General features: G+C 38.6%; 1 protein-coding gene across 1 annotated transcript; it reads right to left on the bottom strand.

Moving 5' to 3' along the window:
• Positions 1-126,059: 126,059 nt before the first annotated feature.
• FAT4 (FAT atypical cadherin 4) lies at positions 126,060-255,806 on the bottom strand. The gene is given in 17 exon segments (XM_072336588.1): positions 126,060-128,112; positions 131,656-131,917; positions 136,479-136,696; positions 137,810-137,934; positions 138,779-138,958; positions 140,367-140,452; positions 144,109-144,416; positions 145,316-145,420; positions 152,699-157,048; positions 159,943-160,186; positions 163,790-163,974; positions 176,483-176,657; positions 177,427-178,349; positions 182,070-182,420; positions 184,081-184,342; positions 188,375-188,506; positions 250,518-255,806. Coding segments are annotated over 17 exon segments (15,066 nt in total). The 5' UTR covers positions 255,801-255,806; the 3' UTR covers positions 126,060-126,235.
• Positions 255,807-288,358: the final 32,552 nt, after the last annotated feature.

Raw genomic sequence — 288,358 nt, 5'->3', positions numbered from 1 at the left:
CATCAAAGCCAACAGTTTGCACCTTTCAAGCCTTTGAGACCCACTTCACTGCCAAGTTTCTAGCTTAAAGAAAAAGATCTTGATATCATCATCTCTGTTATTTATTATTTAAGAAGAAACCAAAAACTCATTCTTAAATGAAGTGATTTAGTACTCAAATGACAGCAAAGATTATAAACACAGTCCTGAAGACAAAAGTATTAACCATCCTTTGTTGTTGGCTTCACTCTTCTGCTGTTGGCAGATTATGTAACAAATACAGTTATTAGAATAACATAATCAACATGAGGATATTGCTCATATAAAGGAACTTAACAAGCTAGAGTTAAAGTGTGAAATGCAAGAGTAACCGGAATCTGATTGGAGACGGTAATCGTTAAATGATCCCATCTTTGAAGATTTTCACTGGAAAGCCTTAGCTGGCTTAGATATAACTACCTGGTGAGCATAAGGAAGCTGATAGTTTTCTGTGGAGTCCCTTGGGAGAGCATAGGATGTGGAAGTTAGTGTTTTTTCAAATATTACTTAAGTTTCATAACAGACCTGAAGAAGTAGCAGAGTTATTGTTCCCAGTTGACAGATTTGGAACATAAACCTTTAAACCATGAGGTCATTTCTGTGAGCTCAGGCTGTAAGCAACACCCTTTGCCACCTTACCTTAGAGCCCTAGCAAACAATTTCATCCTCACAATTATTCTTTCAGGCAAGATGATGTTATCCTCTACTTTATAGGTGGAGAACCAATAGCCAGAAGATTTAGCAAGTTGCAGGAGATGATTGTACAAAAAAAGCCTTTGTCGGCCTGGAAACTGGAACCAGACCTTTTGAATTTCAGTCTGATGCCTATAACATGTGCCCACCCAGGTTTCTGTCCTTGTGTCAGTTACCAATAACAGTTTTACCCAGTTTAATTTTAAAATCCTGACTTACAGACCACAGTCCTCCCATTGTGTTTGTTTTGAGCTAATGTGTACTTATGAAAGTGGCAGGTTGGATGTTAGAAGCAAACATTGTGGCAACACAAGGCACAGATGTACTGCAGAAGTAGAATTCCAGAAACATCTTTTGAAAGAAACATACACCAGAATATTTGATCTCTTACTGAAAGCAAAGATCATAAGAGCTGCATACAAAATGCACTACTTACAGGTTCCCTGATGCCTGTCTGCTGCTTAAAAGATGTAAAAGACATTTGCTACCAAAATGAATCTCTGTTGTGAATGACATCCCACCTTAAAAAAAAACAATAACATAAATCCTCAAAAATCAGCACACTAAAGGAAACTTTCTTGGCCACGAAGAAGCACTCTGGGAAGTTGTCTTCATACCCCAGTCAACAAATGTAAAAAATAATAAAGATATCTCACAGCAAATCTGGGCTATCTCAATCCAGACAACAAAGCGGCTCACTTTATTTAGGGAAGATGGATTAGTGGAGAAAATAGTTATCAAACCACAGAATGACTAACTGGGGACATCCCTGCTAAGGATTTACTTTCCTAACAGAATTGCACAGATCGTTTGTTCTGGTCTTTATGCTCATACAGCAGTGCAAGAAAGAGTGTACAAAATTGGGGTAATTCACTGAACTTCCTCTGCCATTCTGGTGCCAGTTGTGCAATCCTTTACATACTGTAAGAGAGCTCTCCATGTATTCCCTGGGCCATTGCATCTACCAGAGTAACCAAGAAAAAGAAATCCTCTGGACATGCTACATTCTCTCTTGGTTGCATTGCTTGTACTGTAGCAGTGATGAAAAACATCTGCTGAGATTGTTTTCCCAAGACCAGAAAACAGTCATGTAACTGTGGCTGAGCTGTGGATCCAGATGAGTAAACAGCATTTGTGCAATTCTTTAATAAACTCATAAATGCTATGGAAAATAAATAAATAAATAAATAGCCATCCAATTTAACAAATAGAGAAAAATAGAAGGAATGAGAATTGGATACAACTGAAAGTTCCTCTGACTTTTCAGTATGTACCTTCTCACGGTATTTTATAGACAGTGACTTCACAGACTTTCTGGGATGAGTAATAGCTATTGCTCCAAAAAATAAATGCAGCCTCTGTAAGGGGTTTTCTGGAGTGCTCTCTGTTCCTGTAAGAGCTCACATCTGGAATTTGGTAGCCAGCATTACTTACTATTAAATTAATTTAATAAAATTCTTTGAAACTGTCATTACTTACAGAAAAGTCTCAGTTACAGAATGTAAATAATAAAAGAAAAATCTGGGGGAAATTATATAAATTGTATAGAGTCTGTACTGCAATCCATGGTAAATGTACAACAAGACATAATCTAACTATTCAATTCATTACCAGCTCATCATGCAAACAAACAAACAAAAGCCCTACAAATACATGCTGCCCTTTAACTGCACTTATTAAAAAAAATAATAATAATAATATAAAAAAGGGATGGAAATCACTGGATAGAAATATGTTTATGAAGTTACTCCACGTAATCCACTTAAGTGACTAATAGAAGTACACACAGGAATGAAGGTCAGAAGAGAATTGTTTCCCAGAGTTATTTATCTGACATGAGCTTACCCAGTACAAGAGAGAACTATTCAGTGTGCTGCCTCATCTAAAATTCAACCATTTCCCAAAACATAAGAGAAAAAAAATTGCAAATAAAAACAATATGAGGAAGCAATTGGTATTATCATTCTCCCATTGTTCCCTACCCTGTAAACCAAAATAACTCGAAGGACACTGTGAAATCCCCTGATAAAAGATCAAGGAGATATAAGCCTTCAAATAGCTTTTTGCTAAAAAAGCTAAAAGCTAGAAGACACTGAGTCTAGCACACAGTTCATTTTCCCAGGAATGTTTTTGGCCTTCAGGTACTTTTCTTTGGCGGTAAGCATCACAAACAGGCGACATCAAAAATATGCAAGCTGAAGACATCCTCTGGTCTCCAAAACAATGTCAGGATAAGATCTGTGTGCAAATATTTCTGCTCCTCCCATGATTTGGTATCTCTGGGAAGGTAGTACAGGCACCTGGGTTGGAGAATGCAACAGAGCCGGAGCTAGAGCATCGGCAGGCAGCACCACAGAACTCTGCTCTTTGGAATGCACCCACCACATTCTCTGTGATGGATACTGAATTCAGAAAATGGGCCTCTGGGTTGCTCTGTATATATCAGTTGACATAACTTTAGAAGCTACAGTTTCAGGTTGCATATTAAGAAAAATTTCTTCTCAGAAAGAGTGCTGAGGTACTGGTACAGGCTGCCCAGGGAGATGGTGGACTCACTATCCCTGGAGGTCTTCAAGGGCTGTGGAGATGTGGCTCTGAGGGACACAGTTAGTGGGCATGGTGGGGATGCTTTGGTGGTTGGACCTGACGATATTAAAAGTCTTTTCCAGCCTTAATGATTCTATATTATGACATTAAAGTCCAGTTAAGGTTTTTTTTGACATGAACTGCATAGAATTTGAAAACACCAAATCTTACAGAGGCCTGAAAGTACTCCATAATCATTCTCAAAAGAGAGCATCAAGGCTAACACAAACATCTCAGAAACAGTTACACATAACAGTGTGCTAACTCCATAACAAAAAAAATAAAAATAAAAAAAATAAAAAAAAATAAAAATACTATAGAAGGCATTTGCAGCTGATGATAGTAGATGGTTAGACTATCTCACTAGAGAACCAATTTTTTACCTCCAAGTTGCCCTTGGATATTAAGCAGTGTATGAAGCAGGGCACACTCATGGTCTCTAAAAAGAAAGCTAAACAAATTCCCAGGAGAGAGCCAAAGCTGAACCGTAAATGGGCACACTATGCCCTTGGTGCAGTGACGAGCAAGGATGCGTTGTAGCCAAAACCACAGAGCCCACTTGTTGCCAGGGCAAGCAGGAATTCTGACAAGATTAATCATTTCTCTGTTGTGATCTGGCCCTGAAAGCATTTTGTTTTAATACAAAGTAAGCACTTGTGATGATTAAGAGAAATGCACAGTTGGATCACTTCATTGTTCAGTGGCCAGTCATAACATAAAATTTGCTGCTTAATGCAGAAATACAGTTCTTCAGCGTATGTGTGGTTACTGCATGCTCCAGCATCTGGGTTGATGCAGTGAGCAATTTGACATGAGCTGACCAAGCAATTCCATGTCTTTGTGAGTCACTCTCCAGCCATCCTCATGACTTCATGATTAGCATATCTGCCTTTTTCTGTATAGACCTGGAGAAATCCCAGGCCTGACCATGATGTCCATCCATGGACAGATTTCCTGGCCTCAGTCTGTCCTTAGGGAGGTGCCCAGTGACTTCCATAGTTAAACTGAAGCCTAGGAAGCCCTGTGGACTGACCTACTCAGATAGATGTGAAAATCTCTGTAGATCAGAAAGCAAATAGGCACTGAATAGAAGTGAGGATAGCTCTCAGGAACACTAAAATGCACCAAGTCCTCTAACTGGCTGCCTCCCATCTCCCTCCTAGATCTGCTGCTCTTCAAGGTTTGTGTGCATATTTGTGTGTGTGTGTGTCTGCATTGTTCGCTTGTTCCCTCCATCGTGGAACTAAGCTGTTGGATCTATGGTCCAGACATCTGATTTAAATAAGTATCCAGAAAGGAGGCTGGAAAGCTGGTGAGCTTGTTAGCACAAGAACAAGCTCTCAGGCAAAAGATAACGCAACATTTCTGAGTTTCAGCCTGTACAATTGCATTTTACTGCCTAATCAAATCCAGGGAACAGGCAGGCATAACATTCTCATTATATTTTATTCTGAGCAGTACGCAGTATGGAGCTGGGCTGAATGGTACGCTGCAACCAACTTGCCCACTAATACTACACAAAGCAGGGCCATTGTGATTTGTTTTAGAGAAAAGTCTGTTAGCAGGCATTTCTCAACCTAGTAATGGCAAGTAAATAGCTCCTCTGACTGTTTCCATTTGGGATGCAGCTGGCAAGTTTGCACAGCTCTTACAGAGGGGGATGATCAAAAGAAGCACTTATCTTTAGCAGTGCAATCAATACCTGGCGGTATGTCAAGTCATCAATTACATTTGTGTGCATATACATAGAATATACTTATATATGTATAAATTATATATGTTTTACATATGTATACAATGTGTAAAAATGAAAAGCTTACGAGTTCGTGTGTATAGACAAGAAAAAGGTCCTGATATATTCTAAGCACCCTAACTAGTAGGAAGAGAGGAGAGATTTGAGACAATGTACTTAAAAATGAATTTCAACACTTCCAAGAATTCAAGCTGAAAAAGCAACAGAAAGGTTTCTGTGGCTCACATCTGATAAATAGATCTTTAGACTGGATTAATGGTCTGCTTACCAATTTGCTGTCTGTGTAGACTCCAGAAAAAAACAGAGAAGGGACAAAACTTCAGATGCTGCCCTGATATCCCCAGAGTGATTCCCCTCCTCTCCTCCTGCCTTTTTTTTTCTTTCTTTCAAAAAACAAACAAACAAACAAAAACAAAGAAAAAACCCACCACCACCACAAAAAAAAATAAAATAAAATAAAATAAAATAAATCCAAAACCAAACTTTTTTCATTATTGTTGCTTTGGGGTTTCTATCATTTTGGTCTTCAGTTCACCATTTCTCTTCCCTTTCTCCTCCTGGCATCCTCAATGCAAACACAATTTTTTCCCCTGTTGCCCCTTCCAAATTGAAATCAGGAGAGGTGGACTGGGTTTTCTTGAACTACAGGTGGTCCTAAAAGCTCATAATTAATCACTCCTCAGATATGTCAGTCCTTAATTTTGCTTCTGTATGTTAACAGACATTTCTAGATATGACAAGTGACTCTTCTGTGCCTGATAATAGTGCAGCACAGTAAAACAACTTCTTGGGTATCATGTGGTGTTCCTTGGCTTCTCAATGACTAAGCAAAGGTGGTGGGTTTTGCCTTTGTATAATACAGCTCAAATGAGAAGTAGTTTGGATAGATCACATATACACCTATTGCTTTTTTTCTTTGCTGGCCAGTGAATTGATTTAAGCCTTACGCAACACCTTGTTTCAATGAAACGTGAGCTAACACGTTGAGATGGTGATAGATGGTAATCTTTTATGTGTAAAGGTATCCCTGTTCCCCCAAAACTGGTGTGGTTTTCATCCCCCTTGCTCTCATGGGAAGAGTTTTTTTTCCCCACCAGAAGTTAGTTTTCAATTGAAAAAAAGGTGGAAAATGTTGAATAACTACTCATTTATATTTTAGAAATACCTGGACAGTGTTGGTGTTGATAAGGTCCAGGAGTTAAGAGGTATGCACAAACATTACTGAATTTGCAAGCCTTGGCAAGTTACTTCTGCAAGTGGGAGAGGAGTTCAGGATAAGGAAGCCAGGAAGACCCTTTGTTGACTCTTTAGTGATGCCACTGGCATACACAGTGTCACAGCAATACTACGGAAGGTTTTTGTTTGGTTAGTTGGTTGGTTGGTTGGTTTTTGTTTTTTGTTGCTGTTGTTGTTGTTTTTTAACATGTCTAAATAAACAGTAGGGCTTTGTTTTTTCTCTAGCACTGATGGAAATATATTTATTCTTCCTTCTCCTTCTTGGAAGGAGACTTAACCCAGACAGCCTGAATAGATTTTCAGGTCCACTAATGATCTCAAAGGAATTGAATAATGAAATCATATCTGCCTCTTTACTGAAAAAAGACAGCCCAAGCTTACTCAGATCTAATTATTGCATTTCTTGAAGATAAATTGCAGCCTTGAAGGCGTCTTGCAATCGGTTATCAGAAGTAACTCCATGGGCACCAACTTTCATTTTTCTCCAGTACAGTGATGTACTGCCAATATTTAACAAGCAGCTCCCACCAAAATTTCCCTATTAATCTGTTCTATGCTCTTGTGTCCTTGGGATGTATATTCTTGTAGGGAAAGAAAATAGCAATGAAGAAAATCTATTCATTTATTTTTACATTACTGTTTAAACATTTTCTGAGAATCGCAGCCAGAGAAGAAAATAAAACCACTTGGCAAACAAACCTCTATTCTACAGACTTTAGCAGGAAATGTTTATGCTTTATTCCTGAAATTAAAAATAAAATAAAATAAAATACACAACATGCTGGAGTACAACTTGTGGTGTTTTACTTGTGATATTAGAGTTGGTAACAGCAAAGATGTGGAGTTATCTCTCTGTGATAAACTGCCAAACCTGATCAAAGTTACACTTTTATAATTGTTAGAAAGGATAAATCTCAAATATTGGAAGAACCGTAATTTCCTGAGTGAAGGAAAAAGGATTCTTCATAAAGTTAAGTGGTGGTCACCTTGCTGTATTGAATAATGTTATTCATTCCAAAGGAGTGGAGGAAGATGCTAGGAAAGAACAGATGTCACAGAATCACTACATCTTTCTAGAAAGAAAAATTATGCTTGTGATTTCATATAATGACTGGTCACTTGATAGAACACTTACAAGAAGGAAAGATATAACCATGCTGAGCAAGTCTCTAAAAGGTGTCACTGTTCAGTTAGTGATAGAAAGTCGTCTCAATATTCCTTCCCCATAATATGAACAAGACTTTCAATAAACTCTGTGGATTTTCTCCAGGTACATTATTTCCCCCCCCCCCCCCCCCCCCCCCTTCTTCATCTAAATCAGATTGTGTTTTTAAACTAGCCAAGATTTCATTTTCATTTGACTTACTAACTAACCAGAGATATATTCTTAAGTAGACTGGTTTCGGATGTAAAGTAATTGCTACTTTACTTTGACTGTGTAGCTGGTAGAAGTGCTAATGCCCTTACATGAATTAAAGGGAAACACAGAACATTTCATCTCATTTTGCCTTTGCTTCTTCCCCTACTCAAAAATGAAAAAAAAAAACAAAAAACAAAAAAACTTTCTCTCCTTGAAGTTTCAGACCTTGCAAGCAAGAGCTTGCATGATTTTTAAAGGAACTGATGTGAAAATTATTGTTATGACCTGACTACTCATCCTGATAATGAGCCCTGCTTCCCCTCCCTGATAATTAACAAGTAGCCACCCATTATTAAGCAGACCAAGTATTTCAATAAAGGGTCCTGCTGAGTTGTTTCTGTTCTGAAAAGATTTCAATTGAAAATTGAAGTAATGAGGTTACCTCAAACTGATAAGCAGCTCTATCAAGCCCGCTGTGCTGGATTCATAAATCTACAACAAAGTTAATTGTAAGTTTTCCTGACAGAACTTAAAAAAAAAAGGTCCCTTTCTCTAGTTTGCTGACTAATTCTTGTTCTTGTGATTCAAGTAAATATCTGTAAACCTGTCTACAAGGAAAAGAGTTTGAAGTTTAGAGATCAGTTATTGAATTTGAGGGACACAAGAGTTGCAGAAACAATGCAGTGACAGTGCTGTTGAACACCAGAGACTAACAGCTTAAAACAAAACACCCAGGATGCAATTATCAAGGCCAAATCACTTCCAGTTGAGCATCTGAACAGCAATCCTATGAAGTCTCAGACAGCCATTTCCTTTTACAGAATACGGTCACATCTAAAAATATACCTTCCCCCATTGAAGAGGAAGTGTTTCAACATGTATGAGAAAGTACAGAGAGCAAAATACTATAATGTGGGGTCACAAAGTTCTCCACAGTGGGCTGCATGTCTATTCTAATGCTATAAGAGCATTCACAAACAGTTCAAACAAATATATCCTGATCCTGTCTGGGGATATGCAATATGAGATTTAGTGCATAAGGAAAAAGTCATGCTGAAGTAAATGTGATTAGCCGCTGCTATTTCTAGGCAAAATCATAGCTATTACTGAGTTGGCACTTCCATATTACTGTTCAGACACAGTAGTAAATTGGCTATAAAAGTTTTTGGACCATAAAGACTGGTAACTGCAGCACATTTCATATTAGAGAAAGGTCAGTACCTTAAATGTTCAAGTCAGTTAATGAGTCAAGACCCTTTCCTCTGGGTCTTCCCTCTTCAGTAAAGAACATTGTTTCGATATTGCTGAAGTGATGGTGTTTTGCTGAAAATAATCTGTGCATACTACCATAGGGAAATGGTTTAGTCCTTCCATGCATTACTTTTCAAAATGGAAACAAACAAAAAAATTAATTTAAATAAAAGAAGAACCAAAATTTCACAGAGCTTCCACAGAGTGCAATTTACAGCAAAAAGACACAGCAGATGTATCAGTCTCTTCTGTAATATCAAACTTACTTTTCAGCAGTCAATGTCTGGAAGACAAAACTTGGTGTTACTGACAGAAATACACCTTATCTGAAGATTTTTTTTTTTTTGTTTTGCTCTATATTAAGTTTTGAGATTGATGTGTACATATAAGAAAAATGATAAAATATCTTCACAGTCTATTAGATTTTGACTTTTTTATTGTTCTCCTGTGCGGACTTGTGCGAAATCACTGTGGTGTGGTGGTTCACTGATTATGCAGAATGCAAGCCAAAATATTTGTTACGAAAGCAAGTATTTGCTATAGTTGCAAATCCTTATAATCCGTGTTAGTAAGAGCAAAATCTGTACAACTAGAAAGAAACTTTCCCATGGTACACTAAGGAGCTGGAATGCTCAGATATGTAGACTAATGGTGGAGTCTTGTACTACATACCTTCAACACTCAGAACCGTCGCATGTATAACACATATCCAACTCATTAATAGAATTTTTTTACTGAGTTTCTAGTGAGCTCAAATGAGCCATGAAAAAAATGAATGCTATGAAAATGATTCCAATTGCAGTAAGAATGTGTATGGTTTTTGTCTTACCTTTCAGATCTCCTGTCTAGACTATTCATTTAATAATCACCCCATTCAAATTGCAGCCTCTATTTGTATAGGCTAAAAACATTTGAGGCACTTTCATCCTAAGTTAGTTAGGAATCTTGTTACTAATTTGAATACAGAAAAAGGAAAGGAAAGGAAAGGAAAGGAAAGGAAAGGAAAGGAAAGGAAAGGAAAGGAAAGGAAAGGAAAGGAAAGGAAAGGAAAGGAAAGGAAAGGAAAGGAAAGGAAAGGAAAGGAAAGGAAAGGAAAGGAAAGGAAAGGAAAGGAAAGAAAAGAAAAGAAAAGAAAAGAAAAGAAAAGAAAAGAAAAGAAAAGAAAAGAAAAGAAAAGAAAAGAAAAGAAAAGAAAAGAAAAGAAAAGAAAAGAAAAGAAAAGAAGAAAAAAAGAAAACACCAACAACAAAACAACCAAAAAGATTGTATGTTGTATACATAATGAGTTTCTTTATGTGGATGTTTGCTTTTTTGCCATTCAGGGCGTGTGAGCACTTTTGGTTCCTGTGTGTAACTACTGCAGGCCATCTTGAATCTCTTATACAAACGTGAAAACAGATATAGTTCTAGCATCTGCTAATACACAGATGGATAACAGGTGTTGAGCAGGGTGTGTGGGAAGAGTATCCACAATAAAAGTTTCCCAATTTAATATTTAAATATTTGCATGTATATATGTATGCATTTACTTATCTAATTTGTGTGATGTTTGTCATAGAAATGAACTGCGAAAAAAGGCTATTTACTCAGAGTTCAATGAGGCAGTGCCACAGGCTGCCCAGAGAGGCTGTGGATGCCCCATCCCTGGAGGTTCACAAGCCAGGCTGGATGGAGCCCTGGGCAGCCTGATCCAGGTGGTGGGGTACCAGCCCATGGCAGGTGGTTGGAGCTTGATGATCTTTAAGGTCTCTTCCAACACAAGCCATTCAGTAATTCTATGTATAGGATATCACAGCTCCACTCAGCTAAACAATCCAACATTCTCAGTCTTTGTGCACAAACATGCACTACTGCAGAAGTCCTTCTTATCTTCTTAATACTGTGAGGAAATGTAGCTGCATGCCCTACTTTGATGTAGTGTTACAAGATCTGAAAATCTCATGACCTCTGTATTAAAAGGAAATTTATCAAGTCAAATGAACCTCATCATTTGAGCCAAATTATCAAAATACTGCATTTCTGCTAAATAAATCTGCTTCAAAACAAGCATTATTTTTAGGGTAACTGTAGGTATAGCAAAAAAGATGAGAAATTAAACTGGTGTCAGGTTTCCCAAAGACTTCACAAATGTTAGAATTCTTTTGTTGCTTTCCATGTGATATTTGAATAAAATCAGAGCCACCTTAAATAGTATCAGAGTTAACATTTGAATGTGTAGCACTTGAGTATGTGGAAAAGATTTCCTCATATTTACTTAATTCTGGCCAGCTAGTGATGTTTTCTTGCAGGATGAAAATGTCTAATCTGTCACAGAGTCATACAGTTGCATTATTAATGTTTTCTTAAATGGCAGTTCTGTCTTTTTCTTGCTACTTTGCAAACCACAAATATTTGTAATGTGTTTCAGAAGCTCCATTTTTAAGTTAGGCTCTGCTTTAGTCTTTTAATGTAGCATAGCTATGTTCTTTTCAAAGATTATGTTGTTACCAACAGATATTGGAATGTAAGGTCTCACTGCTGCCTTGGCACTCATTCCAGATAAACTATTGACATTATGATTTGTCAGGCATAAACCCTATGGAGACTGCAGAAACCTCTGGTGCCATAGGTGGCACAAATTGACAATGGCCTCAGAACATAATCTTCCCAGGCTGTGGTATATCATTTAACACAGGAGGATTTGAGACACAAATGGCAGGGGAAAGCTTATGAGAACACTTTCTTGGCTCCCTGAGCAGATGAAGAAAGACACAAAGATTTTCATGGCAGCACTTGAGTTCACCTTATAAAGCCAACTCCCCTGCAGCTTCCAGGGGCAGCAGGAGCTGAGCCTGGAAATTGACACCCACGTTCATAGGAGCTTTTCCAGAGCACAGGAAAGTGGTAATAAATTAAAGATGTAACATTGTTTTAAAGGGGAGAGAGAGAGTTTGAGCTGACAAAGCACAATATTTTTACCATACGCTTTTCCTACGGTCGCTTGGCATACCACTTAGTATGAGGCAGCAAAATATTTCATTAAAAGTAAATGGTACACTTGTTCAACACAGATCTCACATGAAAGAGCAAGGAGAAAGAGCCATGGCTGCAATTCTCAGTGCTTGGAAAATGCTAATTATTTATATATTCTTTAGTGGAATCCATCATCCTCAGTCTACAAACAACACTTAAATGGCTTGATTTGTTGAAACAGTATAGTGCTAGCAGGGCACTGCGTAAGTATAAAGTAAGTAGCTCTCCTAAACTTAGCATATCTTAAAAGAGAGTATTAAGTTGATGAATGCAAATTTCCAGCTGAACTGTGAACCAGTTCTCACTTGAGCTGTCAGAGTTCAGTTTCTCTACTGGTTGTTTCAAACCAGCAGGAAAAAAATGTAATTTTAGAAGATGGAAACAAATTCCCAGTAGAGGAAAATAAGTGTGCAGTATCATGTGCAATCTGCCTCTCCATGTACTCACAAAAATTTGTTGTTCCGAATACAGTCCAACAAATAAACAACTGTTCTTGCTTTCTGCATTCTGTGCAGCGGAAGATCTGGCTTCCACATGTTCCTATAGCACAGTCAGCCAGTTGTAGTTGTAGATATATATATACATACATATATATATTAATGAGACAAAACTTGTTTTCCTGAAAATGTGTTTTTACAAATCAAGATATGTCAAAACTTGTTATGGATACTGCAAGAAAACTGAAAAGATAAATTAAAACTTCCATCCAGTGCCAGTGAGATGAGTAAGAACACCTTTCTTTCTAATGCTTGGCAAACCACCTCTCTCTACTTGACTTTCTGTCTCATGCACAAAGATGTTATCAGAGCAAGTACTTTCTCTGTACCTAGCTGGTAAGGTATAATCAACACAATTGGAAGAAAAGTGCTATGTATGCTCAGATAGACTTTTCACAGGACAGTTACTAGCATGTTGAAAACAGCTGCACATAGGGAACTCTCTTTCCATGGATCAGGTTTATTACTACTCCTTTTTTTCCTCTTTTCAGTATGCATTCACTGATTTGGATTCCTTCTCCAACCTCCATGCTTCTTTACATTACTAAAAGGAGTTCTCTGAACCAGAGCAAACTATCATTAGCCAATCAATCTTCCTAATCCAAAATAGTTTTTCCAAGCTCATTTTGAATATGATTCCTGAACTCTGCAAAGAGTCAATTTAGAGGGCACTGGAAATTTCCTATGAGTAAATTTAGATGATACATCAAAACCTAGGCAATACATTTCCAGATCTTTACCAGTGATGTACTCCATGCCTACATGCATATAGATTAGGCAGTCTCCAACATCACTATGACTTTCTCAGCCAAAATTATGTGCCATTTCACAATCATTGAATATAATGAAGCCTTCAGTATTTGATCTCATTTTCATCTTCCTTTACCTTACTGGGAATTCTGAAGGAATCTCCCATTTCACATCTTTTTAAACAGCAGGGTTGTTTTATCATTTGTTAAACTTCCTTTGCTACTGAGATAACTTTATTTCAAGATGAAAGCAAAGACTCAAACTATTGTATTTTATTTGAATACTTAGAACTCATCCTTACATATACCTATCATGAGCTAAAGACATACATGCTCTCTCCTTTAAAAAAAAAAAAAAAAAAAATACTTTTTACAAAAAATACTAGTTCTTCAGACAGGATTGTAAAAGCCCTAAGATCAAGTAAGAAGCAAACTGTTCCTAGTTGTAGAAAGAATCGTTTTAGTTTTTGCTCTCTATTCTTTCCAAAGAAAATTGAGTTAGAATTTAATTTTAAAATCTGGGATGTTGCCAATCATTCATGCCCATTCATTTCGCTGAACTTCCTTTTATACAGAGTATTCTTTCAGTGGCGACTATGTCAACAGATTTCTGTTTTTCTTGTTTTATCCAACAGGAAGTATTTTTTTTCTCTTTTGCATTGTATTTTAAAGTTTCAACATTGTAAGTGCAGTTTCAAAATCCAGTATGCTGAACAAACCATGAAGGATAAATGTTGACATTTAGAATATTACAGCTATAGTACAAGAAGATAAAAAGGCTATCACAACTTGCAGTGCCTGATAGGCTAAGAATGATGACTACAACAACAAAAGATAGATTGATTTCTTTTGTAAACAGCCTTGAAATCTGGTGCTGTATACAACTAGTCAGAAGTAATTTCAGGGGGTTAGTGGTTTAAATGCATTAGCAGAATATTTACTGATGGTTATTTTCTTTATAATATTTAATGCTCAGTACAGCTAATGCAAAACATTGCTAGTGTCACAGTGGGGGATTTGGCAGCTAGCAAAACTTGGAAAGTCTAGCAATTACAGTTTAGGAATGTACCGTGCACACAAAAAGAAAAAACGCTGTTGTGTATAGACAAATAGTAGCGTGAAACCAACCAACAATTATTATTCCATCATTCTCCACCTACTTGGAGTCAAAATGTTAGTTTCCTAAAAAAACTGTATTCTGTAGAGTCTGATATTCTAATATGTAGATTGCTCTATAAGTAATGCCTCCTGTTTGTTTCCTGTTTATTTAGTAACATTATTTAGTAGAGTTAATTCTCAGCTATAAAATTCTATTCTTAACAGGCTCCACCATTTTCATCAGTGATGAACTAGACCCTGTAGGCTGTGCTGAAAAAAAATCTGCATGTCTGTCCAGTACTGCTTATTGACCGATGAATATGACAGTGAAGGTAAAATGGAAAAGCTGAAGAAAGGTTTTCTGAAGAAAGCCCTGAAAATAAATTTACTGCAAAGCACTCAGTACTTATCGTACTCTCTGGAAATAAACAGTTTCCACATATTAATGCTATGAAGATATAACCATTTGAATTACTACATTTTCTATTAGCATTACAGACTCACTGTTACACGGATGTGTTACGCACCACAGGGATGAAGTCAAAGAAGAGAGCTGGCACTGGTGTTCCATTTCACATCTCTGCCTTCTAAATGATGAGAATATTTAAGTTAGTAATTTTGTGTTAAACCAAAACCTTATAAAATGAATGGGATGACCACTCCCAATGTCAGTAGTAACTGCTGGGTTGGTAAGTACTAGAGAGATCACTACTCCCACATGTCTTGAGCCTTAAACTCTGTGTTGTTGTTTTTTTTTTTTTTTTTCATGTCTATGCTGAAAATAGATACCTGTAGAGCTTGAAACAATATAGAAATCCTTTTCAGGAATTAATTGAATAATGTGAAGAAATGTGGTAGCCAAAAGAAAGTGTAAGAAAAAAAACTTAAACATTTACCAGGAATACATTTTAAAATCTGAATTTTTGAGTAAATAAATTAAATATATAGCTGATAGAAGATAAATTGGTTCCCTTTAGAAAGGGACTTCTACTTCATAGGCAAGTTTATTTGTCTGGAAAAAAAAAAAAAAAAAAGGGACGAAGAGCAAATTAAAAATTATGACTTAATAGAATACAAAGTAATAACTAAATTACATTAGATGACAGGGCCATTTCCCCCTCACCAGCTGGTAATAGTGTGAGATTTGCAGGCTGGTTTCTTATTTGGGAATTCAGAGCTGAAGAGTATCCTATAGTCAGTTCATATATTTATGAAATGCCAAGCACTTCTCTTTCCCTGTTATATAAGATATGAAACTGCACAAAGTCAGTATTCTTCCATAAAATGTCATCCTTGTAGAGGAACTGAAAATCCAGTTTATTTTGGATGTAATATAAAATGTACATTTCCCTGAGCTTTGTACTTGAAGATTTTCTAATACAAAATTGCTCACCCTTGAATAACTGCATGGTCTTAGGGGAAGCCTGCTATTAACCCCATTCTGTGACACAAATAGAACCTGTTCACATAAATGAAATGGCATTAGTATGTGGAATACTTAGTCTAAACAGCATCAAAATTTATTTTCCCCTCTACCCATGCAGAGTTTTGTCCTGAATGCACATGCACTGAAAAGCACTGGACTTTTCACACTCAGTGGTAAAAATCACAAGGTCAATTTTAAATCTAGCTGGAAAATATTCTTCACACATTCATGGCAGCAACTGATTGAATGATAATTCTTACAAAGATAAAATCCCAGTTCTTTTGGTTCATTTTCACTGAGGTCAAAAAATCATCTTTCATACGAAGTTTCAAGTTTTTTCAAGTTTCCTCAATTTTTTGACTATATTTTATGTCCACTAATTAGTACATGGACCACACGTCTAGCTACAGGAGGGAAGGTCTATTATATTATAAATAATTTATTCTTATTCCTCGAGGAAGATGGTTGATGAGCCTATTCTTGCTGCCAACAAAGTAAGCACAACACACTCATCAGCCTATGAACAACAACTATTTGGCTGAGAATGATAGATAGGATCAAGTAAAGTTTTAGATCAAGCTTTCAGAGACTTTGAAAAGGTAATGGGAGAGTTTATTCATCCAGAGAAATCTGTGGTCATTCAAGGAACTGAAAGCGTTTAAGAAAGGAGTAGCATACAAAAGAGAAACATTAATTGGGCAGATCATTGCACTGTAGATCTATTTTTACAAAACCCAAACACATTTATGTATAGTTGTTCCTTTGAAGAGTTTTGAGGGACCATTTCTTTCCTCCTTATCTGCATAATTGACATCTTCATTCAACTTCAACCAGCTGTTGTGTGAATTTGTAATCGTTTTATTTCTTTCGGGGGAAGGCTTAGTCTTTTGAACTCCAGGAATAATTATTATTGCAAAGTAGTTTCCCTTTTCCAAAGGGACAGCTTTGGGGTCACCACTGCTTCCAGTCTCTCTAGGAAGGAGAACAATGGCAGCGTTGTTGGTGCTGGAATGCTGTCCCATCTATGTGGGCTGGTGCTTTCTGTGTTGGATTCTGCAAGTGAATTGCACCACATCAAAAGGCTTTAAACTAGCACTTCACTGCTTGCAAATGTCTGGAAGCTAATTTTAAATCCTCTGGGGCTGAGAAGTTTTTTACATCCTCGTGTGTAGTTATACATCTAGGAGCAGAAGGTGACTTACTTATAAAAATAAACAACAGTTTTGCAGTTATATACTCTCCTCATTAAATTGAATTTTAAAGTGAATATTTTACAGTTTTCATCTGATTACCAAACTGAATAAGCATCATGGCTTTCATGAGGGGTGAGAAGCTTTTATTTTATCTGGGATAAGGTTAGCTTTGAATGAGAGGATCTGGGATTATCATGGAGGAGGGATGGAATCTGCAGAAAGAAAAAAGAAATGAGTGCTGCAGTTGGCAGTAATCATAATCCTACTGACTAGTAGGCATGAGAAAGGACTTTTGGTGAATTTATCTCTGTTCAAAACAGAGCTCCATACCAGCTACTAGCAGGAAAATTAACTCCATCCCAGCTAAAACCAGGGCAACCTAATCAGTCCAGATAACTCTATAAGCCTGATAATTAGCAAGAAATGTATAGTTTTAACATAACAGATTTGAATGTTCTAAAGCTTGAGTTGTAATCTGGAGATACATAGTCCTTTAAAATCATGTGTATAATTTGCAATTGTAAGTTAGAAATACTCTTATTAACTGAGTAAAATAAAGTACCAAGAAAAAAAGGAATCACGGCAGGGAAAGATTTAACATCACAAGAACATTGTCTTTACATAATGATTCAAAGAGAGGAAGAATGTATGCTTGTTAGAATCCTGAAATTACACTTGCTTTCTTGTGCTCCTTGTTGGCATTCACTGAAGAACAACGTTCACTGGAGAAGCGTTGAGTTTCACCCTTACTGTCTACCACAGCTCCAGTCACCAGTGGGTGAACTTGGGCAGAGTAACTGAAGAGAAATATCATCTTGTGTTCTTCAACAGCCTGTAAACACCCTATGAACTTGGGGGAAAATCAAATCTGGCTTTATACGATACTTTAATACAATCCTGAGAATTAAGTGACTACCAGTACAAGCTGCTTTGTAGCATAAATGAAAATGAAAATTAAGGACCATGAGGTCACCACCACCAAGATAGCCAACAACTCATTAGCAAGAAGGGTTCTTATGAGTTCATAATATGCAGACTCAAAAGTCAAAATCTGAAAGAGCCTGCATTTAGCATAGTTTCTTTCTAATAAGGATTTAAAACATTAAGTGATCTTATTTTTGGAATACTGCTGAACATCACTTAAAGAAAGCTTTATTTGATTCTTGATCTTCTTATCTTTCAGTGTACTGCCTGAAGCCTCTTATATTTTTCTTAAGCTAAAATAATGTTGGTTTTCCTCAAAGGATCAGAGTAAAATGCATTCAGTGCCAGGTAAGTACACACACACACAATTATGAATACTATAGAAATTCTTTCACTTCATTTATTTATTTTTAGGCCAAAAGCTCACCATGTACACTTGCAGTCTTTTCATCTCTGCCCTGAAAAATAACCTCTATTGCTCTCTTCTGAGCCCTAAGACCTAGAATTCCACCTGACTGACTAACCTCTCCCTTGGGCTAACTGGCATAGGGTTTAGGAGAGAAAGTAAATGATTGCTATTTCTGCTTTCCATCTGAATTTATCCATAAGTGTGTGGATTTTTTTCTGCTTCAAATTTAGAAGTTGTGAGAGAAACTCATGATTAATTCCATGTCAGATAGCAGATATTAGTGAGAAACTGCATAGTACAATACCTATTTATTGTCTGAAATTGAAAAAATTCCAAAAGTAAGTTAAAACAAAACAAAACAAAACAAATCTTTTCCCAAAGTATCTTTTGGGAACAAAAAATATATATATTGATTTATTACAAAATTGAAATGCTCATCCTCTTTAAGAGTTCTGCACATTCTGTAGCTATTGATGCAGCCATTGAAATAAAATGTCTAAGTAGCATTTGGTTCTCGATTCTCAAGAGTAGCAGTGATGAACTTGCCTACATACTTGTGCCTTTGTTTGAATATAAAGGGATTAAAATACCTTGGTGAAGGTATATTTTGGTAGTGTGTTAGCATGGCAGTATATTTATGCCACTTCTAATGCCTTTCCCACAAGCAAATGCTGTTAGTCATTGTTAGAGAGACTTTGGTAGATTTTTGTAAATTTATTTTATTTTATTTTATGGTTGGGAGGGGGGTCTCTTAATTTGGTTTTCTTAGTTTTCCCACCTCACTGTGTTGGATTTAGCTGGATAGTCAAAAACCATTTAATATGGGTCTATGTAATGAATGAAAGCTACCACTGAGTGTCAATAGGGACATGTTGTGGAGAAGAGTACCAGCTATCACCCAGTCTGCAAAACTGGAAAATAGTTTCATGTTTTTCTCATTGGTATAGCAGATAAAATCAGAACTTGTGAAGCACACAATTGCTTGCATCCCTGGCAATGTCTTTAGGAGATATGAACAATACATATGAAAATCAGCATAAGAGAAAACACTGTAGGGAGCAATGAAAGGTCACCAAAACCACATGATTCCTTGTGCTCCACAGCTGTATACAGAATACATAAACAGTCCTCTAAAAACTAATTAAATTCAGAAGTGTATTTTCAAGAACATCGTTTCCAGCCAGAGACTGAGACATTGCTCTTATTCATTAGCACCCAGTGCAGCCTCATATATTTGGTTTCCACTGGGTTTATAGGCCAGAGGATTTCTCTGCTATTTCCAGGCACAGATGGTTCTATTCTCCCCTTGGTCTGTTTACCTGACAATCACAGTTGGTGAAAGGAAGTCTAGTCATATGCAAATTCTACCCAGACCAAAGAGAATACGAAGTTGCTGGGAGCCTGATCTGCAAAGGGTTCTTAGCAAGGGAATCTTTATGCACTGCACTCTTTGGGGCTGTGCTCTTGTTATTTATATCAGGATCCCCCTCTTGCTTCAGTTTGTGCATAGAGGAAAGCTGCTGTTCTTCGGATTCACCTTCCTCCTTGTAGCATGACTTCAGCTGTTTTTCTAAAAGTCTTGTCCACAACAGCTTCTTTGAGAGCATTACAAGCCCCCCAATTACACATCTCCTCTTCATAGCAATGATAATAACTACAATCGGACTTTGATGCCCTGTTGTGCAAAAACATAGTAGACCTGATATCTCACAGACCAATAAATAAATAAAAATAAATAAAAATTATTCATCTCAGAACCATATACAAGTGAAAGTAAAAAAATTAGATACTAACTTCCCAGAAAAACACATGATCATTCCCTGACCCAGACTGTGGATTTGTGAGGGGTCCATGTCCAGCCTTGGCCAATGCTGGGTGACAGGGATGCTCTGGATGCTCACATGGTCAAACCTGGTGCTTTGGTGGGAACAGAGTACATTTTCAGATTGTCTGCCTGGTCTTGCCCTCCTTGCAGACCATAGTAGAACTTCGCATCTTTTTTAATAGTGAAAGGATGAGCTCTGTGTGACCATATTCTTAACTAATGAACTATTCCTAACTGGAGCTCTATCAAAATTGCCAAAGTCATTTTCACTTCAGATATCTATATTTCAGCATCTGGTTTACTAACACAAGAAGGTCAGCTCTGAAATTCAGAGTAAATGCAGTTCCAAATATTTTGTACTTTTAAGAGTATCTAAGATTAAATTTAGTATTTATCTGTTTTTAAGATTTTGTAACAAGAATGAAGGAAAAACAGATTATGACTGAGATCCACTACTGTACATCCACTACAAAAGTCCTAAATATTCTTCAATAGAAAAATAATAATTTATGGAAGAACACAGGTTTCTCTGCACACTGATAGAAAAGAAATGTTTGTAATCAAAATCATAGTTATTCCAAGTCCATGAGGTCCAGGACTGAGACAGAAATCTAGCAGCATGGCAGTTTATCTTCTAGGCAGCCTCCATGTTTGCTTTCCCTGTTCTGAGAGGTCTTTAAGATCCTATATACTTCTGCGGTGTCTTCACACTAGGAGATTAGAACAGAAGTGTCTGATTTTTCTTATCAATTCACCAGTGACTGACACTCAAAGTATACTCATGTGGCACAGTATTGTGGTGTTAGATTGCTCTTGGGGTGGTTTCAATCCTTATTCTTTCCTCCCTAATTAGGTCCTCAGTCTGTAAGCAGGTAAAGCCTAAGCAATCCAAACTTTTGTTAAAAGCTTGGATTGTAAGTAGGTGGAAAGTGGAAAGGAAGGACTAAATCTACCTGAAGTCTAATACCTCACAAACTATCTAGAGTCCCACTGAAGTATTTGAGATATGTTTTGAGGAAAAAAAAAAAAAAAAAAAAAAAAAAAAGAAGAAGAACAAAGAAGGTCACCCGCTAAGGTTGATTTTTGTAACCATTGTATAATATTTCTGTTTGAGACTGAAAGTGCATTAAACAGTCATGGTCTGTCAGTGACCTTATATTTAAGAGCAGAGAGGTAATATGGGATTGTTGGTAACACGCTATTTTACAGGACATCAATAACCATGTGTAAGAAATTACCATAGAATTACAAAGTTATTACACGGCTATTTGTGGCTTTGCCAAATACAATGTTACTTGATCATCCTTAGATTAATGGGGTGTTGATCGGGTTTGGCCATTTACCTCCATTCTAGGTCATAAACCTGATGTTAGCTGAACCAAGTTCCCAGTCTAGAAGTCATAACATTTTAAATCTCTTTCCCTTTGCAAAAATAGGTTGCTGTTGGGAGATATGATAGGCCCTGTTCCAAGTAAGAAAATCACAAATTGCTCTGGTTCTTAAATGCAGAGATAGTTTCAGGCATCTACTTTCAAACAGACCTGATCAATACCTCTACAATAAATGCATGTTATTTTATAGTCGCTACAGTCTGTAGACAAATTCTCAGTGTTTGGAAATAGGCATTTTCACATCCTATTTATTTGTTTCCATCTAGAGAACACTGCTTGTCACTACCCTATTCTGCCCTGCAAGGAGCTAAAGTTCATTTAACACATAACCTTTAGAAAGGCATCATTCTTGCAAAAAGAAGAAAAGGTTGGATTTATAAGAATTTTATGCTGCCATACATATACGTATGTGTGCATTTGTGTATTTCTCTCTCTATATATACCTATGTTCCAGCATATACACATACATATGCACAGATATGTCTTTATGGTATTTAACATTCGTTCATTGATGGTATAAAAACAATACACGAGTCAGAGATTTAGACCTTTCTTTGTAATTCTGTTGTCTCTTTGTATTTTTAAAGAAAAGTTAAGCTGTGGACCTGAGGCTTTGGCAGTGAGGGTAGACATAATCTGCAGTTTAAGCACTGAAGGCAACAGACTGCTCCTTCCTGGCCTTTTTGTTCCAGTCTTTCTTCAAAACCTTAACCAAAATCAGAGCAGGTTGAACCCGAGCTGAAGACTGTCTAATTTATTTTATGCTATTATCCATCATAGCCCTCAACTGACCCCCTCTGAACAGAAGAAAAAAACAAGAAATTTCACCATCTTCCATTTGAATGAGAGTTTAAAGGAAAATGACAGACTTTAGGTTAGATACAAAGTTGAAATTCCTATGTGCTTAGGTTGGCTTTATTGGTATACCTCACAGCACCAATAAAAAAATAGAACAATTTCTAAAAATCAACCACAATTCTAGAAGAGCTTGACCTTTCATTTCACCTCATAGAGTAATAAGTGAAAATGTTGCGGTCACGGTGCCTTAGGCTCATTTTGTGCTCACTTTACAAAGTTATAAATGACTATAATGCACAGCCTGGGTCATATGCAGAAAAGAAGTCCCCATGTGCTAGCCAGCAAGGGTCATCCTATACCTCATATAACCCTTGTTACGGTCTGACACGTGAGAGAGTCGTTTAGTATTTAATCAAACATGAGCTGTGAAAAAACAGGCAAGAGCTTTTTCTCTGAAAACGCTTTCCAGAAGAGCAGCAAGGATTCAGCAATGTGTGCATAGTCTTCTCAGCTTTTAGTCAGTTCTTCCACTGGTTCCCTCTGCCATCTTCAACAAACTAATTTCTCAGTATCTTTCCCAAATGCCAAATGCAATAATGCTTCCTGTCTCTATCAGTGAGGGAGGTGATTTGTTAACGTCTGTAAGTCACTTCAGCTCCTCAGATGAAAAGTTCTCTTCACAAGAGCCTTACATAATACCCCACAGTCTCTTTGCCTTCCCACAGCACTATACCCTTCTCTGTTGGAAGGGGCTCTGAGAAGGCAAGGCTCTGGCAGGGCTGTCCGTGTAAGCCCTGATCACTACTATATAACAAAGTACACCATCCTCCTGCAAGGGAGGTGTCTGTCAGCAAATCTGGCAGCTCACTGCCAAATGACCTGCTGGTGTGGTGCTGCAGCCTATTTCAGGAAACAGCTCTTTCCTATAAGTGTTAATATTGGCACCCTATACCTGATTCCTGCTTGTCTTTTAGCAAATTATTTCTCTTTTATTTCACCAAATTCATCCTCAGTGGAAATTAGAAACACATATTGCCATACTCTTGAAAATTCCTGAATAAACCAAAAGCTAGGTGATTTGTATTTATAACAGCATCATCCATCACTCCTTGAGCTCTACAACCCAAATTCTTTGCTTCTTTCTTCCATCTGAAAGTAACCTTGAGGATTAACTGCAGGTTATAAAATCACTCCACATATGTTACTGGTGATATTAGGAACATGGTGATTTTACTTACTTAGGTCTGACATACTGTGTTATTTGAGAATATTGTTGCCAGATATGAAATATTTCTGCCTATGACTTGTATTGTGCAGAATTTAAGATAGAAACACTTAGGAAGGTTGGCAGATTTGACACTCTCCTCCAAACTTCCTGTTAAATTATTTCAGTTTTGAAATTGCAGACCTTGAAAAGTTAAGACATTGCTTACTGGAGTCACCTGCATAGATGGTAGAATAATTGGAGTGTGGTTTAGGCAAATTTAAAATCTACGTGCAAAACCTGTTTGATGTTTGCATCCCAAGAAAACAGGAATAAATCCTGCAGTAGAATGTTAGCTTGGTAATTAATGGCAAGATACAGCAATTAAAAAAAGAGACGCAGAAAGAAGAGAAATAGACTAATTTACTGACTAGTGGGTGGAATCCATGCCCATGGTATGATATTTGAAATTAGATGATCTTTTAGGTCTTCTCCAACTCAAACCATTCTGTGATTCTACAATGTTCTAATTAGACAAAAACATTTTCTTGGAGATCGGGTTTAAAAAAAAAAAAAATAAAAAATTTATAAGTCAAACTGAGATGTAAGTTAAAATAAAAAACTAACCAATAAAATGTCCTTGTGCCTCTTAATTTGCCTTAACCTCCAAAAAAAAAAAAAAAAAAAAAAAAAAAGAGAAAAGAGAAAAAGAATGTTTGAGAAGTAAGTAGCAAGAGTAACACATGCTTAAGACTTTTTATGAGAATGAACGCATTGAGTATGAGAGTAGGAGAGATGACAGAAAGGATAGTATGGGGAAAAAATGACATGATTGGATGCACAATTGAACTTGGAGAAACTTGAATCAGAGGAATATGATAATATCCTTCAAGCATCAAAACCTGTGGGGTTTGTTTTGTTTTGCTTTTTTTTGATGACATTACACAGTGTTGCTCAGCTTCATTAAAAAAGGCTGCATTTGCATGCAGAAAATTGCTTCAGAGACCAATTACATGAATCACCTTAGAGGAAAAACTTAGGATTGTTAAACTGTTTCCTGTTTTGCCGTCGGTGAGTTCTGAATTTGCTCTACACCAAAAAAGTTGCTCCTTGGAAGCAAAGTACACACATCACAATTTCTATGGAATAGAAGGATCATAGGATGGTTTGGGTTATAAGGGATCTTAAAGATCACCTTGTTCCAAATCCCACTTCCACTAGATCAGGTTACTCAAAAGCCTCATTCAATCTGGCTTTGCACACCTTCAAGGATTAGGCATTCACAGCTTCTCTTGGCAGCCTGTTTCTGTGCTTTACCACACACACAGTGAAGAATGTCCTTCTAATGTCTAATCTAAATCTACGCTCTTTTAGTTTTAACACACTATCCTTCGACCTACGCTTCCTGAGGGAGAGTCGCTCCCTCCATCTTTCCGTAGACTTCCTTTAGGTACTGGGAGGCCACAGTAAGGTTTCTCCAGAGCCTCTCCAAATTTTTCAAAAGAAAAATCACTCACTCTTTCAGAAGGGAACTGCTTTTTCAGAGAAGGTGCCCCAGCCTCATCTAAAACCTTGAAAGTGGTGAAAAGTCATCATATATGTACTTTTGCTGTACCTGTGACTCACATCTGAAGTAATGACTTTGTCAGTCAAAAGCATACTGCTGCTTTTATGAGACTGACTGCATTTCTTTCTATTTTATTTTTTCTCTAAAATAAAATAAAATAAAATAATAAAAATCTACAATAATTGCATTTGCTTTTGTGATATCTTACATTATTTAGGCCTTTCTTGCTGTAACCCATATAACAAGTGGAGGTCTGCTGGAGTGTGGTTTCTCCACCCCACTCATCTCCTGCCATGTTGAGAAATGTGTATTTAAGAAAACGTGTGTCTGCTTACTGACCACCTCAGATTGGAGGAAAGGGAGGCTCACAGGTGCTGTGCTGACACTTGTCTTTCCACACACTCATGAGTCTTTCCACCAACCACAAAAAATGGTGTTTTCTGATTCACTAAAGACTCTAAAATGGCTTCAAAATGGCTTGACAGACTCTAGGTTATCTTCAGTGATAACTACCTGTGCATTTGGTATTTTATGCAGAATTTTATGCAGAATTAGGATGCCAACTTGGATAGTCCACTATAGTCTCAGTTTTATGCTATTCCCTGTTCTGCAAAATAAGCTTCAACTGGAAAAGCAATTAAAAATATGATGTCATGTCCTATAAGGCAAAAGTGGAACAAACATGAAAAAAAACATGATGAAATTAAATGAGAATTATTATCTACTACATAATTTCATATAGAAATATATATATATATATACATATATATATATATATTTTTTTCCACAGGTAAAAATGTATTGGTTCTTGAGCACCATGTGAAAGAAAGAGGGAAATATCTAAAAAAAATCCCAGGCATATTTTATGTAGATTACAGTAATAAAATCTCAACTTCTGCAAACATCAGAATCAATGTTACTGTAGGGGTCTGACCCAAAATTCACTGGAGTCTAGGGAGAGATTTGTCCTGAGTTCAATGGGCTTTGGATTAGGTCCTGCAAGAACAGCCAAACCCTGCAAAAATTTGTTCTGCCAAGTTCAAAACCAGATCTTTGAATACAAGTAAAACTGAACCTCAATATCATCTCTACTTGCAATAAATTTTTGGGTTTATGTTCTTTGGGTAGAAAGAGCTGAGATTTCACAATACCTAAAAAGCGCCAGTTCTCACATTTCAACAGAAATAAGGAGACTGGGTGGAGCTTTTCTGGTTCCATATTTTTACTTTTCTGAGACATACTGAAGATAAGACTGCTCATGCTTTGGTGGAACTTGCTCTCTGTTCCCATGTGAAACTGGGCTGGAACTTCTACCACAATTACAGTTCACAGAGAGGGAGGGAGATGAAAAATGCATCCTTCTTTTATTTGGTTTCCTCAGAGATTATAGATATAAATTCAATGCCCAAATAGAAGGGAAACTTTTTTTACCCTCTCTCCACAACTTCTTGGATCACATCTCCCCTACTTGGAAGACAGTTTAATATTTTTAGTTTAATATTTTTAGTTTAATATTTTATAATTAAAGGGAAAAGGTGGAGGCTGGACAGTTGACAGTTGTGGCAATATTTTTATTTTTAGTTTTATAATTATTTATTTATTTTACCTCACAGCATTTCCCTATTCCACTCACTAATCACTGCAAAAGCAGTAAATCCTCCATTTAGTCCCCTGGCTCTGCAGAATATTCTTAGTGTCCTCAGGAGAGCAGCAGTAGTCATCACAACTCTACAAGTATTCACTCAGTGAGCACTTTCTATTGCTTCATTCTAGGCTGTTGAGTACAGCCCTAGGGCTGAACTGGTACAAAATTGTATAGATGGTGTCTGGTATAGCTAGACATCCAGATACAGGCTTATTTAGATATCGCAGCAATGTCTGATAACATGGGTCCGGAGGTTCTGTGGGAATGGCTCGTCTTTCCTTCCATCAATGCTGGCTTACATGAATATTAAACCGTAATGGACACCAGCATGCCTTGCATTACACGAGGCAAAGTTTTCTAAACATCTTTTCTCATGGTATTCTTCTGCCAATAATACTTTAATTGAAATTAAATAGCATCATGAGAGCACAGCAACTTGGCTCACTGTACTGCATAAACATTTCTGTTTAGATGAGACAAAGGAACAGTGATTCTACTTTCACGAGTCAGAGTTAATTCTCAGCATCATCTATCCTTTGCTTATAAATGAAGACTGAAAAAAAATGGATGCTAACTTTTTGTTCTGAAGAGACACAGATATGGAAGCTTTTCTTCCAGCATTAACAATGTCCACCACTGTACTGTAAAATATGTGCAACCAGAATTATATCTCTGTAACTGACAAAGTGATGTTTTGATTTTCTTTGATAATTTAAACACAAGGTAATGATGAAAAAAGAAACAATTTCTTCCTATCTCATCCATTTCCTCATTACTAATATTTAAAATTCATATTTCAGAATAATTCAGAATAAATTGCTTAAAAAAGTGAAGAAACAAAGAAGAATACACTATATATTATACTCATGTACATTTTGGTAGCAGAAATATCTCAGGAGGTGTCAAAGAAGATTAGATTCTGTGACAAAAATGAACTGTCATTACTATTAAGAGTATTTTTGCTGACCTCAGAAACATATATAACATTATTCCCACAAAGGCTCTCTAAATTATGTGTAATATTGTAGCCCTCAATCCCACCATAATACATTGGTTTAACATTCAGAATCTCTACAATTTTCCAGTTTAATAGATGTATAAAAATACATATACACACATAGTTTTGCTGTTTTAAATACAGACCATAATTAAGTTTAATTTCTTTTGGTTGAAGCAATTATTATTTGAATTAAATCAATAGTGAATATAATGCTTCTTTCAAGCATTCAATCATGAACAAGCATCTCCACATGCACTGAATTCATAGACTTACTTCAGTACATTCAGAAGAATTCCATGATCAATTTATCAGGTCTGGTGTAACACAAAACATACAGTTACTGGCTAAAGGGCTTCAGAACATATAACAACTAATGAATTTGTTGTCTGCTTCTTCCACTCTTATCAGCCAGTTAGATTATCCTATCCATCAGATATATCCTCATTAAAACTGATTAATTGCTGATTAACCAATCAATTATTTTCATTGAGTAAAAGGGGAGTAGAAGGGCCATCAAGGACTTTTGTTCTAAAATTATTATCATTATTGTTTTATCTCTCCACAAATACATGGTTAATTTCACCCACAGCTACTTGTTACCGTTTCAAAAGCAGAACCCAGTCACTACATTTAAGCCAAGACAAGTGGAAATAAAGAGGAAAAAATAACACTGTGGAGCTAATAAAACACACTACTAGCAGAACTCTGATTATGAACATATACCCTAAGATTCCTAATAAAGCTATAGTAAATTTCCACAACTTCCAAATGCCAATGTTCTCAATCTAATTAAGAACCTATGCTCCTGAGACCTATGTACATGTTTACCTTGCAAAAGAATGCATGGGAAACACTTTTTATCTTAAGATAATACAAAACCATGCTATGGGAAAAGCATAACTGTATGCACTTTTCAGATTAGATACAGCCTTCAGACAGTGACAGGATGGCACTGAGGTGCCTAGGACCTTCTTGTTCTCTCCACATTGATTTGCAAATTACTCCTGCAAGAGGAAGCAAGCAATTTCTATAGGAAAATGCACTTATTAGGTTAAATGATACTTTTTCTTCTGGGAGGGGGGGGGGGCAAGGGGGAGAGAAGGGGGACAGGGGGGAGGGGGAAGGGGAACGTGGAGGCTGGGGGATCATCATGCTTTTCAGGAACCCAAAGCTTTTGGGCAGTCAGAGAAGTACATCCTGGTGAGGTCAGGCTGTTCCTTCCCGGCTGTAGCAGCTGGTGCACTGCTGCAGCAGAATATGCCTCTAGAACATCCTGAGCACAGCTGCCGTGTGACCCTGGCTCTGCAACTTGGAAGTGCAGTAATTTGCTCAGAATTAAAAAGGGGAAACTCAGAAAACCTAGCAGACAGAGATGGTGTCCAAAGGCTTGAAAAAAGAGAACTTCTTATGGGGATTGAACTTTCTGTAGCTTGAACTACTTGGTTTTCTGTGAAGACTGTTGATTTGCTGCCTTTTATTATTTTAATATGTCTCCATTAAACTAACAATGCATTAGGAGCCAAATCCTCAGCTGGGATAAATCATCTGATTTATCAGCCTACCTCCGTGACACTCTCCCTGCTCTGGCCCACAGTGTTAAATCCCTCTTCAGCTTCATCAGTACAGCCTTTTCCAAGTTAAAATGCAAGAGACAAACAGAGGAAAAGCCTTTTCCTGTTGTTGCTGATACTGCTCAGAGGCTTAGCATAGCTTTTTGGAGCTAAGGATTTAATTGCAGTGTTTAATCTTAGAGGTATTTAAGTCTTGTATTCTGCTCATTAGACAGATATTTTCTGCTTCTTTTCCCAAAGCCTAAGCATCACAAAAACAAGAATGCATCATGCTGGAGCCTCAAAAACACTCTCTAGACATTTCAGCTAGACAATGATGCTCCTAGATGTGATTTTTAAAATCTGAAAATAAGGTTTCTTAGAATCTCTGCCAAAGCACTTTAGGGCCTCTTTCTACCAATGCAAGGCATAGTGGTCTGTGACTGAAAGAATGTGAAAAACAAAAGGTTCAGGACATAAAATGCTTTTACCCCAAGTGGCCTATCAAAATAACAAAATAATTATTTAACATTTGTTTTTTTCTAGCATGCACAATGTTGTAAGCAGTTCTCTGAGGCAGTAATATGTAGCTCCTGCTCAGAGAGCCAGCAGGCCTTTCACCATGCTCTGCATGGATGACTACTGAGAGTTGGGAAAAATTCTTCCTAACTTGTACCTCAAGGAGAAATCTGGTTGAAAATGGTTTTGTTATTGCTTCATTCCTCTTTATACTTTAAAAGCTCATGAAAAATGAGACCAAAACATATGAATGTGAAATAATGACTTTCTGATACTGAACAACAGTGGATAATCCTATTCTTCTGTTAAAAAATGTATTTAAAAACTCCTCCATTTATATGAATCATTATTTTTTACAACTAAAAAGTTATATATATATACATATTCTATCCTATTTTTAATAACATGAGCAAAAATGAACTTGATAATCTCATTTCTCTAATTGGATTGTGAATCAGAGCATACATTTAAAACTGTTAAAGATACCTGTCAAATCATTGGCAGATTCTTTATTTTTCTAATTTGCTCTAAATGCTTGAAATAAAGTTATGTCCAATTTAGCTGCATACTTCCTTCATGTGGTGAAGCCCTTCACTAATTCCCAGATGAGTTTCAAGTATTTGGGGCATGCTGAATGTATTTCTCTTTTTCTGTCAGTGTGTATAAACTGAGGTATTTGATACTGAAAGTCTTCAAATATTCTTTTTATTTGTATTTTTCTTCAATATAAAACCATTAACTTTTTGTGGTCCTCTTTTCTTGTCCTGACATTTTTTTTTCTCATGATTGCACAGGCTTGTTAAGGATGGTGGGCCTCACAGCATTTAATGGATAATCAATCTGAGTATAATTGCTTTGGATTTGCACTAGTATATATGGTAGGAGAGTCAGACTAATTATATCACCATCTCTCCTCAAGCTTCCTTTTGACCTACTCAATACTTTGGAAATTATGTTATTTTCTGCTGTTATTCATTTCTCAATTCTAAACAGAAACAAAAAAAAAACTAGTTATCTCTGGTGAGGTCCTGCAAATTATAACCTTCCACCCCCAAATGATAGCTTAATCTTTCAGGAAACAGCACTGACAGAGAGTATTAGAGCTTTGGGGGATAGCTGTGCACTGTGGCATGTGACATTGCACAAAAAGCCACATGAAGGGATGCAAGAAATCTCTGAATCTCTGAATACTAACATTAGCTTTGCTTCTGATTTTTTTACATTGATTCATATAGAAAGGTTGTAAAGCATCTTGCCTCAGGTGTTCACTCTGAAGAGCTCTCATGAAGGTAAGCTTCATTTTCAACTTATGGTACAATGGATACCTTATGATATATTCAAATACCACTCAGTCAATGTTGCACACATAAAAAACGAATGTAGGTTTAGACCTACACAGTAATGTGCCTTAACTTCTACTTACTGTTAGCTGTAAACTCTGTGATGAAGGTGGAGGAGCTGAAGGCTAGGAGATATGTCTCCTCCCCTGCGGATCATGCTTGCATGGAAAAGCAGGCTACTGGCAAATCCCAGACACAAAACAAGAACTATCTGGGCCATTCTGACCATATGTTTCTCTGTCCTGTCACGGGCTGAAGATGCATACTCTAGGTGGTGGTACCAGCCAACATGACCCACAGCATGGTACACTGATGGACACCAGGTGGCCCAGCAACACAGCAGTTATGCCCATGCTTAGGAGGAGCAAATTTCCTTTTACTCCAGTTATTAAAAAATACCACATTCCCAAAACGAAGGAGGGAAATTGCAGGCCCTGGAACATAAAAGATCTGTCAGCACTTCCTGGCGTACAATAGCAGGAAGACACTGCTATAGTTTCTGTGGAACCTGGATGGCCTGATACAATACTGTGAAAGAAATACACTGGGCATTCGTGATAAATTTGTATATAACACGTAAGATTTGTGTTAAAGGACAAATAATGCTTTATTCGTCGTATTATGAAAACATCTTGTCAACTGTGCATAAATAACCCTATTGGGTTTTTTTGCTTGTTTTGTTTTTTTAATGAAGGTAAAACTGTGATCTTCACACTTATGTATTCATGCTTTGTTTCTTCTCTTACGTGTACCCTTACTGAACTACTATACCTGCTACAGAGAGAAGACACGCTGTGGTTATCTGAGCAATTTATGTTCTGGGACATCACCGGTGAATCAGAAAACTGAAGATAAAAGAGAAGGCAAACCAGATGTGGATGAGTGTGTGTTGTATATGCATAAACAGACATCAAAATGAAGGTATGCCATCACAGAATTGTAGGGGTTGAAAGGGACCCCTGGAGGTCCTCAAGTCCAACCCCCCTGCTAAGGCAAGTTCCCTACAGTAAATTGAATGGGAAGGTGCCCAAACAGGTCTTGAATATCTCCAGAGAAGGAGACTCCACAACCTCTCTCAGCAGACTGTTACAGGCCTCTGTCACTATTAATGGTTCTCCAATGGTAAGGTCCAATTCTGGGTTTATGCAAATTTCTCAGCCTCTCAGAAATGTTTTACTCCATCTACATGGCTGTGCCACAATGAACCAGTTAAGGGATCCTGTTTCAAACTGCTGATCTCTCTAACCTCAGCAATAACTTGGTGATATGCTATGGTATGTTCCACCTTGATTTGTCCTGCAGATTGACCATGCAGAATACAAAAACCAAGTTTAGTTTATTTTGTTTTTAAAACCATAGTTTTATTCTTTGTATGTGAAAACCATATGTAGGAGCCCAATCCTGTCATTTGACTTACAGGTCTGTCTAGGTATGCAGTATCGATCATTTTAGCCTTATGTTGACCCTGAACTTGCTGATTCAGATCATAGATGATCAGCCTGGACCAGCTCTCAACATAAAAATGAGTAGCTCACTATTATTCAGACATATGCCTAAATCTGGTAAATTAAAGACCACTGCAGCAGATGGGTTTTGCCAAGGAAAAGTCTAGAATACCCTTGGTGTCTCCAGCTGTGATATGAAGCATGAGAAAAGAGCTATATCACATAGGAAAAAATAAAATAAATAAATAAATAAATAAATAATGGGGATTGTATTCAGTTTCTGGTAACTTTACTTGAGATTTTGTAACATTTCAGATCACTGAAGTATGTGACTTTTATTGGGGGTCAAAATTCATCACAAAGATAGCCAAATGGGGGGAAAATGATACCAAACGCTATTTAGTCTCAGTCCCATGCTCTTTCTGACATAAGCTGAGACATAAACTGAGTGGACCTGTAATTAAAATTACTACAGGAGCAAAGCAAACAAACACTGAAGCCTATTAGAAACATCCAATCTTGATGGAAAAAATTGCACTATGATAAACAAAACACTTGTGAGTACCTTAAAAATGAATGACAAATGCAAGATTGTAAGGATCAACAATAAAAATCAAATGAAAAAACCCACCCAAAACTAACGTCCCCTAAATTAATGACAATATTTATAGAATAGATCTAAGCACAGACCTAATATTTAGCTTTATTTAAATTTTGGCTCCCAAGAGAATTAAAAAACCAGCTGGTATTGTTGATCTAATAGCGCCATGTCGGCTTGAGCAGACAGTGTAAGAACTGTGTGAGGTTCAATGTCAACAAGCCATATACTAGGAAAGATTGAGTTTACTATTTTATTTTATGTTTAAATGCTGTGTTGTGATGAGAGTGGAATTAGATGAAATTCTAGAGCAAATATACAGTTTGAAGCTTAAACCCCAATTTGTTTAGTCCATTTAAGCAAAAGGAGGAATATATATCACCCCGCTCATTACCACCAGCTGAAATGTATATTCCAACATCAACACAGAGTCAGCTGGCTTGGCTTCTGGAGCTCATGAACTATGTATGTTCTTAGTAGTTTACTTTGGTTTTCAGAAGAAGTCTGTAAGACAAAGTTACAAACAACAACAGAGCAATTCTAGTTCATTCTTCAAGTCACCTATTCAGAGTAGGTAATTCATGATTTCATTTTCAAATACCTTATAAAATTAGGCTACCCATGCAGATATCTATTCATAGAGTAAAAAATATCTTTTTTTTTTTATTTATTATTATTTTGCACTGGGAAGAGCACTTAGAGAATTTTTTTCTAAATATTTAGAAAAGAAGGAATGAACAACAACAAAAATAGAAAAGTATTCTATTCTCATATAATTAGCCAAAATGATAATTATTTCTACTGACTAAGAAGTATACTATTCAGTACAACTCTTCTCCTCCTTTCTACATGCTACATATTTATTATCTGTTTCTTTAGAAAATGTTTTTGGGTGCTTGTTCATCTTGAAGGACCTATATGAAAATCAAGATGTTTTGATTGTGACATTGATGTACATTAAAACCAGAATAAATCATAATTTCTGATAGTCAAAAAATCATGAAGTGCAGAGATTTCTTCCTTTGTGACTCCGCACACAGTTTGATTTAGTTTTGGATAGGTGACTGCAATTCATAGACTTTTCCTATGTCTTTTAAATAGGCAGCCAGTGAAACACTTGTCATGGTTTTGCAATGTTGTAATTTTGCTATCAGTATTCCACATCATAACATCATGTTAAGCATAGATAATTTTGACGAATCTGCTGCTCACAGAAAGAAGACTACATGTCCCAGGGAGCACCACGGTCAGTCATATGACCAGGACTATATAATCTCACTTCAGTGCTGGACTCGTTCTCTTGGATCCTGCCAGCCAGGGGGAGAGCCGTGTGGGAGCGTCCCAGCCGTTTCGCCTAGAGTTACAGTAGGCCTCGTGGCTGCGGGACTCACTCTCTCTTATTTTACTTGATTTGTTAGCCTTAATTCCAATTATATTGCATTATATTGTGTTATTCTGTATTCCGATATAGTATTTAGTAAAATAGTGTGCCTCCTTAGATAGTTGCCGCTGTATTTATTTTCTCTTTCTCTGTTTTCTTTTCCTTTTGGGATAGCGGCCCTGCAGGCCGTCTATACCCCTGTCATGGGTGCCGGTAGATTTTAGGGTAACCTTTGACATAATTGGTGGAGAATGCGGGCAGATTGCCAAGAAATTTGGGCAAAAAGGGGCAAAAGTGGGGAAGAACTGCAAAAGCTGCTGTTTTCCCTGCTGTTCCTTTAGCTTTTACAGAGCTACGAGTTTTTTTTTCCTCTCTTCAATAACGAGATAGCAGAGCTAAAAGTTTACAAAATATTCTGGGGTATTGGCCGTCCGCCTGGACTTTCAAGGTCAAGCTCCCAGGTGCAGAAACGTAAACTTTAGATAGCTCCTGAGTCCCGAAACCGAGAGGCCTACTGTAACTCTAGGCGAAACGGCTGGGACGCTCCCACACGGCTCTCCCCCTGGCTGGCAGGATCCAAGAGAACGAGTCCAGCACTGAAGTGAGATTATATAGTCCTGGTCAAATGACTGACCGTGGTGCTCCCTGGGACATGTAGTCTTCTTTCTGTGAGCAGCAGATTCGTCCAAATTATCTATGCTTAACATGATGTTATGATGTGGAATACTGATAGCAAAATTACAAAATTACAAAACAGGAAATGAAATTAAACACTGAAGATTTCAAAGCTTATTGGCAGAGAGAGTTAGAATACATCTCCAGGTAAAACATAAGCACTTGAAATTTGCATTCTGATATCTAGAAAACATCTTGGTAACTTCAGATGGAGCAAGCTGGGATTTGGTGAGTAAAGGAGAGCTGGTCATTCTGAAAGCAAGCAAGGGAGTCAGGTCAGCCATGAATCAAACACAGAACTATTGTGCTAGCTTCCAGTAACTGCTTCTCTACACTGCATCTACTCTTTCTCTAACAAAGTATGGTACTCGTATGCCACCAATAGTATCTTAATCAGGTAATCTGAAGAGATAATAACACACCATGAAGAGCTAGAGGAAAACAGAAAAGATGAGTCCAGGAATGTACGCGCAGTCTGCAGTTATACAAAACAGCAGCTTGGATGATCGCACAGATGATGAGAGCTGTGCAATCACCTTAGACAGCTTTATAGCTTGCCAGTATATATTTATGTTTCCAAGTTTATATGCACACACACACGCATTAGTACAATGGCTGCTGACAAACTAAGATCTGGTTTATTGATGCCAAAATTGATTCCAGATTGCATGTACAGAATTCCACATAAACATCTTACATGTCCAGAAATTGTGGAATGTGTAGGAGGGCAGAAAAGCAGCCACCCCTCCAACCCAGGCCAGAGTACAAACACAAACACCCAAAGGACTGCCTGAATCACACCATAACCAGGAAATCATCAGTAGTAACAAATGTTTTGAGTGACAAATCAGATGAGGGGGTCTGAGCTGACCCTCCTCCCCATGTCAAGAGAATAGAGTGAATCACGAGGAAAGAAGTCTCTGTAATGCCCCAAACGCCTCCAGCCTGGGAGGAACTTTCTTTCCTTCAGCCTTTCCAACCTGGCTTTTTTCCAGCTCATGAGGAGCAAATGTCAGAATAATCCTGACACGGAAATCTCTTAGCCATGCTCTAAGGTCTGTCTGCACACTGGAATAAAAAAGTGCTAATGTATGCACCAATAAGTAACTTCCCTAATTAAAAATAAAAGCCAATATATAGCTCTCCCCATCAGCAGTCTCTTCAGGCCCACCATTATGCTACTGATATGACACACTGCATGGCATCACAAGCAATCACAAGCAATCTAGCGTGGCTCTTCTTTATGGCCATTCATACTGACAGCTCATAATCTTTTACTAATATGCACTTTTTACAAGAAATAACAGAATATTGCTTCTAGAGCCCATTTTATAGAGAAACGTTCTTTCACTTTTTCCTTATTGTTGCGTATCTTTATCCCCTCCAGAATGATTTCCCAGTGATATAAATTGCTAGGTGCTCTTAGATGCTCTTTATCACCACTTTCTTGGCATTAAATTGCACCCCATTTGTTTTCTGTCATATTCAATTGGACAATAAATGTTTTGGAAAAATTTGTGCCCTAATACACAGGATCTGTACATATTTTTTCCTTAATGTTCCTAAAGGTAAGCACTCTGGTCTGTGTGGATATAGTGGGAACTGTGGCACATGGATTCACTGCTCTCTGTCTCAGTTACATTCTTTGTCTCACAAAATAAGTTGACACACAGCATTTTGCTCTTTTTCAAGCAGCTGAGAAGAAGGACTTTTGGTCACTCTGCAGCGCACATACCATGTACACCCTCCGGAGCAAATGCGGAACTACTAAGCCTTGTTTCTTCAACTGGATGAAGATAGCCAAAGCAAAATTATGCATCTAGATTGAGCAAAGTTCTCGTAACACCATACAAGCAGCTTTTTCTACTACCTGGTAGTAGAGTCACCAAACAAAATGTTGTAAATGCCAGGCTAAAGTAGCACTGAGGAAAAACATTCTATGTTGTAGTGGCTGGTGAGCTAAATGCAGTCTGTTTTTTTTTAATACCATAAGTATCTTTATGTCATACTGTGGAAAAGCATATAATTCCTGGTAACATATGATTCTAACGCAGTATTTATTGAGGATAAGCTAACGTGTTGCTTGTGAGCTGTAATCAAATCAATAATTCCTCTTTGAGTCCCCATTAGTTAGTATAGTAGGAACAGCCATTACCTGAAGTACTCCTTCTTGTCTGCAGTTTTATTTTGCTTTTCAGCATAACTGCTTGCTATTTTACTTTTTAATACTAACACCCTGAATATGAAAGAATGTCCTAGGCTTTCTGGCTGACAACCTTGCTATTGAAAAATCTGATCCAAACTATTTAGTTATTTATGCAGCATTACTGTTCCCCCTGAATTTTTGTAAGATGTCACATAATTCTTAATGGAGAAATTCAGTGTTTCCTCTTGAAATTTATTGCTATGGATAGCTAATTTTTATATCAGTCATATAATTTTCTTTATAATCATTCTTCACATGTATGCATGTATAAAGGGAGTGTGGCCCAGCAGTATAATGCATTTTCTGAAATCTAGGTTCAACACAGATGCTCATGACTAAAACCCGTAGGGCTTGCCTTTTCCGTGTTTTTAGGTGCCTATTCCCTGGAAGGGGCTGGATCAACTAGAGTCTGGCACTGGTGACTCACAAGTAAGAAGGTCAAGGGGGTGGTACTTCATGCAGTATGCACAAGAACCACTTTTCTTGGCTAGCTGAAAGGTTGAAGAGGAACAAGGACAAGGCTGATAGCAATATCTCTAACTCTGGCGTCTACAGACTGCAGGGAGTTACTCAGTGTATTAAAATGTGTTTCTGTCTAATACTCATAGCCTGTTTAACCATCTAATTACTTCAGCAATGAATAAGGTGATTTTGGATGGAGTAATGTTTATTTTAATATAAAGGTTGTAGTACTGGCACAAGGCGTACAAGATAATCTACCTGATGCTCATATAAGAACTCTAGATGACTTCCCTATCACAAAGAAATTGGTTCCTTCCAAAGTGGGATCTTCACCTTTTTACTGTGCAGCTTTTCACTGAAAGAAAGACAGCTTTGTGGAGACAGAAATAAAGAGCAAGAGTTAACATGACCTTGTAGCGCACTCAAGAGTAGACCCAAATCATGGATTGCAGTTCTTGCTTTAAGAACTGTTTACACTTCCAGTGATGAGAGTTTAATGGAAAGTACATTGACTCAGCCTAAGTGCTCCTTCACTCATTCTTGCCGGGAGGAAAAAAAGAAAAAAAAGGCAACCCTGTAGGTCTTTTCCCCTCCACTGGCATTTCTCTCTTGTTTATTAATCAACCAAGTTGAAATTATTTCAGCCACCCTTCTAAATTCTAGCTTTGCTGGAGCTTGGAAGATGGAGGCAGAGACGCTCCAGGAGATATACACACATGCATTTAATTTAATATAAACTACATAACACTCCTTTCACTTTCTATTCTTACTCTTGTCCATATGCTCTCAGTATAAGCCACTGCTGAAGACAGGACTAAATAGTCATTTGCCATTGATCTTATTTTACACCTCACAATGTTCAGCAGCTGCTGAGAGAAGAAGAACAAATGGAAAAGCACCTTCTCATCTCTCTCACCTTTCAAACTAGTAAGGGAGACAAAAATGCTTTGGCCTGTTCTGAAGTTATTTGTCTTTTACACACATGATTCTCTCACACTTAGTATTTGCCTTATAAAATAATTTCTCCTTTGCTGTGGCTTGTTCAAAAGTAGGCAGTAGTCAGATTTGTGCTCTTGGTGAGACAGTTATCATTATACGAGTGAAGCAGAAAAGCACTTCAGTTCCACTAGGGCACAAATTACATCTGTCTCTCCTTTGTTTTTATGAGATCTAGTATATCAAACAGGATATGTTGGAGGTCCCAATTCAAGTACACAATTCACTTTATGCAAATGTTTACGAGCATTACTAAGTAGGAACAACTTTGCCATATTAGGGCTTAGGAAAAAGGAGTTGGAATTGTGTATGTCCAAACTCATGAAGATTCAACCACAGATGTCTCAGCAAAACTCTTGAAAAGAAAACAAAAGTCCAGATAGCAGCAATCTTGTTTATGGGTGAAGTTCGTGAACTCACTTGTTTATTAAGGGAGAGGAAAAAAAGCTTAAAAATTTCTTCTAAAGGGGCAGAAAGGGAATATGTGGTATTCTAATATCATGGTGGTCAGATAGCAGACAGTTTAACAGATTATGCTCATATAAAAATGTATGTCATAACAGGACAGAGTCTTTGTAATAAAGTGTCACCTATGATATTAGCTTGCTGCTTTTTCTGTCATAAATTCCTGGTAAACTGAAGAGACCAACAATCTGTAAATACTGTGGCTGCTCAAAGTTCAGGCCATCAGAACTATTGCATCCTTACACAGCTTTTTCTTGTCTGTTTCCACTCCATTTGTCACTTCCTGCATGACCTAGCCCCTCATTCACCAAGAGGTGTCAATGCTTTGTGCATTACACACCAGAAGCTCTGCAGGAAAGGGGTAGGATAGAGTCCTCCTCATGAAAGTGGCTTTCTTAGTGCAGCATTACTACACAGGTACTAGAACAGTGCTATGTCTAGTGCACTCATACTGGGTTTGCAGCTTTTTACTATGTAAAGCCATCATGTATTTTGAAGTGTAGTGCTGAAAGGATAAAACATTGTGTAGCCCAGCTGTAGCACATTTAATTCTGAACTGCATCAGCTACACTCTTCTCTGTAGGAATACTCAGATTTTATGGATTATTATTTGTGTGACATTAATAAATTGGGAAATAACTTTTCCTTAGCCAAACTGTAAAGGAAGAGAAGACAGAAACCCAAACTCAAAATATACCACATTCTTTAAATTTTTTATACTATGTCCTCACTGTGTAAGAGTTACGTTTGAAGACAAAATGTCAAGATTATGAAACCTTTCCTTAGAACACTTTGGATCTGAGTTGATTTCTATTTATAAATTACAGTAATAGAAACATTGAAAAAAGAAAATACCAACAAGCTAAAAATTAAAGCTAAAAGCTGCCAGACTGGGAGTTTTGGTCTCACTGATTTAATAGTTCTTCCTTTCTTTCTCTTCCCAATTGCTTATGTCTTCTTGCAATTAGTTTAATTTTGAAAACTAAACAGCCATCTCCTCTAGCAACTTAGCACTCAATTGATTCTACGTAATGAGTCAGTCCTTACATTTTCTGTACTGCTGCAAATTCTCTTTGAGCATACATTCCTATTCTCCCTAACTTCTTTATCTGACCAACAATTCTTGAGATGCTTGCAAAATATTTTCTGAAACACACTGGCTCTCTTAGATGCTGCCAACTCTTCTTTCTCTGGAGCTATTGCATTCAGAAACCCACAGAAAGGATTATGAAGTTTGGTTTCCATGCATTTTTAAAGAAGATTTTAGTTACAGAAACTTCAGAACTTTTCCCATTGTGTTTGGTATTCATGCCTCCAGGCCTGTGAGACAAGCAATAAATGAGGACATAATCAGATGTTTCCAAGCACAAATTCTTGTACAATTTAGTTCAGGGCAATTTATTTATTTATTTATTTATTTTAAATCATTCTCTTCACTAATTGCCTGTATCTACAACCTGCCTATGCTGTTTTGCATCAGTCTGGCGTACTTTATCATTTCTGCTGGATGAGTTATTTGCACCCACTGTGAAACAGAAAAAGAAAGCTATGCCATCAGTATGGTCTATAATGCATACTTTGTTCTTCAAGAGCTTCACAAACATTAATTATTCCGTGTTGACCATGCGAAAGTGCAGAAATAAAAACATTTGTTCTAAGATTTTCTCCCTAAGGTTTTTTGAATGTTTAAGCACCCACAAATCACCGTGACAACTGCAAAGCCCTTCAAAATCTCTCAAGAAGTTTTGTCAAAAGAACTGTAAAAAGGAAAAAAAAAAAAAAAAAAAAAAAAAAAGCTTAAGAAAATGCCCAGTTCAATGCATTTTAATTTCACTGCTCATTCTTCAACTGATTATGACATTCTTAGAGAATAAAAGATGGAGAGGAAACATCTTTTGTTCCTCAAGCTATTTTCTAAAGACAGTGCTTCATTATAAGCAATTAAAGGAAGTAGGGTATTTTTCCTTAAAGTTTCTACCATAAAATAAGAGTAGAAACTGTAAGCTATAACAGCACGTGTGTAGAATCACCACTTTTTGAGCATTTCCAGTTATTTTCTGTGGCTAATCTACATCAGAAAGATAGCCTTGTACAATACATGGCCGATATTCTTAGCTTCAATAAAGCACAAGAAAACAGCACTAAATCATTTCTACTTACTGAAATGTGAAAATACATAGACATAGCACTGCAGAAGACTGGCTGTGAGCCCTGCCAAGCTAAAAGACATAATTTTTGTGGAGGGACAGTAGAGAAGAGAAATTCTGTCACAGTGCCTTTCTCATAGTATTTTCATTCTTTGCAACAACCTGACAAAACCTTTTTTGTTTGACTAGATGTGGATGTAGGAAACATGCAGACTTGCATGCTTTCAGTAGGTAATCAAGAAGTGGCAAGTGTTTAGCAGTACACACGACTGGATACTGACTTTAATCAAACTGCCTCTTCACAGACAGACCCAGGAGTTGGCAAGCTGGGCTTGCAGTCACTAATTAAAAAACAGCCAAGCCAAATGTGTTTGCATAAGTCTCATGGTCACACTTCTGTCTTCATGCTTGATATGTGATCGGCATCAGAACTGCTTAGTAGAAATGCTTCTAGAAATACACTAGGAACTCAGTTTTTGAAGTTTGGGCTGCAGTTATTGCAGCTACATGTACAAATAGGAGCATGTATAAATAAGCAGGCAGCAGCTTGATACTCCCCATGTCTATGAAACAAGGTTAATCAAGCACATCATGGATGTGGAAGAAAAATGCCAGTCACTGTCAATGCATTTCGATCAGGATGAAAACAACATTTCATAACTGTCCTTACATTTTGAAAATCAGTCATTATTTATTCTCTTGGTATGATATACAACTTCAGGTAGACATGTACTGTAAAAAAAAAGATCTTCTAAGATTTGTTACCCCATGCCCCTGTAGCTTCAGAGGGGGTAGAAAATAGCCCCTATGTACCATAGCATAGATGTACACTCCAGTAAGAGAAAACTCTTTTCTGTATAATCAGAAAGAATAGGGAAATAATGTAGCATTTAACAATTAAATCAGTTTCTTCCGTAACTTATTTTCTTGTAATTCCAGCATCCACTCTCACACAAATTCCAGGTAGCAATCCAAAGGAGTCATATGAAGGCAGAAGAAAGCTTGGAAACTGCATCAACAGGAAATGTTCTCCTTTAAGAGAACCCTTTAAGTCACCCAACTTTTAATCTTTTGCACAACATATGGCATTGAGAGATGCATTCCTTCCAAATTTGGTTTCCGACATCCAGAGACATTTCTGGTCTGGAGATTACAAATCAATATCATCACTATCTATGCCACAGTCAGGACAAGGTGCTGTAATATTTCTAAGATCTGCATGGGGTAAGCCCCTCTCCTTAAGCCAAACTGCAATGGGATTAAATAGAGCTAGCAGGGGCTGATTTCCCTGATTTTTATTTTAAGTAAATGGGTATGACAACTGAGAATATAATGAAATCCTAAAGAGGGACTATGAAGAATGACTAAATTAAAAAGTGTATTACAAAATTTCAGATATTTGTTTTCAGAAGCAGCACATTAAACCCTTGGATTTTGATCAGAAATATTTATGAATGTCATTGATGTTTCCTTGTTGGTGCCTGTAACTACTGTTTCCTTGCTGGGTATGATGGGAAATTTCACTAGAAAAGATACTTCCCTGAATTACAAGATCAAACTTTTGAAAGAGCTGAAACTGTGTGGATACACGAAAAAACCCACTTCCTAACACTAAAACTGTGGAAAGGTGGGTGGAGAATTGTTTATTCATCCCAATCTGACAGCTTTTTCACTGAAGTATGTTACAACTAAAAGCTGCCTTTTATAACAAGATTTAAAAGTTGAATGTAAGCACATTATGCTCACAGAAGAGTAAGCTTTCTTCTATCTACAAAAGAGCAGCTTTTGCTAGTTCATTATTTAGCAAACATATAATATAGAATCCAAAGATAGAAAGACTGCAAGAGAAGTATGATCAGAGCTAAGTGGTATTTTAAAAAGTACATGAGAATTGCTCATTTTCGTAGGACTTCAAAACTCTTCAAAGCTGCAAATTCAAGCTCACTTTTTACAACTCAAAATTGAATTAAATAAAATAATTAGCATTACAATCACTAGACAGTTTTCATGATAACATTTTGCTTCCATCCAATCATCCTCACCATTACAATTGCTAATTTGGACAGAACTGGACATACGTTGCTCCAACCATATGAGGTAACAGGGAAGAGAATAAGCTCCAAATCAAATAGAAACATCTAATTTATGAAAATATAAAACACAGTTCCAGATTCATTTTTTTCCTTTGCAGTGTGAGTCTGTGGAGCTTACACAAACTAGAATTTTTACTCCCTCCATCCTTTTCAATACCTTGATTTTATGTCTTCTAAAAGCTTTTCAGTAAAAGTTTCTGTTTCACTCTATTACTGAGATTGCAACTTCAAAACATTACAGCTGAGAATACTCACACGCTGCAAGAGCAACCTAGAAAAACTTAACAACAGAAACAGTGAAATCACCCTGAAGATTAGACATCCACAAGAAAGCTGTACAAGTCAACCTAAACAACTGTCAGTAAAACTTGGTACTGAATGATATGGTTATGTCTTCTATGTGTGTCACTTAAAGAGCTCGTATTTTGGACATCTGTTAAAGAACTCAAAATATACTTTACAGTGTCTCATTTTCTGTGCCTCTCGTGTAAAGCCCATATGAACAGTCTTCAGAAATAGAAAAAACACATACAGCTGACCTATGCATCTCCTACTTTCCAGATCACATGCCAGTCAATAGTGTAGCCACTGTGCTTCAGAACTAGCATTGAGATCACAAAGATCAACAAGGGGAGAGAGAGATGCAAAGAAAACAGATAAGAACCAAAACAGAACCAGACAAGAATACAACAAATTCCAAATGCTAAAAGTAGTGGTCTGATGAATCTGAAATCTGTAATAAACCAAAGGCCAACTACTGCAGGAGACTCCAGTTTGAAGCAGTATATTTTTCTTAAATAAAGACTTTGTGTAAGAGGTTGGAATGAATAGGTGGGAATGAATATGTTTTGGTTAATTTTCAAAGGCAGCTGTTGTTAGGCAGAGGCTCACTGGTTTGTGTCCCCCAGGAAGTGTCCTAACACAAAAATATTTTGAAGGTGAAGAGGTCGAAAGTAAGTGCCCTTTAGCCTGGGAGGGCTCAGCTTATCAAATGACCCTGTAATTTGTCATGCAGACATCATTACCACAATACATCTGTTAATCAGGCTAATATATTGTGTATATCCACGCAGAGAGGCCTTTTTTCTTTGTACCAAATATAAGGATCATTATGCCCAACTCAGTGAGTTCCTTCCAAGTCGGGATAGTCTATGATTCTGTTTATGTTGTTCATAAACTAATATAAACATCTAGAGGACGCTGTCAGTTCTCTGTTACATTTTCCACTATCACATACATCAAACACACAACAGGCACTGTCAATTTTACTATGCATATAACCAGTTTTGACATCAAATTGCTGTATTGAAGTTTGGATCGTGTCTGCCCACATATGTCTTTCAGTTGATATTTTAGCACTAGCGCATAACTGGATTCTCTCTTTATCTCAAGCTTCTGAGATGGCAAGATTTTCTCCATGAAACCTCTCAGGGGCACTGGTAACACCAGTATACCCCATTATACTATCAGTAGGATAAATTTTTTAAAGGAAGACAGGTACTCCTTTTTCAACTCTTTGTCATTTAGCCTTCTTGCCAAATGTGCTTTTCCATGGCACAGCAATTGGACAGTAATTATGAGAAAATGACAAGTCACCACAGATTCACTGGTGACTGCATGAAAACCACTAACAAAGAAAATAATGGAGGATATTATTATCATTTCATTTGTCAATAGGCTGAACTTCAAGAAGTAAGCTACACAGAAAAGTGGTAGTTGTGCAGTCAGTAATGGACCAATGAGAAAGTTTGCTTCAGAAATTTGTACTAAGCAACACACTATGAGAGGACTTCTGGGGGCTTATAATTTGTGGATTGATGGTAACTAGGCACAGTGCTGACATTAGCTCCTAGACACTGTTAGACAATAAGAAAGTACAGGAAATCCATGTTAAATCATTCTCCTTCGAGTATATGTTTTGTCTGACCTGGAAACCACACATTCAGTCCTGTCTGAAAGACAAAGATTAGTTGCTGAGGTAGGTGGGCTCTCAGTACTACCTTGCATGAGTCTGATGACAGACGGTAAAGGATGGCTCTCTGTACAAAGGGAGCTGGCTTGAAAGCAGAATATTATAGGGAAAACAATATCATTTAAGCTACATTATACTTTTTTCCATTGTACTTGGGCAGGGTGCAAAAAGAGGAGTGCAAGCAGAGGCTTGGTCCCACTCTTCAGCCACCAGTACATGACTAAGAATTTTAGGATGTTGCTAGCACTGTCTCACAAAGCTTCCATCAAATTTTCAATAAGCATTCAATCTGATAAAAAAGAATAATTAACTGTACATTAAAAATGAATTCCTATATTCAGTGTATTTTTAAAAGGCAGTCTTTCCTAAGTTTCACATTATTGGGTGTGAACATCTACCAGTACATTAGCTGGCTTGCCACAGTCCCCAAATCTTCCTATTTACCATATTTAAATAACGTGTTTTGAAGATAATGAAGGGAAATTCTTATTCTTTGTATTTCTTGTAGCCTGTATATCCAGGGTTATTCCTTGCATTTCTACTAGTCTATACATTCTGAATTCATATCAGCAGCCTCAGGAGCCTCCAGCATCACTGCTTCAGCTCAATAATGTAAGGATAATTACTGTCAAGCTCTTTTTTATATGTTTTCATTAACCAGGGCTTCTCTTCTTCTCAGACCCATTTTCTACCACTCCTCTCTACTCATACATTTCCTCCAGCCTCTACCAGATCAGTTCAATCTTCACATGGCCAAGTAAACAGGTATTTGAGATCAGGGTAATGAGCAAGAGAAAACTGGGGGAAAATTATATATATATTTTTTAAAAATCCTAACAACAACAGTACAAACTTCAGTATAGAGGATCCTCAAGAAGAGTCAGCTCTAGGGTTACTTATAGCAGGCACTCTATCATTTGTTCCCAGGTACTTGACTTAATACATACAATGACCTCAACTAGCAAGGCGAAGAAAGCTGGCAAGACCTGTGCACCTTAAAATGGCAATTCAAGTTTCTTAACAAGAAAATCATAGATTTTATAGCAGTTTTCTGCCACAGTTTTTCCTTTACTAGATCTTTTCTGCTTCTCACTACAAGCTTTAATGCTTTCTTCTAGGCTTTGGCCCATGAGCTCTTTAAAAGGGACTGAATAACTTTTCCCACATGACAAATTGGCAGCATTGGATAGTTATTATTCTTTAGGTTAAACAAACAGTTTGGGTAGGGAGCAGGTCTAGGTTAACTGAGGTAACAAGAGGAACAGAGCTGCTGCTAAGTCCAAACACTTGGTGGGTGGCATTTCCTTGATTCCCTATTGCTGCTCTGAGTTGCACAGATTTGGCAACTCTAGTGTTTTACGTTTGGGAATCAGAACTAAAAATCTGCACACTTTTGGCTCTGAGGTCACAGATCACAGTTTGGTGTTTTGTTTTTTTTCCTGGGTTGGCTTTGATAGGAGAGCTAGCAGTTTATTGCTGCATCTGCTTTTCCTTCAGGCTTGAAAAGAACTGCATAGTGTGGATGTTCAATACCACCAAAATACTCATTCTGTTCCAAACGGGACTTTCCACACTTGCTTGTGGATCTCAGTGGAAAGATGAAGTATTGCCTCCTCTTAAGGACTGCTGTGGTCTCAGCATCAGCTTATTCGGGGAAATCTCATAGGATTTATTCCAGTCATTGGTTTGCACAGGGAGGAGTTAATAAAAGTTGCAGCTTTCTTTTTCTAACAAAAAAAGAAAAAAGAAAAAAAGAAAAGACTGTATGGTATGAGACTCACCACAGTGTCTAGACTGGACAAGAAAGTTTCATTAAAAATTAGGTTGTTTTTTTTTTCAGAAGGCAGGTATGTCTCTTGGCCGCTGCAATGATGTTTGAATGTTAGTGTTTGCACAGAAGCCCATACCACACTTTTGAAGTAAACCAAACTAGATCCCCATGGGATGTCTCAGCTTGTTTACTTTTATGCTGCTGGAAATTTGAGGCAGTTGTTTAATTGGTTTGTTACTTTACTATCCCAATAACTCCTCATGTACCTTTGCTTGCTAAATCCTTGCAAAAATAAAATGAAATAAAATCAGTCTCATAAAGACTGCATGATAAATGCAGCATCAGCAATTCTCTAAAAGAATTTTGTTGTTATCAAAACTGACGTTGAACAGAGTCTCAGAATAATTGATATGGGCAACAGGGTAAGCATTTAGTCTCCCAGTAGGCCAGCCACCTGTGCAAACAGCATTTCCAACTTCTATTTCAGTTGCTGGCTCCCGAACAGTCAATTATTTAGGGCTTTCCAGAGATTTCACTGGTGGAAAAATAAATAAAAATATCCATGTCTGTGTTTGAAAGGTAGTTTTATCAGCATAGCTCAGTTGTGCAATTATGTATTCTGTCTTTGTTCCTCTTTAGAGAACTACAAGTTTTCAGTAAGACGGCTCTGTTTTGTTTAATGTTTGCAGAGCAGTGCTAGTATCCCTCATAATGTTCCCATGCTCCATGTAACCCACACATTCCCTTCTACCTGCAATGCCTTGGCAGCTGCAGAGGAGCCAAATGGGTTCGCAGGAGCCACAGATTATTTCCACCCCGCTTCTCCTCTGAAAATGAAAACTCAATTCCTGAGCAGCTCCTAATGCACGACTGCAGTAATGACTAAATACCAGTAAAAACAAACCAACCTGGAATATCTTTTCCTACAGTTCAAGCTTTCCTGGGTATTACTCAAAGATTTTTTAAAAATTGTGTGATTAAATAGAGGGGTCATGAATCCTGTTTACCTAACTCAAATTGATCAAACATTAGCTTGTATTATAAGAATATCATACTGTTTTAGAAATGTCAAGTTATTTAAAAAAAAAAAAAAAAAGCCTATAAAGAGATAGATAGATAGATACGCACCTATTTAGAGGAGAAATAGAGAAATACAAGATTTGAAATCCCATTTTATGATATTATAAATGCTTATTGCAAGGGTTTTCTTTACTCATATCTGAAAAGGATATTTGGCTACAGAACGTCTTAGTAGGGTACTTTCTGCCTCATCTTGCACTCTCACAGAGGTTTTGGAAGCAATTCTTCTAATTATTTAAGTGAAAAGAAGGTTTTTGAATGAAACAATTCATGTGGGGAAAATACATTTCTAAATTAATGTGTTGAATGCTTGTCTATATTCTGATCATTAGAACTCAAGAACAGTGATTCAGAGAGAACGGACTGCTCAGTTCTTAGTACTGATTAGATTACAAGATATATGATGAGACAGATAAAGCATTTGTAGATTATTCTCCTTCAAAGATTATTTACAAATGACGTTCTCACTGTTAACTCTACTTTCAGTTTGCTTTTGTAAAGCATTTGGTCTCCCTCAGGATGAGCTGTTCACATTTCTGCAAGTTCTTTAAACACTTATGCTAGAAGTATCTGGTCCCTTCCTCCTGCTGTTGCTCATTGAAAGACAGAAATCAATTTTCAAACCTATTTTCTTTTAATCCCAAGGAGAATGTGAAGAACATTATCTGGGCCAGGCTGTGGCATGGTTCCTTCTGGGAGTGCTGCTACTTCTGCCTAATAACTAAGCAAAATTTAATAATTTTTAAAAAGCATGAAATTGTTTCCAATTTTAGAGCTTAGCCAGTCTTTCTGAACTGGAGAAAGACTACAAACAGAAAATTACCATCAAATCGCTTTCATACCAACATGTTGATGCATTCCCATAAACACATTTGAGAGCCTTATATAAGTTTAATGACTCAAGGGATAAAATTCCTGCTGTACTCTTCAGCAGATTTGCAGTTCGCAGTAACTTAACTTTTCCTTTAGTTTAGCCTACATTACCTGTTTCCCAGTTCCACCCTACTGTTCCTAGTACTAAGTTGAAATGCCACCTTCTCTTTGTGTATGGAAATCATAGCATCATACTTGGAACACGTAGTTAATTCCCAAAATAATGCCTCCTATATGTTTCTATGGAAACCACAATATAAAGAGCATAATTTGCTCTAACTGATAGAGCAAATTCTCGGCTACCAACCATGATTTTTCAGCATAATAACTGCCATTAATTATCCATGTTTGGCAACAAAGATCACTCTACACTTGTTAAAAATCAACACCAGTGGAGGCAGCCCACTGTCACTGCTGCTGAAACACACCACCCTCCACCTCACTGTGTTCACATCCACTGGTTGGTCTTCATCAACATTAACAAACATCAGTGAATATCAGTAGGTGCCATTGTTTCCTTATGGAGGAATTCAGTGACATTATACACACTCCCATGTCAGATGCCATTCTGTCGGACTGCCCCTCTGCTGCCATGCATCACATGGCAACAATAAGTTATGGAATACTGGCAGTTGGCAGGAAGTTTCAACCTCTGCTGTCATACCACGAACATCTATCTCTGACCTCATGGGCCAGTACTGTAAAATAAGAGGTGTTACTTTTGGAGCAGCCTTCATATTTCTTATTATTACCAATGGAGAAGAGCACACTACATTAATCCTAATGCAAACAAACTTTAACATCACCTAGCTGTTATTACACTTGCTTATTATTTCATCTAAAATATTTTTTCCCAGCACACACCTCTGCTTCCCTGCCAACCTAGGGATATTTCTGTGGCACACACAGCACATTCACAGAACTCTGGAAGAATTTCCCAATCTCAAGGGGTCTTAGAAAACATTCTGTTGTGACGTCTGCACATACACTGTCTCCTCAACCGTGGAGACCTTAAACCTCTCTTTCTCCTCAATATCGCACGAATGAAAACAACGCACACAAAAAACACTTATGCAGGTTTCTCACTATCTAAACTTCTCCCTCTCAACAGGAGTCTTGAAAGATCTGTGATTTCCATCACGTCTGCTCTTCTGGGGGCTGTCAAGCTCAACTAAAAGGCTGTTGATCACATACCTCTGACTGCAGGCAAAGAGGAATGGAACAGCATGAGGGAGTTAAACTCTGACTTTCTGTTTAAATTCTGTACAGTTGTTTTCAATGAGCAAGGAAAGTTTGAGCTAAAAAAACAAAAACAACAAAAAAACCTGTTTTCTGCTGAGAGTAAAGATAAAAACTTTCCAGCAAAAGTAACCATTTTTTTCATGAAAGATAGGCCAAAGTTCATCAGTTTTGTTTGCTTCGTATGTCTTTTCCACAGAATCCATCAGGGCAAATACCACACTAAGGTATTCACTGAACACAATGCTAACATTTGGCATCCATCCTGCATCAGCTGAACTCGTAATCATTAGAGAGATTTACATGCTCCAATCTCTCTTGTTTTGACTGGTCAAAATCAATCTTAATTCAGAGTGCTGTTTTCTACCAGATGTCACTCAACCCTGAAGTATACAGCTCTAAAGTAAGTGTGATGCCAGGCAAGATCACAGTAGGATGAGGATTACATATGCTGTTTTAGAAAAACAACAGCAGTGTGATACAGTTTTGTTCCAATTCTTTGTCACATTACAAATATTCCCCTTAAAACAAACAAAAAACAAAAAAACCCCACATATTTTGGTGTCTTTATTGCAGACATTACTATCACATTTTTGTCTGATGGGTAAACAAGTACTCCCCAGTCCAAACCTAGTAGTTATTTTTAAGTGCTTTTTTACATGTTGATAGAGGCTGTAAAACTAAACAGCCTGGGTGATTTCACACTATGTTATGAAAATACCATGGGTTAATTTAACAGGCTATCAAGTGGCAAGGATAGCTTTATGGCAGATTTTATCTTACACGCTTCCTCTCCCTTTTTTCCCTTCATCTTTGTGCTTATCAACTTTCAAAAACACAGTGTATCCACATCACCTTCTTGCTCAAAACTCACTTTTCAAATAAACTTGAAGATGCTGACCCACATCATACAAATAATTTTCTTTTCCACCACTGAAACTGTTTTGTAATGCTAGAAGCAAGTGCTTCACATTATTGTCCAAGCACATTGTAAGTAAACAGCAAATCAGTTTTAGCCCGATGAAACAGCTTTGTATCAGTCTTGTCAGTAGCAAAACTGTTAAATTCACATCAGTGACTCATACAGTTTTCTGATTACCATAAAATAGCCAAAAGCCTAGGAAAAGCAGAATCATATGTGGAATAATTACTTTCTAGGTGTAACAACTTGGGTTTCACTGCATACAGTTGTAGATATGCTATTCCATATGATTTTGTAGATTAAATAACCTTTGTGTTTGTTGTAGTAAATTAAGCCTTTCATCTCAGATTGCACCTGACTTCCAGCTTTATTCCTTAAACAAACAACAACAACAAACACCATCAAACTGAAGACCTTGAAAGACCTTACAGGCTATTTATACTCTGGCTTTCCATATCTCCTGTGAACCATCACCAGGAGTAGATGGTTCTTATTCAAGCAAAAAGTCCTTACAGTCCACACCCAGAAGCCTTTGTTTCTTCAATAATTATGCAGAAGGACCAGGCAAATTAGGTTTTGAGAATTACACATCAAGAAAACTCAGAGAAATATCACAAAAGAATGGGCTTTTTTTGCCTCTACTGATTTTTAATTCATCTTCTGCCATTTTTGATGCAGGACCCATTCCTTCAGCTCTACACACATGCTCCTTCCAAGTCAGCCACATCAAAAGAAAAGAAGATATTAGAAGCATTCTTCTGTCATGATTTTCAAATAGCAAGCTTTGTTGTGAAAGATACTTTAATTGGATGTAATTGCCAGAATATATTTTCTACCCTCAATCTGAAATGGTGGGCTTAGCCCCTTCTACACTTAATAAAATAAGGAATTCAGAAATGGATGTCTCAGAAATGAATCCTTTTCTGCCATATGGGACACTGCTAGAGTCAGTAATTCTCTGTGCTGGTGAGAGCACAGATGGAACTGGAGAATTAGAGCTTTATACAGATTGTGCTGTAGATTCCCTCAGAATACGAGCTTTTGTATTTAAACAAATTAAGTACCTCCTTCTGCTTGGTTGCATAGATTTCACAATATCCAATCACATACCCATGTAATCCTTTCATTATTGCAGCCTCAATAACCACATCACTGAGAGAAATGAAAGCAAACCTCTTTCTAGAAGCAGAGTGCAATCAGACAGGTGTTGGCCTTATATGACCATGGGGTCAGGAGGAGGACTTTTGGACAATATCTGACTTGATTTATGAATCATGAAAGGACCACACATGGTCATCAAATATTGTATATTTTTGTCCTTCTATCACTTTTCCCCCCCCCTCTCTCCCATCATATGGCACTCCATGCCTTCTTCCCTGAGTCCCTGGAAAGAGTTTGAAGCTGGGAAAGAACTTTTGGAGTGAGATGACTAAGGCAGAAAAACAGTTCTCTAAAAGGTCACCTGACAAAAAACATCAATCATCAACACTGCTTAGATACCAAACAAATTTTAATTACTTTTTCTGTCCATCTCCTCAATATTAATCTATTGTGTCAACAATTTTTGCTGCATACATTGAGCTCATAAGGAGTTAACTTCAATCAATGTGTGTTATCTGCACATTTTCCAGAAAACAAACAAGACAAACCATTAGCCATATATTTCCTGGTGATTTGGAGCTGCTTATAAGTTCTAGTTTCAGTTCCAATAAGTGTTGAAGAAAAAGCTTTTTCTTGAGTTGTTACCTTTTGTTCTGTGGACATTACAAGTAAGTCCAGTAGACCAAAAATAACTCTACACTCCTCACATAAGCTACAATTTTAATAGTCAAAATGTATTAAATCATTAGAAATCCTACTAAGCTAGACATTTCCGCAGTAAGCTGAACAAGGTTTCCATTCCAAAAGTTATCCTTGCCTAGGATACATTCATCACCAGCTTGGAGGCCAGTGTGCATTTAGACACTTCGTCTGGCTGCAGAAGTATTTTCCGGCAGTTACTATTTTTTGTCAGCTAACAACATTGAATCCTCCAAATGTTGAATTGCATACTGTAAGTAGAAATGATCTTTACTTTCTATTTTCCCTTGCCACCTGATGCCCCCTGGTCCCCCAGGCTCTGACTGCACTGTTCATGCTGGTCTGAAAATTCCACTGGAGTCCAGGAAGTGCTAGGATCAGATTTTCAGAACAGAGGGTAGTGAGAGCTCTGATATGGTGGTCAGAGAAGTCTAGGTGGGACCCTACTGATGTTGCCTCCTGTCATGTACATTACCAGGCAGCCAAAGGGGAACAGGCAAGCACCCCTGGGGGAAATCACCACCAATGGAATTAAAGTAATCTTAATTTTCCCTAGGCCACACTGAGGAAGGGCTGCTAGCCCAGAGATTAGGTACAGTGTTTTGGCAATGCACTAAGATCTACAGATAGTCACATCTTGGTGCATAGTATCACAGCAACCTGTTTGCAGCTGCAGAATTGAAAAGTTAGAAAATGTTTAACTCTTCTGTTCAATCCATTCCTAGAAATCTGATTCTATAAACTGGGAAGCAGATTTTTTTCATACTTTGCATTCCATTAAACAAGTAAGGAAAGAATTAAAATGCATTAAGTTTCCCCTCAGTCTTTCTACTTCGGAAGTCTACAGAAAGCAAAGCTTCCACAGATTTTTGGGATAACTAGAAAATTCCTGTACAGCAGAATTCCAGGCTTGGCCCATGGGAGCTCACTTACTATATTTGTTATGTTTGAGACAGTTTTGTACACTTCAAAATGCTTCCCTGAGTATGCAAGGCATAAAATTATCTTAACAGTCATCCATTTTAAGAAGTGAGAAAGAATATCTGTAGAACCAGCTACATCATGACTTGGCATGATATTTCAATCTTAAATTTTCCCTATACATGAGGATAGGAAAAAAGAAAACAAAACAACAACAACAACAAAAACCAAAAACCTGTAGAGGATCCATCCAGCCATGCTGTGCCCTACTCCAACAGACATCCCTCAGCTGGGTCTTGCAGTCATGTTTTATGCCTTTGAGTATTAATATACAGAGTAACTGAAGTCTTAATTCTCAACACAGATTATTCAACAGATGCTTGTCTGTTTTACAAGTCCATAGTAGCTGATCTTCTATCTTTTCTTAGCGTAAGGAATAAACACTTAAGTACAAAAATCATTGACTCCCCAACACACATCTCTTCTAGCAACCTGTGTGCTGTGAGAAATACCACCTTGGGTACTTAATTCATTATGAACTTTCAGACAACTTGAAAAGATCACTTAAATAAATTCCCAGTCTTGGAGAGTTTGAACTCGTGATAGAAGCACAGGGATCATTACCAAAAAAACATTACAGGCAGTGATTTATACTGCAGGATATACAGTACCAGTGTTCTTCAGTTGCACAGCAACTGGTGAGTACTTGAACTCATAGAAAATGCTACACGTTCAGGGAAAGACTCAAATATCTCATGCTCTATAATTCACACTGCTGATGAGACTGGTCTGTTACTAATTTGTTGGATTTTTTTTAGAACGTGCATGTTTTTTGTTTGTTTTACTATGTGCAGCTGTGAAGACAGCAATACCAGTCTTATATTCACAAAGAAAAGGTATTTAAAAAAAAAAATAAAAAAAAAAAATGCTCACCATATCTGAAGATCTAGGTTCACAGAAAGAATCCACAAAGGAGTGACCACCAGCATAAAATCCACCCTCAATGAGGGTCCACCCTTAAAATGAGATCTAGGATGGGTGGAGCCAGGCTTTCAATCACACAGGTAAATTGCCTTCACCTGTGCTTCCAGGGCTGACCAGGTCTTTTCTCCAGGTGCTCAACCAGCAGTTCAGGCCATGACTCAGCAGTTCCCACACAGCAGCCAACCAATCTAGGGGCAGAAAACAACAAGAATAGAAGAACTTTAAACACTTTTGCAGGAATCAAGAGAACACGTGATATTACAAAACAGAACAAGCCAGGTCTACGTTACACAACTGCAATGCATAACTGCTATTCAGTATTTTCCCCTCAGTGCATTTGCTGGAATGAAATATAAAGAGGAGACTATGCTGATGTACATAAATAAGACCCAAAGTAAGCATATGGAGCTGGGGGATGACAGCACGTTGTCCAAGATTTCTTCTGGCATAAATTATAAACAAAGATAAAACTCTCCCTTTATCCTATCCACGTGTTGTTGTTTTTTTTAAATACACATGCAGCACTTTTATTTGCACTGTAGCAGCACAGATATTTCTGTATTATCTTCCCTACTCCAATTGCAGCCCCAGTGGAGAAGCACTGCAGGTTTAACATTGACCTTAACTCTGTAAGTCTGGTATGTAAGCATGTTCATATGGAACCAGTTTCAAACACTGAAATAGTATGCTGCATCTCTTGAGTATAAGAGGTTTTGATATTTAGGTATTTAGGTGCTGCATGTACATTTATCAGTGTAAACATTTGATTGTCCTCACAGTGAACATCAGGCATACATTCAAGTGCAAATAACAAGAGAATATTACTTAAAAAAATGGACCCTCAGGAAATTGACGTTATCTCCCAAGTCCAACAAGAGCAAAAATTTCCCCTTTATTTAGTTCTTTTTATTTGGTGTTTCTGTATTCATCACCACCACTACCACACATACAAATTACCACTTGGTTCTACTAGATGGAAAACAAAAACATGCAAAACAAACCTATAGCTTCCTGTTTCATGAAAATATTCATGAAATTATAAGAGTTATTTCTACCTATACTGAGGCCTCAACTACATGTCTGGGCAATTTCTGTGAGCAGTTTCAGCTAAAAGCTCCACAGTGTAAGTATCCACCCTTTCAGTAAGAACAGGGGAAAAGCACTTTCAAGCAAGAATGGTATTTCAGGATTTATGATTTTCTTAACTACCCAAGCAAGCAAAGAGAAACAAGAACTGCAGTATTTTTTAATTCTGCAAATTATTCACATGCTCCAATACTTTCTTTCAGAATAGCTAAACTCTCTGCTGACACAGGTAGTTTGATAGTCTAATAATAACAGAGAGAACTGGAAGGAGAGGTTAACTTAATTATGTACTTTTCCAGTTTCGCAAACTACTTAGTCTGAAGAACCTATACAGGCCCTTGCTTTCAAAGACACGTAGTTTTAGATTTGCTTGGTTATAGGTCATCAGATTTTCACTACTAAAAATATGCAACTACACATGATGAGTTACAGTTCAATTATTCTGTACTCACAAGTGCTGCTTGTGTCTTTTGAACAATTGTCTACTGAAGTTTAGAAGTGGTCCCAACTATGGAAAATAGACAGATGTTTTTTTCAGGTTTTTAGCTCAGCTGACACAGATGAAGTTTCATGATGATATAGGTGACCTCTTCAGTGAATTCAAGGAGGTTTATTTCAGATTAAGTTTCTGTTTTTCCATGAAAGTCTGATGTCAAGCCACTTTACCTGACATGGTGCAAGCACATGCATAAGGTCAAACAACTTGCCCTAAGTGACAAAGTGACTGAGTAGCTTCCCGACCTCTGCCCCCAGCTACTAGACCTCCCATTCTCCTTAGCCATGCCACAAAGACACTCAATAGCCTGTGTTTAGAGGAAAGTTTTACTGCCTCCACTTATGACCTGCTGAAACCGTATGCTAGTGTTTGGGAGAGAAGTAGCTAAATGCATAGGGAAGTATGACTTCTGCCCTCTTCAATGAGCCCACAAATGCCCATTTTCCCTGTCCTTTCTCCCCTGCCCCATCTGGTGCAGCAGCAATCAGTCCATCTCCCGATGCTGGCAGCCTGACTGCATCAGCACCTTTCCAAACAGAACAGATTGCAAAATACACTTCTGCTAAGGGGCTTATTTCTTTTCAGTCGTAACCTCCTGACTCATTTAATAGACTAAGTATCTGGGATGGAGACCAAAACTTTGTAGCTGGATTCTGTTTTATGTCCCCTAGGGCAATTAAGTCCTTCCAGCAGTGTGAGCTTGAGACTCCTCTAGTGTTGCCTGCTTGATCCAGGCAGGATCACTGAAAGAAAGAAAGAAAAAGTTTGCTGAAGTTCTTATGTTCCTGGCAAAATACTTTAGCTTTGTTTTAAAAAATGCTCTTAAAAACCCTACACATATTTAGCAGTTAAACATTTAGCCCCAGACTTCAAGTGCATTATATGAACAGGTTAGCCACAGGACACCCGTTGACTTCAATAGGAGTTTTGATAGAAGACATCTATGTAGGGTACTGGAAATCTATACATTCACTCCACTAGAAAAAAAAAAAAAAAAAAAAAAAAAAAATTTAGAGAGGTAAAATGTCTGAAGGGCTTGAAGATAAAGGGAAAAAAAGTAAAAAATAAAATCTGTGATCTCAAGGTAGACCAGTTCAGATCTTATATTACTCTTAAGTGCCTAATTGTGCTGGTGATGCCACAAATCCAAAGCTTTTTTTGAGAGAGAGATGCTCCAAGCATAGAGCACTCTGAAAAATCTCTTGTAATATTTCACAAGCCTTTCTGATAACAAAGATCCCAGAAGAGAAGATCCCAGACAGAAGAGAAAAATATTTCCCAAGACACTTTTTGAAAGTAAAATGCAAAACTACTTGTTATTTAAAGCTTTATTTATGGGAAATTTAATTTATTAAACCCAGTTTGACACATAGTGATAGAGGCTATTATGTCCCTAAAACCTCTAAATGTTTTTCATACCACAAGTGGTATTGTTTTTAATAGGTTTGCATCAAAAAGTCTCAGCATTGTCAGACTTTTGTGTACAATGAAGAGTTAGAAGTTCACTAGCTTTCTAAAGAAAGGCAACTGCAGAACTACAGAAACATTGTTTCAGAGATTACTTGAAAAAGAAAAAAAAATTAAAAAGCAGAAATGTGCCTTTGTGGAATAGGTCTGTAAGAAAACAATTGTCAGCAGCAGCAGACATTTATAAGTGATTAGGCATGCTTGTTAGGATGACACATTGGACACCAAATGTATCTCACTTCCAAATATGATGCAATACATCTCTCACAAAAAGGATTTATGTCCTAATTTTAGACTTGGCACTGGAAGTGGGTAAAGGAATCAGCTCTAAGAGCAGGTCGTTTTGCTCATTAAGAACATGAATATTTTAACAGTGCACTATACTCCCTAGTTTCTTCATTGCCTCAGTTTTTGAAGATAATGCAAAAGCAGTAAGATTTCATGTAGATGCTCTAAAAGGGCAGGAAAGTCTCTAGATGGACTGGATTTAGAAATCCTTTCAAGTAGTATCATCTGCAGAGGATTATGAAGGGTTAGCATGCAAAGAAGGCAGTCAGCTATACAATTTCAGACTAGATTGCATATTAAAGAAACAGAAGTAGCTGAAATTTGATAGTGCGTGAAGAAATTGCTGGTAGATTTATTCAGAATGTAGACCAACAAGGTTACATGGAAGTACAAAAAATAATTTTAGCAGATGGTTCATCAGAAAGTTTCAGAGAAAAAAAGTCACAGACAAAGTAGGAGATGCCCAAGGGATTAATAGACTAAATGGAAGGAAAAGATTTTGCTGTTTTATAGTAAAAGCAATGACAGGATCTCATTATGTCATACAGGTATAGTGAAAGAGAAAAGGAGATGTCAAACAGGATCAGCTGAGAAGAATGGAGTCTGTTACAAACACCTGAGATAAAACTGAATATATCTATACAAATATATATATGTACTGTATGTGTAGCGTCTAAACAACTGATATTAGCTACAGTGTTTTCCAAGATCCTGTTCACTGATTATCTAGACAGGCCAAAATGTACTGTGCTGAAGCTGTCTTTTGGCCAGCATTTCTGCATTTAGTTCCATGGAAACTATGGTACGGACAGGTAGGAGGAAAAGGTCTCAAGTACACATCCAGATCCTATCCCAGTGCAGAGTTGGGATGTGTCCAGCACTTGGACACAGAAGCTGGGGAGCACTGCCAAATCCCACAACATTCACATCGTCTTAGTGGAGCGCAGGAGAATCGTGAAACCATCAGTGTGAGGCAGCTGTGAAAAAGGCAAAATGTTCTCTTGGGATATAAGAGGGGAGGGATTTCTAGTAGAGATAAGGAAGCATTCATTACTTAGTGTTCATCTGGCATGGTGCACATAATGTCATCCACATTTGACAAAAACTGACTTGCAATGGAAGAAGTAAAGACAGAATTATCCAAGTAGAGACATCTTAGTGAGAAAAACAAAAACAAAAACAAAAACAGTAAAAGTTGGACAATTAATAGAATCATAGGGAATCATTCAGTCACCTCTTAGAGGAGAAACGATCACTATATTTTGATACATGGGGACATATACAGCAGTGAGCTTCCATTCTCTCCCCAGGGCTTTTCACCACATCCTGTATTGCCTGGCAGGAAGATGACACCTTCAGCAAAACTAGTTAGGGTTTCATCATCTGGTCACTACTCTCCTCATCATATTGAGACTGAGGGGCACTTTAAGATTTCCACAGATGTAAGCATGGCTGTTTGTCCAAATATCTGTGTTGTTCAAGACCATGTTGCTCACTCTCTCTGTAAATATAACTACTTGATTATGGTTTTGGTTTTAATTTTTTTCTGGCACGTGGCATTGAGTCCCTCAACACACCCAATGTTTCAAGCCAAGAACGACACTTAATTTTCAAGGAGTCTTATTGGTGGTATTATAGCTAATATAAATTATACTGAAATATTTAAAATAGCAACAAGGTCATTGTGTTGCCCAAAAATAGTATATGAAGAACTTTATATTTTCTTTTAATCATTCTCACTCAATAGATAAACACTTTGCAAGCAATTGTTTCTAATGCAAAGCCAAGTCAGGTATTAGATAGCATAGGTTATTAAATATTTGAGTTTGGGAATGGGAATGTTGGTAGTACACTGAGAAATGCTATGTTTTCACTAAAAAAAAAAAAAAAAAAAAAAAAAAAAAAAAAAAAAAAAGAAAGAAAAAAGGCAAACCAGCCAAAACCACCCCTCTCTAATGAGCCTGACAAGAGCTAGACACATTTTAGGAGGAGACACATCTGGGGCAAGATTATCGATTTGGGCTGGCAGCCCAGCCTCACTTGTGGGCCGCCAAATTTGCCCATCTGTGCATACACTTTGTGAAAGATTTGTCCTACTCAAAGGGCCTTTAGCACAGAAAACCCTGTTCAAATTCCACTTAAATCCTCAAAACCCAGCTTAAGACAGACGTAGGTTATGCAGAACTCTTTACGGAGGAGTAAACTAGATCATTTTTCAGGCATTGACACCTGCATATACAGCTGATAGATTCTCACACCTGGCTAAACAGATGATTGAATTTGCATCTGGAAAATTCACTTTAGAAATGATTTTTCACATATAAGCCAGACTATGCTGCAGCCTAAGTTTATGCTCAGAAAAGATCATGTACAGGGTTCATCATCTTAAGTAAAAGTTGCCTCTCAACACACAGGAAAAATGACCAAAAACTGGAGATTAACAAAACTGAATTCCTGTCCTGTGTCTTTCTATACTATAAAACAGCCAGAAGTACATTTTTAACCCCTTAACTTCATTCATACTTGAAAACATACTGAGGCTATGGTCTAGATGAGTCATTTATCTGTCTCTGTTTTTTCAGGCTTTGCCAAACTCATACATTATGCACCTGGAAGTTTTCTATGTCAGACTTCTCTCATGGGCTGAGGCAGCCAAAATTGCAACCCTTCTGGCCTGTTACACCCCTCTTGTGACCAGCTCTGTTCCCTCTCCCCAGGTCAATGAGCTAGAACTGCATGGATGGTGTGGCAGTGATCCTGAAACAGCCCATCCTGCCTGTCGCTGCTGCATAGAGCTGTGATGGGATACACAGGTGTGCCCCTAAAATATCTGAGCTGCCAAGATGGAAAATTCTTTTCACAGGAATAGAACTCCGAAATTTTAACTTAATAATTTGCAATCATGCTGTACTTTCATGGTAGTCCACACACATAGCAGGCCCATTCCAGACTGTACCACTTAGCACTGCTAAAATAAATTTGCACAGACAGAATATTATCCTCTTCCTTTGGAACCATTAGCTCCAGTGTAAGCCACCTCACATGCAGGCAGTGCTAGATGCCTCCTGGATTTTCAGAGAATAATTTTGATGAGGAAAACATTATTTGAAAAGCTCGGCTGGTAGCAGTGCTCGTAAATAACTCATGAGGGTGATCCCAGTAAGGCAGGAGACATGATAGAGAAGGGAATCCATGCTTCTTTGCCACCCTTTTAACATTAATTAATAAAACCAGCAGGAACTAAAATGGTGATGAAAAAGAGCAGTCAAAAGGCTATGACAGTCAAGGAGCACTGAGACTGTTTGGAAAACCTATGAGAAGCACCTCCAAGAATAATTGGTAAGTGAGGCTGTACCATGTGGACCTCCTTCACCTTCCAGTCCCTTGCCTAGTGAGATAGGAAATACCTGGGTGCAAGCATCAGTTTGGAAATGCCAATGGAATTTTGCTCGAGCAAGACGAAGTAAAGGGTTCACCCCCTAGGTGTGAGAATTGGCAGCCTGGCTGCATGGAAAATGTAGAGCTGGTGGAGGACATGGATGAAATAGAAGTTACTCTGCCGCGCCAATCAATCAGTTAACACCTTTGTCAGTTTGTGCTCCCATATAACTTAAGTGGGATATTCAAGTACAGAGGCTAAATATAAATTTATAGGAAAACGTGATGCTGTGTTCAGCAACGTGCCACTTGGGTCTGCATAGGTTGCTCATTTTTAAGCCCTTCAATCTACTTTATTCCCAAAATAAAAGCAAATGAGACAAAGGAGGGAATATAGGGGTGGGCAGGAAGAGAAGTGTAATTTGTCATTTGTTTCTTGGAACAATAGGGTGAAGAAATACAGATCCTTTGTCTTCTTGAATCTCACGGCCAGGTTCTTTGTGGCAGTAGGAAGAACAAAGAAAGGCTGCAAGGAAGAGAAAGACAGTCTGATTCCTTTTGTTTCATTACATGAAATGGACACAGAAACTGCTGCTTAAGAAAAATCAAGCAACCAGACCTCAGCTCGATAAAAAGAAAACACATACAACAACATTCCACTGAAAATTAACCACAAATACAGCACCTTAGTAGCAAGCACTGTGTTCAAAACTATGACTATCTGTCATTCACTACCAGGTCAAAATTTCTAGAGCATTATTTTCTGCCAGTTCTTAGATGCAACCAGGAAATTCCAAGTAAAGCTGAGTTTATTTTCCCCAATGAGTATCCAGTGAATTTGCAAAAGAATGTCATATTCAGCATTTGTGAACAGTTCTACTGGTTTTCAGAATTAGAATAGGCTCTGTTTTTCAATGAGATCTTCAGCTATGATTTTAACCAAAACCCTGAAACAGCTTTGCTGGAAAAAATAAAGTTCATGAAGTTCAGGTGTCTGACCAACATTTGTGTTTTTGACTTAGGTTTGTGCCTGAAAGTTAAATAAATCTCAATGAGGCACATTGTCCATTTGCATCACGAGCCTGGCAGGTGAGCATACAGCACTTTAACAGCAAGCTGTTGCTCTGTGTGCGCTGCTCCATCCTCTGTTTTGCAGACATGCCTCCCACACACAGAGGTATGCCCTTCTCTGAGTGGACCTGGAGCTTGCTCCCTCTCCTAGGAGAGGGACACTGCTCACAGTCTCACCAGCAGCTCATTGAGCCTAGGTCGTCTGTGACTTCATTTAGGACACTGGTCAAACTAGGCAGGAAGCTGAAGCATTTTTCTCCTTTAACCTTCCCACAGCACCTTACTAGGCTTTAGCATTAGAGAAACAAACTGCATCATCTCATATGACTGACTGTTCTGTTTTTAAAAGTCTGCAAGCATAAAAGGCTGCTAAAGTTTTTTTCAACTTAGCTTAGCATCAGTTCCCATTAGCTCTTCTGTTTCTTTGTGGTAAACTTGTTAAAACTGTATATTTTAGTTCTGTGGATTTATTACTTGGATGTTTGTCAAAGTCTTAATCTTGTTTTCTGAGACCTTAAAGTGTTAGAGAGTTTGGGTTAATCTTTTTGCCTTTTATATTCTCATCATTTTGGTCCACTAAAAATAAAGTAAATAATTGGCTTTACTCCTATCTGCTCTCCTTAAAGTTTTGATAAGTGTGGGCAAATTCTTCTCTGAAGCCAATTAAACTAAAGACTTTTGCAAAGAACAGGACATAAAGAAAAAGAAAGAAAAAAAAAAAGATACAATATCATATACAAAATAATGTGGGATTCCATTCCTCTTACCACAATAATAACCTCAAAGAGTTTGCTTTCACAAATAATTCAGCTTTCATGAAAGTGATATAACTCAGCTGAAATCAGTGGAGTTTGCAACAGCTCTGAACTTTGATTCACTGTTTTGCTCAAATGGTTTAAACTTTCCTTGGTATGCAATTTAATAAAGACAAAATGGAACCGTCTATCCTGGCTGCTACTGAATAATTTAATACACTCTCTTTTTTAGCTATAGATAAACAGAAGATACTATGACTTGTCTCCGTCAGCTATAGAAATATCCACTTATGAAGGAGACTGCCCTGGGAAGTCTTTCTAAACTAAAGGATATACTGAAAATAAGAGCTCTTGATGACACAAAAGACAATAGTTAGGGCTAACTGGGTCTTGAGTATGATCATTTTCTTTGGTTAATGTAGTTATGGCACTCCTTGGTTTGTTGCCAATGTGATCTCACAGACAAACAAAAGAATCTATGACTTCACAAAGTGCTGCCGTGGGCTCAAGGGAAGAAGAGGCACCCATTCAATCTCTCCTCAATTCTGTTCCCATATTCTGAGGCCAGACTTTAAGTCTTACAGATACAGCAGGAACAGGGAAGCTGACCAGGTCATACTCATTTCTGAAAGGGTTCCAGCTAAGAGAGTTTTCTCTGAATGGATTTTACCTACATGACTAGAAGCTTCCACCATTAATTTCATGCCACTGTGTTTCATATCAAGAAGCTTCTCTTCCCCAGTAACCCCAGGTATATCACCCTTTCCTGCAGGGCCAAGATTCAGGAAGGAGGAAGGGCAACCAGTGAACAGGGAGCTGTGATAATGTTGGTGTTCATTCCCAGAAGTTTGCTTTTGCCAGCCAAGAATAATTAGAAATGTATGTCGTTTAAGTATGTATTTCAAAATAGAGAAAGAGAATAATAATAATATATATATATATGTGAGTTGAAGGAACTGAAATCTTAATATTTAGATATTCCTAAATGATTTATACATGATTTATTTCTCTGTTTATTTAATGCCCAGTATGCTGCTAGAGAGCAAAGCAGCATGCTTCACCCTCAAGCCTTATACACCAAGAGTTACTTAAATGGGAGCTGCCATGTGACTCAGAACTTCTGCTTGCCCCGCCAGTGCTAGGTTGGTTGCAAGAAAACCTGGAATTAATACAAATGTTCATTCTTCAGAGTGCCAATACAGTTTTCTGAAGCATGCACATGAAGTTATTTTTGTGTCTTTGCCATTCCTCCATTTTAGAAGGTAACCGATATGTGCCAAGGACCTATTATAGGCAAAACTAACCCCATTCCCAGGCAAACACTGCAATCTGGCATGCCCACGATCAGAAATCAGACCTCAGCTGTTAATAACTGGGAGCACCAATGCCTTAGGGCAACCCAGCCATTACCAGGAAGGGGACATGAACTTTCAAGGAAATAACTATTTGCAAATGCCAGCAACAAGAAAAACTATTAAATAAGCTATTCTTACTCTCTTGATGATGCTTTTGCTTACTGAGAAATTCTAAAAGCTATTAAATATGCTTGAAGAAATTTACCTTCATTTGTATTTGCAAGTTACTAACAAGAACAAACATATCCAGGCATTTCAGTCAAAATGGCCAATTACTGTAATTACTGTGCTTGACTGAAGAGTATGCATCCCCATCAGAAACAGGAAAAGCTAAAAACAAACTGCTGTTTTCATTCTGGTCTCTGCCAGTGAGATGAGTTGACTGGATTTGATGGACTTATGCCACTAGATGATTGGTGCAAGCAAAGTCAGAATCAGCCCAGAAATATTTTTACAGGGGAAACCTTTAGAAAACAGCTGGCAAAAGTACCTGTAGCACCTCTAGTCGTTGGTTAAATAATTGTCAAATCTGATATGCTCACTTCATGAAGAAATTCCCCAGCTCTAAAAAATGGCATGGGAGAGGAACTTTTCAAAGAGCAGCTAAGTAATCAGCAGGCAATACTAATTATGATAATAAAATTATTTAGAAGATTCTTCAAAGAACAGTGTTATTAAATATTTTTCCAAAATGACCAGAAGCACGACATGTCCATTAATGCTGTAGTTATTATTGCTGAGATAATTAGATTTGAGAAAGCTGGTTGGAGTGTATGCAACTACCTTTCTTCTCAGCAGATGTAACATTATTTCCTCTCAGAAATTAATTTCATTTGCTTTCTTTATATTATGGCCAAAGAAAACATATAAGAAATCTCAGGGCCAGATCATTATTATTTTTAATTTTTTTTTTTTTTTAAAGGCAAAATAGGACCCCTATACTTTAATGTTTTTTAGCAGTTAAAAAACATACATCATGTTCTCCCCATGGAGGAAAAGTTTGCTAGCTAAGCAGAGAAGGCAGATGTTGCAGAATCAGGATCTAGGTTCACAGAGTAATTTTGGCTGTCACAACTGTCACAGTAATAAACTTACAGCTGTCTGGCCACCACATAAAGATTCACAGCTTTCACTTAAGCATCCAGGCTCCCTCAATACTGCAAGCACGTGTATACTCTGTAAGTAACTTACCTCACAGCAATCTTTAAGACCAGATGATCTAAAAGGTGCTATCTCAACACAGCATGCTATAAGTGCAGTGTAGGTGAGTGCTCAGTTTTTCAACATGAAATACTGAGAGTATGAAGGAAATTTAAATTCTTTCTCTCAAACAACATGCACATCATAAAAGACATAAGAAAGAAGCAAAACCTTCATCTGTGACAGAGCCACTGATAACAAAAGCCTCCTCTGCTAAACATTACAATAAAGAAAACATGAACAGTTTTCCTTTGTACTCTAATGCGGAGTATTCTGTTCTCTCTGGTATTCTCCCTCTTCAGAGATCTCTAGTGCAGATGTGTGGATCACATCCATACTCCAGACTACCTATGTTAGACTTTACAGACTAGAACTACTCACTGTAAGCTGTAACAAAGCACAGGGACTATATTTCCCTCTACTTACTCCAGTAGGCATACAGAGAGACCCTTACATCCTGCAGTTCAAATAACGGTCTCCGTTCTATTAAAGAGGTGAGTCAATAAAAGAAAGTAACAACTTTGCCTAGACACTGGTATAGTACCTGAGTCTGAGAAACTCCATACTGAGCTGCAGTTCCTCTTCTAAGCTCACTTTCATTCTCTTAGACACCATATTTGGAACAAGAAAGGCATTGATCTAATCCAGGTGTCACAACACAATTGTTACGAACTTGCTTTCATTCTGTCAGTAGCTATAGTTGCTATTAAAAAGTAAAGCACACCTGTATCCTATAGTCATATCTTGAGCTTGCAATCACAGAATCATAAAATATCCCCCAAAATAAAACCCTATCTAGACTGCAGCGGTTTCTAGGACTGAAGCTGATCACCTTGCATTTTGAAGGCTGGAATTTCAGGTTTGGCTACTAGGTCACATTTAAGACCTGCTATAGAGATGCCCCCTACCTTACATGGAACTAAATCTTCAGTTTTCTAGAACCTGGGGCCAGGAGATGAAGTTTTTCCTTGGAGAGCAAGGTCAGCACACTGGGCGTGTCATTATGTGATGGTGGTACACATCTTCTCCTGAGCTGGGAACTCAGAGTACTGGTCTAGAGTACTGCCTAGATGTTAAGATGGCATCTAAGACTTAAGACTTCTTTCTGTGTAGCCTACTTTACTTTCCTTGCCTTTGTGTAAGTGAATTTCTTACTTCCTTAGGCTGGTTGTTATTTTTGATCCCTCTATGACTGGTTCATGTAGAGTTATTTGCTCTCCAAAGTTTCCACAGGGACAAGGTTGTGCAAGCCCTTGACTCCAGCATACTAACACTCAAACACTTGATGAGTCTGAAATCAAGGAGAAATTGTTTACCTGAAATGTCACCAGCAGACAAGCAAAAATAATAGTGCTGTAAAATCTGAGGAAAGGGAAAAATATGGGGGAAGAGGAGCTAAGCCAAACCATGAGGAAGTACACTAGGCAAGCAGCTTTGACTGCCAATGTTGGCCACTCAGCTTTTCCTATGGTGAGCTTCAGGCTGTGCTTCAGACCTATAATAAGGTCCCAGTCTTTCCATAATTTTCATTTCTCACCTCTCTCATATCCTTTAAAATCTATACTTATAACAATTTTTTACAGGGGTGAGAGAAGAGGACAAGCAATCAATTGATTTTTAATCTCCCACCTTACTGTCAGAAATGAAAACAGCCATTTAACAGAGTTAATTTAATTATTTTTATTAGGGACTTAAATCTCATTAAGAGCATTATTTAGTAACAGAAAATCCCCAGGAGTGGAGTCACTGGAAAGCAAAGCTGAGCCAGTCTTCAGCTGAACATTCCTTGCTCCATTGTCCTGGAGCTCACTTCTCCTTGAGCACAGATTCTGCAGCCTGTACAACCCCATTTTCTCCTTCAGGAGACAGAAATCAAAGTAGTGGAGGAAGAAGAAAATGAAGTAGTTGGAAATGGAGCAGAAGAAAGGCGATGTGATTTAAAAGCCAACTAAGAAATTACAGCTGTCTGATAGTAATACAGTTTGGTTTGGCTGGCTGAAACCATGGGCTAATGTGTGTGTCTTCTCTTAAAAATGTGGATCAACTGTTAGCTGATGAAGGGAGACATAGGAATGTCTGGTGTGCGTGTTCCTGGTATCCCCAGGCAGGTAAGAAAGGAAAACCAGCAAATACTAACTGGACTGATTCTGCCTGGATAACACAATTCACTTCAAATAGAAAATGGCTGCTATCCAAGAGTCCGCAATAAAAACACACACTCATTGAAGACAGAGATTTTCACCAAGGCAGAGCAAAATAACAAGAATTTATAATGTGAGGGACAACTTGAAGTACAGAAGGGCTTTTCTCATTTGTACACAGTTTGTTCTCAAGATGTGGAGTGGCAGCTAATGAGAACAGTTAGTGTGAAAGAACTATTTTATTTATTTATTTTTTTAATTAATTGCTTCTCATCTGGCTGCACTTGATTCCACCCCTTTGTTGTTGTCTCCTTCATTGGATGACTTGGGTTGCACCCAGACTGCTTTGTCCCTCAGCCCATCACGGGATAACACGTGGGGTCACACCAGTGATGGGCATGGGGCCCAAGATGAACATTGGCCTAAAGCAGTGCAGACAAGAGCAAGTTTGACAACTCCACTGATAGGAAATGCTTCTCAAGAGCTTAAAAGCTAAGGTTCCCACTGAAGACAATGCGTATGTAAAAGAAAAAGAAACTGCAAGTTCTGGGGTTCTGAGAGCCCTAGAAGCACAGTGGCATCCCCCAGTGTTACAATGTCTATATCTGCATCTTTTTAATGTTAGTGTTGCTAAGGATAGGCAGGATAAGAATGGCTGCATTCTTTTAGTATCTAGCAGCTGAATACAGAAAAGTGGACACAGAAAAAGAGAAGTATTATATATGAATAAACCCCTCTGGAGGAACAAAGAAATCTCTGCCTGGAAACTCGCAAATTCTTAATACATAATACTTGCCTCAACCTTGTTCCAGTCTTGGGTTTATTGACCTAAAATGCTAGGCACACGCAAGAGTATTTAAGAGAGGCATGTGCTTCATGTCACACTTATCTTTTAGAGCAGGAAAAAGGAGGACAATTGGTTATCCTCCATGTTTCAGTTTCAGCCAAAATCTGAAACGAATAATAGAATAGTATCAAGGTTTGCTCCTTCAGGCAGCTTTACGCTAGATAAAATTCAAACCATGAACTATTCTACCATAAAAACAAACACTGAAAGATAAAAACTTCATAGCAGAAAGTAGAAAATGATAGTTATATACTGGATTTTCCTGTAGCTATTTGAAAGTCATGAATAAGAAAATATATATATATATATATTTAAAAATAGCTGTAAAACTTGGAGCTAGGTTGATTGTACAGAGAGTTTTGATTTGGACTACAGTACTGCAGGTTGCTAGTAAAGAATATCTCAAGACTGAAAAATTCTTACATTAACAGAATGCAAGATCAGGTCCCCTAGGAAATGGCTTCCTTGCCGTGGTACAAAAGCTTGAATGTGGAGGCATTAACCAATTCAAATACAGGACTGACTATGGATTGAAGTAAAATCAAAGAAATAGTGTGTTCTCTTCAGATACAGTTGCAGTGCTAAAGTTTCTGCTCACGAATTTTAACATGAAGAGGCTGGGTTGAAATACAAAATTATTAAGTTTGGTTTATTAATTTATCCTGTACTAAACCTCATAGGCCAGGAATTTCAGAGCATCACCAGAAAGACAGATGTCAGCAGTAGTAAGCCAGTGATTTCAGACTGCTCAGGGATAGTTTTTCTATTGTATTCCGCCTGTGAAAGGTTTGAAATTCATTATTAAACAGTGGCATTTCATGCCTGCTTGCTATTTCACGTCCAGAAACTAAATAGTTTCTTTTGAGCACTGTAAGTAAGTAAATAAGTCAGAGAGGATTGCTTTTCTGTTGGATGGTTCCTACGTTTGACTGCAGTGTCATAAACTGTACCTGTGATCAGATCACACATCATAAAACAACTAACACACACTTCTGCCTACAAATGGATTTAAAAATAAATAAATAAATAAAAACACGTTTAGAGCAATGTTTTTTCCAAAGTAGGAGATAAACCATTAAAAAACAATTATTGATTTTAGATTTCTGAAAAAGGTTTTGACATGTTTTCATTTTTACTAGCAAATACTAGTCTGCTAGATACCCCCAAAGGAATCTTATTCCTGTATTAGCTCTTCATTACATTTACATGCTCAGAGACTAGCTTGAACTGTGTAGGAGTGAGTAATAATGATGCAGTCTGCTCCACATTCAAATTATCTACTAAGTTAGGAAGTTCTGCATTTTCAGAAGGTGAAAAACAACATCACACTGGGTGCAGCACAGTTAGTTCCATACAAACTGGCTTCCCAATAAAAAATATTATTTTACTGAAGATGTACCAGCAGTTCAAAGTTTAAACATCTTACTCTAAACTCATTGTATGTCTGACATCTAGACCTAGGAATGACTCCCATCTCCCAAAAAAAAAGTTCTTTTCAGAATGAAAATCCATCAACAAACACTGATTTAGTGAAATACAGGTCTACGATTTCTTCCAGTGAGAAATGCGATAGAGATATTTTATCTGACTTGGAGACATATATTTCAGAACAGGAGCAACATAGTTAGGAAATTGATATTTTGACAAAAGGTAACAAAATCTACTTTTCTGATATATAACTAAAGAAAAATCTTTTCTGACATTTAACTAAAGAACATGTCTTGCAGATGAACTTCGTAATAAAGTGTTATGTGCTGATCTTCTGAGTTATTGCTGATGAGCATATTCTTCTATCAACAACAATTAATCAGTCAGCTTAAAAAACATCAGTATACAGTGTTTTTCACCTCCAATAAATCACAGTGTAGGAAAACATAAACACTCAAGAGAATGTTTACAGATGAAAAGTCTGACCTAAGTCTTTAAACACACTCAGACCACCAGAGTTTTGTCCGCTTGTGATTGACATACCCTGTGCAAATGGTCATCTGTGTGGCACTGGTGGCATTCCAGAGCAAATCCCAATCACAGCCCTTTGCAGCAGGGCTCTTTAGCAAAAGGAGTGACATGCTGTACAGCAACAAAGTGTTTTATGTCAGCAGACACCTTCTGTGACTCAAAAGGGCAATGATGTTTAGTGGCTGTCTGATAACTCCCTGGCACAGCAAGCATTTGTGAGCAGCTATAAGAAAAATGCCCACAGTCGATTTCTTAGAAGCAGCACTCATCTAGAAGGAGCTTTTAACTAAAAGGACAACAAAAGTAATGGACTTTTTTTCCTAAAGCTACTGCTTGGGCACAAGGGATGAATAGAAGAGGATAACTAAGGAAAAGCCTGTAGCTATCAACTAAACTTAACGGGTGAAGACAGAATTTAAATTGTTTTGGTGGGGAAAGAGCTTTCATACCAGCCATATAAAACCAATGCTGCAATTTGAGTAATAAAAAACACATAAAATAGCAACAAAAGATTATATTCAGATTAATTCCTTTTTCTTTCTTTCCTTTCTTTTTTACTTCCTGAGTTACAATTAATCCCCCCGAAGGATGTGGAAAGCTCAAGGTTTCAGACCATTAGCATTGCATTAACAGGAGTAGAAGGAAATGTGGAGACTGGGCAAGGTCAGTGAGTCCATTTAACACGTCCCTGCAACTTTACTTCAAAAAACCATGAATGCACTGTAAGAAAGAGTACATTCCTATTTTCTACCAGAGCATGGCTTATAGAATGTGTTTTATGACACACTTCCATCAAAGCAAATCAACCCTAAACAGGAAATCTACCTGAGAAACATTGCTAGCTAATTTTAGATTGACTTGGGGGTGATTTCTTAGGCACAAGGGTCCCCTGTATGCTTCTGTCAGAGATCCTTGTTTCAAAATCATTATGTAGCCATTAAGGAAGCGTACTGGTCCTAATTTTCTGATTGCAAAACCAATGACATTGCACGTTGACTAAAAGCACTATCCGGTCTGAGTTTAACACCAGTATTACAGACTTTAAGCCATACAGTCTTAGGCAGCTAGTACACATTCAGCAGGGTCACTGGCAACAAAACCCCAGGGCATCATGCCAGCATAATTCACCAGAGCTCACCTGGGGAAATCACTAACTTTTTTTGCTGTAACAACAGTCAGGGCTGTTTGAGATAAGGCTTTTTTGACTACAGATATTTGCTCAAAGACTGTGAAACTACTCAGGAAGATGATATTCAAGATGTGGTTAGCATGATACTGACAGTGTGATCAACAGCTAATTGGTAAGTTAGATCATGCAGTGTGTGTCTATGTACATATTAAATCACATGTACAAGCTCTGTTGCTAGAAATATACTGCTTTTTGAGAATAACCTTTGCATTTCTGAGAGTTTTTACATTCTGGAACCAATGACAAATGATGGAAATAACAATAAATATGGGAATATATAAAAATAAAATATTAGTAAATACATACTACATATATACAATATTATATAGTAGAATACATGAAATGATTACAGATAACATCAAATAAAGACTTAAAACATAAAATACATTTTTAAAATTGAAGTATTTTGAAATGCTTTCAAATATAAGAGCAGAAGGGAATTCCCTGGAGAATTGGTTTCCTCAGTATTCCCAAGCTCTAAGAGGCCTTTCTGTCTCCTTGTCAGGAGTGAGATGTGTCCCCAGTCACAGCTTAGGCTGCTGCCTGGATGAGGACAGCTGGGAGTATAGTGGTAGGATGGGACACTTGCTGTGACAGCACCATTGGATGGTGGTTTACTGGCACACACTGGAGCTGTGGTGCAGATCACCAGCCAAACCAGTGGTGAGATTTGTATCCTGGAAGGGCTCTTTTGTCCTTTGGTCTGCTTACAGAATCATCTGTAGGTGACTTCACAGTCTGTAAAAGCTGTTTACATAATTTTTATGGCTTTGTTTTCCTAATAGAAATGGTATATTCTGACATTTTGGTTGTAAAGCCAACATTTACTCTGGAGTGAAATCATAAGAAGCCAGAGGTGCCACTGAAATGCAACTCAGATAAACATTACTTCACTGTAGTTAATTGATAAGGTGCATTTTAAAAAATAAATAAGTAAATAAACAAATGAACCCCCACACACGCCAAATAAGACTGAGGTAATTTCTTTTATTTTGCTTTCATAAATTCCATCTTTATACTTTGCATTGAGTGAGAATAAATGGATTCATTTTGGTCTCTGGCTCAATGAACATGTTATAAACACTGACTTTTTTTACAGCCTCTTTAGCTCATTAAGGCATCCAGAATTTCACTAGGTTTTGGTCTGCACAGGATGCTAGGCACCCTTGGAAACTGGATGCTTGGCAGAGGCTGCTCCTGTTTTCTTTGCCAAGACTCTCATGAGAAGTTCGCCTTTGAAATTTTCTCCTACTTACCATAGGATGGTCCTGTTATGTGGCAATTCCTTTCCAACCAAAGAGCTTTACTAGAAAAAGGATTTTTGCATGACCTGTCACTTGCAGATGGAGATCAGGCAAGTTTATATTAGGATAAATATATTCAGCTCCTAGGTTAACCTGATTTCTGGTCAGTAAACAGATAGGCAGTTGCTTTTCAGCAGTAGAAAACATAGTTCTAAATACGTCAAAGGAAATAGTTTCCTTGTTCTTCACACTCTCTAGATGGAAAAAGTGAGAAGTCTGTATTCATATCTACACCCTAGAAAAACCTAGCACAAGTTTTCATTACATTAATACAGCTTTTTATAGTCATGATGAACACTGAAATTATGATCTTGGAATCATGATTAATTGCTAAAAATGAGTTATAATTTGAGCCAATATCCCAAATTTTCCTTGACTTTTATTTTTCTTTAAGCTTGAAACAACAAATTTCTTTTTTTTTTTTTTTTTTTTTTTTTTTTAAATTTAATTTAATATTTAGCAACTAAGTTTCCAATATCCCTGGCCTGAAAATGAATAATGGTAGTTCATGCTTTGCCAAAAAATGGAGAAAGTGGCTGGTCATTGCATAAATTAGGAATTTAACCAAGAAGACCTGGATTTTGAAAGAGCACTTTCATGAAACCCAACAGGCAAGTCTTTAACGGGTTATCCTAGAGACTAAAGCACCATAACTTTGCCAGAATGAATGTCATGATTTAGTTCACTTAAAAGCAAGTCAGTGTATGTATTCCTGTTTACTTATCCAAGCAAACTGATCTCTTTTTTTTTCTTTCTTTCTTTTTCTTTTTCTTTTTTTTTCTTTTTCTTTTTTTTCTTTTCTTCTTTCTTTTTTTTTTTCTTTTGTTTTGTTTTGTTTTGTTTTGTTTTGTTAGAGGTCTGTACCACTACTTGTCTTGTGGATGTCAAACAAATGGAATTGCAGTCTATGAAAAGCAGACCTTGGTTATCCAAGGAAAAGAAGGAATGTGATATTAAAAGGAACCATCTGAAAGCCCTCCAGCAGGATAATTGATTAGTGAAATTTATATGAAGCTATTTTTCCTTCTCCGTTCTGCTTGCCCTTTAATACAAATCTTACCAATCTCTACCCTGTCTCTTCTTCCTTCCTCTGTTGAGGTCCTACCCTCTATCTGTTCTTTAATCTGTTCTTTCTTTTCTTCTTTTTCAAACTCTTAAGTTCTCTCTTTCTGCAACATGCAAATCTGGTTTGTTTTAATGAATGTAGCCCCATTGTTATGCTTTTGGGTATTCTCCTGTCAAAACTTACTTACTGAGGATCCACCCTTTTCTTGTGTCAGATTTCTGCATCAACATTTAGGGTCGGGGTTTTTTTGCTTGTTTGTTTTTACTTTCATAAAGTGTCCGAAAGCCCTGTAAAGAAAAAGATTCAGTTTTGTTAAATGGACAACAGCAGGGAGGTAAAGCCTCCATTATTTCACATTAGGATATATTTGTTGAGTAAAGAAAAGGTTTTGTGCATTATATCCCTAAAAGAGTTTGCCATGATTTTTATTTCCCGGATGTTGAGGCTTTTGGATATTTGCTTTCTGAATGTGGTCAACAGCTAAGGCTCCTTCAGGATTTCTCTTAAAGAAGAAAACCTAAAGTTCCTGTTTTCCTGGTCACTGTCCTTTAGAACACAGCAAGCATTGGGTATTTAAAACACAATGTCTGCGAAAACTGAAGAAATTCATTTTTAAATATTCACAACAAGGACATGCTACAAATGTATTTTTATTTAGCCAGAGATCAAATGCTAACAAAATTCTTGTGAAATTACCAGAGATTAGAGCACTTTGCTGTGCTATTCATGGAGTGATAGTAGAAAAATAATAACAGAATAAAAGATGTTAAGATAAAAGCATCAAAGATTTTGTTTTCTCTCAAATTAAAGCTCAGATTGATGCATAAACTTATACAAACTCATGAGAAAATGAATACTATCTTCAAAAAGCTTTAAAAATGAAGTACTATAATAAATATAACTTATGTAACAGTTCATATTCTTCAGTATTATAGGCAGTTAATATATAAGATTACTTCCCAGTTGTCACATTAGCATTAGTGCTTCTTCAAAGCCTCTTCTCTGGCTTCATACACTTCATGCTCTATATACTACAGCTCCAATACTTATGAATGATTTACACTGATTACACAATGCTTCATTTATGTATTAAATATATACAAATGCATTGGATTATGAATTGGGAAAACAGAGTTAGCTTTATGTAGTAAATTTTCCAGTATCCATAGTAGTTTCCTAATTCCATCAAGTTAATTCATGTGCTGCTGAACACTTGACTTTTAAACAGACTCTGATTGTCGATTCAAGAAAATTATAATGAATGTTATTTGTTCTTCATTATTAAATGTTTGTAACTGAAAACAGTCATCTCCCACTAAAGCAAAACGGTTTTCTATGATGGGTGATACCTGGCTCTTTTTCTCAAATGTATATTTTTTCTTTCATGAACAGTATTCTCATAAATCTTGACCATAAGAGAAAACTTACTATAGAATTTTTTAGACTGACAGTATCGTGAGAGTAGCAAGACCTTTGCAGTCTTACTAGTACAGAATTATTTTTCTCTTTTATATCTTTTTAGTCAGTCTTTTCTAACACTTCATCTCTCACCAGAATCAGTGACCGCTCTAGACTTTATATTGAGGGCAGATGTTACTTCAGTTTAAGTCATAGGAACAGTGGAAGATAAAACCCTACAGGTTGTACTAAAAAATACAGAAACAGTGCTCTGGGATAAATAATCATTGAGATCCCCATCCCAGTATGCAGAGAAGAAACCAGTAAATGACTTGGTTCAAAAAGTAAAAAAAGAAAAATTGAAACTGTTTCAAATCATTGTTACCAGAGATCAAAAATCTTCTGACATTTTCTGCCTAGTTTTTAGAAAGCAGACATTTCCCTCAGGATTTTTAGCCTCTCCTCTCCTCATATAACTAAGAGCATCAGGGTGCTCATCTAGCTATCAGAGTCGAAGTACTGAATGTCTTCAGGATCCCAGTGTTCTCCCCTCATTCTTTTCCAAAGTGTTCTCATTGTGCTCGCACCCACCACCAGCACCTGGTGAGCTTTCTCAAAGGGATGACCATAGGAATGATAAGTGGAATATATTCACTTGCAGAAAAGCATAAACAGCATCTTGAGCTTGAATAGAACACAGAAAACTGACCTTTAGACTAGAAATTTTTACATGATCTTTCTGATCATAGTTAACATTGAGCCTAATGATCATAGCATACATATTTTCCAGTACCTGCTGTAACCTTCTCTCATGATGTCCATCAGCAAAATCTCAGACTCATCCATCGGGCTTTCCCCATGCCATGAACCAACATCAAACTTTTCTCTCACATGGCTCCCACAGCTGAGTCATCTGCAGCCAACTAGAAGACCTGATCCATAAACAGAAACAGGTATCAAAGGCAAAGAACATTTCCACAGCTACATTTCCAATATATAAAAATATTAATTGGCTTTATTTACATCTTTGGATTTTCACAGCTTGTACTTGTAATGATGACATTCAAGTTTGGCATTTCCCGGCAGTTAATGATGTATGAAGATCAGGCTTGGTGGTTTCACCAAACATTTTATTCCAGATTCTCATCAGCTGTAGGGAAACCTCTCCTCCACTGCTCATTATTCCTTAAACATGCTCACAGATTCCACCCATTAAATGCACCACGGGTATATTATGAAGCATTATAAGAGTGTGTAAATGAAAATTTTAGGGACCATTTTTTTCTAACTAATGGGTGCTGTATGCTATTTGCACTTTTACAGTTAAGGCCATTTCAACTTTTTTCCATTATATAATCCTCACCACCCCTACCAATGGTTTATAACTGTGCAATAAAAATTCACTCAGTTTGAATCTTGGCAAACAAGATTTTAAGCTGGAAAAAAAGTCACTAAAGCCAAGTTGGAGTTCAAGGAGTGTGAAACATGAAGAAAGCTGTGCATTTCTGTACTTATATAAATGTGTAACATATTAATTCTTTATATTTATTGAAATTTGACTGCCATACACAAAATAAGGTCACAATTGAATGCGTTTTGCTCAATCCATAATTACAAGCATATTAAATACAGTACTTATTGTCAGACTACGGAATAAAGAAAGGTGGTACCTAAAAGAGAAAGTAATAATATGAATGAATAAATAAATTGAACTTGAAATAGAGCTCAGAATATGAGGTTTTCCCAAAATTTTCTATTCGAGTAAGGAATTAAAGCATTCATTTAAATGAAATATGTTTCGTCTCCCAGTCTCAGAAATTTAGAGGCCTCTTTCCTCTCGGAAATACACTGTAAACAGTATGTGATATATTTAGATTATTTTTATTCATCTGTTAGACCTCTATTGGGATAGGGTTCACATGGGATCCATCTACACCTAAATGCTCTGACATATGAATTGGTTATTTAGAAACATTTCAGAGGTAGCTGAAGTAGGCTGCAAAACAGTCAGATGTTCTGGATGAGTGGGTCTACATAGATGCAATAATATAATGGAGAAAAAGGAAACTTGAAACACAGAATAAGTGTTCAAAAACATTACCCCACTGTAGGCAAACAAGCTGTTTTGCATACCATGTAAGATAGATTACTTTTATCAGTTTCCACACGCCCAGGGAAGTAATACATTTGATCTTCGTGAAGGAAGGAGCTGTTATAGTGAAACATTTCAAAGTGCTCAAGGTTCAGACATTTACCTGTGTAAAACAGGTAGATGTTTCAACACCAAGTAGATTACAATAGTGATGGTCTCTAAATGTGTGAAAATTATCTTATTTGCTATTGCTACACAGTCTGTTTTAATACTCTTTGCCGTTTAAGTATAAGAATCTGTGAGCTTTGAAGTAATTCATGAAAGATTTTAGCCACAACCATAGTGAGATCACTAGGATTAAAAAGGCATTTTTTAAGCCTTACTTAGGAAGAATGATGAGAAGAAGCACAAGCAGAAAGCCAAGATCTAAAAAATCTCAGGTTCTACAATGAACATTGCAATGATTTCTCTTTTGAAATATGCTCTGACTCTTCCTTTCAGTGGAGCAACTGCTCCTCCATCCAGTAAATTGATGTTATTTTGTTTAGGGTTATATTTTCATAACAAAATATCTTTTCAGCAATCTGTACTTTACTACTCATTCTAGAAGTCAGTTTCTGAAACATCAGATTTTTATAATCCCTCCAATCTGTTTTGGTGGAAACAATACAGACACAAAGAGCACAGTAACAATGTGTCTTAGAGCCAATTTTCAACTACAAAGCACTATTTTTCAACACAGTCACCACCATTAGCTCTGTTTTTGTTTGTTTGTTTGTTTTTTTTTTTACCAGCAATTAACAAGAGCCATGCATGCTGTATTTATGCAAATCTGCACCATCAAAGGTTGCCAGCACAACCTGTGCTCAGGGACAACTGCCAAAATGCACCACCCACAACCTCACTGTGCTCACATCCACCAGTCTCCATCAACATTAACAAGTGTCAGTGAATATCAGTGGCTGCCATTTTTTCCACACGGAGAAATTCAGTATCACCTCTTTCCTTCATACACAGTTCCACATCAAATGCCATTGTGTCAGACTGTCCCTCTGCTGCCATCTGTCATATGGCAACAAAATGTAAAGGAATATTGTCAGGAATGCTCAACTTCTACTGCTATACCACCGAAATCTGCCTCTGACATTACAGACAATCATAATAAAACAGGAGACAGTACTTTCAGAGCATTCATAGTATGTCCAATAAATATTATGTAACATAGATTATATAATGTGTACTTTATAAATGAAAGTAAATAAATTTATGGTAGTCTTTGTAATGAACTCTGAAGATCTCCAGTAGAAGTACATATACACAAATGACATTAAAAGTACCTAGTAACAGCAATCTTAACTTTTCAAGCAATGTATTCCAACAAATTAATAATGCAGAAATAAAGGAATACAGTAATTTTATCAAAGACTTTTATTCTTATATAGATCTTCAGTGTTGTACTGAGAATAAGCTGATGGAGGCTACTCCAGGCTTTCCTTCAGAGGTTCATAATGATGAGAAAGTAAGAAATCTATTCCATTTCATACAGTTTCCCACAACATTCTGACACAAAATATATTATGAGAACTTTGGCAAGCCCCTAATACAATAAAATATTCAGTTTACAAAGCAGAAAGTGTGTCCCTTTTTCTTCCATAAATCTACAGTAACAGACACTTGTGCCAAAAAATAAAATAAAATAAAAATAATAATAATTCTGGAACACAGAGAAAATACAGATTACCGCATAATCATGATGTAATTCCTTAAAAGCCACCATGGCTGTTTTCTGTTGCAAGCTGTATAGAAGGTTTTTGACTATTTTAAATTCAGCACAAAATGAAGTGAGAGGAAGCCTCTGCAGATTTAACTTTTCTGGAAGTCACATGAGCAAGTGAAATGAGATGAACTTTTAAAATAAAGGCAAGCTGTAGCTGGAAAGATTTCTTCGTGGTTGCTGCATTACCAAACTCAGAGGAGAACTAAAGCAATGTAGTTACCAGGCTGCATACATTACCCTTATTTATTCCATACAGTCTTACATCAAGTTAATAGGTATGTACGGTTGCTCATTCACAGATTCACATAGCAACAGGACTTTCAAATGTATAAAATACCAACACAGAAATTAATTTTCTTCCCAGTAAGTGCTGTACATCTAGCTGCTCCTATGAACAAATGAGTGGCTTTTTATATTTTCCCAGGAAAAAAAAAAAATATATATATATATATATATATATATATATACATATATATATATATATATATATATATATATATTTATTAGAATTCACTCACAAACACAGTGCATCAATCCAAAGCATTTAAAATGATTTGATTTTCTTCTGGAGCACAGATTTCCATATGAACATACACATAGGCAGAAATATCCTCCTCACCTCCCTCTCTCTCATGCTCTCTTATAAGAGCTGTTGCTATTTCCTGATTGGCTTTCTGAACTAATTAAATTCGACACCTTTTAACTCATTTCATTATGATCACCACAACCTTAGCTTTCTAAGAAAAGAAAAACAAACAAACAAAAAAACAACTGAGACCAGAAAACATAAGTTTCAAGGAGGAGGTGGACAGAGGGCAAAACTGAAGGAGCCAGGCAGCCATGATGCTTTCTTGTGAAACATATGGGGCTACCAAAAAGTGTGTGTACAGTACACAGTGCATCTCTGCAAACTAGTATCAGCTGCACTGATAATTGGTGCATTAGGTTAGCATCTGCACAGCCAGCTTGCTGTGGGATGTCTCCAGTCCCTCCATGAGGCACATCAGGTGATGATTCCCCCTGGCAGCAAGGAAGAGTCCATGAAGTGTGACCCTCACAGCTCAGCAGTGAGCCAGCACAGCTGCACACTCAACCAGTTCCCCTGTCACATCCCAGCTGTGTGAGAAAAATGGTGCTGTGTCACCACCAAGGAAAAGTGCAGCTGGAGCAAGCAGCCGCTTCATTTCTAGCAGTTCTCAAAGCAGCTCAGAGCAGCCCTCTGAGAGGTGTAAGGCTAAGTGACATGAGTAGTCTCAATTTGCAACATCTCTTTCCATGCTTTGCAGCATGACCAAGTTCTTCACACAGGCACTGAATACCAAGACAAGTTTTTGTAAGAGAAAAAATCTAGAAAACAAATGGCCATCTTATCTGATTAGCACTAAGGGAACATACATTTTCTAAAACAGACATGTGAGCTCAGTTATAATTCATGTGCTCTAGCCTGCTATTACAAACTCACATTCCCATAAAATGAAGACAAGGCAGACATTTATATCCTACCTATACCAACCTGTAGATGGAATACTTAAACATCCTCTGGAAGGATGAGCAACCCCTGCTGCGCATGTAGCACCCCTCCAACAGAGCCCACAGTGTCCTGGCCCTCAGGAGAATCATACACTTAGGGCAGGCATCCTCTAGCTTCAGAACAGGGCTCAGCATACTCATAACAGCCCCTAGCCCCAGAACAGGTCATAGAATCACAGAATTGTTATGGTTGGAAAAGACCTCTAGGATCATCCAGTCCAGCCCCCAACCCATTCCCACCACATCCTCTAGCCATGTGTCTCATGTGGTAACATCTCCACAGTTCTTGAACACCACCAGGGATAGTGACTTCTCCATCTCACTGGGCTGCTTGTTCCAGTGCCTCACCATTCTTTCTGAGGTAAAATTTTTTCTAATACCCAACCAGAATCTTACTTATAATTTGAAGCCATCACCTAATTCAGCCCTCGCTTCCGTGAGATACCCAGTTGGTACATTTAAAGTTTTTGCAGGGGCAAACATTGACACCCAGAGGAGTCATTCAGAAGATGGATACTAAGGGAGAAGGAGCCTTAGTTCCAAGTATTGAATGCAGCAAACAGGAAAATATCTATAGTTCTGCCTTGAATCTTTTCAATGTATAGCCATTTCTGGGATGTGGACCAGCATTATTTAATGACACAATGCCCACTTTAGGGGCTGTAGCTGAAGCAGCAGAAATATCTCTTCCACCTGCAGAGAGCAAGTCTTACATACAGCAATGAATGGGCTCCTGCTTGGAGGAGGATTGGAATGGGTACATGGCCAGGGAAGGGACTCACATCCTTCTGATGTCCAACAATGAGATTATCTTGTATAAACACTCACTTGAAATTCATCTCTGCATGCTATCACAGCTAGTCTTGTCAGAAGTGTTGTCTGGAGTGATGCAGTGATATTACACAGGGCTTTTGCATTTTCACAGCTCCAGAAAGCTTTCCTCTCAGCAAGGCGCACTCCCTAATGCATTAGGATTTTTGTTACAGTGAGCTACAAAAAAATGAAACAAAACTCCCTAAGCTGCTGCTGTCTTCTAACCAGAATTTCCCAGAGTTACCTATCAAGATTACAATTGGTAAAACAGAAAATGTCTTCTGATCACAGCATTGAAGGGAGGAAACACCAATTTTTTGTTCACATCTCAAAGTGGCGTTGTATTTTCTGGGAGCAGTCCATCTACCCTTCACCTCACATACTCAGAAGAAAGACATCTCTTGTCCTGTTCATGTAAGTTTGACAGGCATGTTTATCTTTCTTAAAGAGAGATTTTTCTTCCTTTTCATGAGAACAGCTATTGTAAATTATTCTCTTGAATTCAGAATAACACTGTGAACTGGTGAATTGTCTCAGGAGCAATAGTGATGTCTCAAAAAACATGTCTTCCTACTTTGAAATATCAAGATATTTGGAGCACGTGCTTAAAAGTAGGAAAACAGTTTTTCCATACACAGAAGAAAAAAATGTAACTTTCAGTCAAGTTACAGCTAAAGGTAAATATTTTTAAAGCTGCTGCCTATTGTCTTCAAAAGCTTGACTAAAACTTATTTTCAGATCTCTAGGCACCAAATTCTGACCTTGCATAGGACATCTAAGTGAGGAGTTAGATATCAGTCTACTTGAAAGAATACAAACATTGAGAAACTCATGTTGTATGGACTGTCTGACTGACAAGGGTGTGCAAATCCTTTTCTTTACATACATCTGTAACTTTCAGACTCAAGTAAATGAGAGGCTATTTAGGAAGTTTCACATAGAATTTATGGAATATGTTGTGTTTTTTTCCCCATCAGGAGAGCTTGATCTGAGCAATAGACAAGTATGAGAATGTTCAAGAAAATCTTAAAATAATATGTTGATTAGAAAACTGTATTGGACAACTTAGTTAATTAGCCTCACTGACATCTTTGTCAGCAGAGCCATTTCTTACTTCCATTCTTTCAGCAAAACAACATTCTTAAAATTGGACAAGAAACACAAATTTTGAAATTTCTTTTCCATACAGCAAAAAACACATCTGCCAAGCATCTTTCCCAGTCAACAGCTCAAAGTCACCCATGAAGACTGTCATCAACTCTTTCCATTAATGCCAGTGGCCGCAATTTGAATGTCAACATTAGGAAAAGTTCAATTTCCATACTTACATATAATGTAAATTGGAGAGACAAATTAACAACATACTTGTAACAGTTTTAAGTAAAATCTATCTATATATAACTTATATATGTAGCCAATGTGCTGTCGTCTAATGGCTGCAAATTATAACTTGAAAAATAATGTAGTATAAAGAGATCCTCCCTGATAAAAATCCATAGAGGTCATAAATAAATACAAACAGGAGCTTATCTGTATACAACAAAATACTTCTTTTCCTTCAGGTGACACTTGGCAAGATAAAGTTGTTTATAGCCTTTGTGACTTTGGAGTATTTTTTCTCTGAAGAGCTTCTTCACAAAATACTTACATTTTTTCAGATGAATAATAAACCTTTTTTTTTTCTTTTGCTCCCATACAGATGAGTTTAAATTAGAATTCATATGTGTTTCCTTTTAAGAATTAGTAAAATGAGAGCTGAAAATAATTACTTCTCCACTTAAAGCTGAAACTGCATTTTTACCAGAAACGGTTCTCAATGAAATATTCAGAATGCAAGGCTATTTTCAATATGAACAGAAGCTTTGGGAAAAATCTTCTGCATTTACTGAGATCTGGTAGTGTTGGCAAAAATTCAGGAGCAGCTGCAGAATTTACTAATGTAAATGGAGGCAGTGCTTAATAAAATTTTAAATCAAATATCTACCCAAACTGTAAAAGCTGTGAAGAAGGCAATTAGAGAGTACTCTTTCAAAAGAAATCTTCTGTTAAGCAGAGGTGGTCCTAGATTGTGCTGCAGAGGATCTTCACCACTATTGCTGCTTACTTCTAGTCCATTTGATGGTTGGATTGGATTATCTTAGCTGTCTTTTCCAAACTTAATGATCCTATGGTTCCATGATTCTCACCCAGACTGCTCTCCCTTGGGCTGACACTATGTGGCAAGTAGGCATCGTCCCACAATGGGGACAGGACAGCACAGGCAGCCATTCACCCATGCCTCCTCCAAACCAGCTCTCAGGGATGCACGAGAGCATAGAGGTTGCACTGACCCATGCTGAACAGAAGCTGGAGGGAGATGAGGGACATGAGACTAGGAGAGGGCAGCAGGGCACATGCAATCACATTTCTTCATCTTCTGAGTGCTGTCTCAAGGTGTTTGGTTTCAGCAGAAAGGTGCCAAATCATCAGAAGGAGCAGACGATGATGAAAGCCATAAATCTATTTAGATTAACTGAAATTTTCACCATTTGGCACAAAGTAGAAGAGCTAAATATTTTTTCTTGCAACTAATCTGTTTTGACTCTATGAAAAACATTTTCATTGCAATAAAGTTATTAAGGTCTTAGCACTTACTGTTTTGTAGTTAATATAGGAACTTTTTTCTCTCTGTCTGCTTTGCAATAAATTTCTTTGCACAGGTCGCTCCTCACTCTGGTTCTCTTATTACTTCATTTAAGAGAATAATTTATTTTAAACCCCAAGCAAAACATAGGATTGAAGAGTAGAGGTTAAGAAATTAAATAAAAAGAAAACAAACTTTCACTTTTCATTATGCTTGTCTTAAGTATCTGCTTTATTAAACATACTCAGTGTTTAAATCTGGTTTATTAAAAACCATCAATGTTTAGCTTATGCTATTTTTAAAGCAGTCTGTATTGTATAGTATTTAATAGATGGTCCAAAACAGATGAAGGGGGGGTTGTTTGTTTGTTTTTTAAAGCAAACAAATGTAGAATGCTCTAAGATGTAACAGTAAACACTCGTAAAACTTTGGCCAGTGGTATATCAAGTTATTTTTTTAAATAAAAATCTGAAATGCATTTATTGAATCTAGCATGACTAATTACCAAAGGCATATTCCAGTTTCCTATTCAACATCTGTGGACAGACTGATGTTTATACTGGTGTTCAAGAACAGCCTTTACATATGTGAAGTCTCTTTATGCCTCTGAAGAAGCATCTGTCAGTTGTAACAAGATTTTCTCTTCTACTCTTAAAATCTAGCTGATGCATCAAGAATCACTCATAAGTAGCTTAATTACCACCATTCATTGAAATCAAGGTGAGCTCCGTTACCTATTCAGGTAACAGCAGCATTGGAGTACAGTGAATTTAGCAGGGTCCAAAAGAAGCCACTGAGTTAGAAATGTTACCTCTGAGACATCTCTCTAATTATGTCCACTAGGAATTTTGCCAAAATAAGAATCATGATTAGGGCTTTCAAGTATTACTATGTCTAAAGCAGTATAATTCTTGCACCTTTATTGTAACATCATTTTTAATAGCAGGGAATATGGTGTGAATGCCTCTTTTATTTGCAATTGTTTGTCCTTTGTCTGTGTCTGATTCGTTTCGGAAAGCTACAGCAAGAGGCAGAATGCTTTGTTCCAGCCAAAAATATTCTGGTTTCTGTGGTCCTTATAAAAATAAGTTTACCTAACACACAATAGCAGCAGCTATACAAGATAAAATGAGAACTTTCTCATTTGAATAGACAACAGAAATAATTTGTGTGCTTAGTTCCCTGAAGTCCCTCCTGTCTTTGCCTTTTGTGCAGTCACTTTATCAACTAGCTGGTTTCTCAGCTCCTGAGGTCATCAGCAGACTAACCTGAAGATCCTTATGGGGCTGGTGGCTTTCAACCCACATTTTCACCCTCCCAGACTTGACTTGTGGTTAGTTGCACGCATTATCCCTCATGGCCATTCACTCATGATATCAAGGGCCAGTGGGTTTTCTGGGACCTCACTGAGGAACCCCATGAGCTAACAGCAGGGGCTATCAACTTTCTTAGGGACAGCTGGGGTCTCCTTGCATGTATGGGCAGGTGCTGGATGCAATCCTACCCATGTACTGTGCCCAGTGATTGCTGGGCCACTCTCCCCCATCTACCAGCACTCCTGGTTAACTGAAGAGGTCACAGAGGATTGGACGTTTGCCAGCGTGACTCCCACCTACAACAAGGGCCATAAGGAGGACCCAGGGAACTACAGGCCCATCAGCCTGACCTCAGTACCGGGGAAAGTTATGGAACAAATCATCTTGGGATCCTGAGATCACACAGCATGTGCATGGTGTCCAGGGGATCAGGCCCAGCCAGACATTGGTTCATGAATTGCAGGTCATTCTTGACCAACCTCATTTCCTTCTACAACTGGGTGACCAGACTGGTAGATGAGGGGCTGTTGCTGTAGTCTACCTAGATTTCAGCAAAGCCTTTGACACAGTCTCTCATAGTATTCTCCTGGGGAAAACTGTCTGCCCATGGCCTGGACAAGTATACCCTTCTTTGGGTAAGGAACTGGGTAGAGGGCCATGCTTAGCAGGTAGTGGTTAATAGACTTAAGCCTAGCTGGTGACCCATTACAAGTGGTGACTCCCAGGGGTTGGTACTGGGGCCCATCTTGTTTAATATCTTCATTGATAACCGAGATGAGGGGATTGAGTGTACCCTCACTAAGTTTGCAGATGACACCAAGCTGGGAGGTGGTGTTGATCTGCCAGAAGGTAGGGAGGTCCTTCAGAGGGATCTGGATAGGCTAGATCGCTGGGCTGAGGTGAATGGGATGAGGTTCAACAAGGCCAAGTGCTGGGTCCTGCACTTTGACCACAATAACCCATGCAGCACTATAGGCTTGGGGCTGAGTGGCTGGATGACTGTGAAGAGGAAAGAGACCTTGGGTGTTGGTCAGTGCTTAGCTGAACATGAGCTGACAGTGTACCCAGGTGGCCAAGAAGGCCAACGGCACCCTGGCCTATATAAGAAATAGTGTGACCAGCAGGAGCTCAACACTGGTGAGGACGCACCTTGAGTATTGTGTTCAACTTTGGGATCCTCACTACAAGAGAAAGACATTGAAGCCTTGGAATGTGTCCAAAGACAATGAAACTGGTGAGGGGTCTGGAGCACAAGTCTTATGAGGAATGGCTCAGGGAGCTGGGATTGTTCAGCCTGGAGAAGAGGCTCTGATGATACTCCATTGCACTCCACAACTTCCTGAAGGGAGGTTGTGTTAAGGAAGGGCTTGGCCTCTTCACCCAGGCAACAAACAGGACCCAAGGAAATGGCCACAAGAGGAGGTTTAGATTAGACATAAGAAGGAAATTTTTCCTCTGTGGTCAGAGTGGTCAGGCACTGGAATGGCTGCCCAGGGAGGTGGTGGAGTCACCATCCCATGCAGTGTTCAAGAGGCATCTAGATGAGGAGCTACAAGATATGGTTTAGTGGTTTGTTGTAGCTACGGTAATGGGAGGATGGTTGGACTAGATGATCTTGAAGGTCCTTTCCAACCTTGTGATTCTATGATTCCATGTTGTAAGTGAGCTTTATAGAGTATAGCTCACTGAAAGTCTGTTCCCCTTCTCTTCAAAATGAATTGATATTTTGGGGAAGAAAAAAAAGAAAAGCCCCCATTTTTTTCCATGTCAGAATAAAAAGTGGGAATTTTTCAGTTCCCAGTAGATAAGACCATATTTGAGCAAAACCAAATTTCTGGACCTCACAAGTTGCCACACTGCAGAACTGTTGTTGTCATACAGTCAGCTCTAATTATGAGCTAATTGGACAAGTTTTTGTTTCAGACATTTCTGTGAATAGCCTTGAAATACAGTCATAGCCAAAGTTCTTCACTTAAAAAGCCATTTCTGCCGTTCTTTCTTGCCATTTCTGCTCCTGCTTTCAAATATACTCACACCCTCTTGGAATACTTTGGAAAGTAGGTAAATCAAAATTTGTAGCTCTTCAGTTTATCCCTAAATTTAATCCCTAGTATACTACAGAAATAACAGCAAAAGGAAATAAATGAAAGAGTGAGAAGTCATACAAACAAAGCTCTATCAGGTTCCCATGTAAGGTCACCAGAAGACTTTGGTGTGTTGTTTTTCTTTTCCCAAATAGGGGAGCCTACATTTAATTTCTCTTTTCATTTTCTCCTCTCCTCTGCTCTTTCCCTTTCAATCTCCATCCTCCTCCTTTATTCCCCCCCAATCTGAAATTCCATTCTCAGCCATATGTTTCTCATTGCAATCCACCTTCCATTTTTGGTCATACAGCAAAATGTGGTTTGAAGATCCAAGAAAGTCAGAGTGTGTTGACACAAGAACGCTGGATTCTAGGTTTTGTCAACACTGAGTTGAACAGCTTTGGGCCTTGAATCAATTTTAGCCTCCTTGACCAAGGAAACCCTGCCGAGAGTCAGACTAAGATCAACGAGAACAGATTTTCAAGCGAATAGAGCCATATATGTATATCTCGCACAACAGGAGAATGATTTTTATTTTCTGTATTATCTGCTCTTGCTTTAATATTAAATCCAAACACTACTCAATTTTGCTTGGCATGCAGCTCTTCACAGCAAAACTTCAACAAAGCTTTTTTGTAAAGTGAAACACAGGGGTGACAACTTTGATACAAACCTGAATTTCAAATAGCAAATAGCTTTTTGCCTACAAATTGAGATAAATAGCAAGCCTGAACAACTTCAATTAGTCTATTCAGAAAGCACTATTGGCTGGCAAATGACAGAAAAGCCCATTCCTTTTCCAGATGACTTGGGGAATTTCCTGTTAAAACACTACACTTCCCAATGTCTGGAAAACCTGGGCCACATGAATATGAGCCCAATGGCTACCAGCTAGAAGTCCAAACCCCAGTTTGCAATTCAAGTAAAAGCATGTGTATAAAGCTGAGGAATGAAAGAGAGTGTAAGGGAAGGAAAATTAAACTGATGTTGATGTTATTTGAAATTTGTTTTAATTCAAGCTCTGCCAGATTGCTAAAGATTAATCTCAAACTGTTTAATTTAATGTATCTTATTTCTGACTTCCAGCTAGCTATCAGCTGGTATAATATAAGCTTTGATTTTGGCACCACCAAGTCTTCATCATGTTTACATTTTCACTTGCACTTTCTTTGGTTTTATCATAAGCAATTTCATGATTTAATGGCACTTACTTTCCTGAATAAGAACAGGTGAAGTTAATTTTAAATATAGGAAAGACACATATAAAATACCTAGTTTCCATGTGTAGGTACTTAGGATGTCAGCGGTTAGAGAGATCCCTTAATTAAAAAGCCATTTATGGGGAAAGTGAAAATGAAACAGTGTTATCTGGTTTAAGATTCTGGATTAAGGTCTGGGCTGATCTGATTTTGTCTGAAAAGTTGTAATCATTTTTCTAGCCAGGACTCCAATCTCCACTTCGATAACATCAGTCTCTAATTTAGCTCAGACAAAGATCTTCTATAATCAGGAAATAGGGAAAGACTGGTAACACATAATCACAGCGATCAGCAGTGAAAATACATATTTGCTGCATGAACAGAGTTACTCTACACAATCCATTCTTTGAAATTCTTTGAAAGAATTTGATCTAAATATCTCAAACTGCTCAGAAGTATTGCTTCTTTACAATAGCATACTACTACACATGCACACACTGGGGGTGTGAATTCATGCTGTAACTGCCTGCTGTCACACTTTCCCACATGGTTCTCATGTGGTTCCTGGTAGACTTTTCTAGGAAGTCCTCACTGATCACTGGGAGTATAGGCAGGAAGCCACATTCCCAGCATCCCTGGCTTTGGTGCTTGAGCCTCTCTAGCTCTCTTTGTTCTGCCTAAGGAAAAACCCCACACTAGGCTAAATTTACAAGTGCTGGTCTGGTTTTAAGATCTTTGGCAGGTTTCCAAGATGACATACTGCTGTGTTCAGATGCCTCCAACGACTGGCAGTGACAAGCTTAAGTGAGAGGAATTTTTCTAAAATTCACAAAAAATTGAACTTCATATTTATGTGGTGAAAAAAGGCAATGCAATCTGAACATTCAGCATGTCTCAGAAAGGCTATTAATGCTGAACTGTCTGAAACTATGGTCCAAATATTACAACTCGCAAAAAAACTGTAAGACTTCACAGGTGTGGAGACACACAAGTAGGAGGCAAAATACTTCCCATCTTCTAGCCAATTTCTTGAGAAAATTTCACAGCCAGAGATAGCTGCTCTGATTTTGAAGCCCACAAGAGAAATTCCAACAGAGGCAATTACATTTTGAAGATGCATAAAAGCAGTGAAAGGAAAGGAAAAGAAAAAAACAACGACAAAAATAAAACAAAACAAAAGTCTCCATGTATATCTACAGAATTTACCCTTTTGGGACACAGATTTCACACATAGCATCTGTGGGAGAAACTGAAGCGTGTAGCGGTATTGAAAACAGAGAATAAGAAATTATTAAAAAGGCAGTAAAAGAATAGAAAGCAAGTTCTAGACCTCACACAGCCTCTGTTAAACAATGGGAAGAAAATCTTTTAGGAATTCAGTAAGACCTGAGAAGAAATAAAGGACTGTTGGAACAAATGGCTGCTGGCTCAAGTTCTGCTGAATGACCTTGACTGCTCACATTAGAGCTTGTTGTTACATCAGGCACTGAAATAGAGAACAGACCATAAAAAACCCTGAACATTTCCTCCCATAAGAATCCTTTGTTATAGGACTCTCTTGTAGCATTTAGTAATAATTTCCTCTCTGACTAATGTTCTTGTGCAAATTATAATGCCATTATGTTCTGATGTGAGCTTTTCCCTCATTTCTTAGTTACTTCATCTTTCTAGAAGTTTGTCAGCTGCCAGCCATTACTGAAAAGTTACTAATTTCGAGTAAGTTTAACAGTTCATGGGAGCTGAGGAGTATCGCAAGCTCTCAGATTATTTCTTTACCAACAGTTGACTGAACATTCTATTCGTACACTTTGCTGGAAATCCTTCACTTGAATCTTTGCCATGACTTCTGCTCTGACAAGGAAGAATAGATAGATTGTCAGTAGGAAGTATAGAAAGATTGAGAACAAACCTGCTCTTTTTATACCCTCTTTTCATGGTAGGCTGATTGTATGGTTACTGCAAAACTTCTCCTCCATTCCTTTATGTAAAACATTGTTGTTTTTTTGTTTTGTTTTTTTTACACATAGAGCAGAGCCAAGGAAGTCAGACAAAGCAAACAAGGATGAGAGCTGCTCAGACTATTCTTTCCTGTGTGGTTGGCCACAGCCAGTTATCAAAGTAAAGGTGTTCTGAAACAGCAAGAACTGATTGCACAGCTCTAATTTCTTTTCTGATTGTTCAGAATACTGCTCTCACATTTTCATCCTTTAAACTCTGGCACCTCTATAGGTCCTAATGCACACTCCAGGTTATGTAGAGTGGTGCTGATGCCTTCACAAGTTATTATTCTCTCCGATTCACTAGCAGATAACTTGGATTCAGTCTGATTAAAAACAAAAAACAAAACAAAACAACAAAAACACTGAAAATAGATGTAGCATGACTGATTTAGTAGGAAAGCTGACTTTGGAAATTCATCTGATACTTGCACAAAAGACTGGAGAAAAATGCTTATAAAGCAACTCGTAGGAAACTTAGGTTGCAGAAGAAATCAGAAAACCTGTCTGTATGTTCACAGTTAGAATCAAGTCTGAAACTGCACCATTCTTTCTAAAAACCTCTATTAGTAATGCTAACAAGACTGCTTGCTGGCAATCAGTACTGGGCAACAACTCAGATGATCAAGAAAGATATCTTCTTGTTCTGAACTGCCTCAGAGGAACCCGACAAATTGGATCTTACCCATTCTAAAGAAAGCATTCAGAGAAAGAGAATATTTCACTCTTTTGTAAGTTTCCAAAAAAGATCCCTCCTCCTAGCTGTGAAAGTCAGCATGATTTCTTTATTCTTCTGTGTAGCTTTGTTAGAGTTTAACACAAACAGCTTAAATTCTGCATTGGAACAAAATATACTGCCAAGTACTGAAACTATTAATTTTTTTTCCCTGTTCCTCATGAATATCACATGGCCTGCTGAATTAGGTTGTTCACAATAGTTGGAGCTTAGTGTTATATGTACTAAAAAGAAAACACTTGTGATAATGTGTACACAGATAGACTCTTCCACAATGAGATGCTAATTAAAGAGATTCAGAAAGATTGCAACTGAATCCTGTTAGTTTTGCAAGTTATATTCAGCTTGTGATGCCATTTTCAGAAGCTTGCTCAAGATCCACATGGTATCAGAAACACTTCAAAATCATAAAGAGATGTCTTTTTTTGAACAAATTAATTGAACCATTTTTTGTGGACATTTCTGAGTGGCTGGCAGACCAGTTAAACAACACAATCAGATAAGTGCTGCTCATTTAGCCTTCCTATGATTAATAGTTAAAACCTTAAAAAAACATATTCTTTCACAAACCAAGCCATTACTATCCACACAAAATAAGTACAGCAATCCACAAAAGAAGCAGAAGAGAGTAAAATCTTGCATGAGCAATATGGGAATTTAATCTAATACTTGATCTTACCAAAGAACAAGGATGGAACATTTGGAGATCTGCTGGGATGTATAGAGCCTGGCTCTAAGGCTCTGGGCATTGCCAAGGAACATGGGAGTATGCTCAGATTGATTTGACACAACCATTTGCAGTGAACCTAAAATGAGAGCTGAACACAGATGTCCCCTGATTAAATGCCTGAAGAAACAGGTGCAGATTTACCAGTTAGTGAAGACAGCCTCACCTCAACAACCTCACAAAATGGTTTTTGGAGGCCAGCTAGGAAACAGCAAAGAAGGGTGGAAACATTTGGTTCTACTATCACATCTTCCTTCTATCTCTCTTGGCTTTTTCTCCTGGATGCCTACCTTGACCTGAAAGGAGAAGTAGGAAGACAATAATTTATCGTTGAATGCCATCAGCATAGACAACACTGCCTATCACAAAAGGAGATTACAGGGAGTGTCTGTAACTACCAGCTGTGAACTGACAATGAGATGTCCAGACTCCCAGTGCTGTGACTGGTGCTCAGAGCACTGCAATCTGCTACTTGTCACATTGGGTGGCTAAGAACATGCAGTTTCTATCTCTCAGAGAAGAGGAACATATTGGAAAGGAGCACAAGCATGAGCAGCAGTCATATTGAGGAGTAGACAAGATTTCAGTGGTCTCAGGGTATTTCTCACCAAAAATGAAATAAAGTTATGAACACAAAAATGTTAGGTTTCTAAATTAAAACTAAAGCCTGATCAAGTAAGAGAAGATGAAGTGTTATGTTAAAACATGGTGTATTTTTAAACATGGTACCTATGCTATATTTAATTGTATTTTTCCACAGAATGCAATAATGCATGTATAGTATCTATACTACCAACAATAAGGAAATAAAGAGGAAGAAAGGAAGAAAATAAAAAGAGAAATCTTAAAATAAAATGAGATCAAGTCACAGAAAATATGTATGAGGAGAACTTTATATAGAATATCCAAAACTCAAACTGGCCTTTTTTTCTACTGAATTAGATTCCAGCATAGTTGAATTAAGATCACTTCTGTGAATGACAATCTTGTAGCTACAGTTTGGATGACATTAGGGGCTGATAGACTCTGTTAGCATGGTCTTGAAAAGGAAAAGAAAAAATAATAATAGTGTTTAACTTTTTTTTTATTAAGCAAGTTAATCACCCAATATTGTTTGTAATAACCTTTCATTCCAGCCAACTGACTTGACTTTACGCTGTGGGTTTTTTGTGCAGACTTGAGAATATTCCCAGTCTTACAAGAAGCAACATCAATCATCAGCCATGCCACAACTAAGTAATAACCAAACAGATGGCAAATCGATTGTCACTGCAAATTGTGATAAGAAAGGACAGTCTTGAAATTTGGTGCTGTTTCTCTACTTACGCAATAAAAATCTACCACCTAACCTGCTCTTGGCTGATAATCCAAAATCTAATAAGAAGTCTTATTAGGAGGTGTTCAAGACCAGGTTGGACAGGGCTCTGGGCAACCTAGTAAAGGCGTATGTTTGGTGGCCCTGCTAGGCAGGGGGGTTGGAACTACATGATCCTTGAGGTCCCTTCCAACCCGGGTCATTCTGTGATTCTGTCTTTTTAGTAGGAGAGCTATGATCTTCAACAGTGAATACAAGCAAGTAGGATTCTGAAATCAAAGCCAGAGGAAGCCTGCTTATAGTATCTTTGGTGTTACAGAAGAGAACTGAAGAAAATCTCTAATATACTGGAAAATATTTTGCTTTCACATTTCTAAATGTTTGTTTATCACATCAATGATTTAGTTGATATGTAAGATATTAGCTCTCTACTTGGATCCCTCCACAAATTTTTCATGTCCCTGTAAAATACTAAAAAAATTTTAGACAAAGAAGTCATAGCCTAGAAGGAAAGCATATGCAGAAATATGCTAAATCAAGCATATATTCCTCTTCTTGTAGAAGAGGGCATTCTCTATAAGGCTGCCAATATAAGATGGTTTTACCCCAGCCAGAGTGCAACAAGATGTGCCAATGGGTACCTAATTAAATACAGCCTGTGTACGCTTACTACTTTATAATAAATATATTAGTCTGTTAGAAGAAAACATTTTATTAGAGAATGAACTTCAGGGAATAAACCAGGAGAAATGCCATTCAAAATGATTTGTTCTTCAAGAATTTTATTTCTGACAGCTATACTTAAAACCACATTGAAGTGCTGGCCAAAGGCAGACTTAAATTTAAATTGGGATTAACCCTGATTAAAGTTTATCCTTAAGAGCATGGCTCTGTATTTATACTTGAGACTCAAGTCAACAATTTTCTCTCTGGTACTATGGCTGCACTTGAGCATTTGGAGCAAGTTGAAGTTGAAGCATCTACTGAGGAAGTAAAAACAATTGCAATGATTTACATTCAAGAAATCCTATTCAGTTGTAATGAAATGTAAACACATATTACTGAGATAAAATTTAAAACCTTAAACTAAGGTAAAAAGCTTTATGGTCACATCAAAGAGTTCAAACACTTTCTACATTAAATCAAGATGGAATGCCATGAGAGAGTGGCTGAAACTAGGATTCATTCTGGAAGAAAAATGTGATGAGGGATCACTAGAGCATCAATTCTTCCTAACATCATAAAAAGCGTCTCTACGGAATTTGGTTGTCCTTTCCTTCCTACGCATGCTTTCAGCAGAAATCAGCTCTCAAGAGTTTTCCAGTCAGCTTGACATAAACCTAACCATTCCCAGGATCAAAACATGTGTGTGTAAACATATAAACAACAGCATTAAATCATTTACGTTTTCAATATAATCTGTTGATTTTACATTCATTGCAAACATAAGTATTTATATATATGCACACACCCACAGAAATCTCTCCTGTTGCATAAAAAGTTGCAGTTACAAATGTGTGTTAGCCTTAAATATTAGGAGGAAAATTTTAAACAAAATAAAAGCCTACTTTCAAAGAACTAACTGAAAACATATTTCTGAACACTATATAATTAATTTAACCCTAATTTGTTAAAAATGCTATTCACAAGATTTGCAATGTTATCCCCATAAAAACAAATTGAACTGGGACATCGTCCTATAGAGCATTTTTTCTTTTCCAAGTTATAAGTCCAGAAATTATTAAATACAACTGTGTATGTAATATAGTGACTATGAATACACTAGAAAACTCAATTCAGGCTAGAAACAATACAGGCAGGGAGTTCCCCAGCCATTCTATTTCATGTAAGAAGAGACATTCTGGGAAGGTTTTTGTTAAAATTTAGTCTGGATAAAGACTCAATTTTAAGAGTTGTCTTTAAAGCGCATTTCTACACGCCTTTAAAACTTTACAATTTCTGCAAGACCTTTGAAAATCACATTGAATAGGAGTGATGTCAAAGAATATACCATAATTTTAGGGGTGCAGGTAGATGCTAGAAATAATTTTAATATCCACTAAAATAGAGCCATTAGAAACTTCAGACCACTTCAAATTAGGAGTCCTTGAAAACTGTAGAATATTATTTCTAAAATTCTAGGTTTATTCAGGTTAAGCAAAGATAAAGACAATAAAGAGTACTGAAGAACAATTGAGGAAGATGGCATTCCCCTCTCAGTATGAATGGTTCTCTATACCATTTCAACTTTGTTGTTTTTTGTTTGTTTGTTTTTTGGAGGGTGGGTTCTTGTGGCCATGCAGCTGAAGAGAAAGAACAATTGTAACTATTCTTCAATAACTATATTGTCACAAGTTTTGAAGTTTACATCATAGATAAAGTCTGGTATTGAAAACTTTTGTTCTCTCTCCTGATACAGTATGTGTCACTGGATCACCCCTGTACTTGTTTTATTATGATCTTGATATAACAATGACAGGTGAGAGAAAACAGAATAAATAGTACCTCTGTTTCTTCTATACAAAGATGTAGCTATTCTTCCATTACATTTCAACGGTAATATACATTTATATACTTTCTTTAGAACAACATACTAAGCAGCAACACAACTGAAGTCAATAAACATTCTTCATTCATTAGAAAAATTCATCCTAAATTTCAGCCCAGAGGCTGCTGGCAATACAGCCTTACTTTGGATCATTATTTATTTATTGGTAAGTCACTTTAGCTGTTATGATGTAGAGAACTGCTAAAACAGTATCCTCTCAGAATTCAGAATACAGTGAAGAAAGCTTTTGCCAGAGTCACTGAATAACTAACAGAGCTCTGACTCCAAAGAGAATGAGTCAGATGGAGATAAAATGCAATGCTACACAAGCCCTGCCAGCTTCCTGATGTGTTGCTTACCCTTTCTAGTTACACTGGCAGGCAAGCATGTAAATAATTTGCCCTATTAGCAGCCTTGCTCCTCAGATTTGCACCCAAGAAGAGTTGCAGAAATAGGTCACACAGTTGCAGTCCTTACATCAGAGTTGTTCATTTAATTTCTCAGGAACAGTCAAACCAAAAGGAATACACTGGTAAGTAGGAAAAAGGAAGTATTTTAATATATAAGTAGAGTTTCATAAATTGCTTCCATCTAGCTGTATCTCTCAACTGCAAAGGAAGGAACCTTCAGATCTGAGTTTAACATGGTCCAACTTTGCCAAACTTGAGAAACATTTGTAGCAGAGATCCAGGCATAATCTAAAATGTGAAAGGTGAATACGATTTCTTCCCTTTTGATATACAAATATAACTTTACTAATTCTGAATAACAAATTCCAGATATCCTACAAAATTACTTCCTGCAGTTGCTGGAGTTAAATCCATAAATATCTGTTTATAATGACAAAGACAACTATTCAGTTAGCTTTACTAGATTATAGTAGCTGAATGTCATATGAAATAATTACATCTTTAGCAACTTTATGGTTCATTGTTCAATACCCTGCAAAATTTGGCTGACCAACCAGTAAAACTTGTTTTCTACATTTTAAAGAGGGGGATTCACTCTTTTACCTTCATCCTTACTAATGAAAATGCCATAAAATACTTAACAATGAGTTACTGTCTGCATTCTCAAACTGAAGTTTTTATGTAAATAGTCCACACATAATTTATACCATCCTTGTTTGTATAACATTCTAGCTTATTGGCATTTGTCCGATTAATATGCTGTTTAGAAAGTTACACACCAGGGTAATAAAACATTGTTTTCCCAGTACAGCATTAAAGGAAAAAGACAACATAAAGAGAAGTCAGTCTTGAAAGATTTGTCTGTTTAAATATTGTGAGTACATAATTTCATGAGGTAAGGAGCCACTAACTGGTTATTAGAGCAATGCTGAAGAGTTTTGCAATTATACACCTTTTCAGAAAAGTCTACAAGTCTTCATCATGGGCATGGACATTATTTATATTCCAGAGACCTTAGCAATGACAACCAGCTCATATTGACAGCAAGAATAGCCGTAGCCTGAAGAAATATCATCTGAGAGAAAAAAAAAAACAAAAAACAACAAAAAAAAACAACAGGCAGTACTGAAGGAGGCTAGATGAGATAAAGGCAACAACTGTCTATACTTACCAATGCTCTTGCCAATGTTCTTGCCAATGAAAACCAAGAAGGCCCAAATCCCAGAGCAGGATATTTTCCCTGTGTATAGTTGATCCTGAGCCCTTAGTATTCTCAGCATCAATGCACATAAGTGTTCGGCCCAAATAAACAAATATAAAGAAAAGCCACTGCATGGAGCCAGTAAATGAAGTCTGTGCGCTTTGAGTCAGTAAAGCGTATTTTCTTAAATTTAGTCACTATTTTATTGTGCATTTATTGCACATGCATCTTTGAAAAGTGCAATAGTATTTGAGCTGGAACACGTAGCATGAAAATGTGCTTCTCAAATTACTAAATTTAATTCAGGAAACAAAAATCTATTACTTTCAGAGCACTCTCTGTTTAAGAAGAGCATAAGATTTCTTCATTCATACAGTTAACTTTGTTTGATCCTCAAGCTTTTCTTTCTCTGTATTCATCTGAAGCTCCAGAAAGATGAATGCAACATCCATTCTTTCCCCAGAAGGATGCTGGAAGAAAGAAAAGGTAAATCAAATGTACCAGGGAGTAAGTTGATAGCAACAGAAGGATTCCATACTTCCAGAATATTAGGGGTCTCATTCTTGCTCTGCAAAGATGTATGTAATTTTGCCACAGCCCATAATATGATTGATAAAAGATAGTATTTTACCTTCCCAACACATTAAAAATACCTCTATCAGTTTTAAATACCCATAAATCAGTTTCAGCAAACAGGTTAAACAGTGGATGTGAAACTTGTAGGTGAAGGACAGAAACAAAATAGAGGTTAAACTAAATTATAAAGCATTTAAAGCATTGTTAATACACGTAAATGATTTATTAGTTTCAAAGATTTATCAGTTTCACTATTACTAGCACAGACTTTTAAACTACCAACAATTTGTTCGTTTCTTACTCTCTGCAAGTTAGCCACAGACTCTTCCTTCATGAGCTCAGTGTATCCCTGATTCTGTAACAATAAATATCAGATAAACATTCTCATACTTTGTTTACTCCCTCCCATATCAACACACTACTGGAGATGCAAGGTGACAATTTGAATAAGACAGCTTCAGTAGTGCTTTTCCAGCCACAGGATACACATTTCATTATGACACTAAAGAATCCAATAAAACAATGCAACTATTGAAACACGTAATTCTTCAGATCCTTGCTAACATATTTAACTTGAGCAACTCCAGCAGTAACTTGAGCAATGCTAGCAGTCACATGCTGAACAGTCTTCTTAAAGTGCTTTGGCTTCAGTGACACTTAGACATATGTGTAAGTCTAGGAGGGATAAGGATTTAATTAAGAGTGCAATAGATATTGAGCCAGTATTTTTAAAAGTATTCTGGCCCTAGGCTTCCATCAATCATTTTCTTTCCCCTCACAAAATCCAATCCTTATGCCTCATATTTACTAAATATTAACATTGCATTTTCCATATCTGTTGATTTATTATGTTCTTATCATGTTATTGCTCACCTGAAATTCATACAGGAACAGTGTCAAACAGGGTGCTACATGAAGGACCAAGTTACATAACTATATACAAAAAAAAAAGAGAGAGAAAGATATTAAAGATAAGCATAGAAAAGGTATGCTTGAGATTGACTTTCCTTTTCATCCTGACCTTAGTGCTAGAGCTCAGAAAAATAACTGGTGTAATACAAATAGACATTAAGAGAACCTGAAGGAAGACAAAAAAGCAAAGGAGATTCTGCTTTGTACAATGAGCTTCTGATGCTAGCCACATGGGGAGAATGTTCTTCTATGTATATCACAGCAACAATCACATACCAGAGTATTAAGTCTGTAGAAGGATTGTCTTCAGTTTACCCAACAGCCAAGTCTTCTGCATTTGCTTCAATGTGGTACTCCATTTGCTTCCAACACAGCTTGTACCTGCTGCTCTTGAGCACTTTCCTGGACTTCTCCAGTCTGTACTGATTAATGATCCATTGCATTGACACTGACTAGGATTTCACATTTGTTGGATGCTTCAACTGTCAAAACATGATCAAAGTCAAGCTGTTCCTGTTGTTTCTTTACAAAGAAACAATTTCTTTTTCTTTTCTTCATTTGTTTTTCTTTAAACTCTGTATTTATTTATCTTCTGACTGGTGGGATCAGGCAGTGTTGTACCTTTCGTGTTTACCTTTCAGACCTTGATATCTGCATAAGCAAAGAAAGAAATTGTGATTCTTCTCAGACATCAGACAAAATGATAACACCACCATCCCACGTATAACAGATTTCTTAAATCTTTTCAGAAAATAATTAGGCTCAATAAATGTTTAGTTGCTTTTCTCTAGAGAAATTCTCAATCTTAGATTGGCAACAGTGTTTGTTATATCAAACACAGCCAAATATTTTCTTACTTTGTCTACCAAAACAGCATTTGGGCTGTATAGGTCTCTGCCAGTTAGAAAAAAAAAAAAACACTTTAGATAACTATAATTACAATCACTCTTAGTAGAAGGTTAGGTACAGGTTGTACAACAGAAGTCAAAGAAAGCCTTTCACATTTCTTCCTCCATGATCTTACTCCTCAGACACGCTTCAAAGGACTGATTTTCAAACAAACTTTTGACTGATTCATCTAATTAAGGCAATGAAATTTGGCAGAAATGTGAAACTGCCCACTAATCACATATATACAGCCCTTTCTTTCCCAACTCCCCTCTGATGACCTGCAATCAAATAGGAATTATTCAGCTGCTAAAAATCTACTACTACAGGAGCCTCAGACAGGTACATCCCCATCTGTATCTCTAAGAAAGTTATGCATAAAGATAATTGAAATGTTTCATTCTAATCCAAGTCAGCTGTTAGATTAAGCATAAAGATATGAGATGAATTGCAATGTGTAGAGCTAGACATAAAATCCCTGTAATTTTTAAGAGCTTAGACAAATGTGAAGAGAGAGAAAGCTATTTGTTATCCATCTAATTATTAACAACCTTCAGAAAGAAACACAAAGCAAGATACGTGCTTGTAAACTACCTTCTTAGTTATTACCTGAAGGGCAGTGCCTTAACAGTTATTTTGTTTGGACACACTTAGCTCAAGTATCATATGAGGCTGAGCAGTTATGTTCTCCTTTCAAATATCTTCTTATGCAAATTACAAAGGAAAAAAAAAAAAAACAAAAAAAAACACCTTTTTTTTTTTAATCCCTAATAATTTATTAGAAGAAACAAAACAAAAAAGCAAGAAAAAAAAAAAAAGCATTCTGAAACATGATAAAGAAGGGTGAAAATGATAGAATTAAAAAAATAAATAAAAATAAACAAATCATAGAATGAAGAAAAAGCAAGAGACAAGAAGGAAAAAACTTAATTCCATTATTCTTTATAAAAGCACAGGCATCCCACTTCCAAACTCCTTCCGTCTTTACTTTGTAACCTCTCAGGGTGCAGTTTTTCAGGTTGCCCAGCAGGGCCACCATCAGGAATAAACTGCAGATGACATCCCTTTTCCTGGGAAGGGTTTCTTTTTTAACCTTCTCCCTGACAATATGGACCCACATCTTGCCATACACAGTGTGTGCATCCTTCCTCTACCTGAGCCGGAAACCACCTTTACATGGCCAGTTCAGATTTCAGAGCCACTCATGAGTCCTGGGCCTGGGGTCACAAATCCTCTTTCTGACATTAATTCAGGCATTCCTGTCATGGGCACAACTCCACCCTGTCTGGGCAGGGGGTGGCAAGGGTCCAGCAAGCTGGAACTAGCAGCAGAAGAATTTCTGTCTGTCTACATCTAAGCACACAGACCTGTTTTAAATTTGGCCATGCCACATTCCAAAGCTTGTACATCCTGAACTCTGTCCAGTATTCTAAATCCTTTATTCATTAGTGTGCAAAGATACCTTCATGCTGTTATAATTCATTGGCTTGAGCTGGGTTTTAGAGGGGTAAATAAAGCCACCAGGGATCATTTTCCTTTCAGAAGAAATAAGTTAATTTTGCCCACTCATTAACAGAGAAACTCTCATCCAGTACATGAAACACCTAGATTAATTTATCCTCCTTCCTTCCTGGAACCCCTTATTTTGGCACCTCAAGACAGTAGAACTCTTCTCAGCTCTTTCAGTCTGCTTCCTCACAGTCAGAAGCAACAGTGCAATTGATGACAGATTTTCAGGAGTCAGCTGAATGCCTGTGCCACTGGCCGCCACTAACCATGCATTGCAATGCTTTTCTCAAAGCCCCCTAAGCCTAGCACCAGGAGTTTATATCTCAGCAGTGCTTTGGCACTGAGCCATTGAAATCTGGGCTCTTACCCTTCACATGGAGATCTTTACTCAATTCCGAGAGCAGCTCTATAAAGCAGATGTCAGACTATAAGTCTGGAGGGCAGATCTACAATTTCAATCCCTTATTCCAGTGATTATTTTGCTTTAGGTATTCAAAATACTTTGGAGGAGGCCTTGGAGATTCACAGATACCCCTCTGGGGAAAACACTCTTACTGGGGCTCTTGGCTGCTTATTTTCCTGCTGCTGTTTACTGAAGGTGTGGCTTGGCCATGCTCTAAGTTCCAGACAGGTTCAGGTGGCTAGAGATACAGGCTGAAGAGCTATGTGCTATATGCTGACACTGTATTTGATGTTGGACAATAAGAAAATATCAGCTTGTTAGGACTGGTGAGCTGAATCTCAGGAGAGATTCTTGTTTGTGAGCTGAATCTCAGGAGAGATTCTCAGGAGAGAACAGGGAATTAAGCACAGGAGCCTTGGCTAAATAAAAACCCATGTAATTTTCAGGCCTTGAAAGTTAAATGAAAACCCTTTCAAAGTGGGTTAGAAGGTCACAGACTTTTAATAAATACTTCTAATAAAAATAGATGTTAACTATAAAGATGGTAGCTTTATTTCTGTGCTCTGCTAGTATGCCTTTAGCCTGAAGAAACTGAGGGATCATACAGCTCATAGCAAAGTCCCCATCACTTGTTTCCACCCAGCTGTCCCATTTGCTGTGCTGCTACAAGTGTCTGGGGGATGTGGATGATGAATCAATCCAAGCTAAAAACTAGGTGGCCTGGAAAGGGAGGTTATTCTTCTCACCTGGTATCTGAAGGGATCAAATTGTCTGTCCTCCCTCTGTTGGGGATGTCACAGTTCTTGCTGTTGAAGGGCCTGTACTGCATTGCCTGGCTCTTGCCCCTCTCAGCCAGCAAGGTGGAAGGTGAGAAGCCTGAGAACAGAGCCCATGTTCACAATACAGTTTTAGGGAAGAAGAAGAGATGCAATGTTTTATTCACAGTAGTAATTTCTTTTCATAAAAGTTCATTAGTCAGCATTGTTAAAACACCCACAGAAATCTAAGGAAAGACTCTCCGTACCACTAAGCAATTGTTTTTCAATTCCTAATGTGAACAAAACCCGGTGCGTTAGACATTGCAGTGAACATGACAGGACACCGTGGAAACATCTACTAGTGCTGTGTCTGGATATAGGCTCATCCACCCTCACCCAAATCAAGGAGTGTGGTGGGAGTGGGAGAAACTGAAATACAAGCATAGTGATTCCCTTATTGATTCAGAGTAGTGATTCACACTATTTTTTCTCTCAGATAAGAGCCAACAAGAGAAGACTCAGAAGAGAACATAAGGAAGAAAAAAAGGTCCCCAGGGAAAGAGCAGTGATTTAATGGTTAGCTTATGGCACAGAGCATGAGTATTTCTATTCTTTTTGGGTTTTTAATCCTACTTATTAATTCTGCATAACATAGATACAGTATTACAAAAATGCCTGAACTTACTCAATGCCTGTCAGATTCTCTATACTGATAACAACATCTAAGAATGAGTTTCACATATTTATTATAACCTGTAAATACATGTGTATGCCTGTTTGTGTGTCTATTTTCTGTTTTAAGTTTTAAAAGTGCTGCCACTGCGTTTCACTGATTATTCTGTTCAGTTATCCAAGAAAAACAGAAATATCAGCAAACAGTTATTTGAATCTAGAAATGGAAAATTCCCATTGAGATGTGTACAGAAAACAGGGAGAAGGGATTTATAATCTTATTCTGCAATTTACAGACATATACTTTGGAGATAACAGAATTACTAGCAGTGAAATAGCTCTTCCTGTACCCACTCTTCCAGTGCTTGGCTCCAGAGCCATTTCCCCTTCTTACTATGTTTTAAAACTTGGATATGCTAAGCACAGAAAGTTTGACAGAAATAGAAAACTACTTGCATTTGCTTTTCACTTCACAAAATCAGAAGAAAGGACAGAAGTAGGAATTTAGATGGGTTCTTTCACAGCATACACATCAGACCAAAACTTTCTGTCCCCATTTCTGAATGGATACTCCTGACTACAGAAAACCTTTTTCTGGCCTTAAGGAATGGTGGAAGCTTGGCACATGATTGTTTTATCAGTACAAAAGTATTTAAAGACCCACTTTCTCTTACACTGTTGAGGGATTGTTAATGAAAAACCCTTTGCCAGGTTAAATATTTGTGTTCAGTTTGTAAGGCTGAAGACCCAACTTGCCAATGTTTTATACTAATCCAACTACCATAACCAAACAGAGATTAGATTGGGACACTCCTGGACATTCTTGGAGAAGTACCACAAAAAAAAAACACTGTTGCTCTACCTTCCTCTCTTATTATTTAGGACAATTTTCCCATGCAAATCAAAGTTACATACACATCCCAAAGAAAGCTAATACAAAAAAGGGGAAAACCACCACATTTTAAGGATCCTGTGCTATAAAAAGGCCAACACTACCCATGCAGCATCTGACAGACAGCTCAGATAGGACTGGCAGAAGTCATTGGTCTCAGTCTATTGGCAAGTTAATGACAGAAGAAAACCTTCATTGTTTTGAAGCTTAGATGTTTAGTTAACTCATTACATATGTACTTTATATTACCTATTACACATGACCCAAAATATTTGCCTGATTTTAATTAGGCCAATGATATTTGAGCATAAAGGGCAAACTAGGATGAGATCAGAGTACAAAAATGAGCAAATACCGCTTAAGCCACAACAGAGTGTGGCTGTGCTGTTACTGAGGTGTCTGTCAGAGTGGTACTGTGGAAGACTATGCTTAATGTCTTCCAGAAATTCTGACATTAAATTTTCTAATTGTAAAGGAACAACAGTGGTAAAAACCTAACTGCATTTGACATGGAGACAAATATGTTCAAAAAAGGGTAAGGGGATATCAGCCTTGTGATAGCCCATCACATAGCTTGAAGAGGTCCTATATACTTATACACACATGCAGCATTAGCCAAGCTAGCTTTGCTGAAATCAATAAACTTGCTGGATTCATGGCAAGAAATAATTTGCCACATACTTTTCCAGATTGCCAGGTGCTCAAAATATCCAGCAGCAATCAACTTCTGGAATCTAGCATTAAAAATCAAAACTTCATTTATACATTTTTACATTATTAATTAAGTACTCATAAAATATTCAGCCCATTTTGAAACTGACAAGCGCAGAGACCTTCAGCCAAGGATTACCAAACTGACTATATATTACTAGAAAAATACATTCTCAGATCTACCTATATATCTTATTGACTCTTATTGAATTTGATGTAAAATGCACTTCTGTTTTTCCTAACACATGACAGACATTTTTCCTATTTAGAATTGAGGTGTTGACCTATAATTACACACTAAGCCATAAATACTTATTTTTACTAGTGTAAGGTGGAACAATACAAAGATGGTAACAAAGATATTCAAACGGTTATTTATGAAGAAAAACTCAATGATATAGGTGGCTTCACTAGGAAATGCTGAGGCAATCCCCACCAGGGAGCAAGCTCCAAGAGATGCTGCCTTAGTGGTGGTCAGCCCTTAAATGAGGTCTAGAGAAGGTGGAGTCAATCTCCACCCCTTCCAGGAGCACAGCTAAATTACTCTCACCTGTGCTCCCACAGCTGACCCAACACTTGCATCAGCTGATTAATCAGAGGTTCAGGCTGTGACTATCAATTTCCCATACAACTAGGCTTGGGATTTATTGAAAACACCGTTATATAGTGATCCATGGAAAATCTTGAGTGAAGAAAAGGATGAGCCTGTTCAGAAGCAAGAATGGCAATTGGCACCATGTACCTTTTTTTGAGAGCTAAGAGCATTTGATCTACTGACACTTTTGTCTCTTCTGCTCTTTTCTCCTGCTTTACTTGTTTTCTTTAAAGCTCTTTCTAAGAAGATCAAAGCTTTATTGCACTGAACCATCCTTTGAAGTTCAAGAAGTTCTAAAATCTTTGGATCTATTTATTCCCAGTGTCAATGCTAGTCTAGCAGAATACAACCATTTGCATCCATCACTGAGTAGTTTGTCTTCATAGTTGAAGTGGGCTGCACAGAGCTTTATGTGCCCGATGTGCAATGGCAAGGCATTTTATCTACAAGCTCACCTTTTAACCATGGCCCTCACAGGAGTCTTCATTTCCACCAGACACAACTGCGACCATCCCTACCTTTCAAATCAGGAAGAACACTAAATCTGAACAGAAACAAAACTTAAAAAGACATCAGTGCTAAGGTCATCATCAGCCTCACACTCAACAGCACACTACACAGAAAACCTAAAGTTTGAGCAGCTTTTTGCCGAAGCCTGGAAATGCAGAAATAATGAGAATTCAATGAGCTGCTATCCAAATCCATCTGTAAGCCAGTAAAACCAGAGCCCCTCTGCCAGGAACAATCAGACCAAGCCCTAGATCTAATTCCCTGCCTTTTTTTATTTTTCTAATGTTATAATGTCACAATACTACATTTCACATCTCTTATTTTGACTGACACAGACAAGTTTAGAAGGAGCAACAGGATTAAGACAAATTTAGGGGGGGGGGGGGGGGGGGGGGGGGGAGCGGGGGGGGGCTGGGGGGGGGGGGAGGGGGGTCAGGGGACACAGACGGGTGAACAGCTGTAGCGCAATTCTGGGGCAGGCTAGCAGTGAGCTAATGCAGCTGAGGCTGGTGAAAGGCAGCTTTAAGTCTACCCAAAATGTCACTGAGAATGAACTCCCTGTTTTCCCAGCTGAATCACAGCCCTGTGGTTAGGTGCTGTGATTAAAACACATTGGGGCAGACACCAGAATGGGTAATGATGGCTCAGACCATGAAATCAGTACAGCACATTAATTTATCCCACTACCTCCACCAGATCTTAAGCGCAGAAGACAACAGTACTGCGTGCAAATGTGCTGAAATTGCACTTGGTAAAAACTTGAGTAATTTTTCATAAGTTTTGGTGTTGTTTGTTTCTAGACATAAATGATGCCTGAAAGCTGGGATATAATCCCAGTCTTACCTGGGATCAGAAACTTCCATAAAATTTTGAATTTGGACTGTGCTTTCAAGAAGAATTTCTGATGCTGTTAAGAATGTGTTCTGTTGGGAAAGGCTCTGAAACAGCTTTTTCTTGCTGTCTTTCAATAATTCTAGAACCTTGAATGACTCCAAAAGTCTGAGAATCACACTTAGAGCTGTAGAGAATATTTAGAGGGAAGATTTATACTGAATATAGGGAAGAATCTTTTTATTATAAGGGTCGTGAGGCATTGGAGCAAGTTGCCCAGAGAGATGGTGGATGCTCTATCCCTGGAGATACTCAAGGTAAGTCTGGACAGGACTCCAAGCACCTGATGTAGCTTTAGGTGTCCCTCAGAGCTGGACTTGGATGACCTTTAAAGGTCCCTTCCAACTCAGATGATTCTATGATTCTATACATACTGATATGTAAATCAGTAAGTGCAGCACATTCACCTATTGAAAAAACAAACATCTTCAGAATAAAAGAATAACATTTGGTATTCTGTTTTTCTTAAAAAAAAGTATTGCTTCCTATTCCTTCAAATAAGTTTAATTTTTCTGACAATATTGATTCAATGCAGAAGCAGAAGAGCCAACATTTTTTTTTCTCATGTTGAATTATGTTAGTTAGCTCTGTTCTGGCTTTATTTTGCTTTCCTGGTAAAGTTCAGCCTGCAGATCAGGTCCTGCTCTTGGTTACTTGGCTCATGTATGGATGAGGCACTGCAGAAATGCAGATGTGTGTCTGAGCATGGCCTGTGCTCAGATCTGTGGGTCAGCAGAGAGTAGAGAGGCTTGGGGGATGCAACAGGGCATGCAGTGTGGGCCTGGCTCACTTGCTTACTCTATCTTCAGCTCCTCAGCCTCCATCAGGCTTGACTTGTTTCCTATCTGATTAAAATGCAATCAGTGCAACTGTGAAAAAGACTGAGTGATGGCAAACCACAATAACGCTAGGTTGTAGATAACTGGCACTGACCGAAAAGAAGTCAGTGAATCTTTGCTGTGTCACGGGCATTGAAAGAGAAGTTGTAAGGAGAAGCTAAGCCTCTGTCACTTTAAATGTTATTAATTACAAAAACAAGCTCAGCTGCTGAGTGAACATTTAATTCAGAGAAATAGGGCAGCAAGGCCTAGCAGTGCAGCCGCGATGTAAAGAAGCATAAACAACAGTGGTAATGCCGGCCTTCAGCACCCTTGCAAGTGATTTATCAGCAAGCTGCATTTCACTGAACACACAGTTTTTCTTGTGGACAAACTGTCCGCAAAACAGAAAGCAATTCTACTTGTGGCTTTTCCTTAGCTGTGCAACAATGCATGGCAAGTCTCGCAGTCATGCCCAGGAAGCTGGAAAGGCTGACCATGCTGCAGGACGGCAGGCAGGGAGCAGTATGTGGGATGCCATGACACTGCACGGCCTAGTATTGTGAGGCACCACCTGGCCCTCTCTGCAGGACCAATGCATGCACAATAGACTTCAATATGTCTTACATCTGATTCTGATTTTAGTTATCTTTACATAAATCAGAAATAGATCTTTCAAGGACAACGTGGTTCCACTAATTCAAAACTAGTGGAAATGGAGGCTCAGGATGAGCTCTGTTTTCTGACAATTATCACCTTCTATTATGGCAAATTTTACCTAAGGAGTGACCTATGGAAATCTAGGGTGCTTTGACTGGGTCAGAGCTCTGACTGACCCAGGATTTAAGTGGAATTCATCAAGAAGGAAAGCAAAAGGATGATAAGAAAAGGCCCACTGATGTAGAAAGCCACAAGGAAGGACTGGCAGGAAAGGTTTCCCAGTGAGCAAAGCAGCACCAACCCAGAACCAAATGGATATTTTGTATCCATCCTTCATGCTGACAGGCCATACAGAAACTGTTCTGAATCTATTGTAGATGATTAAAACAGGTTAGTTATTTTATACAGTTCCAGAAGTGACCTCACCACAACTGAGTTCTGGGAATTTAAAAGCAATAGCTCACAGGTTTCTGTTCCCATCCCTGCCACCATCTCAGACCCTTATCAAGTCTGCTGGTGAATTTAGGACAAAGTTTTAGCTAGAGTATCTCTCTCCCTCCTCGAAAATATTCCGTGGTTTGGTGTGATGCCAACATATGCCACATTTGTAAGAGAAGAAAATCACAAAACAGAAAGAAGAAAAATAAAGGGGCTATAAGAGCAAGCTCACTGAAGCCTGCTTGCTCCTTGACAGCTGAAAATAGCTTCAACAAGTACTATTTTGGATGGTTCATTACTATTCTCTCACACTTGCATTTTCTGAAATGATGCTGGTGGAGTTTTACTGGTCAGACTACTAATATATACAGTGATAATACAATAATAAACACACAGAGTCATGACTCCAGAGCCAGGCTGTTGAAGGAGTAAAGCCTTGGAAACACAATGCTTTCCTGAGGGCAATCCCCTCCTCCCCCCGCCATTCCTAGCAAGATTATTTATTTTTTCAGGGTCTTTTTATCATTCAGTATTAAAAACAACCTTTCCCCTCCAAGAAAAGAACCACCCAGCAACACAAAGATGACCTCTCTTGTAAAGACAATGTGCAGATAGCAAGAATACTATGCTATTTTTTGCTATTGTAAGATCAAGTTTTTGCCCCCAGTTAATCCACAAGAGGTCTATCTTTGCTTCAATAAACTTATTCAAAATATAAATGTCAGTAGAATCTTCCAACAAGTTATAGCAATAAGCCACTTTGACAGCGCTCTACTGTTTCCCCTTTCTTATGAAACCAAAATATAAACAAGTGAGTCCCGATAACTCCATATTTTGAAATCATTAGATGTTGGCTTACCTTAATCTTTCTGTAGAAAAAAAAAGTTTATTCAAGGAACTAGTAAGACACGGAAGAGACCTGCTTTATGAAATGCTGTTTATATACTGGGAGGGCAGAACACAGACCTAAAGTGGGGCTGCTCCAACAGTTTGAAAAGTAGACATCACTACTGCCTGTTGTCAGAAACTCCGAGACACCACACAAGTAAGCTGGAGGCTCGAGATTCTCAAAGCAGATAAGAGCTCTCCTACCAAAGCCTTAGGTGCCTTGGGAAGCGTGCAAAGTTAATGCTCATAGTGTCATTCCTTCAGAAATGATTCTAAGTTCATATACCCCCACATGGCTCTAACCCACCTTAGCATGAATGAAACCAAATAAACACACTTTTAATTAGCAAGGAGAAAAGTGGGGAACAGTCACAAGAGGTGTTCCAATCACAGCATAACATTTTTCATTGCCCAGTCAAGCAATGCTGAGCATGCTGGGGATTTTCTGTGGAGGAGAGAGAGTTAAATCTCCATTAGGGGGTGCCTCCCTCAGCAGTGTGCTAAGTACTCCATTTTCTCTGGGGGTTTTTCCCACAGATTTACAGCTTCTAGCTATAATTGATCAGCCATGTACAGATCACATAAGCTGTTAAAAGAAATGAAGTATAAACAAGTGAAAAATGTCATCAGAAGAAAGAAAGAATTGAACAAGAAAGTGTAGATCAGTTACTTCTGTTCTTTGCAGAGTGTGGAGTTAGGAAATGGCTTTAAATACTGTCCACATCACTGTCTTTATCCAGAATTTGTAGTACAGACTATGAAAGGTATTTCTGTGCTTTGAGGAGGAACCAGAAGAGTGTCTCTATAGGACACCCATAACTCCAGTTCTTTTTAGGTGAGATTTGCTCTGGAAAGGAGGAGTACATCCTTCTGCTGTATTGCTGAGATGAGGTTCAGATAAGGAAGATTTGGTCGTTTTTAAGTTTTGGTAACTAATGATTCCCTTTGCTCTGGGAATGGAGATTTCAGCAAGAAAGTGGCACTTTTTAAGTGGGGAGGGAGAGGGAGGGTAAACCAAAGCTGATGTCCTTAGGGGAGAAAAACAGAAAGTGGCAAGTCTGTGGGGGGGAGTTCCTTAAGACAACATTTCATGTAGTTCTGCATCAGAAAAAAATACATTTATGTAGCTATTTCAACATTTTTGTTAGTGGATGACCAGAGAATCTGGTATAAAACACAGCCCGTGTATTTCTTCCTTTGTTCTCTATTCCCACTGGCCAAGGGAAAATCTAACTCACTGGGTGTATTCATAAAAGCTACTGCAGCATTTTTTGTGCGTGACTCAAAAATAAAGAAGAGAGTCTTGGCACTTTAAGCTGCATTCTTCCACTAAACCCAGTATAACTTCTGCTGTGTTTCTGTTTCAGCCCACAAAGGATTTCAGCTCAGATGGAACAGGATGGTTTGTGGAATAATCAGAATTTCATGACATTAAAAAGCAGTGGCATTTTATATATACCCATATCAACAAAATAAGTGTTCCTATGTCCATTTTGTACATGGATGTTGTCTTCTATGTACAAATCTGGAGTGTAGAGTTTGTTGAAGTTCTTTTTACAGTACCTTTAAGAGAAACAGCACCAACCTGTACACAAAGAAATACATCAGACAGTTTTGCAAGTCTGATGAGAGTTTAAGAGACATTTGCAAAAACTGTTGTATCTTTCAGCACAGACCTGGTGAAAACATTAAAACAAGAAGCAGCAAGTATCATAAAAAGACATTACTTAAAGCAGCTGAAGGCAAAAAGCATATTTGCTGTCTTTCATAACAAGCAGAGGAGGCTTACTACTGGAGGCCCTTCCACAGTTACAGTTTAGTGCCATGTCCTTAAATTTCCAGAGGGCTGATGGTACACAGTAAGTAAATGTAATGAATACAGTGGCACACAATAAACAAATAACAAATACAAACATATTCAATGACCCCAGAGTACGGCTGAGAAATTCCTTTGCTGTCTAATAGCATTCTAGGGAAAAATCTGTCCAAAGTATTGGCCAACTATTATCAGATCCTAAGCTTTCTACCATTTGCCTGGAATGCAGAATAAGCATGTAAAAGCAATGCCCTTAGCCCACTGTCAAGGTGGGAGCTTAGCCTGAATACCAAAGGAGTAGCAGAAAATGTTCAGAGCAGGAATGTTGTGTTGGGATCTTATAGAAGATCTAAACACATGGGACTGACAAATTTTGGAAATGTTCAGGCTTTGTATAAGCAAAAAAGCACCCTGTTGGAACATAGCATGTTCTCATCAGACCCTCACATGTTACCTCAACAAAAAGAGTCTTCTCTATTTTGTATCTCATCTCATTTTGCTTTAATTCTGTGCTGAAAAAGTAGGCTTACAGCTCCAGCAGAAGGTATGTAAGGGAGCATGGGGGTGGTCACTGAGCCCCAGAAGCACTTTGTGTTGTTACAGATGTCAGAAATAAGGGAGAAAGGAAAGAAATCCTACCACAGCAACAATTTCCAGTGATGAATAGAGCGGAAAATGTGTCAAAGTAGTTTAGCGGGGGAAAAAAGAAGACATGATGAAAAAAAGGGAGGCTGAGTGACAAAAGAGTCATGGAACAAATATCCAACCACAAATAATTTGAGGGTTTGATTTGTTCATGTTACGCAGCTGACACAGCATGATTTCCCCCTCTAGCTGCCTTTGCCATATCAGCACTAACATCTGGCAAACATGGAAGACTATTTTCTTTCTAACAAAAGAGATTATTATCAATAGGCAAGCTCTTATGTATTAAACATGTCAAGATGGGAGATCATTATCATCAACAAACAGGGACCCTGAATACCTAGGTCACTGATGAGTTTTCATGCAGAACAGTGAAGAAGGTGGTGGCACAGCATTTTTGCTGAAGCTCCAGCTCTGACAGCACAAAACTGCTTGCTCTTTTACTCCTTCTCTGCTTGGTATTGGCTGTGAGCATTCAGAAGCTGTTGCTTTTAGTGATCTCATGATCAGAAAATCGGTGGTTTTGTTAATCATGAGGTCTGCAGAACCTCATTGTGATGGTTGTTCATGTTATCTGTGTCTTCTGAAAATGGTGTTGGTCGAGGTTGGATGGGACTTCTGAAAATCATCATTTGGTCCAACCTTCCTGCTAGAGCAAGGCAACCCACAGCTGGGTGCCCAGAAATATGTCCAGGCTTTTGAAGATCTCCAAGGAAGAGATCCCAAAACTTTTCTGGGCAACCTGTGCCAGTGCTCAATCACTCACATAGTACAGAATTGCTTCTTGATGTTCATAAACAACTTCCTATGTTCCAGTTTTTGTCCAGTGGGTTGCATGGCTGAAGTCCCTGGATGTACAGCGTGATCAAAACAAGGCTCCACCTGAAGTCAAGTAAAAAAACTAAACAAAATCCAAATCAGTATAGTGGCTGAATATGGCCACATCAGATTGGATCTAAAAGAAAGACAAACAAAAGAAATGTCCAGGATGGAAGTTGAGCTCTGGTGTCTTTCCAAGATATGAATGATATTTCTCTTCCATTTGTGTTTACTCTGGTATGTGAGGTCATCTGGAAGCTGTGTGTGACCTTCCCAATAATTTGTTACACCTCAATAAGCAGGAAAAGGATCCCATTAGAGCAAGGAGCAAGGAAAGTACAATAGAGAAATTAAGACCAAAAAGGACTATGGAAAGGAATCTGAAAAGATTTTCTTTCCACAGTTTACAGAAAATGTAAAGGACTCCTTGAAAATACTATGTTGCCTGCTGCTTTTTGTTTAGAAGCCTCTGTCCAGCTGTCACAGGGAAGATACACAGCCTCTTAGACATTTCCTTAACACTCTCATTTTAGGTAATGTAAATAACATTTTTTACATTAACATCTTATTTATGTAGAATCTTCTGTCTCAGCAGATGTCCTGCAGCTGTAGGTGTACAAAATACAGAGCAAGGCAGTGGGAAGGATTAATCTCTTCCTTATACTTATGCAATAAACGAGCCACTTCAGTGGACACTGTGAAGTAATGGGAACATTAGAAGATAGCAAAGACCATAAGGTAGACAACAGACCCAGAGCTGAGGCTTATAAGTTATTGTCATGCCCTGGTAGTCAACAACCATGTAGCATAGCATACAAATAATGTAGACTCAAACTAAGTCCTTCCTCTCTTGTCACTCAGTGAAAATCCACAGTATTTGTGGACCACTGGTGCATGCAGCTTGGGAATCCAGTTTCATTTCTAACCTTGGAAATGAGAGATTCATAGAATCATTAAGGTTGGAAAAGACATCTGGGATCATCTTGTCCAATTGCCCACCTCCCACCAATATTGCCCACTAAATCATGTCTCTCAGTGCCACATATTTCTTTAATGCTTTCAGGGATGGTGACCACTACCTCCCTGGGCAGCCTGTTTTAGTACTCAAACACTTTTGTAGAATAAGTTTTTCCTAATCTCTCAGCTTGCCTTGTCAGGAGTAGCTGCTTATTAACATCTTCCCACTGAGACTGGGAACAGAAACATAGTTGATATAAATCAGTTCAGGCATGAGTATCAACTTTTAAAACAAAATAAATTAAGCACTGAGCAGATGAACATTGAATAAAACACAAGTCTATAGAAACATGGAGTTTTATGCCTTTTGGTAAGTTTTATTTTGAAAAAGATGCTATGCAAGCTCCACTACACCTTTATAGCAACAGAGAGTGCAATTAACACACTAAATGTCTGGCAGCTGGGGGAAAAGGTAAAACTGCAGACATGGATGCTATGCCTTTGCCAAGTCAGCTGCCTTTTAAAGAGAGTCAAAAGCATCTTGTTCAAACCAACAATTACCATGTGTGTCAGAACATGGGTTCAAAAGGCAGTGATTTCCCCTAATGTGCTGCTTCTCTGCTTGCCTGCAAGCTCATCTGTTGCCAGATTGCATCTTTTCTGACTCACTGCCTCAGAAGTACCACTGAACATGTGCTGTGTTAACTCTGAAATACAGCAGCCTGTAGGTACTGGGACTATGTATGCTGTCCATGCCTGCAAGGGCACAGGCAGCAGCTGGCACACTGACATTGCCTAATTGCCACAGCCAATACTGAACTGTTCTGTGTGAATAATGGTGTTAGTTAATTAGAAGGGAAATGCCTCGTGTATCTGAACTGTGTTGTGGTAATTGCTAATGTGGGAGCTTGACAACATTTTGTGCATTTGTTATCTCAGTGCATTGGTAGGAAGGCAGCCTGTGCACAGCTGCAGGAGGAGCAACCAATTCATCTAGCACTCTATGCTCAGAGTGCCCAGCACAGAACTCCACATGAATGTCACCAAGGAGGACAGAAATGCACTCGCAGACGTGCAAGCACTGTCCTATTCTTAACTACCCACCAAGAGTCAGCCTTTGAACTGCTAAACTCAGCAACATGTCCATGCTTTCAGTGGAGAGGTGCCCATATTTTACCAAGTCCTCAGTGCAAAGCACAGGAGGCAGCTGCGCCCAGGAGCCTGTGCTAGTTGATCCCATTAGGATTAATAACTAAAGGCAGATGATAGCTTTGTAACCTGTGTGTTGTGCCCAAACACTATGGTTTTCCATGCTGCCTTTTTTTTTCCCCAGTCTTCATAGACTCTATAGCTTTGTTTCTCACAAAGTGACAGAGGGCAGAGAAATGCTGATGAGACAATTTGGAAGATGATCTCTTAACTGTTCTGTATAGGTCACATAACTTAACTGTTAACATAACTTAACTGTTCTGTATAGGCTCTACAAAAGTCATAAAGTTCATTTATAAGCACACACACAAAAAAGCCCCAAGCCTGTACTCCAAAACCAGCTGTAGAAAAATGCTATTAAAAATCCAGGATATAGTGTACTGTACCAGTAGAACAGTTAGATACGTACATATCTAGCCATTTCATAGATGGAAAATGAAAAATTGACTAAATTACATGTTTTTCATACTCCACTTCTTTTTTCCTTTTTTTTTTCTTTTTTTTTTTTTTTTTTTTTTTTCAGAGTATTGAATGCCACTTAAAACAGCCAAGTTCATTTCCCTTGACAACCATGCAGACACATCTTAAAATTAAAACAGAAGCAACACAAATCAGAAGGCAAAGGGAACTCCGACAAAGCTTTAGAAACTTGTCAGATGCAATTATTCAGTAAGAGTACTCAAATCAACCAAAAAAAAGGGCTCCCTTCACCACAGTCTGCTGAGCAATATTGACAGGTTTCGCTTATATGGGAAACTATCTACACAATTAGCTTAATAGAAAACTGATGCAGATTTTAATGCTAAGAACCTGTGAGCAAAAATAATACTGAAAAAATCAAGTGAGTTCTAAGAATCTCTAGGAGATGTCAAAATGTGCATTATTTTAAGTAATCCAAAATCTCCCTCATAGCAAACTACTTCTTACTGCAATTAAAATGTTATGTTGAAATAATGAGAACATTTCTCACCTCTTTCACATGACTGAAGCAGCAAATGATTTAAAAAAACCAAAAGGATCACAACCACAAATGTAATAGGATTAGAAAAGCCCCAAACAACAATAATAGGACATGATTTGCCCTAGCTGAAAAGTAATTTCCTAATAATATTGAGAGGACAAGTTTCAAGCATCACTGGCACTTACCAGGAATGTTCCTTCAGGAAAAGAAAGGAATACTTGTCATCCTCAGAGACCTAACGTTCGGGTTCCCTGTGGTTCTCCAAGCAATCATGTGGTGGTGTTAGTGCACCTCATGCATGAACATTAAGAAGCCCACTGTAGATTCTGAGTAATTGTAATAAAAATGTGATTGCTATAGATACAGTAATCTGCTTGCTTGACTTCCTTGTGGCATTCCAGAGTTTTCTAGAGTTTCAAGATGACAGAGTGTTCTACCATTTCATAAAACAATTGCTTAAATGCTGGAGCATTCTTATACTTTGGAGACTTGTAACATTATTTGTTGGCTCTTTAAGGATTGCATTCTTCCATTTTGTAACCTTTAAGTGCTTTTGGCTTTAAATACAACTCAAGTAAAGGTGCATCTTCCCTCTCAAAGTATGAAAAACCTCTTCAGCCAGAAAGGTCTTAAAGAAGAACATGGTTGAGGCCAAGGGTGGAAGGAAAATCAAGAAAACGGGAAACTTTGGCCTGCCCTTTTTCTTGGTAACAAAAACATTTCAGAGCAGACTGAAATGCCAATCAGTGATTCATTCCAAAAGCATCTTCTTGTTTGTAAATAAATCTCTACACTGTTTTAAACTGCCTAGGCAAATAAAATTAGGGCAGAAAATGAATATTCACAGGCAGCTATGAATGCTGTCACAGCAAAACCACAACAAGCAGCTGCAGTCGGGACTGGAGCCTGTTCCAAGTGACCTGATGCTAAGGATGTGTTTCTGTATCACAGCTCACTACTCTTTCTTAAGATGAACCTCCTGCCTCAGGCGTTATGTTGTAGCGTGCTTCTTTCTAAAAACATATCCTGCCAATTGCAGCCCCCCTTCTACAAACCAGGATGATACCATCAGTGTTATGTCTGTGTAATTACAAACATGGTATCCTCTGCCACATAACATTATGTGCCTCTACAAAATCCTGTCTTGTTTGATGATCATGATGAACTCTATCATTTGGTTGAATATTCCATGAAAAATAATAATTATTTTTTTAAATATACACTTATCAGCAGTTGTTTTAAGAGACAAATAGTTCAAATTCTCATTTATCTTTCTACAAATTAGGTGAAATTCCTACAAAATAATGCTGTCACATAATATCTTTGCCAAGGCTTAACAAAGTGTTTTAATAAGGATTCGCATTATGAAGGGAGAATTGTATCATAAGGGAAAAAAATAACATATATTTGGAATTATTGTTGGCCATTAACAGTAAAGTACATTTTTTGAGTGACTAAACAACACCCAATTTTCATCAGATATGTTTTACTTTATATTAATGTTTGGTTTTTATAATAATGTTTATTTCTTATTCCCTAATTTGCTGTATTAGCTAATTGCAGAAGATATGCAAGTACGAACACTAATTGCTAAATCAGCTTCTGGCTTTTAAAAGACTCAAGGGAAATAAACTAACAAACATGAACACAGGGACCTGTTTATCTTCTCTGCTCCTTTTCTAATGGGCTATACATAAAAAAGTCATAGTATTTTAAAGAAATACAGAGAATTATACTGAGCAATGGCTTGTTTTTCAGGTTTTGTTGTTGTTGTTTTTATTATTATTATTATTGTTACTCAGTGACTGGAGAGAGGTTGTTAATCCATTTTCCAATCACGGAGTCTTTCCAGAGAATATTCAAGGTATTAATTGTCATATGGAAAGCATGTTCATGAATGTGTACATATGTTGCCATGTGTACACACAAGCTTATGTATTTGTGATTAGAAGGAGTAGAAATGTTCTCCTTTGTAGAACATTTTCAGTTGATGCATTTGGTTTCTTTTGGTCTAAAAAATAGTTGCTGACCACACACATCTGAACTGTTTTCTTGTGCATGCTGATTGTGGCAATAAGAGTACTCAGGGATTATTGAGGTGCTTGAAAGAATATGCAGAATTTTCATTCCATCATGGCCATCTCTGCTCTTCTCCTGCACCCTGGATCTCTTTAACTGGCTTTTCCACCCAGCACATCCTTTCACACAGACATTTCTGATCTCCAGTGACTACTGCTTTATGATTCAGCCCAGAGCTATCTTCTCTTGACAATTTTAACACAGCAGTGGACGCAAAGCATGAAATATCTGAAATACTGCGCGGCCATCCTCGGAGCCCGGGTAGAAGTCTAGAAACATTGTAATGATTTCAGCTTTTAACTGTTACTCTGTTGCTTTGTCCTGAATCTGGAACAAATGCTAGGATCTGGGGCTTTTATCTCTGTTTTCCTCTAGCTGACACTTTTTCCTTAAACTGCTCCTTCTAAGATTTAGGTTGAAGTTACATGCTACATGCTTTGACATTAGCATTCTTATTTACTGGTGGTAAAGAGGACCAATTTATCCTCATTTTCCATCTATCACTAATTCTGCTTTCCAAATGTAAGAAAGAGACAAAAACAAACAAACAAACAAACAAACAAACCTCACAAAACCCAGCATTCTTCTGGACACTCATTTTACCCTGTGCTAAAAGCAGAGAAGTGAAAATATTGTGCAAGATGGGATAAAGCAGAGCTGCACAAAGCCACAGTGTGATCCTTAACCACAAAGAAAGGACAGAATAGGCCACTATTTGACTTGCATATGGCACTGTACAGAGTATTGCCATAAACACCCCTTCATGAGTACTGAGCTGAAAAAAGGCTCAAGGAGCTCAAGCCAAGTTGGTGGAAACTTTAGCAAACTGCGTCCTGCAAAACCTGCAAAACATTTCCTTGGAAGAGCAGATCAGGAGGCACCTTTTTACTCGTCACTAAGTGTCAAATTAGAAGAACAGAATTCAGTCAATCATGTGGAATCACCTCAGAGTCACCCCCGGAGACTAGCCTTTGGCATGGCTCAGAGGCACAAGATAGAATTCCTGGTGATCAGAGGCCCCAAGTTAAGGCTCCTGAAAATCATCAAGCATGCTTTTAAGAGTCTCTGGACCTGGGTGCTCCTAGAAGCAGATCCCAGGTGAGACCTACAAAGTCCAACAGACACCTCATGCAGGCTGGCTCTAGACAGGTTCTGCTCAGGGTGTTACACTGTTACCTGCTTAAATGTCTAGCAATTTTCATCATTAGCGGTAGACACGCTTGCCAGCATTTTCTCCCCAGTGGAGCGTGCAATCAACTGAAATGCCCTGTGGTTTTCTTTTAGCAGGTTGCCAAACCTTTTTGGCATTGCTTTCATGGGCTCCTCCATCTACATTTAGAAGTTGCTGAGAAACTCGCCTTCTACTATTACAACAGTATTATTTATTTATTTTTGAACATGCTCCTAAATGAAATGCACATGGCCATAAAATGGAAGAGTGATTCTGTAGAGTCTTTACGTTGTGAAGGCCTCTTACAGAGATAAGAGGTACTTATAACACAAAATCCAACTTAGAAACACACTATGCACTGATGACCACTATGCAGCAGGATGCTGTAATCTGGAGGTCACTTGGAAAAAAGACTATAAATATGGCTAGGGAACCAGCTGGATAGTTTTACTGTATAGGTTGCATAAGGCTTGACTTAATGAACGTGATTTTCATACAAAGTATAGGAGAGGTAAATATTGTGCCAATCTCCAAATATTGATGATCACCAACAACTTGATTACATGCTATCAGTCACCCTCATTAAGTGCTATTTATAGGAAACCAAAGTGAGGATATTGGGATGAACAAAACACTGACTTCAAAGAACACAGGAATGACAGTTAAAAGAATACATAGATGGGCATGGAAGAAGATAAAAGGGTTAACAGAAAAACACAAGAGAAAGCAGAGAGAGCAACCTGTTCACTTTGTTCTTCCCTCAGTTCTACCTCAAAAATTGGAATTTTCTACTGATTCCTCTTTTCTCCTCATTCTCCTTCCCAAATTTCAACAGAAAAGATTAAATAGGAGCTTCCTATGGATTTCTGTTAAGGAATGCCTTCTACATTACAACATTTTAAAACACACCAAAGGATAATATTATAGTTTGAATTTTATACTTTATACTTAAGAAATATAACCTATAACCTGTAAAAAAGACATTAATCTCAAAGTGGCACAGAAGGTGATCATTACATACAGTAAAAGCACACAATATATCCTCTCATTTCGAGGGCACTTCAGATTATCACCCATAGGAGCTGGCTGGCAGAAAGTATATCCAATCTCAAGGTACTCTTCGTGCACTACCTTGCACAACAACAGTTATTTGTGCTGCTCATTTGTGCCTCTTGAACAGATCTTCAAATGTATTGGTACTAAAGTATGTCTGGTGACCCAGGCAAGTGTGTCTTAACTGTCCTTTATAACAATCAGGAGGTGAATTGCTGAGTGTTGGACTTACCTGGAATCACAGGATGGTTCAAGTTAGAAGAGACATCTAAAGGGCATGTGGACTAATTGCTTGGATGAAGTAATGACAGCTATAAGTTGGATGAAGTTTCCTGGCACGCTGTCCAAGCAAGTTTCAAGTATTTCCAGGGACAATACCACTGAGCAACCTCTTGCAGCACCTAAACATTCCCACTGCCGGAATAATTTTCTTTATATCCAACAGAAATTTACCTTTATGCCACTGGTAATTTTAGTCCCTTTGCTGTACATTTCTAAAATATCTTCCTTTGTTGAACGCATCAGTGAGATTTCCAACCTTTCCTTATCTTAAGACTTCTAATTTCCAAGCTGGAATAATACATCACAAGCTGTATTTCACAATGCTAACCAACACTTTCTGAGTTGTTGGCAGCAGTCATAGTCAATTCATATTCAACTTGTTGACATGGAAAATTTTCACTAGAAGGATGTGGGACTTTTTGTTACTTGGTCAAGTATTGTACCTGTTATTTTTGCTTGTCTGTTTGTTTAATTAAACAACTGATGAAAAATATCTGAATGCTTTGAATCAAATAAATTTAGATTTCACATCTTTTAATAGTTTAGGACCCCACCAGAAATTACAGAATTTTAAGACAATTGTGCTTTCATTTTCATGGGTATAAATGAATGTGTGAAGTAAATTTGACATACTCCTGATTATCTTTATCTGATTAGTCATTATGAGAAAGCATCCCCGTCAGAGACACCAATGGCAGACCAACTCCAGTTCTGCAAAAGAAGCTGGGCAGAGGCACAGCTGCCTCTCATGGGAAAGAAACCAGAGTGTGTCTTTGCAAGTTGCTAGTGGGAAATAAGCAGTGGGAATATAAACACAGTAATTCTACACCTCCCAGAAAACCAAACAAATCTCCGTGCCTCAGCCCATGTTAGTTTATGTGGAGCTGTGATGGCAGCCAGTTCAGGTCCCCCATGCTTGGGGGGCTCACAGTCCTGTGCAAAAGGGGCGCTCTGTCCTGTCCTGGCTTCCCACAAGGCTGGCTGCACAGAGTGCTCCATCACTGACACATGAGTATACTCTCAGAGCTTTATGGGGAGACATAGAAAGGAGGATTATTCAAAAAGACACAAAGTTGAAGAAAGAGGAATAATTACAACACTTAACTCAGTCTTTAGGAGGGCTATTAGCAAGGGGAAATAGGGAGATATAAGGAGCCATTTTCCTTACCTGCAAGGGTTATGCTATGTACTCTTTTTACAGTGCAGCCATTTTGTTTTTCAATTATACTAAAGAGTAGCTCAGAATTCACTGAAAAATCATTTATAACTATTATCATTATTATTTGTCAATTGCTTAAGTATCCTAGATGTAAAAATACAATATTTAAAGTATACTTAAATAAAAAAGTTTTTAATTTTGCAAATGTGGAGATGTCATACCTAGAGTAATGTATGTACAACATCTATTAATAGGTCTTGCTCTGCCCAGCCGATTGGCAGAAAGCAGCAACCATGTCCCACAAACAGTCAAGCTAGAGTGCAACTGAAACCACATTACAATCTTGTTTGACTTTAGAAAGGCTGGTCAATTAAAGCCTTATTGCTGACACAAGATATATTGGAAGGCTCCAGGGAAGTGAACAATGCAGACTGTTTTCCTTTCCTGATATGTGATTTATAATGTCCTAGATTTTGAAACAGGACCATGCAGTTCAAATGATGAAGCAGGGGAATTATGCAGCTCATTCCTCAAGATAGTTTTGGATGATTGTTTCACATGACTCACTTGGACCCCTTTTCTGATTCTCATAATGAAGGAACAGAGATGGAAATGAATACATTTCTGTATCAAAAACAACTCTGCACTTTTAAGAAATGGGGAAACAAGGAAATAGCAAAATATGCAATTTTCTTAATTGTAGAAAGTGTCAGCATTTAGACTGAACTACAACTCGGTATACTGCAAACTGCATCTGATGGTATGACAAATTTTGTGTAGGAACACATTGCATATTATTTTTTTATTTAATATATTTTTTAATAATCGCAGAATATTTAACTGGCATAATGCAGTTCTCAGTGCATTTGATGCTGTATTTAGAGGTTTCATTTGTTAAAGTTTTCATGAGTTATTAAACTCACTGCTTAGATGTGGTACACTTCTACATAAATGGATAATATTTGAAATAAGCATACAGCTTTTTAACAGATGTTTAATTACAGCCTCTACTCAAACTCAGAAATCATTTGTGGATCACTTGTTATTTCAGAAGAAACCGCTTATATATAAATGTGTGCTACTTTGCCCTATTTTCACCATTGTGGAGCAAGAGGAATTTGGTAGCATTTTTAGCTAACGAGAGCATCAGTTCTTCCTTTCGATTCCAAGGTAAGCTAACAGGAAACTGAAACAAGTAACAAATAAGAAATTTTGTTATTCTTTATTCTAAGTTCTTTTAACATCAATAAAAACTGGAGCTCACCTCTTGATTGTAAACTTTCTCACTGTTTGCATTCTCCAGAAGTTCATTTACGCTGATTTAGTCACACAAAAATGCAACTATTTATTGTTCAGCTGCTGCTTTCTTAAAGATGAATCTTGTTCTCTTACTTCCAGCTGTCTACATACTGGAAAGTTTCTGATTTGAATTGAATTGGAAGTCTTGGTTAACAAATGTAAGACCAGTTGCTACTCATAGTCCTCTGTGGACTAAAATAGTTTTGTCATCAGAAAGTAGACTTGGTACTACTTCACATGACCTCAGGTCCAGCAATGTCACAGTGCCCCAGCAATAGCTCCTCTCCATATCCCTGAGAACAGTGGAACCTGCTAATTTTGAATAAATCAAGGTCACTCTTGACAAATAAGATGGATAGGTGGTAAAATTTGTTACTAGGTAAGGAACAGCCATATGAGACTTAGCAGTACCTCAAGAAGCACGCTGGGCTTGTGCTGCCCTTCTGCAAAGAAAAGAGTTTAATTTCCATAGTGATGCTTGTGCTGCCTTCACCATGACCAAACCCTGAATGCATATTTTTACACTACTATCTTGCTTCTTAAAGTCCAACTTCTGGAAATACAAAGTTAATAAAAGTGAGTAAAGGAGTAAAAGATAGAGAGAGAAAAGATGAAATGATTCCAATAATGCCCACTAAAGATTTTAAATAAATATTTTAATTCTATTATTGGCATTTACAGGTAGAAAGCATACAGTATGTTACAATTTTATCAAAATGTGAAAAATATGGATGTTACATAAGTAACAAATGTAAAAAAGGTATTTTTCTTACCTTCCCTGAAAGTAAGAAAATTATTCAGCATAGGAAAATATTGATATAAAAAACACAGCTTAGGTAAAAAAAAAAAAAAATTAAAAAAAAAAAATTGGAAGTTTTTACACAGTACGATACGTTCATCAGATTTGCATGAAGACGTAAGGACTTTGTGAAGTTCTACTTAACATAAAACTTTAGGGAATTTGGGATGTACAGTAACCTACTTTAACGAGTCTACAAGTAGTTTTCCCTCATATCCGCTCCAAAATGCTAGAGTGCAGTAATTTTCTATACAATAAATAATTCTTCAAAGTTTTCATCATAGAAAATCATATAATGCAGAAAATGCCACTCCAGGGTCACAAAGGCTAGGCAGTGCTTTAATAATAATTATGATAATACTTATTATAGTGCTTTATAATGTCTAAGCACTTCAGATGAGTTAACTAATTAGTCCTCACAACACCCCCGTGAGGTAGGTGAGTAAGTGTTATGACTACCTTTCCATAAAACAGATGGAAAATGAAAGATGGGGAGAAATGCAGGCTGCAGCAGCTGCACAGTCGAGTTGCAAGGCCAAGAGATGTGGAAATTGAGTTCTTTCCTGATGCCAAGCACTCCCCTTCCACTGAGGGGGGCAGGCAGGGACCAGGGTTTAGCATCCCCAAATACATCATAGAGATTCAGAAGCTCTCACACAACTTTGTCAAAAAAAAGAAAAAAAAAAGAAAGAAAAAAAAAAAAAAGTAATTTAAAAAAAACATCCCCAAAAGCAGACAGAAAAGCCCCAACAAACAAATTAACAAGCTGAAAACAACTCCTAAAGTGCTGACCAGCTTGATCTGCTTCTAGCACCTCTTGTATGGAATACTACTTACAGCACTGTTGCCAGCAATTACTCAAGCTGATTTCTTCCATAATCCTTGTGTTTTAGCAACTGCGGTATGTAGTGACTACATTTTCTGAGACAACTTGCTACTGTAATTCCTTCATTCATTATCCTTCTTCCATGCACTTCTTAAGGAAAATTAAATCCTCAGTACTTTTTGCATCGTAAAACACATTAGTAGCTGGATACAATATACACATCCTTCATAATTAAAAAAAAAAAAAAAAAAAAAAAAAAAATTAAACAAAAATTTAAAAAATTAGCTCATTTTCAGAACAAAGCATTATTAATTTAAGAATCACAAACCAAACAATGGTAAATAGGAAACCTTTTCAAAAACTGCATGCCAAATATCTTGTTTCCAAATACAATGCATGCAGGAGAAATAAATTCATCCAAGCAGAATTAAATTAAAAATGTTTTAAGTCTCTTTCAGCAGCATAATGGTTATTATTTTTAAAGTCTCCTCTAACCAAACTGGCCTGGTGTGCGAATGCTGACCTTTCCTTCTCTACAACCACACAACAGTCTGACCGTTCCATGGCCTTGCACTGTGGCAACGCCAGAGACAAAGCCTATACATACTGTTCTGCTTCCCCCTCCTTGGAAACAGGCTTTGTCGTACCACCTTTGTTCTCTTCACTTGCTGCTGCTGCTGCTGCTGCTGCTGCTTTTTCGGGAAGTGATGCCAAATCCTTGAAAACATCCACATAATGCCCGAAGCCTGGGCCCCAGTTCAAGAGGTTGTCCCAGTTGAAGCTTCCTGCCTGCTGCCCCAGCTTCATGGGCAGGGAGCTCTCCCCAGTGCCAGCCGCCTGTGCTCCCACGGGCCCACCCTCCCCACGACGGCCAGGGTACCGCCGGGGCTTCAGCCTCACCCCATAGTTGTCCTCATCATCCGCATCAGACTCATTGACCTGGGATAATTTGGGCATCCTGGAGGTATATGCAATGGGCTTATCCCTGTCATACTCCATCTCTGAGCACGTAAAGGACTCGTGGGAGTCGCTGTCAGAGGAGGACTCGGGTGCAGGAATGCCGTCAGCCGGGTTCCTTGTCCGGGACAGGGGCCTTCTGCAGTCCTCCTCAGAAGAGGACCGGCCATGGTCAGCGCTACAGATGCTGGGGTTTCTGGGGCGTGGGGTGTTCAGTCTCTCTACCTCTTCAATGGACAGCCCCACTGGAGGAGCTGTCTCCAGTGGAATCTGGCCGATGGGCTGCTTTAGGCGGCTACCTGGCCGAGAACCATGGCTTGCCATCGTCTGTGGACTCTTACTTCTCCTCCCCAGTCGAGTGGCATAGTTGAAAATGCCGGGCTGACAGACATCATTGTGCATCTCCAGTGGGCTCCCTTCCCGTATGGAGAGGTGCAGTTCCCGGGCTGGACTGTGCCTGTAGAAAGTCGATGACTTGGAGAAAGGTGCAGGGCTATGCCGAGACAGGGGGTTAGGAGTAGGGCAGGCTGAGTGGCTTAAAGATGTTGTCCTCAAGCCCTGCCCATAAGAGGGCTGGTATGTCAAGCTGCTGGCTCCCAGAGGCATGGGGGACTGCCGGGCAAAGCCCAGTGGGCTGTGCCTCTGGATGGAGAACTTGGGTGTGTGGCTCCTAAACTGCTTGTAGTGTTGGATGATGTCAGCATCTGAGGGGGCGATGCTGCTGGCATTGTCAATGTCATAGTGCTCAATCTCGGGCTCGGGCGAAGCCAGGGGGGCACTCGGAATGGTCTCTGTGACATGTGGGATGTCAGTCTCGTCATAGATGAGATATGGGTTTTCTCTTTCTATGATATCAGGTTTGGGGTTCCCCTCAGGCTGCTTCCTGACTGTCATGTCATCACCATAGGGCGGGATGTTGTCAGGGTCATCAAATGCCACATTCTCACTCCCTTTCTTCTTCTTCTCCTTTATTTTCTTCTCCTGCTTTGGGGACTTTGACTTCTTCCCCCGGCACTGGTTGCAGAGAATGAGGCTGAGGACCAGCAGCGCCAGCACTGTTGCACAACCACCCACAATTGCCGGCACAGCCCAGAGGGGCAGAGACAGCTCTGCAGGGTGCAGGGATGGCAGGCACACATAGCTGTTGCTGGGCCCCGCTCTGCAGACATGACCAGGACCACAAGAGACACCTAGGCATGCCACCACTATCTCACACCTTTGTCCCACGTATGACTCAGGGCAGCTGCAGGTGAAACTGGATTGTGGCCCAGGCTCACAGCTGCCACCATTTTGGCAGGGGTTGGAGGCACAAGCACCTGGTGGGACACACTGGTAAGTGTACCACTGGTTGATGCACATAAGTTCACCCCAGCAGGGACTGCTGGCACAGACGTTGGGGCCACGGCAGCCCATCTTGACTGAGGGGTCTGTTTTGGTAAGGGTGGCCAGGCTGTGCTTGCCAGCAAAGGGGAGGGTCTCCCCACCATACTTGATGTAGGAAATGCAGCCATCAAAACCTAAGAGAGAAAGCAGCAGTCACTTTGGGATTTCTAAACAGAACAAGGTTAAGTAAAAGCTCTTTATGACCAGAGCTTTTGATGTAACTTTCATACCCGCACCTTTTAAGACAAATGATTTTCACAAGCTGTGCATTAAAATGAAGAATAAAGAAATTGTCTTTGATAATATGTACATGGCACTTATCTAAATGATAACAATATATCTTGCAAAAAGAATTACTATTTTTTTAAGTCTGTCAAAACAGAATTCAGTGGCTTTTAACTTCAGTACTAGTATTTCAAAGCAATAGAAGTATTCTCAGGTGAATTAATGTATCCAAATCTGCAATTAAGATGCTGAAATATGCACGCTATATTTTCTAGAACCCCTTCAAAACATTTTGTACTCCCACTGCTTTCATTAAATTTGTAAGAACAGGCAAATGCATGCAAAAGCCTGAATGCAATTTGAAAAATTTACATGGCTTTTAAGGATTATAGGCTGCACAAGAGGGGGAACTACTGCCTCGTTAGGAAATATGTACCACAAGCTGGGAAATTGGCAATAAAGGTCAAATCAAGAAGAAAACACAATATAAAATGGAATGAAAAAATGCTTTATCACTCACTGAGTGGATTAGATCTGAGGTTTGCAATGCAAATTGATACTTTAGTGCCTCTACCTTTCCCTTCCTTACAGACAGGCTCATCAAAGGAAGTCTCAAACATTCTCAAATTTTTACTGTAACACAGTTTCCCCTTGAAGTAAAATTATTTTGCAAAAATATCAAGTAACCATTTCGCCAAAATACTAAGCAAGGAGAGTATCTCCAGATTTTATAGAAACATCATATTTTCTAAAAATATATTGTTAAAGTAACTCAGTTAATTGTCAATTTACAGTCCTATTTCATTAAAGCTATATGAAAAGCTCCACTGTTCAGTAAATAAATCAAAATTCCAATGGTTACTACAGAGAAACATCTATTCTAATGGTTTTAATGTCTTTCAAATGATTTTGCACAAATATTCCCTCTAGTGATTTCACTCAATATACTTGAAGTTTTTCATTGCTAATACTCCCATATTTCTATAACTTCTTATCATCCACATGTAGAGAAACCTGTTCACATCTGGCTAGGTCATCCTACCACAGAACATTAGATATGATTTTCCTTTGCTTGCATTCTTTCTAGTTTCCCCCTTTCTGAAGTTCCCTGTAGAGATTCAGCGCAGTATCCCGTCCTGCTGTGCTACAAAGGAGGTGCTCATGGCAATAACTTGTATGCCTCTGAATCTAAGGAGAGCTCTTCCCAAAATGCCCACAGCTTGGCTGTAGTGCTACCCTGTCAGGTGATAGAATTTCAGAGCTGTAAGAACTCACAGAGATGGATTATCCCTGGACTCTGTGCAGTTCTGTGTGAGGCCTTTTGCTAGTTTAACAGTTTTCTGTGCTCCATAGACTTACTCCTTTCTGCAAGAGTTTTAGTAGAGTGTAATCTAATGCTGACCTTTGCTAAGAGCTGTGACAAAATGGCACACGCAAGGTTGTTTGTAAGTTATGTTCCCAGGCATAACATGCACAATTATTGTAAGGATCCTATTTATTTCTCCTTAATAAGGATTTATTTCTCCTTAACTCCTCAGGGATGGTCCTTCAGATGCCAATATAGTGCCAGGCTTATGGGAAGACAATATTTAAGACCAAATGTATCAGATATTATACAAGTGATATAATCTAAATGGAGAAAGAAAATGCTTCTACTCTATTCTGCAGTCACACTTGAATGAAACAATAAAATGGAGCAAATATCCCACGCATTGTTAGCTTTAGAGGTTTAATTTCTGCAAACATATAGATAGAATGGAAAAATGTCCGTTATGAATAGTAAGATAATGAATAATTGTGGACATCTCCATAAAAACAGTTAATGCGGAGATAAGCATCAAGACTCTTTCTTGAAATATCAAATACACTGAAGTTGTATGAAGTTCTGTTACAAATTTATAACCATCAAAGGATGTTAATTTTAAAATTTGAATGTTCTCTGATGTCAGAAATGAAACATGATTGGGAACCTATGTCAAAAATGTTTTGCTGAGAGATGTAACTCATATGGTGCAAAGGGACATGAAAGTCCTTCTAAGTTTTGCAAGTGTTCAATTTCTGCATTACATGCATGTATTCTGAAAGAGCTGATTTTGTTTCAGCATTACTTATATTTTCATTTTCTCCTGTTTTTACATTCCTGAAAAAAGAGGAAATTGAGGATTTAAGTTCAGGTGGGAGACCAAGCGAAATGGAGGATTAGCTTGCCTCATGCTTGGTGGTCCTTTTCAGCAGCGATGTGATACACAGCAACTGGGATTTCATCATGTCTACCCAGGTTTGAAAACAATATTGGATATACCAGCTTCAAAGCCCTGGAATTGTCACCTGCGTATGTTTTTGTCTGCCTTTAGCAGCCATTCACACTGCTCCAGATATTTTTTGACCATCAGAGTTCATGCAGAGTTTTATATCTCCCCCTTGTAAATCCTTGGTATGCCATACACAATATAAGCCAGTATTTAAAAATAATAATAATAATAATAATTTAAAAAATCATACAAACATGAGATTTTGGATTGTACATTCCTAATGGAAGCCAGACATTCATAATTTGTCTGCTGCCACATCAGGAGGTGGGTGAGAAGTTAATGTACTCAGTTTTCTTTGTTCCAGCTTTCCTAAAGCCTCTTTGGCTTTTCCATGCAGATGCTGCTCATAAAATGTATGTGTAAAAAGGGTAAAAGTAAGCACAGTGTTTTCATTGTTTCAGACCACATTTCAAACAAGTTCACAATGCACAAGTGTGAAATGTTAATTTACACCTTTAAAGTTGTTTTATCTGCTCACATTTCTTGAAATCAGGACAATCTTTTGAATATAAAAACCTTGTGAAACCTATTCCTGCACTGTCTGGAATATCTCAGTTTCTAGCAAAAAGTCACTTCTGATTTACTTATTATTGGGAGAATAATATCAAGTATATGTTATTTATGTCTTTTGCCAGGGTGTAAGACATTGCTTCAGCTCTTAACATTGATTTACTCCTTACTCTCTTGGTTACAGAGTGGCTTTTTATTGTCCTTAGTTTCTGTTGTTCAGAAAAAAAAAAGAATAAAAATAAAAAGCATTCCTTTACTTGACAACAGGATAAAGGAGGAAGAAGATGGAGTTTCAGAAAATATTTTAATCATATTAATAACAGACTAAATCCTATTTGGTATTTACCAAACCCCTACAGAGACAATTTTTGCCTGAGTAGGTTTGCCTTGATTTTCCAGATTCTGACCCTACAGATGGAATGCTGTTTTTTGAAAACAACAAGTTTGTGTTAGAGGGAAAAAAAATTTGCAACCCTTACCCATTCAAATTACAGCTTTCGTGGCAAAGTGTAGAAGTGTATTAGCTACTGATATAGAATTGCAGTACTTTTTGCAACCTTGAAGCAACCAGACACCCTTTCTCTGCTCAAAAGTGCTCAAAAAAGAAAATAAAAAGGAAAAATGAATTACCTGCAACTGTGCTCTTGAAAGGCTGGTTTGGTGGGATACCTCCCAAAGATATTGTAAGAACGTTTAGTCCACCAAAATCTTGTGTGACATGGAGAATGTCTCGTCTGTGAGTCTTGTCAACAGACAGGACAGTGGTAGAGCCATTCTTCTCAATGCGTACAGAATGCCACTGCCCATCTGCCGTGTACACTTCTGGGATGTTTCTTTCCACTTTCCCAGCAATTCCAGCATCAGATATGTAGTGCACTTTCCCAGCTCTTATCTGACCAGAAAAAGACAAAAAAAGCAAAATGCATAACTTAAAAATGATAGTTACAGACTCAACTTTTTGCCTCCATATGCACATAACCAACATTATGATTATCCAATACAGCTACAGTAACACATGGCTTTTGTTGTAGTAAAATGTATGGATATATTTTTCTCGAACAACTGTTTGGTACTAAAAACGCATGCACTATTTAGTGCTTGGCTGCAGTTAAATTCATTCCTACATCTGTAGAAAATATGCAATTGCCATCCACTTATTCCTCGGATCCTCTCATAAGAGGAAAACCTATTTAGAAGCTAGCAGTAGGGTATGCACATGACAAAATATTTTAACCAGTAAAAGACAAACCGTTCTCTGTCAAAGCAAGTGGAGAAAATGCTTTGCAGAATAAACAGATGTTGTCCTTGCCCCAAAAACTTGCATCCAGTTATGACACAGTAGGAAAATGTATGACAGCATTTGAGCAAGATTCCAATTTCCTAACCAGTTCTTCTGCTAAATTGCATTTGCAGAAAAATATTTCTATTTTAGAAATCTTACTAAAGGGCTGTGAAGTCTTTAATTTTGTATGAATTTTGATGTTTACTTAAGAAAACTGATTTTAAACTTATGAGCTATTAGAAAAAAAATGCACTATTGAAGTCCCTGAAATCATTTTGGCTTTTCCTCAAGAGATGATGCTACACTCATGAGATGCAGAATTTTAAACCTCTTATGAATTGAATATAAAGCAATCCCAGAGGGAGATTAGTGTAAACTTTACATTTAAGATAAAAGAGTGAAAAAAGTAAAAATAAAAATCCATAACCAAGCCCAGAAAATTCTCAAATGCTGCATAGGACCTGGATATGTCAGCTGATCTGTACCACCTTGCAAGCTTTACGCAGAAATAACAAATACAGTTCATAGGGTAGTTCTGCAGCTTGTTGCAGATTCCCTCCCATACTTATCTCTGTTACTTTGCATATTCATCATAAGGCCACTCCTATCCCTTATGCGTTCCTTGCTGTGATGTGCAACAGCATGGTGTAGAAGGTGCACAAGCATTGTATAGGAGCGAACAGAGCCACAGGTTTGTTGAAAGCTCTCTAAGCCTTGTGTGCTTTGTTCCAGGAAATATAACATTCACCTAGGAAGAACTGCAAGGTGACACACCTTGACTAAAATAATGCTCTTCTGGTTTCTAGAAACTGTTCAAAGCTCCAGATTTCCCCTTTTTTAGTGATGCAAGATGAGGACTTTCTTTATATAGATCAGCATTAATATGTCTGTAAAATCACACTCGTTCTGTCAGCAGCATGAACTGAACACATCTTGTGCAAAGTCCATTTGGATCAAGAAATACTGTTGTTAATATATACATGAAGTTTGCTTATAACCAACATAATTTGGACTACTTGAAAATGTACTATTTAAATACTCTTCGATAAAGATCCCCCCTCAAAGACAGGATGCTTTTGCTGTTGGCAAATACAGGTGGCAGACATCTAAACTATGACACAGGTAGAAGAAAAACCCATATTTGGAAATGCAGTCACACAGATTATCATAACATATTAATCACCATTTGCCACAATGAAAAATATTTATGAAAAGACTAACTGCATGGAATACATATATTTATTTATGTTTACAAGCTTTCAAGGGCTTGCTCATTTTATTTGGTCTCTATGCTCTAAGAAAGTACTGTTGTGTGTTTGGGTCTTTACAAAAACCCAAAGGAATACACTATATCAAACAGTATCCTCTAAGCTTATGAGAATATTACACACAGACCTGTGTCTTATAAGTCCACATAAGAGAAGAATTGTATAATTATTTACCCACCATACTGATTTATGATTCTGAAGTGCTACTTTATTTCTTTAAAATGTCACGTGACCAGTGTCTATAAATAATATATCAGAAGTATTTAGAAAATAAAACTTCCAGAGATGAGACTGTTCCACAACTTCTTAAACCAGGAAAAAATAAGGAATGTTCTTTTTTGTTCCTTGAAGCAAAACATACTTCTAAATTTGAAACAAATGTCAATGCTTACAATATTGAATAACACTCATTTCTAGGTTTTATTTGAATGGCTGAGCAACTGACAAGTGGGATATACTGAAAATAATGAGCTACTAAAGTGAACGTATTTCTAACTACAAGGTTGATCCAACTTTACTAACACTCTGAATCTCCTTTACTGAGCAAATTGCTTCTTACTTGTTTTAAATTTGAGCATTAGCCTGTACAGATTTATAGCTCACTGTATAGGATACTGATGAAATGAGCTATGTTCTGATTTATTCCTGTGACTTGATATGTGCGTATGTTAGCATATATGGGCAATACATAATTCATATTCTCTACTCATCCAATTCATAGATCTTAGAGGTGCAATTATATTAATCTAATCTGATTTCAGATGAGATTTTCTGCTAAAACAGGACAGGTAATTTCACCTCTAGCATGCTGTATTTATCTTTTTATTTCTAACGGAATTAGTTGCAATACGCATTAGTTGTCAGAAAATATGCTGTGACAATGAACTTTAGTAGTAAGGAGACTACTGCCATTTTCCTTCTTGTGCTTTTTTTGAGGGTCATTTTCCTTCTGATTTTGACTATTGTTTAATTTCATCTGCTAGTTCTTACATTTTTCCTGGATTAAGGAGTCCTTAGTATCATAAATAAGACCTCTTTTCTCCAAGCTTGAGGTTTTTTAGGGGGAGGTTACATCCATCATTTAAATAATCAGCTGCTTGCAATCTCAGTGGGTCTGATTTATTACCAGTTCTCTAATTTTATCCCAATCCCAGCTGTAACAAAACCAGTTAACTACATGAGGAAAAATGTGGAGGCATGGAGGTAGTCACAGAGCTTATAGCTTTTCTCTAGCATAATTTAATATTAAAACCACATGCAGGTTTTCTCCAAATGCTTATGCCTTGAAAAACAAGCATATTTAAATATCCAAAAATCAAGCTATGAAAATGTCTGTTTTGAAGCTAGGCAAAAGAGTTGTAAATAGAGGTCACTGAATCTTATTTACTGTACAGGGAGTAGGCTAAGACACCACGGAGACTGACATGTGGGCTAGCTTTACTGATATCTTGGGCCACCTCCACAGAACACCCTTGTCATGATACCTACACTGGGTATGAGTGGAACAGAACCCTTATTGTACTAACTACAGTGAAAAACATCTTCTGTTTTATTAACTACCATCATCAGAGAACTTTCTGGTAATAATCACTTCAGTGAAGTTACCCCTCCTTCCTTAAAGGACCTGTTACCAAGTAAACTTGAGTTCTTAGCAGTTGAACAGCTGGGGTTGGGATGTGACTGCTTATATATATAACTTCACCAAAACAAACTAGAGTGTTTGCACAAGCGCACCAATAAGACTTTCATCTAGGAATGAAAATTCTCTTTCTTTCTTTTATTTTTAAAGGTTGCAGAGCTAGTATAATGAATATTACCTTTTTTTTTTTTTTTTTTTTTAAGAGAGAAAAAAAAGGTAATATTCATTGTTTTTCTTTTTGTTTGGTTTGTCTTCTTGTTTTTGTTTGTTTGTTTCTTTGTTTTCCTCTGGAACACAAAATAATTACATTTTATCAGCTAATATGACTGTGGCAGAAACTTCCTATTAAATGATAGGTTATAAGTGTATGCCTGTGAAGTACTTAAGGCTTGCTTCTTAAAAGTAGCTGGAGAGCAGGAAAGCTCCGTACCTCTGATCCACACAGGAACTGGGCAGGTGGACAATATCAACGGAGCTGAAGCTTAGAAAGTGTGAATTTCTGTATGAGTTTCTTTTAAAGTCAGGGAAAAAAAAAACCTGGAAAGCGTTACAGCAGTCAAGGAAACTTGGAGCTTACACCAACCCAATAAAGGAGCTTGCCAGCACCACTGCTGCACTCATTTAGAGTTATGAGTAAATGGACTGAGTCATAGCCGGGAACTGAACCATTGCTTTCTCTTGAGGAAGGTAACTTCTGCAGCAATAAACTCTTGGGAAAGAAAACTGCATGGCATTTGAAGCATTAGTTCAGCCACATATCTAAAAACAATTTGATATTGACATTGCTCTGTGGGTAACCTCATGAATTCAAGTTATCCCTTACTTCCTAGTTTGATAAGCACAAGCCACATCAGTAGGAATTTGTGTAAACTTTTTGGCTGTTTGCTAGCTTAAGGAGGGTCCAGTTTCAAGGTCTGAAAAGTCAGAAGATAAAAAGCCAATAATGAAATTATTTGCTCTGTAGATTGTAACTTCATGATGATAACAAATATGGCAATGAGTACCATTCCCTCTGCCTTAAAACAGTCACTGTTTGGAGCCTAGACAAAACTGCTTAGATACAAAGCCATCAAGATCTTCTGATACCTTGGCAAATAGCAAGGGAATTGCTGAGAAGATGAATGATGTTGGCGCAATGCCTAGCCTTAGTTAAAGGCCTAATATTTTACAAAGGAAACGGCAAGAGTAATGGAAAAATATGATTTTGATCACTGTACAAGAGGCAGACCAATCAAATCAAACTCAGCATTAGCTGCAATCTTACCTTCATGGTAGTGAAGTTGCTGTTTTCCTGGATGTGAAATAAAATCCCATTCTCGCTTCTTGTTCTGAACTTTACTTCCAAGCTGTCCACAATCGGAGGTCCTGGGCTGGCACCTCTAGTAATGTGTCTCATCATGTATTCACGCTTCTTATTTGGGCTCATATGGTAGTCAAGTCGTCCTCTGCCTTCCAGTGATAAGGCAGTGTCGGCAGTAATATCTGGGACAAAGATGGGGGAAGCACTGAATATGCAGCTGGTTGCAGGTATAGTATAGTGATGTTCTGCCTGATAACAACAGTTTTCTTCAGGGAAGAGATCAAGTTCAGAGCAGGTCAGTGGGGAGAGCAGGAGTGAATGGCAATTTCACCCCCCTCTGTTCTTTGGCTTGAACCAGAATGTGTGCTTGAGAGTGGGAGTGTGCTAGTAATTTACTGCTGGTATCAGTCAATAGTAAATTAAAACTCGCTAGGGAACAAGTGAGGGAGTAGGAGAAAAAATTTGGCACTCAGAACTATAATTCCTTCCCAGGGATGTTACTATTTCCATTACTGAAAACAGGGTTTCATGATATATTGAACTCCACGCTCTTCAGGACAGAGATAATGACTTTCCATTTGTTAGGGCATAAAAGAATAAAAATGGCAGAGCACTGACTACTAAATGCTGTTAAAATCATGGTAGAATTATTTAGTAAACTGGCATAATAAAAGATATAAATCAGCTAGACAGTCGTTGGACATGTAAGAAAACAAAACTCAGACGTTATACTATCACTATATGGAAGTAAATTACTTTGTTCTCCTAGACAATTCTGTACTGATTTATAGAGCTATCCATACTCAAGTTAATAATCCCAGAATGTAAATGGCTTGCATATTCCATACTTTTCACGCATATCACTTGATGACTGTTAGATAAAAAGGCCTACAGTTCAGAGAAGCCATAAGCATGTGAACACTGTGTTTATGCAAAGGGAAGCCTTCTCCCTTACTCTCTTATCTCCACAGAGCAGACAAATCCTCCTTTTGGATAGCTTTATTTTGGTTACTGATTATACCTGATTGGAAGCAGTAGTTTTAAATGAGTCTAAGTTACCTGAAATGTGATATAAAGACAAGGAAACATAATATATATAACTTCATGTTGTTTTTAACTCATAAAAGAACAGTAGTCCATTGTGGACTTTTCCTTCATGATTATTTAAAAGCCGAGCAGGCTACTTGTTTTCATTATTTCATAAAATTAATTATCCTGTGCCCCTGAAAAGAAACTCATAATGGCATAACCATACAGTTAGGTGTAGATGAAAAAGGAAAAGAGCAAAACCCTACATTTTTCACAGTGGTCTCCCGTCAGTCCATCTTTGCATTGGCACTGCTGCCATGACCAGTGATCAGTGCAGGTGCCACCATGTTGGCAGGGGCTAGCTGTACAAGCACCTTCTAGTCGAGGACATCTGAAACAACACGGAAAAGAAGGTACTGAGGAATGCATGTAAAGCAAGCAGAGCAAATATGCTGGAAAGGATCACATGGTTGAATGATAATCCTTTTCTTCCCTTCAAGAGATGCAAAAATTGAGATGATTTTCTCTCGGACAGCTGATGGCTCTAAACAGATCCCTCCTTTCAACATCAAGTTATAACAGACTTAATAAAGAGAAGGGAATTCACAGACAGTGAAATTCCTATTATCTGTTATGTAAGGGATGAAGACACTCTTTCAGGTACTTTTTGCACTGCAGACTTCTGGAGACCTCACATCTTTCACAAAGAACAGTGAAGACTGGGGTTGTAAAGAAGAAGGGTAAGCTACCAAATTTGGACCTAAAACTGCCATTGTTACTACAACTGCATCTCCAAATAGTGAGACAGAAAAACAATAGAATCAAATAGTTCACTCAGAGGATATGATACTTGAGTGATACTTGAGAGGCAAATTGATAGAACAGACATTGTGAATAAAAAAGAAATAAGGGGGAGTAGAGGTTTAGTGAACCGTGGGAGTACAGTCAAGCCCAGGTGGAATTTATAAAGAAACAGGGCTACTCTATTTCAGCCTGCAAAGCAACATTAATAATTGGTAACAGAAATGTAATGATGTTGCTTTTTTGATGTTTCTGTAATCTTTTGTGAATCTCTCTCCCAGAATCATTTCTTAATTTTTTCACACTTTATAATAAATTCTACAGTCATTTTTTTACAAGAAATATCTAAAAGTGTCAGGACTGGTGCCTGAGTTTCATGCTGGCTTCCTATATCATAAATACTGTCTATTCAATACCATATATAGCAGACGTACTGATCTAAGATTCCCTGAGCTGCCAAAGCCTGGCTAGGTTCCAAGGGACGTCCGTTGACTGCAAATTCCATTATACAGCCCACAAAATCGTGGCTTTCCACCTGTCCTCTCCTTTGAAGGATGGGCTCAACAGACCTGATACCACCAACGGTAAGTCGATTTGGTTGTACATCAAGGGTCCTATAAAAGAGAGGAAAAAAAAAAGGTTTAACGACCTCAGGCATAAAATAGCAGTGACAAAAAAGGAGCTGTCAGCTAGGGTCTGTGGCTAAAGTTCCACTTCCAATATTCATATTGTACATTCAGAAGGAGAAAGAGAGTGATGTCCCAATGATATCTAAATTCACACTGTTGTTGAATGTCTGTATTTCTATTCACTTAACATAGCAACATGCTTGAAATCAAAATGAATAGGATTTTTCACTCCATTATGGCTTAAATTACAGATTATATTTAAACAGCTGGAAAGTGGATTTGTTATTTTTCAGATACAAAACCTTTATACTAGTGGAGAAACCACCTGTGTTAGGAAATATGATTGTGATAATTGTAAGAAATTAGCAACAATGACGGGAATTAAAGTTACTGCTATATTTAAGGAGGACCAAAAGAAGCGACAGAAAAGCTTCTGAGTTAGTTATGGTAAGGAAAAGAAAGAATGTCTGTTCTCTGTACAGGTCAAAGTTAAAGAACTAAAACAGAAAAAAAAAAAAAAAAAAAAAAAAAAAAAAAAAAAAAAAAAGCACAAAATTTTGTTTAAGTAATTATTCTTCATGTTTTTTCTATTAGAAAAGCAGGTGTGTTCCTTACACCTTCACAAGAAACCATAGGTACATTAAAAAACAAACAAACAAAAAGAAATAACAACAACAACAACAAAAAACAAATCAAAGCCCAGAGTGAGCAATACTGGAGTGAAATGCAGGCACTACTAAAGTAATAGTATTTTGAGTCTAAGCCTGCTTTTGGCAAGACAGATTCCTCAAAAAAAAGTGGGAAAGGCTTTGCTAAGTATTTGTAGCACTAAATTTTGTAGAATTTTGAACTATCCAAGAGTATTGCAGTACATTTAAGAACAATTTGATTACAACAAATAAATTTGTTTCATTTTCTAATCAAGATTTACAAGTTGCCAGTAATCACGAGTGTCTGATATTCCGATTACTAATTTTGTCCAGATTTTAATGGGAAATCCCACACCATCAATTAAAAAATCTTATCCTCATTTACACTTCAGTGTGGACTACCCTCTCGTGTGGGCTTCTTATGTTCACCCACACCCTGGGGACAGAGACAGAGCTGAGAACTGGAGATTTTTCGACTAATATCCTTGGACATGGGAATTCAACCTGAATGGGCAACCAATGGGACATGGAGATAATTTAATTTGCTTCTACAAGAATGGAAGGCAATGACACTTGAGAGAATTATCTCCTTAGGCCTCCCAAAGGAGTGCAACTTAGGCACCTATCCCTTCTCTGAGACTGGGCTAAATACATGTAATAATTATTCCAAACTCCTCTAATTTTTGCAGGTAGTTTATTTTCATTTTACAGAACTAAACCCCACAACATGAAGAATTATTTACCAGTCAGTGGAAACAGCCACATTGCTAACAGTGCAATAGCCTGGCTCATGATCCTCAGAGCAGGAATCCACTGTCAGGGATGCTGCCTGTAAAAGCCACATACACAGATACGTTGAATACTGCAAGGGTATATTCCCAACCACATTAAATGCTTATAATATATATATATAAAGAACCCGGCTAGAATGGAGTACTAGTACATTACACCACTCTCTATTAAAAGGTGCTTCAGAGACACTGACCAACTCCTTTCTGCATCACCGCAGTGAACACTGAGATGTGGATAGTAATGAAATGGGAGTTAACTGACAAGCTCATACAGACTCAGTGAAATGTAAACTTTTCAGCTTTGGATTCCTCCACGTTTGCTTGCTTTCCTCCCTGAAGCAGCAGTTCTTTTGGCTGATATTATATCCTACTTTTGATTTGAACAAAGAGTTGTTCCCTCCAAGCACAAAGGGCATTCCATCAAGGGCTTGACCATGACACTGATCACATTGTCTGAAGTGGAATAAAAAATGCTTTGCAAAAGCTGGGTACGCAAACTCTAAGATGACTAGTTAAAAATAATAACCCCAATGGACTACATCAATAATGGTGAAACATGTGGACATCACCTGGTCAGAGGGACCAAGTTGACCATTTGAGACCATTCGGAGAAGTGGTGGGCATCATCAGCACTTAGAATAATTTTCCTTTTTATTGGTATCTCAAAGCCTTCTTCAATCCCTAGACAGTGGAGCTGTCTTTTTACATGTCATTTACACTAAAGCAAATAATGGCATTTTTATTTTCTAATTTCTGTACTAAAATTCTAACAAAAGCTTTCACTAAAACCACGAAATAACTTTTACTAATTTAAAAAGGAGTTTTTATTTTATTCCTCATCTAGCAATGAATTTTCCTCATGGTGATTTATTAATAACAGATGCACTGCGAAAAAAAGTCCTGAAGGTTAGTTATTCCTTAAATCGAATTTTCAGTAAAATAAACATAATCTCCGAGTTGTACACATCAGCTCCTCATGTTTCCACGAGATGTGTGGTACAGTTTTACGGCAAATTGAAATCAAACGTTTCTTTCCAAAAAAGACTTGATTTCTGCTTTGGTTTAGGTTACTCTACAGGAGCTGAGCAAACAGCAATAGCTATCAGGATGTCATTACAGTGCAAAGTTTCATTCTTGTGCCTGCATCTCAGTTCACTAACAGCATCATGTTGGAATTCCCACAGATTCTCCATTGTATTTCCAAATACACAGTGCAAGCTGAAATATTGTAGTGACCAAACACATTCATAGCTCTCAGCCCTAAATCACGTCCTACAGTGTGCCTAAATTGTTCAATTTGCTTTTTTTTTTTTTTTTTTTTTTTTTTTTTTTTTTTTTAATAAAAGCTTATCTTGAATTTCTTTCCATATATAATAAGAAAACTGCTTCTCCTGAGAAACATCAGTCTACAGTTCCAAAGTAGATTACGTGCCCTGTATAAATGAAACAATTCATAGAAAGAATAATAAGCTGACTGGTCTGTATGCCATCATACATGTACATATTTTCCTTCAGAGTTTCAACAACAAAAAATGAAATGAGTTTTTTGTTCTTAGCTCAATCAGTGTAATCTCCCTAACTTACATCGCTATGCACTGTGAAAGCCAAGTTGCAAACCCAGCTGAAGGGCTGGATATTTGAGAATATATTTTACTTGGACCAGAGTTCATACAATTTATTTTCTAATGTTAGTCAAATGTTCCTGCTTGTTACTTAAGCATTACTCTACAGTTACCTTGCTGCATTATGAGGCTTTCTATCCTGTCATTCTGCAATATCTCAGGACTGACAACTTAATGATTTTACCAGTTTCCGATAAAATCCCACTGTGCTGTAGGAAATGACAGATTTGGAATCCTGAAGGGGGGCTATTTTATACAGTTTTAGACACCTGGGAGACATTTTTCCTGCAGCAGAAATGTCTAAAACAAAGGCAATTCTGATTACATACTTTGTTTGTAAACAGCTGACATTAATGAGATGGTTTAAACAAAAATCATGCAAAAGTATAGGTTATCTTTAATGCACTCAGTCTGAAGCATTCTTAAATGAAATTTTCTTTATATAGTATTTTTTATGCTCTCTCTTCTTCTGTAGTCTAGCCCTCTGGCATACCCACAAGCAAAACATTTTCTCACTTTATTTTTTTAAGTGTATCTCATTTATTTTCCTCAATTTTTAAGGTGGGCTCTATACTAAGCCATAATTAATAGCAATGAGTATACCACACTAATTTAGTTGCTAAGATGTGAAAGAGATGCCTTTTAAGACGTAGGCCCATTTTTGAGCATAATCTTTTGGAAGCTGTGAGGCAAACTGTTAAGTATCTGATATTAAGGCACATTATAACAACATCATTACTCAATGTCACATTCATCCTTCATGTTATTTGGATATAAAATTCCTACATGCACGAATCAGATATCCAATTTAGCTGAAGACTAAGCCATTCCCCCTTCAACAAGTGAAAGAAATCATGTGTTGTAATATGCAGCTGATGTGCAGTTTCTAGCTCAAGACTCTCCAGGAGAAAAAAGCACTTTGCAGAATAGTCAGGAGACAACCCTGACCATACAGAACCATGGCCCAAGACCTAGGATAGCCCCCTGATATTCCTGGGACATTTGTGCCTATAGACTTCTCACCCTGGACACGAAGCATTGCAGCAGAGCACTGCAAACAGAGCAGCAACAAACTATAAAAATTAACTTAGCAGCAATGACTGCTGCAACCATGAAAGGAAATCTCTATAAGGACTCAGGAGACACACCGAGTAGAACAGTTTATTCTTTTATTCCCTCCATCTCCTCTGAACAGAACTATAAAGCAAAACATGGAGCTCCATCCATACATTATGCGTATGCAACTTTAATTTCAAACATGGGAAGAATATGAGATTCCATTTATGCTGGCCCTATCTTCCTGAAAAGGGAGCTGTTGGGCAATAGTTACTGATTGTGGATGGCAAATATATTTGGTTTCATTTCTACCTCAAACACTATGGAGTCAAAAAGCTTGGCTTGAACTTAAAGAGCACTTGGTTTATGTTCTGCTTTGGAAATATTATTAAAAACGAGAGAAGAGGAATAGAAAACATTTACTGAAGAAAAAAAAAAAGGCAGAAGGATCAAGGCATGAGGCATATGGCAATTGATTGCCCCTGTCCAGTTTTTGGCAGAATTCCTTCCCTCTGGTAGGGGCAGGCAGGAAGTAACTCTCCTTTTCCCCACAAAATCCCTCTCAGTGTAGCATTTTTGAACTCTGCATTTGTGCTATAAACAAATGCCCACTTCTGCTATGCACGCATTAAGGTAAATTATTTTGAGGGTATTTGTTGTTATTATGGTTAATTAGTATTCCTTAATATCATTCCCATAATCTGCATCAGTTAATTAGCCTCATATGCAGTAATTTATCTCACTAATTATTCCTGGTTCTCATTTTTCACATTTAGAGTGCAGGGCATTGCACATGTTTCTTTAATTATTTTTTATTATCATCATACTAAACAAACTGTTATAGGTCTTTATGTCAGTTGGAATAAGAAAGAAATGAGGGAGTTTTTTTTTTTATCCAAAGTTGGAGGTTCTGCTAGCAAATGCAATGTTACTAATTTTATGTTCTTGTGAGTTCATGTGGAAGCCAAAGTCACTTGGCTGAACTTGTCTTAAATTCCCGTTTTAGCATTTCTTACCATTCCAGCCCTCCGGGCAATAACTGTGTGAAATTGTCCATCAGACACCTTCTTAGTTGTGGTAAGCTTGTACGTGCCGCTGCCAAGATTATAGGAGAATCTCAGTCTTCCTTCTGTTATTTCCAGAGCCAGAAATTCTGCCCGTTCTCCAGTCTGGTTATCGTAGTTATACAACATTAAAGCATTCCTTTTTATAGTGGCAAACTTTATATAGATATAATTATTGTTTGGATCCATACTGGGAAACTCCATATATGACAACTCTTCAAATCCATAACTATTCAGTTCACAGTGATTCCCAAAAACACCTGCGTAACAAAAAATAAAATCTGGTAGCAGATAGCTTTTTCCTCATCAAGCATAATCCCAGAAATGAAGTACTGATGTGCTTTAGACAGGACCTTTAAAAAGCTTTTTAACATATGATGAAAAATGTGCAATGTGAGCAGAAGGGTTCTAAATGACATAGGTATATACAATTTCCCTTGATTTTGTTTTTAATTGCAGTGACAATAAGAAAACAATTTATGAGTATTAGTTGCATTTACCATGGGCCAGACCACAATTATAAATATAAGAACTGAATAAAACTCCAAGGAAATGTAAAATAAAGAAAATAAAATAATGAAGTTACTCTATATGTTAGTAGAAAAATGCACTTTAAGCTATTTAAAAGTGTGTACTGAGGGTTTCAGCAGCTTTAAAATATTACAGATGATCTCGAGTTTGTCTGTTGCTTGCAGTTGTTTTTTTCATTAATTCATTGCACTTACTTTCATGCTTTTCTGTATGAACAATGACAACTCTGTATGAACTTGCATTCAGAATCAATCTAGATGCAATTACATCACAATGTCTTAAATATCTGTACTGCCTTATGTCTTTATTGGGTTCATTCCACAAAACAAGCTCAAGACAATTAAATTCTAATAGCTATTAAACTATTTTGGCAGTACTACATGCTTCTCTAATTCTCAGAATTGTATGCTGGTTTTGGAACTCAAAATTTCATTAGCATGCAATAAACTGAAAGGGCAAGCACTTGTGTTGACTAAAAGCTGTTCTGATTGAGTAAAGTTCTTGTAATGAGGACAGGAGAGGGATCCATGCACATACTCACTAGTTTCAAACACGCAAGCATAAACAGCATATTTGAGAATTATTAATAGGGAAAAGGGAAGATAAGGAAGAGGAGTAGCATACTCACCAAAGGGGCAATGGCAGTAGTACCCCTCCAACCCGCTTTGGCAGGACCCACCATTAAAACAGGGGTTGCATTCACAGTAATTGACAGTGGAGTCACACGTTTTCCCTGCCATTGTGAAACAAGAGCAATTTCCAGGTCAGAGTATCCTGATCAATAGCCAAGTCAGGATACATTTAAGCAATGAAAGGAGGAACGTGTGGGTCTCAGGGAGGGAAGAAGAGAGAAAACACGGGTATTGCTCCCAACCATGACATGGGCCTGACCAACACAGACAAATTTTCAAGTGTTTCATTGTAATTATCCCATATAGACACTACATTTCTTTTTCTTAACTGGCACCTATACCAGAGGGATCTTGAAAAGAAATGAGAAGCTGAATTAAAACAAAAAGGTTTTGGTTTTTCTCCCTATTGAATGCAGTGCACTCACTGTGAAGAGGATCAAGAAGGGAATCAAGGATAGTGACAGCCCTTGCTGGAACCTGTATGAACACAGTACAGTGAACAAAGGCTGCTATTGTATATTATGTGATTTTTCTTATTTTTCCTCATCAATTACAACCTCCTTCCTGACTCAGAGGGACCAGAGTCCTCCAGAGCTAAAATATGTTACCCTGGATGCAGTCCTTTTCTAAGCAGGCACTGTCACATGTGGTGGATATTATTCATCAGAGAATAAACTGAAATCACATAATTCATTTCAACAAGGAAGAGAACCAAGAGAAGAAGTGAAGATTTTAACAGATGCTGAATGCTGGCAAGGGGATCCTTGTAAGTAAAAATTTCTTTGTCATTAGCATCTACAACAGAAACATTAACTACAAAAGTATTTGTCTTTACTTCTTGGTTTTTCATTGCTCTGCTTTTACCAATTTGGCAATACTTCCACTTTATGCCACTTGGATTCTGCCAGCACTGCTAGCCTTCACTACCTATTCAGCAAAAGCTTGAAGCTATTGTCATGTTTTCTGCTCATGTTTCTCTGCAAAGAATTCTAAAAACCAGCCATATTTTTTCAGATCTTTCCTTAAACTCCACCTAGGCCAGGATAACTTAGATACTTAGCAAAGGGTAAGACTTGTGCATGCTACTTACTGCACTAACAGTGACTTGCACTGTACAAGAGTATGTTGCATAGAGGCTGTCCATACTTTCGTGATACTTGCATCTTGTAATTCTTACTTGGCATGTGACACCAGTGGACAATATAGAGTTCTCAGATTTGGGGAGATTGCTAACTTCTAAAATTGTAGACAAATAGGATTGTGCTACTACTAACTCTGCTAGTGTTTCCATTGTTTCACAGCCTCTGTCCCCTAATTAGAACTCTTTCTTTTACAGTACCTTTCTATTTAAGCTAAAGAAGACTGAGGCTGTTCCTTCATGTGAACATGAGCCCTCCCTGTATGACTGCAAGCAGGATGGAAATGGAACATTAGAGGAGTCCTGTTGTTAAAATGCAACTCAGATTCACCACAAATCCAGGAAACATTTCCAGTGTCTGTATCTAATTACACTCTGGGGGTATTTATTTTTTTATTGTCTAACAGGCACGACTGAAGGATGAGATAATTTTTTATGTTAGATTTTACTTTTTTCCTTATTGAAGAATTATGACACATAGCATCCATCTTTGACTTATCAGGGAGAACACATAACGAGAGTGAGGTAAAGACATCAGCTCAATGACAGTTCTTAGTTAACAAAAAAATAAATAAATAAAAATAATAAAAGAAAAGTTAAAAAATCGAATGTATTTAATAGGTTTTACTCAGTCTTCTGAAATGTGCCTTAAGTGTTCTTCCTTTTGTCAGCTCTCTTTAAAGCTGGCATATTCGCTGAGTCAGCAACAGAAAATAGATATTTACTTTAGCTGCACATATTTTAACTAGTGAATAACAACATCTTTTTCATATTTAACAATTGTTTGAATAATTCAAAAAACTAATAAAAGCATGTTTGCATTTATTCCAACTGTTTTGACACAGGGGAAGACAAATACTCTGATTAAACAATTCATCAGAGCTAATAAAACTAATATTTATTTAAAATGAAAAAGAAAATTTGGCTATTCTCTGTGATTCTCTGAAGTGCTAAAGACCTGGGAAAACATGCTTATCTTAGGAAGCAAAAGCCAATTATCAGCAGAACAAAAACATAACTTAGGAATGCTTTTCTAGTTTGTCACTAGAGCTGTTCTACACGAGTATATAAAATATAAGACTTCTATAAAGCAAAATTATAGAATCTTTAAGTGATTTGGGTTGGAAGGAACCTGAAAGATCATCTAATTCTAAGCCCCTGCCCATGGTCATGGCAGGGACACTATTCACTATATCAGGCTCCAAGGCCCCATCCAACCTGGCCTTGAACATCTTGGAGGAGCACAGATGGAGATGCTCCGTCTGTGGGACCTACGCCAGGGCCTCACCACCCTCACTGTGAATAATTCCTTCCTAATGTCAAATCTAAATTTCCCCTCTTTTAGATCAAAGCCATTACCATTCGTCTTACCATGGTACTCCCTAATGAAAAGTCCCTCTCTCCAACTGTCCTGTACACCCTGTTCAGATACTGAAAGGCTGCAATAAGGCCCCCCCCAAAGCCTTCTCTCCTCCAGGATGAAAAACCACAACACTCTTAGAGTCTCCTAACAGGAGAGGTGCTCCAGCCCCCTTATCAACTTGAGTTTTGGATGGTCCAACAGTGTTCAAATTACACATTCTTGTTCTTCCCTTTTAATCTAAACTACATTTCTTTTATATCTCTATTTATTTCTCTGTTATTTCTATCTACTGAAACCAAGCAGTGGATGGATGTGAGCACAGTGAGGCAGTGCATGTTGTATTTCAGCAGCGGTGACAGTGGGTTACCTCTGCTGCTGCAGCTTTGTACAACTGCAGAATGCAAGATCTTGTTCATTACAGGCAAAGATACACAGATAATGGTGGTGACTATTTGGGTTGGAAAACAGTGTTTTCCAAAATTTGCTCAATTGGAGTTACCATGCTCTTTGTATCTGTTATAGTTCCCTTGGAAATAAATAGGAGGCATTACTTTTGGAGGAACCTATGTATTTCAGGGTATCAAACCCAATGAATGGAAAAAAACATCTCAGTCAATGTTTAATGTACCAAAGAGACTCAAAACCCATTCTGCCTTCAGTAATACTCCAGCTTAGGTAAATGGTGCAGTTAGTTGAGTTTTTATATTTCGTCTGAACTGAAATACTGAAAGAATTCAGGGTATTCAGAAGAACATGAATTTAGTATAACACTAGATAATGAATAACAGCCAGCATTCACTAATTATCATTCATCACCTCAAGCTGATGATATCACATGCATGTCCTTATTAAAAAAAATAAAAATAAAAATCAAACTTCCTGAGAATAATATATATATATATTTTAAGAATGTAACAGGAACAGATATCAACTGCATGCTCTTGAGATTTCAGCTGATTCAAGAGTTCCAGTTTTTGTGGTTCTTTATACTCATCTCTTAAAATGGTTCTTCTATTATTCTAATCTTGCATTTGAAACAATTTCACAAACCTACATTCCTTCATCTTAAAGAGTCCTGGAAAACCTAATATGAAAGGTTCAAAGGAAGGGCTGACAACAGCTGTAAATCACAAAATATAGTCCTTCTAGAAAATTATTATTTAAAAAAAAAAACAAAACCTGATCATCATTAAGAAATGTAATTTTAACAGATTGTTTAAACACTAATGATGTTGCTCTGAGGTAATCACTCTTCATAATACTATTCAGTGAAATGAACCAAATTACCTTTGCAGTGCGATGAAGTGAAATGCAGCTGACAAAACACACTAAATCAAACAAAAGAAAGACTCTCAGTTTCCAGGTAAGTCATTGTAAGGGTCTACAGCTCATGTACTTGAATTTGCAGTGAACAATGTCTATCTCAGAAAATAAACATTTCTACTTGTATGCCGTGCTGTGTTACTATTTTGTTTTTGTTTTTTACCAGCTATGCAAATTCAATTAGGAGACTGTATTTTCATTCCAAGAGAAGCAGCAAGGCTATGTTTATGATACACTGAATTAAAAACCTGCTATTTTGGCTGTCTCTTTTTGGTGAGGCACTCCAGTATTGTATTCATAAAGAAACAGTTTCAAGCTTTAATTTTACATTCACTACAGCTATCTTTAATCACATATGAATCAGAATTAAAATCTCAAACAGCTGTGCAATCTTTCTATTGGTAGTATAATAATGACATAACAGTTGCTATGACAAGCATTCTCAAACAATCTGTATTCTGATATCTGCAGAACCTATTGTATATTAAATTTGTAGTGTTTCAAATATGCTTCTGCAGACAGAAAAACTCAAAATATACTGATTATTAATTGTGATCTTATCTAATAAACTCCACTGAAATTCAGCTCCAAAGATATGTTGGCTTTTAATTACATACTTTAGTGCCATTTGTTTTCTGTCCTGACCAATTAATCTCAAGACACTTAAACACTTCTTGATTCTACAATGGCCAACTGATTTTAAAAAGATCTGACTCCGAAATATAAACGCCTGCTTCAGTGGTATTCTATTCTAAAATTATTTATGTTGACAAGTAGTTTAGAGGAAGCTCATATCAGATGCCAGATTTAATTCATGGCATGAAAGAAATCCAACACTTCAAACTGTAACAGTCTCTCATCACTTGTTCTTAGTAAATATATATATATATTCTTTTTCCAAGTGTTATCATGCGTAAAGCTTTATTTTTTAGCTGACATAAGGCTTAAACATTAAACCTTAATACCAGAAGAAATGACCTGGACATTTCTTTAATGCTTCAAATTATAGGCTGGAGGCAAATGCGACAGTATGCTGCTAGAGCTAATGAAGTGTTTTATGTAGTGGCAACTTCAAACATACAACATACACCCATTTAAACTCTGGTGCTAATAACCTAAAGAGTTACAGGGGATAGGTTCCTTATAACTATTTTGCCATGCTCCTGGCAAAATAATCTCATGTAATACTATAAGATAAAATAAACTCCTGGATTGTAAACTTAATTAGAACTGCTTGACAGTTCACAGTAATTGTTCCTGACCTGAGGCTTAGTAGTATATTTGTGAGGATCACACAGAAGACCACATCAATATCATCTACATCAGGAGAACTTTCACTCTAAATGCTGCTGTAGCTGTGTCTTAAATGAAGTAGTCATGCCTTTATTCAAAATCAATTAATTTTCTCCTTTGCAATAAAGTATACAACATCTCCAGTACTAATCTGGTTTTAAAAAATACCCTGAGCACTTCACCATTTACAAATAAGTTTGGAGGAAAGACTGAACTGTCACTGTCACACCATAAAGCAGTGCTGTGCCTACCTGGTCTGCCCTAATGCATTTAATCAACTCCATAGAAGAGGTAATGGAAGTTTTAACTTCTCTAGTCAGTCTCTTTATTACATCTCTAGAAAGTGGCCATAATTAATGGTTACAATTGTTCAGACTGGTAATACTCAGCTAGACAAAAATGCTTTAACTTCTTTTGCTGTTTTGTAATTAGGGTGCTTTAAGCATGATAGGAATATCTGAATTAATGTCCTAAGTTTGTTGATTTTTTTAAAAAAAAATTATTTATTTTTAAACACACAACGAAGACATGAGAGAAAGACAGAATGCAAAAACTAGCATTTTACCCAAAGGTTATGGACAAGAAGACTGAAACCTTGCAGTGGTACACACAGTTTGCTTGTAACTGTGGCGCTTCACTGCAGTAGTAAGACGTGCTAGAAGTAATCTTGTATCAATATGCAATAGCAAAGTTCCCACTCCTTTCTGTTTTGAGAAATTGACATCCAAAAACTATAAAGATTAGGAGTTCGTTCTCTGATCAAATCATCTGGAGAGTGATCTGAGCTTCTCTAGTAGCTCCACTGCCAGAATAGAGTAGCTCTCCACTGACTGTAGAACAAGGATCCAACCCTCACCTACATCCATAACTACCCATGTGACAGTGACAGAAACCTGGTAGATGGCCTGTAGCAACTTCTAACACATTAAACTTTACAAGGATCATTTTTCCTACATAAAATGTATACTATACACCTACTTCAATAAGCGTTTTTGAGTTTTTTAGTACTTCCAAAAAACACAAAAACTGTTCCTCAAATTCAAGGATAATAACTAAAGATCCTCAAGTGCATCACTGCAAATGCTTTTGAATGCACACAGGAACCACAGATGGAGGATGATCCAATCACACTCAGATTATGCCAGATCAGAAAAAAACACATCTGTACATGAACTTAAAATTTACAGACGATTTCAAGTACAGCTGTTTTCCCAAACCTCAGCCTAAGCAATAAAAAAAGATTAAGGTTGGAAGACTGTCATGCTAGAATAATTCCAAGCAGACAAATTCAGTGGGCCAAGGTTTTGATGGCATAATTAATAATGACAAACCAAGTAGTTTCCTTCTCCTCATGGGGACATCTCAGTATTTTCATCCGACCCCTAACTCTATATGCTACAGTGGTTGTAGCGCTTAAAGAGAATTTGCAATCTGAATCTGTTGATGTTTTTCTTAGAACATCTGAAAGCATCCAGACTCTTCACAGGAGGAGTGAGACAGGAATTTCATTTAATTTAATTAATAAATACACCCTTTGATGACTACAAATAAAATAAACATCTTTCCCACATGACATTATAGATTAGAGCCTTCTCATAATGAAAGCATTAGTCTGTTTTGCTAAGGATAATGTAAAACAAATACTGGAAGAATAAAAAAAAAAAAAAAAAACAAAACAACAACAACAACAAAAAAACAAACACCAAAAACACTCAGAAGAAGTTGGAATTCTGTAGCCATTTCTGTTAATGAAAAAAATAAATGGCAAAGGGACAACATACATATACAGACTTCATCATTTTGCCTGAGTTTTGTTTTCTTTCTCATATCCTTCATCTGTTTTCTATATTGTATTACCGTAAGCAATTTGGGGCAGAGGCTGATTTTCTTGCTTGGCACACTCCTAGCAGAATCAAAATGCTACCACAGTATGCACAACAATAACAAGAACAGAAAAAGTCAAACTTAAGCATTGGAAATGACTTCTACATATTTAATAAATTAAAATAGCTCTGGCAAAATCCTTCTGTTCTAATGCAAATCAGGTAAGAGAGATTTGCTTAAGGACAGCTAAAATAAAATAACACTGTGGGCACCTGGTCTTCTCTGTTTTCATAACTATAAAAGTGGTCTTTTGCATGACTCCTTCACCTAAGGATACTCATATTCAGATAATTATAGCTGGAATGCATCTTTTGCTTTAAAAATACATTTCTGCCCTCTTTCCCAATCTGACTGAGATGAAGAGAAGTAAAAGTGTACCTGTATACCCAGTTTTGCAGATACAGTTGAAGGTTCCGGGGAAATTCTGGCAGGCAGCCCCATTTTTGCATGGATTGGAAAGGCACTCGTTGACATCCCTCTCGCAGGCCATGCCGGTAAAGCCATCTGGACAACTGCATGAGAATCCCCCCACCAAGTTGTGGCAGGTCCCATCGTTGTGACATGGCGAAGGGAGACATTCATCAATGTCGATCTCACACAAGCTGCCTTCGTACCCTGGCATGCACCTGCACATGAAGGGCCGGAGGGGCTCGTTGGCAACAATGATGACAGGGACACTTTCATGGCTCTTCAAGGCTGGGCCTACAGCCAGCCTCCTTATGCAGCTCCCTCCATTCTGGCATGGGCTCTGCAGGCATGAGTTGTGATCCACAGACTCAATCCGTACCCCACTCTGCCGGAAGAGGATGTCTTTGATGCTCTCGAAGAAGGTGGCGACACCACTGGGGTTCACATACTGGTTGCTACTGCGCTTGACAGCTGCCATCAGGAAGGTTTGGTTGCTCTCCTCGTACAGCCCATAGAGCTGCACAGCAGTGCCCAGCCCTGTCAGCTGTGAGCTGGCAATACGCAGGAAATGGAGGTAGTGGTTCGTCAGAAAATCCTGCACAGTGTGGACATTCAAGCGGAGAAGGATGCTGTTGTCAATGGTGGCATTGCCAAAACCCACAAAGAAAATGCGGACGCTGCTTGTGACGGCACCATGCAGACCATCACTGCTGAGCACAGCCAGGTCAAACACCCCATCTGTGGACCTGGCTTGTGAGTGCAGTTCACAGGTACCTCCAGGAATACTGAAGAGGCTGGTGACTCCTGAGGTGAGGGAGCACTGGAAGCTGTCTAACACATCTGGGTCCTGCGGCTTCACATTACCCAAAATTCCTCCTGGGAAAAGGTTGCCATAATAGTGAACATAGATTTCTACCGTTCTGGGCTGAGATGGGTTGTCATTTTGGTCTATTACCTTTATCTGCACAGTTCCTGTAGAAGACATTTGAGGAATGCCAGAGTCTCTTGTAATCACTGACAGGTAGAAATCACTGATTTGCTCTCTATCGATCTCCCTTGTTGTGGTCAGGACTCCAGAAGTACTAAGGCTGAAGTAACTGGTTGCAGGGCCAGTGCTGAGTAAGTAGTACGTAAAGGGGCCTTGGTTTGGAGGGAGATCAGGATCAGACGATTGAAGCGTCATTACCAGAGTTCCTGCGTGATTATTCTCCATGACTTCTCCCTGACGGGTGGACAAGGTGGGGCCATTATCATTGATATCCTCCAAAGTTACCAATAAAGAGGCACTGCCTGTTGCAGATGGTGTCCCTGAATCAATGGCCAGCACAGACAAGTTGTACACAGGCAGGGTTTCTCGATCCAGTTCTGCAGTGACAGTGACCTGTCCTGTCTGTGGGTTGATGGAAAAGGCACTGTTGTCATTACCAGACCCAATGAAATAGGAAAACCGGCTCCAGCTAGGGACAGAATCTGAATCAAAGGCACTGACAAATGTGACATGGGTGCCTGGAGGAACACCCTCGCTGATTTGTATATTGTACGTTCCTAAAGTGAATACAGGAGGATCATTGGCATCCAGTACAGTGATATTAACAGTTACTTCATCTATATCTGCACCACGAATGCTTCCAAAATTTTTTGCAAGAACTTTCAAAGAAATTCGTTCTTCTTTTTCTCTGTCAAGAGGCCCTGAAACATAGATCTGGCCACTTCTTTCATCTATCTGGAAGCCCTTCTTTCTGCTATTGCCAAAGATAAGGTAGTGAACTTCTCCATCAGTTCCCAGATCACGATCACTTGCAAAAACTTCACCCACAATGGTACCTTCAGATGCTGCCTCAGAAACTTCAAAATAATAAAGTTTGGACACAAAACGGGGCACATATTCATTAGTCCCTTCTAACTGGATGTTGACACTGGCAAAACTGCACCTCTCTTCATCTGGAACATTAAAAGCCTTTATTGTTAAATGGTAACTTTGCTTTGTTTCATAATCTAAAAATCCTTGGGTGGTGATTGTTCCTGTATTGGGGTCAATAACAAAGAGGTCACTATCTGAGGACTGGATAGCATATGCAATCACAGCATTAGGTCCAGAGTCAGCATCACTGGCATTTAAACGAATAACAGTTGTCCCACTTGGGGCATTTTCTAATACATTGGGAAAATAGTCCTCAGGGTTGAATACTGGAGAATTATCATTCACATCAATGACATTAATGGTGACACTGCAGAAGCCTGTTCTGGACACCCATCCTCCATCTGTGGCAGTAACAATTAGCTCATGCTTTTGGCATAACTCAAAATCAAGTGGCTTTGCTAGTGTTAGCGTACCAGTGGTTGTGTTGATAGCAAAGTTGCCAGCTTCATTTCCAGAGGAAATATTGTATCTGATTAATCCATTCATAGCAGCATCTCTGTCTCGGGCTGAAACAGTCCTGATCACTGCTCCAACAGAGTGACTCTCTGGGATAGTAACACTCATATGGCTTTGAGAAAACTCAGGTGTATGGTAGTTTTCCTCTGTTACAACTATTTCAACAGCTACCTCGGATGACAGTGGAGGATTACCTTTATCCTTTGCTTTTACTTTAAACAAAAACTTTTTGTTCAAATCAGCCATTAGTGAAGATGACACAGAAATCCAGCCTGTACTCTTGTCCAGTCTGAATTTATTAGTTTTGCTTTCATCAGAAATGAAGTACTCCACTTCAGAATTCAAACCAAAGTCTTTGTCATCCACTGCAGTAACTTTAATTAAGTTTGTGCCAGCTCTCACATTCTTAGTAACAGGCGTAAAATACTTAGGAGAAAGGAACAGTGGTGCATTGTCATTGCTGTCAACGATGTTAATTGTGACAGTTGTCTCACTCAGCAATGGAGGACTGCCTCGGTCTGAAGAAGTCACAATGAAGCTATGCCTGTTTATGTTGACGTTGCTTGAACCGCTTGAGTTTTGGTACCTTAAATACTGCTTGTTGAAAATTTCCCCTGTGGTTGCATTGATACGGAAGAACTCAGATTGAGATTTTATGAAGTAGAAGACGTGACCATTAGAACCTTCATCAGGATCAGTGGCTGAAACTTGAGTGACTTTCAACCCAATACCAGGGAGCTCAGGACACTCCAAGTAATAGGATGGTTTTGTAAATCGTGGAGCGTTGTCATTGACATCAGTGACAAATATGGTGACGTCTGTGCTCACTGTCCAGCCAGAGTCATGTGCAGAAACTCTTATTCTGTAGCGATCTGTATCCTCCCTGTTTAGCAATCTGCTGACTGTGATATCCCCAGTGCTTGGATTAATGATAAATGGGAGACTTGTGTCCCTTATGGAGTACCTGCTGATTGCATTCATGCCAATGTCTTCATCTGAAGTTGTGACTCGGGTTACTGTAAAACCCAGAGGAGCATTTTCAGGCACAGAAGCACTAAATATCTGGGAAAATCTTGGGGCGTTGTCATTTTCATCTAAAACATTAATGATAACTTTGACAGTTGTGCTCTGGAGCGGGGTGCCTTTATCTGAAGCTTTTATGGTTAGTGTGTATCGAGACAATTTCTCCCTGTCCAAGGGCCTGACACTCCTGATCTCACCGGTGGCTCTGTTGATATTGAAACTATTTTCTGTATTGCCCTCAATTATTTCATAAATTAACTGTCCATTTAGACCACTGTCCCTGTCAACAGCAGCCACCATCAATAACTTCCGTGGGGACAGATTCTCCACTATTTCAGCAATGAAGGGATCTTGCTCAAACTCCGGTGCATTATCATTGACATCTACAACTGTTACTTCCAATTTCTTATACGAGGAAAAGGGAGGAAAGCCTGTATCTCTGGCCTCAATCCAAACCACATATTTCTGTATGGCTTCAAAATCCAAAGCCTGGCCAACAGAAAGCTGTCCGGTTACCTGATCCACTATGAATGTGTTGCCCAGGTTCCCACTGGCAATATAGTAGGACAAGGAGCCTCCTCTGGCTGAAGATCCAGAAATGGTGGTAACAAGTGTCCCAACTGCTTGGTTTTCAGGAAAAGTGAAAGTCTCCTGTTCTGCTTGAACTTGAGGAAATTCTGCTCTGTTCACAAACCTCACAGTGACAGTTGTAGTGTCTGTCTTGGGGTACCGACCGCCATCCCTCACGTGGACAGAAATGGTGACTTCAGACTCTCCTGCCAGCTCATTGGCAGCTAGGATTGCCCCTCTTGCTGAATCAATGTGGAATTTCTCTGAGTTTTTCCCCATGAGGGAATAATGGAGCTCTGCGTTGGAGCCGGCATCAGCATCAGTGACAGTCACTGCAAACACAAATGAACCTGAAAGGGAGAACAAAGACAGGCAGTTGATGAATGAATGCATCAATTGTGAAAAACAACATGCCAGCTTTTCACTCAGAAATATGTGTGAGAGTATCCCCTCTGGTATTCTGCCTTGAAGAACTTGCCCTTTCTCATTCTGTTCTGAAAACAAACTTCCTTTACACAAGATGTGACATTCAAAAAGGTAAGCTTGTGAGCCCATGAAACATGCATGTGGTCAAAAAGCATGGGTCTGAAAGGCAGGTCATTGCACTCAGGGAAATGCACTGCACAGATGTCAGTGGCTATGTGCACTGGCAACTGAAGCTGCAATTTTTTGATAGTCCAGCATCCCATTTCTAGAACATCCACATTATGAAAGCCACAACTCAAGGGAAATTGAAAGTCACTTATTTATTTATTTATTCATTTATTTATTTTTGAGTTGCCCATAGTTTATCCATGGCAACATCAAACAAAAAGCAACAAATAAGCAAAGAAACAAAAAAACCCCAAAATAAAATGATTAAAAAACAAAAAAACAAAAACAAACAAAAAAAAACCAACAGACTTCAACACTGTAATTCTGTAACTATCAAAATAAAATAAGTGAACAGGCATCACGAGTGGACATTTACCCTCATAACTTGCTCTCCCTCACAATTTTTTCCTGCTGTGGCTTTGTTGCCATTAACCTGCAAGACTATTTAGAGGGTAGTAGACTAATGGAGCCACATTTTTAAAAACACGCTGATCATCTGAGATAGGGGTCAAATCACACCGAAATAATAAACTATTAAACATTAGTACAATAACATTGACAAATTATGTTATGGGTCTTTCAAATTTACATTTTCCAGACAGGTCCACCATATGGGCACTTTTTGCATTAGGAGCTCTAATTGCATGAAGAATCCAGGGTGTCCTTTTGCACTGAACTTTATAGATCTAATCCATAACAGATCTTTCAAATTTCTGTTCAAACAATTTGCAGAATACTCTGCTGATGTTTTACTATTTAAATTTAGAAAATGCCACTTCTGTACAAAAATCATGTTTTCAGCCTCTTAAGGCAAAATCAACTTAAGGCAAGAATGACTTTGGCAGTATCTCCTTTAAACTATACTTCATGTCACTGTCTGTCATGTGCAATAAGTGCAATGAGTTGTACTCCAGAGGAGAATATTTAGGAAAGTACAATATTCAAATTCCTTCTGAGAAACAAGACATAAAGCATTAATTTTTGCTTCAGATAATAAAATGTTACTATTAATTACTATTATTACTTGTACCCATTTTTTGCCTCAACTATACAAGAAATTTAGCTTTGGTTTTTTTCATACTGCACATTGCAAATTCTGTGGTCAGAATAGAAGCAAAAGTCTTGAAAAAATTTTGAGGGTTTTTTTTTTTTTTTTTTATTTGTTTTCTTTTAATAGTTGTCATGACTGCCAGTAATTGTCAATAGCCTTTCAAAATAATTTGAAAAGATATGAACATTTCCTTTTAAATGAAAATAAACTATCAACTGAGGAATTTGTAAATAAAAAGCGCATGTATCTCTAGCTTTCTGCTAAGTTAAAAAGAGTAAACATGGCTCAGGCTTTCTATGCATTTCTAGTTATAAGGGGTCATACAAAACAGTACTGCCAGAACACTTTAATTTAAAGTAAGTATGCTCATCATAATCACATTTAAAGAAACAATCAAAAAAAGAACCACACAAAGGCACTGTGCTCCAGTCAGAATACACAAAGATTCACCAATGTAATAATAATATACTTTCATTATGCTGTTCTGGAAACAGGAAAGAAATATAAACAAATTCATTCTTCCATAAAAAGAAGAAGTATTTGCAATTGTTTAAAATTTAAAAAGAGAACTCCAAGACAAAGAAATACAGCTTCATTTTTTATTTATTTATTTTTTCTCTTGAAAGAAAATTTGTTTCATAAACCAGTTGTCTTGGAATCCTCTCTGTAGGCATTGCGTATCCACGTATGTAAATGCATATGAGAATGGAGAATGATGACTTTCACAGCTAACTACTATGACTGCAGTTTGGTGAATCTATAAGATAGTGATCATCTTTAAAAACCTTTTACTATTTTGAGATACTAGAGGTCCCAATATTAATCTGTTTTAAATCTTGGGTAAGTCTCAATAGTAGAATCCTTTGATATATTCTCCCTATCTCCAAGCTAATATATATTTTCTTTCTTTCTCCTTGCAATGCCAATTCTCCAATAGGAAACACGAGTATTTAAGAGTTACCCATTTCTAATTTCTTTATTTATCAGGTTTGTTTAATCGTAAACCTAATCAGAAATTAATTTCTGTATCAAGTGAAGTAACTTCAACTTACGCGCCGTTTCAACAAATGAAAGGCTGCAGCTTGGTTTTACTTTACTTTACAAATTGTCTCAAAGAAACGCAACATAATCAATATCTTATATAGAAAATACAGAAGTCTTTTCAGAAAGTGTTGACACAATGCTCTTTAAGATTTGCTCAAGACAACAAAAGAATATCTATATATGGGTGGATACTCAAAGAGGAAAAATAGGCTACTGCCTTCCCAACAAAATAATTTGTCCATCTGTTTGTCTATTTTTACAGCTCAGTCTATTTTAAAGCTCAGTGCTCATTTTTGCCATCTTCTTTATAGAGCTGCAGGAGTGCAAATTGGATTTAGGTGGAAGAAATAAACTGAAAAAAATTACTAATATGTAGGTCATATAGCAGGCTTTGCCATTACTTACTTCTATTCAACACAAAGACAGAAATTTGGCAAACAGCTGTAAAGGAATATATCAGAAACATTCTTTGTGACATGGCTTTGCATTTAGTTCGATGTTAATGCCATCTGAACTATCCTAAACTATTGTAAGCATCATCACTGATAAGGTTACCTGAAGCAGTAGGCGATGGAACATGAGTGACATAGGGATGGTGTTGAAATTTGGGAGGGTTGTCATTCACATCAGCAACAGCAACAAGCACACTGGCGGAACTGGAAAGAGCCCTGGGGTAGCCCCCATCACTTGCCACAACAATCAACGTGTAGTTCTCTCTTGTCTCTCGATCAAGTAGAGCGCTGGTGATGATCTGACCTGTTGATGGGTTGATTGTGAACTGAGAATTGCCACCAGTAATCTTATAGCTGTTTGAAAGAAAAAAAAATGAAAAAAAAATTAATTAGTATTTCATAAGGCAGCATGCTGACTTCAGATTACAATATCTTTTCTCTCTTCAGACCACCATGCTAACGGATATTGACACTAGGATTTTTTTCTGTCTATCCATCTGTCTTCACTTTATTTCTCTTCCACATTTTGAGACTTCTCAAAAATGACATTTCTGGGGATTTCTAAATGTAGTTGCTTAACACAGATAGATTTCTGATAAATGAGTTTCAGACTGAGCCTCTGCATAGCTGGGCACTCTCTCAAAATCACAAGCAACCTGCTATAGGCAGCCTCTTGTACTGATTTCTGTGGGCTATAGCATTAAGTGTTAATCCAAAACATTGACATGCTCTTAACTGAAATTACAGAACATAACTGGAAATAGTACTATTTTCAGAAATCACAGGGTGATTTTTACAGAAGTATATGAAGGTTTATAATTCATATTTTCCTGATACTGAGCTAAGTTTTGCTATTCTAGATTTCAATTTTAATTTATAGCAAATCATAGCAAATCCATAACTACAGAAGTATCCAAACAGCAGACAACGAGGAGAAGAATTTGACAATTAGTGTGTCTGAATATGCACGTTTGTTTGTTTGCGGGAGTGTAAAAATGTGGTAGTAACTGATAATGTACCTACTGTACCTCATGTGCCTCTGATTTGCTAGTGTAGTAAATTTGCCTCTTCTTGAATGTCTATATACCTACTTTTAGTACAAAATGAATCTCAAAGGCACCTGGAGCACTAAGCTGTATTTTTAAAGGTAATTGGTTAACATTAAATTTCTATTAATTCAGATTATGGAATTTCTAGGGGGGAAAAAAAAAAAGAAAAACTGGATACAATGAGCAATTCTCACATTCTATATTACTGCCCTTACAAAATCAAAATTCAACTGTGATTACTAGTGCTTCTTCAGAGAAGCTTGTTATAGAACAGTAGCAACTTTGTTTTGTGGCACACAATTCTACAAAAAGATCGAGGGGAAATCTGCTATCATGAAAAAGAGTAAAATCCACATCTTCATCTTTTCAAAATCTAAACAGGATATGACAGAAATAACAACACAGGCCAGAAGCTTTTCCTAGAGGACTGATAGCCAGTCTGTCTAATAAGCTGTGGCAACTTCTCATGTTCAGTCATTAATCTCTACAGAATGCCAGAAGCACACTTTAATTGCTTAATTATAATTCAATATGATGGCCATATGTAATTATTCTTCAGCCAAAGAAATGTGCATCTAGAGTGGAAAGAATGTGCAGTGCTTAAAGCACCACTTAAATCTCTGTAAATACCAGCAGTATGGACACACTTCATCTATGATTTGCAGTGTTTTAACACTATGAGACGTCACAGAAGAGTCTCTCTAACGTGTACTTCCATGTACAGAGAATGACTTATGTGATAGCTTTGGAAAGATAGCTCGAAAGACACTTTAAAAAACAAGGAAGACAAATTGCATTTCCCAGGGGATATTCTGAGTTATATATATGACTACAAATTAAAGCAAACCAAGTGGACAATGTAAGAGTCCATTTACAAAGAAGTTCCAAAACACGTCAAAAGATAAAACCCCCAAACTCTGTAATTCTAACAACTAGTATAAAAGAAATGGGACTGAAGTACTCAGTCTTTTGACTACTCTATGCTGATCCTTCTTACCTATACTACCTTCAACAGTATTCAAGCATGCTTTACCAGAAAGTACCTCAACAGCCCATTAGCCTCCCATAATAGGCTATCACCAGAAATAAGAGAAAAAGAATTAGTAAACATGGAATTGTAACTGTTTTGCATAAGACTATCTGCCTTTTACAGAATTAAGTCTTTATTTTTTTCTTTTTAAGGATATCTTCACATAGAATTTCATATACCATCCAGAGAAATCAAGGATTTGGTTTTAGAATGCGCTCTAACAAGACTGAAAAGGTATTCTGAGTGCGTGGCACCTCTGACAAGAAGCACTTAGGTATTCTGGTCCCTCCAATAACTGGAATTTTTTAACACCAGTCATCTATTAAGATTTGTATTATATGAAATTCTAAATTTGGACAAAATCTGTCTAAGAAAAACAAAGTATATGCCTGAGTTTGAGAAGTACAAAACAAAACCTCAAGGCAAATTAAAAATTGCAATTTATGAAATAAAATCTATTCTTCTTGAGATAATTAGTGAATGACAAAGACTAATAGCTGGAATATTCAAACACACTAAAGAATGTGAGAGCACACTGATAGTTTTTAGCTATGGGGTGCAAACATTACAATAATTCATGCTTTGTATGGTATTCTTTTTCCTAAGAAAGCTTTCCAGAAATAAGTTTCTCTGAGTGAGAGTGAATTGAATTAAAAGTTTTATTGTTTCACAATGTAATAAATGGTAATTTTTAAATATTGGAAAATGACAAAACACAAATTTCCTATTTCTAGGTTTTAGCTAGTGGGAAAGAAAATATCACAGTATTTTGTACGTACTTGCTTTGCTATAACACAGTTCTGCTTCACTTTATTTCTTTTCCTCCATTTATGAGAACAGTGATATGCACTTTGAAGTGTGAACTGAGATAATAAATAAATAAACTACCTTTATATTTTGACTTATAAATTAGAAAACAGAGAAAGATGTGTTTCCAGCAATAAAAGTTAATTTTGAAGAGACAGCCTAAATGCTACTGTGATTAATGTCTTATAAGAATCTCTTTTTTATTCCATCACCAATAAATCAATTCACAGTGGATAATCTCTAGCTTGTCACTGCCACTTAGCATCTTCATTATTCTTGTTCACAGACTGGTAATGGCCAGTGTTCAATCCAGAGAACAGTTAAGAAATAGAGCTGCATCAACTAAAACATGCAAATAAGTTGGTATTTAAAGCAAAAATATCAAAATCTATCTTTTGTTTGTTTGTTTGTTTTGTTTTTTGTTTTGTTTCTTTCAAATAGGATACATCTCACTTCTGGTATTGTGTAATTTTCATTCCATAAACTGGGCTCTAAACTGAACACATTAACTGACTGTAGATTTACTCATGGAACATGACAACTTTATGTGAAAATTAAATTATCTTTAATTACAAGAACTCAGTTCTAAATGCTATGCTAAATATAAGGTTTAAAGCCTTTCCAAAGGATACACAAACTAAGACTAGTCAGTAACACAGATTATAATATGCTTCTTCATTCAGAGGATGTGTATGTCAAGAGTGTAGCCTGATGTGCTTAATCCATTTATTATTTTATGTGGAGTTTAAGGGTTTATTTTTTATTTTTTGTCTTCAGCTACCATAAAGAAGAAATCTAGACTATCAACAACAAGCTTAGGTCTAAATGGAACTCCAGTTTATTTTTAACTTACTGGAAAACTAAAAACAAGACTGGAACTCTTCTCATACTTAATACATTTCTAAAAAGCTAAACAAAGGTCAGATTTGCTGAAAGAATGTAGCCACACACATGCTAATATCCTTCTGCAACTTAAAGCTTTATGTCATATTGATTATGGACACTGCTAAAAAAATCTTCAGGTGAGGCATGAGGTGGGACTGCATTCAGCAGTGCTAAATGACTTACCTAATAACAGCATTTCTAGAAGCATCAGCATCTGAGGAGTTTACTAGCAAAATATCTGTCCCTGTAGGTGCATCCTCAGGAACTGTAGCAGAATACATATTAAAGGCAAATGTGGGGACGTTGTCATTGACATCATCCACAGTGACAGTGATGGTTCCAGTGCCAGTGAGGGCAGGAGATCCTGCAGAAAAGTAGGATATAAAATGCTAGAGGTTACAAATACCACAGTGTTAATCTGAGGTCTGCCATCCCCAATTTAAAGACTAATGCTTGAACACGTCACGGTACACAGAGCTAGAAAGTCAATGAGACATATAGGACAGGGTCAGATTTCTCAAAGGCATCCTGACATAAAGTACAAGCTGTGACAGTCAAAAATAAGAAAAAAATAAAAAATAATAAAAAAGGGTTGTTTTTTTTATACTTGCCTCATCTAATTTCAGCAATTTTTGTAATACAAGCTCAGTGGAAAAAGATGGTCTTGGAAACATTCAGAAGTCTTCCTGTAACAATTAGGACCAATTTAAATATGTGGTTGCCTTTGAGAAGTTGTTCAAAGGTGGCACACTGACAGCTGTGAAGACTCCAGCCCTCAATTTACTTATCCGCAGAACAAATAGAGTGAAAACAGTGGCAAACCCCAGCCCCTCACACAGCACTTCCACTGCCGGTCACACCCTGACCTAGGAAGACCTTCTCCAAAGGGTGAGAAGGTTGCACAGTTTCCAGACTTACGCAGTCTTGATTTCTCTCTAGAAGCATCCATCTACAGCAGCACAGTGTTCACTCTGATGTGATACTGGCTTATAGGAAATCAGATAAAACTTTTTTAACCTACAAATTTTCTTCTTATTCCAATATTTAATCCTGATACGTGCAAACAAGTAAGAAATAGTACGCATATTCACAAGCAGTCTCTCAGTACTGATTCTCTTCACACTTTCCTTTTGTTAAATCATAAGAAGACACTAAAAAGCTTTACAAGTTCATGATGGCTTTGCCGGTTTATTGCACTTTAACTGAGCCAAGAATCAGCATAACACCTTCTGCTAACCAAATTCTTCACCAAAGGTCCCTGAAAATATGCGATTCTGCTTTTATTTGAATATGTAGTAAAGGAGGGAGAGAAAGAAGAGCACAAAACTCACAAGGCACAGCACAAAGACAAATGGTGACCATGCCTTATTTACCCAAGATTGAATCCCTTTCCCCCTCAGTCTCAAAGAGATACAATAATTTGCCATTTGCTGGAGCAGGGAAAAAGTAATGTTAATGAAATGCTTTGGGCCAGTACCCCAGAGACAGATTCAAGCCCTTACTGAAAGGCAAGTTTATTAGACTGAGCTGTCACTTGATAAAATACAGGCAGCCCCTTGTGACCATCCTAATCCCTCCATCACAGCAGACGGTTGGGTCGCTGCTGCACGAGGTCACTGCTAGGCTTCGGCCTCTCAGGGCTGGGAAGGAGGCAGGCTCTGCTCTTGCATCTCACATGGTCCTGGCAAGGGCTCCAGACACAGAGCTTCTGTAGGAAAAACAACTAATGACCAATTTTCCCCACTTTTAACCCTTGCAGTCTGAAGGAGTACCATAGCCTCTCACACAGAAGTTGAGATCAGCTTCTGCAGGGGAAGGAGGTTTCTAAACACAAAATACTTCCAAGTAACTTGATGCAACATGCAAACAAACCAAACGAATGAGCTCCTGAAGGAGATGAGCTATAAATCTTGCCAGGCTCCCTCTGAAGCCCACCAACAAGACAGGCCAGATCATGATGCTGAGAAGGAAGACATGAGCCAGAGGAGAGGTTTCCCGCCATGTCTGTGCACAATGGAGCCTTTTCTCTGCTCCATTCTGAGGTAATTCATTCTGCCAATTAATATACTTTCAGTCAGGAAGGATACATTAAAGCACTAAGTTTGACTCATTTTTCACTCTTTTTTCTTCTTCTTCTTTTCAATATTGTCATCTAGCCAAATGCTTATAGATAAAAAAGGCTGCAAAAGCATTCCTGATTGCTGAAATACTGCCCATGGAGTGTTTATTATTACTGCATTAAATGAAACGGAGTCCTCAGTGGCGTTCACTGCATGTGTCATCAAGCTCTGGCCTTCCAAACACATTTAATCCACATCCATCTCACAGCTAATGAAATGAAAAGTCAAAGTTGTTAAGTTTCACAGGTGATTAAACAATTTATGCATAATTCAGAAATTAACCTCGGGTAAGTCCCATTCAAAGAGCATTAGTAATGCAATTCAGTCTGGAAAAGAAAGCTAAATTTCAGCAAAGATGTGAAACTCATTGTCTTAAATGCATTTGCTCACACAAAGAGCCAGTGATGGAAAATTCAATCTGTCAGCTTCTTCACAAAAACAACTGCAGCAGAAGCTGCTCCAGAAGGCAACATTAGATATAACCCAATGGTAGTATGATGGGATGAGCTCAAGAGCATTCCTTGGCATAAGGAGTTGGAGCCAATGCCACGGTGGCTGTACTCACAAGGCTTCCCATCAGCATGGAGGAATGGGAAGAGTACTCCTATGGGAAAAGTAAGTGAATAACAGGAAAGATTTTGTATTAGCACAGTACTCTATCAATTTGGTCTGACTCCATATGTATTATCTATCCACATACTCCTTATTGATGCTTCAGACTTATCAAAATAAGAGCACTTGTGTGAATCAAAATGGCAAAAATTGGCTCTTTGTAAGACACTTGATGGCCATTACTCCCATTGGGTGTGTCTACAAGGCACAGTACAGCACAGTGTGGGCACATTTATTTTAGTCTTAGAGAAGTGAAAATACCAGGCAAGGTTGAGCATACTAATAAAATTAGCTAGGGTAATATAAGCAACTCAGATCTCATTCAGTACTAGCTTGCGCCTCAAGAAATATCCCAGAAGTCCAGTATTAATTCATTAATTTGGATGTTTGTAACATCCAAAGCCACTGCTTTTTGTCTCAAAACCAAAAATCATTCTCATTTTTTTTTAGATGGAAAAACTCACACATCTACATTGCTTTCCTGTCTACACAGTTATCCAAATACATCTTTTTTCCTCTCTAAGTAAAACATCACGTCCACAAATTTATTCCTTTATTGTATTACGCTGAAAGATAACGTTGCAGTTTCACTGAGTTCTCAAAGCTTGTATTCACTTGAAATTAAATGACTAGCTCACATTTCTGCAGTTACTGAGAAATATAAGAAGAGGAAATTACAAATGAAGTAATTTTCAATGGAAAAGAAATAGCTTGGGGCCAAACTCTACCATTCTCGGTGAACTTCCAGTGAAAGTTCTGCTTGCATAAGGACCACAGAATTTGGCCCCTGGTTATAAGTAGGTTTCATAAAATGTACATGTCATATTTGTGGTAAAAGAACTACTTTCCACGGTTGGGCTGAGTTCCCAGATTTCTTAGTTTTGCTTCAATAGCAAATCTTACTCAAGTCAGTTATTCTAATTATGCTAGAGCATTATCCTTCTTGTGTGTATGCTTTTCACATTGTGCTTTACATGTCACATAAATAAGAGTAGTTAAATTTGTGTAAATTCTGTTGTATTAATCTAACATTTGGATTTCCCCCAACCTGTTTTTGATAAACCAGACCTGTTTACAATCTATAAAATTGTTATACACAGTACATAAGACCTTGTATTCTCCTACAAACAGCTCTGAGTGACACAGACATACACTTATCTTTTACTGCGCTTGCAGGAAAATTTCTACCAAACTTTCATAATATTTTAAACTATTTTGCAGCAGAAGTAGTAATTATTTCTGTCAGACACCTCTTATTTAGAGCATTTCTCTAGAGCTATACTAATAGTTTTTTAAGTTCCAAAACACAGTCTCTCACAAAGGCTTAAAACATCCACATTGAAAAACCATTTTCAAGACAGATAGGGAAACAAAGCAGCCATCAGATGATTAATAGCCAGAGAATGTTAAGTTAACTCAGGGAAATAAATGGGAAAGATCATACTGACTGTTCAGTGAACATCAAATCTTTGAAACTTAGAAGACAAAACTCATATAGAATATTATTTTGAATTTTCAATATTTGTGCACTGCGGTCTGTTTTTATGAGCAGAACAGCTTATTTTCAAGGTGACAGCTGTACATATACATTAAGCAGAGAGCCCCACAAATGTCCACATGTCATTGTTGAAATAAAGATTAACCTGGGAGAGTGTCAAAATAGCAATGCAGAGTTCAGGAACAAAATTGCTTCCCACGGATGTTCTTCCAAAAATTTAAGCTTTTTGCTTACATCTGCTAAGTAAACATGTGTCTGGGGATGAAGAGAAGGAGCAGACCTTGGGAACCTGCTCCTTGGAGGCCCATGGTGGAGAGCAAGTTGCAGGAAGAGGTTATGAGAGGCCACCTCATCCTAGGCTCACTGTGGGATGCAGCTTCCCTCTCTGCAGAGAACATCTGGGAAGGTGACAACGACATGGCATAAGGGGACTGTGGGGCAGACAGGCAGGCAGGAGTTGAACCTCCCTCTTCTATTTACCTCCTCTTTTGCCAGTTTCAGCAAGGCAGGACTGGCAGAAATCACCAAGAAGGTCCCCCATATGCTACTGCTCATCTGTGGCTGATGGCCACAAGAGGATGACGCCAAAAATGTGTCAGTGTAGAAATTAGAGTTGGCCCCTTCAACTTTTTGCTCCTACCCTCCAAGAGAAGAGAGAACATGCTCAGGTCTTGAGACACTTCAAAAACATCCACAAAAAGATTATGTTATTGGAAATTGTCCCAGCTGTGTGGCACTGGATAGCTTACAACAACAACTAGAAATAAGAGACTGTGTTCAGCACATTATCCGCATATTGTTTGAAGTTTTAATGGATCCTCAGTCTTGTCTGTGCAGTGGTCACTACAAAAGACAGTACAACTATAATTCCTTTCAGAAACCAGGAACTCAAATTTTTTGCCAAAAAAAAAAAAAAAAAAAGTCAAAATTAAGTACTAGAAAACTAACAATAAACTTAGGTAGAACACTATAGATAAAATTAACTAAATTAAAAGAAGGGGATTAAAATTAAATAAAATTCATCTAAAAGACTAATCAAAACACATGCGGCAGGCAGTTTGTGATAAACTAAACACATCATTATCCTGAAAATTGGAAAGCAATTTAACAGAAATGGAATTTTTGCTTCACTGAAATGTGTTGCTTTGCAACAAAGCGGATTTCACTTCTGCAGTCAAACAGTCAGTGAATTAGTCCCAGGGCTAGAAGTTGTATGCATTATTGTAGAGCACTAACTTCATCACTCAAGTAAACAAGGCCTTTCTCATTACAAAGCAGCCAATCATTCCTAATGCTTTGATATGCAGATAGAGTGTTCTGTTCTGAGCCTTACAGAAGGAGGAGTATTTAAAATGGAGATGGATTAAGTTAAAATGCAACTAACTTGCACTATGCATTTAACTTTTAGTGTACAAGAAGCTTGATTTGAAAAACAAATGAATTTAAATTAATTTATCTACCTGGAACACAAAAGAGAGTGTATATGTAAATAAGCAAAAGAAGTAGCTATTTTTACAAGATTCTGTCTGCACTGAGCACAGCATAAGCTGGATGTTGGGCTGCTGATACAAGCAGATGTCAGTCAGCAACTCGTGGCTGTCAGGTTTTGTTCTTCCAAAGCCCAAGTGTTTTATCTCATGAGCTTCAGAATCTTCAGCACACACTGGCAATCTGTTAAGGTCTCAAGCATAGGTCACTGGAGATAGGGTTTAGGAAAGACGTGTGCAGCTATCAAAGATTTCTCAGCAAGAACTGCATTTAAATCCAGAACAAAACAGTTGCCTTTTTCCAAGGAAGTTTCACAGGAAGAAGCTTTAATACCAGTTTCTTACAGCTGCCAACATAATGCTCATAACAAGATCTGACAAATGACCACCTGTAAGGGAGCATCTCCATGAATACACAGTGTATATACAGTGTCCAAGGGTACAGGCATGGCAGTGCATACCACCAGGGACTTTGGTGACCACAGCTAGATTAAAGAATAACTTGCATCATAAATGCATAAAGATTTAAAAATAAATATTTTCTTAAAGCCATCAAATAACCTATCCTATAACCTATATTATTGCTGTAAACAGAAAACAAAACAAAACAAACAAGAACAAAAAAACCACCAGAAAAGACGGCTCCTAAAGAGACTGCTGACTGAATCTAATTTTGACTGCTTGTAACTCTTGAATATCCCACAGAGAAATTCTTGTAATGCACAATTCTGAATCAAGCTTTAAAAGCACCCTTTATAAATAGCAAAGATCAACCAGCAGGGTAAGTTTTCAGGTCATATGAACAAGTTTTACTCATTTTATCCTTGTAATTAAGGCTTTCTGAAATTGTAGCTTTGTTACTGATGAATCAGCTAGCAGACTTTCCATTTATAAGGTGTAACATCGGATTTAGAAAACAGTTTAAGATCACCACAACTGAAATGTACTTGTACTTACAAAAGGCTGAGAACACAAAAACTTGGACTTAGCCCAGAGGCTCTCGATGAACTGTTTCAAAAATAGTGATCTAATAATGAAGGTTTAACTCCAAATAGAAGACTGAATCCCTCAAATGGCATTTAGGGCCGGATTACACATCTTGCAGGGAAGTCCTCTAAGGGGATGGTCTAAAACTTTCATCTCCCTTGAGGAGTAAATTTGCCACATAACATGGACATGGATACAGTCTCTTCCTTGGCAATTACTCTCTAAGGGACATCTGACTGATTTTGCCATGATCCAGCTCTGTGAGCCTGTTGACTTCCAGAGAAAAATTAAAACACTGCCAACAGTTCCTAGGCTCTGTGAAATGGTAGGATCTTGATATTAGCCTCCCAAATCTACAAAACGCCACTATGAATTCTCTTCTCTCTTGATTTTAAACAGTGGTAACACAAAATAAATGCTGTGAGCTCACTGATAAATCTGTTGCCAGTTCTCCCATCTGATTTAGAAATGTATTTTAAAGAATCACACAGAACTACTAAAACAATACATTTTCTAACAGTAGCAAAATAGTAAAAGTAAAGCAGCTAGTAAAATAGAAAAACTAGACTCAAGTAGATTACGTTGGACAGCAAGGAAATAAATGGGGCTGGGATAGAAACAAACATTCATTTTGACAGAGTTGTGGCATAAAACAGATCCTACAAGAGAGTATTCATTATGTAAACTGCTCAGCACCAAGGTAAGCACACATCAGCTTCATTTAGCTCACCCATGGCTGAAGTGATGTGCATATTTAAACATAGTACAGAAAGCATGAAAAACAGGCCATTTCTAAAGGAAATTTGTGAGTTGCTTGTTTGTTTTGATAGTGACAAGATTTAATAATAGCTGAATTTGTTTTAAAAACACAGCTCATTCTTCTAAAGCAACATCTTTTCACACTGCAAACTGTCAAGTACAAGCAGTGTATGCTAAGAAAACAGGATAAATATAAATGTCTCTAAGCCTAGTCATATAAATCTCACATAATGTTAACCCTCAAGACTCTTTCCATCAACAGAAAATAGAGCCTGCAGTTTCTCTAATACAAAAATACAGTCATCCTTTACTTGTCACTGCAGACCAGGAAATATCTCAAAATGTGTCAAAAGAAAGGGTAAGAAGAACAATACAACTATATTGTCAGTTTTAATTTGATTTTAAGATTGAAGTGAACCAAAAGCATATGCCAAATGAGAATTCCTGAGAAGGATATAACCTCTATGTTTGGTTGCCCTCCTGCATTCTTGAGGAAAGAATGCATAAGTTAAGGGCCAACATTTTGTAAAGAAAAAACATATGGTTGCTTTTTGACACAGGCCAGGAAGGTATACGACAATCTGCTAACTAAATATATTAATCAGTCCACTGGCTCATGCCTTTCAGAACTATCTAAATTAGTAAATAGGTTATTTTAAGAAAATAATTAAAAAACCCACAGCAACACAGATTCTAATTAGAAACATCACATTCTGATTGTGGCTTTATTGTGGCAACATGCTATTCTGTCCAACCAAAGCAAGATATGGCTGTTGCAGTTTATTTAAACAGTAGTCCTGGGTAGCTAGCAGGTTTCCAGATGTGCTACTCTACCTCCCTGCGACCAATAAATAAAAGGAGGAGGACTGTTGGAATGCTAACATTTTCTCCAGAAAATGGCTCAATGAGTTAAAGCTACAGATGATAAAAGGGGCTGCACCACTTCTTGTCAGGCTGCCAGGACTGAATGTTTACTTATTGCTGGGTCCCCAACAGATGGGGGGAAAAATAATTGAGAAAGTCTCTTTTCCCAACCATTTTGCCATGAAGAAGCTTATAGCAAAGCAAAACAGATGATTTATGTGTCAGAAACAGACCCGTAAAGACTCATTCAAATAGTTTCACGTAGGTTTCTTGGTGTTTATGTTAGCAGATATTTTGGAGGAGCATCTGCAATCTAAACACTATCATGTTATTCCACAGTCCGTCATTTTGCCTGTCATATTTATATTTAACACACTCTGGTCTATGGCTTTTGCTGCATGAGGGACTCTAAATTGGGATGGGCGAACTTTGGGGCTGAATTATGCTTTGTTTCACAAATAAAGCCACAGGTGTACAGCTCTGGAAGATGTTGAATGTTCCTAATGAGGGAGGCTTTGTGCCTCTTTGTAAAATCATACTGCTTAGACCAACATTCGACTATCTGAGACAAAGTAAGGAGGAAATGCAAAAGTGAGGAAAGAGGCTGAAATCATGAATCTTTGTGGATACTGTCTCAGGGAAACAGGGAGTGAACCAGGCTGCATGGCCACAAATCACTGTATCATCTGCCACTGAGCCAAGCACCAGAAAATGTTTTATCAGGTTTTGATACTGCTCTCTGTAGATCCAAGATCTATCTTGAGGACTGTGTAGAAGACAGCAGGCAGCGTCAAAGAATAGCTGGGTCAGAGTCGGGATGATGCACATGTCAGGACTCTGACTTTTGCTTGGGAAAGCATTTTTCTGAAAACTGCCCAATTGCCATCTCTGGTGCACATGATTCTGTCAGTGATCCCTTTCTCACCTGCAGAGCATGCTTACAAGCAGCTTGGCTCAACTCTTAACACTCAACATCTCGACAACTTTTCTCATGTGCCCAGGACCGAAATCTGGGCTCTAGGGAGAGCGTGCCTTTACAGCATGATGAAGTACAGACTCCTCAGTCAGTGTGGGCACCCGATCCCATGCAGCCCAGCTGGTGCTATGCTTTGCATATGCAGGCTGACATTTTGCCATGTCGTAATCCTTCATCTGCTACAAATAGACTTGAGGTTGTGCTGCCAATATATGCTATAAAACCCATGAGGTACAAGAGGATGAAGTGATTGTCATGAGCAAAGGGGCTACACTTTCTGAGACCACAGACTGTTTTCAATACATTGTGCTAATCAACTTCTCCATAGACAACTGCAAAAACACTTTAAGAGCCACATCCACAAATAGATGAACTGATAATAAACATAACTAAGAAATTATCGATTACTTATAGGGAGATCAGGAAGACATTCAAAAACATGTAGAAAATTCATCAGTTCTTAAGTCAAAACGTGCTTCTGATCATGTATCGTGTCTGCTTCTTTGAAACAGAGGGAAGAGTTGGCACAGATTTCTATAGGAGTAGAGTATCATTCTCTAACGTTTTATATTAGTCAGTGGAGCATAAAAAAAAAAATAAGATGTAGGTTCTATGAAAAATGGGAAATAGGTTGGACAGAATTTTCCCCTTGATGTACTACCCAGACATCATCAGATCTAACTGCATCTGGACACCTACCACAATATTTGTCTGGAAAAGAACCACATATAGCAAGACTTGTTTGGCCACTACAGGTGAACCAAAAGACTGCTTATTACGGCTAACAAAAGCTGTACTACAAGTGCAGACCTCTTCCTTGATTTATTTTCAGAGATAATATAGATGTAAATGATTTTAGACACGTCTGCTCTCTTCAACATTTTGGCAGCACTAATTTCCTACACTGCAGCACCACCTGTTTTTTTATTTGTTGTGGGTTGAATTGACTCTATGCAAGATCCTTCTTTCTAAGAATAGAATAGAATTATCAAACAAAGGTATGATACTAGAAAGACATAGCTATATTAGGCAAAGAACTGGACATGCCAGTGAGAATTTTATAAATATTTATCAACTGCTCAAGAACAGAATACTTGAATGCATTTATTACCCATTTCAGATACGTCATTGCAATCTTTCTGGTAGTACAGCCAGAAATACCTTATTTAATTAATCAAGTATCGACTACCAAAGGTCAGTCTGGATATCCATCACATAACCCTACCAGTAGCATTTGTATATTTTAAAGTAATACATTCTTCTTCTGATAAGCTACAACTCTTTTTAAGAAAGGCTCCTTTCCCCATCATTTTTCCTTTTTTTTTTTTTTTTTTTTTTTTCCTTTTTCTTCTATTTCAGCTGCCAGTAATTCTTGCGCATTCCACATAGGATAATGTAACACATAGTAATACAAAACTTAAGACAAAGCTCAACAGAAAACCCAGAGTCTGTAGCTTGGTCCTGTGTTCCATAATACTGTGGTAAACATCACTCTTTGGAGAGGCCTCAAAAAAAATACCTATCAGTATTCTTTACTACCTAGATTGTTGAACCCAGTATGACTAATGCAAACATAACAGGGGTCCCCTAGAATTTCTTCTCTGAGTACCTGTTATGACTATAGTCATAGAATCATAGAATCACCAGAGTAGGAAAAGACCTAAAAGATCATCCAGTCGACTTACTACTTCCTTGAAATCAAGGGAAATTTTGGTGTCAGCTTCTGCAGATTTTCCCACGATGTTTTATTTAGATATATTATAGATAACACAGTCGCAAGTGTTTTCTCTGATGGTATGAATTTAGAGAAAGTTTCCAGTCCAATCAAAAGATATCATGTAACATTATTTAGCTAATAAGCTGTAAGCTAAAAGCTATAGCAAATCATACTTACCGTCTGCTTCGAAACTTAAATGCACAGAACAGTTACCTTTAAGTCACTATTTAGCAATCTGTTTTTGAACATTTTTGCTAGCATCTTTTTATACTGATAAGAGGAAGTAACATCTTGAGATGCTGAGACCATGAAAAATTATTAAAAAAACAAAACAAAACCAACAGCTTCAAATAATGCTTACTCAGCATAATATATGTGATAGGAAATAATGATACACCCTGCTATTGTTGTCAGCCACTGAAGACAAAGGTCCCACGCATAATTCAAGTATTAAAACCTCCCCTGAACTTGCTGAAACTCAGAAGTCTTCAAATACACATAAGTATTTTCATTTGCCATAGTTGGATAAAATTTCTGGATTTCACATTTCTCAGGAATCAGTTCAGGAAAAGATTATGCTATTACCAAACTTTTGTCTTATATATATGGTGCACAGCAGAGGGTAGAACTGATTCCTTGCTAGTTTTTCTGAGAAGGTTAATCATTGTTTCCCACTAGACACACACATTATGAATTCAGCCTCCAGGTATCCTGCATGTAGGGCTAAATTCTATAGAATCCTAATCAATTCCTAGACCTGCCAACTTGGAGTGGGAGAGTAAACAGGCATCAAGGATCTGCTTTCTCTGATGTATCCAGATTCTGAAATAACATAAGCTTGTTCAAGCCCAAGCATGTCCAAGTCACAAGTGTTCACTTTGCAGATATACAGTAATGGAAAGCCAGTGTAAAAAAATACAATGTGGCATAGTATCTCCAGCCAAAGTACAAGACAGATGATATGCCAAGTCCTAGAATTATATTTCACAGTTTCAGCTGTGCTCAGACTGTGAAATACCTGAGCACTGCTGCAATAGGAAAATATAAGTCACAGATATTGTCACTGACATAAGATACTGTGCACAATACAGTAGAAAACAAAACTGTCAACAAGTTGGGTTTGCTTCTATTTCTATTATTAGAAAATAAGAACAAGTCCTGCAGTGAATTACAAACCATCATTCTGGGGGACTGGAAATCAGTCCAGGATAAGATGCAGAATATCATTGTTAGTAACATCCATATCCTAATCTGCAACCAACTTTTTATGCTCAGACACCTGTAGTCAAAGTGTATTTAATCTTCATAACAAAAATTCATGTCTGTGCTTTAAACAGAGGGAACTTAAAATACATTTGGGATTTGGAGCAACTTAAAACTGGACGGTAGGAAGAGTAGAAAATTTAAATGCTGAAATTTAAATTGTTACTACTCCTGAGGGGTGACATTTTGGAAAGATTAACTGTGTAATCCATAGCTCTTTTCTGGCCATTGATTTGAACTGTCTGCACATTTCTGATGACAACATTAAACTGTTTTTTAATGCTGATGATGAGGCTCTCATGAACCTGCTGGGATCACTCACTACTATGGTGGAAATAAACCAACCCATTTAAAATCTACAGTGAGACCAACTAATGCATAAGGATAAAAATCTAGATTTCAAGAAAATAAACTCCTATTGACATCATATAAGGGCATCTTTCACCCCAGAGAGCTAAACTGAAACTTGGATACAAATCTCCACACACTAAAATTTCAGACTGTGAAGAAAGTATATTTTTTAAATCAGGAATGCAGTGCTGTCAAGTAACGCATGATCTAACCAGAAGAGACTGCACACTTGCTTTACCTGAGTCAGCAGCTGTGATCAATAAAACATACTGCTCCTTCGTTTCTCGGTCCAGGCTCTGCACCAAGCGTAGCTCCCCGCTGGCTGAGAGAATAAAAGCTCCTTCTTCATTGCCACTCACCAGAACATAGGTAAGCTTGCTGTTTAGGCCTTGATCATCATCTCTTGCTACAACCTACAAAAGCAACATGAAGGCATAAAAAAAAATTCAGTAACCAATAAGTATAGGGTCTGCACAATTTAAATGGGATACAGAAAATAGTCTCTACGACAATAATCCTAATTACTGGATTGAACTAATCCCAGTACATTAAGGCCCACTATAAGCCAGCTGTAATGGTAAAATGACTTAAAACAGTGGTGATGGACTTAAAAACATTCCTTGAAAAATTTAAAACAGTTAATTACTTTTCTTTCTCAAGTTTAAATACAGTAAAGTTGGCATTGGGGTGCAGTGAAAACCACAGATGACTTGGTATAGACTGAGCTCATTATCAAAGAACACACTGCATGTCCTGCCAACTTAATCCATGTATTGTTCTTCCAGTGTCTGAAACAGAGTCTTATCCTACATAGGCGATGATCAGATGGAGAGATTTGTTTCATGGAATCTGATACTGAGCTGAGAGAATAGAGAAAACTGATGAAGTCCTAGAGTGTGTGGAAAGATAGGCTGGGAAGGGCAAGGGAGAATGACACAAAACCCACTTCAAAGCCTAATATAAAATTTTGGCAAAGAGCAAGCAAAAAAATAAAGAAAGAAAAAAGAAAAATATCAAAAAAGAAAACAAAACAACAGCCATTGCTTGTTAGATTATGGCCAAAAGGCAACTTTTAATTTTTTCTGCTTTTTTTTTTACCAATGGTCAAGGTATATCAGTAAAATATTCCGAGGCATACTAGTAATTGTAGTAAATTCACATCAGTTTGTTGAGTGTACTCACCTGAAGGATGACTTTGGGAAGTGTCTCTAAATTCTCAGGAACATTCACATTGTAGGGAGAAAGTTCAAATGTGGGAACGTAATCATTAACGTCTTTCAGAACAATATTGACTGTTGTGGTGTCAGTCCTTGGGCTGCTTCCACGATCAGAGGACTGAACAGTCAGCGTATAAAAGGGTTTCTTCTCTCTGTCCAAAGGCTTAGCAACTGTTATCACCCCCGTCACAGAATCAATGCGAAACTCATTACCAGTATCTCCACTCACAATGGAATAGCGAACCTGCCCATTTGTACCCTCATCTCCATCAGTAGCAAGCACCTGGATTAAATCTGTCCCTGTCAAAGTGTTTTCCTCCAACTCTACTCTATAAAGCTTTTGTGCAAAAAGTGGGTTGTTATCATTAATGTCGAGGACTATGACTACCACATCTGTAGATGAAGAAAGGGATGGCTGGCCCTTGTCTGTAGCCACCACAGTCAATGTGTAGTTGGACACAGCTTCTCTGTCAAGCTCCCCAGTCAGCCTGACCTCACCGTCAATAGTACCAATGCTGAATTTATTGTCCAGGGGCCTAAGCAGACTGTACTCGATGTAGCTGTTCGGACCACTGTCAGGGTCAGTTGCCTGTGCCTTGAACACGATTGTGTCTATCGGTGTATTTTCTGGGATGTAGGTCAGCTTTGGAGAGATAAAGCTAGGAGGGCTGTCATTCACATCCAGCAGAATAATGGAAACTTGCGCTGTGCTTGTGTACCTGGAGGCAGGGAGAGGAGCCAAGTCATGGACTTGCACAACAAGGCTATAGAAAGACTGGCTTTCCCGATCCAAAGGCTGTTGGATGCTCAGCACCCCACTGTTGTCGATGCCAAAGTGGCCCGCACTGTCCCCGGAGGCGATGCTGAAGGACAGCTGTGAGTTGGAGCCTGGGGGTAAGAGAGTGAGGGTAGGTAAGAGAGTGCGCCTTAATCCCACTGACCTAGATATATAGATGCTTCTAGCCTCATTTCCTATGGAAATGAGGAGCATACGAACATGCCTCCCATTCAGCTTCCCCATCATAATTTTTAAATCCAACAGTTAATTTCAGAAGAGTTTCCCAATGGAACATAAGCCATGGAAATAATTAAATTCTGACAGGAGCTGCAGAGGGAGAGGGAAGAATGGTGCTAATTAGAATGGCCACTGAAGGAAAGGCCAGCAGATCTCATCTATGTACTTCTTTCAGCAAGAACTGCAGTGAGAACATGCACAACTTGTCACACCTGCAATAGTTCTGAAGAAAGTATCAATAGTTCTGCTGGTAACAGAATGGCTTTTTGCTCCATTCTCCCCATTTCTAGTCAGCAGCATTTATCACTGACGTAATTATTTCAGGATTTTTTCCAGCCAATTAAAAACAAAAACAAAAAGACACAAAAAACCAAAACCAGACTCCCATGACTAGATGGAGAAGGCCAAGAGTGAATACTGTGGAGAGGTATGCTTACCATACAAGGAAGTGTTCAAAAACACCAGATGAATTGCCTTCATCTTATGACTGAAACATAACTAGCAATTATGGTCAAGGGAGTGATTTATACTTTTGTTACAGGAAATGCATTCTGAGTCCTGACAAGGCTATGAAATGGCCCTAAATATGCCATAAAGCAAACCATGTATATTGCCACTTCAATATGAGAGCTCACTCAAAACAGCTAATTGTTGGAACACCTAATGGGAATAGAAATATATATATGAACTTATATGCACAGATATACTAAGTATTTATCTCATTAATATTTTAATTCATATTGACTTGTTTTCCTGTTTTGGGTCATTAAGACTGTGATTTAGGATTAGCAGATTAACAGACTTTTCACTGCTCATTTATCCCTCAAACTCACTTCTCCATGCAAAGAAACCAAACTGCCTGCTTAAGCAGATTATTACTTTGTTGTACATGTTGTCAGTTTTACTCAGCAGCTTTTTTCCCTCCAACTAAATTGCTCTGATTACAATATTATTACTGCATTTGATTTATTAATTGCTGCTGTTTATTATGCTCAGACTCAGGAATTCTTGTTCTACTTGCCTTCCCTGGAGGGCTACTCTAATTGGCACCTTTCTCTCTCTCCTTTGTATGGACATAATTACAAAGTAAATAGAACCAAACATGAAAGACAAAATATTTTTATGCAATTAAAGAAATGAATACATTTATATTCTAGATATTACTGTTTCCACACTGCTTTGATCAAGTGATGCAATGTAAAAACATAATACTATTCTGTTTTCTGTTCAGCTTACTTCAAAATGATTAATTATTTGAATAGAAGACTTATGATTTCAGTAAAGTACTTCCTGGCAATTCAATATTTTGGCAACTGACTTCAGAAATAGGTAGAAATTAGATCATTTAGACAAATAACATTTCTTACTAAATTTTAATACTCTTTTTATCTTTGCTATGGTGGTGTTTGTTCCTATTACTACTTGTTCTTTTCACCTCCCTCTACCTTTTCATTATTTCCCCTGCAGTTTTAACTGATATTTACTGTATGGTTCAAGCTGACACAAACACTTGTTGTATCTCCAAGGTGTGTAAAACAAAAAAAATGATGGTGGAGCTGTTTCACTATCAGAGTCAGTTTTGTCTTATAACAGTGTTTATCCTAAAACAACAGGTATACATCACTAGAAAACAATGTCTTTTAAGAGCTCTTCTGATCTTTGAAATCATGTTGCACAATCAATTGAATTATATTTGTGAATTGTCTGCAAATCACACACTGAGCAGTAAAGAAATGGTTATTTCTGTATTCAACCCAAATACAAGAAAGGACAGGATAAAAAGGTTTGGGCTTGAAGCAAAAATACCAACAGATGATAAAATTTGCTGAAGTTGCAGTCCTACTGGGTACTGAGCCTGGCATGACCTTGGAATGAAATTTCTGTCCTACTAATTTTAAATCCAATCCATTAAAAAAAGTCAGTGTGCCAGAAAATAGAAGAGGCAAGATATGTGGCTGACTTTTCATTAAATTTCTCTTCTAAAGATCATTTGCTTCCTCACTAATTGACAGCATGATAAATATAAAATTGTATGTAAGTGTTGTGACAGTTCACATTCACTGTACACAGATGGAAATTAATGAATGAGGAAAAGGAAAGCAGATACATATTGGCTAAGTGGAACTAACTATCATGAATGTTTGAAACCAAGCATCATACTGCTAACTTTTTTAAATTGTTGTTTTTGGGTATTTTTTTTTCCTTCTTGTTTCAGTTTTTCGAGTTCACATTTTTTATTCTTTTTTTTTTTTCATTCTTTAGTTCCTTCCCACTGTATATTGTGACGTAGACAAGAATATCTGGACAGAAAAGATGAACTACGAGAGGAGGCAGATAAGACACAAACACATTTCTCTGCAAGCCTAAAGAAGAAATCACTTCCCTGGATATGTAGATGCAGGTATAAGTTCCTCCTCCAATTTACATTCAGTTTACATATAAAATAAAATCTTTAGCAAGAGTAGAGAAAGAAATATCCATACAACAACAGCCAATATCATTAAATTGTAATTTCTGACTTGGTGACTTATCTTACAAAACCTTTTTTCTCTATCACTTTCTCAATTTGATCTCAAAAACTGTTGCACAACCTTCACCATAGAAAGTACTATCCATCAGCACTTGGATGTTCCCTCAAAAATGTCTGTGATTTGGACAACCTAGTATTTCCAGAGGAAAAAAATATTTCACTGAACCAATTTGATGAGCTCAGTTGTTATACGTGAACAAACTGGGATTCCTTGAAGCACGTGGGTACTCTATGCTTGAAGTGCACACTTCAGTGTAAGACATTATTTCTACACTCTCTCCTGAGTCTCTTGAGATAAGAGAAATCAAATTTACCTAACATGTCACAAAATATCCTTCACCTGGGAACTCAGCATGAGAACTATGAATAATTCTGTATTAAGGCATCCTGAGTAATGTCTGTGGACACTTAACATGCTGTGGAATAATTTTTATGTATTTTATGACCATATTCTGCAATTATTCTTGTTTGGACAAAAATTATATGGAAAAATGCTCAAGTAAGCTATAAAGATTGTATCGTTTGCACTCTGGCACATTAATACCTTCTAGATGTCGTAAATAATCTCAAGATTAAAGCTTTTTTTAAAGAGAGAATTTCCTTCACTTTTTGCCTTTTTTTTCAATTCTCCACTACCAGTACCTTGTAGGTCACAGTTCTCTTGATAATATACTTAAATGTTACAGTACATTTCAGAATATGTGCTGTGATAATTGCAGATGAAACCTCTTAGTGCAGAAACTTACTTAGGATATACTGTAAAATGAAAAAATAAATCTGAAAGAATACTTAGGTTTAACTTAAACATGCAAGCTGGACAGTTTTTCTCCTGGTGCTTGACAGTGTAACATGCTCTAGAAAAAACACAGCTTTGCAATTCATTGCCATCCTCTTAAGCCTAATGTGAAATATAAGAAAAATCTGTACATATGTAGAACACAGTAAATGTAATCAAATAATGATGTCCTAACAATGGCCCTAATAAGTCCTTTCTCCTAGGCCTTTAAATATATTGCTTGTATGAAATATGCATTTATTGTCAGAATATTAGTAAAGGGCCTACCGTCATCTGCATCAGTGACACTGAAGTTGAGAATAGTAGATCCTGGAGCCAAGTTCTCCATCAAAGACGTACTATACGAGGTCATGCTGAACACTGGCGGGTTGTCGTTTATGTCTAGTATATTGAAGTACACTCTGATGGTAGCAAATTGGCCTCCTCCATCTTCTGCACGGATGGTCAGAATGTAATATTGCTGTGCTTCATAGTCTAGTGCACGGGTCAAGTTGAAGACTCCTGTAACAGGGTTCAGGAAGAACATGCCCTCTTCATCATCTTCACTCACGGTGTATGTGATTTCTCCATTTACACCGGAGTCATCATCAGTGGCTAGAATGGCTGCCACTAATGAGCCTGCACAGCATGAGAAGAGAGTAAAGTAAGTCACTAGGCACATCACCAACACATTAAGAGTGAGATCATTGTCAAACACCTCTGCAGAGAAAAAGGAATCCTTTGTAAAAATATTCAAGCCTCAGCACTGTATGCTTAACTTCTTTGAAAGGTATTTCAAAGCTGACAGCAACAACAACCAGTATGACATTGATTTTCAAGGGCTATTAAAAAGTACTAACAAGAAATGGTCAGCAATATTTGTTTTTATCTTTAAATGGGAATATGTCCAGATGAGATATCAACCATGGTAAAAACAATTTTTATGCATTTTCTTTCTGTTACTCAAGGACCCTTTTCTCCCCACAGACAAATACAGGTTCTGAAAACTTCTATTATAATTTCTTTAAATGCAGAAACTGAAATGTCAGGACATACCAAGATCTTAGATTTACTTTTTGAAGAAAGTGCATGAGCACTGCGGTTAGAAAACCAGAAACCTTATAGGGGTCAGTTCTTCGTTGTTTTTTGAAATTCAGCTCCTTGTGAATTTGTGCCATTGTTTTCATTTCTGCATAGCTGCATTCACATGACTGACCTATCTTACTGAAGGTTGGAAGTTCAGTCCCACTATTGAGTATATTGAACATAATTATAATTAAGATCAGCTCATTTCCAAGAAAGTTAATCATTTAGATTCTTTTTTATGGAACCAAATGAATTATATTTGTTCTAGCACAGTTAATTGTTTACAAGCAATGTGATGACAAAAACTGCTTATCAGGATGAAAAATGCTGCTACAGCTCTTACCCAGTTGAATATCCCTGTACAATTGCCATACAATTGATTACCTAATATTTTAACATTTCTAATTGCATGTTAATTGGTCAAAAGGACTCTATGTCTGTTTATACTGTATTTAGCAAAAAACACCACTGAATTTTCAGACAACTTAGATTTTTGAAAAGTTTGGTCTATACAGTTTCTAGCTTAAAAACTAGCACATAAACACTAAAACAGTCTCACAAAAGAAACAAAGGAAAAGAGCAACTCGAGAGATCAGCGATTAATTCTAGGAATCAGAATTAGCTATCTAAAGGTTACATTTCTTAAAGAAAACACTGTCAGAGCCAGGAGTTGAAGACGAGATTAAGAAAATATGATGTTAAGATTAGGAACTGAGCATATGTCAGAACCAGTGTATAAATTATTGGCAGTTCAATGGTCACCAGTCTTGTGATCCTACCCTCAATATATTAAGTACTATGAGTCATATTCACTGAAGATGACTAGCATCACCGCATCTTTTCCACAAGAGTATAGTGTTTCCATCCTGTAAGTTTTTCCACTTATTTCTTTTCTTGTTTATTTTCTTTTCTTTTATTTTTTTAAGTAGTAGCACTCCAAATTTTCCACTGGAATATGCACAATTCCTATTCTGCACCTATGTTATTAGGCTGTTGTTTCTTGGAGTAGCAAACATTTCTGTACTTTCCTAAAAGAAACATAACTCCACTAGTGCACAAGTTAGCATGCACAGTTTCAGCATGACATGATTCCCTCTATCTCCGTCATGTTTGAGAGCTGCTCCCTGGACATGTCAGGTAGGCCTCCTGCCCTCTTCCTCTCAAGTTTCTCTAGACAGACAAAAAGAAAACTTCAGGGCCATTTCCTATTTACCTGGAGTGGCATCTTCTGGAATGTCAAAGGAATACACTGGTTTGGAGAACTTGGGGATGTGGTCGTTAACATCACTGACAGTGATGTTTATCCTCATGTCGGAGGACTGCAGGCCATCATCAGCACGAACTAGCAGGGAGTATTTGGAGCGGCGCTCCCGGTCCAGGCGTTTGGTGGCTATCAGGTCTCCTGACTCCGGATCAACATGGAAGCTATCATCTGCACCGCTGATAATAGTGTATGTGACAAGGGCATTGGCTCCCTAAGTAAAAACAGAAGTGGTCAAATCAAGTTATTTGCCAGGAAAACCACATCGTAATTTTAAGTAAGACAAGAACCATTCCAGTAACTGCACTTGGCAAATACTTTCAGAACAGCCTCCTTTAATAAACAGCCTTCCTGCTCAGCCTCTTTCTCAGTTCCCCAATACAGATGCATACGCACATAGTTTTTATTTATGAGACATGAAGTGACAAGACTGCTCTGATACTTTTTTGCTCCTCTGTTCATAAAAGGAATGCATTCAGTCAAGACCACAAAGCTCTGATGCCTGTTTTAACTTCAAGCCAGTATTACCAAGCAGTGCAACACCTTTCCATCTAGTAGTGATCAGTGTTTATTAGTATTTTATGTTGGAAGGTTAAATTAAATGGACATCCTGCCTGCAGACACAGCTCTGCCCTCCCTGTCAACTGAAGAGGAGGAGGATAGGATGGATACAAGGATGGAGATCAGAGCAGCAAGCACCAGCTCCACCACCTCCAGGTCAGAGGAAACTCCTGGGAGCAGCGTTTGCATGGGTGCTATCCAGCAGCCCCCCAAAGGGCCCTTCATTTGTCAGAATGCATTCATCTCTATGAGTAGCCAGCCCTGCAGTGACAAGTCATGTGTCACTAATAGCACAGTTTTGATCTCTTGGGTTCTGCTGTCAGTCCCTGGAAGCAAAAAATTTTCCTTTGGGGGTCAAACAGAATTTTTCATTTCACCTTGGAAAAAAAACAAAGGATTCATAAGCATTTTGAACATATTGCCTAAAAACAAAATGACAAAAAGTAATTTTACATAGAAAAAATGTGTTGCTTTTTGTTGTTTTGTTTGTTTTTTTTTTTCTTTAATCCGTAAATGTTGAAATTAAAAGTCAACAATAAATAAATAAATAAATAAATAAAAATCTTTCTATCCCAAAATTGGTACAATGCATCTCGCCAACCCTAACCCGACCCCATCATAAATGTTGTGAAAAGCCACCTTATCCTGCCTCTATCACTGATCGGCAATGAGAAAATCATTCAGCCTTATGGATCTCAGTTCCAGAGCTTCCCAAAAATGGCCACTATCTGGGCTCCACCTTCAGTCACCTCCTAAGGGTGGCTTACTCAGCGTGAAGATGATGTCGCGCTGTTATGCCAAGGGATGCAACCAGCCTAGCACATTTCCCTTAGCTATTAACCTTTTAACTTATACTAAAATACCAAAATACACTAAATACTTAGCTATACCTTTTTCTTCCTAGCATTGATCTTTATAGCAAAGCAAAACGAGACCTCAGATTCCGGAGTCACTTATTTTCCAAGACACAAGTGTGGGCACTGTGCATGTGTTTTGGTGAGCAGTTGGCCATTTCCCCCCGTGTCTTTTGAGTGGGGATCACAGGTCAGCATGATCAAAGAGATCAGGGAGAAAGAAATTATAGCTATTATCAGACAGCTAGAAAAGCAAATTAATAGATATGAGCACCTATTTGTACCTGTGACACGAGAGAAAAGCATTCACTACCTGGCCTTGTGTCAGTGCCAAACCTATCCCCTGGAGTGCTGCTTCAAAGAATCAGATAAAATGACATTTTGAAAGAAAACCCCCTTCTCCAGGTATCTGGTCTGGAACAGCTGCACGCAGTGCTTCAGCGTACACAGACCTTGTGTGCTCAGGTGTACTTGAGGTATGTAATACATTTTCCTGTAATTGTGTGGTTTAATAAAAACAGACAATGGGAATTTAAGATTTCAGAGGTGACCACATTCTCTGCCATTTATTTGGCTGGGTAGTCTTATACCATCAGAGCACAATGAAAACAGAACTACTTGTGATGATGGCCTAATCAAATTAGTAACTTTACATTAGGTGAAAATTAGGTGAGAAACAAAGCGAAATATACGATATTAACAAGAAATTATAAGGTAAAACACATTAAAAAAGCTCTACAGAAATTTCCCATCAACAGCAGTCTGAAAAAAACTTGCAAAATGCTAGAAGCTGTTGCAATTGTTAAAGTCTTAGGTGCCATTTAGCACTTACACCCTTTACATCCTTTCTCAGATCTTTAAAAAGCGCTTATGTTAACATGCAAGGGGCTGAAACGTGATGCCCTAGTACTATCAATGAGGGATTCTTGTACACACTTCAATCATAAGTTTTAAAGGTTCTGTTATCCTCTCGAAGCTCAACGTTTGGCTCTGAAAGCAGCTATGCACATAGCAAAGGCAGTATGCTCAGGCTCCCTCATTTTACTGAGCTACATATGTGGGTCACACGTGAAGAAAGTAGACGGAAACACATAACACAGCAGAGTTGACACATAAGAGGAGAGAGCATAATATGCTGCTAAAATCTTAGATAGCATTTTGCCATATCTCAGCAGAAAGCAGCCATTTAACGTTTATTTCTTTCTAATCTTAAGATACAAATTATAAGGTGCACAGTTACAATTTCTGTAACAGATATCCATTTTTCCAAAGTCAACTTTTGTCTGTTCATCAAAAAAAAAATGTTCTTAATCATTTATATGAGTCACAGAATCATAGAATTGTACATGTTACATAGAATTGTACATGTTAGAAGAGACCTCTTGAGGTCATCTAGTCCAACCCCTTGCTAAAGCAGGTTCCTTGGTGTAGCTTATACTGGAAAGCATCCAGGTGAGTATCTCCAGAGAAGGTGACTCTGCAGCCTTCCTGGGCAGCCTGCTCCAGTGTTTAGTTACTCTTACAGTAAAGAAGATTATCCCATCTACAGACTGAATTTCCTGTGTCCCAGCTTGTGCCCATTCCCACTATCTCTAGCAGTTCCCTGTCTTAAACTGGGGAGCCCAGAACTGGACATAGTAATCCAGATGTGGCCTCACCAGCACAGAGGAGAGGGGAAGGATCACCATCCTCTACCTGTCGGCCACACTCTTTTTAATGCACCCCAGGATACCACTGGTCTTCTTGGCATCCCTATATAGTAGCAAAATTAAATACATCAATTAGCAATCACAGAAGTACTAGCCAAAGTAACACAAAAATGATTGCAAATAAAATTCTCCTGAGAGGACTGAATTACCTTATTATTTGAATGAAAGAATTGCTTGTTGTTGTTAAGTGTAACCCTATATTTTAATGACAACACAATCTTTTTTTCATGCTCATACTGACTTTTTAGTCTTTTCCCTAGTGGAAAGCAAATAAGTTTAAGTGAATGAAACAATATGATTAACTCTCTCATAATTTACTTTCCAAAAGGAATGAATACATTAAATTATATTTGGATGTATTTGCCTGACACATACAAGAGACTCCAATAACCCTCATTAACTGTTTAACATCAGTTGCTCAGAAGAATTTTGCTAGTTCCTTAACAGCTCCTAAGTTGTAGCATACTCGCAGAAATACATCTGTGCAAGCAAAAAAGCTCTGTGATAGGGTTAGTGTACAAAGCAGATGTTTTAGCATTGTTTTTGTTCTCTGGTGAAATAAGACTTCCCTTCAGGATAACAGTATAACGTTATCTAGTGAAAGTGAGAGCAAGCATTAAGAGTTCTCTCATTCTACAAGGCTTATCTCATATGAGTTTTACTGCAAATCTCAAAACTAGGATTAACTGAGATCTAAAGCTGTGGTCCTAAACTGGACGTCAGTACATCCCTGCAGCAAGCTGGGCAGCCCAGTACTGTTGCCAAGTCAGTGAGTGTGGTATGCGATGAAACTGCTGAAAACAACACTGTCTAGAACCAAAACAGGGGGTGCTTTTTTGTCATCAGTGCAACTGCTCATTAGGACATGTTATGAGAAATTAACTCTCACACAGTCCAGCGAGCAGCCTTCAGTTAACAGGGACTTTGTCATGCGTGTGTGTGCCTATGTGGGACTGCATGGAAGGCACTGAACACAGCCTAGTGAAGAGTGCAGATGCAGCACAAACAACTGGAGGGCACAATGGCTCCTCAAACCTTCACTCAGGGAATGAAGATTTCTTTTTCCAAGTAAAATGTGTGTCTCCAAAAAAGCATTTTTTGTATAGGAAACGATGTTCCTACCTCATCAGCATCCATGGCTGTCAGCTGCATTATCTTAGATCCATCTCCTATATTCTCTTCCACAGTCAGATCAAGCATATCTGTGGGGAATACTGGTGGGTTGTCGTTGATATCTTGAAGCGTTATTTCCACCTATAAAGAGGGGAATCAGGAAAAGTTGTGTGAGCACTGCAAGTTAGATGTTGATTAGACTTGAATGTTACAAATCACAAAATTTTGAAAGAAATCGGGTAAATTGTGCCTAATCACAAGAATTAGAACATTGCCAAATAACAGTGACAACAGGAACAACCCCTCCGGATATTAAAATTCCACACTGTTATAAAATACTTATAGGAAAGCTTCTAACATAAATAAAGATAATTTAACTTGTTGATAGCAACTGATTTTAAATGGCCCTAGCCCAGTTTATATTGGAAAAGATCCACTGATAGACTGTCATTGTAATCCCCAAAGTCAGCCCCTGGAGGATAGCTGCCAAGTCCCAGGGCAGGGGATCATTCAACCATTAAATGCTGCTTGACATAAAGATGAGGTGGTGTAAAATCCTCTCTGAAATGTTTATGTATTGGCAAGTCTCGGTTCTGAGGGAGGAAAAAACACCCTTGCACTTTATATTAAAAAAAGTAATAATAAAATTCTGTTTTTACCTCAAAGCTCTCCTGTGACTGCAAACAAAAGTTACTTTAAGAGCAGCCACTACCATCTACTCTCCTTGCCTATGCATATCTAAACAAATATTTTTTTCACCTGCAAAACGTGCGTGTTTTTCCAAGTAATGAGGATAGTTTATGTAAGACTGTGCATTATTTCACAGCATCACATAAAATAACAGAATCATAGGGTTGGAAGGATCCTCTGGATGAAATCCAATCCAATCCCCTTCTAAAGCAGGTTCCTATAGCGGGTCGCACAGGAAAGTGTCCAGATGGGTCTTGAATATCTCCAGAGATGGAGACTTCAAAACCTCTCTGGGCAGTGTTTCAGTGCTCTGTCAACCTCACAGAAAAGTTTTTCTTATCTTCAGATTGGAACTTTCTATGTTCTAGTTTGTGCCCATCACTCCTTCATCTGTCACCTGACACTGCTGAAAATAGCCTGGGACTTGCTCCATCCATTTGACTCCCACCCTTCAGCATTTATAAGCACTGATAAGATCTCCCTCAGTCCTCTCTGCTCCAGACTGAATAGTCCCAGGTCTCTAAGCCTTTCTTCAGAAATACTCCAGGCTCCTCAACATCTTTGTGGCCCCCCACTGGGCTCTCTAGTAGTTCCCTGTCTTTCTTGAACTGGAGAGCCTAGAACTAGACACAGTACTCTAGATGTGACCTCATCATGGCAGAGCAGAAGGGAAGGAGAACCTCCCTTGACCTACTGGACATTCTATTTTATCTCTCAGGATACCATTGGCCCTCTTGACCACAAGGGCACACTGCTGGCTCATGGCCAACTTGTTGCCCACCAGGACAATCAGGTCTTTCTCTGCAGAGCTCCTTTCCAGAAGGTCAGCCCCTAACCTGCATTGATGCTGCAGTTATTCCTCCCCATGTGTAGGACTCTACACTTTGCCCTTCTGCCCAACTCTCCAGACTGTCCAACTCTTCGGTCCAACTCTCCAGACTCTGAGTGGTAGCACTGCCTTCTGGTGTGTTAGAAACTCTTCCCATCTTTTTAACATCACCAGACTTGCTGAGGGTGCATTTTATCCTGTCATCCAGGTCATTAATGAAGATGTTAAAGAAGACCAGAGGCAGTGCTGATCCCTGGGGAACACCGCTCACTACTTCTAAACAGACTCTGTGCCTCTGACCACAACCTTCTGAGTTCCGCCAGTTGGACAGTTCTCAATCTACCTCACTGTGCACTCATCTATCCTATCATAGTTTTTTCATGGACAGGATTGTTGAGTTCTCACAGCTCTAGTTATGCTAATTCAAAAAGCTGTAGAGCTTGATTTTCCCTGGTTGCTGGGTATGACATGCAATATTCCAAGAGAAATAAAAAAGAGAGGACACAGACACTTTACATTATTTGTATGTGGGGGAGACGAAATGGTTAGTTTGGGATCTAAACTATTAAATGGCCACCAAACACTGAAGACCTGGCTAAAGAGAAAAGTGTGTGCTTGAAGGAAGCCTGTTCCTGCATGTACTTGCCATGCCATTGTCCACAAAGGATTTCCCTGTACATGCTTGAAAACATACAGGTCTGTTCTGGATGTGATCAGTGCAGACATCTCTGGTGATATGAAGCCTACAGTTTTTACTGTTTCTAGTCACCTGCCACAATATTTTTTTCCCCTTCACTTTTAATACTGCCAAACCATGCTAACTTCATCACTGGGGCAATCCCAAAGACAACTATTTTAATGACAGAAGCTTGGTTATCTGCAGAACAAGTGAGGCACCCAGGCTTGCTTACTGCATCTTTCCCCAAGCTTTCAGTGGCTGCATCCCATGTTCATCAGTCATCTCATGTAATCTCATTTTGTCACCTGCCAAATAGGTTCTGCACCGGAACTGCCATGGAAAAACACATTCCTCTGGTGAAATTATTGCATTACGTTAGGTACAGTTTCAAGCTAAAGCAGCCGCACAGCTCTGCGATTTATTTGTTAATAATATGTATGTCATGTACAGCTTCAACATCTCAGCTACTAGTGACATTTCACCACCAGAAATAACTCTTTAAATGGGAGATTTGCCAATGTAAAAATCATATGAAAAAGATAGGAAAATTTCTGGGGCTTGGGTTAGGAGCTCTGCATTGCCGACAGCTTGTACAATGTAAAATAGTATAATCCAAGAATACAGATAGATAGGGTACATGAGACAGATAAACTACAAAGCTGGATTCTGAAGGATTGAAAAAAAAAAAAAAAAAGATGTAAAAATGGTATCTTTTATAGAAGTAGGTTTATCCTGAAAAATCAGTTTTCAAGCAAAGAATGACAGTGTATTTCACACTGAATGTGTGCTTTAGATTTTGGAGAAGTAAAAAATTTTCAAACAAGGAGTGAAATGTTTAGAAAGATACCTATTTATTTATTTATTTATTTGTTTGTTTTAAGTTTTTACGCTGTAATTACTGCTAATCCACAGAACTTAGATAACGTATACGGTCTCATAATTCACTGTTGGTAAGGTCTCATTAGCGGCCCTGTGTAATTTGCCCATTTACAAAAATTTCACTTAAGTAGTGTTTTAGAAATTAATCTAATTTTGAAATTACTTCAGAAGTCCAGATTTCCCCAGGTAAAACCTCATAAGACAATCATGACCACAAAGTCTCTCAGTGCCACAGGGTATAGGAAAGCTTCAACATGTCTTATCACTTCTTTACCGAGAAGGGAAAAAAAAACATTCAAAATGTGTCATTAAACATCTAAGACAAATTTCTCTGCAGCCAAATGCCTCTTTCTAGTTCCACATTACATATGTAAAAAAATACAAGTGTGCATCACTCACCTCTTCAAATACATGGTTTGATTAATATCACATGCTATCAATTAATAACTGTGCAAGTCTGCCACAGACTTAATGAGTGCAAGGCTAGAAGGTCACCCGCACCCCAGGCATCATGTTCAGAAAGCTCTACATAATGCATGCTGCACTCTCATGCTCAGCCATGGCAAGACACCCTCCAGCAACAACTGCAAGTACAAGGACAAATATCCAGTTCAGAAGACCAAAAGCCTCAAAAGCTGAAATATGCTGCAGAAAGAAAGGAAAGGAAGTCAAGGAATTTGTTCACATCTTAGCCTATGGAATAAAAAAGAACCCCTAGGTGGAGATGCCTATAAGACTGCAGGAAGTGACAAACACCACCCCCTTTCTCCTCTCCTCCTCCAACTCTAGCCAACATGGGGAATGTTTGTTTCTGCAAGACCCCACAGCCATAAGTCAACACCCTGAGTATGCAAAACAGGCACAAACCAGTCACTTGAAAGCAGGTCCTGGGCTTTTCAGTGTACTTTACTCTGGACAGACCCTGACCGAAAACCTCCTACAACTTTCCATCTTGCAGACACCTCTTTGATTTCCATCTATAACAACAGTAAATGTAGTATAGGAGCCAAAGCTTCTTATCTCACTCAAATATAATAAAGTACAGCAGCAGGAAAAGGACTGCAGCCTGTTTACCCACATTCATGCCTTTCAGTTCTCTGAATGGCTCTTTCTGCTGATCCAGGTGCTGATACAGGTTTTGCTCCTTGAATTTCTGCTGAAGCAATGGGAATGCTGTGACTATTTAGTTGCAATAACTTTGAAATCTTGCACAAGCATGATGGAAAATTGACACACAGATTCAAAACATTGTGTTGCATCAATTTCAAGGAAGAAATAGAAAAAAAAAATCAGAAGAGTTTTGTTCTACTTGTGTCTGTAAATCTCAAAAAAATTGCTCAAGATTTCTATAAACTCCAGTCTAATGCTACCCGTCACACATGTAATGCACCTTGAACAAAAAAGACTAAAAATTAAAGCTTTCCTTCAGTTCATTTAGCAGAAATATATAGAATCATAGAATCATGAAGGCTGGAAAAGACATCCAAGATCATCTTGCCTAACCATCACTCCATCCCCAGTGTGCCAACTAACCATGTTCTTCCAGACACATCTCCATGTTCCTCGAACACCTGCAGAGATGGTGACTCTACCACCTCCCTAAGCAGCCCATTCCAGAGTGCAATCACACTTTCAGAGAATAAATTTTTCCTAATACCCAACCTGAAACTCTCCTGGCACAACTTGAGTCCATTTGCTCTCGTCCTATCCCTGTCACTCAGTAGAAGAGACTGACCCCTACCTCACTACAATTTCCTTTCAGGTGGTTGGAGAGAATGATATAGATTGCTTATTTACTGTGCACTGTAAAATAAACACAATATTCTTACATGTCAGCTTCTGTGTGTTGGGTTTCCTGAAGGGTTATTGTTCTGTTCAACCTGTAGTAATTTAGGATGCAAAAATACAAACACAGAGTAAACCACAGAGATCAGTAACAGCAGGAAGTCAAACTGTCATAAATTTCCCTGTGTCTGAATCAAATTCCACATTCTCCAGGCATAGTAACTTCCTTGCAACAGTACAATGCCCCTGCCCATCGCAGATGGTCAACCTATCCTCATCTGTGACAACCTAATTGCTGCATCCTGCCATCTCATATTTGCAAAGCAGAGGAAGTATTAATTACCTTAATCTTATTGGGATTCTTATTTGCTGCTCAAATTGGTGCTCTTGAGGTTATTCCCCATACACAAATTGAGAATAAATTATGTCTTGTGGGAGTATGAAGCATTAAGGTTTTTGTCTGTAAAGCAGAATTTACCTTAAACAAATTTTACTTGATTTGCTTATTTAAATGCAGATATAAAGAGAGTAAACATTCAGATGATCCTCCAGTGCTAATATATATAAAGAATTAAATGAGAACCTCAATTCATAAAGCATACATTATTTAAGTATTTAGGGCATGAACTGAATACAATTAATTCCATGTGAAAATCAGTGAAACTCACTGATTTTGATGATTTTAAAAATTGGTCCTTTGAAAACAGTAGAAGATACAGTCTGTGAATTAACTGAGGGCATTTATGACAAGTCTATGTGAAAGAAGCTCTACAAGAGGGATACTGCAATGTAAAGTCTCGACTTAGTGCAGTTTTAGAAACAATTCTTGGGGCAAGGAAATAATTATGATACAAAACTGGAGGTTTTTTATTAAACAAAATGAGTATCTGGGTGATATTAAATAGAGTCTGCATTTGAAAAATCTGTTCTTACTGAAAATATGTTGAATTAAGAAACAGTTACTAGATGGCCAAGTTTCATTTCTTGGAGCAAAAGAATTAATCCACTTCAAAAACACTAGTCCCCCAGACAATCACTATTGAACAGGCTAGACAAATTCCATGCTTTACATAAAAAGCTTAATATGAGAGTTTTATTCTGGAACAAGAAATTATTCTAGTGACCAAACATGCTGAGTTTATGAGCTACAAAGGTATGTAAAATAAAAAATTGCACTAGAAGGCAACATGCCAAATTCTATCCGATCATAACGCCTCTATAAACCAGTGGACTCATTTGGCCAGAATATATCCCTCTGTTTTATTGCACTTATTAACATTTGTTTTTCTTTTATTTCAAGGTGAGGAAGGTTTATAGACAGATTTTTTTTATTATTTTTATTTTTTTCTGAAGTTCTTCCATCTATCCAATGAAAATAAGGGGGAAAATGGTTCCACGGAAAACGAATTAGCTCATGTGGCAGCAGCAAGGTTCTCTGGGAGCCCTGAACAACGTGCAGACACTAGCAGCTATCCCATCCACACTCCATGCTTCATCTGAGATCTCTGGCTAGAAGGTGATCTAAGAGGAAAGGAAGTCCCAGATGTCTCACACATTCAACACTTCTTCAAATGCGACAGCTATTTGATTAAAGATCAAACGAAGGGGAAAGGCAACAGCTTTTCTTTCGATTTATATATTGTTGAGTCATTCTTCTTTCCTTTGCATGTAGCCATGATATTCACTCTATCTCCCACGAGATACCATCTAATCTAAAGATGGTATTGGCACACATTGCCCTGAAGACTTGTGCTTATGCTTAAGCTATTATATGATCCTTCATACTAAAAAATATAAGGGGCCTGTTCTTCTTTGATGGAGACTGTGGCAGTGCATAAATAATTTTAGCAGAACAAAAGTGAAGGATTCTGTTCCCCATCTCCTGGCAAATATTATCATAAATAATAATAATAAAAAAGAAAGAAAAAATAAACTGCCAATTTAACATGTACATGCAACTAACACAAGAACATAGCCAACACTAGTTACTTTTCTCCTGCCTCCACCACTTATGCCTTTAGTTCATCCAGGAAGAAATGGTTCACTAATCCTGAAAAACACATGTATGTGCAGATTCCTTTTTTATTGACATGAGTAATCTTATTGGCTATTCACATCAGTGAAGTTATGGATATACTAAGTGTTTGCAGGAACAGTGCATGTGCTTCCTCCAAACTGTGAAGGCAAAGGAACAGAATAAGTCTCAGTCTACTAGCAAGTAAAAATGGATTTCCAGAGAGAAAAAGGGGAAGAAAGAAAAAAAATAATAAACAAAAAAAGTTAACAAACAACAACAACAAAAACCTCAGCACCGTCCCAGGAAAAGAAAAATGACTTTAAGAATAATAAAAACTTAATGGCTATGCTGAACCAGTTTTCCAGCTTTAAGTAAAGCTGACTGTGGGTGAGTGGAGCACTCCTCACTGATGCAGAATGCCTCATTACATTGAGGTAGGAAAGATAAAGAAGTGACATGTAACTCACTTCTCTGTGAACCATGCTACAGCCTGGAGAGAAAAGAGAATGCTGAGAAATGGTAAGCCTGAGGGAGAAAAAAAATAAATGCTTTTAAAATTACATGAATAACCAAAGCTCAGGAAGACGGGAAACCTGAACTACAGTCCTAAATATTTACAATTTCCACAACAGGATGGAAAGCTCACGTTCCAGAAAACGTCTTGGGACAAGACCTTTACTTAAAGGATAAATGAGGCATCTGAATATTCCATTTTCTAGGAGGCGCACAATCCCAGTACATGCTAGTAGAATAAGAAATCCCATTAAGCTATTGTGCTGCAGAGTAAACCTGTTAAATAGAAACAAAAAGTTGTTAAGAATTCCAGAATTAATGGTGGCAACACTGAGGATTAGGAAAAGAGGCAATGCTGGAAAAAAGACAAGTTGAAATGTCCAGGGTGCAGCAGCAGCCACTTGATCGCTAAGTTCTGGGGTAGCATCTTTGGGAAAAAAATATATATACATGAATATAGTGAATATAAAGGGAACTTCTAGCTCCTAATTCTAAGTTATTGGGATAATTGCTTAGGGAATAAATGGATTTGCCGAGCCATATACTTGAGATCTCTCCACAGAATAAGATCAAGGTACAAGGCTGGATCTAGACATTACAGCCCAAATATCCATTTTTAAAGAGTACCTTTAAGGAAAGAGGGGATGTGAAAGCAGTCACAGGCTGTGATCACCCACTGCAATCACTTTAATGCAGACCACAGAGATAAAATATGGACAAAGCAAAAGATAACCTTTTGAGGCAATCTCAAGCAGTATTTCCTCTTTCCCAGGAGTTATTTATTAACAGACTAAAAATTGTTTAGAAATGTAGGTCCCAACACATTTTATAAAAATTTCATTTTCTCCGTTAAATAAATGTGTGCATAAACATGATGAATAAGATTTATAAGTAATGCTGTAATTTCCCAGGTAATTTCAATCCATGGGCTCCAATTCCAGTATATTAACACTGCATAACTTTCCTGGAGGTGAAGTCATACAGTGAAGTACAGTTTAGTAAGGCAATTTTATGTTTTACAACCTACTCACTTTTATAAAGCACCAATATCTCCTAGAATACACTGGGAGATCAGAGTGCTTGTACAACTCAGAGATTTAACCAACGCTATCAGAAAAATTAGGCAGAAATCTGCTTACATTGCAATTTAAGGCTAAAACAAAGTCCCTTCCTTGCACTGTCCCTAACAAACACTAAACCTAGTGCTGCAAAGAAAAGGTGCCATAATTTGTTTCTTCTTTCTCTATCCTTTTTTTTTAAGGTGACCACTGGGAATTGCTCTGCCTGGAGTCTTGATTAAATGTTTCACTGCATCCAGAACACTTCATCAAGTAGCATAGCCAAAATCTAGCATGGCCTGCAAGTGACTCATACTTCAGCTATGAGAAGACCAGAATAAAGAACATTTTACATAAAAATGCCAAAAAGGTTGGTAATTTAATCTTGATTCTAAGTAGGTATGCAAGGTCTCTGAGAGCAGCATGTGCTTGCCTAGGCAGACAATAAGGCATTGTCTGGGAGCACATTACCTGCTGTGGTTACAGCTAGCCCTTCCTCAGAGCCCAGATGATACAACCACTAAAAAGAAGTGGTACATTCCTGTGACAGAGCTGCAAATACTACTTTTAGTGGACGTGCAGTATGATTTATCTGTTCGTGCTAAGAGTCCAGCAGTACCTGAGCAGAGTTTTCATTAAAACCAGTGACATGAGCAACTGCATTCATTAGCCCCTGAGTAAACATATGTGGCTGATAAATTGTATCCCTCCACATGTTCACGGAAACAGATGAATAAACACTAAAGCAGTACACAGAAATTAACTTCAGAAACTATTATTTGTAGCACTTAATCCTAGCGTGCATACCATAAATCACCAAGGATGACACAAATGGTATTCTGATACTCCACTTAATGAAATAAACACTGGGTCCAGGCACTCATCCCAGCTGCTCAGCGACAGCACGGGTTTCCTGCTCAGAAATCACAAAGATGCACTCTGTGCTGTCCAAACTTTGCCCCTCCTCCAGCCAAGCTGCTTGTGCACTTGGGTGCCCCGACAGCTCAGCCCAGGCAAAGACGTGCTGTGATGTGATAAGCAGCTCAGGGCACTGGGAGAGGAAGGCTTAGATCTTCAAATCTAAGCATCACTGCAACTTTACTTGAGAAAGGGCAAGTTAAAGCAAACAGTTAAGGGTATGTTGCAATTATTTACTGCTTGGGTATGCTATCTGCATGCAACCATGACTGATGTTATTCCTCAAGCAAAAGTTACTGCTTCTGTCAGTGCCATGCCACACTACATCCCTGGCACTCAGCAGCCCAGGATAACCCTGTGGAAAAGGCCACAATCAAGGACAGGATGCACACAGCTCCACTTCCAATCCCACACTGCCTGCAAGGCTTGCTGGGTGCAGGGGGACAGACTGGCAATCCCATCTGAGTCTGCCAGCTGAAAAACTGGAACAGAAAAATAGTTTTTCTAAAGGCAAAGCAAGCTGTGTTGCTGCTCCCGCTTCTCCTGAAATCAATATTGTCTAAGTAATTGTTTAAGTGCTACATAATTTACTGCTTGCCAAAAAGAGGCACAGTCTGACATGTAACAGAGGGAATTAAGACCAGGCTACGGAATGCAATACTCAAACCTCGGATAATTTGAGAAAGCAACAGCCTGCTGATTTTAAAACACACATCAAAACGCACAATCATATACATGGAAACCTGAAATAATCCAACCTCACAATAACTTTGAGATAAACATCAAAGTGGTACAAGGAAGAAAAATGATAAGGAAAGCCATGAGCAGTCGTGTTTTTTTCCCCCTTCACCACCAAAACCATAATGAAATACAGGTTATTTTGTCAGTACTGCTAAATGAGTAACATGTGTAGCTCAGTTAATATTCCTACAGTTAAAAGAAAAAGAAGAAAAAAAAGAAAAAGAAAAAAAGAAAAAGAAAAAAACCTAAGAAAAAAAATTAAAAAAAAAAAAAAAAAGATTGATTATTCAAAAAAAAAGTTATTCTGAGCCATGTTTCAACAGGATCAGCTAATATACTAGGATCTCCCCCAGATCTGCCCGGAAATGGCAGCCTGATGGGACCAACACATAGCTGGGCTGGCACAAAGGATTTTAAGCGTGTGTGTGCATTTGTATGGCCAGATGTACAGACATACAACAAATGCATTTGGTGAAGTGAGACTCCTTGAGTGCACAGGGCACAACCTGCAATCTGTGCACCATGGAGCAACCCTTCCCTGCGGAGCACCATGAGAGCACCACATGTGCCAGAAAGACAGGTTTGTTCCAAAAACACATCAAGATGTGCAACTGCTTCAGGGCAATGTGAAGGGGGGAGGGCAGGCAGAGCAGAGCTTTCCTTCCCTCCAGCACCCATCCTTTCAATGCCTACCTATGGATGCTGGGACACACGTACATATGCGGTCCTATGTTATCTCCACAGATAAAAGTGGTGATTTTCTCATGGAGACATTAATTCTTGTGCACCTAGTACTACCTCTAGTTATAAAACCCATTCCAAATACCTGCCAAAACAATACAAACATTTGGCAAACACTTCCTAGTGAGGTTTTTTCTTTTTCTTTTCTTTTTTTTTTCTTGGTTAAATACTCAAAACACTATACATTTGGGAACCATTTAGTTTATAACTTTGCATTTAATTAAATGAGGTCTCCTGCCATTTAATAATAAATGGATTGAGTTGGTAAGAACATTTAAGTGCATGCCAGAAAAAAAAAGAAAAAAAAAAAAAAAGCATAAAGATAGAAAAAGCAAGCATTAGCAATTCAATGATGTGAATATCACACCTCTAAATTAAATAAATCAGCTAATTAAACTTACAGGTGTGCTTTTAATAGCTATGAGACATGTTCAATTGTCAGGACAATAGGTTAAATTCACTCCATCACTGAAGGTTTCCCAAACTTCTCCCTACCCGGAGGCATAGTACCAACAGCATTGCTATGGTCACTTAAGAAACCACAGATTGGTGCTTTTTAAAAAAATTACTGTTCTTAGAGTGGAGAAGAATTAAAGATATAGGCCCTAATTCTGATGCCATGCAGTTACTAGAGTTTAACAGTGGCACTTTTTGGAGCAGAAACACCATACAAGTCAAATTGATTTTGGTAAAAAGTGTTATTTTCTAGTTTCCCATTCTGAAAAACAGGACTTTTTCTAGAAATGCCCGGTAGTTTTTCACTCACAACATTATCAGGCTGCTAACAAGCTACTGCTCAGCTAGAAACTCCAAATAACTAGGTTTCTCTGAAAGTGATGCCTCCTATTTATTCCCATGGAAACTACAATACACACAATAAAATACCATAACACTATTTAACAGAGCAAATTCTCAGCTACCAACCATCTCTGTGGGGCTGCAGGTTTGGGGAAACTAGCTCTAGAGCAGTTACAATTCTGCATCTTAAAAACAAAGTTATGCTGCTTTCCACAGCTGACCTCATCAGAATTGAGTGAAACAGCCAAGAACTTCATTCAATCTCCTGGACACCTCAGCTGTCTTTACTCACTTTTCTCCCAAACAACAGTATCTTTGTTTAAACAGCTGAATCTTCATGCAGATCTCGTCCCAGTTATCTTTTTGGTCAACCATGACAACTATTTCAATTATCAAGAAAGTCCTTGCTAACAGTAAACTGCTTCAGTGCATACTGGTGCAACCTATATACTTGAACGAAAAGTAAAAGTTCCATATGCCTCAGCTTCATTTTTCTGCCCAATAACATTCAACTCTTCTACATTATCTCTCCTTAAAAGTTTGCTGATTCTAGTGATGAGGTTTTGTGATAAGTTCCTTTTTGAATAAAGACAACTGTTTTTGATCTGAGAAACTAGGAATATTCAAAGTTACTTATAACTGCATGCTCTCATCTACAGAAAAGTTCCAGGAAGCTGAATGACACAATTTTTGGCCTGGAAATGTAGAAAGGAGGCTAAAACTCCATTTAGAAGTTTTTCAGTTCAATTACTAATTCTGTTTTCCATTCTCCTCTTTTAAATTTTCTCATTTGGTTACATAACTTTGGATTTGATATAGAAAAAATGAAGCATTAAGAACCAGTTTCAATACTTTTATATATGATCTCACACAGTGACGAAAAATAATGTGTAAAAAAACAGGTATTCACAGAAATAGCAATAATAGATGGAATAGTGTGCTTATATCTCATTCTTCGTCACCTTAATAAAGAATATGAAGTGTTTGTTTTGTCCAAGTATAAATTCAGAGATTGACTTTTATTGGTTTCTGTAAATCTGCTACATCTTTCCTTATACGTAGAAATGAAATAAACCTATAAAGTTACACTCTATGGCCTCCAGAGCCAATACTGTGAACTTTTAATAGTCCACACTCTATCCCAATAGTGAAGTGCTGTATTACAGCTCTCTCCTCCAGTACCAGAGAATTTGCACCTCTGATTGACTTCAACACATTCAAAGGCAACACCATGCAGGATGAGCAAAAAGAAACTATAGACATATATTTATAAACATAAATGTATATAGATACATAGACAGATAAATAAAACAGAAGAACAGAGCACACTTATTCAAGATTTTATTTTCGAAGGGTTGACTGACATGTTTCTCTCTTCCCCAGCTTTAGCATTGAACAGTTGCTTGGGTGGAGAGGACAAAGTTTAAACCACGAAGGTCCATGCTGCCCTGCAGCCCTTCTCTGGAACACTCCACAACTGACATGAAAACACTTCACAGTCACTTGCTGCCAAAGGACATTAGAAGAATGCAGTTTTGTGGCCTAGCCCTAAGCAAGCCCTGGTTACCAAGTCAGAAATATCACCAGCACTTGACAATTACACAACACACAGCTGCTAGTAAGGCTAGCTGGGTTACTCCAGACAAAAAATGACCAAATCAAAGCTTCACTTCAATCAAAGCAAAACTAACTTTGAGGTTTGACAATCTTAGTAAACATAAAAGGAGGAAAAAAAGAAAAAGGGAAAAGAAGAAGAAAGAGATATTCTGGTATTTCTGCATATCTTAATTTTAGTGTGGCAGGAAGTAGAAACACCACAAAAGAACTGTTCTCATGGTATTTCAGGCACAAGTCTAACCAAAGAATCTTTACTTGCTCAGGTTTCAGTTGGATATCCCAACTATAGCAACTCAGCTATTTCTTGCGTTACAGCACTTGGGCTTTTCAATGATTATCTTGACCATGCCAAATCCTTGATCCTTTGAAAGCTCCCCATCACTGGTTATTTCTACAAGCCTCTGGATTCTTAAAAATGTATGGGAAGAATTTCAGCAGTGCACAGGATCAGCAATTCACTTCTTAGGGCACAAGAAGTCCTTCAACATATTCAGAAAAGAAAAAAATTCAGAATGAACGTTCAAATATAACTGTAAAAGAAAGTCAAAAACTATTCATGGCATTTAAGCACCTTTATGAACACATGATTAAAAGATGTAATTAAGACTGAATTATAATCAATTTATTTGCCTTTATCCTTTACTTTGCTTTGCTGTTATTCATGAGAGTATAGGTCATGTTCTTAGTGGGGTGTTTACGCTGTGGCATGCTGTAAGTTTTAAGAAATGCATGTATTTTTTTCTAAGTGATTGTGTATATTAAATTGCAACAGAATCAGTCTTGCTGGTTTTTAAATGAAACAAGAAGTTCTACACTCTGGATGTACAAGCTTGCCCACTAGACACATGGAACAGATTAGAGAATGATCATTCATTGTATTTCCACAATTGGAGCATTTCAATAGTTCACAAACAATCAAAAAGAAAAAAAAAGAAAGAAAGAAAGAAAGAAAGAAAGAAAGAAAGAAAGAAAGAAAGAAAGAAAGAAAGAAAGAAAGAAAGAAAGAAAGAAAGAGAAAGAAAGAAAGAAAGAAAGAAAGAAAGAAAGAAAGAAAGAAAGAAAGAAAGAAAGAAAGAAAGAAAGAAAGAAAGAAAAACAAGAACAAGAATTGAATGGCTTACAGTTAAATGACTGCATTATATTGAAGGGTAGTAGAACAAAATTGGGGCCAAAATTACATAGGTTGCTCTGAAAGTAATGTTACCTATTTATTTCCAAAGAAACTGCAACAAAGAAAACAATAACACTATTTGATGGAGCAAATTCTTAGCTACCAACCATTATTTCTGAACACAGTTATCTTCATCAACTATGCATTTTCACCAGTAATAAACAAGAGACTTCATGCCTTGTTCAGAAAAATCTTTATGGCCATCCGGAAAGTGGTTTGTCTTTTGTGTCACTGTGACCACTTCTGAAACACATCACCCACCACCTCATCATACTCACATCCATTGCTTGGTCTCCAGAAGCATTCAGCAGGCTTTTGTGAATGTCACTGGGTACCATGGGTGCCATTTTTTCTGCATGGAAAATTCAGTTGCACACCTTTGCTTCAAACACGCTTCCATGTCAGATGCCATTCTCTCAGACTGTTCCTATGCTGCCATTTGTCATATGGCAACAATATATAATGGAATATGGTTGGTAAGGTTTTGCTGCCATATCATTAGCCAACATAATAAAACAGGAGGCATTATTTTCAAAGCAGTCCTCATAATTTATGAAATCAGACAAAATCATACATTGACTCTTAGTAGGAAAATTACAACAAACCAGGGCATCATGGAGAGATCTAGCAAATAACGCTGCATTTCTCCCTCTTTCTGTACTCTTATCTCTGATCACCAAAAATTCCAAATCTCAGTCTAGTTTAATCTGCATGACATTATCTTTCTTCAGTATAGCACAGAAGAATACCAGACCAAAACTTTTATATAAGAATTATTGGATTTTCTAGTTAGAAGTGTAAAAATCATTAAAAATTCCCAAGAAAGTAAGCAATTGGTGAAAAGAAAGAAAATGAGGCAGGTAAATAGTTCTGAATAATTACACAATTGCAGTAACTCAACGCCTCTGCTAGTTCAGTGGCAGTGGTGACAATATAATTACCAACGTAACATCATATTGGGAAGGAAGGAAGGGAGGGAGGGAGGGAGGGAGGCAGGAAGGAAGGCAGGAAGGCAGGAAGGCAGGAAGGCAGGAAGGAAGGCAGGAAGGAAGGCAGGAAGGAAGGCAGGAAGGAAGGCAGGAAGGAAGGCAGGAAGAAGAAAAAAATCACTTTATGTATATGTAATATGATTTCTTCTTAACTCCTATAATGAGGCTCTTAGTAGCAATTTAGCTAGCAAATCCCATTCCATCATTGATAACAAGAGCCGCATCCATTAGCCTTCCTCACATCACTCAGTATTCACAAAGGGAGAAAAAAACGCAATGATGATGGATTAGAAGTCTCTAGATTATTTTTTAATTATTTTTTTTTAATACAAAATAAAATCATACTCCATGCTTCTTTCCAGACATTGGCACAGGAATTAATTAGTTTAACTCAAAGGCCAGATGTCATGGCCATTTGTGCCAATGCAAAGCATTGCTGTTGAAGATGAATGAAATTAAAGGTCCATAAGCAGGGGATGGAAACAGATAGCCATGGCTGAAGTTAACTGGTCAACACAGTTCTGAGGATGGTGAGATGAAGTGTATCTCTATTTTGGAATCCTAAGGTAATACTTGTGGCAAATTGAGAAAGTAGTTTGCAATCAAAACTCAAAGTTTGGCTCGAAGTTCATTCACTGTTTATTGCTACACTGATGATCAACACAGTGAAATCATCTTCCAGTACCCCAGTGCTTTCTTCACAGATAAAATTCAAATAGTCTTGAAGCTTAAAAGGATTTATATGATAATTAAAATGTGTTTGATTTTTACAGCAAGTTATAGAATAATAAATTCGAATGAACTAAGTGTATCCTGCCATTATATCGCTATCTGCTAATACTGAAAAAGCCTCATTTATCTTCAATAGCCGAATAAATGAATATTAAATTGTGAGAAGATTTATAGTGCTGGTGTGATAAAGAGTAAAATTGATTGATTGAAATCTGGCATTAACTGCAAAGGAACCAAACTGTTTTATAAGTACTTGTGTGCATTCAGACTGTACAGAATATACTGGCTACCAACAGCGAAGCCAAGAAATGCTGCACTCTTTCTATATCACTGAAGAAAAGAATTGCTCATCTTTTTCTTTTGGTAGAATGCTAATTGTTTGTGAGGCAGGCAGGAAGTGGAAGGCTTTGAAATTGGAACTAATTTTGTAAATCTGCCATGTGTAGCCTGATCCTGAGCCCTCTCTTCACTCCCTCTGGGATGGACTTAATGTGCAGTTGACCAGAAAGTCATTAGAATAAGATTTGATGATGCAGAAATTAAAAATAAACAGGAAATTATTTTCTGCAACAGAAGCAAATGCTTAAGGGTTAGTTTCTTTTTCTTTTTTCTTTTTTTTTTTTTTTTTTAATTTGAATTTATCTGCTGAGGGTGAATCTTCTAACATTAAAAACAGATTGGTGTTGACATCCAGGCTCACTAATATTTAAGATAACACACCGTTACCAACTTTAAACACATTATCTTGCTTTGTGGTTACTAACTGCTCAATCACAAAGGAGGCTTCAGCACATTATTCAAATTCCTTTCAAAAGACATCTTCACCTTTGTAATGCTTGAAGCTAAGTGATGAGATGCAGCTTTCCTAGAATGCCAACCAAGCCTGCAGAGGCTGTACACCCTGTGATGGTGAGATGGCATACCTACACAACACACACATTTCCAACTACATACTAAAATACTTTGTGCTCAAACTCGAGGAAGAGGTGTCCAGAATTTAGTCTTATGAGTAGGAAAGCATTTATCCTGTGTTTTCTCCCCTTGACACAAGCCTTGGGAACTCTTAAGATTGCTAGTTCTACCTTCTGGCCACCAGGGCAGGGTGTGACTTGCTCTGAAGAAAAATCTCAGTGATGCTGAACAAATCGATTACATCCTCTGCTGTGTGCTGCTTGCTGACCAAGATTTTGGCTCAAAATGAGAAGACATTTCTTAAAACACTGAATTACTGATTGCTGATATTGAGAAATAGATATATCAGATATGTCCCTCTGCAAAGAGCTGCAAGTATTCACAGTGTGCTTCAGGGAGAATGTTGCAGGTTATGCACACAGCAATCCAGGTCACAGGAATAGCAGTAAAAAGAAATGAGGGGAAATTTTTATAATAATGATAACTCATGACTGCATTGACATTTTGTTCTCAGTTACCCCAAAACAAATCCTGAGGGACTCCAGCATTCACTTGCATGAGTGAGCTATCCATGGGTGCTTGCCAATGCCTCAGGAGGAAAAAGGTTCAGGATTTTTTATTTTATTGAGAGGAGAGCACATTGCAAGCCAAACATTGGAAAAATGAGCTCTTAACATCTCGGCTGACTGCCTTACAACCTATGAACTGGAGCAGCCTCCACGTTGACTGGCCTTTCCCACTGGCTAGTAAGGATCAGGGGCATGGAGATAGACCCAGGTGCAGCCAATTGGGTGAATTTGTTGTGTACCCTGGTGGATATTTTGTGCCTGCTTGGAGGTTCAAGGCTTAACTAGGCCCCCAGAGAAGGCCAACTCCTGGTATTGGAGCCAGCATTGACAAGAGGGACAGCAAGAGCACTGAACATGCAGGAATCAAGACTACATAACTGAGATGTAATTTTTCAAGTTAGCACATTCTTTCCTTCCTGTGAGGTTTGTTGTTTTTTTTTTTTTTTCCTGCAGATTCATTGCTTTGAAATGAATTCCCATGACTGCTAACTATCAAACAGAAAAGTTTAGATGAGGTTGCCCCACCTTGGCATTTCTGAACAGAAGCATGAAGATGTATTGCCTGTTTGCAGGTTGGGCCCTGTTGTGAATGCGCACCACTTCTCTAAGCATATTTCTGTGCCACGCTGCTAAACAGTTTGGAGTTTTATTGTGGCCTAAGAACATCATTTCACAGAAAACATTGAAACTGTGGTGAATCGCATTGTTAAATGAAACCCTTTCTGCTGCATAAAAAAAAAATAAGTAATGAGGCAGACTATCAGACTAGACAGTCTAGCAGCTCTAGACAGTTCTAGCAATCTAGACAGAACTGCAATTTTTCTTCTTCTCATTAATTTTGACAGATTTGAGGGATTTGCACTTCTGAACAAATAAGTTTGAATTAATTCTTTTAGTTGTCCTTTGCCTAAGGCTCACTTTAATGAGTTAGCATGCATTGGCGTGCATGGTACATTTGCATGGGAAGTTTCTGTCCTTCCAGCCTTCCTCACCACTCAAACCAACATGCAACTTACCAACATACTGGGGTCACAATTTACTTTCAATTGCACAAATGCTCAGTGCTATGCATTTTCTAGCCTATTTTATATACTAGAAATGACAAATGGGAGTGAACTGAGAGGAAGCAGCCACTTACAACATGAACAAGTGTGCATTTACACTTAGAGCCCCGGCATGAGGCAGTCTCTACTTCATCCAGTGGCACCCTAGAGACTGAGGACTGGAATCCTAAGGGCAGTTCAACTCCACTAGAAAAGATGCATGTTTGGTCTAGTCTTTCATCTGAGAATTCTGTTTTTAGTCCTGGATGACCACTATCCTGCTTATTAAAATAGATGAACTCTAGAAGTAAACAGGCATCAAACCTCAAGAGGTTCAGTCAAGGTCTGAACCATAGAGAGCACTCATTCTCAAAAGTCATACAATATATTGACAATCTCATATACATCTTGAGAAATAAAGATCTGTTTTGCCCCCAGAAATGAAGTCACAGCAGATGGGTTTCCAAACTGCTTTTCTGTATGTACAGAACATACAGAAAAGCCACAATACCTCTGTGAGTACCCTGGTTGTATGGATAAAAAAGGGTCACAAAAGCATAGGGAATCCTTGTGTTTCTGTATGCTGGATCCTGAAGTTGTACTTGGACAAGACGGTGGCCCTGAGCTGTCTTCTTTTGAAGGTGGCACAGCCACCGAGATGCTTCTCCCTTGCTGACCTCATTTAGGCCAGAAAGGCCCAGCTGCAAGAAAATGACCCTTTCATGAGCTCTGCAGAGTAGGTCTGGCCCACAAAAAAGTAAATATCTTCCCCAAGATCTGTAGACTTTGGAGAACAATATCTTTCATGTAGAGCCATGGCAATGCCACAAAATTGATGCTTTTGATAATTACACCATATGTTAGTCTTGAAGTTTTTCCCATCTTGGTCCTTAACCATCACAAAGAGAAAAACAAGCCAACAACAAAAACGAAAGAGCAGACTAAGACTTCTTATGGGACTTCATGACTCTGCAAGCCCAGAAGCACACAGAATGGCATCCTCTGTGGGGAGCGGCCAGGCAGAGGGGACCACAGAGTCCCTTGCCCTTGTTGCCCAGCTCATTGAAGGTCCTACTGATCAGACACCTATTTGGGCAGCACTTTAGGGAGCAGGGAATCTCATACATTCCTACATGCAGACCATGGGGGATGCACAGCCAGGGCATGAAAGCCCTTTTGGCATCTCTGGTAAATGCATAGCTGCTGTCCCAGTGTTTCCTCAGAGTGATGAACATGTACTTGTCATGAAAAAATGCAAGCAGTAATTCAAAACAGATTTTCCATGAGCATGCCCTGTCCTCAGAGACATCCAAAGTCAGGCTGGAAGGGCTCTAAGCACCCGATGCATCTGTAGGTGTTCATTGCAGGAGAGTTGGATCAGATGGCCTTTTAAAAGTCCCTAACAACCCAAACGATTCTAAGATTCTGTGATAAAATTACTTCAAACTTTTTCTTCTTGTGTTTAGCATATTACATGTTTATTGTAACATTATCTGTAGATTCACAAAGTATACTGTGAACCATGCTTTCCAGTATTTAAAACTCTAACACAGGACAAATTATAGCTACAATGTTACAAATACATTCCTGAGTTAATGAAATCATCAGAGAAAGCATATCAAATTCTGCCCTAATTTTATACTGTACAGTAGCTGACCTCATTGGTACTGCATAATTAAACTTTCTGTGCCATACATGCTTTACACCACAGCAGCTTATCATATTGTCTAATTTATGTACAAAGACAACTCAGATCCTTTGATTTGTTGGCATGGTTTACACATGCATCTTAATAAGAGCAACTCTGTAAACACCACGAATTTAATAACCACTTTGACAAATAATATTATCAAACAACAGAGAAACAGAGTAGCACTTCAATATCTTTTCCAAAGTTGAGCTTATTTCCTGGTATTGAAATCATAATTAAATTGCACCAAAACACCTTCTGGCAAAAATCCTATTGCCTTCAATAGCTACACCATAAAGCGGCCATTATGTCAGTAATTTGCTCTAAACAGATAACAGCAACTACATAACAAAATAAGGCCAACAGAAATGATTTACTTCCCTGTTACCACATGTCCCTTTGAATTGTCTCACTGTACAATAGCTATGATACAATCTTACTTCACTAGAATATGACTCAGAAAAGGTGACTAAGAATTTCAAACCATGTATTTTTTCCTGTCTGCATAAAACCTTATTTGACCAACTTATGCACCACAGCAACAAAATTTGTGTGCATCTTTTGACACTGTGCCAGATAATGCTTGCTAAGTGCCAAATGCTCCAGTAACCTAGATAACTTTTGCAGGGCTGATGCACATGAGAAAAGCATGCTGTTACTGCACTGACTAACAGATACAGCCTTAAAATCCAGCTGGTTCAGGAAAATGCTTCAGTGAGACCCAGCCTCACTGAAGACACTGTTGAAAGATAGTTGAACTTACAAAGCATAGTTGTTTGTTTTTGCTTTTTGCTTTCTTAAGAACAGGAGGAAGAAAGGAAGAGGAGAGGGTGAAGAGGAGGAGGGAAAAGAAAATAAATAAATTGCTATAAACTAAACAATACTTTTATTAGAACAATAACAAATGAGTACACCTGTGATTCTATGATTATGAAATCTGCACTTAAGCCTCTGCATGCAGCACTAGTGGGACCCTGCTCAGCAATAACCTTAAAAACAGGGATTATCTAACAACTTGCTCAAGTCCAGTGAAAAAAAGAAAAGAAAACCTATTAAGCCTGTGTGGTAGGTTTGAATCCATTGACTGAGCAAAGCTATCAATCCAGTGCACAAAAGTTCAACTTCAAAAAAGATTTGGGTCATAAAACTGGATTTTATGCTTTTAAATACTAAAAGATTTGTGTGCAACAGGAACAGCCACTTTCCAGGAACTTGTTAGAAAATCTTCATTGGAGAGCGTCAAAATAAAGATTCATTGGCTAGGCATGCTGTTTTACAAAGACCTTAATAAAAATGTTCTGTTAAATAGAAATTCTGCTCCAAACAAAAAGTTAATGCTAAAGTAAAGGAAAGCTCCAGATTTTAAATTGAAGATAGCCGATAGCATTAGCCCTCCCCTAGTATTTTGTGGAAGAAGTGCACTGTAGGTATGCACTTGTAGGTATGACCCTTGTTCAGAACAAACCTTGGCTAGTAGCAGGGAGATGTCAGCAGGAGGGATGGACAACACCTGAGCTATTTCAGTGGGAGTTCTGAAACAGGACAGACCTCAAAGCCGAAAGCTACAGAATGTCCCCAGAGCCTACATAACATCTCAGCAAGACCACATCAAACACAGTGTAAAATACATTCAGTATTTAAGAGAAAGCGTGTGCGTATTCCCTGTTGCCAGCTTCATGCAGAGCAGTTTCCTGTGAGAGCTGCTGCTCCCCTCCGGGTGCCCACGACCGATATTTATTTCAGGGCTGGCAAACGAGAGCTTTTATCTCAGTTTCAGTCTTGGCTCTGCTAACTGCATCTGAACCAAGTGGAGAAGGTTCAAATATTTTGTCAGACGTGCAGTTTATGCCATCTGTGTCCTCATCCTACTTGAAGCAGCAGCAGTACATACCCTTGGGGTGTAACCGCTACTTGTGAACGTAACCTACTTCTTTTCGTTGTTTTGAAAATGCCTTGAGATCTCTTCTGTTGTTTGTAATTCACACAAAATGCAAGCACGCAGTTGATAAATGGGTTGAGTTAACACAACTGTGGGTCAGATTAATACTGCTTTCCTTGGCTGAATGCTCATGTACTTGCACACTGGAACGTGGGATTTGCAGGGTCTACTGCTTCCTTAGGGAACAGAGAAGAAAAAAATCACCTGAATTAACACTTCTGGCCTCTTCCATAATCCAGTTCCTCTTCTCCCAGCTGCACAGGGCAGTAGTCGTGTCACTGATGGCACACTTCTTCCAAAAGTCTACCTGCCTGTTTCCCTTTGTTGACTCTGGGCACTGTCCCTTCCTAACCTTTCTACTTCTAACCAATTAACTAGAAACCTTAGGCTATCTTTATTGGTTTTATTCTCTACCTGGAATCCTTTCTTAATTTTTATTGCCCTTCTTTGCATGTTTTAATACCTTTCCTGAGCTAGCAGGAGCAATACAGCAACCAATGCTGTGGGCAAGACCCCATTACAGCTCTGTCCAGTCAATATATTCGAATGTTTTACAAGTGATCTTTCAACATACAACTCCAACATGGGAGGTATTGGCAGTTTAAAATGTCCCTTCCTGAGAGCAGCCATTCTTTGCACTGTTTCTGTGTCATGATTAAGCACTTCTGAAGGAGAAACAAAGGAACGGAGGAAGGACTAGCTGTTTATGCCTAGGCCATCAGCATAAGATTGTATGTAGGAGACTTAATATGGAAAGCAAAAGGAGAGATGAAACCAAAACAGTCAGAGGAAGGGTTCAAAGACACCTAGAAGACAGAGATTAAGAACAGAAAGGCAACTGTGTCAGACCTAATTTTCTGCAGTGATGGAACAACAGACTATCCACACAGGGGTAAAGTCACAGATGTCACATATTTTTTTCTATTGGGGGGGTGGGGAGGGTTCTTTCCAGTTCTTCCATCTGAACAGAAGCCAATAACATGCCCCAGTTGTAGAAAAAGCAAAAAACATGCCAAGACACAAAAATAGGAGTGCCATGCATATGTCATGGGAAAAAGTCCTTCTGTTCTGCTAGTCAGGGACTCACCTTAACTAGAGCTGTCTGACCAAAATTCAGTACTGCAGCTCCATAGTGGTGTGAATCCAAAGGAAAGAGAACAGAAAAGGGGAGCACCAGTAATCACAGCCATTTAACACAACACACAAACTGAATGGAATTGACAGAACTGAGATTTAGTCTAGAGAAAGGAAAAAAACAAAAACAAAAAACCAACAATGGGTGGAGAAGATATGGAAATAACTTAAACACATGAAGAGAAAGAATAAACTGTTCTGCACGTGCAAAAACCTGAAACTCAAGTTGCAATAAGAGGAATTTTGGTTAGAAACTTGGGGAAATGCTGCAGGGCTGGGACAGAGAGGCTGGGAAAACGGAAAGGTGCAGAATAAGCCACTGCCAAGAGCAACGAAGGCACACAAGGCTCTGTCTCCGTGCTGGAAAACACGCACACACACAGACTGCTCCTCCCAGCCCTATCTCTACAATACCTTAACAGCCTGGGGAACAGCTGAGTTGACCAGTTGCTACAAACAGCTGATAAGACCATCCTGGTAGCAACAAGAGTGAGAAAATAGAGGGATTTCGAATTGAAATGAAAGTTTGGACTGCAGTGTGACACTATCCATGATGTGTAGGATACTTTTAAATACTACATAACACAAGTCTTTATTTAGCACTATTTCAGTGTCAACACCACCTTGAGCACTATCACCAATAAAAGTCAAGACTTCATACAAAAACCATCTGCGTTTGATTTGCTCTTCCTGCTGCTCTGCACATCACCACCACAATTACAAACAGAAGTATTTGGCTCCATGCCTTGCCCTTTTATTACTTTACAATGCTTCACTGCCAATCCTTATGGCAATAGAACTTGCAAAGTCATGGACTCTTCTAAGATAATACTAAAACCCTGTACAGTGTGATTCCTCTTACTTTTGGATACCGTAGGGTTTCCAGGTATTGTTTTCATTCACATCTCATTTTATATTTAATAGAATAGCCAGAAATATGAGTCAACAATAATAATATAAAGATTTTTTTCCCCGTCTCGGGTATTTCCTTTTTGCTCTCCTCAGTGCACTCCACTCTGATGATTTTATTTATATTGCAAACTCTTTGGGGCAGAGGGAGTTTATCTGAGTTTGCAGAGAAAGTAGAATGCAGAGGTGTGATTCTAGCTAGCACATGTCGAACATGCTTCACCATTTGAGGTAACTGCTGTCCTCAGCTAAGGCTGAGCCCACAGAGCTACAAGTGTCCTACAACCAGCACACAGCACCCCACATACCAGGCATCTTGTTCAGCAGCACGTGATATGCTGTTCATGAGCTGACTGCAGTGGATTGCTCAGCATAAGGTGGTGGTAATAACAACAAGAGTTTAACAAACTATAACCAAGCTACAAAGCCAAGGGAAAAAACACTAGGTCAATAGCAAGTAGCAACACTACCAGAAAGTTGTCCTTAGAAGTTCTCCCAGTGCTGCTAAACAAAAAGAGCTGCGCCCTATGGTGTTTTCCAGCAATTGTAATTCCCTGCCATATGTTGTTTACTTGCCAAAACCTGTATCTTTGTCCAAAAGCTGGACTTCACAGAAAGACTTCTTTCCCCTAATCCTTCTGCACACAATTACTTAAAATGCTCTTAAATAAATAAGAAAAATCCTCCAGACAGATCTCTAAGAATTCCTGCATTGTTCACATTTGTTATTCATGTTAAACTTCAAAGCTTTCAAGTAATAAATCATTCCGGAAATAATAATAATAATAATAATAAAATAAAAAACAAAATAAAAAAGACAAAAAAACCCTCAATTCTCAAACACATGAAAATAGCTTGGAGAATTTATTCAACTATTTATTTATTTTTTAATTGGACAAAAGATCTAGATGAGATGCAAACCAGCAGTGAGCCTGGTTCTGGAGAAGGCGAGAGGCTAACCACCAGGCTACACCCCAAGCTCTTAATCAGGACCCAAGAACAATGAGCACTGCCCTTTTCTAGCTCAAATAGCCGATCTCTCAAAGGTAGACACTACTTTTAGCCCTTTCCCAACAGAGAAAATTCCATCCCCGTGTAGCAGGATTGTCTTTCTCGCCAACACAGTGCAGCCTTCAAAAGTACATAAATGTTCTGTGTTCTTTCACACCACTCATCTACCCATAAATAGGATATTTTAGCCATTCTGCTGGCTTAGGAAAAACAAGCAGGATTTGGATAAAATGATTCTTTATCCTTATTGATTTTTTGTGAATGCGATTTATTTTCAGCACTGAGAAACTAATCATCCCTATAGTCTGAAGTCACTTAAGAACAAATTACAGTAGGTAAATGCTGCCATCTACACATGGCCATCTGAAGGCTTTTGTGCCAGGCCCAGCCATTAAAGTGCACTGTTTGAAACAGGCTTTTGATGAAGCTGAAACTGCTTGAAGATTTAAGCCCCGTAAGCAAAGGAACACGTTATCTAAATTTGTAAGCAAAAAGCATATATGAAATCTGGATTTGTGACTCGTGTCAGAAACACTTGTCCCTGAATTATCACTTTCTGTTCCTGACCTACACACAGACTACATTCTGCAGTATCTCAGCTGTCAATTAGACATTTATATGACGTTCACTATATATTTTAAAATAACATTTCATACAGCAGCTGTGTTTACAGAAGGAAATATTTTTATAGGGCTCTTAATAACAAATGTCTCCCATTTCTCTAAGTCTGTCCTTCATTCTAATTACTCCTATCACTTTTCTCATGAAATCTATCCCAGGTAGACAGATCATGATCTGTAAAGTTCAGAGAACAGTATTTATCTATTTTGGCATGCCACCTGTAAAGGACATTACAAAATAAAAGATCAGTATGCTTAAAATCAACAGTTACATCCATGATGAAACAGTAAAATAATAATAATAATAAAAACCTTTCTATATTACTAAAGATTGAAACCATTAAAACTATTTTAGATGACAAATGCCTGTATGCAAAGAAGCTTAGCTTCTTCCAATTCTAAGCAAAAGAAACACAGACAAAGTACAATTTATAAAGAATTAATTAAATCCTACCTTCCCATCTCACTGTTTTCATTGTTTGGGGTTTATTTTGGAGGGGTGTAAATCTATTTGATGTATTTACCTATGTATGTATACATATCTGTATGTATTTCCAAAATATAATATGCTAAAAGCAAGTACTGACACAACACAATACAAATTTTAATCTACACCTTTGTATAATGCCATTAAGTAACATTAACCAACCCCTGACAACTGGAGATCAGAGATCTCCCACCTCATATTCCACAGATTTTGTAAGAAACTTCAGGTTAACTGGACAAAAATTGTATTCCTCTCAAGCTTTACTTAATGGCAACGGCTTCTAAGAGCCTATCATTTATTTATCCTCACTTTGACCTCGCCAGGTGATGTGCTCTAGTACATCAATATTTTATCAGCCCTTGGTGTGTATTTACATCCCAAGAGATGCCCTTAGAAAGGCAGCCAGCTAACTGGCTTCTACACAGAATGTGAAATGGTGCCTTTTGGTCACATACCCACAGCCCCAAAAATCACACCCCCCTTTTTTCATCCACACTAAGCAGCAGCTGAAGAATTGTAAATGAACACCAAAATATTTATTAATGCAAAGCTTTCACTACTAACAGAAATTGACTAAAAAAAGAAAATAACAGAGGGGCCAGAAGAACACTGCCCTTCCCGACACTATGAAATGCATCCTTCACACTGAAAATGGGAGGCAGAAGAAGGCAACTATGGATAAGAAAAGAGTCTGAAAACTCAGCCCAGTATTGTTTTTGGCAGCTCTTGCTCACACCAGAAAAACACGAGGCCCTGGTCTGCAGGGAAACCATGCTCACTGGGGGACCCCCAAACATCTTGGGGTGATTTTTGCTGGAGAAAGACTAAGCAAGGGATTGGTTCCAGGCAAATCTAGTCAAGAAAAAAATAAATCTTTCATTTGTTCATTTTCAAGATAGCCAGAAACATTACAGAACTAATAGTTAGGTAGAAAAGATAAAGTCATCATTTAAACACTTTCTACCACTGTCAGCCATACATTCATTATCTCCTCAAATCATTTTCCACTTCAGAATACATTTGTCCCTATCCTCAGCAATTCTGCTTGAATTACTATCTGTTAGATTTTACTATATTTTGGCTTGGCCTAAAATTTTGGTATGTCTGAGTTATTCAACCCTGCTAGGATTAGCAGTTCCAAAAACATTGCCAAGTTCCTCTGTCCCATGCCACAAGCCCAAAAACATAAGGCTGGAAAAATCTGGAAACTGACTAGTTAGTTCATCACCATGCCCAAGGAGAGGATCAACTGTACCTGTGGTCTTCCAGGCAGACACTTCTGTAACCACTCTATGAAATGTATACTAAAAAACTCCCTGGACATGCCCTTACAAGGCATTACTAAGTTTGCTATTAAAAAGCTGTCCTGGTGAGTAAGGGATCCTTCCCACTGGAGTGGTAAGGCAATAGTCACTTAGTTCACTGTCCAACAAAGAACCAGAGCTGCAGGAACCACGTGTGTTTCTGAGGTCTGGAACATCTCCTCTCAGTCCTCCCTTCTGTATCACATAGGTGGTGAACACAAAGATGGTCTCCTTCCACTACCAGGTGTGAAAGACATTTCTGTTTCAATACAAGCACACCAAGAACAATTATCTGAACATTCCTGAGAAGCACTGACCTGGTTCTTACTTTAAATAGCTATTAAGTTGAAAACCTCTATGGCCTTATAGGTGCTTTAAAAGTAATGTGAATGATTTAAATGTCTTGGCAGGTTGCAAAAGATAAGAAGACCTAAGTAGTGCATCTTCCCAACACAACAGGTTAGAATGATCACTTTGGCTGAGACCAAAGGTTTATTGGCTCAGGCCTCCAGCAGTGCTGTAAGCAAGCGTTCAGCTTCAATTCTATACAGTTATTTGTGAAAGATGTGATTTTTGAAGATCATTTACGGAAAATTTTCTTTAGTAAAATGTATTTTATTGTTTCGTTTGTGTTGTTTTTCTTCTTGTTGTTTGTTTTGTTGGTTTGGTTTTGCTCCATAACTTGGGGCTGAAAAAACAAATCTAAAACAATGAAAAATATGTATGTATGTTGGGAATACATTTAAGGATAACTGCCTTCATAATTGCCTTCATTTTTCTTCACCTTCCATCCATGTTCAGTCTCAGAAATTTTCAAGCAGGATGTAGCTTTCATGCATTACCCAACCTCCTCTTGAGCCCACAACAGCTCCACAATGCTTTCTGGTAGGGAACTTTACTATGAAGCTCCATCAGCCGTGCAGAGAACCACCTCCTCCCATATCTTTTGGAGATAAAGCAAGTTGCTGGCTCCTTACACGCTTCTTTTTAACATTAAATAATGTGCTGCTGAAAGTGCTGCTCTGAATGACCAAGCAGGCCTTGATCCATAAAACCCACAAGATCCAGGAAAATGATTTTGGAAAGAGGATCAACAGCTTCACAGACAATTTATAAACTCAGTGTGGGACCATAATAAAACAACCTATACTCTGGATCTAGAAATATGAAGAAATGGACTTCAGTTTCACAGACATCTGCTGAAGTCCTGTACTGAAGCTCTGAATTTTTTGTACATCAGTACGTGCAGCTATGCTCATATACTGGTGTGGTTTTTCTTACTGTCCATCTCAAAAATAAATAAATAAATAAAGGCACTTATTCACAAATTGCAATGATTTTAGTTTTCCATTACGAACATACATTTTTCTCTTCCCACATAGGATATTGGTAAGACAGAGGCACGCATGAATAGATACTTTCAAAGCTCACTCACACAAAAAATGTCACAGATCAATATTCAACTTTTATTTTAAATAAACAGGAAAGGTTAGAAGTAACAACAGCCAGTGCTGGACATATACAAATGACACCAGACTCTATATTTGCTTGCACTTCGGGTGCTACTTATATCACTCCTGAGCTCTCCTGTCAGTGAAATAAGATCAGCTCTTCAATATAAAACAGCTGGCTGAAGCTTAACCAAGGCATGTGATAAATTATTTTCATATTTGGGGCAGAAATACAGCCAGCATTGCTATAAGGGAAAAAAAATCCACCTCTCCAAAGTCAGCATCTGGGGGTTTTCTTTAAACTGCATGCACCTAATATTCTTAAAACATAAAAGTACTAACATTGGATAAAGCCAGCTTTTCATTCATCATTGATAACTGGGGTGGCCATGGTGACCTCTGCTTGAGGCTTCTCATCTCTGTTTTCCTGCTTCTGATAAAGGAAAGTCATTTAAAAGACACATTGCAACAGGCAACCATGTCATCATGGTGTGCCCTATGGGCCCAAAATCTCATGCTATTCATCAGTTCATCCCCTCCATACCAGGCACAGGAGGTGGTAGGTGCTCTGACACACGGAACTGGCAGAGGTTTGGAAGCCTGGCACATGGGCAAGTTGGCACCTGGAGAAGTCTGAGGGAAAACTCTGAATAAGATCTGCTGGGGAAACTTCTCAAAACCACAAGAAAAGAAGCAGCATGAAGGAGAGTAAGCTGCTGTTTCCAGAATGTGCTTTAAAGCAGCTATCATCAAATACATTACATTAAAAAACTATGGAGCTGGTAATTAACTTCATAGGTGATGAATAATACAGGCCACCATCTTTGCATTGAAATTCTATGCTGCAGTTCTGAGCATTATACACTTTAGTGTTTAAAAAGCATTCCTGGAAAACAATGAATTCACTCCCTGACCTGCTCCGATAACTTTATTTCTTAGCAGCCCGTGCCTATCTCTGATACACAGTCAGCAGCAGCCTCAGAAACAAAGTCGAACACTGAATAAAGCAATAAGGTACAAAGGATGAATTTGTGAAAGTACATGAGCAGTTTTCTTCCGCAAATAGAAATTCCTACCTTTTCTAATCTCTAAGACCAAAACCAGTTGCTGTTCCTAGTGCTTTCTAAAGTTCTAGCTTTGGGTCTCCAGCCATTGATCTGCACAAGTTTCAATAACCTTTACTTCTGCTTAATAATGCAAGAAAGATTGGCTGCTGGCAATCTCTAATTTGAAAGGAAAGCTTAAAGCTTGCATTTTATTAACACTCTACTAACAGAGGGAAAATTTTCTCCTCTTTGACTCTGCTGGGATCTTCATTTTAAAGACAGAAAGTCAGTGATGCTGTCCAGGCTGAAGTTCGGCTCACTGCTGGCCTAAAGGTAGAGACAATGACAAACACAACCCGGTGACACTGGTCACAGCAGTGTGTCCATGTGTTGACACTGCACAACCCCGGGCTTCGCTGGGATCACAACTTAAAACAGAAGCAGCTACAGGATACGGTGCCTTCCTGCAATCCATGCTTAATCACAGGGACATTATATTCCTGTCCTCTGGAAAACTCCCTAGGTTGGGGCTTTTCCATTCTTTATCCGTCAAGCAAAATGTCATCAGCAATGACAGCACAGCTCTTGGTAAAGAAATCATGTGTTAACTTGTGCTCCCTCTGCTGCTCCTGCTGCAGCATAGCAAAAAAACCAGCAGAGGCAAGCTGAAAGATCACTGGGGTTTTCTTCCAAGTACTTTGCTCTGTTTCACCCTTTTTTTTTCTTTTTTTCTTTTTCCCTATCCGTAACGAGGAATACATTTTTAAAAAGAATGATGGAGTACGTGAGCATGAAGGATTTCAACCATATTTTAAGTAACTCCAGGTGGAAGTTTCCGCAGTTGGAGACCACAAGGTGTTTGTTGGGCCAGCAGGTGGGACAGGGATGTTGGATGGGCACCCAGAATGAGTCATCCCCTCGCAGGGAGGGTACAGAGAACATAAGAGGGACCCGCACATGCATGCAGGTGAAGCAGAAGGGAGGGGAGAAATTGTTGCAAATCTTTAGACTAATGGGAAGAAAACTAATCATAGTTGCCTGTTAAAATTTACTGGTTGGTTACAAGGCCTAAAGAAAGAAACTTTTCTTCAGAACTACGGATCATTCAACCCCCCAGTAAACAAAGCCCTTCAGGAAGTGATGGTCTTGTACTGACTGACCAAATATAAAACAAGAAGCGGTACTAATTAATTGCACCAGCATCATTCAGACCCGCTGCAAGACAATTAAAACTAGTTACATTGTTCCCATACATTCTATAGTATTTAAGAGTAACCAATTGTATTTACTGGAAGAAAGAAACTAATTTTAGGAGAAACCCTGAAAAGGAAACAGGAACAATGCCCCTGAAGAGCGAAAGCTATGCAAACACGCCATCAACATTTATTTGCTTTGAAACCTACATCCTGACTGTCTCAGCAAGTTAGAAGTATAAATAGTGCATGTCTAGTAAGAATAAGCATTTTATACCTTCAGCTTTGCTCAGTCTGGGGGAAATACTTCACTTGTTATCTAGTATGTTAGGATTACAGATTGTATAGCTTTGTTTTTCCTGGATTTGTTTGCTTTAAGAAACTGAATAACTTGTATTTGGGAAGAGTGTTGTTATCAATACACCGTAAAACAGGCAGCAAGAAAGTGACATGCAATAACGAAATGCTTAATTCATTTAGTTCCTGCTGAGCTGGCAGGAAAGCCTGGAGTATGTGTCTGAAGTTCCCTCACTTCAGACTGGACGCGAAGGCCTTGCACTGACCCAGTGGTGCTCTGTATTTTTGAAAGGGATGCGTATACAAATAATTTTGTTAGAAATTTACTTCACATTCAAAAACAAGGAAAGGAAGCCTATCATTTAGTGACCATAAATTTAAAAAAGTGGGTGTGTAAACGTATGCTTCTTTGATAAATCTTCCCCCTACGTATACACCCATATCAGCATTTCCTCCTCCTGCTGATTTCAGAACAAAAATATGCAGCCAAAATGAACTTCTATTTTATGCCACAACATCCTATAATTTGGTGGTTAACAAAGGTCACTTGGAATTTATTTTTCTATGACAGAGCTAACCAGTCCCTACAGCTTAAAAAGACTTTTTCCTCATCAAAGCGCCACAGGATCACCGATGAGACATTTCAGAGCCTGGCATCCCAGCTGCAGGCGTTATTTGTGACACAAAAGTATCCTGAAAAGTCAAGCCTCTGCTATGACCCAGTAGCAGCGATTCAACTTTCTGGCAAGCTCCCCTCCTGTGATCATCTGAAAACCACCCGAGATAACCTCTGCACATGAGCCTCTGCTTCCCTGCTCTTGTTTCTAGTGACTACCTATGAAAGAGAACTCTAAGACCCAGCAAGGAAAAACAAAGCCTGCCTGAACAGGCATCCAAGCACAAGCAACTCAGTCAGCCCCAAGGGACTGTCCCAGCTGGCCACTGCAATATCCCCAGATGGCTGTGATCTCCATCTGCTTTGGCCATCTCCTTCTTTAGGGCTAGACAATAGCAGCAGGTGCAACAACACCAAAACCTGAACGGAACAGCCTGAGGAATCTGCCTGCTCTCTGCTGCAAGGGCCTAAGTAATCCTATGGTAGCACTTAATGGATATTAAAGGTCAAAAGCATGAGATGACACATAACGTTCTGATATGATGTGAATACAAAAATGTGAGCAATGACAAAGAAATAAAAGGCAAGCACACATTAACAAACAGCTGAATCAATCATAGCCAAATACATGAAACTTGAAGTTTTCACTCATTCTGGAAAGCATTTACTTTTCAAAAAAAAAGGTCCACCAGTATACAATTCCTGGTGAATTCATGTATGAAATTCTCATTTAGAAGAAAACTCTTATTTGTACTGAGCAGCACCTTGCTAGGGAAAGATCTCATTTAACACAAGCCTATTACTCAAGAGGAACAAGACTTCTAAGTTGTGACCTTCAGTCAACAACTGAAACAGCACAATCAGGGTCTGATGCTGACTACAGAAAAAAAATATTTGGGGTGTAAGACCCCACTGCTGCAGAGTGCTAAGCAACGCTGAAGAAAAACACAATCTTCAGTTGTTTTCTGCTAAGAGTATTCAACAGCAGAGGGTAACTTCTCTTCCCAAGCTTTGATTTATATCTGCAAGATGTCACCTGTTGCCACCACTCTTCAGAAGAAGGGCTGAAGGACAGGATGCTGCAGACAGCTGGGGTTGGGGCCACAACCTCTCCCCTCCAGGTCACAACTTGGAGACACCAGCCAGGTGGTAAGTCACTGGAAACCACCAGCTTCTGAGAACTAGGGGTAGAGGCCAGCCCACCAGAGCTTCTGCCAGCAAAGTATTAAGCACTAAGAAGGGCAGGTGATGGATCACCTACAACGGCTAAGAATATTTTAACATTTTATTTTAAAAGACCTCAGTTGTGATGAAGGCAGAGCTCACAAAACACAGTGACATGCTTAAAAAACAACAACAACAGCAAAAAAGCAGAAAAGGTATTTTTTCCCAATACAACAAACTGTGTCAAGATTGCACATATATGACAGGCCCAACAATATCTCAGTTTCTTTTCAGGAACTGACGCTCATGAGAGCAGATATTCAGATTGTCCTCATGAGAGCAAATATTCAGATAAGCTCCTTTCCCTGAAACGTAGCAAATAGAGCTGTTTGCACAAATCTAGCTAAGCAGATGACTGTAAGACATCACCCCAAGCCTTTCCACCACTGCACCTCTGGTAGTCACAGCCTTGCTTCCCCTGACGCAGAAGCAAGAAGCAAGGACAGGACCCATACAGGTTGTCCTTGTTCTATTAGATACATAAGCATTTTTTCCACACTTTGGGGAATGGGAGAAGACAATGTGTGGTTGCTTATTTTCCCATAGTTCAGACAGCCACGTTTTGCCAATTGTTTGTGGTCTCCTTCTGCCCATTCTAGGGGAATGCCTGGGACCTGAACTAGGTGCTGAGAGTTGAGAGAAGGGCTGGAAAGACAAGCAAAGACTCATGTTATGCAATTAAAAACCACAACTTCATTCTTAAATGCATAAGGCTATTTAGCTTTTACTGAATCATTTTCCTCATTCTGAAAGATATACTCCATCTGTACTCTTGAACTAGCATATTTCCAGAGGATAACTAAGGAAGAACTTTGCCAAATACTTTTTGTCTCAAATTCCTAAAAGAACTCATGGCTGGTCTTTCCAAACCATGTCCCTTCCTTAAAAAATGACCCATACAGAAGAAGCAGATATGTCAAAAGCATAAAGCAGCACAAAGAGAATAAAGTAATAATTACCTTAAAAATAAAACACACAAAACACAATATGTGTCTCTGAAATCTAGAAGGCACAACATTGACAATCTACCACTAGCTGTGAAGAGGGCGGTAATTCATCATAGTGGTGGTAATGCAGCATCAGACAAAGTAATAACATAAGGTCCCAACACAGGTCTTAATTTGGCAGTAGGAATTTGTCCAGGCTTTATACAGGAGCTCTCTGCATTTTTGGCAATGGAATCGTGATTTTTTTTTTTACTTATTTTTTTTTTATAAACATACTTTCAGGAAACAAAAACAAGCACCGGAGTTTGTTGAGCAATGCCTGCATGCAGGACAGGAAGCTGCCTACTGTCCAACCATTGTTCCCTCTGCAGGACTCAGCGCCCTGTATGCTTACAGGGCTTACAGGCATGGCTGAACTTCATCCAACAACTGCATGTGCACTTCAACTGCAGGCCAAGTGCCCATTCTGCCTTTGGACAATGCTCTCAGACATAGGGTTTTAATCTTGGATGATGGTCCTGTGTGGAGCCAGGAGTTGGGCTTGATGATCCTTGTGAGTCCCTTTTATCTCAGCATATCCTATGTATCTGAACCACCACTGCCCTACTAGGGCTAGACACCAGGGTGACAGGCCTAGCATTTGAGGCCAGGTCGGCTTTTGCCGGAGCCAGGTCACAGGATTCCCCTTTGCCCACTGAGCTGCTTAAAATGGCTTTCCTTGATTTATGTAGAGCAAAGATTAAATGACTTCAAAAGAAACTAATACTGGCAGATGAAAGGAAATAATCTTATAGATATGTGAGGGACTCACTGTTTCTTTGATTACTGCAGGGAAGGAGGTCCCTAGCTCCAGCACTTCATTAACATGAGCGATTTAACAGCATCTAAAGGTCCCCAAAGCCTATTCACACCCATTCAACAACAAACTTGGTAGTAAGTGACAACCCCCCCAGGAGGAAGGTATACGCCTGTCAAAACCCAAGATGCAAACATATCCACAGGGCATAAGCCCTCAGTTTTCTACCGTTTATATCTTATTTATCACACATCCAAATCCCAGCTGGAAAGAGAGAGAGAAAGAGACATGTACTTTCTCATTAGTGAGAGCTGTAAAAACTTGTGAGAAGGACCTATAAAATTACATGCTACATACCTGTGCATAAAACCCCCAGGACACCACATAAACTCAAGACAGGCTGGTATTTCTCATTAGGTAAATATGAATATGAGCTTTCCTGATCCACCTCCATTGTGCCCTTTTGTTTTACTATCCTGAGTTCATTCCTGCCTCCAAATTCTTTCCTCCTGGGGAAGGTTATAAATTTAATCCTGGAGCTTGCTTCACACATCATTTACAGCTTGTCAATGGGTTTTTGAATGTCGCCATGTGAGAAATAACATTAGACAGGGGAAGGGGCTCAGCATTTCATTTTACTAATGGGAAGAAGAATGACAGTCATGTTTCAGTGGTGCTTAGTATTGCAAGCAGAACCGTTTGTTTCTTAAAAAAGGAAATTAACAAAAATATTTTACTGCCACGTATTTGTTGTTGGCTTTTATTATTACTTTTTTTTTTTTTCTCCACAATGCAGGTGACTTCGAAAGAATCATAGAATCATAGAACAGCCTGGGATGAAAAGAACCACAATGATCATTGAGTTTCAACCCCCCTGCTATGGCATGGCAGCCAACCACCAGACCAGGTTGCTCAGAGCCACGTCCAGCCTGGCCCTGAATGCCTCCAGGGATGGGGCAACCACAACCTCCTTGGGGAACATGTTCCAGTGTGTCTACCCTCTGAGTGAAAAACTTCCTCCTAATCTCTAACCTAAACCTCCCCTGTCCTCAGTTTAAAACCATTCCCCCTTGTCCTATCACTATCCACCCTTGTAAACAGCCACTCCCCCTCCTGTTTATACGCTCCCTTCAAGTACTGAAGGCCACAATGAGGATTCCCTGGAGCTTTATCTTCTCTAAGCTAAATAAGCCCAGCTGCCTCAACCTTTCTCCATAGGAGAGGTGCTCCAGCCCTCTGATCATCTTAGTGGTCCTCCTCTGGACTTGTTCCAAGAGCTCTGTGCCTTTCTTGTACTGGGGGCTCCAGGCCTGGAACTACTTGTTCCATGCTTAATCAATGACTCTCCTAGTACTTATGGCTTGTGAACTGTCAGTTATTAAAGTAACATTTTTTACCCCATCTCTGTCTACAACACAAAGTAAATTTCCCCTCTGAACAAGCTATTTCATTACACTGTTCAGCACTTGTAACACCAGCAGCAGCAGATGCAGACGCATACTGCCTTGCTGGGGAAGCTAGTTTCCCTGGAGCTCCAGGTCTCAGGATAATGCATGAGAATATCCCTGACTACAGGAAAAGCATCTGCTGGGGGATTTGGGCTCAATAAACCAATTTTTGCATAAGTCATCTTTGGTTACGTGATTTTGGCTTTTTTTTTTTTTTTTTTTTTTCTCTGATTTAACATTACTTGGTGCATTTCAGTGAGTGTCTTAACAGTTTACACTATCTTCCTGACAGCAATCTGTTCTTGATAAGCACTGAAAGCTCAAAGCTGTGATTTCTACAACATCTTAAATATTCCTATCCAAACCAATATGTATTGGTTGTTAATATACAGATGGTAGCAAATGTACAGAAGGAATAAGTAAAGGAAAACTCACCAGTGGTGGTGCCTTGGCTGAAGAAGCTGGAGCAGTCCTCACTGGTGAGCAATCTCCAAGAGATGCTGCCTTAGTGGGAATCAGCCCTTAAATGAGGTCTCAGAGGGGATGGAGTCGAGCTCCACCCCTTCCGGGAGCACAGCTACATCACTCTCACCTGTGCTCCCACAGCTGACCCCACACTTGCCTCAGCTGATTAATCAGAGGTTCAAGCTGTGATTACCAATCTCCCATACACAATACCTTTTTTTTTTTTTTTTTTTTTTTTTTTTTTTTTTTTTTTTTGTAAACTGTGAGGGGACACTTTCATTTGTGGGGAGAAGCAGAAACGTGTTTTTAACACCCTGGATGCATGCAACGGAAGGCAGTACACACCAAATCATACAGACCAAAACAATACTGAGTGGCTTTCAGAAAAGCTCTGTAGTTGCCCAAAGCCAGAAACAGTAGCAAGGAGAGCTCCCACTGAGGAGAGCGTGTGGCAACCCACCGGGGACAGAAAACCCAAGGCAGCAAAAACAGTGGGGCTGCTGCTGCCCGGATACAAGTGTGTCAATCACAGGATGCATCTGGGATGCACTGGGAAAGCAGACAGACCTGCTTGCCTGTGCCAGCTTCAGACGAGTTAACCTTTACAGGAATGTCTAGAGCTAAAAGCTTTACTGTATGAAATCTAAAAGCTGCATTAATTCTTCAACAAAGCTACAGACTGCCATCACACTACTCCAAACACTGCTGGCACAGTCACAGTCATACCAGAAGAAATGCTCTCTTTGTTAGAACCTATATGCTTTAATGGAAGCCTGTACACTTTAAAGTTTGTGCATCTTTACATTGCTGATGCACCCCACTGGACTATAGCATCTAACAAATGATTTACAGGACTCATTCAGCCCTTCTGTGAAGAAAATTGGAATATGTCATGGTTTTTAGCTTCCCTTGTCCATTTTTAAGAAAACACCTTCCCTATAATAAATATATATATATATGTATGCAGTTTTGGGGGAAAACTCTGCAACTACTATATGAGGATCAAGCACGTGCAAAATTGTCAGTGAGTCATTTTAGTTTTGAAAATGAATAGTAGGCAATTGAAGTAGTACTGCAGAAATACAAGGCGGCTTTTGTTAAGCTAAAACAGGAATACTCTAACCAACACAGAACTACGCTCCACTGGTCTGAGTCATCCCTTTAGAAAAACAACAACAACAAAAAAAAAGATTACAGGAATATGGAAATATCTATAACCTGAGCAACACCATGGGAGCAAGACTCAGAAGACTCACTTCTGTACCTGCATCTTCCCATGTCACTGCTCATTTTGTCTATGATATTGTCTACACAAATGATAGGGCTTTCTGCATGATAACCTGTATTGTTTTCTACAGATAAAGAGAAATATCACCGCTGGCAAGCCAAAGTCATCTGTTAGTTTCCTGATGATCAAGACAAAGCACAGCTGTTCCATATACATGAGCAATTTCATAATAAAATACCCAGAAAGCTTGGCTCTTCTTCTTGAAGAGATAACAACTTAATCCAATTAATACAGTACAAAACAAGAGTTTGTAATTTTGGGGTGGATGCGCTCCAATGTTTATTATGGCTTTAGCAAATGTAAAGTTTACACCGGATTAAAGAAAATACTCGGCATTCATTTGTGCTTAGCACGGAACAAAGCAGAACATAGGAGTGTATGAAACAGCCCTGGACAAAAGAAGGGGGGATGTCTACCACTTGCAAACAATGATTTTTCTTGCTCTGAAAGAATGTTATGTTTCTCAATGATATCACTAAATTACTGCCTGGTTTTCCATTTCAAAATTACTGTGAAGTTGCAGTACTTAAGCAATCATTCTGACCGGCTGCCAAGCCACTTAATCAGTTACATGCATTTTAAATGAAAGGTAACTTACAAGAACTACACCATCTACATTGCCTACCCCAAATTGCAAGAATAAATGTGCCATTACTCCAAATAACGCGTGCAGAAGAAGTTAAGAAACTACATAGTGAATGAGCTTCCTCTTCAAGATAATGAAATACTAGTCCAGCTAATGGCAATGGGATTTTAACTAACTTCAGCAAAATTAGAAACACACTACATAACCATTCAAATTGCCAAACAACTTGGGAAAACTATCAGTAATAAAAGCTGAAGAAGGATGATAGATCTACTCGAGGCTATATTAAGGGAAACAATAGAAGTGATAAATCAGATTCCACCCTTTCAGTAGGCAAGGGGTTAAGAAGGGGTTTAGATACAAAATCCCTGGCCTTCCCAAGCAGTAGTAAAGTTTGGGGTGCAGAAACTGTACAGAAAGGCTACCAGTAAGGTCTGGAGCTTAAGGGCTGGAAATAAAAATGCTTTTGTGCTCACTTTTCTGTACTAGTACAGAAAGGAATGAACCATAAGAAATGCATCAGGTAGCAGCTATAAAGCAACAAAGAGGCTTTGGCATTAAAAAGGAATTTCTTCAGGCAACTGTCACTTAGTAAGAAGTTTCTTATTTTTGTGCTTTCAGCTCTTCACATATATATTGATGCATTGAATATGATTTTGCTACACCACACTTATCATCAGCAACATGTTATCCCATGATTTGACGTGCAAATAAAATAGCTCCAAATTCAAAAAAAGTTAATATTTTTTGCTTGAATGCATAGCAATAACATGTAGCTCTCCCTGGGCACTCAAATGTCACCTTCTCATGACCTGATGTTCCTTTTTCAGCCCATTCTTCTCTCTGGTTTAGAGGGGCATGGAACTATCAGGCAATAAGAGGTAACTAAAGGACCTCACAGCATGGGTGTCCTAGGATGTGCAGTTGCTATTGCTAAAACCAGATCATCTCCTGGGCAAGGGCATAAAATCCTAGATTAAGACAATTAGAACTGGAAGTACTCCACAGGACAAGCAGATTAAGGCACGGCAGGCCTGAGCTAAGGACAGCACTTTAGTCTCCTGGGTCACAGCAGTAGCACACCTTCCTGGGCACAAGAATGAGCCCACAGAACCTGCATCCCCAGGGACAGGAATGGGCCCACAAAGGCACATTTGGCTCCATGCTTGCCTGATTTAGTGATGCCATTCATAACTAGGAAATAAAGCACTTCAACTTAGCCAAAACAGCCACCTACTTCTGCTTCTCCCATTGCCATTTCACACAAAGATAACGTGAAATAAGTATATTTCCACTTGGGCATCCCCAAGATGATTATTTTGCTGTAGAAACACAGACAGGAAGAATAATCTCCCTGCTTGCTCTTTGGGAAGGCAGGAACTGAGTGAAGGCTTAAGAAAGCCCATCTTCCAGCTTCCATTCTTCCCACACACATCTCAAATTATCTGCCGCATTTCTTCTGCTCGTTTGACTTCTAAAGCTCAAGCAAAGCAAGGATTCAGATAAAAAGCAGTGGTAAAAAAAACTCAGCCGCTTCCTAGGGTGATCTTTGTGCAGCGCTAACCCCAGGGTTTTTTGGAGGCTAGGGAGCGTGGGTTGGCTTGCTTTCAGACAGCATCAAAAACTGAGGACTTTGCTTTGCATAACTGCTATATTCCATTGCACAGAACAACTCAAATGCAGAGCAACTGTGTAAATCGAGTTACATGCGTGAACAGTAATTCCAGCCTTTTAAAAAGGAAAATTCACTTGATGAATTTTAGAAGAGATTTTAAAATAAACAAAAAACTTTTTAAGTAGTTGCACAAGACCAGCTCGTAATTAATGAGAAGAAAAAAAGAATAATAATAAAAAAAAAAAAAAAAAACAGACAAAAGAATGCAACAGCTAAAAGTGTTGCAGTGAGAGAAAAATGAGGCAGAACATGTCAGATGGACAACTGAATAACTTCCCAAACAAAGTCTCAAAAACGTCATACATACACCTAAATTAAATAGATAACGTTGTATTTTTTCATATGATGCATATTATAAGCTCACTATAAGTGACTGAAAATAAGCGGTAAGCTGGCTATGAGGCTAGGAAGACATAACGAATTGCTGTCACCTATAAAGTCACAGTCACTGACAGCGTGGCTATGCACATCAATAAAGAATTCAATGACTACAGATAAACACATAAAAATCCCGCTACTTACTCACTAGTCAGACAAAAGCTGATGGCTCTGAACTAGCTACCTGTCCACCTTTCCTCTGGCCACAGAGATGGGAAGGAATAACCCAGCCATCATCCATCACTTCATGTTACTGGTCAACCTGTACTCCAGAAGCCCAAAACAAGCAAATTCCATTCTTTTAGTTTCATTATTATTCTGGTTCTGAACTTCCAGGTGGAGATTTTTCCACAAACTGTGATGAAACCTTCGGGACTGCACTCCACAAGAAGGCCTGAGGCCCCAGGCAGGGCAAGAGCTTCGAGTGGATGCAGTGAGAAGTATTCATCTTGTGGATTCCAAATGAGAGTATGGGCTCAGTGCTAACTGCTTTGGGGGATTTGAAGCAACAAACTTAATAACCTTGAAAATGGCAAGAGCATTCTCTCAGGCAGCCATTAAGGGTCAGATTTCTTTGGTTTGTTCCTTGTCACAGTTTCCCTAGCTGCAAGATCACATACAATAAGCATATTTGTTTTGTTTAAGCTGTTGCACTAGCTCAGGTATGCTTTAATGCAGTTTATCATAACTGCTATTTTGCTGTAAGTGTGGCCCTCTTAACTTAAAAAATTAACCTAGAGTAACAATTGTGTGTCCTGCAGGTGATACTCAAAAGGGACCAAAGCCTTCCTGAGGAAGAACTTGGAAAATCCCTCACTCTGCATTGGAAGGAATTCTGGCTGGAAGTAGGGCTGCTGGCACTCACAAGGGTAGGAAACAATGAATTCAGAGGTAGAGGGTGGGATGTGAAAGACAACAGATTAATTGCTAAAAGGAGACAGATGATGACCTGAAGGCAAGTGAATAGGGTTGTGACCATTCTGGGAATAAATACACATGAGTGGAGGGGAGAGGGAAAAGGAAAGTGCCTGAGATGTTCATGGCAGTAGCAGCTGAGATACACAATAAGGAGAGGATGGGGTGCACAGTTCCCCTGCATGGGAATGTATGAGAAGGTTGCTTGCTTATCTGTATTTCCAGCATGAACATGGGGCACCTCAGTGCCCAAGTGAGACAAAAAATCAGGACCAACGCAGGTGGGTAATAAGTAGACTGATGAACCTATGTGAGCACATCTCAGTGTTCAGATTACTTTTACTCACGGTCTACCTACAGAACATGTCAGAAATATTTATAATAATAAATAAAAACTCCTTTAAATATTACTTTTTTCCCATTATGCCTACAGGCTAGCTTGGAAAAGTACATTTGGATTTCCACTTGTTTATTTATTTATTTTTTTGCATGAGCTGTCCCTTGCAGGAGCATCTCCTGCAGCCTCTCACAGTATGCAGCAGAGAAACAGGGTACAACATCTTTAGCTTAAGAGCAAATTATTTCTCCCTTGAGGGCAGCCTCTTTAATTATACTAGTATTTCTCTACCCCATCTTCTCAAGTCAAGAAGCAACACTGAACCCATCACTGATGAGAAGACGCCTGCCAGGCCCAGGACACTGAAACCACTGTTCCCTTTCTGCACTTTGTTTTAGGTCTTCCCTTGTTTTTCCCCACCAAGCCATGGCACAATCAACGCTCCCCTCCCCAAGTCACAGTTGTCAATACCAGCTTGCTCTGCTCCTGAATCTGCGAGCGCTCCAGAGTCAATCTTCCCATGGAAATCAAGTCAATGACCTGCCTTCCCTGGTTCTTGTGAACCAAAGAGATGACCATAATTTTTCTTCCGCCCAGTTCTCACGTGTTGTAAATGTTCACTCGAGTTGTTAGGCAATACAAAATGCATTTATTCCTCCAAAGTGTGTTTGCCATGAAAGATTTAATTGTGGCTGATTAAGCATGGTTTTCTTTTTATTTCCATCTCCCCTCCCTCCCCCATCCCTTTCTTTGGGGGTTGGAGGAGAAAGAAGGAGAGAATGTAAAGATATTTTTCACTCAAAGCCTACGTTAGCCTTATTATCTAATCAAGTGGAAAGGCCTTTGTCTGTTCTGGCCCAGCCAAAAAAGTAGAGCAATAAAAACCTTTAAGATTTTTCTCAGTCCTTTGTTACCCTAAAAGACCCAAGTTTAGTCAATTGCTGTCACATAAGGAGAAAGAAAGAGAGGAGGAAAATAGAAAAGAAAGAGAAAAGACACTGCTGTAGCTGTTTAAAAAAGGCACTTTTTGTAACCCATGAAGAAGTCTGGTACACAAAATTGCACAGTAACTTCTCACAGATTTGCATTTAAAAGATTGAATACAGGTCGCTTCCCTGTGACTATAGGAACATTAGAAAAGGTAGAAAATTCAGTCTGCAGAACTTCAAATGACTTTATCAAAGCACTGGTAATCAGAACCCAAGAATACAAGGTTTTAGTGTCTGGGCCAACAAAGTGAACAACCCTCAAAAGTCAAAAGACCTCTAAGAGCATTACTTTTTTAAAAAAAAAAACCTGTCAGTATCAAGCTAAATAAGAAAAACTTCAATTGCCTCTAAGAAATGAGTGCTCTCATGCACCTCACAAGATCACTGAACTATGGTCCTGAAATCAATAAGATGCAACTCACATGAGAAAAAAACAAAACAAAACAACAACAAAAAAAAAACCTCCAAACCGAGCTCCTCTTGTTTTCATTTGTTACAGTTTAAGACAAAACTTTAACTGAAATAGAAAAAAATATATCAATATTAACCTCTCCATTTCATGGTAATGAAGGGTGGGGATGAGGGCTATCAAGTTTCATCAAGAAATGCTGTTTATCTACACTGACAAACCACTGATGATAGTTACGTCCATACAACATCTTCTCATTAATTATAAGGTTATGTGACTCACAGCTCATTCACCAAGGCATCTACACTGCTGATGCCCTACAGCATCATTTCAACCCTGGCAGTGATATTAACACAGTAGAAAGCACACAAATGATCTTTTTCCAAAAGCAGCAGAATAAAGCAGCCTTTAGCATGGATATATGTTATTCTGACCTTTGCAGACCAGTCCCCAATGCATCTGCAGATGCAAACGTTTTGTGCACTGGCTTAGGCAATGGCCTTATGGGACATACTGCTCTGCTACTTACTTCCCACAGAAACTAATTAGCATAATCTCTCCAAACCTGGCAAATATGAATTTGTAAAATTCATTAATCTAAACTAACAGATCATTAATATTTCTGAGATGCTTTGTGGGAGCTGCCACAGCATAGAATGAGTAATCTTCATAGCATGACAGAGTTTAGGATGGGATGGATGCCCAATATCTCAAACCTTGACCAGATGTTGATCCTTCCCTCTAGCAGCCTTCTTCTGCCCTTTTGGTAAACTTTCCTGGCTGTGGCAGAAAACTGTCAGGATAGCAATATAAAGAACAGGCAGAAACACCTTCAAGAAATATCAGTATGTTATTCACAGAAAGGCATGTTATCCTCTTCACTAGCACAGCAGACAGAAGAGCTCCAACAGAGTCATACAAATTTCTCAAAGTCGATGACAGGATCATTACATCTGTACCTTGCCTATCCTCTGCACAATAATACTATACGCAGCTGTGTCTAAAACTTTTGGCAGTTGTTATCACTATTTGGTCTGAAATCTTCAATGTATCTACAGAAAAGAATGTCTCAAAAGTCCACTGATATGAAAATTCATACATGTGTGAAGCTCATAAGAACAGAAATAACTCTTTTCCCTTTACTTATGCATTATTCTGCTTGCAAAGCTGTTGTAAGGACACAGTGCATTTTACTGTAGCATTTTGATCTAGGTCCAACCCTTTCAATTACAAACCAACGTTTAATATTTTCTTCTTGCCATTCAACACACATATTCTTATGTTACTAGGGATGCTCACTGAACCATAGTGAAGCCAAATCAACTCATTTTGAACAACTTTAATAAAAAGTTCATACAACTCTATGCTCTCTCCTTGCTTTATTACACTTGCCAGCCATTAACTGTGTGGCCAGACCCTGCATCTACTCAATTCTCACAAACCTTCATTGCCTTACAGAAAAAATTTAGTGGATGGACAAACTTTTGTTGAGATAACACACCAAGTTATACAGGGAATTTATATGGCCTTTTTGTATGGCTAATTATGACCACAATTACTCTTTAACAAAAGTTTCACTGCTAGTAATCATTCAGATACTAAAGTCTTAAATATCAAGTCAGCAATATATGCAACTTCTCCAGGATTAATCCTCCTATGGACATACGAAACAGTAATTTAACAAGTCTTAAATAACTGCAACATTTTGAAGTGTAGCACCAAGCTACTTAATTTCTTAAATGTCAGGGAATGAAGGTGAATGCTTTCTGATTGATTTATGTATGTGATCTCAATATAGACAAAAGGCTTTGATCATGATTTTTTATTAAATTACTTCTTTCCTGGGTTGACTCGATGAATATCCATAATTTGAAGCATCCAATAATTAGCCCAGACAAAGACAATACAAATAAAACAAATAAATAAAAGTATTTAAAAAAAAAAAAAAGTTATTTTGCTTGAAAGAATAGTGTATTTATCTCATAAATTGTCAAGTAAAAAAACTAGGTACTAAAATAGTTTAATATTCTAATTGCTAACTCTAAGTTCAGTCCTAAACAGTACATCAACAATGGGATTAAATTAGGAGTACGAAAAAAAACTACAAGACAATTGTAGGAAAAGAAGTGTACTTGTCAGTGCAATATGACTGCGCTCGCCATGCTCAGAGCTGCCCTAGCAAGGAGAGTATTGCACCCACCCTGCACCGTCACAGCCAGGCTCCTTGGGATTGCTTCAGAAACCACCTTTGTTTCACAGAATGGAACAGCAACTAGTGCTTTGAGAAACTTTGCCATTGCAAAGTTTACATCGCTCTGTTGTTTCCAGCCCTTATTTATGTCAGATTTGCAGCATAGAAAAGCTATTGTAAAATCAGGCAGAGACTCCAGGAGCAACAAATAACCACCTGTTCTTGGCTTAGGTCAGATATGACATGCAAAATGAAAGACATCCAGTCAGGCAGGTAAAGGTAAAAGAAGAAAGAAATGTTAAACCACTTTAAGTAGAAATCTTTGGTTCCTTATTTGTCTTCCCAGTAGCCAAATACTAATTTTTTAGCCTGTACTCTTTTCATGTTAGTAGGACTGTACACAGTCCCAACCTGGTTACTTCAGACCTTGAACAGAGCAGTTATGAATGTAGCATATAATGGGATAACAGCTAATGCACATAATCCACAAGCAACAAAAAAGGCAGAGTTAAGAAGATCTTTCTGTTCAGCCTGTAAGAAACCGCAGGGATGCATTGCACTGCTTGCCTACCAAAGAGATGCCAATGAATTCTTTCTTAGAAAAGATCTTTGGTTCTTTAAAAAAAAAAATAAAAAAAATTGCACTACTTCAGTGTTAAACTCACAATGAAAGAACACTCATTTGCATCAGCTTTAAACATCTATGTTCTAGTGCTACAAAGCCTATGTCTGATAAAATACGCTTTCTCCTTAGCAATAATGGTAATGAAAATGCACAGATCTGGCAAGATACTTACTTCTGAAATACTTCTCTATTACCATGGAGAATTTGGAATATCCACCACTGCACTAGAACAAAATGAAGATAAAGGAACTTGAATGCTACTATTATTATTAGGATTTCTTTCTTGTTTTTTAATGGTTCCATGAGCTTGGAAGGGATAAGAATTAATCACAGAAATGAATCAAATAATGCTGCCAATAACAGAGCAGGAAGAAGCATTAAATAAAAACAATAAATGCAAATGACTACACACCAAAAAACTCACATATGTATATGTACATACTAAATTCACATTCAGAAGTTAACAGAAGAGGAAAGTACTTGTAGATGTGGACAATGACAGAAAACTAAAGAAAAGACAGCATCTTTCTTACTTTATTTCAGTGCTCCTCTTGAGTTAAGACCTGAATTCTTACCCTAGGAGTTATCTTGCAATGATTATACTTCAGCTATGTGCTCAAGTAAGTAGTTCACAAGACCAAAGAAGTGACAGGCTTAAGGGAAGCCCTTGGGACAAGCCTCCTTCATACCACAGCATCGATGTATGCACATGTAGTGAGTCCACAGCCTGCCTGTCCAATCTCCCAGGACAATGCACCGGAGATGCGGACTAGAGTTTGCCAGGCGCTCCTCCTCAGTGACTACTGACAGACACCCTGCCTTTGGACAACTTCAACTTCTGGAGCCGCAGGATCCAGATGCATTCCTTCATTCCACTCATTCCTGTATCCCATTATTCACCCAGGACAGTCTGCATTTGAAATAAGGGAACATTTTCACTACTAACTAAATCCTGAGACAGTTTTGTTATTTTTTTTGGCAGACTTTTTGCAAGCCATTGTTAAAACCTGACTTCTAGCATTTTCAGCTTCAAAATAACAGCAGTTAGATCAAAAGGTTGGCCATGTTCTGCATCATTTTTAAAGAATTGTCTGTTTGTGAAAGACTGAAAAAGATAAGCATGTACTAAAAAAAATAAAATGGCAGAAAACAGGATTTTATTAAAAATAAAGTAGATTATGTAGATGAAGACTTAGAAAAGAGAAACACCATAGAATAAATGATGTTGTCTTCTAAGGCTCCAATTATGAGCAGTTAATGAAACACATGCTTTCCTATCCAATACATACACACAAGATAGGGACCAACTTGCAGGAGATACCCAGATGCTTATCTATTAAATACTTGGATCCAAAGACCTGGAGTTAGATGTGAAACTTCCAATAGTATCAAAATACTCTTTGAGGGGAAAAAAATAATCAAAAATGATTTTTTTTTTTTTTTTAATTACCCTGGTTTAAATCACTACTGATCTCCCTTTCCCTTCCCCCAGGATGGAATCCTCAGTATCTCATTGCCCACCAGCACAAGCTGCATCACTACGCTGTAACATGGGTTAGAAAAATCAACACAGATGAAAAATAATTATCTAGGGACTATTTTTCAGCAGGATCTGTTTCCTAAGCCACTTTACAGGGTGCTGATACAACTGTCCATGCCAAGGCATTGAATGAGGACAGCAATGAGCAACCCCCCCTAAAATACCTACCTGCCATCTATTTGCTCAAGCTGTCTCTCTTTGGAAAAGAAGACGCAGGCTCTTTTCAAAGGACTTGTAAAATACAAGTGAAAGCTACCATCAGAAAGTCATGCCACTGTCACAATAAAACAAAGAAGTCTGGATCAGGATTTACATTCTCAAAAGAAATTAAATCCTTAAGCTAAGATCCCCTGATCATCACCCCATCGTGCCACCATCCCACTAACCTTTCAGAAAGCCAATGGAGCCAGACAGAACCTATCAGTCTGTAACACAAACAACACTCCCTTGAAAGGATACTTGGACTTCAAGTCATAAATTTCCTGATGATGCTATTCACATACCATAACAGAGCTAATTCTAGCATCCATAAAAGTAACAGTAGATTTCAAATGCTTAAGCGTGCGTAAATTTGCACCTATCGGACTAGCACTGATAGAATATTAGGGGGCAAATGACTTTAGGGGACTGTTTACATTACGAATATTGAGCTGCACGCTACCGTCAGACATCTATTATGTAAACCCACAACGTTCATAAGGTAGTTTTATGAAAGATGCATATTTCAAAATATATAAACTAAAGTAACCACATTGAAAATACCCTGATGTAACTTTCATATCCATCTATACACAACATCTTTTAGCCTACCAAAACATTACATAAATTTTTGTATTTTAAATAAGGTAGTAAACCATATAGTTATTTGCAACAATCCTTCTTTTCCTAATCATGTGAAGAATAAAAAAACCCTGCTATTTACAAAGAGCTACCAGCTAATCCAAGGAAAATTCTTCCTCAGAAGATGGAACTACTTCCCTGAACGTAAATCACATAAATCAGAGGTCTTGACAGAGATTAAGTACAAAGAAATGCAACTGATCACAACAAACAGGAGCGAAAACAGTGGTGCCCTACATAACATGGCATCTAAAAAAGCTCTGCATCTGTTACATATCTTTGGCTCTTTCTGCGCAATCTAATTTGTACAGGATCTACTAATCTTCAGCACTCAATGTCCCATTCTCTCCTCTATTCCACCAGCTCCATCACACAAAGGAGGCACTCTTATATGATTCAGGAGAAGACCTGTATGACAGAAAAGCATTTATTTCTTAAAACACTTAAATCTCCCCACTACCCCATACATCGCTATATTAACCAAATACCAGTTTAGAAGACAAATAGGAAGGAAAATATCAAAACATAACTAATACCGAGAATAAGTTTTTCAAAAGCATACACATGGATTTCATACATTAGTTTGAAAACATAATTACAACAGAGTTGAATTTGATACAGGTAAAACAACACTGAATAGTACGTGTACATAATTCAAGAGATGCTTAATTATGCTTCACCATGCTACTACCACGTCTGACATTCACCAACTACAAGGAGTCTCTCATGAAAGATGAGAGCCGTTGCCAACTGCATCATGATCCCCTTATTTATGGAACAAGTGCCTGATCGCCAGGTGACACCAACAAAAGAATTTACACATTCACAGCAGGCACATCTCAAACCTCACTACCTTTCACTAGGCATTTAGAGATGCCAACCAAAGCTTTAAGTTGGTAATAACTTAACAAATCCTCAGTTTTCAGATGTGACGCTGTAACATACATTAAAACAACCACTTGTAAACCGTTCAATAGAGGTGTTACTTTACCCACACCCCAGGGAGAAAGAGCTGTTTTTTCTTCCCTCTCCAGAAAACACTCAATGACTTCAAGCACACATTATATTCAAATCTCGAAATCTATCACAAGGAAATGCATGTTTCTGGTTATACATAGTGCATCGGGAAATATTTAGCTGTGTTTCTATTGTGCTCAACAACAACTCTAAGTGCCTTATTTCTACATTCTTCCATAAGCCTTTTATATGCTCAGCAGGAGGCACAAAAAAAGAAATTAGTTAATCATTAAGCTTTTTTCTCTTTTAAAAGAGAGCCACACTGACTGACCCAATTAATCAATGTTTCTGGATGTCACAGAGGAAATCCTAAGGCAGTGTTCCTCTGTTTCAGAATTCTTCACTCTGAACACTGGAGTTCTATTTATTTATTTTGATGGAAAAGCACACAGCCACACAGATTTGTTACAATAAAAATGTATTTTGGAATACTGGGGAAAGATAGTATCTTTCAGAATACTAAAACAATCCTTTATTTTCAGTAAAACTTTCCGGATTGAAAATTAAAAAGAAACTGATAATAAACAGAGCTTCTTCTAAACAGAAAATTGCCACGTGAACTTTGTTAAACAGTTTTGAAGAACTGAATACATGGCCCATTTCAAACATTTTCATTTGCAGTTGAACATGGCAGGAGGGGACAGGAATGTAGAATTCAGCCGCCAACCTACTCTCAAGTATGCTAAGAGTCCTTGCTGGTCACTATCTCCAGTGTAAGGCCTTTATGCATGCAAACACGTTTCTCAATAAATACATTGTTTAAATCAGAATCTTCCCCACATAAGAAAACTATTTCTTCAACAGCAAGCATTAGATAGAGTTCCATTTATTTTTAATCTTGTATAAACAATAACCAAGGCATAGTCCTAAAAATGAATTTCTAGAGTTTAATCAACTTCCTGACAGTTTCTATAGAACCATGCTCCATAAAGTTGCCCCTGTAGCCTCCTTCATACCCGTTCACTAGTTCTTTTAATTGAGGGCAATGTGTTAACACCATTGTCTTATATTGCTTTATACAGAGTCGCACCCATTAATTACACACTGCTGAATGTCTCGCTTTCCTTATTTCCTTGGCAAAAGCAAGTTTTTGTTAGATCTTTGGTGTTCACCCTGTGTTGCTTTCCATACAGATTTTAAGATTTTAGAAGATTAGAAGATTTTAGATGACTTCTCTGAGGCCTCGTTTTCTGCTTCGGTATATCAATATAGATGAAGTACTACCTCATTAACTAAAAAAAGATTGAAAAAATTAGCATAACTAAAATAAAAGTCAGTTTTTTTTTTTTAACTTTTGTTTTTAAGTACCTCTTTTATAAAGTCCAGATTCCTAAGCCTTTCATAGATTCAAAGCTGTAATAACAATAACACATTTTAATAGGAAAAAAAAAAAAAAATCTGTCTTTTAATGCTCACACATTTGGTTTTTTTTCCACATATCTGGGTTGCATTTATTTTTCTATTTGTATAGTAGTAGCCACAATTAATATTCGTAACATTATGCTGTATTTATAGAAAGAACTGTTTGCACATGTAAGACCTCAAGGAATTATAAAAGCTCATGCATTTTATATCAGCAAAACTTAGAATGAAACACTGTCTCCCTCCATGAGATCTGGGCAGCTTTACACCACTGAAAATTCATTTCAATGTCTGTTTTACAAACATGTACATGGGGTATAGGCAAGAAAAAGCATTTAGAATACAACTGGCCAAAATAAAGCTGTTTATTTTGGCCTAAATACCATTAGCAGTATAACTGCAGGACTATATTGAATACTTCAATTTCTATTTAAAAAACCCGCAATCTCACCTTAATGATTGCAAATTGATAGACACATTCAAAATGAAATTCATTTGCCCTAGCACAAAGTCCTGTTTTTCCTTCATTCTCAGTAAATGGAATATCCACTGTGTTTTCCAGCCACCACGAGCACGAAAACATTACATTTACAAAACAAGAATCTTTCTTAAATCCTTTTAATGAAAATGTTTAAGACTTTGCCTTTAAATAGATGGTAGAAAAAAGTCTTTGTTTCCACTTCCTTCTCCTCAGCCCTGGATGTTGCTTAAGGGAGCAACAGATCCAGCAGACTTGGAACAACCACTATATCTGGGGAAAATGACTGATTTCTGCGAGCAACTTTAAAGTTAAACAAGCCACTAACCAGATAGCAACAACTGCTTGATCTCTACAGCAACAAACAGCAGAAAAGCTAAAAAACAACAACACACCAAAACAACAGACAACAGAACAACACCTGGATGCGACAAATGCTCACAGCAATTAAAAAAACTCCGGCAACAAGGAGGAGCTGTGCAAGAGGAAGGTTAGCAGTCAGGTTGGTTACAGCCACAGCTTTTAGCCCAGTTCTCTGGAGCTGCTTCCAGCCCTGCATTGTGATTTTCCTATGAGGAGATAAGAACCAAAGGTCAGACAGCAGGACGTGGTAGAACTGCAGCGTAAATCCCTTAGGACTTGTTATTGTTCGTTTGTTACCGAAACCTAAAGGAAGGGCTTAGCTCCAGCATATGGCATCCTACTGAGCTCGTCTGAGCAGGATTATTGCATTTATACAAGTTCTTCTATACAGCATAAAATGTATTAAAATAAACATATTTGTGTAGTCTTCTTCCTCCCCTCTTACCTCTCCCTCCCTCACACAAACTCAAAACAGAACTGAGCAGCAAAAACAATAAGAGACACCTTTATCAGCCTCAGCCATCTGTGTTCCCTTAGTCTGATCCAAGTACTTTGGCAGGCATGTGCGCAGCTTTCTCCTACCCAATATCATCCTGCCCTGCAGAGAAAACGTTCACTCCCACTTCCTCCTCTCTCCACCAGTGCACAGCTCGAGCAGACGTCTGAATCTGTCAACTGCAGGGCTTAAAATAATAAGGCATCGTTGCTTGTGTTTAATTAATTACAAGCTCAACATGAACACTTAACCTTATTGAGAGTAACTGCAGCCTCACTTGATAACACAGCATGGAGCAATAAAGGGATGATTAAAAAAAAACAAGCAATCTTCAGCGTGGATCACGGGAATTATTTGGTGTTAATACATTTATAAACAAAAACAAAATAAAAGCTGAATCCTTGAAAGCTAGAAGTGCATGAGTTAAGAGAGTTGTAAGAGAGAAAAAACAGTGAAAAGAAAATCTCTTCCTCATGTAAGATCACCACCACTGTAATTAAATCCCAGACAATCTGATATGACCCTGCTGGGGTTAAAATTAAGATTTTCATTTATGTGCTCTATCATTAAGACCCAATTTTTAATATATACATATATTTTCCCCCTCAAACCAGACAGGCATAAAGACTTCATTAAGCTGCTTTCAAAGGGAATAGAATCATGCTCACAAAAACAACAAAAAACACACCCACCTCATTTAAATAAACACACAAACAAAAATACAGGTCTCTAAAGAATAAGTGCAATAAACCACAGAGTTTGCCTTCTGTTTCCGAACAGCCCTGTAATCGCTACATGTCTCCATATTTCAGACAGCGTGACATTTTGATGGATTAAAAAGATCTGTTGTATTGAAGGAATAAAGAATGTGAAATGGAGAAAAACACCAGGAATCCTAGAGTGTAATGTGATATGAGAAACCCCCTATGGAAAATGCAAGCTTTAAGCACATATACTGCAGACATGTACCATAGTTCCAGCATCTTATTTATTCCTCCAAACTATTTCAGCAAAACGACCCAAAAGGACTCAACATTAAAAGCCCTCACCTTAACTCTCTTTTGAGCTCTCCAAGGAACAATTTACATTCTGATCCACTGCAAGGGAAACAAAAATCACATTCTTTCCCACATACAGTGCCTGCGGAATACCCACATCTCTAGTCTGAAATTCAAAGTAATATAAATATTACATATATGCACTATGAGATTAGTACTTTCTTTCTCCATCTGCTACAGGATGCTACACACCAAATTCTTATTTTGATAATTAAATTTATTGCAGAATTTAATTCAGCACTATCTAGCTCTAGCTTCTATATAAATTAATTTGAGACAATCAGGATATAAGTTTTGTGCACAGGCTTAAAAGGAGACTATAATTTGGGTATGTTAAATAAAATATATAAGCATTCTTCAAATTAACAGCTTTCTCCTGAATTGTATTTCAAGAAAAGTCACAATTACCAAAGCCCAAGCTCGCATATTATTCAGTCACAAGCCCAAAGATATGTAGATAGGAAGCATTTACTTTAAATCCTAAGTTAATATTTTTCTGATGCGTATTTGAAAAGAACCTCAAAATTATTTCAAAAGCATCTAAAGTGAATAAAGCTGCAAATGAATCCTTAAGGGAAACGTTTAAAACTAAAATTACCACACGCTACCACAATTTGCTGAATGAGAATTGCCCTTTGTTCACTCCTCGCTTCACAGCGGACAAGAAAAGCACACAAACAGCAGTACCAGAGCAAAGCTTTGTATCAGCTCAGAGCAACTCTACACCTGAGGCCTAGCAGAAAGCACTTGGCAGTATTTCAGACTGGGATCCCAAAGGCTGGACCTCCTGCATTGCTGCTGTGACCTATGATGGCCCTGCTGTGCCCTCCCAAGTGGGGATGTGTATGAGGAACTACTCCTCCTTCCCATCAGTGAGGGTGATAATTATACTATATACTAATAAGATACCCCATAAACACATATGTCTAACTTAGGGTCTGGTAATGAGTCAGAAGTAACTTGGATGACACAGAAAGTCTCCAGCCCATCAGTACACAGGATTAAACAGCTTTCCAGAAACCAGCCCATCAGAGGTAAGAAGATACAGATGTGTCCCTGAAGCACATGAGGCACAGGAGGCTAGGCTCTATGATACAGCCCCCAGGAAGAAGCACTTGACCTTTGGGAGCAGTAGGCACCAGATGCCTTGGAGACATTTACCAATGTCAACCCATGAAGCATGAGCATTGTTGTTCTCTCATATGCCTTCTATTTATCCAAACCTGTCAAGTTCAGTTTACCAGGGACATACTGTACTACAAAGCAGGTCCACGTGTGCCCTAACAAAGACAACATACAATAAATTTATTCTGAACCCTTCATTGCATATCTCGTGTCCTTGATTTATAGGAAATTCATATGGAAAATAAAACAAAGAGGAGAAACAAACATAACCAAGTCATAGTATTATGTTCCCCTCATCTGTAAGATACGTCTGTGCTTATTAGGGCAACTTGAGGCTTGGCTCATGCTTGATAGAGGTCCAGAAGAGTACATTATGAGAACCAAAAACAGTACAGGTAGATGCAACAGAGAAAACTACAGTGTTGCTTGACCCAGCTGGGTCATTTTCAAAGCACATCCAACAGAGTAGCTGAAGAGAGAATTATCTTGACATATGCACATACATGCTTATTTAGAAAAGCACAGCTAGCCAAGAGACTGGAAAATGTGGATATCTGAAGTCAAGGTTGTTAGTTCTCTGTTGAGGCTGATGATACTTCACATATTGGCCATATGGCACATCTCAAAATTATTCCCATTTGTTTTACTTAGCATGGATCTGTGAGAAAAATCCATCCTTCATGTTACAGCTCTGGCAGAGGATGCTATACACACCATCCACAGGGACACAGACAAATGTCACCCCCCAGAGATGATTCCACCGTGGCAATCACAGGGAACAGTGTTTGAATGTCTATTATCCAATGCATGAACAATTCACAGGGGTAGTCAGTAAGACAGGAGGTAACGGCCTTAAGGTGCACAAGGGGAGGTTCAGGTTGGATATTAGGAAAAAATGCTTACCAGAAAGAGTGGTGAAGTACTGAAACAGGTTGCCCAGGGAGATGATGGGGTCACCACCCCTGGAGTGGAAAGGGTAGATGCAGGACTGAGTGACATGGTCTAGCATGGTAATAGGCATGGGTTAGCAGTTGGACTAGATGATCTTAGTGATCTTTCCAACTTTTTTGATACTATTAATAGACCTTGCTCATTTCATGGGCACCAACAAAAGGCAAGCTTTCTGTGGACCTTCTCTGCTCTCTCAAATTCTCTCCAAGATGCTCTTTGACATTCCCTCCTCAGATGGAGCTCATGCAGCCCATTGCTGCAGGGAACCCTAACCTGGCCAGGGGATGCCATCTCCAAGCTACAGGACAGAGAAGGGGGGGAAGGTGACACACAGTGAGAAGATGTTCTGCTCCGCAAGATTGAGTCCAAAACCTCCTTCCATCTGTGTGAACCTCAAATGCTGCTGCATGTTTTCAACACATAACAAAATCATGCTTCTGCCTGTCTATAAAGCTGGATGTCTGCACTAAATATAGAAGAACCCTACTACTCAAGATTATTATGTCAATACAAACAATAGCCTGCTTACAGCATGCACATATGAAAACTACAGGATATGAAATAGTTCAGTGAATACCTGTTTTCATTACTTTTTGCATAGCTGTTGGCACATAAATTACCACTTCATAATAGGATCTTTGAAATTCCTTTGCATTAACTAATGTGTCTATATGTATTCTTACAGAATAATCATAGCTATCAGTTTCCATCTGTTCTACTGTCCTTTTGGTATGCTATCACTCTGAGGGAGTAAACAAAAATAGATCACTACAAAAACAAACCTCAGTGACAGTCTAGACTAGAGCAGTCTAATTAAATACAAGATTTATTAGAATAAAGAGAAACATCATAATAAAACAAAGACACAGTTTCCCTAACATATCTGGTATTTTTCTTGGCAAAGTGAAGCAAGGCTATAAATTTACTGAAACAAATCATATGATGTACCATACTGATCTGGCATCACTTTTCCTGACTGTGTTAGGAAAAGTCTTTGTTTTACTTCAATTTTATTTGCAGTAAATTTTGTTTCTAATTAGAACCCTAGAGTATTAGGTCTTGTCCACACACAGGTTTTGCACAGACATAATTACATGGGTAACAAACTAAACTGAGTTAAGAGTAATGCTACTCCCTAGTCTAGACACAGTTAAAACAAACTACAATACTATAACTTTGTCATGCTCAGGAGTTGATTTGTTAAAAATAAAACAGGCACTTCTTTATATGGGGAAGGAGGGGAAAGGAATGACCCTTAGAGTGGCATTTTAACAACATTCAGCCACTGAAGACACAAAAAAGATCACAAAAATGTCTGGAGCCTCTTTCCATCACTCAAAAGGATACACGCATCCTCTGATGAGGTGTGGCATTTGCTTTCTCCAAGTTCAAGATACGCTCAGGAAATAGCCAGAGACAATAACAAAGACTGAAGGAGCCAACAACAACGCAGTCTTACCACAGCAAAGCTAGGGATGAGAGCTGGAGAGACCAAGAGGGAATGAATGCTTCAGCAAGCAAGTTCATTTAGGAGAACTTCAGAACAGCCACTGATTGCTTCACATAACACCAACACACAGAAAGAAACCTGCACTCCAGCAGGTTGGGGAATATCATTTTACATGGAAAAGGACTGGCTTATTAACAGTAATGGAACCTAAGAATCATTTAGAGATTTGTATGAAGAATTTAACACTTAGCAAAAATAAACACAAGAACATTTCACGTTGGTTTTCAGCCATTATTTCTAGTGTTTGCATTACGGACGCATGAAAAATAATATTTTCCATAATAAAGAATGTTGTTTTTAAAGTCTAGTGATTTTTAACATAAAAATTATGCAGTGACCTCACATGTAAAAATGCCCCAAAGCTGCAAAAACAGCAAAGAAATAAGAAATTCTAGATATTAAGAAAATGTAGCATGGCAGAATCATTAGAGAAATTAGTGAAATTATGAAAGGATAACTTTGAACTGAAACCCACTAATTGGTTTGGAACTGTTTTCAACATAAATCACATTCATCTCACACTAGCTCAAGGAGAGTGTATAGATCCCTTTTCAGATGAGTACAGATGACAGCAATACCTTTAATTACACATTTCTCACATCAGTACTAGCGTTAGGACAAAAAAAAAAAAGAAGCTTTGGAAAAGGGCCAAGAAGGCAGATTTTCATTGTTTACTCAAATGTTTCATAAGTAATTTCCTTTGTCAAGATACAATTAACATGCCATGTATCATTAAAGAATAAAACGATTTATAAATAGTATGGATACAAGGAGTACTCCATTGTTCCTATTTGCATGGTAAATAAAATACATGCCAGACAAAGACTATGTAAAATATTTCACATCTGAACTCCTACACTTCACTCCTGGGACTAGCAAGGACCCATGCGGCACTGGAGTGACATGGAGATGGCTAAGCCAGAGGACTTCAATTTCTTGACTCAGCTCAGTTTCACATCAACTCATTATACCACGTAATTATGGTTTTATGGCTATGGCAGAAGTTCACACAGAGTCAATGTAAAATGTGTTATGATTTTCTTTCCACTGAGAGAGGGCTATTCACTCTGCCTGTCTCCACTAGTTTCCAGACCCTTACTATGCCAGCAGCCTGCATCATCTGAAATCCCCATATCTTGCAGACATTTCCTTCCAGACAGTGGATCTAGGGGGATAAAAGCCTCCCCTGATGTGGAAGCTGATGCTTCATAACAGTTTCTAATCATGACAAAAACACAAGAAGAAGCTACAAACGTACAAATGCAAAAGAAAACTGAGTGTCTCATGTTCTACCTCACACATGCCATACACATTAGCATTCATAGATAAAAGACACTGCTAGGAACACTAATCTGCCCTGCAGCTTTCTCCAAGTACTTCAATTTTCAATTTCATCACCCTATCTATAAAGTTCACACACCTTCCTCATTAATACCTTTTTCTCCCTTCCTTTAAAGCTACTTTAAGTATGTAGAAGATTAACTAAACAAGAAGTTCAGCACTCTGTTACTTTCTCATTTGTCACACACAATAGACACATTGGCACCACTGGTCCCTAGAAAGCCCACTGTTCCTCCCAAAGGAGCTGCTCACTTAAGGATTACATCTCAGACTAGGGATTCTGACTAATTCTACTTAATCCTTAGTAACATGGCACAGATGACAGAGAATTGCCGCTAGGTTCCTCACATTACTGCCACCCCAGACACACAAGTATAACATACAATCACATAATATATCATACAACATGTAGTTGTTATAATTATTTCAGAAGGCAATATTGAATAAAGTCATGAGCTTCCCAAGTGACACCAGTCTGCATTAGTCATTCCATATTAACTAAAGGATCATAATGGTGAAATCCTCCTTCCTACCTAAAGAGGCTAAGAGAGATTTTTTGCTGGGGAAAAAAAAAAAGAAAAGGAAAGGAAAAAGGAAGGCTGATCACAGAACACTTTCATACAATGTCAAACAGCTTGTTCTGTAACTGTAGGCTGCAGAGAAATAGGTTGTCAAAATTATTTTTAAAAAATCAGCTTTCAAATTAAATAACAACTATCCAGAATTACACAATCTAGCTGTAAAATGCAATGAAATGAGCACTTGTGTTTTCATTGCAAATCTCAAACTATTTAGCACTTGCACCATAAGCATTATCTCAACCTGCACTTTTCCATATAGAAAGAATGAGCACAGAATCATACACAAATATGAAATCTAAGTGCTAAAAAATCCACAGACTCTAAGTCATAAAACCATTTACTTCAAAAAAGGCACTAAGATCAAGTCCAAACATCACCTAACACTACAAGTCCTCCACTAAACCATGTCCCTAAGCACCACGTGAAATTTCTTAAATATCATCAGGGATGGGGATTCCATCACCTCTTATGGCAGCCCATTACAGTACCCAACCACCCCCTCCATGAAGCAATTCTTCCTGATACCCAATCTAAACATTTTAGCATAAGTGTGTTTGGTGTTCTCAAAGACAGTGTTCATGTGCTTCAGGACTAGCTGTTTCTTGTAAAAGAAACCAAGCTGTAAACTAAGACTGTATCTAGTGTACATTTTTCAAGCCAAAAAAGTATTATCCAAAAGCAACACGAAGAAAAGCTGCATTGCTTATTCAGCAGCCACCAACAGTCAGCTTGTGCAAAGAATTTTACTGTAGTACTTCTTGTTCAGGCATAGGATAGCAAAAGCCATTCCAAACAAATGAAATCAGTCGAGCGAAATACTGCATCTGGTTATATTTTTTTAAGGTTGATAGCTGATTATAATTTATAATATATTTCTAATGAAGCACTGTAAGCTAATTATGTTTGGGAGAAGAAGCATTTAAGAAGTCATAAAGATGTAACTAATAACATGAAATCCAAGCTCCAAACCATTGCTCTCAATATTCTTTACAGAATAAAACATTTGTTTCTGATTTCAGGAGCAGTTTGTATTCAACAGTGTAAAATTTGTTTAAAGTTTCAATAGTTGTTCTCTTCAATGCTCACCAAATATTCATATTAAATACTTTTACAATGTGAGAGCCTATTGCAACCACGGGGCCTCCTGTAAGCCTTTCTTCTGTCAAGAAACTCTTTAGTCACAGGACTATGACCCAAATACTCACTGACAAAGGCTTAACCCTTAAAGCAACTTAAGAAAGGACATGACTTAGTAATAATTCAACATTTATCAGATTTTTCTGTTAACTTTTATAAATTTTCAGCTGGGATACATAGAACCATATGATAAAAGTCTTCTCATAAAAATAGTATGCATTATTTAAACCAGCATCCCTACTAAAACTGGTTGCATTCAGATACGCTATTACTCTTCAAAACATAATAACCAATGGCTAACAGCACACGCATTTACATAATCTCTCTCACAGACACTGAAAAAATCTGAGCTCGGAATCTACTGAAGTTCCCATTCTAATAGCAATGATTCGTAAAGCATCAACCACTGTCAGTACAGAAAAGTTAGGTTACATATCTATACAGACCATACTTTAACAAGAACAAAAGCAGCAATTAAGAGAAAAAGCTACAGATGCCAAGTAAGAATTTGAAATACCCCATCTGCTAAAATAAAAAAATAAATAAATAAACAAAAAACCCACCGAGCTACCACAGTACCCTTGGTGGCTCATACAGAGTTGTAAGTCTGAAGTGGAAATAGACATGGGGGTAATGCCTAGGACACAGGAGGCTGTACAATGCTGATGTAATGGGCTTAGCTTGCAGGAGAAATGACTGAAACAGTGCACTTCCAGCATTCCCTGCTGACTGACCTACTGAGTGGCGTCAGCCCCAAACTTCCATGGAACTGAAAGTTCAGTGACTCATAGCAAAGTGCAAAACGCAGCTCCAGAACATGGTGCAAGCTAACAACGACCTCCTTTCACAACAGGCCTTTCTGTCTTCATACAGAAGGCAGCAAGAATGGTGAAAGCTTTCAGCTCTGTGGCTCAATTACCACACTCTGGGGCAATTAAAATATTTGTACTTCGCAGCTGATGTCTCAGATCTATTTTGCACCCTTTGCTGCTCAAACTAATCATTCAGAGAATGTTTAAAGATCCTTCAGACAACACCAAAGCAAACTGCTTTCTGATAAGGAAAGCTGTCTGCTACACTGTTACATTTTTACAGCCCCTCACAACACAGAACAGAAACAAGACCATTTCATGCTCATCTGCATGGGTAAAGAAGTAATGGTAGATTGAAGATCTATCCCACAGAATTCACCAGGAATAGCACACAGCAGGGGAGGACAAGCATGTCCAGACCGGAGACACTAAATGGACTGTTCAGAGAGCAATCCCCTACTGGCCAATCTTCAAATGCTGACATGATGACTGCAATGAAAGACCTCCAGTTGTAACTCACTCAAGAACAGAAAGACTTAATTTATGATTGCTAGAATGAGAAAGTTTGCAAAACTTACAATATGCTTGTGATTAAAGCTCTTAGGACTTAAAGCATTTATTATTCAGAAGGTATATGGCCAACACTGTGCCTTTAGTTCCAAATTTAAGCACTTTCCCTGAGCCTCTCTCAAGTTTCTAGAGGTAGCTTTGAGGAAAACAGTTTGAAGCATACCAGTTACAAGGTTACCTGTAATCAACCAGCAGACTTAAGGTTCAGGTCTTCTGCTGACACTAGTATTCATAGAACACTTGACTAACAACAAATACATCAAACAGCTTGTTTATAAAGCAAACAGATGAATAACTACTGAATAAAAGAAAAGCTTTACCTCTGCTCGTTGAGTGCGGGGCAAAATGGAAGATTTTTCTATGGCATAAACATCCACCAAGTAAAGACGCACTCCTTGCTCCCTGTCCAATATGGCAGCAGTCTGGATGACACCAGTGTGGCGTCCAATGGTGAAGAGACGTCCCAGACTCTTATCTTCACATCGGACAGACACAATGTAATATTCCACCTGGGCCTCAGAACCCCGTGGACTGGCTGCTTCAATAGATATCACATTAGTCCCAATAGGCTCACCCTCTTTTAAGATGGTTATATATTTTGGCTGCGTGAATATAGGCCCATCAATGCCTTGTAGAATTATAGTCATCTCCGTGGTAGATTTCCTTCTTTCAGGGCCAAGATCTGTAGCAGAAACTATAAGATTGTATATTAGCTGAGAAGGCACCAAAGCTGATGCTACTCTTAGGTCTCCACTGTAGCGATCCACAATGAATGTTTTGGTATCTCCATTGATTATTTCATATTCCACCTCTCCATTGGCTCCCTCATCAGGATCTGCAGCAATAATTGTTGTTAGGATTGAACCAATCATGACTGAAGGGTCAGCTGCAAGAGCATTTTGCGATATGAACACAGGAACATTGTCATTTTGATCCATCACTAAAATAGTCACGTTCTTCAAAGCAAACCTTCTGGACTCCACAGGAACAGCCTGATCAGTGGCTTTGACTGTTAATTCAAAGAGATTAGCAAACTCCCGATCTATTTCAGCATTTGTAAATATTGTCCCTCTGACTTCATCTATACGGAAATGATTACCTCGTGGCGTTTGTTGAATGATTGCATATGTTAACTGCCCATTGATATCTGCATCTGAATCATTAGCAGTCACAGAAATGACAGAAGTACCAACAGGAATGTTCTCAATAATAGATTTAAAAATGTCCCCTGCAGGAAAATTAGGAGGGTTGTCATTAAAGTCCCTAACATATATTACCACTGACATTGTAGATGACCTCGGTGGCCTTCCTTGGTCTTTTGCTGTTATATTTAGCTTATACAAAGATTGCGTCTCAAAGTCCAATTTCTTTGCAAGAAAAATACTACCAGTGTTGGGACTGATGCTAAAGGTCCCATGATTGTTTGTCCCTGTAATGCTATAATGGAGATCAGCATTGTCACCTGAATCAGAGTCAGTGGCAGTGACTGAGGAAACAAGTTCACCAACTCTCATGTTTTCCAGGACGTCCACTGACAAGGTTGATTTAGGGAAGGAAGGACTGTTATCATTCTCATCCAATACATCAATGCTCAGCGTGCAAGTTGAACTTAAGGAAACCGCTCCAGAGTCTACTGCTTGGATAACAAGTGAATACGATGCAGTAGCTTCATGATCTAGTTTGCCTACTAAGGTCACTTGGCCTGTGCTACTATCTACTGCAAACTGCTTTTCTTCATTTCCCTTGATCACAGAATAGTGAATCAACCCATTAGTCCCTTCATCAACATCTGAAGCAGAAACTCTCAGAACCTGTGTCAAATTTGCTGCCAATTCTGATATGGTAGCTTGGTAGAGATCTTTCAAAAACTTGGGAGCATTATCATTAATGTCTTTCATGTAGATCTGCACAGTTGCCTGATCCTTTAGAGGCTTTGGCAACCCCTGATCTGTTGCTATAACTGTAAGACTAAATACTGCAGCTCCTCGCTGCCTCATAAGAGCTTCTCTGTCAAACTGATGGGTACTTCTTATCTCCCCAGTTATTGTGTTCAGCTCAAAATCCGGTTGCATATGTTCAAATGAATACCTGACTTCACCATTTGGCCCAAAGTCTTTGTCTACAGCATTTATTTTACCCACATAGGAACCACCACTCTGTTCTTCTTCAAAATAAAACACATAATTCGTACTGTTGAACAATGGCCTGTTATCATTTACATCCTCCAGAATTACTGTAATGTTCACAGTAGCATTGAGCGGTTCTACTGCTCTATCAGAGGCAACAACAAGTAAAACGTATCTTTCTTGAAGCTCACGGTCCAGTTCACTTTTTATGTACAGCTGACCATCTGGGAAAATGCCAAAGGCTTCCCCAGCATTTCCTTCAATTATACTGTAAGCTATTTCACCGTTCAGTCCCGAATCTTTGTCAGTAGCCTGTACCTTGAAGAACCGTGAATTCACAGGCTCAGACTCCAAAATTGTAATTTCATAGGAAAGCTGGTCAAACACAGGAGGATTATCATTTACATCGTGGACAGAGACAGTCAGAATGAAAGTAGAAGACAGCTGTGGCACACCCATATCTGAGGCCAAGATTTCAACCTGGTAAGTCCCAGCATTTATGTCCAGCTGCCCTATCAAGCTTATAGCACCTGTTTGTTCATTGATTGAAAACAAGCCCTTTGGGTTTTGCTTAAGGCTGTAAAGGACCATGCCATTAACACCTTCATCAGGATCAAGAGCTTTGGCTTGGAATATGGTATGACCAGCTTTCCAGTTTTCAACCACATTTACGCTTTCCACAGCATGAATAAAGTGTGGCGAATTGTCATTTAAATCTTTGACAGTTATATTGACTATAGTGTCTCCAGTCACTGCCCCACCACTAGCCACCACTTTCAGCTGGTAAAATGCTTGCTCTTCCCTATCAATAATACTGGCTGTGGTGATCTGCCCTGTCACTCTGTTGATGGCAAACATACCCCTTTGGTCACCTGTTGTAATAAGGTAACTGATGTTTGTGTTGAGATCCATGGTAGAAGCAAAAACAGTACCTACGTGGTAACCTAGGGCAACATTTTCAAAAACAACAAAACCGTACATGCCCTGGTTGAAAACAGGTGGATTGTCCTGAGTGTCCAAGACAGTGATGGTGACAATGGCTTGGTTCTGAGATTGAAGATGGCCACCATCAGTGGCCACAATCTGCAACTGGTAAGCAGTTTTCTCCTCCCTGTCAAGGGCTATTTTTGTGGTAATTATTCCTGTCTTGCCGTGGATCTGGAACCTGGAGGTATCCCCAGCTGAAATGCTGTACTTGATGGTCCCATTGGGCCCCATATCAGGGTCAGTGGCAGACACTGTGGTCACATAGGTTCCAGCTGGCTCATTCTCTTGGATATGGGCAAAATACTGGACAGGATAGAAAACAGGGCTATTGTCATTCACATCCAAAAGACTCACATTAACCCGGGCTACTGAAGAAAGGGGAGGAGAACCCAAATCTGTGGCCAGGACCTGCAGGAAAAAGTGAGCCTGCTCCTCCCTGTCCAGCTGTGAGATGGTGCTGAGCTTGCCTGACACGGGATCCAAGCGAAAGACCTGCCGAGGGGTCACCGAAGAGGGGCTAACTGCCACCACTGCTGGCTCAGTCTCCTGAAGGGAGAAACGAATGGTCCCATTGTCCCCCAGATCACCATCCACAGCACTAAGGACCAGCAGCTCAGTTCCCGATGGGGAGTTTTCAGCCAAGGAAACCTGGTAGCCTTCAGGTTGGCTGAAGCGAGGCTTGTTATCATTGACATCCAGGATGGTCACCACCAACTGTGCATAGGAAAATTTGGGCTGCACCCCCTGGTCACGTGCACTGATGTTGAGCACCACCTGGGAAGTGGTCTCCCGGTCCAGCCCGCTGGTAACAGATGTACCCCCAGCATGTCCAGCAGTGCCACCCCCAGGACCGGCCGTGGTGACCAGCCCGCTGTGCTCACTTATATGGAACCAGCCCAGTTCATTCCCCGAGACAATGCTGTATCTGAGATTGGCATTGAGGCCCGAGTCACGGTCTGTCGCACTCAAGCCCCGCACGTAGCTGCCCAAAGGCACCTCCTCACTGATGTTCACCCTGTACACTGACTGTTCAAAGACAGGCGGGTGGTCATTGATGTCATTCACAAAGATCACCAGGCTAGCCACTGAAGAGCGGCTCACAGGAGCTGCCACTACTCCATCAGGGGAAAGGGAAGAGGTGGGGAATCCCGGGGATGGTGGTGAGGCCCCATAGTTATCAGCCACTGCCACAGTAAGGTTATAAGCAGGGATGCGCTCCCGATCCAGCGCAGCTGCCACCTTGATCAGGCTGAGGTTTGGTACCTTACTGCTGTGCACCTCGAAGTGCCGCTGCTCGTTGCCTGCCAAGATTGACACAGAGATGTTCCCATTGGCAGCGGGGGAGTCAGCATCGCTCACTGTCAGCAAGGCCACCACAGTTCCAGGTGCTGCATTCTCATCCACAGAGGCAAAGCGGGATGTGGCTGGGAAGTAGCGGAACTTCACCCGGGGTTCGTTGTCATTGACATCCAGCAGGCGGATGATGGCCTCAGCCCGGCCGCTCAATGCAGGCACCCCACGATCTGTGGCCTGCACTGTCAGCGAGTACTGCTGGCACAGCTCATAGTCCAGGTGCTCCCGGATACGAATCACCCCACTCTCAGGATCCACCTCAAACGGGAGGCTGCTGGCCCCCTCCCCACCGCCACCATCGCCTCCCTCCAGGCGGTAGCGGATGTCAGCATTGGTGCCTTCATCAGCATCAGCTGCTGCCACCTGCAGAACACTGGCCCCTACGGGTGCATCCTCGGGCACACGTGCCTGATAAAGAGTCTGACTGAAGATGGGGGGGTTGTCATTGATGTCCTGCACGGTGACGTTGACCTGTAGGTACCCGCGCCGCCGGGGCTCGCCCTTGTCCTCCACCTGCACCAACAGCTGGTAGCTGGGGGCGGCCTCCCGATCCAACCCGCCCTGCGAGACCAGATGCAAGAAAGCACCTTCGCCGCTAGGGTTGAGAGTGATGTTGAGGCGGAAACGTCCCTCCTCGTTGCCAGACACAATGCGATAGGAACTGTGGTCCACACCGTTGGTGCCGCTGTCGGCGTCGGTGGCCGTGTCCAGGATGAGCTGCCGCCCGCTGCCCGTGTCCTCCTTAAAAGTCACCACGATGGAGGGGTCGGGGAAGACGGGCGCGTTGTCATTGAGGTCGAGCACCAGGACGCGCACCTCGCTGGGGTAGGTGGGCTGGCTGGAGAGCACCACCAGGTCCACCACGTCGCTGGCCAGGCTCTCGCGGTCGATGGAGGCGCGGGTGTGCAGGGCGCCCGAGGTGGCGTTGATAGAGAAGAGGGCGTGGTGCTCGCTCAGCCGGTAGGTGAAGCCGGGTCGGGTGGCGATGGTGCCCACCCAGGTGCCGGCCGGCTGCTCCTCCAGCACCTGGAAGACCTGCCGGGGCTCGGCGGCGGCGCCCAGCGGCAGCAGCGGCAGCAGCAGCGACAGCAGCAGGGACGGCGGGGCCCGGCGGGCGGCGGCGGTGGGGCGGCCCATAGCGACCCCGGGGCCGCTTCCGCGGCGGGGCCCGGCGCCGCCGCCGCCGCTTTCGGCGGTGCCCCCCGGCCGGGGGCCGCCTCCCGCAGCCGCCTCGCTCCGGCCCCTCCCTCCCGCTATCCCGCCGAGGCTTCGCTCGCCCTGCCCCGCCGGGGAGGGACCCGGTCGGCCGTCCGTCGTACTCAAGGGCCGCGCCGCTCGTCCTGCGCCCGCCACCGCGCGGGGGCCGGGGGGCGGCCGGAGACTCCGCACCGCATCGCCGTTCAGCAGCCGCAGTCGCGCCGTCGGGGGCCTCGTGCTCCGCCGCGCCTCAGCGGCCGCCACCACCCCGCCACCATGCCCGGCCCGGGAGACGCCGCCGAACGCCGCCGCCGTTTCCTCCTCCTCCGCTGAGTTTGTAATCCACGGCCGCGGAACCCACCGCCGCCCGGCCCCAACTTTGCGCGGCGCTCATTGATCCCGTCCCTCTTGACGCCCGGCCGGGCTCCCCCCCGGCCTCCCATTGGCCGCGCAGCCCCAGTGCCCGCCCCGAGCCCCGCCCCGCCCGGCCCCGAGCTCCGCCCCGCCGCCCGCCCGCCCGCATCGCACCTGGGGCAGGTGCGGCTCCGACGGCTCTGGGTGAGGAGACGGCCGCTGCGCTCCGCTGCTCGCGGCCGTCCGAGCCCGGCGGGAAGGGGACGACCCCTGAGACGCTCTCAGTTTTATTTTTATCGGTATCACTCAACTCCAAGCTATTATTTCTTTTAGCTTTTTTTAAAAAAAAAAAAACTTTTCGTTTTAAATTCTGCTTATCTCCTTATTTTCAATAAAGACCCCGAGACAAACTTCAGCAGACTCCTATCCTTCCTCCCCGACAAAACCCTCAGCCGCGCACCCCGGCCCGTAGGAGCGGGACCGCGATGGGACCCCGCGGCCGTCGTGCCGCAACCGCGGTCCCGGAGCGCCCCCTGGTGTCCGCCTGGGAGCCGGACGACGTCGCTCCCCGACGCCGCGCTCCGTCTGCAGGCGTGCGGCGGCCCCTGGCTGCAGCTCCATCTGAGAAACGGGAGCGCCTAGTTAACGAGTTTCACAGCACCGGGTTTATACTGCTATACCCAGTAGAAAACAAGGCCTGACAACAGCAGGCACTAGAGTAAAAGTGGCCTCATCCAAATTCCACTTCATAGGATTCAGAAAGTGCTTTTGCAGCTAAAATGTAGGAAACTGCACAAACTTCTAGGGCTGATTTTCAAAACAACTTCAGACAGAAGCTATACTGTGTTCTGAGCCATAGCTGCTGTTTCATACGTAGTCAAAGTTATTATATGTTTTAACAATGATTTTACCTTATTATTATCACTATTATTTTAGCAAAAAGCCATTTTAATGGCTAGGAAACTAGAGCAGCTGTGCTAGATATAAAACAGTGCGATTCATGCAGTGGCTGGCGACTGGTGCTTTCAGCACGGCTGGCTTTAAAAGAGTTAATTTAAGTATCAGAGATTCTTTAGTATCAGCTCCTTCCTCTGTCACTACCCCGATTTCCTGATTTTGCTTGCTGATAAATTGGATATGTACCTATTATCACACAGAGTCCTAGTAGGTCTCAGGCCTAGAATAAGATATTACAAGAGGAACTGAACTGTGTTCTGTAGCCAGAACAAAAAGCAATCAGGAATTCAGCAGACCTGGTAGGATGCTTTCTGTGTGCTCTACTTGCTATGCTGAAGGAACATTGGTGCATGTCCAGAGAAGTGCAACAAAGCTGCGAAGGGTCTGGAGCACAAGTTACATGGGAAGCAGCTGAGAGAACTGGGATTGTTTAGTCTGGAGAAGAAGAGGCTCAGGGGAGACCTTATGGCTCTCTACAAGTGCCTGACAGAAGGTTGTGGCAAGGTGGGGTCTGCCTCTCCTTCTAGGTAATAGCGATAAGAGCAATAAGAGAAATTGAATGGTCTCAAGTGGTGCCAGGGTGGATTCAGGTTGGATATTAGGAAAAACTTGTCAGAGTGAAGATGTGCTGAAATGGGCTGCGCAGGGAGGTGACAGGGTCACCATCCATGGAGGTATTCAATAAATATAGAGAGGGATGTGGTTAGTTGGCATGGTGGGATGGGCTAACAGCTGGACTTGATCTTTGTGGACTTCTCTTCTTAATGATTCTTTGATTCAAGACCACAAAACCTCTGCCTGTTTGATTCACCACACTCCTGAGCAATGCAGGACTTGATATTTGGCATTTTCCCTATGCTTTGCAGGCAGTTGCACATTTCTATCACCTGCAGGCTGCAGCGTCATGTATGGAAGGAGATGTTGAAGCCCTTTGTGGAAGGATATCCCTGTCTGCTTGATGCCACTCCTGCAGAGCTGGAGGCTGTCCAGGGGTCTGCCTGGGTTTTTCCTGGATGTAGCTTCCAGTCTCACTAGTTTCACTGCCATGACATATACAGGAAGTCTCACCACATGGCTTCAGGAAGATTTTCCTGTACTCCCGCATGTAGCAACTGAATTCATTTGCTTAACATTAGCACCGCACTGGGGATTTTTGTAGTCAGGAAATGAGGCAGATATCTTTTTCATTCTCAGTGTGACCCAAAGATATGCCAACAGCTCCGTTGTCAGTGTGACCAAGACTTTCTACTCCCATACAAGCAACTTTACCCAACATTAAAATGCGTTTCCCTGAGTTCAGCTTTCCAGTATGCAAAGATAACCAAGAATACAGTCCTTCCGGGAATATCACCACTCCTTTTTTTCATTTTCGTATGGTACAGGCTATGTTTTGATTAAAAAGCATTAGAAATGGGTATGAATAACTGACATAACCAACATATCATTTTGCAATACCACACATTTTTCTGTTGGCTGACATTTTTTTATCAGAGTGAATTCCATTTCATCACAGACCACTGGCAAAGATCTTGAAACAGTATTTGACCAAGAATAGATGGACCCTGGCAGAGCCACTAGAAACCCCCCAGCAGGACAAGGATACCTCATTAACTCTAATTATTTAAAATTACTTTTAGGGATATCATCTCCCTTCCGTTAGTCTCTCTTAGCAGGGCTATTTTATCAGGAATCACAGGGGATTAGAATCATAACATCATTAATGCTGGAAAAAGACCACTAAGATCATCTAATCCAAACACCAGCCCACCCCCACCATGCCCATTGACCATATCCCTCAGTGCCACATCTCCATGTTTTTTGAACACCTCCAGGGTAGTGATTCTCCATTTCCCTTGGCAACCTGTGCTGCTACATCACAACTCTTTCTGAGAAGTTTTTCCCACACAATTTCAATACTGTAATCTCAGTAAAATACTATAAAGAACTCTATTATTGAAAATAGATACCACAAAAAATGATTATCAAACAGAGTTTAAGTAATTTCTTGTTTGTTTCTTAAAGCCTGATTTAGTATCTTAGAAAGCAGCCTGGCATTACTGCTCATATTCTACTCTTGCACAGCACATGAGACTCCCATGACGTGTACGACAGACAGCAACCTAACCAGCATGTCTTCTTCAGCCTTGCTAAATTCAGTTTGCCATAGTACTTAATATGAGCAAGAACTTGTCTAAATGAACATTTCAGTTCCTACATACAGGGAGTTATTCTAATATCTATACCTTTTTTCATATTTGTTTAAAGTGCATAGAATCCAGAGTAGCGGTGTTGCTGTATTAACATACCTAGTCATCATATGCCAGGAAAAAAGACAAATTATGGATCAAGTGTAATGCAGCTGCCAAGAATGAAGGATGTCTTTCAGACCATTGACAGTTGTCAAAAACATTGGTGTTCCCCCCCACCCCCAGTAGATCTGTAAAAACTATATGAACAACAGACACTTCTTCAAGTGATGCTGTCCTATAATTTTAATGTTGTGTAGTATTCTAAATTATCACTAGACAACAGAGTTTATATTCAGTTGGTTGTCTGTGCTCCTTTCACTAGGGTTGGATCGGAGGAGTAGACTCAGTCACCATCCATCTGACACAGTTTCCTAGCACCACGGCCACCCAGCACCATGCTCTTTGTGTTACACTGGCACATTGACAGTGATGAAGCCTGCAGGTTTTCCATAGAAATGACCACTAGCTTAGAGAATTAATTTTGTTGATTTTGTGGGAGGAAAAGGTTTCAGGCATTGAGGGATAGATTTTCAGTTGTGACTAACTGTAGCTCCATGTGCTATGTGAAGCTATATCAATTTGCAGCCAAGATGAGAGCTTATGGTTCTTGACTTGCACTGTAAATATTGGTTTTTGTTATATATCTCTGTCTAGTGTTCAGGGCAAACAAACGTTTTCCTCACCAGTGTTAGAGTGTGACCTTTTCCAGGAGCTTCTACCTCAGCACCAGTCTTGCCATTACTCACATAAAACAACATGTAATAATTATTTTTTGTTGTAGTTAAAACCTATGTTCCATGCCTTATTGCCAGACCAAGCCAGCTTGTTTAATTGGCCTATAAAACCCCTCAGAAGTGATATTTCTATGTTTTGGTAGAAATTTATGGAAGGTACTATGACAACCAAGTTGCTTGAGAATTGTGGACATCCACAAAGAAGCCTGAGAGGTCAAGTTTCAGACTTCCCTGTCACAGGCACTTCATGGAATCTGCTTCTCCCCAGTGCTATTTCAGGCCCTAACCCCATATAGCAATCAGAAATTCTAGGTCTTATAATAACATAGTGAATTTCCCACTACAAAACTTGATAGCAAAGCTTGGTTTTATTAATTGTTGAGGTTTGTTTTCTTAAAAAGTCCTATTGCCAAGGACAAACATTCCCCACCTTTTCTCTCCCAATTCTAGACTCTCATTATTTCCTAGAATACTTTCCTAGCTTTTCAGCTGAAAAATGGGTTTACTTACATTTCTGCCTTATCTAATTCTTTCTTAAGAAAAGTGCAGTATCCATCCTTTAAATCATAGAATTACCCAGGTTGGAAAAGACATTGAAGATCATCAAGTCCAACTGCAGCCTAACCAGTATCCTAACTCTAAAAACCCTCCACTAAATCATATCCCTGAGTACCATGATTAAAGCAAATCCTCTTCAGTACTTCACCTGAGATTTTGCTCGTACTTCCTTTGACTAACTGCATCCAAATTTAAGACACAATTTCATATTTCAGTTAGGGGCAAACATAGTGGAAAGTGGATTTGCTTTCTGTGGTTAAATATTGTACAGTCAATAAGTAAACAGGTTAAACAAGTATGAAAGATTATCATGATAGAAAGATAATCTACAACAAACGGAAAATGCTCACCGATATTGGAGGCTCGCAGAAAACACCACAAAGGAACAACCTCCAGAGAAAGAGGTCCTGCCTTAGTGGTAGTCAGCCCTTAAATGAGATCTGGGAGAGGTGGACCTTTCCGGTAGCACAGCTGAATTACCTTCACCTGTGCTCCCACTTATGACTCATTGCTTGCCTCAGGTGGTCAATCAGAGGTTCAGGCTGTGATCAACAGTTTCCCAAACACATATTAATATAATATTTCTCTCAGGAACATGTTTGTCATTCATTAAGTCAGAACAACAATGCTGATTTAAATTAATAACTATTGAATCCAACCTTTGCACGACTATCATCTTACAGAAGACCACAATGTCTCTATGTAAGCCAGAATTAGCACGAGTGAACCTGTAGGCAGGAACAAGTGAAGCAGTAGTGTGACTGCAGATAATCTACACTTTCTACAAGAATCTCCTTTCAGCAGAGACTTTCAGATGTCATTCATCTAAATGTGATCTCTTCTGAGGTCCATGTTACCAGCTGAAAGAAAATGTTAAAACTTATGGATATAATGTATGGACATTGTATACGTAATTGCTACTATTCCTAGAGAACAGAGGTACTCTTGGCTCTCTGGAACTCAAGTTGGCATTATTGGCTCCACACAGAGCCTTCTGTAAACATATCCATGGGGCTCAGTGGAGGAAAATCTTTTCTGGAACCTGATGCAACATGGGAATGCCTGCAGGCATGTGCAAAGTTATTATTCGTCACCGTTCACACCCATTTTTTTACTGGTTGAAAAAACAACTCAAGTCAATGTTTTCCCAGCAAAGGCTGCAGAGTGGAGCTTGTAATGGCTCACTTGTCACTGTAAGTAAAGCCTGACCATAAAAACAAACAAACAAACAAACAAACAACATAGTTCGTCATGGAGCTTTCATAGAATCCTTAGAGCTAAAAAGGACATTTGAAGGTGATCTAATCCAACTCCCATGTGATGAACAGACACATCTACAGCTAGATAAGGTTGCTCAAGGCCCCATCCAGCCTGGCCTTGAATGTCTCCAGGCTGTTGTTTAGAAATAACTTGTTTAGTCTTCCTTCAAGACTCACTTGCTCTGGTACAGAAGATTTTGCACTGGAATAATCTGCCATGTGTTACCAAGGATCATGTCACCCTCAGTAAGGACAGCAGGATAAGCTCTTCCAGTTCAATTCTCCAGTGCCTTCTCAGTCACACTAATGAGAGTTGAATTGATCTTTCAATATTTAGCTCTTAATAGACAAGTCGTGTTTGGGAAAAGAAAAAAGAAGCATTTTTTTCAGACAAGTTTTATAGCCTAGGAATACATTGGTTCAAACCCAGACACTTTTGCAAGATCTGTAAAAGCATGTTTTCTTTTCCTTTTGACAGCTAGAGTATTCAGCAGAGTTCTTCACTGTATGCAGGGAATGTTGCTTTCTTGGTTTTAAATCATATTTATTTGTTTTTACTATTAATAGCTCACGTGCTGGCTGTTGGCAACACCCTACTGAAGTCAGCAGTAGGCACATTTTTAAATGTTTTTAAGGACATCTTCTACAGCTGAGGAGCAGAATTCAGCACCGTTCCCCTCAAAGCCCTATCCTTATCAGGTGAGGCTTCCAAACAGAGAAATAAAAACAAAACACAAACAAGATCTGTACATATTATTGTTAGGGATTGGAGTATTAATATCAGAAAGTGCAAGTTACAGAAAAATTTTAATAGAATTCCATTCATAGTATGGCACTTATAGAAAGCATCTACATTTTCAGCAATTTGAGACTGAAAAATATACTTAAAGATGGTTTTGGTATTGAAACTGCAATTTCCTGGATACCCACCAGATGGTATCGTTCAGCTAGGAATTAGCATCATCTGCTCCTACTGTTGCCGAAGCCATGAGCAGATAGCGTTGCTAACTAATTAAATAAGTAGTAATTAATTTTGCGTATGTCCCAGAATTTCAGTCTTTTTATAACATAATTTGCGTGAACACTCAGAGAACTCCTCATTGCTTGTTTAGCAATGTTTCTGATTTACAGAAAGAGAATGAGAACATCTAATTATTCCTTATAACTGTATACCATAGACTTTGGATATAGTTTTCTTGTGTGATGTGTTCAGTAGTGAAATGTAACCACTGACAGTCAGACACTGAGCAAATTAAGTATTTGTCTTGAATCCGATACATTTCATCTGTAATCCATCAATAATTTGTAATCTAATCAATTACTGGAGAGCTGTTGGAACTTTACTCCATCTTCATAAGAGAATATGCCTTTAAACCAGAAGCATAGGCTATCACCTAGTACAACAGCCCCACACACTAGCAAATCTGAAAGTTAAATCTGTCCTTTGGAGCCCAGCAGCTCTGTTAATAGTCCTCCTGATGCTGTGTTACTTTAATGACTCTTGCCATTATGCCATTTGTTCAAGGAAGAGAAATAACATACCTGTAACATTTCAAATGCAGATCTTGAAACAGCAAATTCTTTCATATTAAGATGACTTGGAGTTCAAAAGAAGAAAAATTCAACACAGATTGGAACTACAACTGGCAGCTATTTTAACACAGAAATAATTACAGGATAAAGGCAAAAAAAAAGTTGGAAAAAAGTCTGGCAAGTAGTAAAAAAAATGTAAAGATCATTGACTTGTATTTATATACTTTCAAGATACGTCTCCACAGCAATTGCAGCACTAACCTCCAGAACTGACAACATTATCCAAAAGCAGCTCCCACTTCCCAGCAATCCCCTAAACAGTCATTACAGAGAAAGCATGAAAGTCATGGAACAATCTAATTCCATGAACCCCTCCTACAGAACCTTCCTTGCAGCTGCTTATAAACCTGAATAAATGAACTCCTATTAAGCTATTTATAGAGTGAATGATAACATTAGTACAAGGCTCAGTCCCTTCTAATTAACTTCTCAGGCTCATCACTGGGACACTGGGTTGTTATCTGCCCAACCCAAATTGCTAGTAAGTAATAATAGGTGAAGAAGCAGCAGAAAGTGAATTTATGTTAGAAACAGAATCCTTATAACATTATAAATAAATATATGTGTTTTCTCTGTAGGGAAAACAACAACAAAAAAATACCCTCCTACGTTATTTTTAACACCTCAAAAAATCTGTGATGCATGTAGGTTCTGTGCAAAGTAATATAGGATGTAAATGTTGCACAGGCTTACTCTACATCACTGTACAGCAAAAGGTTCTATTTCACACTCATTAAAAAAAGAGAGATATCAAGAATCAAATCAGGCTCAAAATAACATGGAACAAGACTTTTACACTTTCACTTCTAGTATGATAAAATGATTTACTCTGAAGGCTTTCTGATAGCAAAAAGAAAACCCTTGGAGCCTTCAGGCTGTAGAGAAGGTGAAACAGATCACAGCGTATGACAATTAAATGTTTAATCTTTTATCAATTAAACCACTAAGGTAGAATTTTATTTTTAAAAAACAAGTAACACTAGAATTCCAACATATCATGAAAGGATCCTCAGGATATGGCACAGTAATATAGGTACCTGTACTACTCTGATGTAAATTATAAGTCCTAAGTGGGAACTGCAAATCGAAGTGGGTACTTACAAAGAGTGTCAATGGATGAAGAATGGTTGCTTGTGTCTTAGGAAGCAGACGTAATGCTCATGCATAGGTATACCATGCCAGAGGCTTTACTCCCCATGCAGCAGCAATGTGGAGCTGGAGGAAAAGTGATGGTCACACTGCTAACACACTGGACACACATCCCCAAACATCCAGGTCCCTCTCCTCCTGGCAGGGCTACACATGACATCCGAGACTGTCATTTGCTGAGAAATACATAGGCTAATATCCAGCTATGGCAGAGCAGATATCCAACCATGTCAGATGAATATTAAGAAATTGTTTTTCTAAGCAGTCAAGCATTGGAATGGGCTGCCCAGGAAGGTGGTGGAGTCCCTGGAGGTGTTCAGATACCATGGAGATGAGGCACTGAAGGACATAATTAGTGGGTATGGCAAGAATGAGTTGGTGGCTGAACCGGGTTAACTTAGAGGTCTTTTCCAACCTTAGCAATTCTATGATTCTATATGCAGTGTGCTATCTGGAGCACAAGCAGAACTTGTTAATGCCTAGCTGATGGCTTAATTTGGAGTTGAGCAAAATAAGAAGTTTGTTCTGGAACTTTTTTAGGTGTTCATTTACACAACTGAATATATACCTATGAACACTCCAGTGCACACTATAACATGAACATGAGCAGAGAGGTGACCTTATCATGACTTAATATACATGGGCCACTCTTGCCTTAGCTTTAAGATCTCAACCAGAAAAATTATTTTTCATTAAGTAGCACCTATTTGGGTGTAGAAACACAATTATGAAAAAAAAAAGTTAGATTCTGCTTCCTCCTCATTCATACTGAGCATTCTCTGGGGCACATGAAGCCTGTGCAAGGCACTTCAACAGTATTTTTACTTGGTTGACTTTGACCTCATCCGAGTAATGTGCCAAAGCATTTGGATGCACAACATTACAAATCTGAGTATGAGACAAATACATTTTGAGATGAGATTAGTGAACTACAGTTAAGTGAGAAAGCTTACTGAATACAAAGTCTTATATAAAATCTGCAGAGTATTTACTAGGGAAAAATAACTAAGGGTTGTTGGTAACTACAGAATTAATTACAGAGCACTTTTTCACTACCAAATTCTATAAAGTTGCTAATATTTCTCATGGCTTGGAAATCTGTATCATTGCTATCTAGAAAACAAACAAATACCAACATAAGAAAAAAAAATACAATAGGTCTACAAAATCAGATATTTAACCAAGTTATATGCAGACATTGTCATATATATGTGTGTATATATATATATATATATATATACATATATATATAAATAATTATACTGAAACTTATTTACTTGCTTCACTTTTTCTCCCACTCCATTTTTATCCTGAGATCTCTTCTTTGCCAGGGCCAAAAAAAAGTTTCCCATCTGTGTTGTTTTGAAAGGTTACAGGGGCTGAATACATCCAGCAAAGCTTTTAAATCATCCATTTAGTCTCACAAAAAACACTTGGCCAAATTAGTAACAGGAATAGCATAGAAAGAATGAACACCCTGACTTTGCTTTAGCCCAGTACATCTGTGATTCTCCTTGGGCAATAGGGACAGTGGCAGGCTGGGGTGAATCCTTACTCTCAGGTTAACACATTTTGCCACATTTTATGGTGAGTCATTTAGAAGCAAGTCCTGCTAGTCACGAAGTTTAAGAGCAGTATTTGTTACAAAAAAAGGATTTCTCTCAAAACATTGGGTTTCTATATAGCCTTTATAATTAGAATATCATAAAGAAATAATGAAATCCATTTCACACAGTAAGTCCACCCTCTTGCCAAACATTACTGTACTACTGGAAGAGACACATTGGCTAAAAATTAATGATCTGTGTGGTCTTATCTGTTAGTTATATTATCTACTGAAGCAGTGAAATGAAGACTATTCCAGCACAGCACTTCATGGTGCTGGTATTAAATCAGCTCATTTGTCATACTATTTTTTTTAAGCCAGAAGGTTGATTCTAAGAGCAAAAGTTGGGTGGATGTGATCACTTGCCCCACTTTTGTTCATCACTGCAGTTTTTGTTGGGATACACAGACTCCGTATCTAGTGACAAGCATCAGACTAACTCTCTAGCACCAAGAACCACTAGCTGAGTCTTGAAATTCTGAGGATTTTGCAACAAAATCCAGGGCACTGGTCCCAGCACCCAGCCAGTGACCACTGGGGCTCAGACACACAGCTTGTCTCAGATTTGACTGGGTACAGTCAAGCAATGCCTGGACTGATATGTATATGCATGTTCTTTCCCCCTAGATTGAAGAGTGATGCCTTTGTCAGTCAATGGCAGTGAAACTGCAACATATTGAAGGGGATTCAGGTCCCTTCTGCACGTCAATCCTGTGGCTTGGATGTCTCCCACTGCTTGTAATGTGAACCAGAGACCTGTCTAGGTGGAGCAGCAAAGTCTGGATGCTGAAGCCGGGTATCTTTGTCAAGGAACAGAACAGAATCAGAAACTCAGAAGAGGAAGAAAGATCCCACTATGTAATACTTTTGCCCTTATTCATTATTTGAAGCATTCTTGCAGTGGCAGTTACAGACATTTCTGCCTCAATTATCATAAATGAATACTTTATTTACAGACTGCTCTATATATTCTGCATTATCCCAGACAAAACACTGTCTTTAAGTCTCTGCTGTAATATAGGGTCACCCAGATCAGCAGTGTGTTGGTTTGGTATTTTTTATTTGTTTATTTGTATATTAGTTGTTGTACAGCTAACAAATGTACAGTTAGAGTGGCGTGGTTAGGATGGTATTTTACAGGTTTATAGTTAGAAAGATTATCGTGGTGGAAAGAGACATTCAAAAATGGCCACCCATGTCCTAGGCTTGCAGTAGAAAATTCCAAAGGGAGGGATCACCAGAAAGAGATCCTTCCCCAGTGGCAGTCTGCCATTAAGTGGGGTCTAGGAGAGGTGCAGTCAGGCTCCACCCCTTCCAGTAACACAGCTGAATTGCCTTTACCTGTGCTCCCATTTATTTAGGAATAATGAGAATGAAAATCCCTACTTCTGATGTAACTGTTACCATTACTCTTATTCTCATTTTTTTCCCCATCACTCCCCATTATGCTTTCTGAGTATGTCAGGCTCTGGAACCAGATAGAAAAGACAAGTCTGCCTCTACTGCCCTCTCAGAACCAGGAAAAGCCAGTGAAAGGCAACTCTACAGTTGTGAGGTGTGACCAGAGCACAGGCCATTTACTTAATACTAAATATACCCCAAAGCAGAAACTCCCAAACAATAGAGTCCTCTCTCAAAGCATAAACAGTGCATACTTAATTGTGTGAGGAACTTTAGATATTGAAATCTTAACTGTTTCTGCTTTGGTAGAGGTGTTCTTTCATTTCATTATCATTTATTACAAGAGCACTCATAATTACATGTTCGGTAAGATCTTACTGTGAACTTAATCCGGTGTGCAAACTCAAATATTCCTCTTCAAACATGTAAGTCAACCCACCCTGTAAACTAAGCCACATTTTCAAACCAATGTTTAAATACAGAGTAGTTATTAGAAAAGTATATATTTTCATAGTGACACAAATATTTTCACTGATGCCATTTTAATACCTCTTGAAACCAGCACTGTTTATTCCTTGGTGCTGTAGCTCATCACACTGGACTCAGAGCATACACCAAATTCAAAGCATAGCCACACTGTGAGAAAGGAGCATTTGCCTCCCTGTTTGTGAGCTGTAATGCAATAGAAAGCTCAACAATGACAGCAAAGCAACAAGATGCCAAGCTATAGCAAACAAAAATTTGCCCAAATGCAACAGCCGTGGGTACAGAAATAAAGAAAAGAAGCTGCTTAGTTTCAGAAGACCTCAGGTAGTCAGAGATCTCTAGCAAGATACCCTTTGCCTCCACTGCCAGCCCTTAAATGAGGTCTGGGAAGGAGTGAATCCTGACTCCACCCCTTCCAGTCACTTTCCCCTGGGTTGGTCCTGGCTTCTCACCAGGTGCTCAGTCTCTGTTTCAAGCTGTGACTTATCATGTCTGCTACATTCCCCCATCCATGATCTGTGGTACTCCGGCCTGCACAGCCTGGGTTTGCAGGCAGAGGCCAGCCATGCTCTGGAACACACACTATCCTGCTGACACCACAGTCTGCATGGGGGACATACCTAAACTTTAATAATCCTATGTTCTACCTTCTAATTTACTTTATGACTTCCCTGATAAATTTGAGAAATGTACTATTTTTGACAGTTTTGAAGCAGCAGAACACTTATTTCCTGATACTGTGTCATGAATACAGGGATTAAAAAACCAAAAAATAAGGTGACATGAGTGACATCTTCTTTCACTCTATATATGCCAGGGGCTAAACTTCAACAGGTCAAGTATGCAATCATCACTCTGAAGGGGGACATATTTACCGTGGTGTAATTTTTCTTAGCACTGCCTCCACCAGAACAAAGCTAAACACTGCTAAAATCACCATGTGAGAAGCACCCACCTGCTGCCTGTTCCCAGAGGTAGTGGATTCACACCTGCAACAAAGATGAGAGTGGATTCAGGGAGGGATAACCACAGTTATCTACCTGTTTTCATAGAATCGTAGAAACATTTGAATTGAAAGGGGTCCTTAAAGGCCATCTAATCCAACTCCCCTGCAATGAACAGGAACACCTACAACTACAGCAGGTGCTCAGAGCTCCATCCAGCCTAACTTTGAATGCCTCAAGGGATAGTGCATTAACCACCTCTCTGGGCAACCTGTGCCAGTACATCACGACTCTTACTGTAAAAAACTTCTTCATTATGCCCAGTCCAAATCTCCCCTCTTTTAGTTTGAAATCATTTCCCCTTGTACTGTTACAACAGGCTCTGCTAAAGAGTCTGTCCATTTCTTTTTTTCTTTTTTCTTTTTTCTTTTTCTTTTTCCTGCCCTCTTCTTTCTTTTTTTCTTCTCCTGGGAACCTGAGTTACTGGTAGTGATTTCCCAGAACATAACATTCATTGTTAAATGTATGAGCTTTTGCTCCTGCAGAGTGGTATGTGTGCTGGGGAAAGTACAGTGGTTAGCACAGAGAGCTGTTAATACACAGCCCTGGGTCAGAATAATTTCAGCAGAAGCATTTTGCCTCAGAAAGAGCCATTAAAATGGCATCTTCAAATGCGTCTTTTTCATTCTTCTTTGTTTTGCAGAGCTCTTTTCAGTTTCCTTGCTCACTTGGTTCATTTAAGCATAAGTCTTTGAGAGCAGGGACTGAACTCTCAGCACCTTTAAGCTACCCATAACACACTGGCATCCTCCATTGCTTGGAGTCCCCTTCATAATTACATTCCCAGGTACAAATGTAAGCTGCAGAAATATTCTGCATCATTCGTCCAACCCCAGCTAAATGGTTGAAAAAGTTTGGAGAAGAAAATCAGAATGCTATATAATGAGCTTGTGGCATCGTACCACCATGAAGTAAGTTTTGAGAAATTACTTGCTGTGATAGTTGAAGAACCAAACTCAGGGATTTCTTCAGCTGCTCATTCTGTTACCTCAGATCTGGCCTCCTTCCAAGCAGGGTACACAACAAAGACGTTAGAGCTGCATTTCAGACCCAAGTGCCAATATCAGTAAGTATTTTAGCAGGAAATAAAACTTCATTGTTAACCAAATTTATTTAAAAACAAATCAGTGGGACCTCTTTGTAACTATGTATATGCCTAGATGCTTGCAAAATCTTTTATTTATCTGTAATCCTTCAGAGGATGCAGTAAAAAAAGGGTCGGTTCCTCTGAGTTTCCCCTGCTCGAGGTCTAAAAGGGTTTAATTGTCTGCACAGATGTTGGTCTCAGCAGGGTACAGTAGCTCTCTGTTATTTTCTAAAAAGGGGGGGAAAAAAAGTTAAGGATTTTGCAGAAACTAATACCCTTAGTATTTTCGTGGAGCATCTATGTAAATTTCACCTGGCTGCCTGCTCAGATTTGAGCATGTGAAAATCTGGACTATGTTTCTTGCCCACACTGGGTACAAAACCACCTTTCTCCATGCTTGTAGAACAGGGCTTGTTTCAGTCTTTAAAATGTAATTTTGCTTTTATACTTTCTAATGAATTTAATATATCACGTGAGTGGAAGTCTTCTGCTTGTGTAATAGCTTTGAAAAAAGAAAGATAACTTCATATTTCTTAATTGCTGTTTCCCATAACTCCCCACTAACTTCATGCTAGCTCTCATTAGTTCTACCAGTTTTCTGAACTTTCATTACCACAGTCTCCCATTTTTCAAAATAATAATATCCCCAGAAAGTTATTAATTGCATTTAAAACACTACCATTAACCAGGGTCCTAATTAAGCAAAAGTACTCAGTGTCCCCACTATAAGTAATTAAGTCTGTGCCATCATAAGAGCAGCCCTACAATCAGGCCTTTTTGTCCTAGGCTAAATAATCTCTACTGCACCTGTTGTGCCCCACAAAAATAGCGGTGCTGCATGTGATGCATGGACTCAGATATGAACAATCCAAATTGTTTATTACAAGTTCTCACATCACTTATATATCTTCACAAGTTTTCTTTTCCTAGCTTTCTCATTTGCTTCTACATATCAACGGAACATTCCACAAACACTCTCCAACTGTTCATGCAGGCACTTACCCAATCAGAGCCACGAGCTGTTCTTTCTTCTTCTAGAGGTGTCTTTGGTTCTCATGCTGTTTATCCTGCTCTGCAGCTGCTGCTCCATACAGTCCTTCTTGTATTCCGACATAGTGAAATGTATTATAAAACAGAAACAACCAAAGAAGCTATTTGTTTTAGCGAACTTGATGTGTGCTGTAGCTTACATCTTAAACCTGTGCTGAGTGAATTTCTCATTAGTATCAGTTAAGACTTAATTGTAAGCTTAGTTCCTTTTGCATACAGCTGCTCATCTATGGGTCAAGCAATTGGATACTGGGATATCAAGACACTGGATGTCAGGAAAAACTTCTCAGAAGAATTCACTGGTCATGCACTGGATCAGGCTGCCCAAGGAAGTAGTGCAGTCACCATGCCTAGAGGTGTTCAAGAACCATGGAAATGTGGCACTAAGGAACATGGTCAGTGGGCATGGTGAGGGTGGGTTGGGAGATGGACTGGATGATCTTAGTGATCTCTTCCAACCTTAATGATTCTGTGGTTCTATGATTTCATTTCACTCCTTGAAATGATATTCATTTTTGTCCATCAGTAGAAAAGAAAGGTCCAAGATAACTATGGATTGATAGTAAGACTTGTTAATTGCAAAATTTTGAAATATGAAAGTGCTTAATGCCTAGTGTGTTTTCCCTCAAATATCTGTTTATAGATCAATTATTCAAAAAAAAAGATCAATAAAAACCTCTTCCAGTTATGTCGATCAATATCTACTATCTATCCAAACACTGGCAGAAGGAAATCTACATAAGGCACAGTTAAATCCTGTAGCAAGCACAATCTGTGCACACCAGCTTTCTAACCAGCATTAACTGCAATATTCTGGAGGAAATACAATATAGAGAGTAATGATAAAATGTAGAAATAACACTGTAACTCATTACTTGAACAGTAGTTTGCTGTTTAATTAGGGTTCTCCTGGATTGTAATGGCTTACAGTAGACTAAATTCACTCTTGTTTTACTAGGAGGTGCGGCTTTAACCTGTATGTATTGCTTTCTTGTAAAATAAATTTGTGGGATAAATGGGATACGGTGCAAAACCAAGTAGTGCTTTAGCAGGCAGTGAGTGCTGTGCATCAGTCTGTATGCTGCTACTGAGTTCATCTTGATTCTTGTACATTTTTACAAGCAGGTGTATTTCCTTAGAGCTCTCTTAATGGCATGTAATAACCCAGCTTTTAAAAAAATTAAAAGCTGGATATCATGAAATACCCCATGGATGCTCTGCATTGTGCACATCAGACCTGCAGCTCAGCCCAATGCAAGCATGCCTCACTCACACTAGCACAGCTTCTGTGCTGTGGGACAGTGCACATTTGCTGTGTCTGATGCATGGACGCAGATGTGAATGATCCAGATCGTTTATTATAAGTTCTTACATCACTTATATACCTTCACAAGTTTTCTTTTCCTAGCTTTCTCATTTGCCCCTACTTGTCAACATAACATTCCACACTCTTCAACCGTTCATGCGGGCACTTATCCAATCAGAGCCATGAGCTGTTCTTTCTTCTTCTAGAGGTGTCCTTGGTTCTCATGTTGTTTATCTTGCTCCACAGCTGCTGCACTGTACAGTCCTTCTTGTATTCCCCCCACACACTCTTCTATATGGCTGTCTCCTTTCTATGTCTGCTGATTGGACTTCAGTATCTCCCCTCTGTTTTCATCAAGAGTTAATCCTGTTGAAGCAAAATTCTCGATTTCTAATATTCTTGTGAATATAACATCACAGAAATAAAAAGCCCTGTTGTACTCAAAGCTACCTACACGTTTACTGGTGTTTTAGAGCAGAGCTTTCTGATCATTCCTCTTAGAGCCTGAAATCCTATCTGAAAGCCTGCGCTGCCATATGCCCACTTTAGACAACAAATACTTTGCTCAGTATAGCCTGCAGCATACTTATCCATCTTTGCTCAGTGGATGCCTGCTAAAAATGATTTTTTTTCTGTCTTCCACAGAATATTGTTTTATGATTCCTATTATGAAATATGAGATTCAGATTATGAGAGGAAGATCTTGCCATTATTAATATTGATGACCTTTTATTCTTCCTTGGGCAAAACAGATTTTCTTAATTAGTAAAATCTTGTCAAAGCTACTCTGGAACATAGGAATTCATGAAATGGTTAGTACAATTGGCTGTTGCACTTACATACATCAAATGCTTTTCAAGGGAATAGCATCTGTCTTTGGAATCTGGAAAACGAATTATATTTGATAGTAAAGGCTGCAAGGATAACACAAAATCATTGTCTGTACTGTGACTAGAAAGGAATGAGAGTGCTGCATGTTTCAGTGTAGCAGAATAACTGATATTATTTGAGTGTGAATTTGACTGGTAGATTTACACCACTGTTTTTGAAGTGCAGAAAATTTGGAGCAACACTGAACTTGTGTGGATTCTTCCTTTTCCATGCATTTCCAAATGCCCAATTTTAGCAAGTTAAAAAATAATCATAATAATAATTTAATAAAGTAGATATGACTAAATAAGTCAAGGGCTTGCTATAAGGTTTTGTATATAGTCATATGTGAAATAGCATGAGATAGAGGAAACATTTCAGAAGACAGAGAAATGCCTAAGAGGATAAAATGTTTGTCTTCTTCTGAATCAAAGTCCATCTTGGATTTATTTAAATAAATGGAAAAAAATCCCAGGATTTCACCCTGTGCCTGTATCCAGTAGGTTCTTGTAATCACAAAAATTTGTAAGTCAGTATTAAATTTCTATGACAGCCAATAAAAAAAAATAAAAATAAAAATTTAAATTAAAAAAAAAAAAAAAAAAAAAAAAAAAAAAAAAGCACACTTAGCTCTGAAGAAAATACCAGGCAAAATTTGGTGTACCTTAACTCATGTTACACATAGAACAGAGACGCAGCCTGGCATGCCCTGAGCAGCACGGACTGCTTCCCCTCTTGAGCTGCAGGCTTGAAAGTAAGAATTATCTCCAGATAAGACCAAGTTCTTGTGATTAGATTTACCCTGTCTCTCTGAGCTGTTCTTCTTGACTGACACCTTCAGCTTTGTTTCTCCTGCAGTGTTTTTCCCACTGTGCATGAGGAATTAGTAACAGATAATGATAAAATTCAGTCATTTCTGACAGTCCTGCAGACAGAGATGAATGATACAAAGTTATTTGTATATGTTCTCTCATTTCCTTATCCTTGTGGTACTTGTAAGAGAACCAGCTATACCTATGCACATGTGCCTTATTCTAAAGAAGTTCTGATACTGCAGCTTCAGCCTCTCACTGGCAGCCAAGTACATCAGTTTCTCTACTGCCAGAGCATTGAACTGCTTGTTCAAAAGTCAAACAAAATGCAGTGATTATGCTTGATCATTGAGTCTGATGAGTTAGTCTCTGAAGCTAAAGAGTGGGATATCTACAAATTAAAGGGCTCCTCCTATATTCTCCTCCACCCATAGATACCATTTAAGTTACTGTGCTGCACATTTTCACTTCCTTTCTTGCAACTGAGAGGTTATTAAAGAAATTATCTGATAGCATTTAAGAGAGCAAGAATCTAATCTGACAAGATTAGATTTATTTATGGTAAAAGGAGATATGAAAAATCTCTCATTAAAGATGAAAATCTTGCATGGTTACATTCCTGGATCCTAGACATAGCCCTATCAAAAATTACAGCTTCCTTTTCATTCAGACAGGGGGCAGAAACAAAATGAGGTGACTGCCGTAACAACAGCTTCAGCTCCATAGTGTCTTTTGTACAGCTAGAGACTGCTGTAGCCTATGTTTATCCAGAGCTCTTCAATAATGTATGGTTGGCTGAGGTATATGTTGTGAATGTAGCAGGGGAGACCATTTCAGCTGTCAGGGGAGAGGAGACCGAAAGGGCAGAGTTATGAGGTTCTTTCATGTCCAAATTTGCTGACAAACATATGTTGTCAGGGTTTCCCAGTGTGATGTTATTGTCACAATGATCATTCTTTTTCCTATGTATGAACACTCCCAGAGAAAGAAAAAACAAATATTTCCTGGGAGAGTTGACAGAAGACTGAGGAATCAGTCTTAGGTTTGAACTTCTACAGTATCTGCTACAAGTTTTCCCTGTCTATTGAGTTTTTGATGCCCACTGGCATTAAGGTGCTTTCTAAGGGCCAGAAAATAGTGGAAAAGCACTGAGCCACTTCCACGTCATTGGTTTTAAAGCTTGGTTCTTTCTGAGCTTTGACAGAGTAGTCTCACAGTGAAATGTTTTGCTCATAGTGGCAGGTAGGGAAGGCTCTGCAGTGGGGGGAAGCCTCACATTCAGCACCCACCTCGTGAGAGTTCCTGTTCTTCCCTCCCTGTTTTTTCATGAAGGAAAGCATAATTTTTCTACAGCAGTTTATAAAACTACAGAATTAACATAACAGAATTAACATAACATAACATATTCATCTTACATCTACCTTTTTGTTTAATAAGTGTTAAGCATACAACCAGTGGCTATCAAGGATTTTCTTCCATCTATATGATTTTTGATTGACAGGGAAATGTGAGCTTACCTAAATTATGGCACTGGTAAAGTCAGTATGTAGCTTCCAAAACGTGTTTCCTTCAGGTTTTGGAGAGGACCATCAGAGAAGTGAGGGCTGAGCTGTTGCCCCATAATCGCTCTCCTGGCAGAAACATCCCTCAGATATGATATTTACTGGTCAGCATTGTCCCCAGCCTGTGACACAAAAGGGACAAGAACTCACACACCTTCACAAGTGCCCTGAGTCTTCCAGTCTGAGTGCAGGACATGCCACAGTGGATTATGTTTGTCACACATTCTGCTACAAAAGTTTGCAGTAATGAAATGTAAATTGTTCTCTACTTTCTTCATAATAGGGGATCTAAAATACTGGGTGACATAAAAGTCCACAGACAGAATTATATTAGACACAAAACAAGTACAGGACGTGGCCCAAAGACCATGGCTGTGATCTCTGCTGTTGTATTTGAAAGAATAATTACAAATAAAAATGATGGCTTGGAGAAATTCTTGCTTGGTGTGCAGGTCTTTCAGGCTCTGATCTTCAGATTTTAAATGAAGAGCTCTTGAGTTAAGGTTGCCTATCTGTGTGTCTGTGTCTGTATACTAGAGACATTTGTCTATGTGTCAGACAACTTATTAATGCTAGGTAGAAGTTCTTTAAATAAATGGCTTCATCTAGTGCCTATAAAATTTTAATTTTAATTTCAGAAACATACGATGATGATGATATTTCAAATAAATATTTTCATTTAAACCTTATTATTAATTTTTCAAAGTGGAAAGATACTGTGGCATCATGCAACAGCCATTGTGGAAAAAATGTCCACAGCTCTTGCCTTGTGTTACTTCTCATATTCACTAAGATTTGCTGGGCACACATCTAATAGAAGAGAAGAAATTATCTAAAAGTAAACCTACAGCACTCTTATTAATGCCTTTAGAAATACAATCCTTTTTCATGTATACAGGTAGATAGCTTTGCTGAATCTCTGTCGGCTCTGTTTGGAGCAGAAGAACAACACATTTGTGATTTTTTTTTTTCTTAGAGTTAAATAGATTTTTGTTTGTAGACGTCAATAGCTTTTAAACAATGCCATCGTTGTTAACGCCTGCCCTCTACATTGAAGCTGCCGGCAGAGGCTTTCCTTTCTAGGAAATCACTTCTAACTACCTTCCACATTAATGAGCATTCCTTATTTCTGAGGAGTCGTAACCTAGAGGCTGAGGTAGCTGTTGTATTGTTATGACAGAGCAACTGTGTATTGATGTCAAGCTTGTAGGTCCCTTATCAGTTGTCTGACTTGGCGTGCTCAGTCTAGGACAAACATCATCGAGGCGACTTCATTTACAAAAGTCCCTGTAGTGTTCAGAAATCCCAGATGCTATCAGAGAGTATCAATAGACAGGAGTATAATATAACTAGCTGAAACCTCATAGCCCCTGTGCACTTGTGCTCTTGTAACACTTAGACCCAAACTTCCCATGCACGATGCTATTCTGCTGAGGACCCATCCTGGGAACCATGGCACACAGAAAGAATAATTCCTGACCCATGCATTAACAGGGGGTCCTTAAATAATGCTCTTCCTAGAGAACTCATTTCCGGAATTAAACCTTTTCTGGCTGCAGCTGCAAAGCTGAGTTCTGATACAATGGTTAAGGTTAGTTTACCAAAAGCTCATTGGCAACAATTCTGTACCTAGCTATGCAGGAACAATACTGCAAATATGACTGTGGTGACCAACAGAGAGAGCAGCAGCTGGGCACTGTGAGGATGAATGCATTCAGGTATCTGAAGTCTGATGGAAAGAGGACTAAGCAAATATTGATCTAATTTTGGGGTGGTAGGGCCAGGAGTTAGATTTGATTATCATTATTGCCCCATAATGTTAATCCAACTTCCAACTTGGGATAGTCTATAATTCTATGAAAATTACTCCAAAAGTATATTTTTGACAATTCTCCAGAACAGTTTTTCATTACAAGAAGGAAAAACAAGTTAAAGCTTCTGTGTATTTTCTGAAACAAAATGATAACAAATTAAACTTTCCCATTTTTATATTTTGGTTTAGTGTGCTTTATAGCACTCCCTACAAATATACTTCCAAAGTGGCTCTGAAAGAAAATGAGAGAATCTTGCCCTTCATGATGAACAATGACAGCTTGAAAAAAAAAAAAATGACATTTCTATTTGCTATACCACTATCAAAATTAATAGCTTCAGGTAGAAAAAGAAGTTGACTTTGAATGGCAAAGAGGTATCCTCAGTTCCTAAGTAAAATGGAAGATTTTGTTTTTTACTTACTGCCTCTACATGCATGAATTTTCATATAACGTAGGTCATACTATGCAGGGCTCGCAAGGCTGATAAAAATGATGAATGAGGGTCACATCACATTTTGAAAAGACCACTTGTGGGGAAAGGGACATAGAAGGAGAAAGAGACAAAAAGGAAGTCACTATCTGTGAAAACAGACCTAGATTTGGCAAATAAAGCTCTGCACAGAAAAAAAAAGAAAAAAAAAATTGCCAATACAGAAGTGTGCAGTTAATGAAGCTCATGTAGGCTTATGCTGGCTTGGCAAAGAACGCAGCCAGTAGACTGAAGCTGGGGCAAAAATGGAGGGAGATATAAATCAACATCAAAAACAGAGGTGAGAGAAATGCTAAAGAAAAAAGAGTTTGTTTTAAACAGAATTGAAAACTAGCACTCAGGAAATATTCCCTTCTATCTCTGATTCATTACTCCATACTCCTACATGTTTCCCAGGGCTTGGGAACCCCCAGAATTGCATGTAAAAATTAAATAATGCATCCCAAATGAAATACAAAGCAGCTGTTTAACACCAGATATTTAGTCGATAGGCCACACTTCTAGTTGTGTGTTCAGTTTTGGACCCTTCACTACAAGAAAGACACTGGAGTGTGTCCAGAGAAGGGCAACAGACCTGTGAAGGGTCTGGAGAACAAGCCTTATGGGGAGTGGCCGGGGCAGCTGGGGTTGTTCAGTCTGGAGGAAGCTCAAGGGACACCTTATGGCCTTATACAACTGCCTGACAGGAGTCTGGAGGTGGGAGTCAGCCACTTCTTCCAGGTAACAGTGATAGAACTAGATGGAATGGCCTAAAGTTGTACCAGTGGAGGTTCAGGTTGGATATTACGAAAAATTTCTTCTCAGAAAGCGTGGTGAGGCATTGGCACAGGCTGCCCAGGGAGGTGGTGAAGTTACCCCCTGTTCCTGAAGGTGTTCAGGGAACATGGAGATGAGGCACTGAGGTACATGGTTTAGTGGACATGGTGGAGATGGGTTGAGGGTTGAACTGGATGATCTTAGTGGTCTTGTCCAACTTTCATGAACCTGTGATTCTATGATTCTATGATATTCCACACGTTGACTGTCAATGAGCTGGAATCTGTTAACTAAAACACCTACATCCCCCAAGAAGCTCGGCCTCATGGGGACACCTATAGTTTCCCACACCTTTGGGTGCCTGAGCACTGTCCCTCATTTCCAGGAATTTGCTAAAGCACAGCTTGCACTAAGCAGTGCTTCTTTCCCCACCTTTCTTCATCTGATCCCACCATGCAATCCCACCCTATGGAGCCCTTACATTTTCAGCTAGCATGAATGCAGAGGGTTGACACTAGGGTGTGCTTTCTTCCTGCATCCTTGTGTTGTCCGTGGAGGCTTGTGACAGAGCATGGAGCTTTGCAAGTGCATAAAAGTACCCTGCAGTGTTTTAGGGCCAAGTCCTATTGCTTTAGCTTTAGTCAGTGAGTAACAGCTGCGTTTCTGTGTAAATCAATAGGGCTTTTCTTCAGATAGTCACAGCTGGTGTATTTTTGCTCCCCTGCCCTTTTTGAAGAAAAGAAGTTATGCCACTACCTGCATACTGCAATCAGGCTTGATGGAAGAAAGAGGACATGATAAAAGCTTATGTCCCCACAAAACACGTCAGAAGTCTTGCTTTCTGGACACATGATCCCTATCCAGACCTCACATTAAACATTAGGATTCAACTCTTCTTGTTGTTTCATATCATCTGCATGTTTTGCCTTCCCTGTAAATCTCAGAAACTGCAACCAAGGAAGCTCTGATCTCTGTCTTGAAGACTCAGCGCAGTTTGGACTCCACACAAGGGAAGTTTTTACTCTCCTGTGAGAAGTGCAGCAACTGCCACCAGAGCTGGAAAAAGTGTCTTGCATGCTGCCAGGCTCCTCTTTTTTGGAGTATTTATCTGGCAGCTGCTGCTGCAGGACATGGCTAAACCTTCTCTGTAGTTCAAATCAAGGACAAGGTGTAGCACATAGAGCAAGCTCAGGCAGACATGGCAAAGAAAATCAGAAAGTACAAACAAGGAGGTGTGAAAAATGTCTTTGCTTGAAAAAATCCCAAAGAGCAGCTCTATAAACATGCATTATTCTGTCCTCAACCATGTTTGCCCAGATGTCACCTACTTGTCACTGTTTCACACCTTACACAGCATCCTTTCTTTTATTATTATCACTTTTTCTGTACATATCCAACCCATTGGCAGCTCTCAGACACAGCCCCCTCAGGTCAGTGCTGGCTGCTGGGGCAGCTCTTGTGTTTGAGGGGATGGAGTAAAACTGGTTCAGTCAGCCAGGAACTGTCAGGCTTGGGAAAGTACTTAGATTTCCTAATCAGGAAGATGCAAATCCCATGAAGCTCAACAGAGCATATGAACATCAAAAAGGCCAAGAAAGCCAGGCTGGACAAGTCCCAGAACTGTGGAGGTGAGCCCAAGAAGCCTTGTGGGACTCTGTGGAACCAAAAATCCCTCATGATATTTTGAACATCTGCATAATACAGACAGACAATAAATTATTTGTCACCTAGCTGCAGAGAGATGATTTTAAAGATGAAGTCTGGGAAGTTATTGGCTAGCTTCTTTCTAGTTTACCTCTCTTCTTCATTTTTAGAAGTACATGGTTCCAAATATCAAAGGAATATCTGGGAAAAAAAAAAAAAAAAAAAAAAAAAAAAAAAAGTATTGAAATCAATGCAGTTCTTATTTTAACACAACTGTTTCGTTTTGCAACTCATAAATAAAACATAAGTATTTGTCTGCACTCAGTGTAACTCTTTGTAGAGTTGCTAGTGTATGTATTATTTTCAGGCTTAGGGTATTCTTTTGTTTAGCTATCAACAAATGTATCTGGTATTGTAATAGAAGCTATAGATCTTGTATTCATACAATAGACAGCAAGATACTGAAGAAGCTATAATCAGAAATTGCCTTCTTTGTAGCCACAGCTATTCTTCTCTTAATTAGGGTCAACAAGTTCTGCAGATTCCTTAGAAAAGGAAATCAGCTGGCCTGGGCCTGAGAAAGAAATATTTGCTTCTACACATTCATAAAGAAGAAAAAAGAATTAGCCAAGAGTGTAAAGCTTAATAACATAGAATACTGAATAGTAATAGGGCATATTACAGAGCCAGAACTTTTGAACTAGTGGTAATTAATTTCTTCCTCAGTGTTTCAACTCGGATCAGGTGAAGTACACATGATTTTACATCAGCGCAAAAAGATGAGCTCACTAGTGGCCTGTCACACCATTTGACATAAGCATGCACATTGATTAGTAAGGAAGCTCTACACAAGTTAGACTCTATGACTATTTGTGTAAAGATATGGTTCACCACTACTAAATGCTATAGTCATTTTAATTTTATTACTTAAATTCCAGTGATGGATAGGTTAATAATAATTTGCTTTTTTTGTTTGTTTGTTTGTTTGTTTTTTGTTTTTTTGTTGTTTTTTTTTTTCCCAGATCCCTGACTACAGAAATGGTAAATGTGGCCCCTGCAAATATTTCACTGGAAACACAGTAATTCCAGAACATTTGTTTTCCCCAGATATTCTGATAGTTTGTTTTGTGATCATCAAGAGATAAAACTGAGGAAACAAGTACAAATAATAGAACAACAGTCTGGAACAGTAAAGATGTCCAACTGAGAAAGAAGACAGCAGCTGTGAAGGTAAATGTATTAATATTCCTTTGGCTTGGCCTGACACTTTTCAGGTAAAAAAGTAGATTAAATTCCTTTTTTTCTATGTTCTAACCAAGATTCAAGAAGAACTGGGGCTATGGAAAGGAGACTTAATAATCCTGAGATAATTTCTGTCTTGAAACAACTTCTATGTAACTATAAGTTGTAAAAAGCCAGGACCATAGGCCAGAAGCAAAGTGGGAACAATCCTGCTCAGCTTGGGGCTGTTCGTCAGTGCTGGTGATAAAATGACATCCAGGAGTGCAATTCCTCTCCATTCTCCCTCCCCACCAGGCTCAAATCTGGCTACCTCCACCCACAGCCCTGATTTATCACTGGTTATCACCTCAGTGAACATCACCTTGCCACCATCTATCACTAGCAGTTTTCACTCATCAGTATTTCATTGACATCAGTAGTAACTAGGTAAAACATTTGGAAATTCAAAGACATCTTTAAAGTTGGTTTTTCCATAGCAGTTCTATTAAGGATTAATGGTTACTCTTATATGCTTTATAAAGGCAGGTATTAGAGCCATTTTTTAACCAGTATGAAGATCAGTATGTTTACGAATTGAAAAGGTGGTGATCTTGACTTAATTCAAAGTGTAGGAGTTGGGGGAGGAAGCTTCCTCATCTGTGCTGGTACTTGTGCAAGCTCTCTGTGCTGACTGATTCATTTCATGCTTGGTTACATTCTGAAGTTCAATTTCTTGGATGACTCTGGATGCTGTGACTTGTTTTTGACATACGTTGATAAATCAAAAATATTATAAATAAATGATACAAGTGTGTCTTCATGGATGAAAAGACACTACAGTTGCTGTCATGCTGCAGAGGGGGAGAACAGTGTGGGTGCTTTATCTTTGCAACACATGCACTCCAAACCTACTACAGCTCCTCTGCCAGCAGATATGTGCACACCACAAAGAGGACAGCATAATGGGTTTTGATGGGCTGCAAGGAATTGGGATAGGCGTTCTCCACCCAGCAGACATCTGTGACACCTTCACACAGAGCCTGATGCTGTATCAAGGTCTCATAGCATGCTACCGATTAACCCTATTATTTATTACGTGAAACAAGCAGAAGTCAGGAAAACTGAGAGAACAGGGTAGGGAGGAGATGCAAAGGGGAGCAAATACTCTTCAAAAGACTCTTAGATGTAGGTAGATTTATTAATTTATTCCCTAAGTTTTCCTGCCAAAATAACATTTGGCAAAAAAGGATTGTTCTTTAAAAGGTTTGTGAATGAGCAAAATGCAGCCATATCGGTTTTGAAAGGACTTTTGAAGAGCAACCCATTTATTTTTCAGTTATGTTGCCACAGCTTTTTTATTTTCTGCTGCCAGTATGGATCTGATCTGTTTTCTTCAGGTTGTTCAGTCTATGACATAACAATATGGTTTGCTAGCAAAACCCACTACTAAGGGGAAGAAAAATCAAAGGATTGGATTCTCAGGAATAATTTGTACTACTATCAATTATTCAATGCATTATTAAAATTTCCTCCCAAAATCTAATGAATTTAGGTAAGTATATGGGAAAAAAAGAGGGAGAGAGGGGTAAAGTAAGGATATATTTCACTTGCACCAAGCACTGTCAATAAAAAGAGAGGAGGTTCTAGATTTCAGTTGTTCTTTCACTGCCTAGGAAACAGTGACCAACTACTAAAGATACATCATGTTACTCTGGCTTTGTAGAGGATACTCAGGAGTGCCTTTTTAAAAACTGAAGATCTGAAGATCTTCAGTAACTAGGTAGTCTCTTCAATTTGCCTTTCCCACCTTCTTTTGGGCATATTTAGCCTTTAATTCAAACCTGGCACTTCACAGCTGTGAGAGCATTCAATATCTTTTGGGGCGGGTGAATGCAGATAAAACACTGTATCCTGGGATGGACAGCAGGAAGGAGGGGAAAGGAGGAGAATCAGGACAATGATACTCCCTAGAAAAGATTCTTGTATTTCTTCTTTGACTGGCTCTGTTACTGTAAACAGGTTGATGAGCAACAGAGAGCACTGGCCAGTATTGGCTGGCTTTCCTGCCCCCAGATTTCCAGGATTAGAACCCTTTGATGTTCTCCCTACTCTGCTCAGTGTGCTTGGTTCACTGCTCTTCTCACCTTCATGGGGCCTGTGGAGTGAGTACAAAACTGCCCTTCCTCACAGTGTCCCTGTGGGCACTCAGTGTCAGCTTCTGAGGCCACCGGGTTATCCTACCAACACTGCAACAGCAGAGCTTAGGCAGAGTTTAACACTTTGGATCTCTTCCTGTTCCCTGCAGTGAGCACACATCAATGGCATGAGCTGGCTTCATACCCTCTGGGTATGACACAAGGAGATGCTATTCCCTTTGTAGATAACATCTGGGGCGATGGTAAAATCTATTAATTGTCATAAAGTCATGCGCCAGCAAGGTGATTCAGTTGTTTCCCTACTGGAGGCTGCTGCCTGAATGAAGGTCACTGCAGTTCTTTCAAAACACCTCTTCTGTTGGCTTAATCATAATGTTTCTTTTCAGAAAGGAGTTGCTTCCTTTGGCTTCATAGGGAAACATGGTTTCAGCAACAGATGAGCCCCAGAATAAAAAACCTGGTGTGCTGTTTCACAGTGTTAATTGGAAGAGACATAAAAACCTCAGCCAGGAAGAACTTTAACATTTTTCAGTTTAGCAATGCTTTTAGAAGAGTTTTTCGGACATGAAAAGCTAGTGGTTATAGATCCTGGTATCAGCAACATTCTTTTGCCTATTTCCCCATGGAAAGCCACAGTAAGGGCCTTCTCTATACACGTACATATGTCACTCTCCAGTAATCCCTGTTGCAGAGTGCTGCCAGCAGCTGCTGTGCTCTGATGGGAGCTAAGGTTGCGGAAAGAAGCTGTAAATCAGAAAAAAAATCCCTGTAATATTAGCCAAAATACACTCCACTCCACCGAATGAAGACAAGTTTTTACTTTGAAAAGCATTCCTTTTTTTTTGAATTGATGCTTTAGTGAATAGAAATTCAAACACATTCCCTTTGCCCTGCAGAATTTAGTTTAGGTAATGAATACCAGAGAATTTTCATTGCTTGCCTTCCTGTAGAGTTTCACACTGTTAGAATATTGCAGTAGCTATTCCAGCCTTTTTTTTTTCCAAGGGCTACTGGCATATAAACAACAGACCAATATCTAAAGGACACTTGAAGTAGTATGAAGTTTCTGCAGTGTTTTCTTCAGAAAAATTAGGGTGTGTTTTTTTTTCTGCAAACAAAGGGAGTAAAATAAATATGCAAGTTTCAGGCAGTGAGATTGCTTTGTAGAGCCTAAAAAAAAGCTTGCTTGAGGGAAGAACTTTCTGCTACAAACAAAAGAGTTAATTCACCAAAGCTATGGAAAGAACTCTCTTCCCCAAATAAAAGACCTAATGACCCCTATAAAGGGAGCCATATTGTGGCGCTGTAACCTGATTATAGGGAAAGTGTCTTTGTGTCTTTTAGTCTTTGCGCTAACAGGAAAACAAGGTGTTCTGCAATAAATAGAAAAAGTTTTTCTAAAGGTTTATGGTCTTCTGAGCCTTTTCTCTTTTTTTCTTTTTTTTCTTTTTTTTCTTTTTTCTTTTTTTTTAAACAAAATAACCTAGCTGTTACTCACCTCAAAAACCACAATTAAAGCGATGTTTCTTTTTGAATGTCAGGCTGGCTGGGAGAACAGGGTTAGAAACGAGGTGGCCAAGAAATCACTCCTTTGAAGCAAGCAAGTGCAAGACTCTGATTTGAAAGCAATTGCTGTACGTTCAAGGAGATGGGAACATATCTTACAGCCCACAAGTGGCTGTGGACCAGCCCATAAATGGCCCTTGCATGGGTGTGCAGGCCTGAGGACAGCTGTCCCGAGTGACAGAGGAGGTTGCCCACTGTGCTTCAGGGAGGGGGAAACTGAAAGAAAACATGTAGCCAAGCAGAATAAAGAAGGAAATAAATGGACTGACTAGGCTGGCCTATTCTATAAAAAATAAAATTAAAAAACTGATGGGCGGTGGCATTGACGTGGGGTTTGTTTTCACCACATTCTAAAGGGGTCTAAAGATCACACAGTGACTGCTGGAACTCATTACCACAAGACGTCATGAGAAGTTTAGCACAATTGCAAAGAAAAAATTCAATTTATTTTTATTGAATGAACGATCAGAACTTTTCAAAAACTGACATTATTTCCTTACCAGGAAAAGAAAGGAACTGCTGCATTTCAGAGTATTAACCTAAGAAAAAGAAAATGTCTTCTGGGAAAGCAGTTCAAGCAAATAGCTGTGTGACGTGGAATTTTTAACTCCCTCCTCTAATGCCCTTCATACCAACCACTTTTTAAGAAAATTAGAGTTGATGGACCATTAAATTTAGCCCCTGTGACTCTTGCGAGCCAATGTGTGTTACACTGTGCAAGCTTTTTACAGTTACTGACAGCAGCAATGCCAGTAGCTGCCTGTTGCTTAAGTGTGGGGGGATGAGGTTTATTAAAGATTTCATTTGATTTTATAAAGCTGTGATATGTTTGTCTGAAAGCAAAAAATAAAAAATTAAAAAAATCCCTGTATTCTGCCTTTCTCACTAGCTGTTGCATAAGAGCAGATCCAAGTAGACCCAAGTCTCCATGGTGGCTTTCCTTTATGAGCATTTGTGGACAATCGCTGCACTGAGCTGATGGCTTGAAAGGGTGGAGGCAGAAAGAGGTGTGAGAGCAAGATTATATCAGGACCTCTCTGCCCTTCCTTTGTAGGTGTCTCTAGTGTGTGTATACCAAATATTTCCTGAGAAGCCTTGAAAGAAAACATGAACCTTTTTCTGGGTGGGACTGTGAAAACTAGAAGTTACACTTATTGTGTGATTCTCTATGTGCACTCTTTCTCTAGGTGATGCCTACCAGAGACATGATCATGAATGACTGAAGTGAATGCTCAGAGTGCATGTTCCCCACTCCGTCTCTCACTCATCAATGCACACAGTACCCCTGGGACCCCAGAGCAAGAAACACTGACACCTAGTTCCTCATGAGAGTTTTTCCTTCGCTTCTGATTTGGCAGTAAAAAACAAACAAACAAACAAAAAAACCAACAAAAAAACATCCTTTAGGTCAATTAAACTTTTCCCTCAGAGCATTTCTGATTTGTTCATCAGTAAGTCCATTTCCTGGTAAAATTCTTGTTATCCAGTAATGAAATGATCATACTCGGGATGGATTTGTCTAGCGTGGGAGTAAAAGTCTGTCTATTGCTATGACGATCTGTCCCTGCAAAGATGGGTATTTTTCCACTGCTTAGCCAACTGCCTATTTCCAGTCAGTGACAGGGGAGTGAGAAGAGTAAAACTGGGGAGTAGGATCAATTCTGTTGTCTTTCCTACTCTTGAATATGTGTAATAACTGATTCCTGGGGATGTGAAAAGGGCTTCACTGGAAGGAGAAGCTCCCTGAGTGTTTGTCTGCAATCAGCACATCTAATGACTCACTTCCTCCTTTGTTTCTCAACGACGATCTGAAAAGCTGAATTTAGTGTGTTAAATTCTCTTCCCTTGAGAATCAAAGGCTACAGGAGAAAACCCACACAGTGCATCACCCTTGACTTGCAAACAAAGCTTTATTTCCCCCAGGATCAAACAAGGAGAGTGGTCTGAACCACTGCTGCGTCCAACACTCACCTTCAGAAGGCACTAACCTTTGCATGTTCTGTAGGATAATATTAGCAGGGTGGGGTGCATTGGGCCAAAAGAGTTATCCATGACCACTAACAAATATTTGCATCTTGTCAGGGCTAAACAACAGAGCCAGTTTAATGCCTTGCTTTGCTGTCTTTTTTGTTTCCGAAGTATAGAGAGAGATATGCTAAGACTATGAACACTTCAACTAGATTAGTAAAGTTATGAGTCATAGCACAGAATGAGTTCTGGTAAGTATTGAGGGGTGCTCACAAAGATAACATAAAGGGAAACCTCAAAGTTAAACCATCCTCAATCACTCCAAAGCCTGGTGGGGAAAGAAGATAGAGAAAGTAGGCAGTAGGGACAGCTGGGAGAATATCAGAAGGAAATAGCTTGAACAAAACAAGGACATTCAATAGCACTTCCAGTAAAATGGATGCTGATTGTTTTGTGAGTGTTTTCCAGTTAATGAACAGAGAAATTTTGACACTAAGTTAGTTACATTAAAAAAGTTCACTCTCTAATAGCTAATTACAACCCACATAGGCTAACAAATGATAAACCCTCCCCATGTCACTATTAATGAGCTGCACCCAAGAACCTGAATTAAGATGCCATGCCATTCTAGAGAATGAAGCATATGCAAATATTCTCATGCTTTGAGAAGCTCTCTCAGCACCCAGGTTTATCTCTTGTGCCTAATCTGCTAACACATCCCCAAATCAACAGAAAGCTCATTAATCAAATCTCCTGCTTTGTTTCCTTCTCCTTTGGTATCACAGAAGGGCATTTCTCAGCAAAATAATCTGAGAGACAAGAACGAAGCCTGGACTGGAAATGTTC

Source organism: Excalfactoria chinensis, chromosome 4, assembly GCF_039878825.1.
Source record: "Excalfactoria chinensis isolate bCotChi1 chromosome 4, bCotChi1.hap2, whole genome shotgun sequence".
NCBI classification, from domain to species: domain Eukaryota; kingdom Metazoa; phylum Chordata; class Aves; order Galliformes; family Phasianidae; genus Excalfactoria; species Excalfactoria chinensis.
The sequence above is the reverse complement of the archived record's forward strand: the minus strand, read 5'-3'. Positions and strand labels throughout refer to the sequence as shown.